Source organism: Peromyscus eremicus, chromosome 10 (genome assembly GCF_949786415.1).
Source record: "Peromyscus eremicus chromosome 10, PerEre_H2_v1, whole genome shotgun sequence".
Lineage (NCBI taxonomy): Eukaryota > Metazoa > Chordata > Mammalia > Rodentia > Cricetidae > Peromyscus > Peromyscus eremicus.
The window spans coordinates 35,852,506-36,140,863 of NC_081426.1; the positions used below are offsets into that span (position 1 = coordinate 35,852,506).

Here is a 288,358-nt window from a genome sequence, read left to right on the forward strand (position 1 = left end):
GTTTGCCTTAACCATACATTTTTTATTGTCCAGTTAAGTTTTGAGTAATTCTGTTGATGTGACTTTCAGCCCTTCCCATGGGCTGTGACTCATTCCACCATCAAATTAACAGCTTTTTTGGAAAATGTGTTTTCATGACTTGGCCAAAAATTTCCATGGCTTAATTTCATCCCTTGTTTCCCACAGAAACTCTTTGAACAAGTCCCATGATTGTGCAAATGAGAAGAGTCTTTATTTCCAGCCATGGCAAATGCCTGACCAACCTATCACTTTCAACTCTCAGTACCACACTTTCAGGTCTCTACCTAACCCTCCTGTCTACCATCAGCTCTCCCGGCAGTGAGCTGCTTCATGGGATCCTGAAGCCTCTGATACATTAAATTATTGAAAGTCACCTAGAAAAAATAAAATATACTCAGGCTGCATGCTATGACGCCTGGAAATTTAACTGAACTGATTTTCCCCTTGCTTCCTTTGTTTAGTTGATGATTTTAAACTAAAGCACTTTCTGTTATATTCTACCTACAAAGCTGAAGAGCCCAATGCACAAAAATCAATATGAAACAAAGTACAAGTTTGTCTATAAAGTTCATACCTGGGGCATATGTAAAGCAGTGTTTACTGAGTATACTGGGAAGCAAAATCTTGACCACTAAATGAGAAAGGTATGTATAATGTACTAATCAACTGCTTCTTCAATACTATATAACAAGCCAGCCAGGAGCAATAGACTAGCACCAATATGCATTATTATACTTGAATAAATGTGTCAGCTGTGCTTAGCTTCAAGTCACAGGTAAATTTCAGATTTACCCAGTTTGTCTTTCATTTTTATGGAGCATGGTTTCCTCACAGTCATCACTAGAACCAAGAGCTAAACCAATCTACAGGAGTACAATTAAGCCTCTGCTTACAGACCCTCCTCTTATATTCTTTTGGCCAAACTATGCCACATGGAGAAGCTCAACATCAAAGGGACTGACATACTTACCCCATCCACAGGAGGAGAGCAGTAAATACTTCTGAAGAATCATTCAAACCATTACATATAGCTTTCCTTCTTTGACTGCTGACCTGAAGATAAACCAATTTCTAGAAGGTACATCGTAGAGGAAAAATTAGCTTTAGGAGAGAGCTGGAGATACAGCTCAATGCGAGAGTAATTACCTAGAATGCACAGATCACTGGGTTCAATCTTCAATTGCAAATAATAATAACAATATAATAATAATAATAATGATAAATAGAGGTAACTTACCTGCCTTAGCCTCTTCAGACAGTTAGTAATGAAATTTTCTGGACTGAGTAATTGATAAACAACATGAATTTATATAGAAGTCTAGCAACAAGGGAGAGCAGATTCAGTGCATGATGAACACTTTCCCTCTGCTTCTAATATGGTACATTTTTCCTGCTTCTTCACGGGCAGTGTGGTAAAACAGCACCTGTGAACCCTTTAGTAAAGATGCTCTTCTCATTCATAAGAAAGGAGCTTTATAGTTACTACTTTCTAAAGTCCCAGTCTTGTAATACATTGAATATTTAGGTTCTAACACATAAATTTGATGGGACACCATCATTCATACCATAGCATTACCTACATGATAGTTTTCATGAGAATACAAGTAATTGAACAGCTATGGATAATTGCATAATATAATGTTGATGAATGTTGACTATATACCAGGCAATATTTTGGATTCCTTTTTATTCATTAATTTTTTTAAACTAAGCTATCTTATAAATATCCTGTCCTGATGTTTACTTTATACAGAATACCCTGGACAGAATTAATTCTAAGGAGAACATCTTTCTCATTTATACCATCCAAAACATATTGGTATAAAAATATTCCATCATTATTGATCAATGTAACTAGCATTTATTGAATTTTCCCAAGACCCAGGTTTTCCAGCAAAGTCTAAATGAAGTATTATTACCTACTTAAGAAGAGTACTCAAAAAAATAAAAATTAGGAAAGATTAAGTGATAGCTCAGAGTGGTGTCAATATGAACCCAGATATGCCACAGGCCAAAGTCAATGTCTTCTCAATGTATAATATGCCCTTGGGTATAAATGAGAAAGGAAAGAAAACTGGAATTAGAGAAAGAAGGAAGAAGAGATGAGAATATGAATTTACAAAAGCATAAAAATTGAGCATATATGAAACAAATCTATATGATACACAGCACTTTCAAATAGAAACCAAGGAAAATCAAAATTTATTTTCCAACTTTTGAGTAGTATGTGTGTAGAGGTTGTGATTTGAAATGAAATGTGCCCCATAAACTCACTTATTTGAACACTATGACCCCAGTTGGTGGTGCTGTTTGGGAAGGTTAGGAACCTTTAAGAGGTGGAGCCTTCATTGAGAAAGCTGATCACTGGGGGGCAGGTCTTGAGGCTTTATGGCATGGCTACACTTCCTGTTCACCTTCTGCTTCTGAGTATGAATGCAATGTGACCAATCTGCCTCCTGTTCCTGACACCACTTATTCTAGGCCAACTGCCACATCTTCCCATGATAGATTGTACCCTCCTGGAACTGTAAGCCAAATTAAGCCCGTTCTGCCTGTCTTAGTCCCATTTCTTTTGCCGTGATAAGACACCATGACCGAGATAACTTAGAGAAGAAAGAGTATATTTGAGGTTTACAATTTCTGAAGGTTAGAGTCCATGACCATCATGGCAGGGAGCATGGCAGCAAGCATGGCGCTGGAGCAGTAGCTGAGAGCTTATATCTTGATCTGCAAATGTGAAGGAGACAGAGAGTAAGATACTGGGAATGGTAGGAGTCCTTTGAAACCTCAATACCTGCCTCTAGTACCACACCTCTTCTAACAAGCCCACACTTCCCAATCCTTCACAAACATTTCCACCAAGTATTCAAACTATAGGCCTGTGGAGGGCATTCTCATTTCAACCACCACAGTCCCCGAAGTTGTGTGGGTTGGTTTTTTTGTTGTTTTGTTTTGTTTTTCAGAGTATCACAACAGGAAAGCAAACTAAGGCTATAGATGCAAGACTCCATGTTAACTCAAGTCTCCAGGAAGCAGGAAGGCAGCTTCTGACTGTGCCCACAGATGACAAGTAAGCTTATCCAACTAACCATTGTACAAATGGCCTCAGATGCTTTGTCACAAGCCCACTGCATAAGAACCATACAATTTTGTCCCAGGGTACTTCTTCTCTACCTGTCCTAGGCCCTCAGCACATATTAGTCTTGAGCATGCCCTTCTTCCAGGCTCTGTGTGTCTGCTTGACCTTTTCTTTACTTGGAATTCATTACCTGCTCTCATCCCAACTTGAAAGACTTTTTACTCATCTAATGTCCAAAAGAATTGCCCTTGTATGGCTTAGAACTTAAATGCCCCCTCTTCAAACACCATGAGTTGAAGGTTGGAGGCCAGCCTGTGACTCTGATGAAAGGTGATGGAACCTTGAAAGGTGGAGGACAAGCTATCCTTGGGAAGAGGTGAACATGCTTTTGGTATGCCCAGAGGAAGAAACAGGAAATACTGAGAACGTTTTTTCTTACCTGCCTGAATTATTCTAATGCTTTCTTAAGCCTCATCTTCTCAACACATGCCTCTACCAGGCTTACATACATTCCCAAATCTAAGAATATGTGTGTGTGTGTGTGTGTGAGTGTGTGTGTGTGTGTGTGTGTGTGTGTGTGTGTGTGTGTGTATCCTGTCAGGTCAAAGCTAGTTTGAGACCACTCACAAGACCGTGTGCTTGAAGATAGTGACCGAAGTTAAGTTACAGTGGCTACTGTACTAAATCTAATCAGCTGACTGTAGGATGCACACAATCTCTTATCTTCTCTTACTCCCACCTCTCACATATACCTCATCACCATAATTGTCAAGCCCCAAGGCAGAATGCAAATCCAATCCATGCCCCACATCATTAGTACCCCATGCCTACTCTAAATTCCTACTAAAGCTTTCAGGAGGCTAACTGCCCTTCCTGCTTCCTCTCCCACCTCCCAAAAGCCAAAGTTATAATTATTTATTATGAATTAGGATATATAATTTCTCTACTCAAAACTTCAAATGGTGTCCAACAGGTTTAGCTTAAATGCAAATCCATACAGTTTCCACTAGGGTCTGGGATGTATAGGCCTGCCTCCTCCTCTCATTTTCCTCTACCTGACAGGGAACACTGGGTTCTGCAACCCTGCCCCTCAATACATTTTCTTCATGTATCACACTTGTCTCTAACTCAAGGTCTTCGCACTTGATAATTCTTCTGCCTTTGCATTCCCAGTCTGCTTCTCAAAAATGGTTCTCCAATGCTCTAGTGAAAGTGGAAATAATTACATACATGTATAAATACATGAGCACACAAACACATACAGCCATATAGACATAAACATATACATATTCATGCATACATACAAATTAACACCTCATATATACACGTAAAAACATACACATAAAAAGGTAAGTTTCCATAGATACATGTGTAAATTCACACAGACATACACACATGTGTACACAAACACATAGCAACATGCACTTATCTACACATATAACATGGGCATTCATAGATGCATATACATAGGAATACATCAATAGGCACAGACACACACACAGAACACATATCTAAACCATCATAAACATAAAGTTAAGAGTTGTTAAGCAGTTCCAGGCCAGCTCCTGCTAAACATTCGGTATTTCGTTTGTTCTCCAAAACTGTGTTATCTACTATAGTTTCTCAAGTTCCACATTTCTCTGGAAAGTCTTGTCTCAGTTTAAGAGGTAGGAGAATGTTAAGAAGAAAGGTCATTTTTCATTGTTTTGAAGCAGTCTAGAGTGTTGCATCTTTAGCCCAATGCTAAGATTTTTATTTAGCTCTCTGGTCTCTTCCAGAAATGAGAGCTCGTGTTGACAGCCTGAATCCTACGACAGCTGAAAACCCAAGGCTTGATTTGAGGCACCTGAGCGCCAGCGCTGCGATTCTTACAAACATTACAGGTCTTTTGGAGCCTATGAATCGCCTCCATTTAAACTCAAAAGCCCCAAGACACGGTTCCTGGGGACCATAAACCCTGTGATACCAGCCATAACAGCTCCCCTGGCAAGAAGAAGCTTTACATCCTGAGGCCCATAAAGGACCTTGCCTGACCCTTAATATCAATTGGAGCTACATGTGCCTGTGAAAGAAGCACAGGCCTGGAGCCCAGAGAGCCTCACCCCGCCTGCCAAACGCTGCAGACTTGCCAGTCCCTGCAAGCTTCCCCTCTCCCTCCCTGGGGAGGCGATACAAAACCCTACCACAAGATCCTATGAAAACTGAAAAGCCAGAAAGGTTCACCACACCTTCCTCAGGACACTGTCCTCAGCAGAGCCCGGGACAGACTGTAATACAGCCTGGACTTGACGGGAACAAAGAACGAGAGGCACTTCAACCCCTGCCACATAGGAACATAGCTTCCTCCCAAGGAAATTCAAGTTTATATCAAAATGTTTTGTGTTATAGATATTTTATCATTCAATAAAGTTACATTGTACTACATTTACTGTCTAGTAAATATATGGAAGATGAGGATGAGGGCGACTTCATATATTTATAATAAAAGCAAGTCAATTCTCAGATTTGTGTCATTTCACGAATCTTCCAGAGAAATCCTTTAGAAGCTGCATCTCATTCTTTTTTTTTCCTTTTTTTTTAATTTTTTTTTATTTTGCAATACAATTCAGTTCTACATATCAGCCACGGATTCCCTTGTTCTCCCCGCTCCCGCCCTCCTAATCTTCCCCCCAGCCCAACCCCCATTCCCACTTCCTCCAGGGCAAAGCCTCCCTCAAGGACTGAGATCAACCTGGTAGACTCAGTCTAGGTAGGACCAGTCCCCTCCTCCCAGGCCGAGCCAAGTGATCCTGCATAGGCCCCAGGCCTCAAACAGCCAACTCATGCAATGAGCACAGGACCCGGTCCCACTGCCTGGATGCCTCCCAAACAGATCAAGCCAATCAACTGTCTCACCCATTCAGAGGGCCTGATCCAGTTGGGGACCCCTCAGCCATTGGTTCATAGTTCATGTGTTTCCATTCGTTTGACAATTTGTCCCTGTGCTTTATCCAACCTTGGTCTCAACAATTCTCGCTCACATAAACCCTCCTCTTTCTCGCTAATTGGACTCTCAGAGATCCACCCGGGGCCTAGCCATGGATCTCTGCATCCAGATCCCTCAGAAGTTGGATGGGGTTTCTAGCACGACAATTAGGGTGTTAGGTCATCCCATCACCAGAGTAGGTCAGTTCAGGCTGTATCTCGACCATTGCCAGCAGTCTGTTGTGGAGGGATCTTTGTGGATTCTATGGGCCTTTCTAGCACTTTGCTTCTTCCTATTCTCATGTGGTCTTCATTTACCATGGTCTCCTATTCCTTGCTCTCCCTCTCTGTTGTTGATCCAGCTGGGGTCTCCCGCTCTCCCAAGCTCTCTTTCCCTCTGCCCTCGCCCTTCACTACCCCCACTCATGTCCAGGCTGTTCATGTAGATCTCTTCCATTTCTCTGTCATTGGGCGATCCCTGTGTCTTTCTTGGGGTCCTGTTTTCCAGGTAGCCTCCCTGGTGATGTGAGTAGTGGTCCAGTCATCCTTGTTCCACATCTAGTATCCTGCTATGAGTGAGTACATACCATGTTTGTCTTTCTGAGTCTGGGTTACCTCACTCAGGATGATTTTTTCTAGATCCATCCATTTGTCTGCAAACCTCATGATGTCATTGTTTTTCTCTGCTGAGTAGTATTCCATTGTGTATATGTACCACATTTAGTTTATCCATTCTTCAGTTGAAGGGCATCTAGGTTGTTTCCATGTTCTGGCTATTACAAACAATGCTGATATGAACATAGCTGAACAAGTGCTCTTGTAGTGTGGTTGAGCATTCTTTGGGTATATGCCCAAGAGTGATATAGCTGGATCTTGGGGGAAATGGATTCCCAATTTTCTAAGAAAGCGCCATATTGATTTCCAAAGTGGTTGTACAAGCTTGCATTCCCACCAGCAGTGGAGGAGAGTTCTCCTAGCTCCACATCCTCTCCTGCATAAGGTGTCTTCAGTGTTTTTGATCTTAGCCATTCTGACAGGCGTAAGGTGGTATCTCAGAGTTGTTTTGATTTGCATTTCCCTGATGATTAGGGATGTTGAGCAATTCCTTAAATGTCTTTCAGCCATTTGAGTTTCCTCTGTTGAGAATTCTCTGTTTAGTTCTATAGCCCATTTCTTAATTGGACTGTTGGGCATTTTGATGTCTAATTTCTTGAGTTCCTTTTATATTCTGGATATCAGTCCTCTGTCAGATGTGGGGTTGGTGAAGATCTTTTCTCATTCTGTAGGCTGTTGCTTTGCCTTGTTGACCGTATCCTTTGCTCTACAAAAGCTTCTCAGTTTCAAGAGGTCCCATTGATTGATTGTTTCTCTCAGTGTCTGTGCTACTGGTGTTATATTTAGGAAGTGATTCCCCTATGCCAATGCGTTCAAGACTACTTCCTACTTTCTCTTCTAGCAGGTTCAGAGTAGCTGGATTTATGTTGAGGTCCTTGATCCACTTGGACTTAAGTTTTGTGCACGGTGATAGATATGGATCTATTTGCAGCCTTCTACATGTTGATATCAAGTTTTGCCAGCACCATTTGTTGAAGATGCTTTCTTTTTTCCATTGTGCACTTTTGGCTTCTTTGTCAAAAATTATTTGTTCATAGGTGTGCGGATTAATGTCAGGGTCTTCAATTCGATTTCATTGGTCCACATGTCAGTTTTTATGCCAGTACCAAGCTGTTTTTAATTACTGTAGCTCTATAGTAGAGCTTGAAGTCAGGGATCGTGTGCATCTCATTCTTTGCCAGATGCATGTCCAAAGTTTTTCCTGAAATACAACTAACCCTGAATTTTCCTCAGAAAAATTCTTTCCTAATTATTTTTAATTTACTGACATATTAATTGGATTATTAATGGAGTCGATACTATTCCACTATGCTTTCTATCCTCTGGTGATTCCTATTCTATGTTCAGGTTGAATTTTACATTCCCTGTAAGATAAAGAACATGTGGTGTTTGTCTTTCAGCGTCTAACTTGCTTCATTTAGCATAATGTCATTTATTTCCACCCATTTTGCTGTAAATGACTGGATTTCATTCTGCTCTCTGGCTGAATAAATTTCTGTTACCAAACAGATCACTTCAACATATTGGGGCATGTAAACTATATGACAAGTGTGGGAGTGATATATAGAAGATGTTTAGTAACCGTTCGTCAGAGAACTAATGCAAAGTTGGAGTGGACACAGTTTCTGGTTTGACCTAGACAGCACCAGTTCCGAGCTATTGTCCTGGGAAAATTATTAACAGTGGCTTTTTGTGTGTGTGTGTGTCTTTTTTTTTTCCCTCACCACAAACACACTGGACAAAGAGCAAAGTGTGTGTTTATCTCAGCCAATGCTTTCGTTTGAGAGAAGAACTTGTACCTCACAGAGGAGGCATTCAAAGTCTCACGCGTTGAGCCTTCTTTGCACTGGGCTCTTCATGGAGAAGGGAAAGGTCTGCTTGTAGCATAGATTCCCAACACATTCCTAACACTTGCAGATTACACAGACCTTAAAATTGCTAGTACTCTCTCTTACTTAAGTACTGTGTGTGTGTGTGTTTCCATATTAACTAATTTAAAAGAAGACATATGAGGTAAGTCTTAAGTCAGAATATTCAAACCCTAAACCAACAGGATACCTAAGATACTGCAGAGATGCCCCACACCCTTGAGGCTTCCCTTCCTGTGACCTCATCCTATTATCAATTTGGGCAATGAAACTTTTGCTTATACTTCGGAGCTCAAGAATGGATCAAGGGTAACACCCTGGCCAAGAAGCCCAGTCCTGCCATACTCATTTGCCGGCTGAATGCCAACAAATAGGTAACCACCAGCATCTTTCCTCTATATTAACTCCTCCTGCATCCCTGCCCCAAGTAGATGACAGATCTATATGCCTGTTGTCATATATTCTCATCACCCTTGTTCCGAATGTTAGCTCTAGTGTCTCTTGTGTATGTGCTCAGAGTAGAGTTGATGGCGAGATGCCCCACAAACAGTGATTTCTACCTTCTTTTGTGCTATCTTGACTCCTGGAGGCCATCCTCCTAACTAACAGATACCAAAATTATGGTGGGCTGCCACTTCCATGAGTAGAGCACATGAGAGTCTGACTTCCATCGTGTTCATGGACTCTTCTCTTTGCTAGTTTGGATGAAGCAAATCACCTATGGAAAGGCTCTAACAGCAATGGATGAAATCTGGCTTCAAGACAAAAGCCAATAGGAAACAGATGTCCAGTCTACAGTAACTTGCGAATTATTGAATCTTGCCAACAGTCACATGAATTAGGACTTGCATGCTTCCTCGGGTGAGCTTTCAGATAAGACTTCAGCCCTGACTGACTCTGATTGCAGCCCCATAATAAAACCTGAGGATACTGCTAATCCATGCTTGAATCTGACCCACAGAAACTATGAAGCAATACGTTTCTGTAACTGGCTACAGAGAAAGAGATAGGTAACACAGACCTTGAATGCAGACCGGCCAGAATGAAAGACACCTGAGCACACAGTCCTCTGACTCAAACTTTTCTTTCAGGGTCACATGAAGGGGGGGAAAGGCACTCGCAGAGTGCCTACTACATGTGAGGCATTCCATATGCTCTTGTTTCATCCACACAGTGACTTACCAAATTCAGAATTATTAATCCCCCTTTATAGGCAGTAAAACTGGAGATCAAGTAACTGATTCAAAACGATGAAGCTAAGCCAAAACTAAGTCAAACTGGGAACAAAAGCTTCAAAACTCTGTTGCACTGTGGGTCCACAAAATCCAACACTGCTGAGAGAGAACAAGGGAAGAAATCCCCAGGCCAGGAGAGTGAGGACAGGTGGTCCCCAGATCCAAGAAAAGTGGGGAGTTCTGCAAAGTAAGGTGAAGAAGAAGACTGGAATGTTTCTCTGCTGGATCTGACCTCCAGGGTTCTCTTGGTCTCCTTGGGAAATTGGAAGCGCAGCAAAGATAAATTTGTTTATCATAAATCCTGGGGCTCTGACCATCGCAGAGAAATGTTTGAAACCCACAGATAAAATTCCATAGTCAGGATTCCATGGGTTGTCCTAAAGCCACACAGCTCTGAGGAACTGCCAAAATCAGACCTTCTCAAAACACAGGTCTGTCCACTTGCCCTGCCTATCTCAGTGTAAGCACCCCTTCACAGCGAAGTCCCCACCTAGTCCTCCCTTCCCATTCAATGCACTCTCTGGCAAAAGTTTGCACCTCCTGGAAGTTTCCCATTAACCTTGTAAATCCCCTCCACTCCAGGAGCTGCATGCATTGGCCTTCAAAAACCAAAAGGGAGACAGGGGAAAGCTCACGGAAACCCTGCAAGGAGGTTGAGGTGATACAGGCCTGTTCTTAGAGAGGAGCCCTTTGATAAATGAGCCATGAGTCTCTGAGAGAGAGAAAACAGCCAAGAAGTCAACCTCTTCCTCTCCTCAGATTTATGAATTTTCCAGCCAGAGGCAAAAGCATCACTCAGTCATGATGGAAGTGCAGAAGGGTGAGAAGGCACGTGAAAAGGCCAGAGATTCCCTTGGCGTGGAAATATGTCTGTTTTATGTAACATACGTGGTCTGTGTTCTAGAGAGCTCATTGCATAAGAAACCCATTTAATTGTCCTCATAAAATAAATACTTCCTTTGCATTAAAAATGCAAAAAAGATGGATATGCTCCTTGCTGGATTGTATGAGACCAAGGTTAAAAGTTCCAGTATGTTTTTTGCTAGTAGAAAATAACTTTGATTCCTTAGCCCAGAGTTCAGATTTTTCTTGAAAAAAAAAATTAAACATAAAAATTTAGAATATTTGCAATATTTGGGTTGCCATGGACTAGTGGGCTAAGGTACTTAGTGCGTAAGGGTGTTTCTAGTCATTCAAGGCAAAATGGGCTGCAAAAACATTCTGGAAGATAACTACACCAGAGCCATAATTGTTTGCAGAACTTAGCAATGTGTGTTCTGGATGATGTTCTGCATAAATGCCACGTGATTCATGCATTCAGTGATATTCTCTGTTTAGTAGTTATTGGCTGGTGTGGTTGTCATTCCAGGAAAGCTGTTAAACAATATTGTGATTGTGGAAGGAAGAACAAGGGCTGAAAGACGTCGACATCTTAGCTGTGAGGAAAGAAATACACAAAAGGAAGTGAGCACATCTCAATGTGCTGTGTGTCTCAGGATATACACGGCAGCCAAATGAGATGTGTGCAAAGAGATGCTCAGCCTTATCTGGACAACCTCATTCATCAATCAGCATTTGCTGACCAGGCTGACCAGGGACAGGAGAGCATGAAGAGCCAAAGAAGGAAGTACTGGCATGGGGTCTGACAGCTTCATTTTGACATAGAGTCTTCTTGGCCTTCTGTAAAATAGGACTGATACTAAATGTTTTTCCAAAACCATGTAGTTGTTCCACTCATCATTCACTTATTTTGATCACTTTAATTTCCAAGGCATTTGGTACAATGATAACTGCATCAACAGCCCTACCTGCCCTTAGGAAACTCCTAGTCAAGGAGGTAAGACATGCACATGGAAAAAAAATCACAATTTTGTCAAAACGACTGCCATATTAAAAAGTAGCAAACTAAGCCGGGTGGTGGTGGTGCACGACTTTAATCCCAGCACTCAGGAGGCAGAGGCAGGCGGATCTCTGTGAGTTCAAGGCCAGCCTGGACTACCAAGTGAGTCCCAGGAAAGGGGCAAAGCTACACAGAGAAACCTTGTCTAAAAAAAAAAAAGTAGCAAACTAGAGAAAATGGCATCACCAAGCTGCCAAAACTTTAGTCACATTAGCAACTTTCTTGCAAAGCACAATATAACACAGTAAAGTCCTTCCTGTCAGCTCTATTTCTAGTACCATCTGCCTTCCTATTGCTATATTCTACTGGCCTAAAGTTTTTCATTCATTTTTAAGTTATTCTCCCTGGTGAGATATAGATAGATAGATAGATAGATAGATAGATAGATAGATAGATAGATAGAGATAGAGATATATGCATGGTATATGCACACATATGTGAGCTTGTAGGCACAGAGGCCAGAGGAGGATGTTAAGTGGCCTGTACTGTTACTTAGTCCCCTGAGATAGTATCTCTCACTGGACCTGGAGTTTGCGTTTTTTCTGACTATGCTGGTATCTAACCAGCTCCAGTGATGTCTCTTTCTCTATCTACACAGTACAGGAGTTACAAGCATATACAGCCACACCTGGCTCATTATGTGAGTGTTGGGGATACGAATGCAGAGCCTCATACTTGTTCAGCAAGCGCTATTACCCACTGAACCATCTTCCCAGCCCCTCTTGTGACTCCAACTCTTTGTAAATCCTTCTTAAAGAAGGAATAACGTATAGAAAAGGATATGTTGATAGCTTAAAGAAGTTGGTATAAATATGTGCTTGTGAAAGTTAGTGGAGTATTGGTGATAAACATAAAGGATGGGGGAAGGGTTGGTCAAAATAAAGTGTTCATGAAGAGACTTCATGGGAACCTATGATCTTTTCTTAACTAAATGTTTTTTATTTAAAAAATTTTTATTCATTTTACATACCAACCACAGATCCCCCTCTCATTCCTCCTCCCACTCCCCCACTCCCACCTAACTCCCACTCCCGACCCATCCTTCATCTCCTCCTCCGAAAGGGTAAGTTCTCCCATGGGGGGAGAGCAAAGCCTGATACATTCAGGTGAGGACGGACCCAGCCCCTCCCCCCTGCCTCAAGGGTGAGCAAGGTGTTCAACCATAGGTAACGGGATCCACAAAGCCAGCTCATGCAGCAGGGATAGATCCTGATCACAATGCCAGAGGCCCCTCAAACAGACCCAGCTACACGACTTGTCTCCCATACGCAGAGGGTCTAATCCGGTCCCATGCAGGTTCCACAGCTGTCAGTCTAAAGCTCATGAGTTCCTTTGAGCTTGGTTCAGTTGTCTCTGTAGATTTTCTCATTATGATCTTGATCCCCTTGCTCATATAATCCCTCTTCCTTCTCTTCGACTGGACTCCCAGAGTTCAGTCTGATACTTGGTTGTGGATCTCTGCATCTGCTTCCATCAGTTACTGGATGAAGGCTCTATAATGACATTTAGGGTATTCACCAATCTGATTACCAGAGTAGGCCAGTGCAGGCACCCTCACCACTATTGCTGCTAGTCTAATCAGGGGTCATCCTTGTGGATTCCTGGGAATTTCCCTAGGACCAAGTTTCTCCCTTGCCCCATAATGTCTCCCTCTATCAAGATATCTCTTTCATTGTTCTCCCACTCCATTCCTCCTCCAGCTCGACCATCTCATTTCCTCATGTTCTCATTCTCCATCCTCTCCCCTCTATTGCCACACCTCATACCCAGTTTACTCATGGAGGTCTCCTCTGTTTCCCCTTTCCAAGGTAATCTGAACATCCCTCTTAGGGTCCTCCTTGTTTCCTAGCTTCTCTGGAGCTGTGGGTTGTAGTCTGATTAACCTTTGCTTTACATCTAGTATCTACTTATGAGTGAGTACATACCATGTTTGTCTTTCTGAGTCTGGGTTACCTCACTTGGGATGATATTTTCTAGTTCCATTCATTTGCCTGCAAATTTCATGATGTCATTGTTTTTTACAGCTGAGTAATACTCCATTGTATAAATGTACCACATTTTCTTTATCCACTCTTTGGTTGAGGGGCACCTAGGTCTCTTCCAGGTTCCGGCTATTATGAAGAATGCTGCTATGAACATAGTTGAGCAAGTGTCCTTGTGGTATGATTGAGCACCCCTGGGGTATATGCCCAAGAGTAGTATCATTGGGTCTTGAGGTAGATTGACTCCCAATTTTCTGAGAAGTTGCCTTACTGATTTCCAGAGTGGCTATACAAGTTTGTACTCCCACCAACAGTGGAGGAGTGTTCCCCTTGGAAAACCTATTATCTTAAGACCCAAGTAAAAGAATATAAGGGAGGGATAGTAAAACAACACACATGGTATGAAAAATGGGACGTTGGATATGAGAGGTTTAAGTGAGGATGAGGAGGGGGATTGAAGAAGATGGGCTAGAGTGTGGATTAACCAAAACTAAGGATATGTGATAAAGCCTTATAAACCCCCACTAATTTGTAAGATAATTTATAAAATATTTTTTGAGGAATTTGAGCATAGGTACCCTGCACAAGTGAACAACTCTGCTTCCAGAAGAATGAGTTACTAAGAAAATCTCAGTGTCAGGCATTGGTTACCTCCCAAGCTCTTGATCAGGGGAGCCCCAGAGGTACCGAAAATAATACAGAGTATTGTCAATGCTCTTTGTTACACACAATAACAGATGGTAAGACCATATAACTAAGACCAAAGGGCTTTACCTCCTAATGCTTATGGAGAAAGTGATTTCAACAAGTGAATTAGTAAAGGCACATTTATTTATGTCTGTGGAACTCTCTGGCCATGTTTTTTTTGTTTGTTTTGTTTTTTTGGTTTTTTTTTTAATTTTTATTTTGCAATACAATTCAGTTCTACATATCAGCCACAGATTCCCTTGTTCTCCCCCCTCCCGCCCCCCTCACCTTCCCCCAGCCCGCCCCCCATTCCAATCTCCTCCAGGGCAAAGCCTTCCCCACAGACTGAGATCAACCTGGTGGACTCAGTCCAGATAGGTCCAGTCCCCTCCTCCCAGGCTGAGCCAAGGGACCCTGCATAGGCCCCAGGTTTCAAACAGCCGACTCATGCAATGAGCACAGGACCCGGTGCCACTGCCTGGATCTGGCCATGTTTTATCATCTATAGAATTGGGATTCTGAAGAATCAGTTCCCAGGGTTATGGAGAAACTCAGTAGACATGCATGTAGAGCAGCTGGCACAGGCCCTACAGAAGAGTAGTCTCTCAGAAAAGGTGACTTCTTTCATTCCGAAATGAGGAAACCTAACTAATCCCATCCTCCTTTAGGAGGGGGGAGAAAAACATCTGTGAAAAAAAAATTAAGCAACATCAGGAAAGAGTGAGTACATCTGTATAAGAACCCATTCCTGCTTCTGTAGGTATAACGGAATAATCCATGCCTGCATGCCAGGCAATTAAGTGGCCAGGCCCCCTACCCTCAATCCCCAGACATCCATCTATGTTTTAGACATGGTGGTGTATATTAAACTTTCAGTATGCTTGGATATATAATTCTAAAGATAAATAAGACTGAACTAATTGTGAAAAGTATAACATTTTAAGTCAAGTTTTGAATGGTTTTCCTAACAGAGCATTTGTGTGCCTCCCTCTCTATACCTACATATGAACTTGAACCATTGACCAAATTTTAAAAAAAAAAAAAGACATAATGGAAAGAAATCCAGTGATAATTGGCAGCAAGAAAAATTTTATTCCCCCTGCCTTTTGCCCAGGCATAGAGCCATCAAAGTGTTATTTCATAAAATTTAATTTTTGAGTTTTGAATGATTTACAGTGAAGCAGGGTGTATAAATCAGAATGGTAACCATTGCCATGAATAGAGATGTATGTTTTTCCAAAATGTCTAAGTAAAATACTTTGAAACACACTAAAAGACCTGCACAGTTCTCCAAAGGCAGCCATAATTGAAGTTAAACATGCTTGTTTGGGCAGAGCGAGATTTACTGACACCTCCTCCCTCCCTCTCCTTGAAATAAAGTGATCAAATCACCATCATCTCTTCTTATGAAAGGAGTTAATCATACCAGTATGCCATACTGAGCATCTAGCCTTGTCTCCTACGTTTGTAAAACTTTTCTGATGCCTTTGGGTGTGTCTTTAATTAGATGTGGTTCTTATACGTTAGGATGTCCAGAGTCACTGCATGAAAGTCCTACATATTCTACTAACAGAATCTCCCCATTTCTTCTCTTCCATGTGGCTGGTTCATGTGTTACTGCTGCCTACTCTCTAGTCTCTCCCCAATTCCACTCTTACCATGACCATGGGTGGACCCTCTGACTGTCCTCTTGACTCCACGTGGGGAGTGTACAAGTGAGATGCCCCAAATGCAACTTGCATCAAGAGCCTTCGTTCTTTAAACCCCCCCATTGCACAAGCCCTTCCGCTGTGGCTCACAGAGCCCCCACCAACCCACCCACTCAGGGCCCTCATCTTCCTCAGTATTTCCTCATCAGTTCTTCCTGTTCTACAAACATATCACTTTGTATGTGTCCACTAGTACAAAACCTGAGAACGATTCTAAAACTATCAATAGAGACAGATTGAGTTCATATGCTACATCAAAATTACAGGTGGTATACTTATCATCATACTAAATGCCTTTATCTGTGGTGGCTAGGGGTTACACATAAGTTTATCTTTTCCCATACTAGCCTGCCTCTCTGGAATTTATGTTGTTTTAGAACTTAATTTACCTTACTTCAAAAGATTTCATGATACTAGATAATAGCCTTAGATATATTCTACAAAATTCCATGGATAAGGAAAGGACTTTCAAATGCAAATTCACAGATGACACCAAGGTTTGTGTCTTTGACTTTGTGCAGGTGGAAATCTCAGAAATCTGTATTCTACGTTGTAGCATTGTAGCATTCACACACAGTGACTAGCCAATCAAAAAGTTTGTTGAGTATCTGCTCTGAGAGCTCTGTCCTCAAACACACACACACACACACACACACACACACACACACACACACACACCGGGAACTCTTGGGACATGGGCCAATGCAGACCATCCACTGCTGAAAGAGTGCAGCCATCGGGAAGCTCAAAAATCATTTGAGTCAAGAATCTGGTGATATTAAGAATAACGACCCAAAGCTTGTGGGAATAACCAACCAATATCTGATTTGAGTTAATGCCCACTCCATGAGATGGAACCCATACCTAACATGCTTGTGTGGGCAAAAACCTGAGACTAGATAGGCCATGGGCCTAGGGGAAAACCAAGTACATTTGTTCTGCTAGTGAAATATAGCAATTAAATGATTCCTAATGACATTCTGCTATACCCGTAGATTGGTATCTTGGTCAGCCTTCACCGGAGAAGCTTCTTTGTACTGTAGACGGGAAGTAACACAGAGATTCACAACAGGAGAATGTGCAGAGAGTGAGACTTTGGAGCACGCAGTCCTAAATGGGATGTTTTCAGAAAAGCCCGTCCCCTCAAAGTTCAGGGACCTACGTAGAAAAGGAGACAGAAAGACTGCAAGAGCCAGCAGTGGTGGATGATTTCAAGGAAACAGTGTCTTCCAAACACAACAGAACTAATAAACATATGGACTCAGTGACTCACATATGGGCTTCCGAGAGCACACAAGTCCTGTACAGGTTCAAAAACAAAATCTAAGCAATGAAAAGGGAAAGTGGACACAAAGTGCCACCCCTTACCAAGAGGCCATTTGCAATTGATGCCTACTGGGAAAGGGGAAAACCAGTTTTCTCCAATGGAGTGTCATTGGGTATATCAAGCACACTCCAAGGCAGACCCCATGTACAGGAGTAGTTGACCAGCACAAAACAGATTCCATACTGGGTGAAGTTTTTGTTGTTGTTTTTATTTTGGGGTGTTTTGTTTTTGGTGTGCTTTTTGTTTTGTGGTTTTTGTCTTCTATTTTTAGTTTGTTTTGATTTTTTTCTTTTCTTTCAATTTTTGAGAAAGAGGGGGAAGAATATGAAATCAGGTGGATATGGAGGTATGGAGGATCTGGAAAGAGTTTGAAGGGAAAAAATTGATCAAAGTATATTATATGGGAAAAGTTAATAAAAGAATAATTAATTTTCTTAAAGAAAGAAATGTTCAAAATTTAAAATCTCTTCAACCAGATTATAAATGCTATAGAGACAAATGTTACAGTTTAGATCTCAAATGTGCCTTCAAAGTCTATGTGCTACATGAAGTGGTCCCCAGTGCCCCAGTGTTCAAAGGTAATTGGATAATGCCAGCATTAACTCATCCATGATAGATTCAGAGCTCAGCGAACTGTTAGGAACTTCTGCATACATCTTTGCAAAGGTCCCTGAACTACTGGACACTGTAGAAGTGTGCCTTCATTGGAAGAAGTAGGTCCCTGGAGGAGTACACTTGAAGGGGTTATCTTGTCCTTCCCCCTTACTCCTCTCTCTCCTTCTACTCTCGATTCTCTCTCTCCTCCTGTCCTTCTTCCTCTCATCTTCCTTTCTGCATTCCTGTTCCTTAACTCTCTCTTTCTCTTCCTCCCTGTCTTAGTTAGGACTTTATTGCTGTGAAGAGACACCATGACCACAGCAACTCTTATAAACTTTATTTAGGGCCAGCTTACAGTTTCAGAGGTTTAGTCCTTTATCATCATGGCGAGAAGAGTGGCAGCATGCAGACAGACATGGTGCTGGAGAAAGAGCTGAGAGTTCTACATCTGGATCTGTAGACAGGAGGAAGAGAAAGCCACTGGACCTGGCTTGAGCATATATGAGACCTCAAAGCCTACCTCCACAGTGACACACTTCCTCCAACAAGGTCACACCTGTGCCAACAAGGCCATACCTCCTAATAGTGCCACTCCCTATGGGCCAATTATTCAAAGACCTGAGTTTATGGGGGTCATATCTATTCAAACCACCACACTCCCTTTCATGTTTCTTCCTCTCCTTTCTCCCCTGGCTCCACTCCCTCCCTCCTTCCCTACCTCCTTTCCTATCTCCATCCTGGTTACCACAATGCTACACCACATACTTCTGCCACATCATGGATGTTCAGCCTCATCACAGACCAGAAACAGCAAAGCAAGTGACCATGGACTGATTGGCACCTCCACAATCTTAAGACAACATAAATCTTTCTTACTGTTAGTTGATCTTTGCAAATATTTTGTCACAAAAATGGAAATCTGGTTAACAAAGCAGGAACCATAGCTATCCATCTTATCTGTCTGACAAATGTTCATACAGCAGTAGGAATGGATTCAGTCCTAACCACTTGAAGTTATATTATGAAGGGAAGAAAATTAACAAATCATTATTTGTAGGAGAGGGAGATACTTAATTCTGAGAACTGAAATAGAGGACTCCAAGGGATAGGGTGGTCTCTTTGAGTGGGATACCAAGAAATACTTCCAGTAGTCTACATAAGTAAGGAATATGTAAGCCAGCATGTGCCATTGCAGGGAAGAGCCTTACCAGCAAGTGTATGGTTGAGGCCAAGTCCCCAAAGCAGGAACAGCATTGAGGCATGAGAAGAGCAAAAGTATCTTCCATGAAACTAACAACATAAAGGAGCTACTGGAGACATGGGAGGACAGATTATGGAAGGTCTTATCCACCACAGCAGGGAGTCTGTCTCCTTTCTAAGCATAGTAAAGAGCCATCAGGGCTTTTGAAGAAGGAGTGTGCTCTAGTACAGCTTTTCTGAAACATTCTGGGATCTAGAGGGATGTCTCCATGGGTAAGAGTGCTTGCTGCTCTTTCAGAGGACTGGAGTTTGGTTCTGAGTAGCCATCAGGTTCTAACTTCAGGGTACTCAACACTCACTTCTGGCTTCCACAGGTACACAAACACACACACACACACACACACACACACACACACACACACACACACATATATATATATGCACACACATGCATATATACATACACACACTTTTAAAAAGTTAACTCTTTCTGGCTGCTTTAGGGTAGGGGGTTAGAAAACAGAAAAATACCATTAGGAGGCCATGACTAAGATGGTGAGCACACTAGATAGGATGGTCCCCTTGAGAGGAGAGAAGGACATGGCTGCCAGGGTGGAGGTGGATCTACCAGGATCAGCAATGGGCTAGGCATGAAGAGAGTGAGAACCAGGGCTGACTGCATAGGGTTTATTCATAGGTGAGTTCTCAGGGCCCTGCTCGGTCCTGACCCAATCAGCACCTGGCAGTTGTGATCCAGAAGTGCAAGGATAAATGAGTAGGGTGCTCCTGACAAGCATGGTCGGTAGAAAAAAGTAGAAAACATGCCACCCATTTCCTGAATGCTAGCTAGACATTCTCTAGGGGACATTAGTGGAGAGGACAAGATGTTAGGCAGGCAGAGTACAGCAACACTGTGAGCTGGAGAGGCTTGAGTTTAAGACCTAATTCTGGCATTAGCTCTCTGGGCATTCTTGTATTATTTTGTGAGCCTGTATGAGCCTTAGTTTCTCTAGCTATAAAATGGAGTTAATTATACCAATTTATACACCTGCCTCTGCTTGCTGTTCTCTAACTGTGTAATCATGGGCAAGCCAGGTGAGAATAATTTTGAGCCTCAATTTCTTCTCCCATATAATGGAACCACTTGAGCCCAAGCAAACCACTGTTCTTACCTAGAGCCACAAGTCCATTTTCAGAGTCCTAAGTGTCCACGATTTGAGTGCCAAGCTCACACGTGTGCATGGCCATGTTCCATCAATGTCTATAAAAAAAAATGAAGAGAAATGACTTAAAGATACCAGCAAAGAGAGACTGGAGATGCCCAGATGGTCTTTCTATGCAGGCAGTATGAGGGGGAAGCGATGCATTATGGGTGCTGTGGTCCTAATTAAGGATGACAGCTAGATAAATGTACTTACAGATGCAAAACCCAGAGCTTTCTGGTTTGTACCCGATCCTGTTCTAAATGCCCCACACCTGAGGCCCACTGGGTAGACCAGCAGGCAGGGAAGAAGGAATGTGAGAGTATTCAGGGCCAAAGGACCAGATATAAATCCCAGAGAGACTGCCTTTCTTAAGCCTAGGGAATACCAGTCAATTTATACCTCATCATCTCACCCTGTGGGTCTGGTTAAAGGTTTGACCTGTGCCTCCTCTCCTTTCCAAAATCTTGTCCTGTTCCCTCTTAACTTGATTTACTCTATTGCTCCAGCTGCTGACTTTGGCAGCTTTTCCAGCTCTCCACCGACCACTGAGCATGGGCACCATCCTGAATGACTTCCACTGGGCCACAAGGCGAGGGTTCCCGCTAAAAGCTCCAGAGAGTGCCCGCTCCCATAAATGGCCCTGGAAAAACATGCTGCCCCCAGCCCCACCTCTTCTCACTTTCAACACCCAGGCACACTTTGGGGCCCAGCATGAAAGGCTGGGCTAAAGGGGACTTGCATTTTTACACCGTATTTGAGTTAGCTGTTTTATCTGGACGTGGACCTGAACAGGGAAATGAGGGGGAGAGAGAGGGGCTTTATGAACTCAAAACCAGAATAGACCATTTAAGCTGGGCTGAGTGAAGTCACTGAATGTGCCCTGGAAAATACTTTCAAGGCATTTTATAAATTTTGCACCCAAAAAAACTGCCTTGGCCAAATTGAACGAGCAGCCTTCAGATACTCAAATCCTCCATTTTTCCTGAGATTTTCCTGACAGTGTAGGGACTTGAGAAAACAATAAGAATGTGTCCTGAAAAGCTACATGAACATGTAAAAACTCACATTCTCTACAAATCACACACATACACACACACACACACACACACACACACACACACACACACACACACGCACATGCATGCACACACACACGCACACGTACACACACTTCTATCTGCTGAAGTCTTCCCTCAGTAATAAGGTGGGCTTGTTTCCACCTCCCATATGGCTGTCCCTGTCTCCATGTCCCTCCTGCCACATAGTTCTTTCCATCTTGGCTAAGCCTGCTGGACCATCATCCCACAGGAGTAGCTTGGCCTTTGCATTTGCTAGCTACATAATCTTTATCGAACAGTTGAAACTTCCTACACTTCAGCCATCTGCACTATAAAGTACAAGTAATATTTCTCTCTTACAGGTATATGAAAATTAAATATAAAATGAATTTAAAGCTCTTAGGACTGTGGTCAGTAAGTTCTACGTGTTGGGAGTGAAAGTTGGCGGTGTGTGGTTTTGCCTAGTCATATAAATTTATGGGATTGCAGTTTATTTTCAATTGTATCACAAGCTTCTTAACACAAAACATACATGGAGACAGATATAGATTCATATGGTCAACTCTCATACACCTCACTATCCTATATGTGGGCTCACATATACGTTCAGACAGTTGACACTCATTTATCTGACTATCCTTGCCAGAAATTACACACACACACACACACACACACACACACACACACACACACACACGTGCCAGGCACTGTGTTTGTTGTTTTAAATGTTTGTGATGTTCAAGTTCATGTATCCAGCATGGTTAGCCCATAGCACACATCAATCAATCAAACACCAGTCTACACATTCTGTAAACGTGATTTCCCACTACAGCCAGCTGCTTTTTATGAACAGGAAGTTATGAAAACTAATACTGGCTTTGTGGATTGAAAGGTCTTTAGAGTAGAGATGAGATTTCCCAGAAACAACTCCAACAATTGACTGTGGTATCCTCTCCTGCCCATGATGTCCAGCATGTCTTGCCTGATGACCACCCCTGGATTTTTAGGCTTGGCTAGCTAAACTTACAACACTGCAAGTCAATTCTTCTCTTTGCAATGAGTGTCTTTCTCTTTCTCTCAGTATTTGTATATATATATAATATACACAAATATATATATTATATATATTTATATATAATATATACATATATTATATACATATATATGTATATATACATATATATTAATATATATGCATATATTCCACATAATACATATATAGTATTGACTTACGCATGATACATACATTATGTATGCAGGCATCTCTGCTGGTTAGGTTTCTAAAATTAGTGGAACCTAATAATATTACTATGTTATTTTAGCATGGTTATAAAATAGTATACATGTGATGGTTAATATTATGTGACTATTAACTTTATGTAGCTTCATCTCACTGTCATATATGTGGTCACACATTATTCAAGACATGGTAAGAGAGGGTGTTTTTGGAAGAAATTAACATTTAAATCAGTAAACACTAACTCAAGTATCTCCAATGTAGAAGGGCTTCATCTAACCAGTTGAAGGCCTGAATATCACAAAATACTGACCTCGAGAGTTCTCAAATCAATGGGAATTTTGCTGCATTTGGGCTTTTTACTACAACATGAGCTATTTCCTGGGTCTCCAGTATGATAGTCTTTAGTCTTTAACCTCACAATTAGCTTTTTTTCTCAATCTTCAGCTACCTACCTAGCATCTGCCATGAAGAACTTGGATTTTCCAATCTTCAGAGTTGCATGGGGAAATTACTTAAGATAAACATTTTCCCTTCCCATCATCTTGGTACTGCTTCCCCGCAGAACCCTAACCTCCACACAGTAGTCAAACAGATTTGCTGTTGAGGGTTGCTAACACAACAGTAGCTCTTTGTATTTTTTACTAGCACGGATATTGGTATCAATGATAGTGCAGGATCATTTCACATCAGTCTTTGTATAATTAAATCAGGATTAGGGTTAATGTCCTCACCTAAGCTAATAGCGGCTGAAGACCCCAAAGTTCACACCTAGAAATCATTTAATGAATTTGGGAGGGTGGAAAATTTCAGTATAGTGGAGGACATACAAAGTCCAGTTTCCTTGCATCATGGAAAATTGAAGGAGACAGACACTTCAGGGACTTTTTTTCCAACAGAGCATGTTCACAAGTGCAAAGCAAGCCCATTAAAATGGTCTCCACTGGAGCAAACAGAAGGCCGTGAAGCAGGTACACAAGAGAGTCATCACCCACGTGCTGAAGGTCAGGTTTTAAAAGGATAAATGCTCCAGCAGGGAACATCTGAAATGCAGAGGTTACAGAGGGGCCTTTTGGTAGGTAGACAGTGATGACCAGTCTGAAGTATGGCTGTGTTCATTCATTAGCAACAAACAGCCACAGGAGGCCCCTCCTGTGATAACACAGGGAAGGACACTGTTCGCCTTCATTTTCTTAGTTTGCCTTCTTGAGTCAGAAACTTCCCCTTTATGTCAACAAAGTTTATGAGCATATTTATTTTATTATACACTATCTGAAGACCCAAGAGAAAACACCAAGATGAATTTTTCCATGAAATAACTACATCCCAGCTATCAAATTAAATTGAATATGCTGTGTATAGACAAATAAATCATATTATGATTAATTATGACCTTGGTCCCTGTCCCTCCTGCATGGAAGGACAGCCGGGAAAGAGCAAGCTGTTGGCTCTGGTTGTGTATTAGGCCTGTGATTTTTTTTTTCTTCTCTGATCACAAAATGGGCTGGGCTTCTTCAAACTCAGTTCCTAAGAGTGGTTCTTCCAAGAGCATGAGTTGCTCTGCTCCTATTTCTTTATCTGGAGGACATACAATTTTTGAGGAATCAGTGGTTTTAGATCAAGACTGTCAGCCAAACATTATCTAAGCTTAGCGTTGCAAGACAAAACAAAATGCAAATCAGAAAACAGTAATTAGCTGTATTCTATTCCCTATGAAAGAGGGAGCCAGGCATCTACAACGGAGATCTGTTGTTTGCTGGAAGGCTAATTTAACTGGACATCTATATTTACCTGGGAACGCTTTCTGGAGTGCTTCAGCTTGGTCTCTGCTGGTCTTCCAGTCACTCCATTCTAATAGTTCCCCTGCACACTTGCACACGTTCACACACATCCCAAGCTCTTTGTTCCCCTGACTTCTTTCTGCATTTTCAGGTGGACTGCATCTACCATTAGCACCCATAATCACTCATTTCTGTGAGACAGGGAATCTAAGCGATGCTTAGTGTTTTGTTGCAGTAAATACTCAGAATGCAACATTGTGTCTTTGTACGCTTCCTTCTTCCTCCAAGTTCAGCTGTGTCCTCATGCTCCCCTACCTCAAGGGTCAGACCCAATTCAAGGATGCTTGCAGATGCTGAGGTCCTGTCTGGCTTGGGTGAAAGTCCTTATTTCACTGTGATGGTTATCAGTGACTGTCAATTTGACAGGCTCTAGGCATGACTGTGAGAGAGTATCTAGGTTAGGTTAACTGAGGTCAGACTCAGCACCTTAACTGTGGATCATCCCATGGGCTGGCATCCTGGCACAGACAAATAGGGAGCTGAGCACCAGCATCCGTTACTCTCCACTTTCTGACTGGAGACGCAGTGCCTCAAACTTCTATCACCATAACCTCCCCACGGAGAAGGCCTGTGCCTACAAACTGAGAGCAAAACTAAGCCCTTTCTCCTTGCTCTGCTTTTGCTGAGTACTCGTCACAATAATGAGAAAGTACCTAATACATGGACCAGAATTTGTCATTTCCCTGCATCCGAGGATGTGCTTTGGAAAGGGGTAAGATGATGTTTAAACTGTGAGATGGAGCGACCATGTGTCCCCCAAAACTGGAAAGGAACTATTCAAGACGCCTCCTGAGCCGTCTCCCTGCTTTAGCTATTGACCTCTATAATTTATTCATCTATAAAATAGCAACTTCAGTCCAGAATCTTCTTGTGGTTTCTGCACATAGCAAATCAAAGTAGAGTTTGACCGTTCCCCATTCCCCTTGCCTCATAGCAGCCTTGAATCTCCCCAGCACACAGCCAGCATTCTGTTTTGGCTTCTCTGTTCAGCTATTTCCTACCGACTAGAAGTCTCTTCTTCCAGAAACTTCCCTGGATAGTTATTCTACTTCTCAGCAGAATTTGAAGGTCTTTTTGGCCTCTCCCGGCTCCCTTCCCCCCTTTGCTTTTGTTGTAGCACGAAATCCTTCTAAACTTTTATGAAATCCACTTGTTTATTATATGTCATCCTGAGTCCCTGTCATGACCCATCCTGAGAGCAACAGTTTGGGGCTTACACTTGGCATTCCATTAACATGGAAGGAGGGAGAAGCCCAGAGATCTGAAGAGTAATGAGAATTTCCCAACTTCCATGAGGCTACAGGCCTGTAGGGGATGTGAGTGTCTAGGTCTTAAGTAGAGCTGGGCTGACTCCTATGCTTAGGTGGGACACTGAATCAGTAGCGCCAAGTGCCATGTAGCTCACTGGAAGTAATCACAGAATACACCAGGTCCTCAATACTGTGCCCTCCAGAGATGGCACCTAAAGTGTTCTGAAACTCTAGGGAAGAGAATCAGCAATGGCTGAGTAGACCTGAATTCCCGATCATAATATAGAGTCTTAGGGCAAATTATGATTAAGTTATAGAAACTAGAGGTCAGTATTTCTTTTTTAAAACAGTTTCCCCTCCCCCTACTCCTTCCAGTTCCTCCCCACCTCTCCTCTCACCCACACCCTTTCTGAAATTTCTTTGAAAACAAACAGGCATTTAAGGAATAATAACAATATAATAAGATAAATCAAAAACAAATCAGTATATGACAAAATGATCAAACACACATTCACATTCAGAGGAAGCCCATAAAAACCCAAAACCAGAAGCCATAATATTTGTGCAAAGGACCTGTAAGGTTTAAAAAGGTGGGGGGAGGGGCCTGACTTAACACTGGACAATGAAACAAAGAACTTCCAAAGATGCTGAGTGCCCTTGTGCCGATCATCTACTGCTGGGCATGGGGCCTACACTTAAGAGTAGACTCCCTTGGAGAAAACTAATCATTTGCAAGTGGCTACCAATTAGAAATAGCGTCTGGGTTAGTAATGGGAGAATGTGTCTACTTCTCCTTTTAGCTCTGGTAGAGACCCATGCAGGCCCTGAGCATGCTGCCACAGTGTCTGTGAGTACAGATGTGCATCAGCCCTGTTGTATCTAGAAGGCCTTGACTCCTTGGTGTCCTCCATCCCCTTTGGTTCTTATAATCTTTCTGCCTCCTCTTACTTCTAATTCCCTGAGTCCTAAGGATAGGGATTTTATGGAGTCCTCTTTAGGGCTGAGTCTTCCAAGTTCTCTCTCACTTCTTGTATATTAACTGGCTGTGGGTCTCTGTATTTGTTCCTATTTGCTACAAAAGGAAGTTTCTGTGATGATGGCTAAGCAAACGCTTTCCTATGAGTACAACAAAATGTTGTTAGGAATCATTTTAATGCTATGTTCCTCTAGCTGCTAGTGGTTTTCAACCTTCCTAATGCTAAGACCCTTTAATATAGTTCCTCATGTTGTGGTAACCCCAATCATAAAATTATTTTTGTTGCTACTTCATAACTGTAATTTTACTACTGCTGTGAATCATTATGTAAACACATGATATGCAGGATATCTGGCATGCGACCCCTGTGAAAGGGTCGTTAGACTCTCAAAGGGGTCATGACTCACAGGTTGAGAACTACTAGATACTAGTAGAATAGCAGTATTTTGTTTTCGCCTAAGTCCCTGACCTATCTAGTCTCAAGTACTTGGCCACCCAAGCAATCCTGGGTATGGGTTCTATCTCCTGGAGTGGGCTTTAACTCAAATCAAATAGTGGTCAGTTTTGTACCACTGTTGCACCAGCATATATTGTAAGAAGTCACTCTTGTAAATCCAGCAGCGGACTAAGCCTCTGAAACTGTAAGCAAGCCCCCAATTAAATGCTTTCTTTTATTTTTTTTTTTTTTTGTTGTTTTTTTTTTATTTTTATTTTGCAATACAATTCAGTTCTACATATCAGCCACGGATTCCCTTGTTCTCCCCCCTCCTGCCCACTCACCTTCCCCCCAGCCAAACCCCCATTCCCACCTCTTCCAGGGCAAAGCCTCCCCCGAGGACTGAGATCAACCTGGTAGACTCAGTCCAGGTAGGTCCAGTCCCCTCCTCCCAGGCCGAGCCAAGTGATCCTGCATAGGCCCCAGGTTTCAAACAGCCAGCTCATGCAATGAGCATAGGACCCGGTCCCACTGCCTGGATGCCTCCCAAACAGATCAAGCCAATCAACTGTCTCACCCATTCAGAGGGCCTGATCCAGTTGGGGACCCCTCAGCCATTGGTTCATAGTTCATGTGTTTCCATTTGTTTGGCTATTTGTCCCTGTGCTTTATCCAACCTTGGTCTCAACAATTCTCGCTCATATAAACCCTCCTCATTCTCACTAATTGGACTCCCAGAGATCCACCCGGGGCCTAGCCATGGATCTCTGCATCCAGATCCCTTAGTAGTTGGATGGAGTTTCTAGCATGACAATTAGGGTGTTTGGCCATCCCATCACCAGAGTAGGTCAGTTCGGGCTGTCTCTCAACCATTGCCAGCAGTCTGTTGTGGGGGTATCTTTGTGGATTTCTGTGGGCCTCTCTAGCACTTTGCTTCTTCCTATTCTCATGTGGTCTTCATTTACCATGGTCTCCTATTCCTTGCTCTCCCTTTCTGTTGTTGATCCAGCTGGGGTCTCCCGCTCTCCCAAGCTCTCTTTCCCTCTGCCCTTGCCCTTCACTACCCCCACTCATGTCCAGGCTGTTCATGTAGATCTCTTCCATTTCTCTGTCATTGGGCGATCCCTGTGTCTTTCTTGGGGTCCTGTTTTCCAGGTAGCCTCCCTGGTGATGTGAGTAAATGCTTTCTTTTATAAGAGTAAAAGTTGCCTTGGTCATGGTGTCTCTTCACAGCAGGAGAAAAGTGAACAAGACAGTATCTTCCAGTACAGTGAATACTAGTCCATAGGGGAGAAGGCTCTAAAGAGGTACCAGCTTGATTTCTACAAGTTCAAGGAATTATGTAAGTGTTGTCTTCAGCAATGGGGCCTAACTGTCAGTTTGTGGAGAGTCACCAATAGCCTTGGCAAACGTTTGTTTGTTTGGGGGTTCCCATGAGATAGATCTCCTTGGCCAAGAACCTGATTAGATGTAACCCATTCCCAGTACTGGAATCTTCATTTGGTGGTGAGACATGTTCATTTGGGTCTCTGTCTTCCTGATCATTTGGTGATTTCATTTAGATTTCTTTCATATATGTATATATTATAAGAAGCCTCTTGTTGCAAGATATTTGATTACAGTGTAAAGATATGTCACTGTGATTGGTTTAATAAAAAGCTAAATGGGGATAAACAAAATGTGGTACATATACACAATGGAATACTACTCAGCAGAGAAAAACAATGACATCATGAGGTTTGCAGACAAATGGATAGATCTAGAAAAAAATCATCCTGAGTGAGGTAACCCAGACTCAGAAAGACAAACATGGTATGTACTCACTCATAGGAGGATACTAGATATGGAACAAGGATGACTGGACTGCTACTCACATCACCAGGGAGGCTACCTGGAAAACAAGACCCCAAGAAAGACACAGGGATCACCCAATGACAGAGAAATGGAAGAGATCTACATGAACAGCCTGGACATGAGTGGGGGTAGTGAAGGGTGAAAGTCGAGGGAAAGAGAGCTTGGGTGAGCAGGAGATCCCAGCTGGATCAACAACAGAGAGGGAGAGCAAGGAATAGGAGACCATGGTAAATGAAGACCACATGAGAATAGGAAGAAGCAAAGTGCTAGAGAGGCCCACAGAAATCCACAAAGATACCCCCACAACAGACTGCTGGCAATGGTTGAGAGACAGCCCGAACTGACCTACTCTGGTGATGGGATGGCCAAACACCCTAATTGTCATGCTAGAAACCCCATCCAACTACTGAGGGATCTGGATGCAGAGATCCATGGCTAGGCCCCGGGTGGATCTCTGAGAGTCCAATTAGCGAGAATGAGGAGGGTTTATATGAGTGAGAATTGTTGAAACCAAGGTTGGATAAAGTATAGGGACAAATAGTCAAACGAATGGAAACACATGAACTATGAACCAATGGCTGAGGGGTCCCCAATTGGATCAGACCCTCTGAATTGGTGAGACAGTTGATTGGCTTGATCTGTTTGGGAGGCATCCAGGCAGTGGGACCGGGTCCTGTGCTCATTGCATGAGTTGGCTGTTTGAAACCTGAGGCCTATGCAGGATCATTTGGCTCGGCCTGGGAGGAGGGGACTGGACCTACCTGGACTGAGTCTACCAGGTTGATCTCAGTCCTCGGGGGAGGCTTTGTCCTGGAAGAGGTGGAAATGGGGGGTGGGCAGGAGGTATGTATAGCAAGGACTTCTGGACAGAGAGAACGCTGGGAAGAAGAAAGGTAGAGTGTCGCCAGACAAATGGAAAGGAAGCAGGATGGGAATTACAGCATAAAGGTAATGAAGCCACATAAAAGAATGAAGATTAAAAGATGTGGGTTAATTTATGTTATAAGAGCTGGTGGGACGAGCCTAAGCTATAGGCCAAGCTTTTACAATTAATAATAAGCCTCTGTGCCATTTTTTTGTGAGCTAGCAGCCCAAAAATAATCTGTCTGATCTACTGCATCAGGCTTCCATACTACCTCTCAAATGGCTCTTAATTTTAACTGTCTCTCCCCATGTACCCTCTCTTGCCTCCCTTTCCCTCCTCATTTGATCCTCACATTTCAGTCCTTTCTCATCCATCCATAAATATCTATTCTATTTCCCAGTCTTAGGAAGATACAACTTTAGAAAGAGACATTAGTCCCTTACTCTCCACCTAACCTCTATGGTAATACAGACTGTGGCTTGCTTTTATCAATGGCTTAACAGCTACCATCTACATATAAGCAAATACATACCATATTTGTCTTTCTGGGTCTCAGTTTTACCACTCAGGATAATATTTTTCTAGTTCCATCCATTTACCTGTGATTTTATTTTTTAACAGCTGAGTAATACCCCACTGTGTAAACGTACCACATTTTCTTTATCCATTCATCCACTGACAGACATCTATGGTGTTAATTTCTGGCTATTGTGAGTAGAACAGTAATGAACATGGTTGAGCAAGTGTCTCTATGGTGTCTCTATGCATTCTATGGGTATATGTCAAAGAGTAGTATAGCTGGATCTTGAGGTAGATTGATCCCTATCTTTCTGATGAACTGCCACACTGATTTCCATAGTGGTTGTTTAAGTTGGAAGTCCCACCAGCAATGGACTTGTTTTCCCCTTATTCCACACTATCAAAAGTGTAAGTGTTCACTTGTTTTCTTTATCTTAGTCATTCTGATTGATGTAAGATTAAATCTCAAAGAAGTTTTGATTTGCATTTCTCTGATGGCTAAGGATGGTGAACATTTCCGTAAGTGAGTCTCAGTCATTTGAGTTTCTCCTTTGAGAATTCCCTGTTTAGATCTGTATACCATTTTTAATTGGGTTATTGTTTTCTTGATGTACAGCTTTTTTTTATTTTTCTATATATTTGGGGTATTAGCCCTCTATTGGATGAGTAGCTGGTAAAAATTTTCTCCCATTCTGTAGGCTGCTAGTTTTCTAAGTGACGGTATCCTTTGTCGTGCAGAAGCTTCTCAGTTTCATGAAGACCCATTTATTAATTGTTGATCTTAGTGCCTATGTTAATGATATTCTGTTCAGAAAGTCTTCTGCTGTGCCAATGAGTTCAAGGCTATTCCCCACTTTCTCTTCTATCAGTATCAGGTACAATGTATCTGGTTTTATGTTGACATCTTTGATCCATTTGAAACTGAGGTTTGTGCAGTGTGATAAGTACGGATCTACCTGGATTCTTCTACATGCAGCCATCCAGTTTGGCAAGTACTATTTGATGAACATGCTGTCTTTTCCCAGTGTGTATTTCTGGCTTCTTTATAAAAAAAAAATTAGGTGTCCACAGATGTGTGGACTTATTTCTGGATCTTCAATTTTTATTCTCTTGACTGATTTGTCTGTTTTTGTGCCAATTCCATGCTGTTTTTATTAAATATAGCTTGAGTAGAACCTGAAGTCAGAGGTGGTGATACCTCCAGCAGTTCCTTTATCACTCAGGAGTATTTTAGCTATCTTGGGTTTTTTGTTTTGTCTTGTTTTGTTTGGTTTTGTTTGTATTTCTATATGAAGCTGAAAATTGTCCTTTAAAGATCTATGAGGAATTTTGCTGAAATTTTGATGGTGATTGCATTGAACCAGTAGGCTGCTTGTGGTAGATTAGACATTTTACTAAATTAATCCTACTGACCATGAGCATGTAAGATCTTTCCATCTTCTGACATCTTCTTCAATTTCTTTCTTCAATGTCTTAAAGTTTCTTTTTCTAATTTAACTTTTTTTAATGATTATTTGTGGATTTCACATCATGCATCCTGATCCTGTTCATCTCCTTATTCCTTTCCATCTGCCCTCTATCCTTCCAACCACACCCCCACTCTTTAAAAGAAAAGAGAAAAAAAAATCTCATTGTGGGAGCTGTAGTGTGACACAGTGAGTCACACAGTATACCCTTTAGTCCAAATATCATTACTTGCAAGTGTTCATTGCAGTTAGTCACTGGTCTAGTTTGAGGTCTCTGGTTTTTGCTACACCATAGATGCTGGGCTCTCAGTGGGGCTCTTCTTAGATATCCTGTTGTTGTCCTGTGTCATGGAGATCCTGCAACTTTGGGTCTTTGAGGCCAGCCTCTTCACATGCTCCAGCAGATATAGATGGGGTGGATGATGGGATGGGTCAACTCATAGCCCTGGTTCTGGGTCTGGATGGTAACTGGGTTAGTCAGCCAACCAATTCTCCCTCATCTTCAGCACCACCCCAGATAGCTCACCCTATGTACTAAGCAGCAAGGGGCGGGGCCAATTCTGCTACTTTCATGTCCTCAGAGCTGGCTCACCCACACCTACACCACCACAGCTCTACTGTGTTGGGCAGTCAAGGTTTATGGGCCACTCTGCAGAGTGCCACAGCTGGTGAGAGACAGGACCAGCTCTCTCACTCTTATGACCTCAGGGACAACTTTTCCATCTGCCACAAGCCATGAGGTGTGTGTGAGTGCCTTCTCTGCCTTGCCCATGCTACCGTACTGCAGATGGGGAGGGGGGCAGATTTCTCATGCTTATGTTCTCAAGGCCAGTTCACCCATGCCCTCATCAACAGGGTCAGCTCTACTGTGTTGCCCAGGCAAGATGCAGGGCCCACTCTCTCAAATGCTGTATCTGGTGAAGGGGCAGGGTCAGATCTCTCACCTGCCACAGATGGCAAGTGGCAAAGAGGGAGGGCATCTTGTATCCTTGTCATCACATAGCAGATGAGAGGTAGGGGGGGCACTCTTCCGCTCTCGGGACCTCAAGGGTAGATTCACCTGAAACCCACCAGCAGGGTGAGTGCTGCTATGCTGCCCAGGCAAGGTGCAGGGCCTGCTTTCCTGAGTGCTGCAGCTGGTGAGGTGTCAGGCCAGTTCACAGGTTCTTATGACCTCAGGGCCAGCTCTCTCACCTACTACAGGTGGTAAGGGGTGAGGCAGGAGAGTGAGGAGGGCATCTCCCCCTCACTCTCTCCACCATATGGCAGATGAGGGTGGAGCCAGATCCCTCCAGCTCACTCGTGTTCTCTAGGCTGGCTAACCCGTGCTCTGTCAGCAGGGTCAACTCTACTGTGCTATCTAGGTGAGGTGCAGAGCCTGCTCTCTTTAGTGTTGCAGTTAGTGGGGGGCTGGATCAGCTCTCATGCCTGCCAAAGGTGGCGAGGGGCAAGAAGGGGAGGGCATCTTTCCATGCCTATGCTACCACGTGATAGACGAGGCAGGGCAGGACCAGCTCTCCCACTCTCACACCCTCAGGGCCAGCTTGCCCTCACCCTCGCCAATAGTCAAGTCTGTCATGCTGCCCAGGTGAGGTGCAGGGACCTGCTTTCTCTAGTGCTGCACTGAGTGAAGGGCAGGACCAGTAATCCCTAGTGTTGCAGCCAGTGAGGGGCAGGTCCAATTGTGCAGCCCCATTCTCTCAGCCCTTGATGGTAACAGAAGCTGCAGAAATCATCACAGACCATGGCTACAGCAGGACCACGGGTGCAGACATGGTCCTTGGCAGCAGCTCAGGCTCATATATCACTGTAGCAAGCAGGCCACTGACCTCAGTCCACTCCTCACTGCCAATACTGTCAATGTTGGCCATGGGCTTGTTGTAAATTGCCACCTTTATTTTCTTTAAGTATGTCCCTTGTATCCCTAATCTCTACAGAAATTTTATCATGATGGGATGTTGAATTTTTTTTCACAGGGATTTTCTGCATTAATGAGATGATCAGCTCTAGAACAAAAAGAAGAAATAACACTCAAAAGGAGTATATGGCAAGAAATAATCCAATTCAGGGCAGAAATCAATAAACTAGAAACAAACAAAAAACAATACAAGAATCAGTGATACAGAGTTAGTTTAGAAAATCTTTTAGAAAATTAATAAGATTGGCAAACCCTTAGCCAAATTAACTACAAGGCAGAGAGAGAAGATCCAAATACACAAAACTAGAGATGAAAGAGAGAACATAGCAACAAACAGAGAAATCCGGAGAATCATAAGGACATACTTAAAAACCTATACTCTACCAAATTGGAAAATCTGAAAGAAATACATCATCTTCTCAATACATATCATTTACCAAAGTTAAATCAAGATCAGATAAGCAATTTAAACAGACCTACAATCCCTAGTGAAATAGAAGCAGCCATTAAGTCTTCCAACCAAACAAAGCCCAGTACCAGATGATTTTGTACAGAATTCTACGAGACTTTCAAAGACAAGTTAGGGCCAATACTCCTTAAATTATTCCACAAAATAGAAAGAGAAGGAACATTGCCCAGTTTGTTTTATAAGGCCACAGTTACCCTAATGCCCAATCCACAAAAAGACCCAACAAAGAGAATTATAGACCAATTTCCCTTATGAACAGAGACGCTAAAATTCTCAATAAAATACTTGCAACTGAATCCAAGAACACATCAAAAAGATCATCCATGATGATGAAATAGTCTTCATTCCAGAGATACAAGAATGATTCAGCATATATAAATCAATAAATGTAATCCACCATATAAACAGACTGAAAGACAAAAGTCAAAATTCCAATTAGCAATGTTGGGTGTCATCAAAATTATTTATCTGTTAAGAATCACCTCTCTGAACATGTTATATCTCAGTTATAAGATCACTCAGATTGTTCTGTTATACTACAGTGACAAATATTCCCCCAATCTCCAAGTCCTGAAATGATGAAGATTATTTTTAACCACACTAATTTCAGCAATCAGGTCATGTCACTAGGAGCCAGGCTAATGGGACAGATTCTTTCTGCATTTCTGGAGCCAGGAGATGTGGAGGGCCTCTCAATGACACAGCACATCATGTCCTGCCCCAGAGATAACATTTTTTTTTGTTTTGTTCTTCAAGACAGGGTTTCTCTGTGTAGTTTTGGTGCCTGTCCTGGATCTCACTCTGTAGACCAGGCTGGCCTTGAACTCACAGAGATCCACCTGGCTCTGCCTCCCGAGTGCTGGGCTTAAAGACATGTGCCACCATGACCTGGCCAACATAGACTGTTTCTTATGATTCATGCAGGAATTGTCAGAAAACCACATCAAGCAATAATGATAAAGAGCAAATATTAGAAGAGGAAAAGACAGAAAATATTTGAATTTTATTGGATAGGAGTAGTGATAAAATGGAGTCATACAACATGATGACAGCATACCTGAAAACCTTGTTTAAATACTGTGAGATCTTGACAATGTGTGGGGCACATGTGACTTATTCTATGTTCAGTCTCTTAACTCAGCTCCTACAAGGCAAATATTAATGAATGCTGTTGACTGGAATTCACTATTTACTGTGCAGATGACAGTCTTTTCCCTCAAACAGCTAGTGGGGGAAGAATGTAAACACAAAAAAATTCAGCCTAGCCCTACTCCCATGCCTATATCTAGCCAATATCATCAGTATTTTTCCCCAGTTTGGAGCTGTTATATTTTTTCAAACAAGTAGCACATGAACAAATTTTCATCTTGATAATTACTTTCTTCTGCCCTGTAATCTTTACTAGCATTTAATAAAAGAACATTGGCATATGTAACAGTAATATCAGCTCTTCAAAATATTAATAATCTTAAAGCACAAATAGAAACACCTAAATTCATATGGCCATTCTTTTTCTCTGTGGGGGGCTTGCATTTCTCTTTCTCTCCCTACCCTCCCCACCATGTGTATGTGTGAATAAAGGATTGTATGTACTTCTTTTTACTAGTTTTATATTAGAAATTAACAATTAATTTGCTCTTTGGCAAAGATTTTGATGCATAAATTCAAGAAACAAGTTAAAGAAACAACATTATTATCCACCTAAAATGTGCCAAACCATATGGCAGATATAAGGATACAGATATTTCTTGTATAGTGGAAGTTTCCTGAAATGTAACCAATATCCATATAGTGATCATCAGTATTTATGAATGTTCCTATGTCCTAGAAAACAGCCATGCAGCCTTTGGTGAACTTATATCCTAAAGGAAGATGAAGAGGTAGGCAGTACATATTGTAAAAATATACATGCCAGTTTTCTATCTGTTCCTGTTGAGTCCTACTGCTATGAAGAAGATACAGTGTGGTAGGGAATGGGCCTCTAGGGAAGGGAAGTTGGCATAGTAATAGTCAAGAAGCCTGTCCAATAAGTAACTTCCTGATAAGAAGAGATTGCCATGGAAAAAGTTAAGAAATCAAGCAGAGGGACCAGAAAGTACAGATAAAAACAGGAATGAAAAGTCTCTATTTAAAAATTCATTCTGACACTATCCTAGTCTACAAAAGAGGATATACAGAACCAGGAAATTTAGAAGCAAGTATCAACAGAGCTTTGGTCATGCTAAGTTTAAGTGGCTATTAAGGTTCTAGGTAGAGAGGCTGGAGAGAGGGATCAGCAACTAAGAACTTGTAGTTTTCTTATAGAGGACCTCAGTTCTGTTCCCAACACCCATATCAAACAATGCACAACTGCCAAGAACTCCAGATCCAGTGAATATGACATGCCTTTGACTTCTTCAGGCACATTCACATACACAGACACACACATGTGCACACAAATATTAATAATATTTTTAATTCAGGCATAATCATCAAATAGTGGTTGTATGTCAAACCTCTAGTCTAAAGGAGAATTCAGACTAGAGATAAAAAGCTGAGAGTCATTTACAAACCAAGTCAGAATGAAATGTCTTTTTCAGGGATCCTTGAGTGGCCTCCTTGGAGTACATGCTGGCCAAGTGATTCATGAGTCTGATCGTGATAGAGATGTTGCAGTTAATTCTCTTGGACATGTCACTGCCAAGTTAGATGTTCCACTGTTCCAAATAGCAAACTCAGAACCTGTGAGGAGAAATGTGAAAGGTGGTGTGTATTATCCTACCATGGAGATGTGTGACTTTCTAAAAGGCAAAAATTCAATTATCTGAAGGTGAAGTCCTGTTAGGATAAGTTATATTCTGTTTTAATCACAATCAACATTTGAACATAAGTAGCTTAAAGAAACAGCCAGTGTGTTGTACATTGAGGGTCAGCAGAGAGCTCAAATCACTGGAGTCATCTGGAGATCGGGCTAACCGATCAGCCACCATCTCAAAAGTGAAGGGTTTATGGGGGTCTTCTACAGCAAGTGAGTATTCCATCCCTTCTTCCTCTGGCAACCCATAAGGTACTCCCAAGTCACATGGGATTAAGGAGAATAATCCTATCATGCCCATTCCCATGCATTTCTGCCTCTTGCTCTTGTGGTTTTTTACAATACTTAGTATTCAGGATGGAGAAAACAGGGATAAATAATTATTGTTACATAATTCATAACACTCAGCAACAATCCTACCAATGAGCTTCTACTCTTCCATTTTGTACATGCAGAAATGGAAAGCACAGAGACAATCAGGGGCCATGGCAAAGGTCCCAAAATGTGTAGACACAAGAGCCAAGATGTCAGACCAGGCATGACTCCAAAGCCATTCTTATTCTTTCCACAACACCACACTGTCATTTATGACCACCTACTTTCCCTTTAAAATGAGCAGGCATTTCATCCTTGCCACAAACACACACCCAAATCAGAGAGTGGACACTTTGTTGGGATATTATGCTTGAATCAGAGAAGAGGAGTAAGTGCAGCAAATGTTAAATTGGCTCAATTGTCTTTGGCATCTTTTCTTCTGTGAGAGAAAAGAAGAAAAATAAAACAAGAGGAGAGAAGGGACCTCCGAGATTGCTGGGGAAGCTGGTGCTTATTTTTAAGGAGTCTGCAGAAATTGGGACATGTGTTAGCCTGCCCAGCCTGAATTTTATGTCTCATTGTGTTGACTCCATAACAACTACAAATCGGTTTTCACTTGACCATCCCTAGTTCTATTTGTAAAGACATGTATTAGAGAGACTAAAATATGATTATGTGATGTTTTTCCAAATAGCCAGAAGGGCAGTCATTTGTACTTCCTGTTATGGGCAGAGTACTTCCTAGTTTATGTTTCAAGTTATAAGTTGGGGCTTCCTTCATGCAAAACCTTGCACAAGATTATTTTTTGGGATAGAAAAGTAGATATATTTTCCCTGCTGCTTCAGGAATCTGACTTAAACTTTCTCTAAGTCAAGGCACTGGATTAAGTGTGTCATGTTTATTTGTCAAAGGCATTACCTTATTACATCTAATCTACATTCCTAATTTCAGCCTGAATCCTGAGAGACATCTGAATCATTGGGCCTGGAACTGCCCTGGTATCATCTGCTCTCTGAACAAAAGCTCCATTTTTCATGGCTCAGAGATGCTAAATTCTGAAACAAAAGCCCTAAATGACAGCAGATCCCTCTGCAGAAAGACAAGATATATAAACACTGAGTTATGAAGCCACAGAAACTTTTCCCAGACCCACAGCAGCCTTTTCAACATGATTCCTGCACAGATAAAGCAAAGGTAGAAACATGGATGGGCCTGATCTGAAACACTTAATCAGCTACATGGATTTATAAGCAGGCTAAGTCAGATTCTTCAAGTAGCATAAGCAATGTTTGTGTTCTAGCCTTTGTACAAGACTTTACACAAAGGAAGCCCCAACTAGTAAAGTTCCTCATTGAAATTTTCCACTATGACGTGTCCCTATCAGGTGTTTGAGCAAAGAGAAATAATTGCAGTGAGTGGCAACCTCAAAAGGTCTTTCCAGTTAGCAGTGCTCAGCTGAGGTCAAACCTAAACACTACAAGTAACTCATCCCATCTTTAAAAAGAAGACATTTTGGACTTCCAACATGGAGAAGCAGGAACCTATAATGGAGAAGTGACAGACTTGAGCTGTTCACCTTACTTTTAGCAACACTAGGCCCAAACTCCAGTTCTTCTTGTATGGTAAATACATCCAGCCTGAGAAAGGGCATCCAACTAATAGTTAGTTCCTAGTTGTGAAAGGTCAACACATGACCTTAGTCCTTAACTCTCTCTGCTAAGGTTTCTTAATCTAGAAGATTGGGTAGAAATATTTACTCCATGGACCTGGCTGAATCACAAGAGGAGACTGTTTCCATGAGACACCTCATATCTCTGATAGCCCAACAACAGGTAAATGTAACAGCTGTGTGCCCATGAGTCTACTTGCTTTACCAGGCATATGATCTCATAAATGGGCTTCTACCCAGACCCTTCATGTATCACAGCTGGCACCAGGCATATATTAGGCAGTCAGAAATTTGGTAAATGAACTAATCATTTCTATGATGCATAGAAATTGTCCAGGACAATCACTTTGTATATCTTTCCAGCTTTATCTCATTTCTAACTTAAAATCCTAAGAATCTTCTATACTTTATAATTCTGCACTAGATACCAGCTATAAAACTCTATCTGTGAAACAGACAGAAACTTTTTTAACAGTGAAAAGTATATAGAGGCCACAAATTCATAGACATTTAAAATAGATAAATAATATTATTTTTATTTATTCAAAAATAGGTCATTAAAATTCATATTTGTAAATTAAGTAACTGTTACATGAATAGTAAATAAATACCATTGACCCCCTCTACTCTTTCATCGATAGCTCCCCTACCTGAAGGTCACCTCTCTTACTCCCACTGATAGATTCGTGTTAAGGTAGCCTCCCAAGTGCATTTTCTATGTCAGAGGGACCTTCTCCAGATAGCCATAGAAGTCTCCTTCTATGTACCACACGTGATTCATTGTTGTGCATTCTTTGCATTCTACACAAATCACTCAGCTGGGACTCAAGTAGCAAACTACCTTCTCAATATCTCCAGATCAAGGAAGTCTGTGCCCTCCACTTGATGCCCACTGGCTCAGAATAGTCAAAAGATCACATTAGTACATGCTCTCTGGGGCTCTAAGAAGTAAGACGCAAAACTGACAAAAAGGCAGTGACTGATTGCCAATGCCTATCATGGAAACAGGTTATGAGAGTAGGAAATTGTCCTGGTTCTCTTTGAATGATGAGTACCCTCAAGCGGAATTCAAAGCAGTAAATAAAGTGTTAACATAGACTTACCATCATCTCCAAGCCTGAGATAGCCCTTATACATGTGCCCACACATACTCCCACAGACACATGCACACAGCACACACTCATACACACATACACATGCATACACACATATTCACAGTAGTCTCAGAAGTGGCTCATCCTATATTTTATACATTGAGAGTTATACATCCTTATTTTATACATTGAGAAGTTGAGATGGGAAACTCCTCTGTTAACAACCAAAGGACATTCCAATGAAACTAGAGGTCAAGAAAATAACTCAATCACTGTCACTGTCTCTTAGTCACCAAGTAGGAAACGAAAGAGGTGTGTGGTGGGGGAGGATGTCAAGAGGGCTCTGCAGTACACAGTTAATGGCAAAAGCTTGAGGGTTTAAAAGGGTATAAGTTTTTTGAGGTTTTTTTGTTTTGTTTTGTTTTCGTCAGAATAACATGGCAAGAATAGCAATTGGGATAGCAGGCCCTGAGAGCCTCTCACCTTACACACCAGTGTTCTAACAGATTTCCTCTTCATCCGGGCGCTGAGCACCATGGTCAGCCTCCCGTCCAAAATCTTCAAATGTGGGGAAAATACTTGGCTGATCCAGCAAGCTGTGTAAGCCATTGTGAGTTGTGCTAAGTGGGTGACCACAGTGACAGGGGGGCAGAGCTGGTTGGGGAGCCACCCTGAACTGCCTGCTGAGTGGACACTTGACACATTCAACCCAAATCCTGCTGCTTGCTCTCTGAGTGAGACGTTTGGTCTCCTGGTTTGAAAATGAAGTACTCACTCTCATGAGATCCTGGCTCTGCCCTCCCTGTAACTCGATACTCCCACATCTCCACCTTCAGATTCATTCCTGGCTTTGCCTGGTGCAACATCTTAGCTCTGAGAACTTGTGATTTGTACTAGATTTAAAATAAATTATTTCCTAAAGAATAAATAACTCTAAAGGAAAATAAAATCTCTGAAATGAAGTCACTTTTAAGTATTCTTCAATTCCTTTTTTTCCCCCCTCTGAAGAACCGAAGTTAGCCAAGATGCACACCAATAGATTAATTAAAATTAATAATGGTTCATGGCCCCAAGCACTGTCAAAAACTTTATAAACACCCATTTATTTAAGCTCCATGTCAGGCCCATGAGTTGGTTTTTAGTACCCTACCCAATTCTTACAGATGAGAACAAAAACTCAGAGAAGTAAGTGACACGTCCAGGGTTAAGTATAGCCAGACTGGAGTCAGGAAGTGAGACACCTGTGTATAAAATTTAAGGAGGCATTCACTCTCAGGATTGTGCAAGTACAGGGTTATCACCTAGGAGTGTGAATGCCCCCTTAAATTTTCCATAAGCTTCTCTTACCCCATTTTAGTCTGGTGCCACAGCAGTAGCAAAACTGAGCTTTACCTTGGTGCCAAAGCTCCAGCTCAATGCCACCTGTCCTCCTATAGGATCAAAAAAATCTACCCATGATGTCTTGCTCCAAAAGGTAAGCCTCTGCACAAGTATCTTTAATACCTAAGATTGTGGGTGAGCTGTTCCAGCCATCTGAGTCCAATAGAGAAACATGGAGCTGTTGTGTGTGCATATCTTCACACATGCCCACACACACCAGCACACATATAAACATACACATACCCCTCCTGCTATAAGGCACCAGCTGTCAATCATGTTAGATATCTCAGCACAATCTAATATACTAAAAGGAAAAATGTCATTGTATCTGCCCCAAATATAAAGCAAGAAAGTGCTAAAACTCTATCAATTTTAAAACTAAGTTATTGACCCCTTTGTTTGAGAAAAGAAAATATAGAGCCAACTTTACATAAATGTAGAAACCAGAACCAAAATCATGACAGAGTTGCATGACCAGTTTCCTAGCCCCAGCTCCACTCTGCCCTGGATTGAGCCGTAAAGGATCTAGACTCACCAGTGCAAAGTAAACTATGTTCCTCAGAGCAGTAGGCATGACTTCACTAAAGTTCAACATCATTTCTGTTGGGCAGAGAGGAGAGACCAGCTTAGGCCCCTAGTAAACAGCACACTTCCCCAACTTAAGGGAGCAGGGGGTGGTGTGTGGGAATTCCACAGAGCCTGAGTTTGTCAAAATTACTCCAATTATAAGACATATTACCCAAAATAGCTCTTTTCCCTCGCCATCCACAATTTCCCATTGTAATTTTCATTTTCATCCAAAGACCATTTAAACCAAAAAGAAAATGAGATACTTACTCAGAAAATGGGTATCATCCAGATGTTGGACAAGATGCCAGGCCTGTGTGTCCTGATGAGTTGAGTTGTGTATCAGACATCTGTTAGAAGCTGCTGAAGACAGTAAAGGGATGGGAAGATATCAAAAGAGGAACATGAGAAAAAGAAAGCTGTGGTATATACACATCTGGAGAAAGTCAAAGATTATTCTAGAAAACCTAAGAAAACAATCCCTTAAATTCTAATACATTTTGTTTCAGTCTAAGCAAACAAAATTATGGTCTTTCAGTCTAGGATGTGGCTGAGTAGTAGAATGCTTGAGAAATATTTGTGAGGCCATGGGTTTCATCCCTAGCATCAGAAAAACAGTGACAACAACATCATAAAGTAGAATGTGTGCACTCAAGAGTCAGATGCAAGCTGATCACATTGAATCAGCAGTCAAGAAGTAGACAGCAAACAGGAAGTAGGGCTAAGCTATGAAACCACAAGGTTTGCCCTCCAGTGATCCACTTTTCCCAACACGGCTCTACCTCCTTGATATTTGACAACTGTCCCAGTGTCACTAGCTAGAGACCAAGTGTTCAAACACAAGGTGAAGCTCCATCCTAAGTATTGTATTTTCTTCTTCTGCCATGTAGCAACAGAAAATGGTGGGATTCCCAAGGTACATAAAGTAACATTTCATCACTTTAATCCATAAAAACTCATTAGAGCATTAAGTTTCCGGACATCACCTGGGAACTGTGTAGAAAACCAGGTCCCTACTGGTCCCTACTCCAGACCAAATCAATCAGTCTGTATTTCAGCAGGGCCATGTCCAGCACAGCAAAAGCTAAAACTTGGCATTCCTAGAAGAGAAGAACAATGGCCAAGCAGACAGCAAGATTTACATGGACACTCTGGTTTTTTGTGTGTTTGGTTGGTTGGTTGGTTTTTTTGTCTTTTGTTTTTTTACAGTGAAAGGAAAACAACTTTATTTTATGGGTTGGTATGTTTAAAGGGCAGAGTGCGGTCAGTGTAAGTATCAGGTCTTATAAAGAGCTTTAGAGGTCGTAAAGGTCATAGAGCCATCTCCTGAACATATTTCCCCCAAAAGGCATCTACAAGTATTTTCTTCTGGCTATCAGAAGACAGGTGAATCTATAGAGACAAGTGAATACCAAGGGGAAGATTAACTGATTCACTGTCACCCTTGAAAACTTTACAAACACTCAATATAGCAACACACCAGGACTCCAAGGTGCACGTTAAAGTCTAAGACACACCATCATGACTCTAAAGCTAGGGACAGAAAGTAAAGAGACATTAAAAATAATAACCACACTACTGGCACCAAGGCAGAACTGACAGTATGCTTAGCTCATGCTGTGAGATTTTCTACAACTTCTCTGTTGATCTTTACAGCAACCTAAAAGATAATGATGCATCATCATCTCCATTTTACAAATGAGAAAAATGACCCTCAGGAAAGATCAGTAGCTCAACTATGACTCAGTAATAAATGGCAAAGTCAAGATGTTCAAAACCAAAGCCTTAGCTGCTAAATGACACTACCTGTATGTGTTCTTTGAAATGTTCTTAAGGTAAAGAATCTATGAACTCTGGAACTGCTTGGATTTAGGGATGTGCTTCTGGACATTGTGTACATCAACCCTCTAGAGACTCTCAAGAAAAAAACATAACTGTCTGTCTCTCCCAAGTTATAGGCCACAAGATAATTAATATACTATAACCTATTAAAAAATGTGAACAAAGAGAAAATTATTTCAACATATCAGTCCACTAGAAACTTGGGTATATAAATTCATTAAACAGTTATATCAGGGTTAGCACTATTAGAACTTAAGCTCATGAACACAAAGCCCTTGCCTCTACCTCAGATCCAATGAGACCAAAACATGAAAAATGTTCCTTGCATGTTATATGTTCTATTTGCAGTTAAGAATAACTGCACAAAACTCAAGTCCAAGTGGATCTAAGACCTCAACATAAACCCAGACACACTGAGCCTGAGTAAGTAGGAAATAACTTGAACATATTGGCATAGGAGACAACTTCCTGAACAAATCACCAATAGCCCAGACACTAAGATCAATAATTAACAAATGGGACCTCATGAAATAGAAAAGCTTCTGTAAGGCAAAGGATACTGTGAATAGTACCAAAAGGTAGCCCACAGAATAGGAAAAGAATTTCAGCAATTCCACATCCAATAGAGGGTTAATATTCAAAATATATAAAGAACTCAAGAAACTAGACATCAACAAACTAAATAATCCAATTTAAAAATGGATATAGATCTAAATAGAGAATTCTCAACAGAGGAATCTCAAATGGCCAAGAGACACTTAAAGAAATGCTCAACATCCTTAGCCATCAGGGAAATGCAAATCAAAAGGACTCTGAGATTCCATGTTACACCTGTCAAAATAACTAAGATCAAAAACACAAGTGACAGCTCATCCTGAAGAAGATGTGGAGTAAGGGGAACACTTGTCCATTGCTGGTAGGAATGCAAACTTTGGAAATCAATATGGCAGGTTCTCAGAAATTTGGGAATTGATCTTCCTCAAGACCCAGCTATATCATTCCTGGGCATGTATCCAAAGGATGCTCTATCCTATCACAAAAATAATTGTTCAACTATGTTCATAGCAGGTTTTTTCACAATAGCCAGAAACGAGAAACAACCTAGATGTCCCTAACCGAGGAATGGATAAAGAAAATTTGTACAATTACACAATGAAGTATTACTCAGCTATTAAAAACAATGACATCATGAAATTTGCAGGCAAATGGATGGAACTAGAAAACATTGTCCTGAGTGAGGTAACTCAGGTCCAGAAAAAACAAACATGGTATTTATAGGTGGATATTAGCTGTAAAGTAAAAGATAATCATGTTATGGTCCACAAGCCTAGAGAGGCTAAAGTAACAAGGAAGGCTTAAGAGGGAGACAAGGATCTCCCTGGGAAAGGGAAATAGAATAGATTTTCCTGGTGGACTGGGAATGGGTGGGTTTGGGATCAGGAGATATCAATTTGGGGGAGGGTGAAACAACTGGAATTGGGGAGTATTTCAGGGGTGAAGTGGCAGCTTAGTACAATGGAAACTCCATGGAATCTACTAGAGTAACCCTAGCAAAGACTCCTAGTAATGGGGAACACAAGACCTGAACCAGCCATCTTCTGTAACCATGCAAGGCCTCAAGAGGAAGGATTGGGACACCAACTCAGCCATAAAACCTTCAACCTACAGTTTTTCCTGTCTGAAGAGTGTTCTGGGACCTGGAACCTAGCAGAATCATAATCAAAGGGACCAGGGAGACTTCATCCAGCAACTGATGGGAGCAAATACAGAATCCCACAACCAAACATTAGGCAGAGCTCAGGAAGTCCTGTAAGGGGGGATTAAGAGGAAAAATCAGAGGAACCAGAGGGGTCAGGGACACAAAGAGAACACAGCTCAGAGAATCAATTGGTCAGGACTCTTGGGGGTTTGTAGAGATCAGGGAGCTTGTAGGGGTCTGACCTAGGTCCTCTGCATATATGTTATGGCTGAGTAGCTTGGTGTTCTTGTGAGATTCTTAACAGTAGGGACAGGGTCTGTCTCTGACTCCTTTGCCTGCTTGTGGGACCCTTTTCCTCCTACTGGGTTGCCTAGTCCAGCCTTGATGTAATGACATGTACCTGGTCTTACTGTAGCATATTAGGCTGTGTTTGGTTGATATCCCTGGGAGGCCTGCCCTTTTCTGAGGTAAGATGGAGGGAGCATGGAACTGGAGGAGAGGGAAATAGAGGGAGAGCCTGGGAGGGGGTAAGGGAGGGGAAACTGTGATTGTGATTTAATATATGCAATAATCATGATAATAATAGTGATAATGATGACAATAATTATGATAGTAATAATAATAGTAAAAAGAATAAGTTCCTGTTTGTCCTATGTTTGTTTGACCCATCTACACTGGATGTGCTTGATCACATGTGGGTGGGAGGTATGCAGACAGGAAATAGGCCAGGACATACACTTGCCCCTGATTGGATATAAGCAGGAAGTACATCAGGATATATGCTTGCTCCTGATTGGACCTGGTGTGAAATGTGATGGCCTCATGGTTTTGCCTTTTTTTTTTTTATTTTGCAATACAATTCAGTTCTACATATCAGCCACAGATTCCCTTGTTCTCCCCCCTCCCGCCCCCCTCACCTTCCCCCCAGCCCGCCCCCCATTCCCATCTCCTCCAGGACAAAGCCTTCCCCACAGACTGAGATCAACCTGGTAGACTCAGTCCAGGTAGGTCCAGTCCCCTCCTCCCAGGCCGAGCCAAGTGATCCTGCATAGGCCCCAGGTTTCAAACAGCCAACTCATGCAATGAGCACAGGACCCGGTCCCACTGCCTGGATGCCTCCCAAGCAGATCAGGCCAAACAACTGTCTCACCCACTCAGAGAGCCTGATCCAGTTGGGGACCCCTCAGCCATTGGTTCATAGTTCATGTGTTTCCGTTCGCTTGGCTATTTGTCCCTGTGCTTTATCCAACCTTGGTCTCAACAATTCTCACTCATATAAACCCTCCTCATTCTCACTAATTGGACTCCCAGAGATCCACCCGGGGCCTAGTCATGGATCTCTGCATCCAGATCCCTCAGTAGTTGGATGAGGTTTCTAGCACGACAATTAGGGTGTTTGGCCATCCCATCACCAGAGTAGGTCAGTTCGGGCTGTCTCTCGACCATTGCCAGCAGTCTGTTGTGGGGGTATCTTTGTGGATTTCTGTGGGCCTCTCTAGCACTTTGCTTCTTCCTATTCTCATGTGGTCTTCATTTACCATGGTCTCCTATTCCTTGCTCTCCCTCTCTGTTGTTGATCCAGCTGGGGTCTCCCGCTCCCCCAAGCTCTCTTTCCCTCGACCCTCGCCCTTCACTACCCCCACTCATGTCCAGGCTGTTCCCAAGTGGATCAAGGACCTCAACATAAATCCAGCTACTCTGAACCTGTTAGAAGAGAAAGTAGGAAGTAGTCTTGAACGCATTGGCATAGGAGACCACTTCCTAAATAGAACACTAGTAGCACAGACACTGAGAGAAACAATCAATCAATGGGACCTCTTGAAACTGAGAAGCTTTTGTAGAGCAAAGGATACGGTCAACAAGGCAAAGCGACAGCCTACAGAATGGGAAAAGATCTTCACCAACCCCATATCTGACAGAGGACTGATATCCAGAATATATAAGGAACTCAAGAAATTAGACATCAAAATGCCCAACAGTCCAATTAAGAAATGGGCTATAGAACTAAACAGAGAATTCTCAACAGAGGAAACTCAAATGGCTGAAAGACATTTAAGGAATTGCTCAACATCCCTAATCATCAGGGAAATGCAAATCAAAACGACTCTGAGATACCACCTTACGCTTGTCAGAATGGCTAAGATCAAAAACACTGAAGACACCTTATGCTGGAGAGGATGTGGAGCTAGGGGAACTCTCCTCCACTGCTGGTGGGAATGCAAGCTTATACAACCACTTTGGAAATCAATATGGCGCTTTCTTAGAAAATTGGGAATCCATTTCCCCCAAGATCCAGCTATACCACTCTTGGGCATATACCCAAGGTTTTGCCTTTTTAAGCCCCTGTAAAACGCATTTCCTGTGAATTGCAAAGTGGTCCTAGCCAGAGCCCATCCTCTTGGTCAGTATTTAATTAAGCTTGCTTCAAATTTGGCTTAAGATTGTGGTAATGGTTTATTCTTGACCAGTGAGGTTAACAGAACAATGTCTTAAATACAAACCCAAACACACAAGTAGCAAACACAAACTATACATGTGGGATTGCACAAAAGACTGTACATTCTGTTCTTTAAGTCACATTCAGCACTGTCTAAGAAGCCAAGGATCCTGTGAAGTTCATTAGGCAGCAACCTAACTGAATCAATGAGCTTCAGGTTCGGTGAGAGTGAGAGATTTGTCTCAAATATAAATAAATAAAAATGGAATGTGATCAAGGAAAGAATACCAACGTCAACCTCTATCCTCTACTTCCACATCCATGTCTACACTAGTACACATGCATGTGTATACACAGATGCACACACCCATCCAGACTAACAAGTGTCTACACCATACAATTAATAAGATAAAATAAAAGGCTAACATGTAACTCAGCATAGTGCTAGATACACAGAAGGGTCTAAAGACGCCTTTGGTCTTGATAGAAGTAATGATGCTGACTACCAGTGGTCCTGCCTGTTGGAAGTGGGGACACAGAAAGTTCTGGCTCTAAGCCTCTTGACTAAGGCACAGGCAGAAAGATGGCACAATGGAGCAAATGTTTATGTTACCCTAAAACTCCTATGTTGAAGACCTAACATCAATGTGACTATATTTAGAGCTGAGATCTTTACTTGATCATAAAGGTACAGCCTAAGTGATCAGGGTAAGTTTCCTTATTAGAAGAATCACCAATTGAACATTCATTCATTCCCCTCTCTCCCTCCCTCCCTTCCCCTCCCCAATTCCACTCTTCCCCTCTCCTCACAGTAAGAGCATACAGCAGTCAAAAAGCCACAAGGAAGCCCTTACCAGGAATCAAATTGGCACCTCCAAATTGTGAAAAATATGTCATGCTCCTCTTCTTTAGTGGGTTTTGTGTCATCCCAGGCTGACTAAATACAAAGCAACCCAAGGCATAGAACCCAACAAAGAGAACACAGAGTGTCACCTCCCTCCATCACCCATCCCTCTCATATAGAACAAAAAGGGGAGTGTGCTATAGAGCAGTAGAATAAAGCCTGGGTGCTTCCCTCATGGAAGCCAAACCCCACCTTTATGGGCTTCAAGACATCCTCTCCATACGCATGGTCTACTGAGGTTTAATATAAAAGTACAAAGGACAGATTCTGATTGGCCAGAGATCAAAACCAAAAGCAAGGCATTTGCCAGTTCTGATCTTTGCTTAGTCTGAGAATTCTTTCCTGCCTCCCCTAAGAGAAACTTCCTTTTTGTCTTTTGTGTCCTAGCCACACCCTAGTGGAACTTCAGCTAGTGTAATTTTATTCATTTTTGTCAAAGCTGCAAATGTCAGGGTAGAAGCCCATGCTTATAAGAAATGTGCCCTCTTTTCATAGAATTCAATGTAATTTCTACTCTGAACCCATATTCACATCAGGAGGCTCATATAGAAATCTCAGTCCCTCTCCTCCAGGTATCTTAGGTACAGCTTAGGCTTGACCATAAACCCAAAGCTTGGTAAGGCTGGAAGCTGCAAGTCAACTAGCCTTCGACTGTCACCTGACACACCCCTTCTGTTGGCATGCCCAGCACCTAGAATGAATAGGCGGTCCCTGCAGGTCTCTTCTGATTCTATTGTGTGTCCCAAAAGGTGATGTACGTACAGGACCCTAGCTCCAGTTCACTTCAGAATCACCCCAGATCCATCTACCCAGGTATTCCATGTAGACGTTTCTGCTTGACTCATGAAGCTTTTGCCAGACATGTTCTCCCAGCCCATCTCTGTGCATACACATGGTTCAGCAGCTCTTACTTCTCCAGCTAAAGCATTGCAAGCCAAGGCCAGATTCCCTGGCCTAGGGAGGTGAGTGCTCCCAGAGTGCTCACATGGCTAATCACTTAAAACTGAGTCTTCATTGTATCATCGGTGGCCCCTGAACATCTGGTTCAGACATCCCCCCTCCTCCCTCCAGCACAGTCTGAAACGTTCTACCAAATGTTTCAAGAGGGGAAAAAAAATACAACCTAAGTGGTGTTGCAGCTGGCCAGTGATCCAACTCTGTGGACAGACACCCAAGGACAATTCCACATGCAGCAGGGATCTGATTTCAGTGTGTTTGATTCCATGATTCAAAGCTAAACCCCCATCCTACCTTCTCCCTCCCCGTCACCCTAGGAGGAGGAGAACCCCAGACACATACACACACACACACACACACACACACACACACACACACACACACACACTCAGTCACACACAACTAAACCAAAACAAACAGACTACAGCCCTAGAAACAAACACCAGTGTCCAGAGCTGAGTTGGGGACAATATATACCTTTCCTGTGGCCATCAAGCAGCACCCTGTTTCATTTGTCTGTTCATTTCACAAAAGGATATTATTGAGGTTCACAATGTGTGCTAGGTTTTGCAAGGGAGAATTTCAGAGACAACCTTGGAGATCACCTCTCATAGGCCTCTTTTGTTCAAGATCAGTCTCCAGAGAAGAGGTGTGACCTTGGTAACCTCACACGTACTTCAGCGATCTATAGCCAGGACTAGATGCTGTCTTTGTTACTCATTCGCATGTCTGAGGAAACTGAGGCCAGAGATTTGCAAGCACAGGACAAAAAACAGACGTGAGGGGAGGAGGATGAGTGCAAGGGAGGTCTTGCTCCCAAGGTCACCTAAACTCCCTTCACTTCTCCCCTCTGCCTACATCTGCTCAAAGCACTACACCCTCATTGTGTGAGTCCTCTACTTAGGGCGATTTTAGATGAAGTTGCTGGAGCAACTTCTCAGTGTAAGGCATACTTTTTCCTTATACACTCCCATAAAGGCCATCAAAAAATTAGATTAGTGGTTTTGACATTTTTTTCTGCCCACTTGCTGGCCTAAGTCTCTGCATAGAGCCTCTATAGTCCTTTCTCACAGCCCATCTCAGTGTTTATAAGGTGGGAGAAGTTGTGGGACTTACCTGTCACTGAGCCAAGGTCAGGGGGAGCAAAGCCCGGCTTTATTAGACTTTGGAAAGTTTCCCAATAGGAGGTTACTTCTCACACACATACGTTGTACCAGGAAACACAGTTTGCAACAGTGTCTAACCCTGCTGAAAGCGTGAGCCGTGGCCAGTAACCCACACCTAATACATCACCATAAATCTTCCTCCCATCACCTTTTCTCCTCTCCTCACTCCTCTGCAGTGAGGCATGGGAGGGTACTGAAAGAGGCACCGACTCCTTACTGCAGGAGAGAAAAACGAACATGCTGTACCCTGTGCTGCCTGCTGCTCGGATTTACCACACAGTAGGAGTTGTGCCTGTGTTATAGAAGGACCTCAGACTCCTAGAACAATGGGTACCTTAAAAATTCATCTATATGTGTCTCTCAGTTCAGAATAGAGAAGGCAGGAGGAGGCAGATGAAGCAGAGAACCACCCTGAGAAGTCCTCTGAAGCCACCACCCACCTGGCTTTGCTCACTGAGCACTACTACCTCCAAACAAAATTAACAGCTCTGTGTAACCAGGGCTGAGGTTTCTACAGGATGATACCTACAATGGCCTTTACCCCAGGACCTTATAATGACAGAGTTCATTCTAAATGAAATCAAGCTACAGTGACCTGAGCTTGCATTTAGAGAAAAACCATCAGCTTGTAGTTTTTCCTTTTTAAGAAGCATATTAGCAGTCTCAGCATGGTAAGGCCAGACTCTGGCCCACTCTGGATTCTTTATCTTCTATACAGGGTTGATCCTCTTTGGGTCCCACATAGTCCTCCCTTGTGATCTGTCACTTCCTTTCTGGCTGCAAGGTCATATTTTAAGCTTTAACGTGTGCTTTCCTCTAAGCGTCTTTGTTATAGCAATCACAGGCCAGTTTTATATTTGAAAGAAAATATAAAATGGTCAGATGGGGGTGTCTAATATACAAACGGATTAGCCTCATTGGTTGGAAACAGAGTGACTTGAATTTCCTGTGTAATGTTAATAAACACCCTATGTGGAGTGGTCAGAATGTTCCCTGCCTCACCATTTTATGCCTCTGCTCCATGGAGCACATTAGCCTTGAGAAATGAGTCTGCAGGGAGCTGTTGAGACATTGGGATTTCTTTTTTAATATAGCCAATCTCATGCAATAACTTTCCGGAAAATAATTTGCCTAAATTAAATGAATGATTTCCCATGGACAGAGTTCTAAATCCCAGTCTAATGAGCTTGGGTCCCTTTGAAGAACATTTAATCTTCCAAATGCTGGATATTAACTCCTTACCCCAAGGCACTTGGATAAAGACTTTCCACCATTACAATCAACAGAAGGCAGAGACAGGCCACCAAAGAGGAGAATATGCCTGTACACTGTACATTTGACAAGGAGTAGATGTCCAGACTATATAAGGAACTTCAAAATCCCAATAGCAAATGAGTAATTCAATTAAAGAATAGGCCATAGCTCTAAAAATACATCTCCCAAAAGAAGCCTTCTAATTCACTAACAGATATGTGAAAAATTGTTCAACCTCTACAATCTCTGAGAAAATGCAGTGCACAACATGATACTATCTCACCCATTGCCTAATATAAAAAAGACTAGCAGTAACACTGTGGAGAAAGGGGGTTCTTCACATGTTGTTGGTGAGTTTTCTAGTTTCTTTCCTCTGTTGCTATGGAAAAAAAAAAAACTCTGACCAAAACCAGCCTGGGGGAAGAGAGAGTTTATTTCATCTTACCCTTACAGTTCATCTTTGACAAAAGTCAGGCAGGATCCTGGAGGCAGGAACCATGGAGGGATACTGTTTACTGGCTTGCTCCTCTTGGGTTGCTCAGTTATCTTTCTAATACAGCCTAGGTTGACTTACCCAGGGATAGCACTATCCATAGTGGTATGGGTCCTTCTACATAGATTTGCAAGTAGTAAAATGCTTCAAAGACATGTCCACAGGTCCAGTCTCATCATGATGATTCTTCAGTTGAGGGTCCCTCTTTCCAGATGACTCTAAGTCTGTGTCAAGATGAAGCTAACTAGAACAGTACAAGTGTAAATTAGTTCAGCCATTATGGAAAAATATCAAGATTTCTCATAAATTTAATAGCAATCTCAGTCCTGGGTATATATCCAAAAGAAACAAAATTAGTAAGTCAAAAATACAAGTGCATTCCCATTTTTTGTGCCGTATTAGTCACAACAACTAAGAAGCAGAAGGGCCAACATTCCCATCCACTGATGAACAGATAAAGAGGATTGGTACAGATACTCAGTGGAGTACTTTTCAAACAAGAAAAAAGATGAGGTCTTTCTATTTGTGGTAACATGGACGGAACTGGATCATTATTTTATGTGAAATAAGCCAGACACAGAAAGACGGCTGTTATATTATCTCATTTATAATCGAAGTCTAAGAGAGTTGCTCTCATAGAAGTTTAGCATTGGGAGTCTGTGGAGAATGCTTAGGGAGAAAGGGGTGAGGTGAAGTTGATCAATAGCTATTAAGTTTATATCTGTACTGTGGTGGGAGGTTCAAGTATGCCATTGCACAGTAGGGTGACAATAGACAACAATAAAATCCTATATAATTCAGAAACCTAGAAGAAGAGATTTTGAATTTTTTTCACCAGAAGGAACTCCTTGAGGTATGTGTGTTTACACTGACTAAATATTGCACAATGTATACAATACTAAAATATTATTGGTACAACTTTATGAATCATTTAAAAGTAAGTTTTAAAAAAGATTATTCACAAAAAAAGAATTTACAATGTTCTTTCATTCTTATTATACACATTTATTCTTATAATACACATATTATACACATTTCAGCAGCAAACGTAGATCCATGCATACATGGTGCTGTGGTTTGGACGTGGAATGTGCCACACAAGCTGTGTCTAAGCACTTGGTACTCAGCAAAACTGTATGGAGAGGTTATGGAGTCTTTGGAACAGAGTCTAACTGATAGACAGAGCTCACTGTGAGTGGACCTTGAAGGTTACAGCCCTGATATATTTCTGGTCCCAGCTCTCAATTTGTCAGTGCCAGCATTTAACCAGACACAAGTTCCCACAACAACAGACTAACCAATCCAGCTGCTCTGCCTTCAGGATAGCACCCCTGAACTGAGAGACACAATGAACCTTTACTTCATTACATTACTTTTGTCAGGGATTATATCACAGCAATGAGAAAAGGAAAAGATACACATATGTCTCTAAGGCCAAAGCTGAGCACTTAACCTTTATACTACAATGCTCAGGAACCTATGGGATAGAATAGTGCATCACCTCTACATTGTATTGTTGAGAACCTACCTCCTAAATACAAGCCATGTTATCTAGAAAGCAACATCCCCAGTTCCATCCTGTTAAAAACTGCCTAGTAATCACATGGCTGCTTCCATCTCTAATGTCTCTGAACCATTTGTCTTTTGGTTTTCAAAGTTTCAACACTTTGGCAAGTTCTTGCCAAGTCTTTAGAAGAAAGTAAAATCTTTTGAATGACAAGATTTCCTTTTGAGAAAAGAGGAAACGACATGGGTAAGTAAAGGAGCATTTTATCCTGATGAAAGGAATTCGCAGAAGACAATTCAGCTGAGTGTCTTTGAGGCCAACAGGTCCAAACATGAGAACTAGTTTGCTTTTTTCATATGCCTATCAGCCAGGTCTATTCTAGCTTCCTGGGTCTTACTCTCTATTCTTGATGCCCACTCCTTACACTTTTCTACCTGATTCCAGACTGTAAACTTAGTCCATCCTTTGGAAGTATGTTTAAAAAAAAATAGTAATTAAAAGATAGAGCTTGACATAATGTACATGATCTGAGACAAAAGACTGAAATATCATGAGGTTGGCATAACATTTGAGGTAAGACCTGAGAGATGGTGGGAAACCAATAAAGCATAATAGGACAGAGATACTATCAGCACTCTGCACGAAGGTTCTGAGACCAAAGTAAAACTCAGAAAACAAAATAGAGAAAAACTGCTCCAGAAGCTGTCTCATACTCTAATGGGCACACACACACACACACACACACACACACACACACACACACACACGTTTGGTTCCTCAGGTGAGTAACTGCTGGATGGGCCAGCTGACAGGTGGGAAATCCTTGCACAGAGCTATGACAAGGGGAAGTCTGTGGGAAAAGGTGCTGTTATTTAGCTGGCCCACCCCTACTGAGTGAGTCCAAAGTTTCCCTTGGATTCATTCCCACCTGAACTTCCACTCTTGTGAGCTAAAAGGGCCTTTCACATTCATGTTTTATACAAAGAAAGAGATGCGGGTTAAGTAGCAGCTGCTCAGAGTTGGGTGTAGAGACAAAACACATACACATACATGTGTGGTTGTAAAATGATTATATTTTTAAAAGAAACTTAAAACCTTCCATCCATGCTTCTCAGAATTGCAATCCAGCTAAAGAGTGTTGGGTAAGCAAAACACTTTATGAGAGATGGCGAGAGGAATGAGAGCATGTTCCACAAAGCAGGGTGTTGACTGAGGAGGTGATAGACCCTTGCCACTGGCTGAGTACCCAGCCCAGAGGCACAAACTCTGCTTACACTGGGATTTCATGTTGAAGTGGAACCACAGCCTTGTGGGTCTAGGAAAATTCTTCCTGACATCAGCATTCACTGCAATCATTCATTTAATAAATAACTGCTGAGTACCTACTATGTGTCTGTCCCTATTTGAATCTAAAAATTCATGAGTGGAGAAAAACATATCTCTTGTAGATTTATGTTCTGATGGGGCAAAGACAGACAGTAACTAAACAGCAGGAAGCACGGTCAGGGTGTCAGACATTGTTACCTCCACAGAAGCACCGGAGCCAGAAAAGGAATTAAGAATTGCTGAAAGGGCTGCTTCCAGCCAAGGTGGAGGAATAGAGGCCAGGCTCACCACTTTCACTTTAAACCGCCGAAACTCTGAACAACATAAGGGATACAGTGGTCTTCAAGCCACAGCTTACTTCTTGAAGGGTTTCTAGTGTAGTGTAAGGGGCAGAAAAGGAACACAGGCAGAGTCTAACATCCTCTCTGACTTGAGAAAGGGATGCTGTGTAGTGCCTAGAGAGATTGCAGCAGATTGAATAATCAGAAAAGTATGCCAGAGAGTGTAGATGAATTTTTAAACAGTCTTATTAAATAAGAAACACAGAGCCAAATGCAGAGGTAATAGCTGAAGAGATCAGAGAAATAGCTAACAGCCACGACTAGCCTTAGCTTACCACCACCCTGTAGCTTATCACCACACTGTAGCTTCCCCAGAGAGAGCTTCTTCCTGTCTAACCTGTGCTTTTATTGCCTTCCTGTTCTGCCTTCTCATTGGCTTTACGCCCATCCACATGACTTCCTCGTCACTGCCTGTCTATACAGACCTCCAGGTCTCTATGGTTGATACTGGTATTAAAGGCGTGTGTCACCACATTTGGCTGTTCTTGAACACACAGAGACTCTGCCTGCCATGTGATCAGGTTACGGGTGTATGCTACCACCCCCTGACTTCTGTTTTATGGCTCACTATGACCTCTGATCTCCAGGCAAACTTTATTTATTAACATACAAATAAAATATCACATTTCAGCAAAAATAAAATATCACCACAAGAGAGGACAGCTGTTCACAGAAAACTCAGGAGGTCTTCAGGGTCCACCTTGAGTACTTAACAGAGTACTGATCACCACCTACACATAGGTGATCAGTACTGGGGAAAACTTATTCAGACTGGGGAAAAAATGACCTTGAGATGGCAATGTGCTTGTTATGCTCAAGAAGCCTTGTGCAACTTTAGGGGTCCAAAAAGAATGGTAAGAAAATCAGGGAGGTCATGGAAGTCAGTCAGAGTAGGGACTTAGTAGCATTGGAAAGAGGTTAGCTTTACTCCAAGAGAGCTGTGTTCATAACAGAATCTTGAGGACAGATGTGGCACGGTGTGACATATTTATTTTAAAAGAGAATTGCCTTAGGTACTTTTTATGAAGACTGTCCTAAAAATGTACATTTATTAAAAAGTTAGATCTCAGACTGGTACTACTGAGAGATGCTGTGGCCCTTTTCGAGATAGAACCAACTTGGAGGTAGAATCACTGGAGTGTATCCTCTAAGGAGACTGTGGAACAAAGTCTTTACTAATTTAGGACTCCAAGAAAGACCATTCTCTCCCCAGTATTTTCTTTTTATAGTACTGGTGTGGAAATATCTTGAGTCCACAGTTTTATAGAGAAAGCAAAATACAAAAAAGAAGTTGTTATTGTCCTCTAATCTGAATTTTAACTCTTAGAAAGAACCCATGTTCTCTGTGACTCAGCCTTATTTTCTAGAAGTCTTTAAATTATATTGTGATCTTTTTGTAATTATCACTCATGAACATTTTCTTTTTGGAAACCTCATCAGTAGGATAGTAACAAGTCCAGATAGAATTTAGATATTCTTGGTTCTTCAGACCAACTGTCACCAATATCCCTCTGGAGTCATATCTTATTAACAACAGAGGAGTATTAACATATAATTTATCATATTGATGAACAAACAAATGTGTCATCTTACATTTTAAATAATGTGTAATAATTCATTGTTTATTGTTGACCTTTGTTATGGTTTGAATGCTCACATGTTTGAACAGTGGGTCTCCAGGTGATGGCACTGTATAAGGAAGCTGTGGAATGTTTAAGAGGTTGAAATTCTCTGGAGGAAGTGGGTCAGTGGGAGTGGGCCTTGAAGCCTTATGGCCCTGCCCTACTTCCTGTTCACCCTCTGCTTCCTGAGTGTGGATGCAACATGACCAGCCAGCTTCCTGCTCCTCCCACTGTGTCATCTCTGCCTAGTGCCATGTCTTCCCTGATGTGAAAGACTGTATCCCTCTGGAACTCTAAGAGAAAAATAAATTTTTACTCCCTTGAGTTGCTTTTATCAGGATATTTTATAATAGCGACAAAAAAGTAACTAAGACAGTTCTAACTCTTAGTAAAGGTGAATAGAAACCTAATCAGGTTAAAGAAAACTGGTCTTAAAATTAACTAACAGAATCACCCCTAAATGTAGTACATGAGATGAATTCCTATTAAAATTCACTTTGTCATTCATGTAGAGCTTTTGGACAATGCAATAAGACTAAACAAAGAAATAAGACTCATAAATGTTTAAAAATAAGGAGGCAACTTTGTATGGAAAGTATGTTATTGTAGATTAATAAAATATGATAAAAGGCTGGGTATGTGTGGCATATGCCTTTAATTCTACCACTCAGGAGGCAGAAGCAGGTGGATCTCTGTGAATTAAGGGCTATTTTGTTCTACATAGTAAGTTCTATAATAAGAAACTGTTAACTAAGAAGATAGTTCAGCAATGTGATTTCTTTTATCGTCTGTTTTTAAATGATTATTTTTATACATAAAACAATGAATTAGAAGATGCAGCAAAAAAGATGTCTTTTATAAAAGTAAAACCCTTTAACTGTTTAATGAATATCCATCAAAAATAAATGCATTCAGTTTATGTGATTGGCACTTAAACACTATTTATAGTATTTAGCCTATCGAGAACTTAGCAAACGTTGATAGTTTGATTACAAAAGTATCTAAGGAATACCAGAAAGTATTAAGGGAGGCAGGTCAGGGGAGAGCCACTGACATAATCCAGGCAGGAGATGGAACGGTGCTGAAGCAGGAAGGGGGCAATGGACACTGCAAAGAGGAAAACACTTAGCTAACATTTTAAGACCTAGAATTTGACAAAATGGTTTCAACTAAATGAGACATGAGGGAACCTTTTCAGGATGATGCTGGCCTTCACAAGCCACTAGGGAAGACTGAGAAAGCAAACCCAAGGGCAGAATCTGGAGAAGGAGCAAAGATCTCTCTTTCTTGAGAAGTGTTAGAGCTGAGGTGCTGAGGTATCAAGGTGAAAAGCCAACACCCTTGATGTTTCATTCGAACTTAAGCAAGCGATGATTTCATTCATTGTACTTACTCAATGAAAATAATAGAGATCTTGGCCATAAATGGATACTTACTGTCATTGACCCCAGACTTTCAGGAATAGATGTGAATGGACAAAATGGGACAAGAAAACTGGCAAAAAAAAAATCACCAACATTCAGCATCTATGAGGACAGAAGACCCATGAAGGAATGTGAGACTGAGTAATAAATAAAAGTAAAATGGAAAACTAGTCTGGCTTCTGAATGACCTGTGAGGAGGGAAGGCTCATTGACCTAAGGAAAGGGAATGATAAAAATAATGTGAAGTTTGGAAAGAGAGCACTGGGTTCCAAATCCCAAAAGAAAATTATAAGTTTTGCTTAAATGATGTTAGAATAAATGAATCTAAGAATAAAAAAGAAGAATTTAGATATAGCTCCATGATAGAGCACTTGCTCAGCATATACAAAATCCCAAGTTCAATATCCAGCACCACAAAAAGGAGGAAGGGACAAAGGAAAGGAAGAAGGGGGGAGACCAATGAAGAAAACAAAAAAAATACAATTTAAATTTGTTTATGAAAGAAAGCTGTAAACTTCTTACCATAGTATGCAAGGAAGGGTTTTTAGTGGGATAACCATCTCCCTTCAGTGGTTTTAGGGGAATCCTTATCTAAGGATCAGGGGCATTCTCTTCTGTCTATCATACCCCTAATTAGTAGATACTTCTAAAATGCAGAGCAGGAAAATAATTCAGAAATCACAGAGACACAGCTAAGTCATGGTGTACTACACAAGAACTGGTGTGAAGATATAGCCAGACTGAGCCTCACACACTGAGAAGAGAATGTGGGAGATGATGATACATCCCATGAGGATTGCAGCGGATGCCAAGGTTAAAAGGTGATTCCGTTCACCTAGGCCACTGTGAGAAAATATTACAGAGGATAGTCCGCAGACAGCACAGCCTTATTGTCCTGGAAGAAGTGCCACATCAAGGGGATCTGACATCTCATGGAGGCCTATTTTTATTCTCATAGATGCTCCTTTCCCTTGTGAGGCTTCACATGCTCGGAGGGAAAAGCAGGTCCCTGGAGAAAGGACTAATATTGCCTGTGTTCTCCATCATGACCTCATCACCAAGATTCCACCTCCTACCACCATTTGGGCTATAGCAAGTGGGGAAATGTAATGTGTAAACAGAGGATGTATGACAGATCCATTAGCCAAAGCCTTGTTAGACTGAATGATGCAGAACTGAGAAGATAAAAACCATAGTTCGCCTGGCCAAGAAGAAGCCATGATATATTTTTGAGCAGATGAGCAATGAGTAGATAGATACCAGGAAGCCTGGAAGCAAGAGGAACTAAAAAAAAAATAAAAAAATAAAAATTTATAAGTCTAGAACAGCTAAGCCCAAAGAGATAGAAGAGATCTGTGACAGAGACCACAAGAACAATAAATGTGATGTACTCTTAGGTGAAGGCATAAAAATCTCTGATGATCAGGCAAAAATAAAAGACAAGATAATCATCTCTCAGAATAAAACCCTTCATCTCTTGGGCTTCGTAGATAAATCTCCTTAGTATTCTTGGGAAACTAGTATTATTAATGTCATTAACATGTTTAAACCCTCCAAGTATTTTCCCACATCCACTAGTCTTGATTTTCATAATCACCATGAGAGGCAACAGGAGTATTCTACTGTCTCCATTTTAAAGATGGAGACACTATAGTCCAAAGAGGTTACTTGGTTTCTCAAAGTCATTTTGTTAGTGACAGATTTAATCTACCAGGCCTAATCACTATACAATAACCACACCTCTGGTTGTCATTCTCTGATAATGAGCCATCAACTTGATTAAAATGACTCTACGGGTTGAATTGGCTTAGAAAGCCCATTGGAAAGGTCACTGTGGCTTGGTGTAAGTTTATTTAATAAATATTTTTCTTATTTGGAGGTTTTAATTTTAAGTATGTGGTCTACTCTTTTTTTTGTATGATTATTTGCTCAAAAAAAATTTAGTCAGCAACACACCTCATAAAAATTTAATATGTTTCAGAGCTCCTTTTACTGTTTAAAAAGCACAAATCAGTCATTCTTGAATTTTGAATACACTGCCCCTATAATTAGGCTCTCTCTGAGGAAGGTCCTTCCAAACCCTAAAATGAAATGGCTCTGGCTCTTTTTTTAAGGAAAACAACATTGAAGTGGAGGGTTGTCTTAGATTATTCCTTACTTTACACCAAAGATCTAAACACCAGCCCCTCAGACACACTGTGGTTGTCCATCACTTACATATTTATCTCTTAGATGCCATCATGAAGATGCCTAGCTCTCAAGGATAGCTTTCAGAACAGAAGAGCAATAGATGGTGGCTTGGGGTCAGGATAGCTTTGAGTCCCAATCCTAGCTTCTCAGTATCCTTAAACATACAATCTTGTTTAACAAGTTAACTGTCACCTCAGAGTATCAGTTTCTTGCATCTATCATAAAACTCCAAGTTTGCTATCACAGCATTTTTGCATGGGTGCAGTAACTGTAAAACCGTGAGCCTGGAGGGGTCTTCACTCAATATTTATTACCTATAAAACAAGATTTGCCAGGAAAGCCATCACTGGGCTCACAGCCCCACTTAGTTATAGGATTAACAATTTGACCTCCCAAGCCATGCTCTTACCAAGCCCAGAGATTTATGTTAATGGATTCTTACCAGTCAAATGCTTTGAGCAATGAGCTGGTAAGGTTTATTCAAAGTTGGAGGGCAACAGCCATGGTCTTTTCAATTCTTTCAATCAAACATTGTCCTTGGAACTCTTAGCTAATCTGGAAATTGAGAATACAGATAAAATGAACAGTAGTGTCACTCTACTGGGACTAACTTGCAGATCAAGAAATAAGCAAGAAGGAGTCACAGTGATATGTATCCTGCAAAGTACTGAAATGAGGATTGTGGGTGCACATTGGGAACCACTGTGGATAGGGTACAGTGCCTATTGTGAAAATGTGGCATTTAATCTGAAAATCTATTGATGAAGACTGATAAATGTGAAAATCAAGAGAGTGCCAGAGCAGAGAAAGCAACTCACGCCGAGACACTGAAAAATGGGAATCCACTTGGGCTCTTGTGAATGAGGAAGAACACAGATGTGTCCAGGCAGGAGGACAGTGGGAGTCTCAGAACAAACAGGTGGTGATAAAAGGGGAGTGTGGGGGAGGAAAATATTGGTTTACAGTGTGCCAGGTAGGACTGTGCTCTAGGAGGAACGAGTCCATAAGAGCAGTTTGCTAAGGTATGAGACCCATGTGGAGTCATATAACTGAAAGTTCCAGTCCTTATAATTTTGGCAATAGAAAAATTTTTCTCAACATCCAACAACCAAAAATTAATTCAAAATAAAAGGCATAATGAATCCAAGATGTTTCTGGTAACCTTCTCCCATAGTCCTGAACACAAGGCATTTTCACTTTGCACTGTGCATACCCTCACGCCACACCAACAAACACTGTCTGAAGAAACACCTCTACTGAGATTGGAGAGTATTAGATGCTATGAATTGTTATATCTTTGCCTTATTTATACTTTTCTGCTCTTATAGAAACATGATTTTTTGATTAGTGAAAACAAAGACTCAATATTTTCCTACCATCATCCCTCAGTATGCAAGTACTAAGTTAATATATCTTTGGATTTTAGTATTAGAATGTTTGGTTTTAAATTTTTCTGCTTGAATTTCTAACTTGAGCTTCAATTTACTTCAATCATGAAGTGAATTTTGAGGACAGAATTTCCAACAATTTTTGAAATGGCCCTAGACATAGTTCTGCCTTTTTTCTGTGTATTTATAAAATGTAGAGTCAAAATGTCAGTATCAACTCTGGAAAATATTGAAGATGCTGTATATTCTGCAGCCTCATACACTCAACTGAGGTTTTCTTCTTTATGGAAAAGTAAAATAAGCACATCTATTGCATTAGTATGAAAAATTGGCATGCATCTTTAAGAAATAGCAAAATATGTATAGTAAAGAATTGTTTTAAAATAAATTTTGTAATGACTTGCTATTTGCACTGTTTGGCTTGTATATTTGTGTAATGTACCTACATACTCAGGGTCATGTAAAACTTTCTTGGGCCAAAGGGAGTCTGAATTATAGGATAAGAACAGAGAAGCATCATAGCTTAAGTGTTTTCAAAGTTGGCTTAGTCTGCTCTTTGGAAGGCAAGGACAGGGTGGGACATCTCTATAGATCAAGAGAAGACCAGATTGGAAAAAAAAAGGGTGAATCAACAATGGAGGTCGTGGTGGAAATGGACAGGAAACATTCAGAAAGTACTTGAGGAACTGAGTTGATAAGAGGTAGAAGGCAGACATAATGAACAAACAACTCAAGACTAACTCTAGAATGATGGTTTGGTCAGGAGGGTGACCACAGTCCTGTTACCAAGGACAGAAATGTGGGGGAAGGAAAATTGATGAGGGGATTTTAAATGCTTTCTGGTTGTTTTATTAGTATTTTTTTTCTGTGTGTGTGTGTGGCGGGGGGGGGGGAGAGGGAGGAAGAGAGGGAGAAAGGGGGAAAGGGAGAGAAGGAGAAAGAGAGAGAGAATAAATACCAGGGAGGTCAGAGGGCAACATTTGGGAATTTGTTCTCTCTTTCTACTATTGGTACCAGGAATCAAACTCAGGCTTGTGTAACAAGCATTTTCACATGCTGAACCATCTTAATGACTTTCTGATTGCTTCATTAAAAGACATATGCAAAGCCCTTCTTTTTTGTCTTTACAGTCATAGTCTTACTGAACAAATATGAGGTGCCTCATGTGTGTTTCATGTGGGTGTCACCTACATCCATGGGAAGGCCCTCTCTCTTGAGTTAAGCCTTCCAGGAAACACTCAGAGGTGTGCTTCCACTGTGATTCTAAAGACAGCCTGTTGAAAATGAAGACTGACCATCCCACCATGATGAAGCAAAGCCTCTCACCCCATGGACAAAAGTAATGTGTGCTGTATCCATGAAGTCTTTAATATCCAAAAAATGAAAATGACTTACATTATAAGATTGGAATCACCTTCACCATTCCACATGATATAATGTAAAAATGAAGTACTCTCATGGGAGCATTTTGAATGTTGCCTGCTAGGCAAACATACATTTCATCAAAGGGAGTTCGTGTCAGAAGGTAAGACTCACAAAAATAGAGATTCAGCCTGTGCTAGTCAACAACACAACAGTCAGCATCTGAAATGAATACAGGGTGAATAAATGAATCATGTAATGAAGGTCATAAACATCTAAATAAAGACCTCAGAACAAGATGAGGATGGTCCATTGGTTACACATCTTCCTTATTCATCTTCAGAGGTCCATTTCAGCCTATCTTGCAGTGGGTACACAATGGGGTGTCTAGTGAGTTGAAGTTTCTGTACACTAGACTGCAAGTCAGCAACAGTGAACTCACAAACACTATTCAGCAGCAGTCACATTGCTCAATACTATTGAGCACATCTAGCTTTTAGAGGACCTGGAATCTCACAGGAAAGCATCCCATTTCTTAGATCTGACTCATTCACTAATGTGTTCTCAGTAGATGTTGTTACATGAACAAACAAACCAATTGATGAATACATATGAAAACACACATGGAGAGATCATAAAGCAAAATTCACAAGTTCTTAAGCAACAATTCATAAAAAGAATCTCCAAATTAAAAAGCAGCATGTCTAGCTATGTCACTCAATTCCCGCAGATGTGGACAGTCTACAATTTCTCTACATTTGGAATGGCATACAGGACAGGAATAGAAGGAATGAAAGTTGCAAAGTGCCAGCTATAGGTGCTACCTGGAGGCTGCAGTCTACCCACTCTTCTCCCCTCCCCTCTCTCTGAACACCCTCTCCAGTTCTTCGTAAGTTGGCATCTAGGAACTCAGGATCAGAAGCACAGGCTCTTTAACTGAGCACATAGCTTGATAAGTTAAAAAAAAAAAAACAACCAATAGCTGTATAAGGCCCATGTACAGCCTGCATTTCCTCAGCTTTGATGCATCTCTGAAGACACTTCTTTATCTTAACATGGGGACTTTCCTGTCATGAGTGCCATAAGGATATTATAACTATATTGGGAAAGTGCCTAACTCTTAATAGATGCAATATTACATTTATAGGTAAATTCTATGGTGACTAATTTAAAGTAATTAAGCAGGGTCTTGCTTTACATCATTAACAAATACCTGAGGTAATCAAATTATAAGGTGAAAAGCTTTGTTTTGGCTCATAGTTTTGGAGACTCTTGTCCATGACTATTTGGTCTCAGAAGCTTATAAGGATAGGAGCACAGTAGAGCAAAGTCTCTCATCTCATAGACAGAAAATAAAAGAGAGAAAGAGGAAGAGGGCATCTTCTACAGTCCTTCTCAAGGGCATACCTCAGTGACTTAAGGATATCCCATCAAGCCCACTCCTTAAAGTACTACTATCTCCTAATAGTGACACCTTGGGGACCAAGCCTTACCACAAGGGATTCAGGGTCCAAATTACAGCTCCATGGGCAAAAGAAACTGTGAAGAAAATTGAACATGACTGTTCATCTAGACAAGGGGTTTATTACATGATTTATACATTTGAAAAGCATAATAAGAGTGAAAAGTAATCAAAGTCAGAGGAAAGGGATATGCATACAGGAAAACTCTTGAGAAGATGAAATGGGACACATTGTGGGTGCTTGTTCTTGTTAAAATCATATTTAACACTTACCTCCAATACCTTTATATTACATTATTTATGTAGATACTAATTCTACCAGCTTACAGGCTGACACATGGGCACGAATTTGGCACTTTTGCCTTTGAAAATGTGCAGAAACTCTTCCTTTCGAGAAACATCAGAAATCATATAACTTTATTCCATTTCAAAACATTGTGTGGGCTCTCGTCTACAATCACTTGGGATCAAGGACCAATTGTGTGCACGATCCAGAGCCCTGTGTTCTACTGACAATTTCTTTCCAGAATGATGGATGAGGTAGAGATAAAAGCTATAACTTTCAGAGAAGTGACACATAGGAGCATTCTCCTGCTACAAGGGTTAAAAGCCTGACCTCCAGAAACTTCTCTGGCTTCACAAAACATCTATTGTCCTCATTGCACAATGGGATACTTTGCTACCAAGGTAGGAGCTCGCATACAAAAGGGCTAACATACTCATCAACCAATAGGTCTTCTACAGTGTTGTGACAAGTAAGCAGTGAGATTTGGGGGACTGTTTATTAAATTTATTAAAATTTCTCATGGTGGGCATTTACTATGTACTTGTCCTTCTTAGCAGATGTTATTTGTTTTATTCCTGTTTTTTAATGGTTTTCTTTTAAGAAACTTGGATTGTGTTTTAAGGAGAAAAAGGGAAATGACAAGAAAAGCTTATTTAAATAAACAAGCCACTTTTAGAATGTGTTCTGGAAGCAGAACTCCTTTAAGCCAAAACCGAAATCAAGCCTGGCAGGCAGGACAGGACTTAAGGTCTTCATTTTACAGTCAAAGAAACTGAGTCATCAAGTGGCCAGAAAGTGAGAGTCAAGGCCAAGCCCTCAGCAGTTGGAGAAGATCTAACATAGAAGTTTTTCTCCTCTGAACAAAATGAGCTTGCTCCAGAGCCAGGAAGGACAAACGGGGTAAAAGCAGAGGGCATCTTCCATCAGCCTTTCAGCTGGAGAGTGGCAATACTGTACAGAGAGCATTCCAACTACGTAGATGCAGGCAGGGATGACATTTTTGAATGCACAAAGAATCTGATTAATTGGGACAGGAGATCAAGTATCAACAGTCTTCTAAGGCTCAGAGCAAGCAGGGAGGCCTCCCTTGAATTTGCCAACCTCTGAAGTAGGCTGGCAATAAATAAGACTCAGGCGCCCAGGACTGAAGTGCTGATATGTGCTTCTTAGGGGGCAAGTCAAGAGTTCTTTATTGCTCGCCTGTGAGGTGGGAGATTACTATATTAGGCTCTAGGGAGGAGGGGGCATTGACCTGGAGTTTTGAGCCTCACATCAGGTCTGCTTTCTGCAGAGGAAAGGTATTCTGACAGGTATGTGTTCCTATGGCTCACAGGGTGAGCATCAATGGGCAAGGCTTCTGCTAGAATGACAAGAGATGACAGTGGATCAAAATCACAACCTTGTCCCTGGAGCATGGAAATGAGCTCAGATAAATAAACACAGAACCTCTGGCCACCATGATAGATCCTCCTAGGGGTGTTGGCTCATTATTCATTCACCCATCCTCTCAGTAAATAGCCATTGAGTGTTACTCCATGCCAGACACTGGGCTAAGTGCCTGTGGTCAGGATAATTCAACTGGTTCTCACTTACTCATCTGTGAACTCCTTAGGCATTACTGAGCTGTATGTCCTAGTTAGGATTGCTATTGCTGTGATGAAACACATTGACCAAAAGCAAGTTGGGGAGGAAAAGGCTTATTTGGCTTACACTTCCACATTACTGTTCATCACTGAAGTAAGAAGTCAGGACAGGAACTCAAACAGGGCAGGAACCTGGAAGCAGGAGCGGATGCAGAAGCCATGGAGGAGAATGACTAACTAGTTTGCTTCCCATGGTTTGTTTAATCTGCTTTCTTACACTTGATCTTAGCCAAAAGATCTGCTTTCTTTTTTTTTTATCTGCTTTCTTTTCCTTTCTTTTTTTTTTTTTTTTTTTTTGTTTGTTTGTTTGTTGTTTTTGGTTTTTCAAGACAGGGTTTCTCTATGTAGTTTTGGTGCCTGTGCTGGATCTGGCTCTGTAGACCAGGCTGGCCTCGAACTCACAGAGATCTGCCTGGCTCTGCCTCCCGAGTGCCAGGATTAAAGGCATGAGCCACCACCACCCGGCCCAATCTGCTTTCTTATAGATCCTAGAACCACCAGCTTGGGGCAGCCCCAACCACAATGAGCTGGGTCCTCCCATATCAACCACTAATTAAGAAAATGCTGAGGTGAGTGTCCTAGCTTGCCCCGGACCCCATCCCTGGGCACAAGCCACTCCAGGGAAGACCTGCCCAACTTGGCCCCAGGTTCTGGCCACCGGGCAGGTTCCCTTCTAGCCCCACCTGGAAGGATCCCCTTCTCCACTACCCCTGGCAGACCCTGCAATCTCCATGCCCTGCCCCCACGCCCATCCACCTGAGCCCCAAGCCTCTTCCTGAGACTTAGAGGCCGGCCGCCAGCTCCCATCCTGCCCCGGACTTCCCTTCTGGAGCACAGGTGAGTGCCCTAGCTTGCCCCGGACCTCATCACTGGGCACCAGCCACTCCGGGGAAGACCTGCCCAACTTGGCCCCAGGTTCTGGCCACCGGGCAGGTTCCCTTCTAGCCCCACCGGGAAGGATCCTCTTCTCCAAGACCCCTGGCAGACCCTGCAATCTCCACTCCCTGCCCCCACGCCCATCCGCCCGAGCCCCAAGCCTATTCCTGAGACTTAGAGGCTGGCCCCCAGCTCCCATCCTGCCCCGGACTTCCCTTCTGGAGCACAGAGAGAGAGAGAGAGAGAGAGAGAGAGAGAGAGAGAGAGAGAGGAGCTCCCATCCTGCCCCGGACTTCCCTTCTGGACAAGAGCTCCCATCCTGCCCCAGACTTCCAATTTGGACAAGAGAGCTCCCATCTGGACAAGAGAGAGAGACTTCCTGAATCTGTCAGCTCTGTCTGAACCAAGTGTGCGGATAAGGCCAAGAACGAACCACAAGGAGATGGGCAGACGTCAAGGCAGAAATGCATACAACAAAATGAATAGCAATACAGCATCACTAGGCCCTAGCCCTCCTCCAACACCTAGACCTGAACATCAGAAATTGGAAGAAGCAGAAGAAAATAGCCTTATGAATGACATCATGAAGAAGCTAGAGGCTTGTGTAGAGGAAAAGACAAAAAAAAAATGTGAAGAACGCTGTAAACAACTAGAGGAAAGGGCAAACAAATTAGAAGAAATCAATAAAGTCCTGGAAGAAAACAATAAAGTACTGAAAGAAAATCAAGAAAAATCAATGAAACAAATGAAGGAAACAGTCCAAGACCTGAAAAGGGAAATAGAAAAAATGAAGAAGACACAAAGAGAAGGAATGCTAGAAATAGAAAATCGGAGTAAATGATTGGGAACTTCAGATGCAAGTATAATCAACAGAATGCAAGAGATGGAAGAGAGGATCTCTAGTGTTGAAGATACAGTAGAAGAAATAGATTCACCAGTCAAAGAAAACACTAAAGCCAACAAAGTCATGAACCAAAATGTCCAAGAAATTTGGGACACCATGAAAAGACCAAACCTACGAATAACAGGGGTAGAAGAAGGAGAAGAATACCAACTCAAGGGCACAGAAAATATATTCAACAAGATCATAGAAGAAAACTTTCCCAACTTAAAGAAGGAAATGCCTATGAAGATACAAGACGCCAAACAGACTAGACCCCCAAAAAAAGTCCCCTCACCACATAATAATTAAACAACTAAACGTACAGAATAAAGAAAGAATATTAAGAGCAGCAAAGGAAAAAGGCCAAGTGACATATAAAGGCAAACCTATCAGAACAACACCCGATTTCTCAATGGAGACTTTGAAAGCCAGAAGGACCTGGACAGATGTAATGCAGACACTAAAAGACCATGGATGTCAGCCTAGACTAATATACCCAGCAAAACTTTCAATCATCATAGATGGAGTGAACAAGACATTCCATGACAAAGCCAGATTTAAACAATACTTATCCACAAACCCAGCCCTACAGAAAGCACTAGAAGGAAAATTCCAACCTAAGGAAGTCAGATACACCCTCGAAAACACAGGCAATAGATAAAGCCACAGCAGTAAACCCCAAGGAAGAGAAGTACACACACATCACCACCAAAAAATAACAGGAATGAACAATCACTGGTCATTAATATCCCTCAATATCAATGGACTTAATTCACCTATAAAAAGACATAGGCTTACACAATGGATACGAAAGCAGGACCCATCTTTCTGCTGCATACAAGAAATACATCTCAAATTCAAAGATACACACTACCTAAAAATAAAAGTCTGGGAAAAGACTTTCCAATCAAACGGTCTTAACAAACAAGCAGGTGTAGCCATCCTGATATCCAGCAAAATAGACTTCAAACTAAAATCAATCAAAAGAGATCAAGAAGGGCATTACATACTCATCACAGGAAAGATCCAACAAGATGAAGTCTTAATTCTGAACATTTATGCCCCAAACACAAGGGCACTCACATATGTAAAAGAAACATTACTAAAGCTTAAATGACATATAAAGCCCCACACATTAATAGTGGGAGACCTCAACACCCCACTTTCACCACTGGACAGATCTCCCAAATCGAAACTTAACAGAGAAATAAAGGACTTAATTGATGTCATGACTCAAATGGACTTATTCGATATCTACAGAACATTCCATCCTAACAAAAAAGAATATACCTTCTTCTCAGCACCCCATGGAACCTTCTCTAAAATTGACCACATACTTGGCCACAAAACAAATCTAAACAGATACAAAACAATTGGAATAACCTCCTGTGTTCTATCAGACCACCATGGTCTAAAGTTGGATTTCAACAACAACAAAAACTACAGAAAACCTACAATCTCATGGAAACTGAATAATACCCAACTGAATCACCAATGGGTTAAGGAAGAAATAAAGAAAGCAATTAAAGACTTCCTAGAGATCAACAAAAATGAAGACACCACATATCCAAACCTATGGGACACTATGAAAGCAGTACTAAGAGGGAAATTCATAGCACTAAATGCCCACATAAAGAAGTTGGAGAAATCTCACACTAGTGACTTAACAGCACACCTGAAAGCTCTAGAACAAGAAGAAGCAAAGTCTCCCAGGAAAAATAGACACCAGGAAATTATCAAAGTGAGAGCTGAAATCAATAAAATAGAGACAAAGAGAACAATACAAAAAATTAATGAAACAAAGAGTTGGTTCTTTGAGAAAATCAACAAGATAGACAAGCCCTTATCCAAACTAACCAAAAGACAGAGAGAGAGCATCCAAATCAACAAAATCAGAAATGAAAAGGGGGACATAACAACAGACATTGAGGAAATCCAGAGAATCATCAGGTCATACTTCAAAAACCTCTATTCCACAAAACTGGAAAACCTAAAAGAAATGGATAATTTTCTGGATAGGTACCACATACCTAAGTTAAATCAAGACCAGATAAACTATTTAAATAGTCCAATAATCCCTAACAAAATAGAAACAGTCATTAAAAGTCTCCCAACCAAAAAAAGCCCAGGACCAGATGGTTTCAGTGCAGAATTCTACCAGATCTTCAAAGAAGAGTTAATACCAATACTCTCTAAATTGTTCCACACAATAGAAACAGAAGGAACATTACCAAACTCCTTCTATGAGGCTACAATTACCCTGATTCCTAAACCAAACAAGGATACAACAAAGAAAGAGAACTACAGACTGATCTCCCTCATGAACATTGATGCAAAAATACTCCCCTCATGAACATTGATGCAAAAATACTCAATAAGGGGCTGGAGAGATGGCTCAGAGGCTAAGAGCACTGGCTGCTTTTCCAGAGGTCCTGAGTTCAATTCCCAGCAACCACATGGTGGCTCCCAACCATCTGTAATAATATCTGGTGCCCTCTTCTGGCATGCAGGCACACATGCAGATAGAACACTGCATAATAAATAAATCTTTAAAAAAAACAAAAACAAAAACAAAAAAAACCTTGGGGGGGAAAAAGATTTTTAAAAAAATACTCAATAAAATACTGGCAAACAGACTCCAAGAACACATCAAAACAATTATCCACCATGATCAAGTAGGATTCATTCCAGGGATGCAAGGGTGATTCAACATATGAAAGTCTGTCAATGTAATACACCATAAAACAAAGTCAAAGAAAAAAATCACATGATCATCTCACTAGATGCAGAAAAGGCATTTGACAAAATCCAACACCCCTTCATGATAAAGGTCTTGGAGCGATCAGGAATACAGGGAACATACCTAAACATAATAAAGGCAATTTACAGCAAGCCAACAGCCAACATCAAATTAAATGGAGAGAAACTCAAAGCAATTCCACTAAAATCAGGAACGAGGCAAGGCTGTCTGCTCTCCCCATACTTATTCAATATAGTACTTGAAGTTCTAGCCAGAGCAATAAGACAACATAAGGAGATTAAGGGGATACAAATTGGAAAGGAAGAAGTCAAGCTTTCCCTATTTGCAGATGACATGATAGTATACTTGAGCAACCCCAAAGATTCCAACAAGGAACTGATACAGCTTATAAACACCTTCAGCAACATAGCAGGATACAAGATCAACTCAAAAATATCAGCAGCCCTCCTATATACAATGGACAAAGAAGCGGAGAAGGAAATCAGAGATACATCACCCTTTACTATAGCCACAAACGACATAAAATACCTTGGGGTAACACTAACCAAGCAAGTGAAGGACCTATATGACAAGAACTTTAAGTCCCTGAAAAAAGAAATTGAAGAAGATGTCAGAAAATGGAAAGATCTCCCATGCTCATAGATAGGCAGGACTAACATAGTAAAAATGGCAATCTTACCAAAAGCAATCTACAGATTCAATGCAATCCCCATCAAAATACCAACTCAATTCTTCACAGACCTGGAAAGAATAATACTCAACTTCATATGGAAAAACAAAAAACCCAGAATAGCCAAAAGAATCCTGTACAATAACACAACCTCTGGAGGCATCACAATCCCTGACTTCAAGCTGTACTATAGAGGTACAGTAATAAAAACAGCTTGGTACTGGAATAAAAACCGACATGTGGACCAATGGAATCGAATTGAAGACCCTGACATTAATTCGCACACCTATGAACATATAATTTTTGACAAAGAAGCCAAAAGTGCACAATGGAAAAAAGAAAGCATCTTCAAAAATGGTGCTGGCAAAACTGGATATCAACATGTAGAAGGCTGCAAATAGATCCATATCTATCACTGTGCACAAAACTTAAGTCCAAGTGGATCAAGGACCTCAACATAAATCCAGCTACTCTGAACCTGCTAGAAGAGAAAGTAGGAAGTAGTCTTGAACACATTGGCATAGGAGATCACTTCCTAAATATAACACCAGTAGCACAGACACTGAGACAAACAATCAATCAATGGGACCTCTTGAAACTGAGAAGCTTTTGTAGAGCAAAGGATACGGTCAACAAGGCAAAGCAACAGCCTACAGAATGGGAAAAGATCTTCACCAATCCCACATCTGACAGAGGACTGATATCCAGAATATATAAAGAACTCAAGAAATTAGACATCAAAATGCCCAACAGTCCAATTAAGAAATGGGCTATAGAACTAAACAGAGAATTCTCAACAGAGGAAACTCAAATGGCTGAAAGACATTTAAGGAATTGCTCAACATCCCTAATCATCAGGGAAATGCAAATCAAAACAACTCTGAGATACCACCTTATGCCTGTCAGAATGGCTAAGATCAAAAACACTGAAGACACCTTATGCTGGAGAGGATGTGGAGCTAGGGGAACTCTCCTCCACTGCTGGTGGGAATGCAAGCTTGTACAACCACTTTGGAAGTCAATATGGCGCTTTCTTAGAAAATTGGGAATCCATTTCCCCCAAGATCCAGCTATACCACTCTTGGGCATATACCCAAGGAATGCTCAACCACACCACAAGAGCACTTGTTCAGCTATGTTCATATAAGCATTGTTTGTAATAGCCAGAACATGGAAACAACCTAGATGCCCTTCAACTGAAGAATGGATAAACTAAATGTGGTACATATACACAATGGAATACTACTCAGCAGAGAAAAACAATGACATCATGAGGTTTGCAGACAAATGGATGGATCTAGAAAAAATCATCCTGAATGAGGTAACCCAGACTCAGAAAGACAAACATGGTATGTACTCACTCATAGCAGGATACTAGATGTGGAACAAGGATGACTGGACTGCTACTCACATCACCAGGGAGGCTACCTGGAAAACAGGACCCCAAGAAAGACACGGGGATTGCCCAATGACAGAGAAATGGAATGAGATCTACATGAACAGCCTGGACATGAGTGGGGGTAGTGAAGGGCGAGGGTCGAGGGAAAGAGAGCTTGGGTGAGTGGGAGATCCCAGCTGGATCAACAACAGAGAGGGAGAACAAGGAATAGGAGACCATGGTAAATGAAGACCACATGAGAATAGGAAGAAGCAAAGTGCTAGAGAGGCCCACAGAAATCCACAAAGATACCCCCACAACAGACTGCTGGCAATGGTCGAGAGATAGCCTGAACTGACCTACTCTGGTGATGGGATGGCCAAACACCCTAATTGTCATGCTAGAAACCTCATCCAACTACTGAGGGATCTGGATGCAGAGATCCACGACTAGGCCCTGGGTAGATCTCTGGGAGTCCAATTAGCGAGAATGAGGAGGGTTTATATGAGCGAGAATTGTTGAGACCAAGGTTGGATAAAGCACCTGGACAAATAGCCAAACGAACGGAAACACATGAACTATGAACCAATGGCTGAGGGGTCACCAACTGGATCAGGCCCTCTGAGTGGGTGAGACAGTTGATTGGCTTGATCTGTTTGGGAGGCATCCAGGCAGTGGCACCGGGTCCTGTGCTCATTGCATGAGTTGGCTGTTTGAAACCTGGGGCCTATGCAGGATCACTTGGCTCGGCCTGGGAGGAGGGGACTGGACCTACCTGGACTGAGTCTACCAGGTTGATCTCAGTCTGTGGGGAAGGCTTTGCCCTGGAGGAGATTGGAATGGGGGGCGGGCTGGGGGGAAGGTGAGGGGGGCGAGAGGGGGGAGAACAAGGGAATCCGTGGCTGATATGTAGAACTGAATTGTATTGCAAAATAAAAATTAAAAAAAAAAGATACTAGGCAAGACTGGATATCTTTTTTTAAATAACAATTTCCACATAAAAATTAAAAATTCAGATAGAGACACAAGGTTTCTGAGTAACTGGTTAGTCAAGCAAGAAAGCCATTTGATGATGTTGAAGTAATTGAAAGATGATTGATTGTAATGATTGAAAACATTTGTCTAGTGAAAATAAACATGTTTAAAACTTAAAAAAGAAAGAAAGAAGATGCCATACAGGTTTGCCTACAGCCTGACTTGGGGAAAACATTTTCTCAGTTGAGGCTTCCTCCTATCTGAGGACTCTAGCTTGTTTCAAGTTGACATAAAACTAGCCAACACGCTGTGGTTGTGAACAGTAAATCCTGTAGATGTGGAATAAGGCAGAATTCATACTTTCATACTTGACCTCAGGGAACTGACCCTTTAAGTTCTGAGGGGCATTCTGGAGACCCATGCACCTTGGTTTTAAAACCTTGGACAGGTTGATTGGTTTCTCTGCTTCAGCTTCCTCCCTAGTAACACAAGGATTATCATACTCCTGCCACAAGGGTGGTGTGAGACATGGGGCACGATTTCCAATAAATACACTGGGTAAGCTCTAATCCAAATCTCATAGGATGGTGACTACTATTTCTGGGGCTGGGGGAAGGGCTAATAAATTCCCTCTGAGCTATTTACCTACAGACAAAGAAGTCACCAAAAAAGCTGTATCAAGTTACATGCTAATAAATGAAGGGACGGGGGAATTTAATAAAGAGACCACTGTGAATACAGTGACTTATTGGGTGCAGAACACTGTTGGGGTTGAGCAGAAATCATTTCCAATTATATCTGAATGGCATTTGGGGGCTTACAAAGGCATTTTTGTGCAACATCGAACACCTCCACCAGTACTGCCTTGGCTCAGGTGTGATTCAGCTGCCTTGACTCAGGTATGATCCTGTTAGGGCAGGCTCTGCTTACCTTGTTTGCTCACCCTGAAGACAAGGAGCTGGACTCCAGAAGTCCCAGATGCTTCTAACTGATTTAAAAAAAGTCACTGAGAATGGCAGAATCTCTTGAGGGAAAGAGCTCTCTATAGATCTCTATGTACTTGATAGAAAACAGTATCTGCATTGTGAAAGTGCAGGAGTTGTTGGATTTCTTTTTTCATGCCGTTACCATGTTACAGACACAGCACAGGCCCATTAATAATGGCTTTCTTTGTATAAAGTGAGTCCACCTTCTTGAGACTAAAGAGGAGAGGAAAGGAAGATACCAGAGGGTGGAATCCACTAAGATCCACCAGGAAGAGGGAGAGGAAGGAAAAGTCACTTATAAAGTCTCCTTAGGACTTCTAACACTTCTCTCCCACCCACCCCCACCACCACCACCACCCCCGAACAGAATCGCTCAGGGCAAAGGGGGTATGGCATCACCTTGCCTCTCTGCAGGGGTACGGTTCAGTTCCTGTATGTTTTTCACCACTTGGATAAGGCATCCTCTACTAGCATGCTCATGATCTCACAATGATCTGTGTTTAACTTGGTCTGCATAGAGCAGAAGTTGCCTCATTCTGGGTCTGACATATCTAACTGATGAGAATTTTCCATCTCTGTTCAAAACTGCTTTTGGTTTGTGTCTTTCACTTTTTAGGGTCCTTGCTGCTGTTTGCATAATCACCGTTGCAAAACTCCCCGCAACGACAACATTTGAGCACACCTGATGTCCTGCAGATGTTCTAAAAAGACACTTCCTGTGTTTACCTGAAACCTGAGGCTGATGACTCTTTGTTCACCCCTGTGGTATAGTGGTGGGAGGCCCAGGATAGGTTCCCCCGTCTTCCTCTACTAACGAAAAGTCTACTTCACAGCATACAACACTTGTTTCCTGAAGAAAGAGGGGTGATGGGAAGGAATGAGGGAGAAAGAAGTTTTTTCTTTGTTTGGCTTCCTTTTAAAAAATAGTTATTTATTTCATGTGTGCGTGTGTGTGTCCAAATGCATGTATGTCTGTGTACCACATGCATGCTGGAGCATGCATAGGTAAGAAGAGGATGTTGGATCCAGTGAAATTGGAGTAATGGATGTTGTGAGACCTTTTATAAATGCTGAGACAGTAAGTACTCTTAACTACTGAGCCATCTTTCCAGTCCCAGTCTATGGCTTTCTTGTTGACAATCTTCTACCTACCCGTGTGGACCATTTTCAGCACCCTGACATATCCTTCCTGTGTCTAGTCAAAACAACATCTAAGTCTACATGATGGCCAGAAGACTCAAAACCATATGAGCTTTTTCAGAAGAAAAGAGAAGGGAGAAAAGATACAAATTGGGTCATCTCATCTTTCCATTGCATCTAATTTTAGGCTTTCTTCATTTGTATATAACCCTGATGCCCATTGTATTTTGACCTGTTAATACTCTTCCTAATTTAGCTTCAGCAACCACTGAATTATAAAGTTAACTAATAGCCCAGAAGACCCGGACATTTCAGGGATCGTATTTAAAGAGTCCCAAGAAGGAAGTCAGGACCTCACAATGCAGAGAAGAATTATACTAAACAGCCTCTATTCTTCAAGGGTTCCTTCTCCAGGCCTCTGTCTGCTTTTCCCTCCTCCATGCAGCCTCACTAGCCACTCTCCACATAGAAGTTCCCAGAACACTTGCTCACCTACTCCTCAGAGAAGATAGCAGCCTGATCAGTTTCTCTGAGCTCCTCCATGTACTTCCCATAGTTTATGCAAATATTTCTCCAAAGATGATCACTTCTAACAGAGAGAATCTTTTCCTCCATTACCAGAAGAATAAGACTAGGAATTGAAAACTGTTCTCCATCCAAGATTCCAATGGGGACCATATAAAGGAAGAAGCATAAATCATCCTTTTAGGGCTGGTAAGATGGCAGTAAGCAAATGCCTCTACATTGTGGAAGGAGAGAACTGATTCCTGTAAGTTGTCCTCTGACCTCCACATACACACTGTAGCAAGCATGTATGACATACATGCACATAAACACATGCACATACACACAAAAAATAGAAATGCAGCAATCCTTCCTAAATTCAATACATTTCAAGTCACTTTTAAAATTATCCATATAGCTCAGGAGGTCACAGAAAGTTTCTAAGAAACTTTGACTTGTCACCATGGCAGATGTCAAAGGAAGGAAGCAGTATTCCAGCCCCCTCTAGCTCCAAGTCTCAAAAGCTGAGCCCACATCCAGTCTCCCCACTCCCTCCAGCCGCCACACTGACTCATAGCCTCCGGTCCCAGAGTGGGTTTCCTTCTTCAAACTGTTTATTTATTTGCAGGAATTCTCACAAGGCTAATGACAAAAAAAACTGACATTTGTCTAAAAAAGCTCAGATGGGGAGAAAATGCAAAGCCCCTGAAGGGACAGTTGTATGAACAGGAGAAAGGGGGTTTAAAACCCAGCTGTAAACCAGAGTAAAAGGTCAATGTTAGAATCTGACCGGAGACAAGTTCAACTACAGTTGATCTATGCAAGGCCCAGACACTTGCAGAAAAAAATGTAAATAAATAGAACATACAACTCCATTTGTTGGCCTGACAGATGAGTTCTCTCTTTTAAAATCCCCTTTGTCATTAACACACACAAAAAAAAAAAAAAAAAAAAAAAGAAAAGAAACCACACATATTCACACATACATAGTACAGAGTTTCGGATATACCTCTTAAAGAGTTGTTTATAACTTTACAAAGTACTTTATAAAGTTCATCACAGGACCATTCACTTGTAAATTGCTTACTATGAAAAAGTAGCTCCAATCATTATTATTGCAATATTAAGCACAATATGACATTTTATGCAAACATTTCCAGCATGGGATTGGAGACAAGGTTGAAAGGGATGATCATGGTATATCGAAAGGCAACAGAGACCAGAAAGAGTGCATCCCTCCAGAATAAAGGCAAACTTTGCTCATCTCTAGAGGTGGTGTCAAACCAGATTCTAAACCCCAGCAAGGACCGGAAATGCTTCCTGATCATGATAGAAGACTTTGTCACCCTAAGCCCAGGGTCCTGCTCCTGTAATGCAACTCTCTGTGTGTGCAGGTGTCTTCTGACTCATGTGCATTATCCTGTGGGAATTGGGGCTTAGGGGAAATGGCACAATAAAGTCAACACTCTGCAACTGTGATTGCTCTGAGCAATAAATTGTCCTTTGTCTTTGCCCCATGCATCTGTGTCTTCTACCCACATCCACGAAGCTGTGGCTGCCAGGTTGTTTACTTATGGTTAGGGAGAAATCCAAGTCTCTTAGCTGTTCTTAGCACTGGGATGTAATTGTTACAGTGGGTGTGAAGAGAGGAGCATGAAGGTAAAAGATATTGAAGTCACTTTGGCAATAAATTAAAAAGATATTAAAATATTTTCCCCACCTTTTCAAGAATATTTCTGTGACTCTACACAATTCCTAGATATTTTTGGTCAGTGGTTTTAAGAAAGTGTAAGAATGGAGAGGAAAACTGAGAGGAGAGGAGGGCTCTGGGTTTACTTTCTGTCAGAAAGAGTCCAGATAAATCACTAATAAAACAGAAGAGAGTGGGGTAGGGACCCTTGGGTTTAGGGATAGTGACAAGCTACATATGAAGACTTTGAAAAAAGTGCTTTCAGGAAAAACAGATGAAAAGTTAATCCAGTATAAGAAGACCAGACAGGAGATATTATAGGTAGCATTGGATGGCAGAGATATAGACAAAAAGAGAAATGGGAAAAAGCAGACATGAGGATCACTGGGCATTCTAAATAGGATCTCTTTTGGTTACTTGGGTGACTCATTAAAGGTTTAAATGTTTTAATTTTCATTTGTCATTGTTTCCAAACTGCTATTTTTTCTATGACTCCATTTCAAACTACTGTCAAGAACGGAGCCAAGGAGCGGAGACCCATGTGGGTCACAGGTGCAAAGCTGATGAGCGGATGGTTTATGATAGGTGCCAGGTTTACTTTTACAAAGGAGGAATCTGTGACAGCAGGGAAGTCTCTGGCTTAAGCATATGATTTTATAGGGTGCCATTAGCCACACTAGATAAAGTATCAGGCATGGAGGAGACTTGTACAGTACAATCTTGGACGTGCTGAGTTGGGAGTGACTAACTGGCATGCCGTGGGGGTAGCCAGGGCTAGAATCAGTAAAATAATATGGCACCTATAGTCATGGGACTAGGTGGGAGATTTCTGCCAAATGTGGGTCTCTGCAGCCTTCTACAAAAAGACTGAGAAGGGATAGAGGGAGTGAGAACCGGGAGAAGCGAGTTCATCAAAGCCACAGAAAGCCTACACAGCATCAAGAAAGACGAGCACCTGCTGCCCTGAAGATCCTGGAAGACAAAGACTAGGAATGTTCTGTTAGTCTCCAGTGAAGACAACACTTAATTAACCTTTAAACAAACACCTGCCCTTCTCTAAATGGTAAAAATAGCAAGAGGAGATATAATGCAAAACACTTTTTAAAACATGGCCATATTTCAAAAGAAGGTGTATGGCCCTGCACACACCACACATGGGAGAAAAACACCCAGCAATATTAGTGGGAGGGGAGTGAGGCCTGCAGGGCTCTGGGCCAGCAGCCAGCAAGGGCAGCCAGCGGTTCACATTTGAGATGGAAAGAGGCCCACGGAGGTGGATGAAGGGGCAGAGCTGAGCTCAACCTGTGAAATCTGGAGCTGAGCAGGCCTCTCTCAGCCAAGAAAATAGAGAAGCTGTTACTGGGCCCACTGCAAGGGCTGCTGTAGATACCAGAGTGCCCTTTGGGTCAGTGGAGAGCAGACAAGGGCCAGAGGCTGGCTGGGTCCCATGCAGATCTCATGTCCCCTCTCCAGCCAGACTTTATTCATCTCTGTCATCAGTAGGGAGGCCCAGCTGCCAACCCTGCACCAAATGCTAAATACATACTCACTGCCAAGGCCATGCAAGTTCAAAGTCCACAGCTAGCAGTCCCTCCTTATATAAGATGTCCATCTTGCCTCCACTGGGCCCAGCCACTCTCTAGAAGGTTATGGGAACAGCTCAGACAGTATAGCAGTGGCTATGATAATGGTCCTAAGTGAAGGACATGGAGATCTGAGAAGGGTCCTGCTGTTTCTCCACCTCTCTCCCTGTTTAACTGCCTGAAAGGTGTTGGTTGGCTTTCAGGTTCTTGCCCTGATTATTTACCATATTTATAGACCCCTTGAATCAATTCTCTTAACCTTGTTAGAGAATCAATTCTAAAACCTTGTTAGCCCCACGGCATCTTTCGATTAAAAGGAAGCTTCAAGAGGATGTTAGGGGAGGTTCAAGGTTCACAGGCCCACTGTTCTAAAGCATCATAGAAGAAGAGAAATAGGAAGTCATTCACGAAGCCTAGAGACTGAAGCTATGCCCAGGGAGTGCTGGTGGCTCAGGGTTAGACAGGGTGTTCTGGTTTTCAAAGATCCAAAAGTTACAAAATCTTTATAATTCATAAATATTGTAATTTTAGCAGGACTTAGATAAACAGTATGAGAGTTAGCCAAGCTTTAACAAACACAAAATACACTCCATCAATTTACAGTAGTAGCCATATTTAGGGATTCTTAATCCAGCTCATGTTCTTGTAATCTGTTTGTCCAAATAGCTTCGCTTCTCATATCAGTAGCTTCATGTGCTACAATAACAAATTAAACCGAATCTCAGACATTTAACCACACAAATTGGATAGCTACCCCTACACCCAAACCCGGTAGGTTACCCTAATACACACATCCAGAGCAGGTCTGCCAATCTAGTCACTAAGCAGTCCAAGCTTAGTGAGTATTTCAGCTACATTTATACTTACAAATATTGAAAGGGGGTATGGAAAATCATGCACTGGGTTTTGTATGTTCTGTCCAGAAGGAGCACATGACAATTTAAACTTCACTGGCCAAGCCAATCACATGGCTGGGCTGATTTCAAAGCAGGAAGGTAAAAATGTAGTGCAGAGGGAAATATTGAGTGAACAGCCCTAATGATGGCTACATTTCCCTCTACAGCTTACAAGAAAGGAAAGGAAAAGAGGATGCGGAGGCAGAACAACAAGGAAAAGGGGCAACAAAGGAAGAGGAGCAAAGAGGTGGAGGAGAATGGGGGGGGTGGGAGAAGGGGAAGGGGAAGGAGAAGGAGGTGAGAAAGAACAAGAGGAGCAATTAGAGGAAAGGCAAAAGCCATCAAGGGACAAGAAGGCTTATGTTTTCACAAAAGATGTGTGATCTGAGTTGTCTACCTCAGCCCATGAAGAATCCGATTCCTCTCTCTTATAAAGTGGAGCCAATAGATAATAGGGTGATCATGGGGATCCAAATCATCTCTATAAATGCTTCCCACACTGGCTGACATAAAGTGGGAAACACAATGAACAGCAGTTGTTAGTGGAATACAGATACATGTGTCAAAGTCCTTTGAAGTCTGCCAGCATGCTTAGTCAGTAACCCCATCTCCAAGACCTGAATCTTGCAGATACGCAAACAGAACAGCAAATCACCTAATGGAGGAGCTGTCACTCACAGGGTGAGACAGAGAAGTAGCCTCCCATCCTGGGCTTCTCCTTCTTTCCTCCTTCTCTTCCTCCTCCTCCTCCTTTCTAGGTCTACTCACTTCAGCTATGGCTACCTTCAGATCAAGCCATCAGGCAACACACTTAAGCATGCTGCGCTGGAACTCGGGGCTGTAAGAGAAAAAGGGAAAGACATGAAGGTAGGAGGGGACATGTTGGGAGATACCCTGCGGAAGTAAGGGTGGGTGTTGGAGATAGATATGATCAAGATACATTGTATACATGTATGAAACTGTCAAAGAATGAATAAAAACTATTCTAAGTTTTTCATTTTGAGTAACTATTAAATCTATGTGTTAGCAAATCATTTTCTAACCATATGATACAGAATTTATAATAATAAACTAATGAATAATGGGATATAGAAATTAAAAGTCACTCATGACTAGTGAATATTTAGGATATAGCAACAGGAATGACTAAAAAGTAACGACTATAAACTTGTGAATTTGGTTTGAGACAGGAGGCCCGACACCTGTGTTAGCAGAAGTCAGTGGAACTCCTCCAGACATGCTCTGGAACATTTTCTACTTATGTTGGTACAAACCTATATGTTACACAGGGACAGCAGACATCCCAAGGGCTTCATGAGTTCACAGGTGAGTTCACACCCTCCCTCCTATGAAAGGAGGTCCAGGAGACCAGGAACCACACTGTTGCATTTTCCATTCAGTCTGTACCACACTGCTTCACTTTATATTGAACCATTGGCTGTGTGTAAGAATGAGCTAGAAATACATGCAAATGCAAATATCATTGCTTTCTCCTATAGTCTGCAGAGCCTAAACTGTCAGTCCTGAAGAAAAAGCAGTCATTTCAACAGGAAACCCACCCTTCCCAGGTGGACAGATGCCAGTTTCAGCTGTTCAGGGGAAAGAAATACCTCCAGACCATGCTGAGTAAAGACTGATTGTCACAATCAGGGTCTGGTGGATACAGAGCCCAGAAAGAATGTGAGTAGCATGAACCAGCCACTTGCTTTTCTTGAGAAGCACATTTTATTTCTCTTATGAGGCCTCTGGTACCTCTAGGAATCCATCATTGGCTCCCTCTGATGGTCCACATTCCCTCACCTTTTGCCTCTGCCTCTGAGACCTGACAGCTGATATCTTGCATTATTCATTGCTTCATGTATAATGGAATGTGTGAAGAGGCATTTATCCCCATCTCAGATCTGTTAGGTACCTGGGTGAGGTAAACTTCAAGTGAAAAGACCCGACCCTAAATCTAATATCCAGGAGGCACTCATGATGGTGTGGAGAGGCTTTTGTGGTGGGAATTTCGAGGACATCATGCCTGAGGAATACAGCCTGAATAGAAAAGAATAGCTGGGTGCTGAAGCCAAATTCTTTTCCTTTACTCTCCCATCCTCATTAACTTGCAAAGGTCACAAAGTTTACATGCCTAGGCTGGACACATGGCTCAGTAGTTGAGAGAGCCTGCTGTTCTTTCAGAAGACCAGAGTTGTTCCCAGCACCTACATGGAGCAGCTTATAACCGCCTCTAACTCCAACTCCATGAGAATCCAATGCCCCTTTCTGGCCTCTGCGGGTACCCTAACATGTGTGGGTACATACACACACTTGAATAAAAACGTAACTTTAAAATAATCACCAAAGTTTACATGTCTGCTTGAAATTTTTTGATAACTAAACTTACAAAGAAACCAGATTGTTTTCCAACAGAATCAGTACAAATCTAAATTGGTGTGTAGGTCTACAGTAGCAGAAATAGAGAGGACCACGAGGGAAATGAGAGAGGATTGGTAGATACTAAAAGGAAGGCTCTAGACTCTTCACACTATCCAAACTGAGTCTTCTTTATGCCCCAACACCTGCTGATCTGCCTTTGTCTGTCTCTATTGAATTCTCAATTAAATGTTTCTAAAAGTAGAAATTAAATCCTAGTTACCACTGAATTGTCACCACTCTAATAACTTTGCATATAGTAGACGTTTAATAATTGCTGATGCATTAAAATTTTTCATATTTCCCAGATCACTGAAGGCTTGACCATGGACTGAGAAAGTGTGGAAGAGTCACCAAGACCTTGAACTAGAAGGCAGATGGCTTGGGTTTTCATTACTGCTCAGCTGTTTGCTAGTTATACCATCTGGGCAAGAAGACATCAAGCCTCTGTGAGCCTCAGTTTCCCCTTAATCAAAATGGGCATTAAAGTATAATTAAAGGGACTAGGGAAATGGTTCGGTCGACAAAGCACTTGCCACCGAAGCAAAGGGACCTGAATAACATCCCTAGTACTTATGTTAAAAAGTCTTGCCTAAGGCGGATTTCTGAATTTGAGGCCAGCCTAGTCTACAAAGTAAAGTTACAGAACAGCCAGAGCTACACAGAGAAATTCTGCCAGTTCTGGTGAAATGGATTTGAGTGGATTCCTGAGGCCAGTCAGCCTTGCCAAGTCAATGATCCACAGGTTTAGTTAGAGACCTGTCTTAAAACCTAAGATGGAGCCGGGTGGTGGTGGTGCACACCTTTAATCCCAGCACTCGGGAGGCAGAGCCAGGCGGATCTCTGTGAGTTCGAGGCCAGCTTGGGCTACCAAGTGAGTTCCAGGAGAGGCGCAAACCTACACAGAGAAACCCTGTCTTGAAAAACCAAAAAAAAAAAAAAAAAAAAAAACCTAAGATGGAAACTGACTGAGCTTCAAAGACACCAGGCATCAACCTCTGGCTTCCATGTGCACACACACACACACACACACACACACACACACACACACACACACGAGCACATTATCAGTGTGTACATTCATACAAACATGTACATGTAAATATACCATGTGCACACCATACATACACACACACACACAAATTCTAATTAAAAGGCCATTGACATAGCTACTTGATTTGTTGAATCAAGTATAAAAACATTGGCTATAGAAGAGATTCATAAGTTGCTACATGAATGATTTTTCATATTTCCATTATACCTGGGAAATTCAGATAGTAAAGGACTGAGTTTCATGAGTCTGTGAGAATGTTGTCAGAGCTCAAACCCCCTCACACATAGGAAGAACAGGTCTCTCCATGCACTCTGCAGGAACAGTCTCCACCCACCTTCATCCCATCCCTGCCTCTCTTGAGACTCCCTCTGTGGATGTCTGTCTCAGGACCATGGTTGGGTTTGAGCACCCATCTCTGCTGCCCTCCCCTCTTCCATCCTTTCTCCACCTCAGAGGATCTGCTTTACAGCCCTGCTTCTGCCCTCTTCTCCTGCCCTGTTCCCTGCTCTGACCCTGTCTTCGCTGCTCCATGGCCCTGAATCTCCTCACTCTCTTCAGCTCTCTCTACTCCTTTCCACCTCTTACCTTCTCACTTCTCTCCTCTTTCTTCCTTCTCTTAAAATTTAAGTTCCTCATTTTAAGAAAGTTCTGCTTCCCATTTTGTCTCTCACAGATTGTGTTTTTGTATTGTTTTAACAAATCACAAACCCAAAGTCAAATAGACTTTCCTGTATTTTCTTTATACCTTCTATACTTTGGCATTTTCACCTGTAATATTTTTGTACCTATAATTAATAAATAAAAAATCACAGCATATAATGCATATATCTTGAGTTATCTCCCATCTGTATGTATCCTTTCCTTCCCATAGTCTTAATCTGCTCTGTGAGTGGTCTTGGCTTGTCTCTGGGCCCTCCCTGCTGTGGTTCTCTGTTGTCTACCTTTCCATCTGCCACGCCTCCTTGTTAGAGGTGTTCTTAGAGCCTGAGATCTCATCCACAGAGTACCCATTTTTTTAAACACCTCCCTGAATTCCTCATGCTCACCATGGCTGCTTCTTACCAGGTCCCCAGATCCCAATAAAAATCCCCCTTGTTTGCTTTAAGCCGGAGCCAGCCAGACTCTTATTCCCTGAAACAGCAGGGCGGGAGAGACAGAAGGTGAAGTGTGTAGGCTTTGCTCTGCCTGGAGGAGGAGCCAGGCTCACTTTTCCCATGAGGAAATCAGTTCAGTGAAGGTCCAAAGCAAGGCTGCCCTAGGGCCCCACAAAACATGTGGACAACATTTATCTTTCATCAACCTCAAGATTTTTTTTTGTTCTGTACTTTTCTGTCAAAATCACACGTGTTCACAGCAGAAAAGAAAAATGTAGACAGTATGAGAAGTAGTAAATACTTTGAAAGAAAAGCTATGTAGCCTCTACCTCCGAGGGAGTGACTGCCATCATTGTGCCACATTTCTGCAAGCTTTTAGTTCATACACTTGTACCTTCACATTAATAAAACCATACTGGATATAGAATTCCACATTTCTGCTCCTTTTAATGTTCTATTACACTTATTTTCCTTTGTTCTTAAAAGTTTTTTGTAAGTATGACTATCTTTTGGTGAGATTTGAAAGAAAATAAATCTTTAGGGGCTCCCCAGTTCTCACGGGAAAATTTTGAATGTTTTAATAAGGCTCACCTCCCATGGAGACGCCACCTCTTCCAACTCCACACTCTGGATGATGGGCAGGAGGGTGAGCAGACTCACCTTGGCCTCCAGGCTTTGTTTTTCTTGATCTAACACACAAGTGTTAATTCTCTTCTGGAAATTTCCCTTGTCCTGTGGTAATCATGCCCTACAACATCCCACATTTTTCCCTGTTCCAGTAGACCCTGGCTTCTAAAGGTTATCATACCACCCAATAGTGCCAAAGACTGGTGACAAAGCCTTCAATACATAGATCAATGGGAAACATTTAATATAATTTCCAAATTATATTACCAGAATAGTCTAACAGGTCCCTTAAACCCATTAAAATCTACTCAATACTACATTCACCCAGGACCTGTATTCCAGAGAACATGGAAGATGTATCTTAAACTTATGCTGCACTTCTGTGTCCTCCAAAGTGTGTCCCAGTTCAGTAATCTGTTGTAGACCAGACATATCCAGTGAAACACCTAAGCTTTCTGCCTCAACAAATCCATTAAAACGGGATCTTGACGCTATGTGGGAGGGACTAGTTGAAGGTGGGCAAATGGGCTCCTGAGGGCTGAAACGGAGAATCTCCTCCAGAGCTCTCTTCCAGTTTCTGGTCCATCCCTTACAAATCAACATACAACATATTTTACAAGTTGTCTAGTTTTCTTTTGTCTTTTTTCTCCATGTGTGCCAGCCAAATCATATCTGTTTCTGTAAAACCTTTTAAAGACCGTGTAGTATCAACCCAGACTAGGGGGAACTACCAATAAATATCAGAAGATGACATTTTCAAATTAATTAGTGATAATGAGGAAAATAATTTGAGGAGATACCATAAATCATCCGTTTTCATTCACCTACACTATATGCAACAAGACTTTTCTATATGCCAGACAGTTTTAAAACACACACTTAAGTGTTTTACTTATAGACATTATTTCAAACACTTCTGATTCCAACCCTATAAAGCCAGTAGTATTATTATGCCAAATCTCTAAAAGAGAAAATGGAGGCACAAGGTCACAGAATGGCTATGTGGAAGCATAATTATCATGAGGGTTCACCTTGAAGGCATATACTCTCCAGCATATCACCCACTGATCTTTGAGCTACTTCTATCACATCATCATAGGATGCATGTTCGCAAGGAAATTTTACACGCTTCCTATAGAGCCAATGACAAGTTCATCTCTTTTATATTTGTTTTAAATTCTGTTGGGACACCTGAAAGATGGATAACATGCCAATTATGATCATGTGAACATGTGGATAACTGGACTTTTAGAATAGTGCTTAGTGCCGAAAAATATATGCATGCATGACACTAACTTCTATCCAGAAGAAGGGCCTCAAGAGGGAGCTGGAGACCTTGTTCTTGCCTAAGGACTTGCTACCTTCCCATCTATTCTGCTGCCTATAATAACTTAGAAGGCTACACTCAGAAGGGCCAATAGAGTACTAGGGAAGATTATGGAAGGAAGACTTAACGTCAAGGAAAGTTCTTCAAATGGCATCCTGAACTCCAGTCACTGCTCCATGGCCTTGAGGTTGCCCCCACAGGCCATTCTCTTCATCTGGAAAGTGCAAATGATTTTTGTAGGTGCTTCTAATGGTTGTCAAGATAAAATAATATATACGATGCCCTATTTAGTCCATATTAGCTACTGTGATAGTCTGAATGAAAATGGCCCCCACAGACTCATGGGGAGTGACATAATTGGTGGTGTGGCCTTGTTGGAAGAAGTGTGTCACCGGGGGATGAGCTTTGAGGTTTCAGAAGCTCAAGCCATGCCTAGTGGCTCACTCTCTTTTCCTGCTGCTGCCTGCTGATCCAGATGTAGAACTCTTGGCTCTGTCTCCAGCACCATATCTGCTTGCCTGCTTCTTGCATGATGATGATGGACTAAGTCTCTGAACCTGTAAGCCAGCCAATTAAATGTTATCTTTTATAAGAGTAGCTATGGTTATGATGTCTCTTCATGGTAATAGACACCTTAACTAAGACAGCTACCATGTCACTGTCACAAATTTGCTTTAGGAAATTGTGAAATTAGAAGGTCCCCCATTATTTCCTGTTTGAAGCTGAACATCATTGTTTGGCAAGATTATGTCTGAGGATACTCATGTAGTTTAACACAAACACAGATCCACTGTTTGGCATTGATAATGTTATTAAATTAAAGCAGGCACAGAAGTTGGGACTACAAATGTCCCCAAAAAGCTCACATATAAAAGGCTTGTGTCTTAGCTAGGGTTTCTATTGCTACAATGAAATATCATGACCCGAAAGCAAGTTGGGAAGGGAAGAGTTTTTTTAACTTATACTTCTGCAACGCTGCTCATCACCAAAGGAAGTCAGGACAGGAATTCAAGCAGGGCAGGAACCTGGAAGCAGGATCTGATACAGAGGTCATGCAGGGGTGCTGCTTACTAGCTTGCTTCCCATGGCTTGCTCAGTCTGCTTTCTCATAGAACCCAGGACCACCAGGCCAGGGATAGCACCATCCACAGAAGGCTGGGCTATTCCCCATCAATCATAATTACGAAAATGCCTTATAGTTGGATCTTATGGAGGCATTTTCTCAATTGAGGATACTTCCCCTCTGATATTCTACCTGTCTAGTTTACACAAAACCAGCCAGTACATATGGGTTTCCAGTTTGGCACTGTTTGGAGGCAGCAGGAACTTTAAAGAGGTGGATCTAACGGGAGGGCTTCTGGTCATTGCGGATATTGAGAACTCAGTCCCTTCCTCTTCCTCTTTCACATCCAGGTGAGGAAGGGAGCAGTGTTTCCCCACCACGCATTTCCAAAATAGTGCAATTTAACACAGGCCAGAGTACCAGAACCAACACCTCAGGGCAGCAAACCCTAAAACCACAACCAAAATAAGCCTTTGCTCTTTATAAGTTGAATATTTCAGGCATTTGTTAGAGTAATGGGAAGCTGGCTAATGTAGAGGGCAATGGAGAAAGGTCAATTTTTTTCTTTTAATAACTGTATTCCCAGGTGTGTTTGTGTGTGTGTGTGTGTGTGTGTGTGTGTGTGTATGTGTGAGTTTTTTAATACTACAAAATAGAAACAAAAAGTTACCATAATTTGAAAACTGAGAAATAAAATCAGGTTCCCTATGACCACTAATCTAGGTTGTCGTCAACTTGATTGGCTCTAAAATTAGCTAAGAGACACTTCTCTGGGCAGGTCTCTGATGGGACTTCCTGGAAGAATTAACTGGAGGAGGAAGACCCACTCCCCACCCCCAAGTGGGCAGCACCTTCCTATAGGGCCATATAAAGAGGTCTGCAGTTAAAGCAGTGCTGCTGTTCCCTGGCTTGTGCAGGTGAGTGCATCCACTCTGATTCTGCCACTGCTGCTGCCATGCTGTGCTAACATGCCAGACAGAGACAGCTGAGGCATCCAGCCCCATAACTGAGCAGCTATTGGGTCCTCAGCCTATGTAGTGTGCAGATAGCCTTTATTATATCAGCTCTGTTCCTCTAGAGAATGAGTACAGCTTCTTTTCACTGTATCCCATTCCAGTTCCCATTTGGTTCAGTGGAATGAAAGAGTTGATAATGATAAGAACAGTGAAGGTTGCATGCACAACAGGCTGTGCAAAGTGCACCAGGCATGAGCTCATTTCTACTTGGTGGACATAGTGCACATATTTCAAGCGATAAAATCACATTGCTGTTTTTTTTTTTTTTCCTTAAGTAACAAGAATAAGACATTCCTGCCTTTCCGGCTCAATTCTCCAGTTTCCTTATGATAGGTAGGCTGCAACTTCAAGCATCCCCCAGCCTTACTCCTTTTCCACCCTCCCCCTCCTACTTCAAACACACTGAGTGAGGGAGGAAGCACTCACAGCACACGGGAGGCAAAGGACAGAGTTCACCCTGTTAAAAACCATTAATCATCTTGAGGTCACCAGAGCTGAACATGTTTCCTTCCCCAAGGCTGTCCTGTGGGTGATCTGTCTCCTAACAGGTTTTGTAACGCAGAGTTGTAAAGCGTTCCTGATGAATTATTGTTGGCACTCAGTCCAAAGGCTTGAAGGTTTGAGTCTAGGAGAAGAAAAAGCAGGCCCTGTCTCCTGCGCCTGCTGTCATTGAGGCCAAGGTATATGACAGTGGATGATCTGAGGCCCCTCATCCCCACAGCCCGGACTCCTGGAAAAAGGCCTAGGACAGACAAGCTCATCGCTGCAGTGAAGAACAAGGGTATTTAATAGGAAGTCACCCTTAAGGCCATACACTCCTCATAGCATATTCCAGGTAAGGGTAGATGTATGTTCCCTTTTGACAGATAAGGAAACTGAGGCCAAGCCTACAATATGGTAAATCCAAATTATTGTGGAAGAGTCAATGTTAGAACTCTCATCTAACAAAGTACCTCTTCTATCCCTTCCACCACAATGTCTGACCTGGACTATAAGCTTTCAGAGATGCAGGTCTGCCTGGAGGACCTCAGTTCACATCATCCCTGTCTCTCATCAGCTCCCTACTCTATCCTTTGGGCCTAGGTATTGTTCCCAGACCCTTACATCTGATTCTTTCCTATCCAAGGCCAGTATGAGGCCTTCTCAGAGAGGCTGCCCTAACCACATGGCCTAACACAGACTCTGGCTACTCTTCACTACAGACTGAATTGACTTCAGAGCACTTAGCACTGTCCAGTGTCATCCTTCCAGTCTGTCTACTCTCTGTGTGACCCCTTGCTGCCCGTGTAATTCCAACATCTGACTGTAAGCTCCAAGAAGGCAGCCAGGAATCTGCCTTGTAATCTATCTATTATGTGCATGAACCTGAGATTATAACCTGCACACTGCAAATGTTTTCTTTTTTTGTTTTTTTGGGGTTTTTTTTGTTGTTTTTGTTGTTGTTGTTGTTTTGTTTTTCAAGACAGGGTTTCTCTGTGTAGCTTTGCACCTTTCCTGGAACTCACTCTGTAGCCCAGGCTGGCCTCGAACTCACAGAGATCCGCCTGCCTCTGACGTGCTGGGATTAAAGGTGTGTGCCACCACCGCCCAGCTTTACAGATGCTTTCTTAATCTTTGATTAATTAGATAGCCAACACCAATCATTACTAATATCATACTGGTATGCAGAGCCTTTCTAAATATATGTGTCTGGGGGATACCTCTCAAAGTTCTCTTATACAGTTCTCTCTCTCTCTCTCTCTCCTCTCTCTCTCTCTCTCTCCCTCTCTCTCTCTCTCTCTCTCTCTCTCATTCTATGGAACTATTTAGCAAAGACTATTTCAATGTTGGCTCTTCATTTACTTCCATGCAGAGACTGTCCCCTGTCTAGATAATGGGTGAGGAAGTGTCTCAGTGTATCAACCTCTCACTGAGCCCAGGAGGTGCTAAGTACTGGCCACACTTCATTGTTTTTAGCCCTCAGAAACTCTAGGAATCAGGCCCTTTTCTTAATTCCACTTTGCAGCTTGGAAACTAAGTGAGAGTATGAAAACACGGGGAGATCATATATACAGGGAAGTGTATGTACTCAAGGAAATGCCCTTATGAGTTTGCAAGAGCTGTAGAAATCTGCTCTGTTTGGTATTTGATTTTCCACCAACTATGGGAAATTTGATTTTCCACCAACTTTGGGCTGGACTTTCTTTGTCCACATCTCAAGTGAATACATCTAATACCTAAGCTACAGACTACCTGAAGCTCTAGGTGTAAGGGACTCAAAGAAATGTAATTCTTGACTTTTTGACTCCTTCAATAAGGAGGGTGGAACTGATACTGAGTGCCCATGGCCATAGTCATCATTCACCCTGTTGCGGGCTGAGTGTAAAAGTTACTTACCTCCACTCCTTTATCCCAGGCCCCAACTCCATTCCCTAGGAACCCTGAGGCCACTCCAGCCAGGGAAGTAGGCTAACTGCAGATCTTCACCTCTTCCTCCATTCCTCCACATCCAATCTCCCAGTCTCATCCCCAGCTCTGTAGCAGACCACTGCTGCAGTCTGTCCTTCTTCTCTGACCTCATCTCCAATAGCTCATGTAGAACTTCTCATCCAACCTTCCTTAACCCCCTCATCCCATTATGCCAGCCTCCAACACAGGCAGGCTTTCCCTGTAATGCCAGTCAAGCCTGCCAGAGAAGCGAGTGAGGCACTAAGCAGGTAGGCAAGCTTCACATATTCATTTTTCCTTCTCTCTTCCATATCCAGATCCTCCACCCAGTGTTATCCCCAGCTCTGTAGCAGATGACCTGATGTGTCTCCTCCTCACACTCTGCCTCCATTCCCAGGGAACTAAGCAGATCCTGGTAGAACACCCTGCTTTCCTTCCTCCTGCAGAACTCCTCAGCCCCACCTAGCTCTTTTCCATTTTTGAGTGGCAGCTCCCAAAACCTAGAAACACATTTTAGCTGAAACTCTCAGTGGCCATATCTAACAGGATCCCAGGAGAATTTCTACCAGGCAACATACAGCCAGCAAACTCTCCTAAGAACCACAGAGGGCAACAGGAAGCACAAAACAAAATATCCACCCAACAAAGACAAGCCAGATACCAGCGCCTAGAATTACAATCTTCCCAAACCCAGATTCCTAGGAGCCCGGATAAAAACACAATCAACAATAGCCAGGACAATATGTCTCTGCTGAGCCCAACAACCCCATCACAGCAAGCCCTGAGTATTGTAACATAGCTGAAGCACAAGGCAAAGACTTTAAAATAGCCTTTATGAATATAACAGCGGTCTTTAAAGAGGAAATGAATAAATCCCTTAAAGAAATCGATGAAAACACATACAGTTGAAGGAAATGAATAAAACAGTTCAATACCTGAAAGTGGAAATAGAATTAATAAAAAAAAAAAAGCCTAAACTGAGGGAAATTTGGAAATGAAAACTTCAAGAAATTTAACAGGAACTTCACAGGCAAGCTTCGCCAACAGAAAACAAGAGGTTGAAGACAGGATCTGAAGCATTGAAGACACAAGCAGAAATGAATACCTTGGTCAAAGGAAAATGATAAATCTAAAAAAACTCCAGGAACAAAACATCCAAGAAATTCGGGACACTATGAAAAGAACAAATCTAAGAATAACAGGAATAGAGGAAGAAGAAACCCAGGTCAAAGGCATAGAAATATTTACAACAAAATCATAGAAGCAAATTTCTCTAACTTGAAAAAGGAGATGCCTATAAAAGTGCAAGAAATATACAAAACACCAAATAGACCATACCAGAAAAAAAAGTCTTCTCACCACATAATAATTAAAATACCAAATGTAGAGAACAAAGAAAGAATATTAAAAGCTGCAGGGAAAAAGACCAAGTAATATATAAAGGCAGACCCATTAGAATTATACCTGACTTCTCAATGGAGACTCTAAAGCCAGAAGGTCCTGGATGAAAGTTCTACAGACTGTGAAAGACCACAGACGACACCTAAGACTACTATGTCCAACAAAATATTCATTCACAAAAGATGAAGAAAATATGATATTCCATGATAAAACCAAATTTAAGCAATATCTATCTACAAATTCAGCTCTATAGAAGGCACTAGAAGGAAAGCTTTAACCTAAAGAGGTTAACCACACCCATAAAAACACAAGGAATAAATAATCCAGATCAGAAAATCAAAAGAGGGGAAACACACACACACACACACACACACACACACACACACACACACACCAGCGCCATTACTACCATCAATACTACCTACACCACAACAACAAACACACATAACACAACAAAATAACAGGAATCAACAAGCACTATTCATTGTTATCTCTCAACAGTAATTGTCTCAATTCCCCAATTAAAACACAAGAGAAAGAGGGAGACAGACAGACAGACAGACAGACAGACACAGACAGACAGAAAGACAGAGACTGAATAGATGCAGAAAACAAGATCCATCCTTGTGCTGCAACCAAGAAACATACCTTCAAATCAAGGATAGACATCATCTCAGGTTAAAAAGATGGAAAATATATCCTAAGAAAATGAACCTAAGATGCAAGCCTGGTTAGCCATTTCAATATCTGACAAAATAGACTTCAAACTAAAGCTAATCAGAAGAGATAGGGATGCATAATTATCAAAAGAAAAATCTACCAAGAGGACTGTCTTAGTTAGGGTTACTATTGCTGTGATGAAACACCATGACCAAAAGCAACATGGGGAGGAAAGAGTTTATTCCCCTTACACTTCCACATCGATGTTCATCACCAAAGGAAGCCTGGACAGGAACTCAAACAGGGCAGGAACCTGGAGGCAGTAGCTGATGTGGAGGCCATAGAGGATGCATGCTTGATGGCTTGCTCCCCATAGCTTTCTCAGGCTGCTAAGAAGCCAGGACACCAGTCTAGGGATGGTGCCACCTACAATAGGCTGAGTCTTGACCATCAATCACTAACTAAGAAAGCAGGCTTGCCTACATGTCAGTCTTAGGGATGAATTTTCTCAATTGTGGTTCTTTTTTGTCAGATGACTCTAGCCTTTGTCAACTTGATATAAAATTAACTTTCTGCAAAACTGACCACATATTCAGAAACAAAGTAAGTCTCCACAGGTACATGAAAATTGAAATAACATCCTGCATTCTATCTGACCCTAATGTTCAAGCTGGATAGCAATGATAACATAAACAACAGAAAACTTACAACTTCATGGAACAGCTCATTACTGAATAAGAAATGAGTCGACATAAATTAAGAAAGAAATTGAAGGCTTTCTAGAATTGGGGCACAATGAAGGTGGTTCTAAGAGGCAAGCTGATAGCACTAAGTGTGCACATTAAAAAAAAAATTGGAGAGATCCTATACTAGTAACTCAATAGAACACCTGAAAGCTCTGGAACAAAAAGAATAAAACACACTGCAAAACACTAGACTGTAAGATAAAATGAAACTCTGGGCTGAAATCAATAAAATAGAAAATTTTAAAAATACAAAGAATCAATAAAACAAAGACTTATTCCTTGAAAATATCAATAAAATTGACAAATCCTTATCTGAATTAACTTTAAACAGACCTATAACTCTAGTGAAATAGAAGCTGTCATTAAAAGTCTCCCAACCAAAAAAAAAAAGCCCAATGCCGGGTGGTTTTTAGCACAGAATTTTACCAGACTTTCAAATAGGAATTGGAGGCAATACTCCTTAAATTATTCCACAAAATAGAAACAGAAAGGACAATGCCCAGTTGATTTATGCCACAGTTACTCTGATACCCAAACCACATAAAGACCTAACAAAGAAAGATAATTACAGACCAAATTCCCTTCTGAACACAGATGCAAAAATATTCAATAAAATACCTGTAATAAACTATTAGAATAAACTAAATCCAAGAACACATCAAAAATATCATCCATCATGACCAAGCAGGCTTTCTCCCAGAAATGCAGCAATGGTCCAATACATGAAAAATCAGTAAATGTAATACACCATATAAACAAACTGAAAGAAAAAAAAAAAAACACATGATCATCTTATTGTAATAAAATGCAGAAAAGACCTTGCACAAAATCTAAGAACCCTTCATGAAAACATCCTGGAGATATTAGGGATAAAACAGACATATCTCAACATGATAAAGGCAATTTATAGCAAGTCCATTGCTAACATCAACCTAAATGAAGGGAAACTCAAAATATTTATACTAAAATGAGGAACAAGTCAAGGTTGTCCACTCTCTCCATATTTATTCAATACAGGACTTGAAGTCTTAGTTAAAGCAATAAAACAACTAAAGAAAATCAAAGTGATACAAATTGGAAAAGAAGAAGTCAAAGTATCTTTATTTGCAGGTAATATAATAGTATATATAAGTGACCCTAAAATTCTACCAGGAAACTCCTACAGCTGATAAACACTTTCAACGAAGTAGTTGGATACAAAATTAGCTCAAAAATCAGTAACCCTCCTATATGCAAATAACAAAAAAACTGAGAAAGAAATCAGGGAAACTATACCTTTCACAATAGCCTCAAAAAATATGAAAAATATCCTGGGGTAACCCTAACCAAGCAAGTGAAAAACTTGTATGACAAAAACTTTTAAGATATTGGAGAAAGAAATTTAAGAAGATGTCAGAAGATAGAAAATATCCCATGCATGTAGATCAGTAGGATTAACATAGTAAAAATGGTCATCCTACTAAAAGCAATCTATAGATTGAATGCAATCCCCATCAAAATTCCAACATTATTCTTTACAGATCTTAAAAAGACAATTTTCAACTTCATATAGAAACATAGAGACACAAAACAACAACAACAAAAACAACAGTAGAGTTAAAACAATCCGGAATAATAAAAGAACTGCTAGATGTAAAACCATCCCCAATTTCAATACAGAGTTATAATAAAAACAACATTATTTTAGCACAAAAACAGACACATCAATCCATGGAATTGAAGTGAAGACCCAGACATAGACCCACATACCTATGGACACCTGATTCTTTTTATAAAGAAGCCAGAAATATACACTAAATAAAGACAGCATCTTCAGCAATGGTACTGGTCAGACTGGATGGCTGCATGTAGAAGTATCCAAACAAATCCACAGTTATCACCCTGTACAAAACTCAACTCCAAATGGATCAAAGAACTCAACATAAAACCAGATACACTGAACCTAATACAAGAGAAAGTGGGGAATAGCCTTTAACTCATTGGCATAGGAGAAGACTTTCTGAACAGAACATCATTATCACAGGCACTAAGATCAACAACAAATAAATGTGACCCCATGAAACTGAAAAATTTCTGTAAGGCAAAGGACATTACCATTTGGACAAAGTGGCAGCCTACAGAATGGGAAGTGATTTTTACCAACTACATATCAATAGAGGGCTAATAATCAAAATATATAAAGAATTCAAGAAACTAGATATCAAGAAAACAAATAACCCAATTTAAAAATTGGATACAGATCTAAATAGAGAATTCTCAAAAGAGGAACCTCAAATGGCTGAGAAACATTTAAGGAAATGTTCAACATCCTTAGCCATCAAGGAAATGCAAATCAAAACTACATTAATATTTCATCTTACATCTGTCAGAATTGATAAGAGCAATCAAACAGTGACAGCTCATGCTGGCAAGGATGTGGAGTAAGAGGAACACTCTTCCATTGCTGGTAGGAGTGCAAACTTGTACGTTTATACAATGGAGTATTTCTCAGGTGTTAAAAAGAATCAAATCATGAAATTTGCAGGTAAATAGATGGGACTGGAAAAAATCATGAGTAAGGTAACCCAGGCCCAGAAAGACAAATATGGTAGTATGTATTTGCTTATATGTTGATATTAGCTGTTAATAATGACCAAGCTATAATCCATAGATCCCAGAGGTTAGGTATAGAGTAAGGGACTTGGTGGGGGGGCAGATAAATCTCATTAGGAAAAGGAAATAGCATAGTTAGTTATGGATGGATTTGGAGTGTGTGGAATGGATGATCAAGTGGAAAGAGAAGGGAAGAGAAACAAGAAAGGGAATATGGGGAGAGAAAACTAAAATTAAGAGTGATTTGAGGGGTAGTATGGAAACCTAATATAGTAGAAACTTCCTAAAATATAAACATATATGAAGGAGATCCCAGTTAAATGGTCAAATAATAGAGGAGACAGAGCCTCTACTAGATGTCTCTTGTCACTTAAATGAAGCTTCCAGGACCGGAAATGGATTATATGTAATTAATTGAGTTGTTGACCAAACGGATCCCATGGGAATCCCCCCAAAACCCAGGCTGCTACCAAGACTATAGGTTGTTCTCCATCAACTGATGACAAGGCCCCATTGCTGAAGACACCACCTACACAACTCATTGAACACAGAGAAGTCAAGCTTGTGCCCACATAGAGCCTTCACCTTACATAGTAGTGTCTTTGGCGCAGAAGTTACTCTGCAGGCTACCAAAGGAGAAGAATAAACACCAAGACAGCCACACACCCCTTTATCTACAATTGCTTGCAAGATATGTCATTGCTATTATGGCACAAAGTCTATGTGAGCAACCAGATAATATCTGATTTGACTTAAGGCCCACTCCATGAAATGGAACCCATACTTGACACTGCTTGGGTGACCACAAATCTGAGACTAGATAGCCCAAGGACCCAGGGTAAAACCAAATACTACTGTTCTACTAAATGAACATAACAGTAAAATGACTCCTGCTATACTCATAGATTATTAGTCCCTTGCTCAGTGATCAGCAGAGAAGCTTCCTCCTGCAGCAGAAGGGAACAAATATGGAGAGCCACAGCCCGTCATGAAGCAGAGAGAGACCTTGGAACACTCAGCCTTAACTGGGATGTCTCCATCAAATACCTGTCCTCTGGGCTCAAGGAACCCCACAGAAGAGGAGATGAAAAGAATCTAAGATCAGAGACGATGACAGAGGACACCAAGAAAACAAGGTCCTCTAAATCAACATGACCGATGCACATATGAAGTCGCAGGGAGTGAGCAGCGGGCACAGGGTCTGCAGGGGTCTCCACCAGTTAGGGCCCTAGAGCCGAGAAGAGAAGTTCAATCACATGTGCCACTATGCCCAGCATGACTTCATTTCTATAAATGAATATGTCTTTTATTCCCATCCCTAACCCAGAAGCTATCTCCAAACGATAACCACTGGCAAATGGAAATTTGGTTTTCTTCCAGAGAGTCTCACTGGGGCAACGAACCACTCTCAGAGGTAGGCTACATGCCCAGCCACAGACGGCCAACAGAAGATGAATTCAGTCTTCTTTGGAGGTTCCTTATCTCTTTCTGTCATGCAAGGGTTTCTCCTCTTTTTCCCTTTAATTCTATCTTATTATTTTTTATTTTATTTATTTTTTCTTCTCTCTGTTTACCCCACAACTCTTTTTGTATATATTATGGCTTCTAGTTCAGTGTTGCTACTGAATTCTTGAGTGGGTTAATGACTGAGTCTCTGTTTCTCATGCCTTCTCTGGGGCTGCTTCTCTTCTGTTTGTTTGGTCCCATATTGATGGTGTTAGCTTTTGTTTTATCTTATTATATTTTCTTTTGTTATTATCCCTGAGAAGGCTGTTTGTTTTTTAATGAGAGACAGAAAAGGGATAGGTCTGGATGGCAGGAGGAAAGGAAAGAGGAAGGAGGGAGGAGCAGAGGGAGAGGAAACTGTAAACAGGACATATTATGTGAGAAAAAAATCCATTTTCAATGAAAGGGAATTTTTTTTAATGAAAAAGTTACTTATCTACTGGATTCTAGGAGTCTAGGCTCTAAGGTAGGGAGTTGGGGAAGAGAGATGGAATAACACAGGAATGAGCTTGGAGTGGGTGTAGCAATCAGGGGTCAATATTGAACATAAAGCACCTACCCAGAAAAGCAACAAGAAGAAGGAAAATGAGTCCAGATGACAAGTGGGGTGTTTGTGAGCTCAGAAGCTGCCCACTCCTGCTCCACCCACCACACCACTTTGAGCCTCTTTCTCATCTCTGTGAGACACAGTTCCCTTGTTGCCTTTCACTTTTTAAAAAAGATTTGTCTTATTTTTATTTATGCATATGTGTCTGTGTGTGCACATGAGTACCTCGATAGAGGCCAGAAAAGGACAATCAGTCCTGGAGCTGGAGTGGCAGGCAGCTGTGAGCCCCCTGTTGTGAGTGTTGGGAATTGAATTCTCATCTTCTCCAAGGGCAAGTGCTCTTGAGTCCTCTCCCCAGCCTCTTCAGTTGGTTTTGAACCTCAGATGGGTCATAGTACACAGACATGATTTGTTTGCTCTTCAAAGATGCACAGATGAGAGAAGCTGAGATCACCTCTCAACCAGAAATGCCCAGTGGTTCCCATTCTGTGTGTCTTTTAAGCTATGCCCACTCTGCTTGGAAAGTCTTTTAAGTGATAGAGTTATCTTTCAATATAACTTCAATTTAGAGGAGGAGCCCCAGTTCCAGATGGTTTGGGGTTTTTTTATCTAAAGTTATTTCATATTTCATTTCTTTCTCTTTTTTTTTCTCTCTTTTTTTTTTCTTTTGAGACAGGATCTCACTATGCAGCTCTGTCTATCCTGGAACTCACTCTAAAACTACACTGGCCTCAAACTCACAGACATCTGCCCGCCTCTGCTCCCAAATGCTGGAATTAAATTGCATGCACCACCATACCCAATATGATTTCATTTCTATAAATCAATGTATCTTACATTTATAATAAAGAAAAATACATTAGAAATACAATAATCTATAATCTTATATTCTCTCTCTCTCTCTCTTTCACACACACACACACACACACACAAACACACACCTTTCTCATGTACACAAGTATTTTCATAATCCTCATGGTGACTTTGTACTTAGAGTATGTTTGAAGGACCATTAAATACTTGAATCGAGACCTGAGAGGTCACATAGCCATGTTGTATCCAATATAGCTGGAGGAAGCTAGAGAACACAGGGTCCACACTTTCTCCTGCCTTCACTAGAACATGTTAGTTTTCATCTATTTTATTTTGGGATTTGGCTTTGTAAGAACCCATTTCTAATAGAAATTTCCCAGCAACACACATGAATATGAAAATCAGTGCCAGTGGCTGGGTGCCACGCTATCTCTTTAGCTTCTGCCAGTTTTCCAGATGGGGCAGCTGAAGCTGGGATGACTAAAGAGCCCACCTATAGTCCTGCAGAGGCAAAAAAGCGTGGTCTGGGAAGTGGAATTCTGATGCTAATCTGTTTTCCCCGCTGCAAAAGTCCCAGGCTGAGCGACCCAGACAGACCAGGCTCAGATCCAAGGTCAGATCTTGGTTGGTGCTGTTTGTTTGCACAGCGTGTAACATTGTTTAAGTACTGAAACTCAGAGACATCCCTGGCGAGACTTGCTCTCTGAGTTGGCGCCCAACAACCGTGTTGTGGTCTGTTGTGGAGAGAGCCTCGGGCAGCACAGGGTGGCTCTTTGCAGGGGTGGCGCGCTCTGCTGTTCCGCGTCATATCCCTTCGTGGTACTGTAAACATAAGTCCACTGTATGTTTTTAAAATGTGAGAAGAAGCAGGATCCTGCCCTCGTGTTTTGACATAGCCTGCAGGGAGGGAGAATGGGACGAGCGGATCTCCAGCTTGTGCAAATGTAATTGCTTTTTCCCACCTGATGGTTAATATCAGGCAGTCTGGCTGTCGGACAGCAGTCTCAAGCCCTGCGGTCCAAAGCCACACCCCCAGCAGAGCCGCACCAGGGCTCAGACTCCTGTCCAGAGCAGGACTGTCACGCCTGTGTTCTGAGGCTTTGGTCCTCATTTGGGAGGTTGGCCTGCTTCCTGGCTTTCAACCATCAAGACAACTCCAGTTGGTTCCATTTAGCAAAGGAGATGTCCTGGTGAGATTTAGGCTGAAGTATTTGCTGTTGAAAAGAAGTTGAAAACCCACTGAACTCAGGGTTTCTCATACAGTCGGCCCCATATATAGATTCAACCAAAACAGGCATCAGACAAAAACTGCATCATTACCACATGTCTACACTTTTTTTGTTGTTGTCATTATCCTCTAAATACTATAGACTAACATGAGGCTAGAGAGGTGTCTCAGTGTTAAGGGTCCTCGCTGCTCTCACAGAGAACAGGAGTTCTGTTCCCAGGACCCACATCACTTACCACACAACTGCCTGGAACTCCAGCTCCAGGGAATTCAATGCCCAAGATCCTCATTCCGCCAGTACCTGTAGTCACAGGCACATGGCCATGCACACACATTTAAAAATAAAATAAACCACGTGTGTTATAACATGATTACATAGTGCTTACATTATATTGGATATAATAGCAATAATTACTAATGTAATTGTATAGGAGGCTGTATGTAGGTTTATATGCAAATAGTATACCATTTTATGGAAGGGTGTTAGTCATCTGGGGATTTGGGCCACCTTAAGTCCTTGAACCAATGCCTCGTGAACAGGGAGAGATGACTACATTTTTTTTTTTTTGCTCTGAAATACTTTAATTCAAAATTTAATTTCTCTTCAAGATTCTCAGAGATGTTGCATGTCTATCTAAAGGAGGTAAGGAGGCATCTTCACCCTTGGAGGTTAGCTAAGCCCTGCTTTCTCCTCTGCCCTGTGTCAGAGGTCTTGATTGATACTATTTACAGTTTATGTTCCTTTGGACCACTCCTGTGCCACTTCTGCCTTCGATCTGCATTCCCTATAAGCTGCCTAAAGCGTGTGGCTATGTGTTACTCCCAGTTGAAATCATAGTACCCAGCACACTGTCTGGCACAGTGAAATCACACCATAAATGCTTGTTGAATTGTGCACTATTCTGAATGACGGGTCTGACTTTTGAATTCAGCATTCCAATGTTAGCCTTCAAATGCACATAATTTCCCAAAAAATACATGTCCCAGAGTACAAGTAATTCAAGCAGGGAACAGACACTGGGCATTAACTATATCCCAAATGCTTCTCTGGAGTCTAGAGATAGTGGAGAAAATAAAAGTAGACCAGTTTGGAGTTCCCGGAAGTGTGTGATGGAACTGGGCATCTAGTGCAAGTACAGGGACCTCAGAGGGGGAGATTTCATCGACTTAGTTTCCCATGGAGACAAAAGCCTTAATAAAGGGTCACCAAAATAATGACTGCAGTTCAGTCGAAGTGAGCCCCACAGAGAGCAGACACTAAGCAAGAAAGACTGCATCTGTTCCCTCCTGATTCCTATCCCTAAGACAAGCAAGCAGCAGGACATGTAAAGATAAGCCAGGGCTTGAGTGTAGCCATGCTGTTTGCCCACTATGTGATGACAAAAAAGAGTTTGCTTCTTCAAGAATGTGTTACAGGAAAGGCCATGAACTTGGTTGGTGGTGTGCTGAGACGCAAGTGGTTTAGGGTGACAATGTCAGAAAGCGAGAGGCATAGGGGCAACCAGGTCTAAAGCTCAGGGGAGATTTTTGTACTAGTAGTATTGGGAAGGTAAATTTCCCTGCTGCATTTCTTGAGGCTGTTTCTTTTATGCTGACATCCAGAGACAGGATGAGGAGAGAACAGAGCATTAAGAACTACAGGAAACAGTCAGGGGAGTGGCCAAGAAGCTAATTCCTCTGATGAAAGGGTTGTCTCTTCTGTGTTTCTGGTGGACCTCCTTTGGGCAGCCCTTATACCTCTCATCAAACTGCCCAGGAAATCCACTTTTATCCTTCTCTTTCCCCTCAATACTGTGAGGTCTCAGAGGGTCCAGCTAAGGCCAAGGCTTAAATAATTCTTGCATCACCAGCAACTAACCCAGTGTTATAGAGTAAGTAAAGGGATGAATGGACTGTCAAAACTACAATCAAAAATGTTCTATTGGGAAGACTTGCATCAGGAAACTAAGAAAGGACTTTGGAAAATACAGAACACACTCAGTTCAGCACAAGAGCTGCCCGATAACGTAGTGAACCACTTGGAGTAGTAGTAGTTTTAATCACAGAATGCCCAGTAGCAGAGATGCATGACATTCTCCTGACTTCCCAAGGGGTGGAAGGCTGACTTCAGTGTCTAAAAGAAGCAGCCCTGCAGTCTGTGACTTCAACAATACCACCTGCATTTACTGACTTCAGAGAGGAAGAGTACAGCCTACCATTTGAAACAAAGGAGAATTATCTGCAGGGTACAGTTTTACGGAATTTCCAGAAGGCCCACATATTCAGCCTTTCCCTCAGTGTTCAGTACTCTAAAGTCGAGCCATCTGCCTCCCTCTAAATAGAAGTTTACCTGATGACACATACTTGATTGGCATGTGTTCCACTCACAGATTCACCCCAGTCCAATGGCAAGTCCCTTGAGAATAAGGACCAGGATAATTTATTCATTGGTCAGTGGGCAGTGGTGCTTACACAGTGCTGAGATCATGCTACCCTCTTTCCTTAGCCTCCAGCCCAGTTCATAGGAAGGCTGTGAGGATTAAGGAGTTAATAGGGGTACTACTCTATCCTGTAGGAGGATCTGAAAATGAGCTAGCCATTACTATTATACACAAGACTGACTTTCTTCTATACCTGGGGTAGCACCAGTCAATAAGGCTTTGTTGAAACTTTTTAAAAATGAGTATATTCATAACTAAATATGAATGTTGCTGTCACTCACCAGGAATGCTTATTAATCTCTACTATGTGCTGTATACCATGTGGGATGCTGAAGAAGACTGAAATGGGGAAAAATATACAGTTCTCATTTCCAAAGATTTTACAATCTAGTGATAAAGATAATACTGGTTTTTTTTTTAATTAATAAGTAAACAACTTTATTTAGCAGTATATACTAAGCACATACTTGATCGAGTCCTAGGTTGTGAGGACTTGAGGATAATCAATGTTTTCAGGGGAATCAAGTGGATTCCTCAGTAAGGAAGGTTAGACTGTCTTGAAAAGTGTTGATTTTGTCTTACTATTCTACAAGCATCCCTGACACAGTCAACTCAATGAGGCAAAAAGGGGAGGTGTGAGGAGACACAGGCAATGGAATCAATGGAGCGGCAATGAATTTCAATTCCTCGTCAATGTTAGATTATTTAAAACAAACCTCAGCGGGGTCAAGCAAGTGTGGCTGTTCCTCTCTTGTCTTACAGAGATGCTTTCCCAGCTTAGGAGGAAGCTCTCAGGTTATGAGTCCTCTGACCCACTGAGGGACAAGGAGCAAACTGTCACAAAAGAAAGACACACAACTGACCTAGCACTAGTGGGTTCTAGTGAACTCACCCTCAGTGCCCTAACAGAAGAAAACACCAGCACCATTGACTGCCTTCTAACAACCATTTTACAACACACTTAACACACTTTATACGTATGAGAGGGCACACTGGAGGCGGGGGGGGGGGCCGGCATTATTATTTCCCTAATGCAAAGCAGCTGAGCCTGACAGAGGTAAAGGACTTTCTGGGTGTGGCTCTGAAAGCTTGTGTTTTCCCGGAAGGTTTTGAGCTAGGGCCAAACCAGACCCAGAAATTCCCATCTAACCCTGTCTCAACACATGACTTTCATTAACAAAATTGTATTGCCCTTTTCTGCAGAAAGTGGTACCATTATGATAATAAAAACATGTCCATTATGGGTCAATTGCCACCTACATGGTGGTGAGGAGAACTCAGGAGGGAGAGGCAGGGAATGTTGAGAACAAAGAAGGGCCTGGCCTCTGGGCCTCCTTTCAGGCCTGGGGCTTAGACAAGAAGGAGATGGATCAAATTGGAGCTGTAGCATGATCAGCCTGGGCTAATCTCCTACAGTCCAAACTTGGGCTCTGGAGAGTTTTGTTCCAATCATCAACCCTCCCACCTCACAGGTATATTGTCTGGAGGGCAGAACAAGGAGTACCCATGCCCCCCCTCCTGCCTCCAAGCCCCCTCTCTGGCCACCTACTGGATTCTCAAGGACTTCCTGACATTGTTTTGCTGTTCCATCCTAACAAATGCCCGCCCGACTTCCAGCTTAATGCTCACTTTTTAAGTTTAATTTGGATTTCTGGGTTGGCTATGGTCATGAAACATACTGACCACTAGTTGATACCTCTGGTATGTTTGGTTGACTTCTATCTGACCAGTATCCACTCTGTGCCCATAGCCAGAAGCCAGCGCACCCATCTTGGCCAGTCACTCCCTGGAAACTCCAAACACAGCCGCTTACAGAAATTTTCTCCCAAACTCTGAAGTAAATTGTTTATTGCCTAAGAAATAAGAGGAATTTTTGTGTACTGCCTTTACAAATTCTTACTCTATAGGTCTAAATGGGCCAAGAATATCCATTTCTTATGGCGGGTGACTCTAATGTAGTAAGAACCTAGACAGTGTTAGAAATCAAAGCATTAAACTTCCTTTATGCACCTTCTCTGGTATTGTGCTTTGAATTTGAAATGTCTCCCTTGAAGTCATATTGTAAATGCTTGGTCCCCACCTTGTGGTGCTGTTTTGAAAGCTCCCTGCCCCTCCTTATATTCCCTGCCCTTTCACTGCTTCCTGTCAGCCAAGAAGTGAAGAACAGCCCCTCTTTGACCTCCTGCTGCTGTGAGGATCTACCAAGCACCTCCACTCAACTGACCATCAACTGACCATCCTGAAGCCATCCTTCTTCCTCTTCTAAGCTGTTTCCATCAAATGTTTCACTGCAGCATTAAAAAATGACTAACACATTGAAAACTAATGAACAAACTCAACCTTGGCCTGAACCAGGCAAAAGGGCATGCTGATCAAGAAGACCACTGGGAAAAGTCCCTCCATGACAGCTCCAATGTTAAAATGAATATATATATATATATATATATATATTCATTTATATTTATATATATAAATTTCCATATATAAATTTCTATATATATATATATATATATATATATATATATATATATATATATATATAAAGGAAGATATCAGGAATGGAGAAATTTGGGGCAAGCAATTTTATTCTGAGTCTCATAGAAACCACAGAGGAAAAGAAACCAGGGACTGTCCTGCCATTCTTTTTGCTGTAAGGGCAAAGGGGAAAAAATACACACTGTGCTTCAGAAAGCTGAATCTCTATTCCCTGCATTGGAGTCATTCCAAAGACTCATATCATCAGCCATATTCATTACACAGTAGGCCTCTTAATAGGCCTATGAGGCTATCATTAGAACCTCCATACACAATGGAAATATTACTGAAAATCCAGCAGCAGTGGGAGAGAGGATGACACAGCTTTAACTACATCTTTCTGGTGTTTGTATGCAATCATCCTGATAAGGCAGTATGAGTGGCCTCCTTTTCCATGAACATAGGCGGTGATGCCTACTATTGAGTTTTCAGTGTCTTCTTGCTGCTCTTCCAAGGAATTTGACCACCTACCTGTGCAGGAGCAAGCATTGCCTAGTTCCTGCCTACCTCCTGGAGTGTCCTCCCCATCATTCTGAGAAAGCACTCTAGCATACCAGCCTTCAGAGAAGATGCAAGTCTCTTTTGCATCTCCAAATCCTCACCTTGCTCACTCCGCCAAGAGGACCACATTCCAAAACTTCCAAATGACTGCTGTCTCCATATTCTGAAGGGCTCAACCAAAAGTCTCTTACTCCCTTGAGTTGTCCCTCATCAGTGATTTTCAAACTCAGCTCTCACCCCACCCCATCATGAAACCCATTGCAAGCTATACATCCTGTATCCATGCAGTGTCTCCTCACTAGAAGGTGAGAGTAGTGATCCTATGCTTTGTCATCACTGTATCCCCAAGATTCGTTATAGACAAGACCTGGTACACAGGTGCTCAACACATACTTGTTCACAAATGGAGAGCTGCTTTCTGGTGAGGCTTGGAATGCAGGTTTGCCTACATTGAAATCTGGCTTAAAAGATCCAATACTCCAAGAACATATCCTTCCAAGGAAATCAAAGAACCCCAAAGAGCATTCACTCCAAGGAGAGTCAGCCAACTTCGGCACAAAGATGGCTCACAGATCCTGCTGGCGATGAGGTCAGATTTCTCCCAAGAGCTTCTTCTGGGTAGAGCCAAATGTGTTCCTCCCTGCAGTCTTTGGTCAGGGTGGGGCAGTGCACAGCACAGGGTAGTGGGATTCTTTTCTTCTATTCCTTCCAATCCAATAGGATGAAAACATCCCTCCAGCCCAAAGGCACTGAAGACTACTACGTGGTATAACAAAATAAAGAGACACTGTCTGGACATGAATGAAAAAAAAAGTCCTTCCCGGCTCTTTTCTGAACTCAGCGCCCATTGGCATGACTGCACAGCTCAGGGCAGCAGCCTCTCCTAAGCGAAGCTTCCACCCTGAGCCCACAGAGAGGAGCACTAACCAGGGAAGAGGCCACCCACCTGTGCCCGCAGCCCAGCCTGAACTGAAGGCTTATTATCACAGGCAGTCCTTGCTGTTCCCTCTGGTTTCCTCTCTCTTTCCCACACTCTTCTACAGCTCCAAACGGGCCAAATGGTATCCAAACCCAAATTCCTCCTCTCCAGTCTATCCTTCTCTGCAGCCACCTGGGGTAGGAACATAATAACCAGCAAGATCTCCAACTGGATACCAAGGTGGTATGGCCAGAGACTGTGTTCTTGCTGGACCACTCTCAAGCTGTGGGACCTTGTGCAAAATTGCTCCTTGCCTCGGTCTGTAAAACAAGTAAGCTGTTCTCATTCATGATTCACCCACGTGTTTTTACCACACTTGGAAATTGCTTGTTCTTATTTTAAAGGCATGATTAAAAGTTTATCCTTCTACCTCATACTCTATCAGCCCAGCAGATGCATTTTAAGGGGACAGTGGGTTAATTCAATGAGCTCTTAGATACATTTTACAGAGCATGACTTTAAATATAATTCTAAGACACAGAGGAACCAGTCAGTTCATGAAGGTATTTTTTTAAAAAAAAATAGTCCCAGGATCCATTGCTGACTGTATCAGCCCAAAGAAAGAAGGATAGCAGCCCAAAGAAAGAAAGTCCAGCCGGGCGGAGGTGGCGCACGCCTTTAATCCCAGTACTCGGGAGGCAGAGCCAGGCGAATCTTTGTGAGTTTGAGTCCAGCCTGGTCTACAAAGTGAGATCCAGGACAGTCTTCAAAGCTACACAGAGAAACCCTGTCTTGAAAAAACAACAAAAAAAAAAAGAAAAAGAAAAAGAAAAGGAAAGAAAGAAGGTCCTACTTTTATCAGGATTTGATTTGTCAAATATTTAAGCCCCTGTGATGTGGCCAGCATTAGGGGCCCTAGACAAGAAGATTAGAAGACATAGATCTGTCTGCAGTAGGTGTAGCAGGAACCAGGTGGGATGTAGCTGCGCATTCTTATAATCCCATTGCAGAATAGTAAGAGGAACAGGCTGCAAACTTGGCGAGTGAGGTGGGTGTTACTTTTCCCTGAGTCCTTATCCCTAGAACAGTGCCCAGCATGTAGTGGGGACTCTATTGGCATATCTGCTTAAATTTCACAATGAGCCATCAACTAACTACTCCAGAGGAAGAGTGGTTGCAAAACTCATTTAACAAAGGGCGAAGCATAGTTCAGCTCATAGCAAGGGTAGTGAGTGAAATCCAAGGAGGAAAACATCAGGTACCTCCACTTGTTATCACAGTTTTCAAAACTTACCAAATGGGACTCCTACAACCTGCAAAATGCAAGGTCTGTAAATATGTATCCAACTGTTCATCTGTTAGGTCACTTTCTGTTCACAAGCTTTCAGTGGCTTTACAAACACCTTCCTGTGGCTTCTGTGACCTGCCTCACTCCTGCAGTGCCTTCCCGTCCTTCGGTTTCTCTGGAATCACCTGAATGCTCCTCTTGCTCATTCCACATCGGTAACTTTGGCTCCTTAAAGCTGATAGAGGTTCTGATCATTCTATCCTCCTCAGAGCTGTGGCATTGGTTGGCTCTCTATCCCACCCCACCCCACGCCGCCCCCAATTTTCTTCCCAAGACTCCCACGCCATCATGCCCACCATCTTTTCTATCTCAGTTCAAATGCCATCTCAGTGAGCCCTACCCCGAGGATCATGTTTAAATGCAACACACTCACTCAAACTACCTGTGCCTGTTCTACTTCTTCTCTATAGCATCGCTTTTAACATACTCTTTTATGCTCACAGGTTTGGGTCTGTTTTTTTGTTTTACTTTTTTGTCCTCCTGAACCATCCTTATGCACATTAGAAGTAAAGCACAAAAGAGGTGAGAACAAACTTGTTCATTTGCTGATTCTTCCCAAGTGTCTCAAAAAGCACCTGCTGCCACACAGAATGCTCAGGAACTATTTGCTGAAAGAGCAAATGGACCACTCACTTGGCAAACTGGTAAAGACAATTACTGACACAAAGGATGTGAAGCCGGTCTGTGAATGTGGGAGAGAAAAATTCCAGTCCTTTATCTCTGATCTTACTTCCTTATTCCTATTGCTTCCAGCCATGACACCATGTTTTCATTGTTTTAGTCAGACCTTATTCTGAAAATCTACATTAATTTTTTTTTAAAAATTTGTTTTGCTAACTTGGTGCATTAAAGAATAAGACAATGTCCAAATGGCATAGGGGTGCTTTAAAAACACCTCCAAACAAATGGGGTTTGATTATGTTGACTCTGAGTGATCTCTACTCTCCAAACATTTATTTGGATAGCTTTGTTTGCATTTACTATAGCTATATACCATAGCCATATAATTACATGCTGGTGCCTTCTTGAAAAATAGTCAAGAATAGGAGAGGTCAGGGCCAGGAAGATGGCTCAGAAGGTAAAGACACTTGCCCACAAGCTTGAGTTCCATCTTTGGATCTCTGGAACCACATAAAGGTGGAAGAAGAGAGGTAAGTTCACAAAGCTGTCCTCTGACCATCACATAAATTCCATGGTTTGCATTCACATACAGTAATAAATAATTACAAGTAATAATAGTAGTAACAGTAGTAGTAAATGATCATGTTTTTCAAACAGTATGAGAAGTGATTATACACATATTCTTTTCTACACTTCTTCTATCATGCTGCAATATAGAACCTCTCATCTCAGGGGTTCCTTCACTGTACCATGAAAAACTTTGTGCCTTCCCAGGTAATTTATGGAATAAAAGCCGCAGGTAGATCCTAGCTGCAGGCAAGGGCTGCTTCTAAGGCTGGAACACAAGCTATAAAAGGTGGGCCAGAGGGAAGCTAATGAGCTCAGTGGGAAAGCACAATTAGCAGTACTGACCAGCCAAGCTGTGTTTACATTCTGACTGCCAACTCTAATGCCTGAGCTCCTGTCTGTGTTTATTGTAGGCATTAATGCCTGTCAGGTCTTCATTTCTCAACTGGAACCCAAGCTCAGTCAACGTTTTCACAGTAGAGCAGCAAAGGTGAACAGTGACAGATGCACTTCTGTGGCTTCACCTCTGACAATCACCATTCCTGTGACTATATCTCCGGCTGTGGCTGCTGGACCCAAAGTGGACCCTTGCCCCCACACTCCTCATGTCTGAACCAGGAATACATGAGAGTAGTTCGTCTTTGCCTGTAGTTACAGCTGAAGAGATGCAAATTCATGATCTTGAATGCCATCATTAGTGAGCCCATGGCAACTGTACCACTTGGGCCAGCAACCCATCAAGACAACAAACTAGATCTGCAGAAAAGCGAAAACAAAGAAGAAAGTATCATCTGCATATATACAAGCAGCAACAATTAATGAGAAAAGAGGTCATGCATTTGAAAGAGAGCAATGAGGGGTATATGGAAAAGTTTGAAGGGAGGTTAAGAGAAGGGGGAAATGGGGACTTATAATCTCAAAAATAAAAGAAATTGTATTTTAAAACAAAGGAGTGCTCATTCTCTAGCTCTTGGCTGCCCAGCACCCCACGGCTCTGCAGCTCTTGGGTTCTAGCAGCTACCTAGCTATCTTTTTGTTTCCCCCAATATATCATTTTCTGGATTTCCAAAATGACAGGGCCTTTGATTCATTGTTTTAATGTTCTTCATTTAGTATCATGTTTTTTGTAGTCACTGAATTGCAAGATGGATAAACAGACACGGAACGATGTTATATTACTCTTCATCGCTAGTTAAGCTCATTACTGATTTAATGACTCTGTTACATGACATTTTCCCCCTTGAGCATATAGAAATTTAAAGAATAATTATAATACTCTAAGTACTATGATACTAAAATTTTTTTAATTTGTTTAAAATCAGGATATAAACAATCAAGTTTCCCTATGGCATTTTCACACTTACTTTTGGTTGATCCTCTCCTCTCATCTTCCTGTCCCTTCCCAGTTTGAACTTCCCCCACCCCTTCCTACTTTCATGACAAATGTTCTATTACCCCTCCCCACCCCCTTTCCTTAAAACTTGTTTCCCTCTCATGACCATTTTTTGTATGATCTACACCCACTACTGCATAACTATACATAAAAATAGGGTGTGTGTATGAGAGAGACTATTCAGTGTCTTATCTTTCTACTGGTGACCCACTGTTGCTTAAACTGGTTCAAACTTTTGCGACAAATAGAGCTTGTGCTAAGAACTAAGAGCTACATTTACAGCTAATCAAATGAAGCTATGCTGCCTAAAAGAATTAAAAATAGAGTGTGGCATCACATAACTGTAAGCCCAAACACTCTGGATTCTAAGGCAGAAGAATTAGTCGGACCCAAGGGTGCTTTGGCAGCCTGGGAAACAGTGAGAACACTGTCTGAGAGAGAGGATGTTTAAAGTAGACCTTAGTTAATTTATTTACTCATTCTATTTCTGTGGATCATTTAATAGTTCTGATGCCCTCCATGAAGGATTCTGACTGTCATAGCCCCCCAGGCTCTTGCTGCCCAACTTCCATCCCACCCTGTCCTGTTTCTTCCCTACAATCATGGTTTATCAAATTACTTTCTAGATGTAAAAATCTGGCCAAGCCAATTATCTTTAAGATAAGGACACACCTCAGCTACATAGCACATGTTGAATCCTGGGTTCCATCCTCAGCAGACGCTCATGCATTCATACACACACATACACAACACACACACACACACACACACACACACACACACACACACACACACACACATTTTTAACTAAAAATACAAAGGTTAGCTTCCTCCTTTTACCTCATCACCTGATGCACATTAGCCTCATTCCTCCCTCTGATCTCCCAAGATTCCCTCACAAAGCCCACTCCCTCAAACAAACAGTGGGCTTCTCATGCCCCTGTAAACCTCCGATCCTGATGTGAAACTGCTGTGGTTACAATAACCAGGACAACTGCTGCTTCTAGCCACACGCTGTGGTTTAGTCTGGAAGGAGGTAAAATGAGAAAGTCTTCCCCTGTCAGTCACGTGAATGTGCTTCCGTTGTCCAGTAGACCAGCACTGCTGACGGGTCCACATCGCTCAGCCCCAGTGCTGTAGATGGATTTCGGGAAGCTTCTCCAAGGTAGTAGGCTTTGTCCAGCCTGAAACTTTCTCATTCCCCTCTACCCTTCAGGTTCCAGTAGGAACCGACACATGCTTTCCACATGATAGCCTCACTGCTGCTTAGTGGAAATCTAGAATGGCTCATTTCTTATTTCTGTGGTCTTAAGCACCAGTGCTTTGGATTCTGCCTGGCGATATCTGTGCCGCAATGAATTAAGCAAAATTAAGGAGCAAAGTCTTAGTGATCTCCTGATGCAGCTTATAATGTACTGGGTGTTTTTAAATTGCTAAAAATAAAAGTCTTTTTAGATATTTCTCACTACAAAACAGTGTGGAGAACATTAGATGATGATGTATGTGTTCATTGGTTTCACTTAATCATTTCATGATGTTTGCATACATCAAAACATCACATGGTACCCCATAAATATATACAATTATTTGTCAGGCAAAGATAATACAGTTTTAAGTGCCTGGCCTCACAGAGCTCTCTGTATTTCCCCCTCCCCCTCCCCTTTTATCCTTCTCCTTTCCTATCCCCCTTTTTCCTTCCTCCCTCCCTTCTTCCTTCCCAGGAATATTTGTGAAGCACCTACTACATGCCAGATCTTGTTCTATGTGCTAGAAATATACCTTTGAACAAAATAATCCATCACAAACTCACATTCTAATGAGAATCTAAAAGAGTAAATTATGTAATATTACAGTGAGTAATAGTAGAATCTTAGAAGACGACCAAAGCAGAGGAATGAAGCAGAAGGAAAGACAACTTTGGCTGTCATGGTAGAAACAACACTGCATGCAGAGACCCTGGAGTGGATGTAGATCTGACACATAACAACAGTGTTTCTTAGTGCAGTCGTGGGACCCACTGAGGTTGCAAAAATCCTCTCAGGGCATCTGCAAAGGTCGAAGTCTTTCTTAACAATGCTGAACTGCCAGATGCCCCTTTTTAACCCGCATACTCTCACAAGAATACAGTGGGGCTGTTCTGTAGGTCCTGTGACACGGCATCATAATCAGGATAGCTAACAGCATGCACTTGGACATTGCTTTTTAGAAATTCCTTAGTTTCCATTTTGAATGGGATAGCTCTTGTTAACATATTATCCTCATAAGCAAAGCAACACTGGGTGGGGGCAGGGGAGGAAAGAATCAGTTTTAGGAATGCAAATTAATTCTGAACCCAGAAAGTTTTAGACTAACAACAATAGAAAAAAATTAATCATTCAGGGTGCTTAGAGAGTGGGAGAGAAAACAGGAAGCTGGCAAAGGGGCAGAGAAGAAGTGGTTCAGGCAAGAAGGAATGTGTCATCATAAGGGTGCTTTTTTCTAAACGAAATGGGGAGCCCACGCTTGGAATGTAAGTCAAGGACCTACCATGCTGAGTGTGATACTGAACACTGAAAACTCAAGCAGAAACTTTCAGCTGAGTCTGCCAGACACTCTAGCACCCTAGGGCACTCAGGAAGCAGAGGCAGGAAGATCATGAGGTCAGGACTCTGTCAAAGCCAAAGGCTGGGGAAGATACTAGAAAAGATTAGAAAGTCTGAATAAGATCCAACATTCAAATTTAAAGCCATCTCTTTGGTTCCTATATTGAGAATTAACTCTGGAAGGAGGAAGAATGGAGCAATTAACTCTAGCAGGTGAGGACATGAGGTGAGCTGTGGAGTTATCAGCAGCACATCTTATTGGGAAGACAGGATATACATATATATATATATATATATATATATATATATATATATATATATACACTGGGTCATCGGCGAATATTTCTCTTACAAGGTGATATTTGAGCAGAGACCTGAATAAAAGTGGACAGCAACCTTCATGGATGCCTGCTATCCATGTGGCAGGATCACACAGATGTCAAAGAAGAGGACCTTATCCAAAGTCACCTGGTCAGCTCTTCAGAACAAAGAACTGGGGGTGAAGCTGGAGCATTCTCCATTCTCCTGAGCAGCCCACGCACAATTCCTGGAGCCGAGATGGTGAGAAAACTTCAGTTGTTGCCCTCTTATCTCTATTGACATCAGTGTCTGGCTTGCATCCCTTTTATTGGACAGCCGCAAAGGATACCAATCACTGCTCTTCATCCCAGAAGCACAGCCTGTGACTTGGATCATTCAGAAATTCTTTAGTGATCTCCCACTCTGACTTCGTTCAACAAAAAGCTCCTCTTGTAGGCAAGATTCCAGGAGAAACACCTGTTTTCTGAAGAAAACAAACCCTCCCCAAAGTATTAAAGATGCTCACAAGAACGCTAGAAAATAGATTTCAGTTTAAATATGACTCTGTAAAATGGAGCCAAAGCCTCCAAGTGCACTTCCAGGACTTCTCTATTCGACTCGGTGACATAAGAAGAGTCCTTTCACATCAGCACAAGTGCACCAAGCTGTCTGCTTCTGACAGCTTTGCTGGCATGGAAGAAGAGCATTGCCTTGAGAACTAGAGTTCAAGGCTAAGAGCTTTGTTCTAGCCATGAAACTGCAGAAGTGGGGCTCAGTTTGTTCTGTATAAATTTGTACAAAGTTGAATAAGTAAAAATAAAATAATAGTAATAACCAAGAGTAGAAATTCAGTATGCTATCCCTGTCTTCTTTGTTTTTTTACTGCAAAGATTGATAATTAGGTGCCATCAGAGTGACCCTCAGGATGCATCTCTTTCTGGAATGCTGTATGCCCAAAGTTTGGTCCCTATGGTTTAGAAACTGCTTTAGGACCTCCACAGAGCCCATCTCTTGTCAATACACTAATAGTATCATACTTAACTGTCACTGTGACTATTCCATGGGTGTCCAGACTAAATATTATTTCTACTACTTCTGTGATAGTGCCTCTGAGATTGACATGTGTGGTGGTTTGAATGTAATTGGCCCCTACAAGCTCATGGGGAGTGGCAATATTAGGAGGTGTGGCTTTGTTGGAGTAGGTGTGGCCTTGTTGAAGGAAGTGTGTCACTATGGTGGCCAGCTTTGAGGTCTCCTATGTTCAGACTATGCCTAGTTCGGCTCACTTCCTGTTGCCTACCAGTCAAGATGTAGGACTCAGCCCCAGCACCATGTCTGCCTGCATGCTGCCATTTCCCATGATGATAATGGACTAAACCTCTGAACCTGTAAGCCAGCCCAATTAAATGTTTTCATTTATAAGAGTTGCTGTGGTCATGGTATCTCTTCACAGCAATAAAACCCTAACTAAGACACCATGTGAGCTATGACTCTGTAAAGTAGTTCACTTTCCATGAAATTCTGCAGGGAGAGAGGGCATAAGAAAGAGGCTCTTGCTCCTGGGCTGCCTGGATGCTGATTTGAACTGAAATACAGCACTTCTGCCCCTGGGCTGGCATTTACATCAACTTATTTTGTTTTTACATCTCTGACATCAGGTGGAATTATACCACTGGCTTTTCTGGTCTCCAGCTAGCAGATGGCAGATGGTGTGATCTCTCAGCTCCTATAACCCCAAGAGCCAGTTACTCAGAATAAATCTCTTTCTGTGTGTTTTATATACTGTTTTATTATGTCTCTCTAGAGAGCCCTGTCAAATGAAAATTCTATGTCCTGTGATCAAGTTCTTAATTTACAAACAAGCTTACCACTTTACTGTGATGAAAGGAAAACAATTCTTCTATATACTTTAAGGATCAGTGGTAGACCTCACCTGTGATGGGTAGTGGCAGCTAGATGCGGGAGGTCTCAAGCCACTACACTCCCTGAGCTGTTTCTTCTTACTCTTAGTTATATCTTCTCTTTCAGTTGGTAGTTGCACGTGTGTGTGTGTGTGTGTGTGTGTGTGTGTGTGTGTGTGTGTGTGTGTATGTATGCATATATGTGCTGTGGATATTGCTCTGTATAAATAAAATGCTGATTGGCCAGTAGCCAGGCAGGAAGTATAGGCAGGACAAGCAGAGAAGAGAATTCTGGGAAGTGGAAGGCTGAGGCAGAGAGACACTGCCAGCTGCCACCATGAGTACCAACATGTAAGATACTGGTAAGCCATGAGCCATGTGGCAAGGTATAGATTTATAGAAATGGGTTAATTTAAGATGTAAGAACTAGATAGCTAGAAGTCTGAGCCATTAGGCCAAACAGTTTAAATAATATAAGAGTCTGTGTGTTTATTTTATAAGTGGGCTGTGGGACTGCTGGGGCTTGGCGGGAGCTGGAGAAAAACTCTCCAGCTACATGCTAGCTCATTGGATAAAGCACTTATTACATAACTGTGAGTACCTGAATTTAGACTTCCCAGCACCTACTTAAACACTTGGTAAATCCATCAATGCCAGGTGGATGTGGGACCCCACCTGTAATTCCAACATTCAGAAAGTAGAGAGCAGTGATCCTGGAGCCAGGACCAGCCATATAGGCAAGCTCAAGCTTCATCTGAATAACCCTGCCTCAGTGATTAAGGTGGATAGGAATTTGGGAAGATGCCTGTTGTCAGCCTTGGGTTCCACACTCATGCCCACATATATTCATACACACATACATAAACACACACATACTAATACACATATAACATGCATTCATATCTCACAGACACATGCAAAGTAACAGAAACCAAAAGAAATTTAAATCCTAGATCTGTACCACCACCTGTGACTAACTATAATTTCAAATCAATCAAAATGAAGTAAATTTAAGTTCTAGCTCTTTCATCACTGGCCGCACTTCAAATGCTCAGTACAAAGCGTCTGGTGCCTGCCTGCCATATCATATGGTACAGAAGTCTTATGGATACTGTTGTTCTGTGTCACCTTGAAAAGACTGTAACATCAACAAATGTCACTGAAAGGTTTCAGAACCCCAGTTATGACTTGTGATTACCATTGCATTAGAACTGGACAAGGCCTCCATGACCATGCCTCTAAGGACAAATGAACACCTCACTAATCTGCTGAGTGCCCCTGTAGCAGTGACACTGCTCTACAGTTGTCACAGCAACACATTGAAGAGCAGCAGCAGAGGTGTGAGCTTCAGCTTTTCAGCCTGACAGCGAAGAGAGCTCCATGGTAACATGAGCAAACATGGAGGCCAGGCTCTAATGGAGCCTCTACCTCCTAGGCTGCCCCAAAACTGTATGAAAGCCTCTGCTTGGTGTGGCTGGTACTCCCTGCATCTGAAATAAGTCCTCTTAGCTGTGGGACAGAGTCTGTCATGTGTGTTCTGCTTGGCTGCTCAGTGACACAGTCAGCCACTTCTTTGAGCCAGTATGCTCTAGGTCACAAGCAGACTCTATGGCCTCCCCCTAGCCTGGAGAAGGTCACTTCCTCCTTGTAGACCAGTCAAGTGTTAAATACCATACCACACTCAACAATACTTTTCACATCCAGCCACTTGAAATAAACTATGCACCTTCATTTCTTTCCTATTGAGGAACAGTTCTGCAAGCTAGGGGGAGGGGGGGAGTGCTTAAACAAGAAGATGCCTATTTATAGAATGATGTTAAATATATATAATGACCCTCTGTGTCTGTGGATTTCACATTCATGGACTGAAAATATTTTTTAAAATGTGTTATACTGAACAAATATTAACAATTTTCCTGTCAGCATTCCCTTGACAATACAGTATAACAACCACTTACATAGTGTTTTTAATGCCGTAGGCATTACCAGTAACCTAAAGATGATTTAAAGTCTGCAGAAGGTTGTGTTGGTTCTATACAAACACTACACCATTTTATGGAAGTAACCTGAGCATCCATGGACTTTGGTGTCTGCAGGAAGTCCTGGACCTAATCTCCATGGATACCAAGGGATAGCTATATCCACAAAGGGGAGAAAACAAACTAGTAATTGTAGGCTTGCACATGCAATGGGGCTTGATTGTTCAAAGAGTGTCTGTCAGGCACCTTCTAGGTGCCAAGCAGAGTTGGATCCTGAGGACAGCAATGAACACATTAGGCAACCATGGGGAGGTAGCACAGTGGGAAACTTCAATAGGGGAGGGAGAAGTAAAAGCAAGACAGTCCACAGTATGTTTGCTGTTCTGAGTGCCAAGATTGGAGTGGTACAGCGGGGGACAGAGCCAGGTGCAAAGGCATGTATGAGTGATGCTGGAAACAGTGTTGGGGGAGCGGGTACTGGGATAACATTTGAACACTGGCCTGAAGGAGCTGAGGGAGCAACCCAAGCCATGGAGAAGCAGAAATTCCTCCTCTGTCCTGTATCCTTCCCACATGTTTTCAGAGCATCACCACCCACCAAGGATTTGTTGAACATTACTTTCAAGAAGTCACTCTGAAAAAAAAAAACAGTTACCTGAGTTCTTTTCTTTAGTGTTGAATGTATGCATATTCCAACTATAAAATGATGCTATAATACTAAATATGTTCTTCCAGATGAAACAGCTACTGCCCAGAAATGTTTATAGACCCTCTGTCTCCAATTTTTTGTCTTGTCTAAAGCAATTCTGATGGCAAGTTACAGTCTTTCCAAGACTTTTTGGGGACTTGAGTCTTCTGAAAAGAATGGCTTTCCACATTCTCTCTCATTAGCAGAAGGTTTACCTTGCTTACCATTAATGGCTGTATACAAACATTGTCTGAAAAGTATACCCTGGGTATTTCAAACATGAAGAAGAATGTGATAGAGACTGATGAGATTTCTAAGTAACAGGAGGAAGCTGGGAAAGCTCACACACACACACACACACACACACACACACACACACACACACATACACACACTGTCAGGTTCACCAGCAGCTCTTAGAATATCAAGAAGCAGAAGGCATCACATGAGGAACTCTACTGGTCCCCACCAACAGTAGTGAGTCAGGCCACTGGAGGATAACACTGACTAGCTACTTCACAGCCTCACACTTGGGTACACCCACTCCCAACAACAACCACTCAGTGCTTTCAGGAGAACAATGATACTAACTCTGTCTCTGTGTACCTTCTAAATTGCACCTTACTTGTTTGTCACTGATGAAACATGATTAGGAAATTTGCCTCAAAGAATTCTGGAAAATGTCATTTCTGAGCTTTAGCTCCTGGGATTTAGGAAAGATAGAGAGTCTGTTGTTGATTATTTTACTTTTTTACTCTTTGGCTCTTTACTCTTTTGGGGGGGAGCCATCACCCAGCTCCCAAATAATTACACATGGAGTCTTATTCTTACTTATGAATGCAGTCTTAGCTTGGCTTGTTTCTAGTCAGTTTTCCTTAACTTAAATTATCCTGTCTACCTTTTGCCTCTGGGTTTTTAACCTTTCTCTATTTCTGTATATCTTTTCTTTCCTTCTTATTCCATGTCTGGCTGTGTGGCTGGCCCTTTCTTATCTCATTTCTCAATCTTGCTCCTGATCCCAGATTTCTCCTATTTATTCTCTCTGCCTGCCAGCCCTGCCTGTCCTTTCTCCTGACTTGCTATTGACTATTCAGCTCTTTATTAGACCAATCAGGTATTTTAGATAGGCAAAGTAACACAGTTTCAGAGTTAAACAAATGCAACATAAAAGGATCCAACACATCTTTACATCATTAAACAAATGTTCCACAACATAAGCAGATGTAACACTGTAGATGTAACCAACCGTCTTATTAAATAAGAAACACAGAACCAATGCAAAGAAGAAAGCCAAGAGGTCAGAGCTAAGAGCTAAAACCTTACCCTTCCTCCTGCGATGGTCCTACCTCTCCGAAAGAGAGCTACTTCCTGTGTTAAAGTCTTTATTAAGACTTTTGGTTCTGCCTTCTCACTGGTTGTAAACCCAACCACATGACCGCCTCGTCACCACCTGTCTGTATAGACCTCCAGGTCTTCTATGGTTGGTATTAAGATTAAAGGTGTGTGTATCCAATGCTAGCTGTATCCCTGAACACACAGAGACTTACCTAGCTCTGCCTACCAAGTGCTGGAATTACAAGCGTTACGCCACCACCGCCCGGCTTTCCTATGGCTTGCTAATAGCTCTGACCCCCGAGCAACTTTATTTATTAACATATAAATAACATTTTAGTACAAAATAAAATACCACCATATAACACATCTTAAAATAATATTCTACAACAGGAGTCTTCACCCAGGTGGATGCACGGTTCTGATACATACAGTCAACCCTCCTGCACAGTCAGGTTGCTGTAATTTTCCTGAATGCTGCTCAAGAGTGGAATCTTTTTCCTCTACTCCAGCTTGGGGTAGGTCTATCTAAATGCTAGGGTCAATGCCCCACATCAGAAAACATAGCTATTCATCCTGTGTAGCCACAGGTCCTTAAGAGCCATATGCCAGAAGAAGACAAGTAGAATTTTACCATTTTGGTCTGCCTTAAGTCTATGGGTGTGGTCACCTGGTAGACTATTAGCCTAGTGCTGTTGTCCCCAAGACAAGGCTGATGACCTGCCTCACAGACAAAGTTCTCCCCAACTTTCCCTCCTTCTTGAAGCTCTACACCATCGCATTTAGCCTCCCTAACAGAATTTCTAGAGGTTATTATCCTTCCTAATAGACCCGATGAGGTCACCAGAGTCTCAGAGGAACATTAAGACACTTTCAAATTAGTTGCAATGAAATCTGGTTCCTTCTCTTCTCTGTGAAAGTTCCATGTACATAAAGCATTGTTCAATTTCTTTTCTCCCAGGGAAATGTGGTCCACAGGTCTTGGGAAGGGTTACTCCTCTCTTTAGAATACCGCCAAGATTTCATATCTATTAATTCCAAAAGGGAAAGAAAACAAATGAAGTGTCCATGTAATTCTGAAAAGTTTCCCTCATAGGGTGCCTACTCTGCTGCAGTGCATTTCCAGGAAGTGGGAGTGAAGCAAAGGATGATATACTCATAACTTCATGCATATTGTCCTGTCCTGAATTCTAGGTGATAAAACCATGACAGTCATTCAGGGATGTGTGCATTCACAGAAGGAAAAGTATGATAAAAATCTTTTCACAGAGTAAGAGCTGGTTTTATTTGTCCTATGTAGTGTGATAGTATCTCTACCAGTAGACTGCAGATGAAGTAAACCTAAACACAGTTATCTCTTTATAAACCTCTGGAATTACAAACACATTTATATTGTATAGTGAATGCTCAAGGCATGCTAACTGGACAAAACAACAACAACAACAACAACAAATGTGTTCCTGTGTGGAAACTAAATCCTCTCTCTTCTTGAGATAAACAGTAGCATCTAGTAGGAGACCAAAGTGTAGCCTATATAGCTCAGAATATCTTGCCTAGCCATTCTGCTCACAGAGACTTTGAAGATGTGGTGGACCCCTGCTGCAGCTGGATTGTTCCAGTTTTGTCTATTCCAAGCCTTTTGTCTTTGGGTACTTCTTGCTCCCCTAGTCTACATCTTTCTGCAATATTTTTACTCCTAGTATGTAGGGATAGGGGCAGAGGTGACACAGGTTTATAAAGCAAACTGGCTTCCTGCTCTAATCCCAGAGAATGGTAAACACTATGTGGTCCGTGCAGGGGATGGAGAGTTACCTTCTTACCACTAAGAGGTGCTAGGGTATAAGGGCCCAGTTTGGACTTGAAAGAATCACAAACCAGAATTGAGTCAGAGGCAAGCTGAGTTGAGGAGTAGAGAGTACTACTATAGAAGTACTCGGGGTCTTAGTAAGAACTTCAAGAAAATCAGCCAATAAATTATTATTCCTCTTAAGGTTTTTCTCATCTAACCAGAAATCAAGGATTAACCAGCCCCATTTCTTAAAGAAAATTCAAAGATTTGTCATGCATGAAAAAATTCACTTCAAAAACTGACACTTATAATATTGGAAGCCAAAGCCTTACTGAGTTAACAATACTTGTGCATCAAGTTTCTTAAACGGTGTTAGGTCTGAACTGATTTCACCATCAAAACCTTCTTTTTCCAATGTGGCAGAGTCCCACGGTGAAATGTTAGACACTGGAAAAGTAAATACCATGAGCCATTACTAGCTAGTAACAGCCATCAATGGAAAGTGTAGGGAGAGCTGTGATTCAGAATTAGCTGTAGAGAATTATTTGGCCACAGGATGATGAAGAAGTGGCACTTGGCTCCTATGATCTGAGCTTGAACAAGGCATTTTCCCCATTTGAGAAGTCCCCTCTATTTATATAATGAAAAGTCTGGATGGATTTCTAAGGGTTCTTTCACTAATGGATCTATTAAATTAACCATAAGTGCTTCTCCCATTTTTTAGTATAATATAAGTTGAAGCCAAGTCAAAGAAGGAAATATTTCTTCCATGAGCACAGCACTTTGCCCATCCCCCACCTGTGAGTGTTAGTGTTGTAAAAATGAGCTCTGGTTTCTTCTCCACCCAATGAGTTTGCTAGACTAGCATGTGGAGAGTCTAGAATAATACATGTATCTAGTGACCCTTTAGTAGCTGCTCTTTTAGCTTTTCCAAGAAGATTCCAAACTCAATTAAATTTCCTGAGTCTCCCTGCAAAGGCTGGGGGATGGATGCTTTAATATGGATGTATAAATTTATTAAAAGACAAGGTAAGATATTTTGAGATAAAATGTCAAAATGTTCTGGGCATAGTGGAACACACCTAGCAACCCAGTACTTGGGAGATAGAAGCAGGAGGATCTGGAGTTCAAGTACATCCTTGGGTTTATGGGAAGTTTGAGGTCAGCCTAGGTTACATCACGATGAGACCATGTGTTGGGAAAATACCAAAATCCTTTTTATCATTATTTTCATAAAATGTACGTTACAAATTAAAGCATAGAAATATGCCTGCATCAAATTCATCTCAAGAGAAAAGTGAGTTGATCAGTGACTGAAACCTGGTGCTGTTCTCTGCAAATCAACATGACAAGATTTCCATTCTTCATCTAACATGTGCTCCAACAGTATATTCACAAGTGGCAATGATGGAAAGACAGTGGGGCCCTAAAGGATGTGTTTTTATCAGGGAGAAAAACAACACTATCTTGGTGGGGAAAACTCAGCCTAAGGAGTGTGTGCTGCTTTCTATGAGCAGGGCCAGAGACACTGTATGTTTGCAGGGGTAGGAAAAAGCTGAGGACTGCTTATTGCAGGGGTAGAGTGACTCTGGGGACTGCTCATGCAGTCTGTCTAAGCATGTCCCTAAGGTCTATGCACAGGGTTCCTGCCTGATGTGTGATCAAGTTGTTGCTATAGTAAACAAATACAAATTAGACCAAGACAGGTGCGATGCAAGGTTTCCACACAATAGCAAGAGGATGTGTTCCTAGAGAACACAAGAATGACAGACCTGCTTCTAGACAGTCTCAGAACCATTCAAAAGACTTTTCCGGGATAAAGGGAGGCCTGTGTTCCTCTGGAAAAGCAGATCTGTTGAATTTTCCATCTCATGATGTATGTACAAAGAGACACTCTTGTGTTTCCTCAAAATGACACAGCCTAGTGATCAGAAGTAACAATAAGGTAGGCCCCATGGAGCTTTGCCCAATAGTGGTTGGAAGATAATTAGAACATGAAACTTTCTACCCTTTCCAGCCCTCTGCCCAGAGGCCAGCTGCCAGGTTTCCAACTCTCCTCTCTTAGGATTCAGAGTGTCTACATATGCCTCTGTGTGCATGGACACCTTTGAGCTGTACACCCATTGATTATCAAAATAATAAAGTGAGATCAGAATATTCCAGACAGAAACTTATAAGCCTTAGGCTTGAGATGAAGGGCAGCAGGAAGGCCTTTTAGCTGGTGATAGAGTGCTCCAAATTCATGCTTCACTAAACCTGGCTTGTGACTCAAGTATCTGCACTTTCTTCAATTCAAAGCAAACAACCTTGTAAAAATGGGCAAAGGGAGTTGGAGAAATTGATCAATGTTTAAGAGTACTTGTTGTTCAGGTTTGAGGACCCTGGTTTGATGTTCAGCACCCACATGATGGCTAACAACAATCTGTAAACTGCAATTCCAGAGGATCTGACACCCTCTCCTGGCCTTTGTGGGTATTTAACACATATGGTTCACATATATATGGACAGGCAAAACACCCATACACATAAGCATTATTTTAAAAGACTTATTCTTAAATTGGCAAAAAATATAATTATATTTCTCCAAAGTTGTACACATGACCTATAGTGTCAAAAAAAGCCATTCTATACCATCAACCATTAGGAAAATGCAAATGAAGTCTCATGATCAGCAATCCCCCTTCTGGGCATACATCCAAAGGAGATAAATCAGTATGCTGAGTTCTGCATGATCAACTTATCAGAGTATAGTAGTCAAAATTTAGAATCCACCTAAGTGTCTACCAACTAACAGGTAAATATTTTTTAATGTGAAATACTATTCATCCACAAAAATGAATTGAATCCTGTCATTTGCAATAATGTAGATTAACTTAAAGGAAATGTAATATATATTTAATAAAAAGAACTCATAGAAGTAGAGAGTAGAATTGTAGTTACCAGAGGCAGGGGTAGTAAAGCACAGGTAAGGACATACACATGTTGTTCAAAGAAATGTATAATTACAGTTAAGTGGGAGAGATACGCTTGAGAAATATATTGTGCAGTGTGATTATGGTTAATGGCAATGCATTGTACTCTTCAATATAATGACATCAAATTGAAGAGTACCAGACACAGAAAATGATAACGATGTGAGCAAATGCATTTGTTAACTAGATTTAACTACTCCACAAGGCCTATAAACTTCAAAGCATCATGCTATATTATATAAATAAAATTTAATCTAAATTTTAATTAAAAAAATAAAATAAATGAAGGTAAACATAAAAATGGGATGCTAATTCACAAGATGTATGAATAAATGGAATATGGTAAATGTATACAATGGGATAGCATAAGGTTGTGAAAATTAATAGAAATTAAACTTAATTAGTGATGTTCATTTATACATAAAAGTTAGCAAAATAAAAGTAGTCTAGGCTGAAGAAGAAAATACACAAACTATAAAAATTGACATAACGCTAACCCCAAACTTCAAAAGGATACATGCATGCTACTCCACTCTGTAAGAAAAAGCCAAGAGTCCAATTCTCCCTACTGAACTACTGGCTAGTAAAAGATTCTGAGGGAGAGAAAGTCAGTATCTTCATATGTGTACATACAAGTGAGTCTACCAGGCTTCAGTGGCTATCTCCAAATACATGGTATTACAGACTTCCATGGTTAAACTCAGTAAGTCATAAAACAAAACAAAACAAAAAGGCATAAACATGGGATGGGATCTATAGAAAGTTGGGGCCACAGCAGGGATGACAGGGAGATAAAAGGCAGTAAAAAGAGGATGGGTAAGAGTAATCAGAATGTATTATGTTCATGTTTGAAATTATTTAATTAGTCCTTTAAAAGAACCCTGTATGTTTCTATATAGTACAACGCTTTATGGGTAAACAATTCTGAAGTTCCACACTTTATAAAAGAGACAATGAAGGAAATGGTGGATATTGTCAACGTCTTTATGGAATATGAAAAAAAAATCACATACTTTTAACTTGTTCCAATTTCTACCCCTTATCTGTTATCTGGGAGACACCATAAGATCATTTTCATCTTGCATTCTATTTTCCTTATGGTGGCCAACTTGGAAATAATGTATTCCAAACTTGCTATGTGGTATTTCCTGCCTTGTGGAAAAATTCATGTCCCATGGCAGCTATTGTTGCCTTGCACCAGGAGGTCTTTCTTTCTCTATGTACCTCTGCTCTCTAAGTCAATGGATCTGTCTGATATCTGTGGCCAGTCAAGCTCTTACCCACCACTCTCTCCTGCCATAGCATCTAACCCATTGAAGATCAGTCAGAAGAGATAGAGGGTATACATTTTCCAACATGATAACTGTGAGTTGGGAGGACAGCTATGCATTTCTACCTACAAAGGGAATGATGGAAAGCCTCTCACTACCCTATGCCAGACAGCAAAATAAGCACAGACTATGTGCCAAACACAGGTTTGGAAACTTGAGATAAACCCACAGAGTGAGAGGGGAGGGTAGAGATGGCATGGAGCATGAGGGAGCAATGACTTTAACAAAGTGTCTACTTTCCTTACTGTTGCTGTGATAAAACACTCTGACAAAAAGCAGCTTAGCGAAGGAGAGGGTTTATTTGGCTCATAACTCCCAGTTACAGTTCATCATTGAGGGAAAGTCAAGGCAAAAAACTGAGTGACTACTTACACCTGATCCACAGTCAAGAAGGGGGAGATATTTCACACAGCACTATTTCTGGCCAGGGAACTCACTCCATAGTCTAGGAGCATAGCAAAGACCATAGAGGAAGAAAGACTGCTTGCTGGCTCAAACAGACTCAAACTTAGCTAGCTTCCTTATATAGCCCAGGGCCACCTGGCCCACTCACAGTGGACTGGGTCCTATGTCAATTAACAATCAAGACAATTCCTCACACACATGACTACAGGCCAATTTGATCTAAGGAACTCAACTGAGGCACACCACTCATGTGATTTCTAGGTAGTGTCAAGTTGACAGTTATTCTAACTAGGACACATAGTAAGCACACCAACTACCAATATAAAATAGCCTGTTTTCAAATTTCCATTAATGTGTATGGCAAACTGTGAGGTATAGATCCACCTGGGCATTTATTTCCTAGTGTGAATAACCCCTCTACTATTTCTCCCTTCTGATATGATATCTATACCCCCTGTATTATTCCAAATGCTCAAACTTGATTTCCCAGCCCTCCATGCCACCAATGATGGTCTGTGCTGGCATAGCTCTACTTATAAATCTCACAACAATTCACATCCATGGAAGTCACCAATATGTCTCCTTCCTTGGCAAAGGGGACACACAGAAGGGAATGAGTAGGGGATCTAGAGATGAGGAGATTAGACTGGATTCCCTAGGTGACCTCAGTATGATCTAAGTACCCTTAGAAGGAGGAGACGGCAGGAAGGCAGAAATGCAGTCATGGTACAAGGGCTTAACCATTCCCTGTTGCCTGTGCAGCTGCAAGAGTTTCCAGGGCCAAGAATGTAGGCAGTCTCTAGAGGTTGGTGAGGGCAAGGAGATGCCTTCTGCCTCAATGCATCTCCACCAAGGAGCACAGCCCTGCAACCCCTCAACATTAGTCCCGGAAGAGTGAGTCTGTATTGCTACTCTTCAGAACTGTTGGATAATAAACATGTACTGTTAGCTGCCACTGTTGCTTCTTAGAGGCATGTTATTTCAGCACCCAAAGGAAGATAATACAGTGTCCTTTGCCAAATAAACAGTTGAGTCTTTTCTTTATCCCTTTCCTGCTTGGAATGTGGATATGAAGGTAGGGAGAGAAAAGCCATATTGCAATCTTGAGGCAATACAGAGGACTGGGGAGGCTTGATACACAGGAAGCCAGAGCAGGAGTCTGACCACTACTAACATGTTGTCACATGAAATAAATGGCATGCATTAGTTTTTCAGTTTCTTTTCAGTTTTCACTGTATATACTCACTGTACATGAGACTGTATTAAATAAGAGCACTTACACAAGTATGCATTGCACACTCATTTTCACACCTTCTCTGTTTTTATTTCACTATATAAGGACTTTAGAGAAGGGTATATTGGACCTCCCATACCTACTGCTTTGGGAGAAACTGTGAGAGTTTAGAAAATTTATGGGCAAGTTATTAAATACAGAAGTATTAAAAATTAAGCTCCATACTCATTCAATTAAGTAAGTCATATTTAAAAAAAAATGGTAGTGTGGTGGTTTGAATAGGTATGGCCCCCATAGACTCATATGTTTGAATACTTGGCCCATAGGGAGTGGCATTATTAGGAGGTGTGGTCTTGTTGGAGTATGTGTAGACTTGTTGGAAGAAGTATGTCACTGTAGGGGTGGGCTTTGAGGTTATATATGCTCAAACTACACCCAGTGTCTCCATTCACTTCCTGTTGCCTGCAGATTTTTTTTTTTTTTTTTGAGACAGGTTTTCTCTGTATAACAGCCTTCGCTGTCATGGAACTCACTCTGTACATGAGGCCGGCCTCAAATTCACAGAGCTCTACCTGCCTATTCCTCCCTATTCCTCCTAAGTGCTAGGATTAAAAATGTGTGCCATCACTACCACCATCTGTGGATCAAGATGTAGAACTCTCAACTCTTTCTCCTGCACCATGTCTTCCTGCATGCCACCTTGTCCAGTCATGATGATAATGAACCAAACCTATGGAACTGTAAGCCACCCCCAATTAAATGTTTTTCTTTTAAGAGTCTCTGTGGTCGTGTTCGCTTCTACAGCACACATACTAAAATTGGAACGATACAGAGAAGAGTTGCTGTGGTCATGGTGTCTCTTCACAGCAAGAGAAACCCTAAGGCAGAAGTTGGTACCAGGAGTGGGTTATTAGTGTAATAAGCCTGACCATGTTTTGGTTAGAGAAATGTTGATTTTGGGATTTGGGATTAGTAAAGCAGTTAAATGCTTTAAGTGGAGCTTAATGAGCCAAACTAGTGGAAGCCTGAAAGACAATGGTGCTTAGGGTAATTTGAACTGTGGGCTTGGCTCAAGAGGTTTCAGAGGAGAAGAGTTTCAGTACCTTGCCTAGAGATTATTCTTGTGATATTTTGGTGACAAATATGGCTGCTTTTTGCCCTTGTCCAAAGAGTCTGCCTGAGGCTAAAGTGAAGAGATTTGGATTAATTCTGTTGGCAGAGGAAATCTCAAAATAGCCCAGTATAGACAGTCATGTGGTTATTAGTGGTAACTCTAATGAAGATTTATAATGAAAAGGAACAAGCTGAGCAAGTAAAAATATAAAATGTACAGATTGAGGAGAAAATGTGTATCAGATAGTGGAATGGAGCCAAGTCCTATGTTCAAGGAGATAAACAGATTAAAGAAGAACAGGATGTTAAATGGAATAAAGGGAGTGGTGACCTCAGGGCAGACCCCATCCAGCTAAGCTTCCAACTTGTGATAGGGAATTAACGAAAAGCTTAGAGCCAGGTATTGTGGTACACACCTTTAAACCCAATACTCAGAAGGCAGAGGCTGGCAGATCTCTAAGTTCAAGACCAGCTTGGTCTACAGAGCAAGTTCCAGAGCAGCCAAGTTTAGGCAGTAAATGAACCCACTGAAAACAGAAAAGCTGGTGAAGAGGTAATTGAATGAGGAGGCCATGTTCCAGTCACAGCAAGCAACAGAAATAGTTAGCTTTGGCCTTGTGGTTCTGGTTTTAGAGTCAAGGATAGAAGAAAGAGGTTATGAAATCTCTCTCCATAACTAAGGAAAGCCACTAAGGCCAGACATGTGTCAGAAGTGTCCCTGAATGGGGGCCCAGAGAGGCCATTTGTGTGAAGCTGTGAAGTTGAAGCCTAGATTGCCTTGGAGACTCCAAGATGTTAAGAAATGCCAGAATCATGGGATACCTGATGAGGAAAACTGCTAACAGGGATAGAACCAGCTCAAGAGAAAGAAGTGTATTGCAGTCAACAAAGATAAAAGGAGTTGGAGATCTGAAGAGAGTTTTGACATCAGACATAGAGATGTAGAATTTCGAGTTTGGTCAGCTGGTTTTCGATATTGCTTTGGTTCAGTATTTGCTTATTGTCCTCCCTTTCCTCCATTTTGGAACACTTATATATATACTGTGCCATTATATGTTAGAAGTATGTGATCTTTTTTTATTTTATATAGATTACAATTAAGAGATTGCATGAGTCTCAGAAGATATTTGAACTTTGGAGTCTAAAACAAGTTTGAGACTGTTATAGACTATGAAGATTTTTGAAGCTGGATTAAATGGATTTTGCATTATGTTATGGCTACAAGCCTATGGGGGCCAGGGAGTGGAATGTGGTGGTTTGAATAGTTATGGCCCCCATAGACTCATGTGTTTGAATGCCTGGCCCATAGGTGGTTGCATTATTAGGAGGTGTGGCCTTGTTGGAGGAAGTATGTCACTGTGGGGGTGGGCTTTTGAGTAATATATGCTGAAGCTACATCTAGTGTCACAGTTCAATTCCTGTTGCCTGTGGAACAAGATGTAGAACTCTCAGCTCCTCCTCCAGCACCATGTCTGCCTGCATGCCACCATGTCCCACCATGATGATAATAGACTAAACTTCTGAAACTGTAAGCTACCCCCAATTGAATGTTTTCCTTTATAAGAGTTGCTGTTGTCATGGTGTCTCTTCACAGCAATATAAACCCTAACTAAGACAGAAGTAAGCATCCATCATTTCCTAAGTTTACAAGAGAAACCACTCTTCACATTGTTGGGTCTATAGTCTATGCATCTCTTTTGTCTGAGCACAGGAGATGCTTCATCTTACCAACTTCATCATCACTATCTGTAATACACACCATATGGATCTCTGTATCTCTTTACAACTCCACACTCAAGAACGTCACTTTGGTGGTGTGAGATCAGCCTTGGGAAGAAACAAAGCATACACTGTGGACATAGCAAACATTATTAATGAAGGCTCTATTTTTTCCCCAAAAAGTCTATTATGACAGCCAAATATGTTAAGAAAAATTTTAATTGACATGAAATCAATGCCTATTTATTATGTATAGAGGATATTTAGATACATTATTGAGACACTCCTCACATCTGTTCTTTCTCTGTAATGAAAAGATTAAAACTTCTTTCTTGTAGCTTTTTGAACTATATATGTTACCTATGGCCACCCAACTGTGCCATATAGCACACTAGAACATCTTTCCCCTAACTGTAACTTAGCATCCAAGAGCAACCTTTCATTACCCTCCTCTTTTCTCTCCTCAGCCTCTGGTAACCACTACTCTATTCTCAACTTTTATGAACCCAACTTTTTAAAATTCCCCATGGGACCCAGGAATCCACAAGGGTGACCCCAGCTAAGACTCCTAGCAATAGTGGAGAGGGTGCCTGAACTAGCTTTCTCCTGTAATCAGATTGGTGACTACCCTAATTGTCATCATAGAGCCTTCATCCAGTAACTGATGGGAGAAGATGCAGAGATCCACGGCCAATCACTGGGCCGAGCTCTGGGAGTTCAGTGGAAGAGAGGAAGGATTACATGAGCAAGGGGGGGTCAAGATCATGATGGGAAAACCTAGAGACAACTGACCCAAGCTTATGGGAGCTCATGGACTCTCGACTGACAGCTAGGGAGCCTGCATGGGACTAACCTAGGCCCTCTGCATGTGGGTACAGTTGTAGAGCTTGGTCTGTTTGTGGGGCCTCTAACAGTGGGACCAAGATCTGTCCCTGGCACATGAGCTGGCTTTTTGGAACCTACTCCCTATGCTGGGATGCCTCACTAAGCCTTGATGCAGCAGGGAGGAGATTGGTCCTGCCTCAACTTGATGTGCCATGCTTTGTTGACTCCCATGGGAGGCCTTACCCTTTCTGAGAACTGGATGGGGTGTAGAAAGGAAGTTGAGGGGAGGGAATAGGAGAAGAGGAGGGAGGGGAAAATGTGATTGGTATGTTAAGTAAATAAATGAATGAATGCATGAATGAATGAATAAATAAAATAAAATTCCCCATGTAAGTGAAGTCATGAAGTTCTATGCAGAAAGGCATAGAAGTAGCTGGGTTATTTCACAGCATAATGGCTTCCATCACATTCATCCTTGCCAGATGGTATGATTTCATCCTTTGTGATTCAGTAGTATTCTACTGTATAGATGTACCATAATTTCTTTTTTTTTTTAATTTTTATTTTGCAATACAATTCAGTTCTACATATCAGCCACAGATTCCCTTGTTCTCCCCCCTCGCCCCCCTCACCTTCCCCCCAGCCCCCCCCCCCATTCCAATCTCCTCCAGGGCAAAGCCTTCCCCACAGACTGAGATCAACCTGGTGGACTCAGTCCAGGTAGGTCCAGTCCCCTCCTCCCAGGCCGAGCCAAGGGACCCTGCATAGGCCCCAGGTTTCAAACAGCCGACTCATGCAATGAGCACAGGACCCGGTCCCACTGCCTGGATGCCTCCCAAACAGATCAGGCCAATCAACTGTCTCACCCACTCAGAGGGCCTGATCCAGTTGGTGACCCCTCAGCCACTGGTTCATATTTCATGTGTTTCCGTTTGTTTGGCTATTTGTCTCTGTGCTTTATCCGACCTTGGTCTCAACAATTCTCGCTCATATAAACCCTCCTCATTCTCGTTAATTGGACTCCCAGAGATCCACCTGGGGCCTAGTCATGGATCTCTGCATCCAGATCCCTCAGTAGTTGGATGAGGTTTCTAGCACGACAATTAGGGTGTTTGGCCATCCCATCACCAGAGTAGGTCAGTTCGGACTGTCTCTCGACCATTGCCAGCAGTCTGTTGTGGGGGTATCTTTGTGGATTTCTGTGGGCCTCTCTAGCACTTTGTTTCTTCCTATTCTCATGTGGTCTTCATTTACCATGGTCTCCTATTCCTTGTTCTCCCTCTCTGTTGTTGATCCAGCTGGGATCTCCCACTCACCCAAGCTCTCTTTCCCTCGACCCTCGCCCTTCACTACCCCCACTCATGTCCAGGCTGTTCATGTAGATCTCATTCCATTTCTCTGTCATTGGGTGATCCCTGTGTCTTTCTTGGGGTCCTGTTTTCCAGGTAGCCTGCCTGGTGATGTGAGTAGCAGTCCAGTCATCCTTGTTCCACATCTAGTATCCTGTTATGAGTGAGTACATACCATGTTTGTCTTTCTGAGTCTGGGATACCTCACTCAGGATGATTTTTTCTAGATCCATCCATTTGTCTGCAAACCTCATGATGTCATTGTTTTTCTCTGCTGAGTAGTATTCCATTGTGTATATGTACCACATTTTGTTTATCCATTCTTCAGTTGAAGGGCATCTAGGTTGTTTCCATGTTCTGGCTATTACAAACAACGCTGATATGAACATAGCTGAACAAGTGCTCTTGTGGTGTGGTTGAGCATTCCTTGGGTATATGCCCAAGAGTGGTATAGCTGGATCTTGGGGGAGATGGATTCCCAATTTTCTAAGAAATCGCCATATTGATTTCCAAAGTGGTTAGATGTACCATAATTTCTTTACCCATTCATCTGCTGATGGACCCTGAAGTTCCTGTTTCATGACCATTATGAACAGTGCTGCAATGAACACAGATGGGAAGACGTCTTTTTAACAGTGGTTTCATTTCCTTTCTATATATTCCCAATAGTGTGATGATTGAATCAGATGGTAGTTCTATTTTTGAGACAAGTCCATTTACAGTGGGTTTTCCAGTCTCCTTAACTGAGTAATAGCACTTATAGTAAGATACAGACCTTGACTTCTTACAACTCAAGTTATATTTACACAGAACCAAATACTCTGGTGGTTCCTTTGAATAAGTGTCTAGGAACTATGCAGGGCATGCTCTTTCTTACTGGTTTTTTTTTTTTTTTTCAAAATTCTCATTACTTTCCTTAAGCGGAAATAGCGCAACTATATTTCTCAGGTGAAAAAGAAATCATGAGATACGCCATGACTTGTGCTTAGTTAGGGACTAAGATAGGACCTGAGCATCCCCTCCTTTCACCTGGAAATCTGTGTTTACACTCCTGCAGCACAAGTGTTTTGAGCATGGTAGACAGTGACTAAATATTTGTCGAGTTATTTACACAAGGATGACTCTTCCAAAGAGTCAGGGACCCACTGCTCTGCTTATATGTAAGGCAACACCCTCTCCAAATATACAAAACACACTGGCATCAGGCTGCTTTCTCTAAACATCAAAGCCAACCCTGAAACACTTATGGTTAGAAGATTAGATTTCATAAACGTATTAAATTTATTTTTTTTAACAGCATCACTGGGGGAGGCACCGTGGTTACAATTCTCTCATCTTGAAATAGACAGAGAGCAATTTCCTCCTTTGCTGGCTGTCAGCCTGGCTTCCAAATCATTCCCCCCAGACTTGGCGGAATTTCAATGACTCTAAAATTAATCTGTTGGGCAGAGAGTATGTCCAGTGCCTTGAAATTCTGGGAGCTCTGCTGTGGTCTCAAAGTTGGTGCCGAGATGAAAGGTCAGGGGTGAAATTCCAATACTCTGTCCAATTGGAAAACCCTGTAAACACATTTCTCCCTTGGCTTTCCAATAGGTAACCCTACAAAATATTCTGAATTGTAGTGGACAACAGCTATGAGAATAATAAGCTTTATGGATGGTGATTTTATTAATTTATTCAGCATTTATTTGAATTCCTAAGGCAGACAGACATGTAAACAAATAAACAATGGGTCTTGTCTAGGTGAAAATACATGTACCAGCTGCTAGGCTCCCAAAGAACCTGGGATGATAAGGCAATGTTTTCAACAATGGGTGAGGTTTGAGGTTAGGTTTAAAGGGAAATGGACATGTGTAAGGAAATAAGGTGAGGTATTCCAGACAGAGAAAGGATGGGAGGTTACACTTCAAGTGGTCCAGTTATGAAACTTAAGTTGTAAGTCCCAGAGAAGCAGAATAATACCAAAGTAAGCAAGGGCAAGAGGCATAGGGTGGTTGAACACCATACTCAATGCCACATGCAGTGGGAACCATCCTAAGTTTTATTCATGGGATAATATAGGCACATTTGTGGTTACAAGCCATCCTAGCACCTGGAGATCAATGAAGAGCTTTTTGGAAAAGCATATGCAGAAGAGGAGGATTAAAAAATGGGGAGAAACCAATACCAGAGCTGGAAGTACTACAGACAGAGGATGGGGAGATTGTTTGTTGTTAAAGCACTTGCCTTGCAAGCCCGAGGACCTGAGTTTGTTTCCAAAACTCTATTTCTTTAAAAAGCGGGGTGTGTTGTGCACACATGTAATCACAGTGCTTGGGAAGCAGAGACAGGGTGATCCCTGGTGCTCACCAGCAAGATACTCCAGCTTTTAATGTTTGTGGAATAGAAGCATGGGAGTCTGACTAAATCTCAGCAGAGGGTAGATGACAGAAATACACTTGTAATACACTGGGGGTTTAGCAGTGTTTTGTGTGTGATGGGATAACACTGTATATCAACATGAGTAGGCTAAGATATGCCCAGAACGTTGGCCAAAACCTCACTTCTGAATACTTCTGTAAGGATGTTTCCAGAAGAGATTTGAAGTTTGAACCACTACACTCCTCATCAATGTGGGTGGGCATAATCTATGGGTTGAAGAAGGGCAGATTCTCCTTTTTCTTAAGCTAGGACATCCATCGCTTTCTGCCTACAAACATTAGAGCTCCTAGTTTTTGGATCTTGGAGCTTTATGGCTTCAATTATTCAGGCCTTTAGCCCTGCACTGAATCTCACTACTCACTTACTTGACTCTTCAGCTTTAAGGCAAAATAATGTGGGACTCCTCTGCCTCCATTATTACATGATCCCAGTTCCCATAAGTCTCTGTCTCTTTATCCCTCCATCCATACTTTGCTATCTAAAAAACCTTGGCTAATAGATACAGTGAGAGTGGCTAAAGCCAGAATGAAAAACTGAAGAAATAGTGACTATCTCGAGTGAGAAAAGAAGCAGTCTTAGTTAGGGTTTCTATTGCCGCAACAAAATACCATGGCCAAATGCAAGTTGAGGAGGAAAGGATTTATTTGGCTTACACTTTTAGATCATAGTCCATCATTGGAGGAAGTCAGGACAGGAACTCAGGCAGGGCTGGAATCTGGAGGCAGGAGCTGATGCAGAGGCCATGGAGGGGGGCTTCCCCTGGCTTACTCAGCCTGCTTTCTTATAGAACCAAGGACCACTAGTTCAGGGATGGCACCACCCACCATGGGCTAGGTCCTCCCCCAGTGACCACTAATTGAGAAAACGGCTTACAGTTGGATTCATGGAGGTATTTCCTCAACTGAGGCTCCTTCCTTCTCTGAGACTCTAGCTTGTGTCAAGTTGACACACAAAAACAGCCAGTTCAGGCAACAAGAGCAACCTTTTAAGAACCAACATGGAAGGAGTGGGTGAGAGAGACAGGTGCAAGGAGATATGAGCTGAAGAAACAAATATTGTAGATAAATGACAAGAGACCAAAGACATGGGTCCACTATAGTATGGATATACCAAGTCCCGACACACACCCTGAGAAAGGCATCAAGGGTCCTGTGTGACTCTTGCAAGAGCTGCTTTAGGGAGTTGGAGGAAATGGAACTCAGAACTCCTTGTGATCTAACATGTAAGTGACGCATGAGAGTCAGTACAGAGAGAAGTTAGGAGCACTCAAAGTGAAGAGCTTCAGAGAATGAAATGCATATAATATGATTGAAAACACAAGGGAGATGGGACTGTCTCCTCTAAGATCCCATAGGAGGTGCATGGGCAGAAGACAGAAAGCACAGCTGAGAGAATGGCCTGAGACAGGTGAGTGATAAGCAGCAGCTGAGACTGTTAGCACGGCAGGCATGGAGACTGACTTGTCAATGTTGATGGCAGACACTGAACCACTTAACACAGAACTAGGAAAACCAACTGTGTGGGAAAATATCAGAAAGGGTATGTAATTATGACATGTTTACCAAAGGAAACCATCACACACAAAAAAGAAGACATGATAAAGTAACACTAAATGAAAAGTTTGAAAGGTGACAAACAATTATTTTTAAAGGAAGCTTCAAGTAAGTTTTAGAACAAAAGTATTAGAAAACCCATCCTCATGTCAAGGTAGAGGGATTTTTGTGGCTGTTTCCAACATTATACATACATATATATGTATGTATGTGGTTTTTGGATAAAGGGTTTCTCTGTGTACCCCTGGCATTCCTAGAACTTTCTCAGTAGACTAGGCTGGCCTTGAATATTTTTATTTGTTTTACTAGATTTGTCTTCAAAAGATTCTAAAAACTAAAGGTAAAAAAGGACGAACTTCATAGTCACCATGTTTTCCATAGACAATGATTCTTCTACGTTAACTTTGCCAAGAATCTGATTCTGATAGCCTTTTCCCCTCACAGAAATCTTTCTCCCATCCATCAAATTAACATGTGACGAGACCTTCCCTCCAACCTCATAATTTGATCAGCTTTTGACCTGAGAGCCTTTTGCCCATGGAAATAAGACATCTCTATGTTAAGGTACTAACACAAAGTTTTGACTGAGGGAAAGATAGGACAATGGAGATGATGTCTGTGATACTGGTGAGGACAGGATGAACTGGCTTCTTACAAAGCTCCCAACAGTTTCCTGGTATGTCTACACACACCCCTTCACCCCCCAACCCTGTTCTCTAAGCCTTTTAAAGCTGGAGGCCCATTTGCACTTCTATGGAATCTCTGACCCCACCCCCACCCTAGAGGCAGCACATAGCTGAGGTCAGGTGGTGCCACATGAGTTGGGAGGGGTAGGGGGTAGGCTGAACTCAATGGAAAGGTCATCTGGACAAGCAGTGGGGGTGGTGGGTAGGGATTCCAGGACAGGTGGTAGGTGCCATTCATTTTCTTAGGTTGTATATGCTATAAGGAGCTTATCAAGAAGTGTTTACAAATTCAGAGACCTTGCTGTTTTAACAGATTAACCATAACATATTGGTTCAGTAACCTGACAGCCCATTTACATGAATGGTTAGTTTACACTTGACTCTTTTCCTGGACAGTAGGCAGATAAAGAGGCCATCAGGTTGATGGGGAGGAGGCTGGCCATGCCCAGAACTTCCATTAAGCAGTTAAGAATGGGATTTGGGTACTCTGTCCACCCTGCAATCCACACAGAACTCACAATTCACTCTGTCCTAAGTAGAAACAAAAAAAATCTCCTACCTAGACCTGCCTGGGCCCATTTCCAAACAGCTCCAAGCACTGAGGAATTTCATCACTAAGAGAAAGTATCATAACCACCCCATGACAGGCCAATCACATTTTCATATTTGAAATTAACTACATGTGCTGTGTCTTCATCTGTGTCAGCTGCTCTCACCTCCATGATCTCAACTATGTTGAAACATGAAGTGTTCCAGACAAGCTTGTGTAGTGAGTGCTAAGGGGGCTAGAGTAGACGAGCATGTCCTGGCCCCTTCCTTTATCTTCTCTTCAAAGTTTCTACCTACCATGAGTCTGAACAGCATGGTCAGTAAGCAGCTATTAGGCACCCTGAGAGCTATATACAACTTATCAAAACATACAGTGAACACTTACCCCCATACCGGGAACTTTGTAGAGTGCTATAGAATGCCTTCTCATCTCATTCTTAAAATCACCTAGAGATAAATAGTGATGCCTACATCTTACATATTAGGAAACAAGTTTAGAAAAGCTGAGAAATCTTACCAAGAGTGATGTAGTTCCTAAGTGGAAGAGCCAGATGCTAGTCATAGTCTGTCAGGCTCTCAAACTATTTCCAGAAGACTATGTTGTTTCATTTCCTTGTGACTTATGAAGCTCTGTGTGTTCACACATTCACCCAAGTGCTTAACGAAGCGAATAAAAGGCATTTGTCATGGTAATCCCTAATGGAGATAACAGAAATATTAGCAAAGGCCCAAGTGAAAACAGTTCAAGTGAGGCCTAATTTTTTACAAGGCCAAAGAATGATTTACTTTATCACAGTAAAGAATTTTATTTGACAAACACATACTTTATCATCTCTGGTCTGCTGAAAATGTAAGTTTACATTTTTCCCAGCCATAAAATTAACATAATTTTGGCTCCAAAAACTTAAAAGAAATCTCATTCTAGCTTCCTTTCCCTGGAAATGTAGATGCTAAATATGGAACCTGAATAAGCATGAGTACTGTTAGATAGGGCAGATGTTTGTGTCAGGAGAGGCAAGTTCAAATCCCACTCTTGCCTCCTGCTGGTGGAGTGACCTTAGATGAGACATTTCTCTCCTATTTCACAACTTCCTGGTCTATAAAACTTGAGAATCTCGAATCTCACTGCAGCCTAAGGTTAGGACTACATCAGAGGGCCCAGATGAAGTACATGGCAGGAGTGAACGGTGGAGGTTGGCCATTATAAAAACTGTGTGTACCTAGTTTGGCACCTGGTGTATTATACTTATTTGGTACATTTTCAGTCCCTCCATTCTGCCTTCCTACCTCTTCAGCTGTCTGAGGGTTGGCCTAGAAAGGCAATGCCAAATCAAAATGGGTTCCACCAACTGGTTGTGAAAGAAGTGAGGAAACACTTCCATTTGCTCAACTTTTTTGGCAACTTCTACCACCATACCTGCCTCTAACCCAGCACAGAGAAGCAAGCCAATCCATTACTGTGCCACTGACCAATTTGGAAGACAAATTTGGGCATAGAAATGAGAACAAAAGGCAGGGCTAGTGTAAGAAAATAGTTGATTAAAAGGGACAGTCTAGAGGTAAAGCCAAGAGTGGCTAAATGTGCTGGTATATGAGCAGTCTGGTGACATGTTCCTCCCACACTGTGTACAGATGGTTCTACTTCCATGTGTAGTGTGGGAGTAATGAAAACAACCTGGTATCAGAGAGGCAGTCTGCCTTTTCTCATTTCTAATTCACTAGCCCAGAAAGCTGGTCCATTGTAGGACTAGAAAGAACACAAGTGTGAGGTTCTAAGCTCAGTGCACAAGGCTGTCAGTACACACCCATGGGAAAGGGTATGGGAAGGGGTTGTCATTCTCAGGCGGCCATCACTTCTTTCCCCCTCCTCACCCTTTCCCCCATTCAGGTAAACTCTCTTGCTATACATGGCCCATGTGCCACATTTCCTGTGAATGGAGTCTCAGGAAACCCAGGATGACAGAAGGCCATTCTAGCCCACATGACTCCTCCTCTAGCCCAGGAGTTCCTTGAGGCAGACACCTGTCTGTGTGCCCTATGTCCCCAGCCCCAGCCTGAACATTTTGCCTTCTGACAAAGTTTAACAAGTAATTTTCTGTAATGTCATGAGCATTATAGTCAAAGTCTGAAGCTTACAGGCAAAGGGCTGCAACCTGATCTACAGAGGTTTGGTCCAGGCTACCCATCAGGCCACCATGCACAGCATCAGTGTTGCAGATACTTCACTGGCCAAAAAAATGTCTTGTTCCAATAAAGCAGTAAAAAGGTTTCCCAAGAGACAAAAGTAGTGGCCTGAAAAAGGAATGTGTATTAAATCTGCCTCTTAAGAAGGATCCATGTGTGCCAGGAAAGGCCTTATTCACACGTAGCTTTTAGTTGGCCAAAGTAACTTTTTAAACTGAATTAGAAGGCCCAGTAATGACTCATCACTACACTCCTCATTGTCTTATACTCTTTAGTATTTCTCATTCATTTGTCACAACACTGCAATAGAGTGCAACAACACATAAAGTAAAACTTCCATCTTTGGGAAGCAAACATTTGAAGGTTCTTTCCTAGGCCAGACTCACTCTTCTCCACTTTGTCCCACTTTTCCTTCTTCTGGAAGTACAACATTCTACTCCTAGAGCCCATTCTAATCTATGTGAAGACCACTATCTTGGCCCTCTCATTCTGGCCTTCTCCTTCCATACTAACCATTTCACATGTTGTCAAATCTCCTAACCTTACTTGGAATGTGCTGTTCTCCTCTTAAAGAAGTATTTATAAGGGGGAAAACTGTAGGTACAGGCCAATCTCTGGCAAATCAATTACAATTCAAAACACAGCATCACAAGCCTCACTTGAGAGTTTAATATAAATGCAGAACCCCAAGTCCTGCTGACCTGCTGACTCCAGACTACCCAAGTGCTCAGACTGTGAGTGCAGCCTAAGATTACACTGATTCTTGATGATAACTGTGATACACTATTGGTCCTGTTGCGCCTATCTAAACCCTATTTTTAAGCATACTTCTTGGTAAGGGACAGCCTATCATAATAATGGATTTATACCTTGATATATTATGCATGTACCTACATCTGAGGGGCAAAATAAAGATCTAGCTTCATATCTGTCTGGGAACCCAAGCAACGACCTTATACAAGAAGAAAAATGTTTTAAAAGAAATAAACAGAACAAATGATAAAGGAAAATTGACAAATACTCTTAAACAGCTCAAGGCACAGCTGGATCCCAGGATGCCTTATTGCTGACCTTCCCTCATCCTGCTTTTATACAGTGAGCCACACTCCTTTCCTTGTGCAGGCGTTCCCTTTGTGATCTCAAGAAGGCTGCAAATGTCCCTAGAGCTACATCCTTTTCCATCCTACTCCACTGACTAGGTAAAGAGTCTTCTGAAACCTTCTCGGGTTTTTCTGTTTGTTTATTTGGTTGGTTGGTTGGTTTAGATTTTTTGTTGTTTTGGTTTTTTTTCTTCTTCTATTTCAGAAAGCTCAGCAAACATCCCCTTGTCTTATTAGTCCTGATAGGAGTTATCAGCTTATCTCTGAGCCAACCACCAATACAAATGGAATCTATATCCTAATGGGTTTAAGCTAATGAAGGTTCTAGAACTAAGAGTGGCTGGAAAGGGGGGACTCCACCAAGAATGGAAGAATTGTGGCTGCTGATGGCAGACTTACATTTCTCTTTCCTTAAATCTTGAACTGTTTAGGACATCTAGCATTACAGCCCATATTAGAATAGGTTATGGGAAAACCGTTTTCTATTTTAAACATCACAAACATTTAAACATTGTATTTTATTTTATTTTATCATGCTCTATCACTGTTTCAGTGATCAACTCTAAAGGGCCCTGGCTTACTTCCTCCCAGAATAATAAGGCAGTCACAGGAATTCTTCAGGCCACTCCAAAAACAACTCATGAGTGGTTTGCCGCACATAATAAAGGGTGCACTTGAGGGGCAGCATCCAATGACCAGTTCTGGCGAAAGACCTTTGTGTTTTTCAAAAGTTCAATAAGCAGCAGAAGTGACTGTGACCACAATGTGTTTGAAACATTATAGCATGTTCCTTCAAGAGACAAAGTGTCTAAAAACTAGATGGTAAAACTTATAATTTCTTAAATTAAAAACTGTAGACAGGAGAGGTTAACAGTCAAAGTAAAATAAGCATGGATTCTATATTATTGTTTCATAAATAACCCTCAAGGTATAGGGAAATTTGGTAATGCAGAATTCAGAAACCTGCATCCTCTGTGCTGTTCTGCATGCAGTTTGTGTTTGCTTTACCTATACTGGAGTCTCAATTCCTGGTCACTGGTTACACTTAAGTGACATATAGAAAACCAATGGAGCTGAAGATGCAATGGAAAGGGGGCTAATTTATCTTCATCTTAGTGGTCAAGACATGTGCTGCTAGTTAGTGTAGAGCAAGTGGACAGAGCCTCACAGGACAATCACCACTTCTCAAAAAAAAAAAAAAAAAAAAAAAACCCTCACACCCGACCCTGCTGAGTTCCCACAAATGTAAAGCAAGCAAGCATCAGTATCAGGCAATTCTGTTCTCAATCAAAAACATTTTGTATGGCTCTTGGCTCTGCCACTTACCAAGGATACTCACACTCAGCTCCAGTTTCCTTCACAATGGGGGATGATTCTTCCCTCATCAATTGGTATAAAAATAAAACAGTTCATGTGACAAGTCCTGGAATCCTCCATGACCAAGCAAGCCTACAAAGGCCATTCTCTCCCCTCTCCCTGCTCATTCACGGTCAGTTCAAACTTTATAAACACACAACTACAGAATTTTCTCTGTACCACAGACCTTTCTGATTGCTGTCCTTAGATGTTCACAGTGCACATGGAAAATTAAAAACTTGTGAATGTCTTTAACTTTCCATACACATTTAAAAACCAGCACAAAAGGGCCAAAGAGGTATGGCTTATCCCTTAACTGAAGGTGAAGCCTTGGCAAATTTAGTTCAGCCATGAGCTTCAATCACCATAGCATTTAGAACAGCACCACCAACAAATATCTCTCCTAAGAGCCCCAAAAAATCCTTGAGGGTTCAGATCTCACTTATTCAACTTTATCTTCTCTTAAATGCCCTTGCTTGCAAACATTAGGCATATGCTGACAGGAATAGCAAGCTGGACAGCAAGCTGGACAAGGATAAAGAGCTTATCACCTTGAAGGGCTTAAAAGAGTGTTAAATTATTTAAAAAAAAAAAAAACTAAAATAGTAACCTAATCAGTACAGTCAGAGGCAGACACAGATATTTCACCAGATCTAGGTCCCACATTCCATCATCTTGAACAAATACTTTTTCTTTCCTCAATTTAGTTTCCTTAGACATACAGGATATGAACTTTCCCAAAATCTCTAACAGCTCTAAATTTAGGTGTCCAAAATTTCTGCACACACTGGTAGCAAGTCTCCAGAGATGGGACATTTGCTTATACTGAAGGACATGTGGAAGACGAACCCAAAGCTGTCCTTTACTGAGTACTCTTGTGGCTTATAAAAACAATAGAAGACTCACAGAGATATAAAAGTTGTGCCTTGAGGTGCAGGACACGAAGGGGAAGGAACCATCCTAGAGGTACTGCTGTTAAGTTTTTAGCTGTGGAGTTGAGGCAAGCTTTATGTTTCTGTGGATTGGGGAGTGGCTCATTCCTACTTCAGTAGCAAGTATGTGCTCATCACTGGACCTTAGCACAAAACACTGCACAATTATGACCAAGACAGGGCAGGCAGCAGACACTGGGGGAGAAGGGAGAGAGAAAGAAAGGGGGTGGGTGAGAGGAAGGACAAGAGGGGAAGGGAGGATTCCTGGCAGTGAGTAGACTTATGAGCCAATAGATAGGAATGAATCTACAGTTTTATGTGCACAGAGACAACGGTGGTATGAGCTAGGGAGAAAAATGGATTATAGCTTACTGAGCCCCAGAAATGTCAGACTGTGGGCTCAGGACTATAAACAGCCCAACAAAATAAACTAGGAACTCTTAAATGACTGACTACACACTAGACTTCACAGGATTGCTACCCACATGTTCAAATCTACTTTGTTTTACTGTAACAAAAAGGAAGGTGGATGAATAAAAATTCCAGAAAATGTAATTTAAATAAATTTATTTATGAGAAAAACATCTGAACATCAGGTACAGTGTGATCAATCCACAATGATCCAAGGATGTCATGACTCATCTGGAAGCACTCTCATGCAGTCTGTAGGAGATCCATGTGGAGGATCAGCTGAACCATTTATCAAAATTCATAAAGCCATCTAAGCCAAATATGATAAAATATGCAATGACCATGATACAGTAATAAAAATACAATATCAAATACTCACTACTTGTGAGTTATCAACTACAATATAAACAAGTTAGGCTCCTTTTAAAAATGAAAAAATATTTCTATTACAGCCTCATTTGAAGCACTCACTTTCCATTAAATGCAGCTTTGTATATTTTACTCTTAATAGCCAGCAAAGGAACACTTTCTTGAGTAACTGTTTCACCATCAGTGCTCTGAAGTACACTTTCACATCCATGAGTTCAGATAGAAAATGATGGTCAAAGCTTGGAGCATCTTCACATCTGGTTAAACTTTTTACATTTAGGAAAAAAGTAGTGAGGACGTAAAGAAGCAATGTGGTTCTTCTGGAGTGAAGAGGTGGTCTCAGTCCAAAGAATTGACTCTCGATTCAGATTTCAAAATGTGTGGTCCCGAAGCTGAATTCCTTCCAGACCAGGGAGCTACCCACTATTGTGGGGCAACTTAAGGATGAAGGAGTGGAGCAGGAGGAAAGTGTGAATTGACTACAGAAATGGTCACTGATAAAAACATGTTCCTACACAGCCTGGGCTCAGTCCTGGGGAAGAACAGCCAAAACTATTAATACAGTGTGTGCTCACTGAACTGCACACATGGAACTCCGAGGTGGGTTAACAGTTCTTGACATGGGCTCCTGGTTGTAGTTTACAATATCTGCCTTCACCACCCTCTGCCATGAAAGAAAAGAGATATTATCAGGACATCAGAAAAAGCTCCTGAACATCTATTATTTTCTGAGCTCTGATGAACTTGTAATAACAAAAATCATAGATGAAACAGGAGTTGGGTATTAAAAACAATTGGTCAGAACTAATAAATAGCCAGGTTTAGGGTTTTCTTATTTGCCTTCATTTTTCTTTTTAAGGAAGCAATTCAGTTATAAGTCATGCCTGGTTTTCTTAGCATTAACTGAGGCTATCACAAGTCATATTAAAAACTCACAAATCAATATGATGACTTAAATTCTGGTTTTAATTTCAGTTAAAGTTAAAATCATTAATACATATTTAGTAAATAGATAAGACATCAGCATTTCTAAGATTTTCATTACTTTTTAGACTTCCATGATCATTACACTTTGTGAAGTTGAAATAGAGATGTGTTTTAAAGGACCCACATATAGAGCAGAAGTGTCCTAAGCAACCCCACTGTTAAAAACATTTCCAGTTTTCAAAACATTCCTCTCAAAATACTTACTTCCAAATAGTTCACTATGGGTTATGCATAATGACTCTAATAAAATACGACATAGTGAGGAATTTAGAAAATCACCTCATATCCATGTATATAAATCAATTTAAACCAAAAGATACTATCACTTTTCCTTCCATCTCATTATCAGTCTAAAACAATGAATTTAGCAAAATTACTAATATTCGTCTCTCAGCAAAAATTGAAACTAAAACAAACCCTCTACTGATTTCAGATTTTACTAAGTCTATGCACACAAACAGAGAAGGGCAGTTCAAGCCTTACTTTAAAGTAATTTAAAATAACCTTTCAAATGCCATCTATTTCAGGGGAAAAATGGTATAAGAATTAATAATGAAATAATCACTTCAATCCTCTGCACTGTGTGTGTGATAAACACCCATAAAGATCAACGTGTTTGGAAGTAATTGAAATGGTACTTTAATTTGTTCTCAATTTCTTTTTTAACTTGTAAGTTTCCTGGCAAAGGACCAACTTTTCAAAATTCTAAACCATGACTTAGGTCATTTTATTTATAGCATTCTTTCATAAGGAAGAACAGAATAACATAACTAGCCCCTACCCCATTCCCCAAAAGGCAGTAATTCACCCATAAGTACCTGCACTATTGTACTGAACAGACTCTACTCTGAGAAGAGTTGAGGTGTTGATTATCTTCTTCCGGGTACTTGACTATTTCTGCCCTGACAATATGCTGTCAATTCCGTACAACATAAACAAGATGAAGGAGAAAGAAAAAAAAAGAGAAAAAGAGAAAGACAAAATGAAAAGCATGTTTAATGACTGACAATAGAAGGGAATACCAAAATAGAAAAAGAAAATTAACACATGAATTTAAACATGTCACAAAAGAATCAGCAGGATGTTTACACATAAAAGGAAAGAAAAATAAGAGAGCTCCAATAAGCATTACTCTTTATAATTCTGTTCAGCCACTGAAATAGAAGCCCCTGGACTTGTCGGTATTACAGAGGACTATGAAGAATTATGGGACTTGTCTATGCTAAAGTGAAATGGAAGTGTTTGTTCATTTCCTTTGACAAACATTACTGATGTTCTACTATGTTAGTCACTCTGTGCTAGGAGTGCATAAGTAAACCACCTGAAAGATATATTCATATGTTATTATAGACCTAGTGGGCAAAGACCACACAACCAGTTGTCACACAAGTTAAGTGCTTTGATAGTGAGAGTAATGCTCTAGGGACACAAAGGATGGAAACTCTGTTGTTTCAAACATCAGAGGTAGATACATGCCCTTTACAGCTTTCATATTTATACTTATTACTCTCCCAGGGTTTCCTCTGCTGCTTACTTCCCACTCTTCCTGACCCCATATTTCCAAATTTCATATAGAAATCACTATTTCAAATGCAGTTTTGAGCTATGTAAAAAAAAAAATGAAATACAATATTAAATACAACAACTGTTTCTTTCAAGAGTTTTGCTAACTAAACAAAAGCACGGTACTACATGCTAGTTGTTCTCTCCTTCGAGACAGGACTAGATGGGATAACTATGTATAGAGAAGAAATAAGCTCCTCACATCTTCATATCTGAAACCAGGAGTACTCTTTGCATGACTGCATGGACCTCATTCCAGAAGGTTCTCCCTTCCTAACCTCTTACATGAAAACACATTAACTGGAGTGGCTGTTAGGGAAGACATTTCTTAATAAAGATTTGATAAACACTTGAGAGTAAATGATCAGGACTCTGTATTATACAAACATGTAAAGTTAGTTGAGTTCTACCTAAGTTTTCTAGTGGGCAGTATTAACTTCTGGACAAGATTCTTCACTTCCCAGGCACTTGGTCTGATGCTGCCAACAGAAGCACTGCCAACTGACAGATGAGGTACAAGTAACAGTACATCAGTGAAAGGTATGCCATAATCTGACTCCCTCAACCAACTGATTCATGACTATGGATTACAATGAAGACAAGGGATTTTCATCACCAGCAAATAAGTCATTGATCAAACACAACACTGTTTTAAGCCTTACTTATACCTATAGCCAGGTTACTGACCTGTGTGTAAGACATTGGGGTCAAAGAACTAACTAATGTAAATGACTAGCTTTTATCATTCATTTTGTCAAATTAATTAATAATCCACAAGGTAAGTTTTCCTTGAGGTCTTGACTGTTGGACATGAAGCTGTGTGCCACGTTTCCAAACCTGAAGCTGCAGCAAAGGGTTTGCAGATTCAAAGCTTTGCTTATTGAGAGTAGAAAAATGTCATTTCCATATCATAAACTTCATAGTAGCTGGATTCACAATATATAACTTATTTAACAAATTTTAATGTTTTTAAGAAAAATATTATCTATAAAACTCCAGCATCTATTTTTGGAGTGATAACGTAATTCCATTTCTCTCTGCTTTTGGTCAATGGAGGGAAATAATGAAGTGACCCTAGAAGGAAAGGAGCCACAAGTGAACAGCAGCTTCACTCTATCTCCTCAAAGAGCATTTGCAGGGTATGCTAGACATAGAAGTGTGGCCAATCAAGAGCTTGAGAAGAAAGCAACCTGAACCAAGGGTCAAAAGTAAAAAGCATATACATGGACTCTTTGGAGAGTGTTAAAGTTAGATTTCCTTAGTTACACAGCTGCATCTTAACCCAGATAATACTTACCATTACAGACGACGAGATGAACACACTGAAAGCTAAAACACTTGCTACTATTATGTATTTAAAAACCAACCACTAGTCTAGGAATTGTGGACATTTACATAAATGGCAGATGATATCCACTTTTGTGTTGTGGAAGTCTAGCATAGAAACAGATGTGTGAACTTTAAAAACAATTATTTTGTCACATTGGGGATCATATCCAGGGCCTCACACATTCCCAGCCCCTTAAATTTTTGATTAATATAAAGAACATGATTACCATATGATACATGGATATAGCATGTTATAAAATAGTAATTTTCACACAGTAAACACTAATGAGGTAATAATAAAGCTCCTGTCCTTCTTTTATATAATAGACCACTATATGTAGCCAGTAACACTCACAGCTTTGCACTAAAGTTTCATGTCCTCAGTCTTCACAACCTCCTACTCTATAAAGCATAAGGCTACATTGTGTCTAAGATCTCAAAACAAATTTTTTTAATTGAGATTGGATCTTACTATGTAGCCCTAGCTGGTCTGGAACTTGCTATATAGACCAGGTTGGCCTTGAACAAGACAGCCTCCACCTCTGGAGTGCTGTATTAAAGGTATACATCACCACACCCAGAAGTTTTAAAGTGTATCAAAACATAAATTTAAAAAGTGAATAGATAAAAAAAAAAAAGAATGGGATATGGTGAATATCTACAAGTAAAAGAATGAAAGTATATCTTTATCTTGCACAAAACATCCTACACAAAGTCAATTCAAAGTGGACCAAAGATCTTAATATGGATCTTTGAAGCTGCTAAGGAAAACATAAAAGGAGACACTTCAAGATACAGACAGAGGCAAGGACTTTCTGCAAAGAACTCAGGAAATAACAGGAACAATATTAAACAGCTTCTGCTTGGTAAATGAATAGCTGAGTGAAGTGACAGCTCACAGAATGAGAGAAGAACTTTGCCAGCTATACCTCTAATAGAGGATTTTTATCTACAATATATTAAAAACAAACAAAAAGAAGCACTCATCAAACAAACAATCCAATCAGTAAATGGGCAAGTAAAAACAACATGAAAAAATGGTCAACATCCTAGTCATAAGAGTAATGCAAATCAAAACTATGGTAAGATTCTATCTCACCACAGTCGAGATGGCTAAAATTTAAGAAAACAAAAGACAATAAATGCTGGTAAGCATTGGGGGGAGGGCAATGAACCCATGCACCGCTGGTTGGAATATAAGTTGTTCCAAATGGTCTGAAAATCAGTATGGAGAGTCTTTAAAGAACTAAAAATAGATCTACCATATGATTCAGCTATACTACGGTCCCTAAGGCAACATACTATAAAGATCCCTGTACATTCATGTTTAGTGCAGCACTATTCATGGAATAGGTAATTAAGAGTGGAACTGGAATGCAGCACTATACATGGAATATGTAATTAGGTAATCAGAGATATATAAAGAAGTACAAATGACCAGTAAATACATGAAAATGCTTTCAACATCCTTAGCCATCAGGAAAATGCAAATCAAAACTACACTGAAATTCCATCTCATCCCAGTCAGAATGGCTACTGATTAAAAAAAATAATTCTGGCAAGGATGGGAGTGGATACCCTATAAACTGCTGGTGGAAATGTAAAGTAGGGAAGCCACTATGAAAATCAATCAAAGAACTGAAATTGAACCTACTATACAATCCAGCTATATCACTCTTCGGAATATATGCAAAGGAATCTAAGTCAACATACTACACAGATGCTTACACACCCATGTTTACGGAAGAACTATTCATAACAGGCATTATTCAGATCAGTCTAAGTTTCAAGCAACAGGTGAATAGATAAAAAGATGGGATACATGTACACTTTGTAGTTCAGTTCAGCCAAAAAGAAGAATGAAAGTATGTCATTTTCAGGCAAGCAGATAGAACTGGAGATGAGCATGTAAAGAAGAATAAGCCAGAATAACAAAAATAAATACTACACTTTCTTTCATATGCCTTTCTATATAAAAATCTGGCATGAAATATATATAATATATACATATATATGTTTATATACACATATATTATATATGTATGATACATAAGTAAAAGAGGGCTAATGGGAGGGAAAAGAGAGCTAGTTCTAACTGCTTTAACACATATTCACATGGACATAGCCAAGACAGTACATCACAGAACTAATTTATAATATAATCAAGTAAATATTGAAAGATGTGAAAAGATAACAATTGTTTTTAGCTGCATGAATGGTAGATGGAGGAATTTGGGAAAAATGTTAGTTTATTGCTTCTAAACAGATTACTCTTACTCAAAGTCTTCATTTTATGAAATGTATGACTTACAGAGAAGTTTACATGGCATTTTTAAGCTCTTGACTGCTGATATTTATCATAAGACTGTCTAGGAATAGTGAAAGGACACAGAAAACTTCAGTAACTAATACTGTTATTAAAATAACAAAATAATATTAAGAAATAATACTATTACATGTATTTTAAAGATGAACAGATAACCCCAAAGAAGCTTACAAGCAAGGCCTAAAAAGGCAGGAGGAAGCCAACAGAGGCTACAGAGTAAGGTCCCCTCTCAAACAAGAAGAATACAAAACAGGATTCTCTGAACCTTAGTCCATTAAGTAAGAACTGATAAAAATTTTATTCCTTTTTTTCCACCAAAAGGAACAAAATTACAAGACTATCATTATTCTGTAAAAATTAATCTTCCATGGTTTTCAATAAATAGTCATTTATACATATAATCTATTTCCAAGGTTTTTGGTCATTTGTACATAAAATAAATGGAAAAGAATTGATGAATAAAAATTAATGTCACAAGAAATTTATTACTTTTTAAAATATAAATTTTAAGATAATCACCTGTGACTGTTCTATTTCTGCTTTGTTTAATTTGATTCCCAGGATTTCTGCAGCAACTTTCTGAAAACACAGGAAGACCTACATAACAAAATAGGTTTAAATGATTTAAAGCAGGCGTGCTTCAGGTACCTTCAAATACACTGAACTTTCTAAAGAAGGATAAACAACAAGTACTTCAAAAATGGCCCATGTGTCAAATATGGGAAGACATAAAATGAAATCATTTTTAAAGGATTAAACCACACTTTGAAAATCCAAGTAATTCACTGAATTAGTCTAAACAGGCATTTATTACTAAAAACATTTTTAAAGAATGTTTCAAGATTTATTCTTATGTGTTTGAGTGTTCTGACTCATGTATATATGTACAGCATATGTGTACCTGGTGCCTGTCAGAAGCAGGTGTCAGATTGCCTAGAAACAGAGTTTACTGATGGTTATGAGGCACCATGTGGATGCTGGGAACCAAACCCAGGTCTGTCTCTGCAAGAGCAGCAAATATTCTTTAACAGCTGAGCCATCTCTCTAGCCCAATTTTTAAGGATTTAACATAAAAATTACAATGATAAATGTAAAAAGCACACCAACACATCTAATAGCATAATAAAACCCCACAATTCCTGAAGAAAATGAAAAGAAGTTTATGTATACTTTTTATTGCTCTGGTGTTTGACTGCCAGTTCTATGCTGATCTCTTGAGCTCGCTTTAGTCTGTTTTAACAGGTTTTTCTCTCCAAACCATTAATACTTTTGGTTCTCTTATCAATGTCAAAACTCTCCATTATTCCCTAAGTAAAACAACTTGGTACTATTTACTGTATTTCATCAGTTTGGGGTAAAGGGGTGATAAAGTCTATTATAGCTATAGCTATACACTATGAGCATTTTTATAAACAGCCTTTCATATGTGGTTGCCTTTTCCCAGGTCCTCTCCAATCTCAGGAGCTTCAGGCCTGACCATTTCTGCTGTATAACTTACCTTTGCTCCATAACTATCCTACTAGGCTCCTACCCCAATTCATGTCAGGATCACTTACTGAATATAAGTCACAACTTTACTAAATTATTTCTAGGAGACTGGAGAGATGGCTCAGAAGTTAAGAGAAATTATTGCTCCGCCAGAGGACCTAGGGTCATTTCCCAGCAATTACACAGTAGCTTATAATCATAGGTTAACTCCAGTTCCAGCGGACACCATGCCCTCTTCTAGCCTCTGTAGGGTCCTCCTGCACACACATGGGCCACATAAAAAGACTCAAACAGGCAAACATATACACATAAATTAAAAATAAATAAATACATCTTTAAATGAATTTTTTTTACTTAACAGTCATAAGCAAGGCCCTGGATTTGAGCCCCAGCACCAAAAGAAAGGAAAAGAAAAACTAAGTCAAACAAAACCTGGACAGCAGCCAGAGGCAGGTGACCTCTGAGATTAAGTCCAGCCTGGCCTACAGAGCAAACTCGAGGCCAGCCAAAGCTACATAAAGAAACCCTGTCTTGAAAAACAAACAAACAAAAAAACAAAAAAACTGGACAGTGACAAATATTTACAAGACATGTAACAATCTGTTATTATCCATAATATGAAATATGGACATAGTATTGTTTAAAACCAATGAAAAATATATGTTGTTAAGTAGAAAGTGACCACTAATAAAATTTTATGAATTTCAACCTAAACTCTCATCAAGAAAATTCAAAATTAGTAGGGTTTTTATTGTTATTGTTGTGTTCTTATTTGTACTGATCTACAACTTTAGCAAAGGTTTGAAAAAAAATAAATCCCTTAGTATTACAAGGATTTGTATAGCAATCTTATAATGTTAGGAAAAGAATAGATTAACTTAGTTTTTCTAGCAAGCATCTGACAACATGCTTCAATCTCCTGTCATAGTCTATCTAGAGGAATAAAGCATCAAAAGTTATTAACAAAATTTCATAATAAAACTCATATTTGAAACTTAGAAAAAACCCTACATGTCCAACAACAATGGTTCATGATTAAGTATACTTTTGAACATTTAGTAGATGACTAAATTTATTTTAACATTAAATGATATGGGAAATGTTTTATAGATAAAAATATTAAGTAAAAACAGAACACTATAAAACTATTTCTAGACCAGGATCTGAATGTTTAATAATGAACATTTGTTATGGTTAAAATGGTGGGCCTGGACTGTCACTACTTGTGCTCACAAACTGTATCTCTACCACATAGTATCTATGTAGACTGAGGCCTGTGATGTGAGCTCTAGAAGATACATCTACACAACAGAGATAATCAGAATAATAAAATAACTATCACAAAGTAAGCAGCAGTAATTACAGTGAGGCCTTCAGACAAAGAGCACTAAAGAATTATCTGAGACTCTGAATGGGCATCTCTGGAGGCCAAGCTATGAGTGACTTGGGTATTTCATAATTCTTGTTAAATCAACTATAAAATTAATCTTTCCAAAATAAGCATTCTCATCTACTCTATTTATGTCTTCCTTCCAAACATATCCAGTGTTCCTTGTTAGGAAGCAGAAGTGTACTCCCTGGAACACTGGAAGACAAAGCATCACTTACAACACACTCCACTGTTTTACTTACTGAGTCTCCTGTCTTGGCTGAAACAAAGTGGCTACTAAAACCATTCTCCTGGCAAAATCGTAAGTGTTTATCAGGTTTTACTGTTCGCATATGCTCCAAGTCAACTAGAAAAAAATGTTAAAGAGAGAACAAAAATAAATATTAGAGTCAATAAAAGTATTTTTTAACATGTTTAAATTTGACTTACTTTGCAATATCATTTTCCACCATGTAATCCTAGGCAACTTTCTAACTTCTTTGTGCCTCAGTTTCCACATTTATAAACTGTGAATAATAAATATACCTACTTAATATGATATTCCCCCAAAATCACCCCATGAATAGTGAACAAAGATTAGCAATGTGCTCAAAAATATGTACTGTTACTATTACTATAGCATCACCTATATAAATTCACACACCATGACAAAGTTCAAAACACATCTGCTCAATGTAGTGCATTAAAGCACAGTTATTTACTGAAGATAGGTTGTACAAGCATAAGCATATTTGGCTAGAAATAGTTTATTTACAAGATAATTTAGTAATTAGGACAGTTCTGAAATATTTTATATTACATAGTTACATTAATTTATTCACAACCAGTTTACTTTCACAAAGATGTAGCTGATTTCCAAACCATTAAGTATTCACTTTCAGAATAATGAGTAAGATATACTTCCTGGGCTTTAAAGCAATGTGTAACAATAATAACTAAAGAATAAGAATGCACCAGGGCAGTGGTGGTACATGCCTTTAATCCCAGCACTTGGGAGGTAGAAGCAGGTGGATCTCTGTGAGTTCAAGGCCAGCCTGGTCTACAAAGAGAGTTCCAGGACAGCCAGGGCTACACAGAGAAACCTGGTTTCCAAAAATAAAAACAATATGCCCAAGAGTGGTATAGCTGGGTCCTGGGGGAAATTGATTCCCAATTTTTTAAGAAAGCGCCATATTGATTTCCAAAGTGGCTGTACAAGCTTGCATTCCCACCAACAGTGGAGGAGAGTTCCCCTTGCTCCACATCCTCTCCAGCATAAACTGTCTTCAGTGTTTTGATCTTAGCCATTCTGACAGGTGTAAGGTGGTATCTCAGAGTCGTTTTGATTTGCATTTCCCTAATTAGGGATGTTGAGCAATTCCTTAAATGTCTTTCAGCCATTTGAGCTTCCTCTGTTGAGAATTCTCTGTTTAGCTCTATAGCCCATTTCTTAATTGGACTGTTGGGCATTTTGATGTCTAATTTCTTGAGTTCTTTATATATTCTGGATATCAGCCCTCTGTCAGATGTGGGGTTGCTGAAGATCTTTTCCCATTCTGTAGGCTGTCGCTTTGTCTTGTTGACCGTGTCCTTTGCTCTACAAAAGCTTTTCCGTTTCAAGAGGTCCCATTGACTAATTGTTTCTCTCAGTGTCTGTGCTACTGGTGTTATATTTAGGAAGTGATCTCCAGTGCCAATGCATTCAAGACTATTTCCATGGGAATAGGAAGAAGCAAAGTACTAGAGAGGTCCCCAGAAATCCACAAAGATACCTCCACAATAGACTACTGGCAATGGTCGAGAGAAAGCCCGAACTGACCTACTCTGGTGATCGGAGGGCCAAACACCCTAACTGTTGTGGTATAACTCTCATCCAATGACTGATGGAAGTGGATGCAGAGATCCACTGCCAGGCCCCAGATGGAGCTCCAGGAGTCCAATCGTCGAGAAAGAGGAGGGATTGTATGAGCGAGAGTTGCTGAGACCATGATTGGAAAAAGCACAGGGACAAATAGCCAAGCTAGTGGAAACACATGAACTATGAACCAATAGCTGAGGAGCCCCCAACTGGATCAGACCCTCTGGATAAGTGAGACAGTTGATTAGCTTGAACTATTTGGGAGGCCCCCAGGCAGTGGGACCAGGACCTGTCCTTAGTGTATGAGCTGGCTGTTTGGAGCCTGGGGCCTATTCAGGGACACTATGCTCAGCCTGGGTGAAGGGAGGAGGACACTGGACCTGCCTGGACTGAATCTACCAGGCTGAGCTGAGTCCCCAGGAGAGTCCTTGCCCTGAGGGTAGGTTGGAGGGAGGGGGGGGTGGCGGGAGGAAGGAGAATAGGGGAATCCGTGGCTGATATGTAAAATTAAATTAAATTATAAAATTAAAAAAAAAGAAAAACAAAAAAAGTATAAAAAAGAGCAAGAACGCATGAATCTGAGGTGAAGGGTGTGTTGGGAAGAGGTAGAGTGTGAAAATGATGTAAATACAGTACTCATGTATGAAGTAATGAATCTCATCTTGTCTTCTTCCTTTTATTCAGTTCAGACTCTAACCCACCCCCAGTGGGCACCCCAATCAGCCTAATCTAAATAATCCCTCATCAGCATGTCCAGAGGCTTGTCTCCTAGGTGATGCTAGATCCCATCAAGATGGTAATCAAGATTAACCATCACATGAGGTAGTAGAACTAATTATGCAGTATGATAGGTTTGTTATTTAGACTAAAGTAGAGATAGTTTGAACAGGCCAACTTTTGGTATTTGCTAGATTCTCTTTCAATGTTGAAATCAAGGAAACTGGCATACTGTGGAGAAATAAAGAAAAATGCTGTATGTTCTCAACATAGTTAAAAATGATTTGTCTACTTTGACTAGGATAAAAATAAATTCTGAAAAGATAGCATTACCTTTCCATGAATACCAGAAATCACTGTGCTTTTAAGGATACTGTCTCTTCAACACAAATTGTTAAAGAAGCTACTCATTGTTCTTCTCTTTTCCCAAGTCAAATTATGAGTTGAATCTAAGAACTACCAACAGCAGTTTTCTCATTATGATCTGTTGTAAGGTTTACTATGATGCTATTCTAGAGTTTGCTTCCACACAGCAAGAATTATCCAAGAATTAGATAAGCCTTCAAATAAATGCTGAGTGCCATCACATTTGCTAAACATGGAGCCTTCCTAAGACAATCCATAGAGCCCAGAGAAAAACTCACTCATATGCCAAGACAATCTCTAACAAAAGGGTCAAGACCATTCATTATAGAAAGGACAACCTCTTCAAGAAATGGTACTGGAGAAACTAGTTACCCACTTGCAAAAGAATGAAGATGGAAGCTACACATATGTAAAAACTTAACTCAAAATGGATTATATACCTGAATGTAAGATTCAAAGCTCAAACCATTAAAAGCTTCAAGACATTGGAATTAATATGAATTTCTCAGATATGACATTGAAAATACAGCAGCAGAAAAGACAAAAAGACAAAATCTATAGCACACTTACACATCAAAGCACACAATCAACAAAGTGAAGAGAGAATCTGCAAAATGGTAGATACATGCAAATTACATATTGGATAAGATATTAATATGCAGAAGATATTTTGTATTTTAATTTTTTAATATATTTTTGTCCTACAACTCAAACAACAGAAAACACACTCAACTTAATAATAGGCCAATGACTTTCAGGACATTTCTTCCAAAGTGAAAGTATCATCTAAGACATAAAAGACGGCAGAGAGAATACCTCACATCCATTGTAGAATGACTGCCATTAAAAAAAAAATTGCAGCGTTAGTGAGAATGTGCAAAAATTGAAGCCTTTGTGCACTAAGGTAAAACTATAGAATGGCACAACTGTTGCAGAAAACAATACAGAAGATATTCAGAAAATTCAAGGCTTCACTACCATATGATTCATCAATCTCACTTCTGCAAGTATGCTCAAAATTGAAAGTAGGGTCTCAAAAATTTTTTTGCATACCCATACTCACAACAGCACCAGACACAAGAGCCACGAGGTGGAGATAAACCTAAATGTCCATCAATGGTTGGGTAAACAAAATGTGGTAGATACAAAATGGTTATTATTCAGCCTCAAAAATGAAGGAGCTCCTGTCTCAGTTTACAACACGTAGTTATCAGGCTACTTGAAACATGCCAGTCATCAATAGAACAGTAATACTGTATAATTCCAGTTGCAGCAAAAATTTTTATATCCAAACAGATGATCTCTACTGTTGAACCTCATTGACCAAGAAAGATGATGAGATCATATATAAGAAGCCGTCTCATTTAAGTAGTAACTGTTTCAGGCTGGAGAGAGAGCTCATCAGTTAATTGAACTTGCTGCTCTTCTAGAGGATCTGAGTTTGGTTCCTAGCATCCACACTGCAACTCATAATTGTTTGTGATTCCAAGTCCAGGGGATCTCTTCAGGCACCCACACATACATGGCATACACAAAGAGACGCATGCACATAAATAAAAACAGAAGTAAATTAAAAAAAAAACTAATCCTAACTTCTTAATTGTCTGTATTAAAACAAATGTATAGGAAACCTGGGCTGAATATAATCATACTTCTTCCCTGGACAGGAAGTGAAGTGTGATAGTAAAAAACATCCTCCTGCCAGGCATGGTAGCACATGCCTTTAATCCTAGGACTCAGGAGGCAGAGGCAGGAGGATCTTTGAGTTTGAAGTCAGCCTGGTCTACAGAGCAAGTTCCAGGGCAGCCAGGGCTTCATAGTAAAACCCTTTCTCAAAACATCAAGGGGTCATCCCTGAAAAACATACAAACAAGTAACATTATGCAGACTGAGCAGGCTGTGCTTACATATTTAGAAACATACACAAAGTCCTTGTGGGTAACATGTATCAGAAAACCTTCAAATGTTCCTGTTTAATTCAAAGCACTTCCATTGGCCACACTGGTGTTAACTGTTTCTAAATTCATAAAGTATTCAGAAGAAAATTATAAATGATAAAAATGTTACGCTCTCACAGATGTCATAAATATTAAACTTTTCTGCTACCATGTTGTATACACAAATGACTGTCATCATCACCTTTAAATTTAAGAGTAGAAGGCAGTGCATGTATACACAGGCAGTCAAGCTTTTTCTTCCTCCTTCAAGTCATAACAATCCTACACATTTATCAGTCTAATGATTCAGATTAACTGCAGGCTGTGAAAACCACACAGAACAACAAAAATTATAAAAGGTATTCCAATTATTTATTTAAAACAGGTAATATACGGCTGGAGAGGTGGTTCAGTGGCTAAGAGGAGTGTAGTGTTCTTGCAGAGAACCCAGATTCTGTTCCCAGCACCCAGTTCACAACGGTTTATAACTCTAGTTCCAGAGGATCTGATACCTTCTTCTGTTATCCAATGACATTGGGTATGCACACACATGTATGCAGGCAAAACACTCATACACATAAAATAAAAACAAATCTTAAAAAATGAACAGGTAAAGCTATATCTTAAATTTAAGAAATCAATAGGAGCATCTATTTTGCCACATACTATGCTAATGAACACAAACAAGAAATAGGTGAACACTATAAACATTATCCTTCATGATTGTGAGAGAAAAGAATGATAAACAAGTTGACATGTAAATAAAGGAAAGACACTTCTGAGCACGGTGGTATACATCTGAGATCCCAGTACTCAGATAGTTATGGCAGGAAGATCATGAGTTTAAGGTCAACCTGACCTCTACTGAGTAAAGTAGGTATCCTGGGCTTCATATGGAGACTCTCCCCTCAAAACCTACCTAAATACATAAGTAAGGAAATTACAATGATCATAATCCAAAATGGAGGAGCAAAAAGGTAACCAGATAAATAGCATCATAATGAAGAGAGAAATGAGGTGAGCAATTACAAGAATATATGTGAGAACCATGGCACTGTGGAAGACTTTCCTCCTTTATCTCAGATCTAATTTATTAAAATAAGTCAAGCAAGTCAGAAGGTTAGAAGAAAATTATGTTTTATTCACCTTATTCAGGATTTCCACAGTAACTACCTATACAGTTATTGATCATTGTGGCCAAAGACCAGAGTATTCAATATAACAGATTTTTAAAACCTAGATATAGAAAATGTAATCAGAGCTATTGATGAAATTAAATGATGTACAATTCTGAAGTCTGAAAACAAACTTGTATTATTTTTATCCTGGCCTTAAATTTGGCAGCATTCTGATTTCCCATGAACTTCTTTTCCAATATCCTATCATAATATAACCTATAATTAATATGACTTTTTTCATTCAAATCAGTTACTTCATGCTTTGAAAAAAAGGGAAAGTGCTCTATGATTTTAATTAGTTATAGTATTAATGTCCAGTGCCTGTCAAAGACAGCATTCAAAATATCAACTATTTTTATTCCTCATTCCTGCAGCAACAGAATATTCTCTGTGAAAGCAGCCACAACTGAACTTAAAGAAGCAAAAGCAAAATATAAATACAGCACTTGTGCAGATTTTCACAGTAATTTTTAGGTTATCAAGGAAACATCTAGAGTGTTGATCTGGTTATACTCAATTCAAACAAACTACTTGTCACATTAACTACCTCCAGGAAGTTACTCCAAACACAAAATAAACTGTTTATGCCCCTACTCAGATAGATAACATGACAGATTGTTATTAGTTGAAGACAGATGAGATACATTAATTTGATTGTGAGCATGTGTTTAATTTTACCCTGCCATGCACACTCTCTAATGCTGTCTTTCTATGATGCCATAGTAAATCATGCCGTATTAGAAGAATTGCTAACTCATGAAAGTAAAAAAATAACCAGAACTTGACTTTAACTTTGCAGCTTCTTAAACCAACCTTCTTACCAAAGTAATGGCCTTGAATATTACTGCATTCCACACAGGGATAAAGCCAGAACACTGAAACATCCAAGAAGCTACTTTAGTTTCTAGTATCAGTTTAAAGATGGGAAAGCAAGTTAACATTTTTCCTATTCACTAGCTTTTTACTAAGATGTCTCTTCTTGCCTATTTCTACTGGCTTGTTTAATTCACTAGTTTAAACACATCCTACAATGACGATGCTTTCCATATTTGTTGCAAGCATTCTCCTTAGATTAAGATCCTCATTTCAGATTGTTCATGATACTTTTGAGAAACAAAAATTAAGGTTTCATAAAGCTCAATATTCTTGAGATAATATGATTGTTAGTATTTTCCACCATGCTTACAAACTTACTTACAAACAAGTAAACAAAAGAATTTCCAAATACAATAACCACCCAGAAAGTATTGATCAGGTGAAAAAAGTTTTTAGGTTTTTTAAAATAAGGGAGAAAGATTCCCTGGGAACCTGTAGGCCACTCCAACCAGGGAAGAAGGTAGACTAACTGAAGATCTTCACCTCTCCCTCCATTCCTCCAAATCCAATCCCCTAGTCTTATAGCCAGCTCTGTAGCAGACCACCTGCTGCAGCTTCCCTTCACCTCCCTGCCTCATCGCAATTTGGTAGTAAAACACCTGCTGAGGTCTCCCCTTCCTCTCTGAGCCCTATCACCAAAGATTACTTAGAACTTCTCCTACAACCTTCTTTATGCCCACTCATTGCATTATCCCTGCCTTCAAATCCAGCAGGTATTCCCTAGGAACATGCCAGCCAGGCCTGCCAGAGAAGCAAGTAGGTGAAGCAGGTAAGCAAGCTTCAGATTTTCACTCTCCTTCCTCTCCTCCATATCCAACTCCTGAGTCACATTCTCAAGTCTGTAGAAGACTACATGTTTTGGCCTCTCCTCACTCTCTGCCCTCATTCCCAGGGGACTATGCAGATCTGAGAGGAAGACTCTGTTTTTCTCCCTCCTATGGAACCCCTCTGGTATCCACTAGTCCATCCCCATTACTAAATGTCAGTTCCCAATACCTAGACACATTTTACCTGGAATCCCCAGCAGCCACACCTAGTAGGATCCCAGAATTTCTACCAGGCAATCTATAACCACTACACTCTCCCAAGAACTACAGAGGTAACAAAAAAACAAGAAACAAAACACCCACCCAACAAAGACAAAACCAAATATCAGCACCTAAAATTTCAGTCTTCCCAAACTCAGATAGATGCCAGCTTAAAAACACAAGCAATAACAGTCAAGACAGTATGTCTCCAACAGGACCCAACAACCCTACCACAGTAGGCTCGAGTATTGCAACATAGCTGAAGCACAAGAGACTGACTTTAACGTTGCCTTTATGAATATGACAGAGGTCCTTAAAAAAGGAAATGAATAAATTCCTTAAAGAAAACTATGGAAACACAAACAAACAGTGGACAGAAATAAACAAAAAGTTCAAGACCTGAAAGTGGAAAGAGAAAATCCAAACTGAGGGAAATCTGGAAGTGAGAAATTTAGGAACTCCAATAAAAACCTCATAGGCAAGTCTCACCAACAGAATGAATGGAAGAGATGGAAGAGAGAGTCTTAGGCATTGAAGTTACAATAGAAGAAATGGATACCTCAATCAAAGAAAATGTTAAATCCAAAAGAATCCTGGCACAAAACATAAAGGAAATCTGGAACATTATGAAAAGACCAAATCTAAGAATAACAGGAAAACAGGAAGAAGAAACCCAGTTCAAAGAGATAGAAAATATTTTCAATACAATCATAGAATATTTTCCTAAACTAAAGTGGGATATGTCCATTTAGGTACAAGAAGCATATAGAACACAAATAGATTGGACCAGAAAAGAACGTTTTCTCGGCACATAATAATCAAAACACTAAAAAGACAGAAGAAATAAAGAATATTAAAAGCTGCAAGGGAAAAAGACCAAGTAACACATAAGGGCAGACCTATTAAAATAACACTTGATTTCTCAGTGGAGACTCTATGACCCCAAAGGGCCTGAACAGTTGTCCTACAGACTCTAAGAGACCACAGATGTTAGCTCAGACTACTACCCAGCAAAACTTTCAATCACCATAGATGGAGCAAATAAAACATTCCATGAGAAAACCAAATTTAAGCAATATCTATCTACAAATTTAGCCCTACAAAAGGCGCTAAAAGGAAAATCCCAACCTAAAGAGGTTAACCATACTCAAGAAAACACAAGGAATAAATCTTCTCAGACCAACAAACCAAAGAGGGAAAACACACACAACAACAATAACAACAACAAAATAATAGGAATCAACAAATACTGCTCATTGATACCTCTCAACATCAATGATCTCAATTCCCCAATAAAAAGAGACTAACAGAAGGGATAAAAAAAATAAGATCCATCCTTCTGCATTCAGGAAACACATCTCAATATCAAGGATAGACATCAGCCAAGGATAAAAGGATGAAAAAGATATTCGAAGCAAATGGACCTAAGAAGCAAGCTGATGTAGCCATTTTAGTATCGGACAAAATAGACTTCAAACCAAAGCTAATCAAAAGAGATAGGAAGGATGCTACATACTCATCAAAATCCATGAAAGAACATGGCAATTCTTAACATCTATGCCCCAAATACAAGGGCACCCAGGTTTGTAAAAGAAACATTACTACAGCTTACATCATATATTGACCCTTACACACTAATAATAGAAGACTTCAATACCCCACTCTCACCAATAGACAGTTCATCCAGACAAAACCACACAGAAATACTGAAGCTAACTGACATTATAAATCAAACAGACCAAACATATTTACAGAACATTTCACCCAAATATAAAATATACCTTCTTCTCTGCACTTCATGGAACATTCTCCCAAACTGACCACACCCTTAGACACAAAGCAAGTATCAACAGATACAAGAAAATTGAACTATCTCCCTGCATCCTATCAGACCACCAGGAATTAAAGCTAGACATCAGCAATAAAAATAACAGGAAGCTTACAAACTCATGGAATACTGAACATCTTCTTGCTGTTACATGAAAAACAGGTCAATACAGAACTTAATTCTAGAACTGAGTAAAAATGAGTACACAACATACCCAAACTTATGGGACACAATGAAAATGGTTCTAACAGGCGAGTTCATAGCACTAAACGCCTATAAAAAAAAAATGGACAGATCTTATACTAGTAAGTTAACAGCACATCTGAAAGCTCTAGGACAAAAAAAAAAGAAATCATACCCAAAAGGAGTAGATGGCAAGAATAATCAAACTTATGGCTAAAATCAATTAAAACTGAAATTTTAAAAAAAAAAAGGATCAATGAAACAAAGAGTTGGCATTTCCTTATCTAAATTAATTAAAAGGTAGAGAGGAACTATCCAACTTAATAAAATTAAGAATGGAGCGGGGACATAACAACAGACACTGGGGAAATCCAGAGAATCCTAAGGACATGTTTTGAATATCTGTAGTCCACCAAATTGGAAAATTTGAAAGAAATGAATAATTTTTTCACTATATACCACTTACCAAAGTTAAATTAAGATCAGTAAGCAATTTAAATAGATCTTACCTCCTAGTGAAATAGAAACAGTAATTAAAATGTTCCCCACCAAAACAAGCTCAGGGCCAGATGGGTTAGGCCCATCTTTCAAAGAGTTAATGCCATTAAAAAAAAAGTGAAACATATTGTGTCTAAAGTAATATTTATCTTTTCATTTTATAGGAATGCTTATGTCTCGAAATTCATGAAGAGTTCCATACCACAATAAGAATAAATCTCAAACATGTGGTAAGGAACAAGAGAGTGCAATTTACATAAAATTTTGAAATTTCAGAAGCAATTAATTTGGGTAAATAGTAGATGGATGATAAAAGCAAACAAGGAAGAGGAGGGGGAGGAGGAGGGAGGGAAAGAAAAAGGAGGAGGAGGAGGAAGAAGAAGACGACAACTAGGCAGTGGATAAGTACTTTTAAGGGTAGCTATGAGTAAAAAAGAAAGGTATCTGATCAATACTGGCAATGAGCTATGCTCTTACTTTGCAATAATTCTTTAATCTATATTCATAGAGGCTACAAAGATGGCTTAGCTGTTGAAAGTGCTTACTGCTCTTGTACAGGCAAGGACCCAAGTTTGGTTTCTTGTACAAATAAAGGGTTGCTCACTATTGCCTATAACTTCTTCAGGGAAATTCGAGTCCTCTGGTCTCCATGAACACCTGAACTAAAGTGCACATATCCCTATACAGACATATACATATAAACATACTTAAAAATAAACTAAAGGGCTGGTGAGATGGCTCAGTGGTTAAGTACATTTGCTGCTCCTGCAGAGAACCCAGGTTCAGTTCCCAGCACCTACACTGAGTGATTCACAACTGATTATAACTCAAGTTCCAAGGAATTTGACCCTTTCTTCTGGAATCCATGAGTTCCTGAAGACGTGGTACATATAATGCACTGCGAAACACACATACACATAAAACAAAGCCTAAAACAAAAAAGATAAACTATACACACTTTATATATTTTCTGCACGTACCTCACTGTATTAAAAATGTTGCTGAAATTATAACATTCTTTTAAGATCTAAATTTTTGGGGCTAGAGAGATGGCTCAGTGGTTAAGAGCACTGGGTGCTCCTCCAGAGGTCTTTAGTTCAATTCCCAGCAACCACATGGTGCTTCACAACCATCTATAATGAGATAGGGCATGCCTCTTCTGGCATGAAAGCATACATGCAGGCATTACACTGTGTACATAACAAATAAATAAATCTTAAAAAAAAAAAAAAACCAGCTAACTTTGCCTATTATCCTAAAAGAAAATCACTATTACAAAAACATTTGTAGTTTTCATGGCTTTTCCCAAGGACCTCCAGTAATCTTTAACCATCAAATCATATTCTTTTGACATATCTATGTCATGAGGCTTGAGGGGTTTTCTCTTTAATTATCTATCATCTAACTCTTCTGGATCCTCATTTGCTAATTTCATAGAGCTAGTAATTCTTTTTAGATTCTGTATATTATGGCAATATTTGCCTAATCAATTTGCACTGAATTCACATTCATGCATTTCAATCAGGCCACAGAGATTCTGAGGGAATAACAATGAATCCTCTTAGCTATATGGAGTGACCAAAGCCACCAACAGCAACTAATACAAAGAGGACAAAGAGGAGACTATGTAAGAATTTCTATTTGGGCTGGAGAGATGGCTCAGAGGTTAAGAGCACTGACTGCTCTTCCAGAGGTCCTGAGTTCAATTCCCAGCAACCACATGGTGGCTCACAACCATCTGTAACGAGATCTGGCGCCCTCTTCTGACCTGCAGTCATACATGCTGTAAACCTAATAAATAAATAAAATCTTTAAAAAAAAAAAAAAAAAAGAATTTCTATTACTTATTCAAGTCATTTTAGAATATTAGATTATTTAAATTCCTTTTGGTCATGGATAACACATAACAACTCCTATAATCACAGTTGAAATAGAATAATGGGTATAAATGAGTGTATAGCATTGTCCAGTAAGTAAAATCTTTCTGTATTTGTGGCTGACTACTTTTGTTCCTTTCTGTAACATCTGTGCCAGAAGAAGGTGCTATATATCCTGGAACTGGAGTTAACATACTGTTGTTTGCTAAGAAACAAACCCATATCCTCTTCAAGAGCACTAAATGTTCTTACCTGCTATGCCATCCCTCCAGCCACATTTTTTTTTTTAACATGGGTTCCAGGGATTTAACTTAGGTTAAATCAAGCCTAAGCAACAAGTGCTTTTACCTTCTTAGCCATCTGGCCAGGCCCTGAGGTCTTGTTTTTATGGCTTTTGTCAATGTAATATTTTTATGTAGCTAATAATCATCTGAGAATCCAGGAATTTATTTCTCCCTTTTCAATCTGTGTCACCTACATACATTTTTTTCTTTTTTTTCTTTTTTTTTTTTTGTAATGACTAAAACCTTAAAAATGGCAGTGGAGTAATGAAATATCCTTGCCTGGTAAGTGATCTGAGGTAGAAAGCATTCATTCTTTCACCCTTGAGTATGGTACTAAACTACAGCTTTCACACAGATGCTACTTAACAAGTTGAATGTTCCTGCCATTCCTAGTTTGTTGACAGCTTTTTCCAAAAATCAGGTATGGGTGTTCAATTTTATCAAAAGGTTTTTGTGTATCTATTCAAATCATCCTACGGTTTTTCTTCTTTAGCCTATGACAGCAGTGTATCACATTATTTCATATATGAAACCAGCCTTTCATTTCCAAGATACAAACATAAAGCCCACTTGGTTATAATATAGTACCCTCTTTAAATACTACAGGATTCAATTTACTAATATCTTATTAAAGAATTTTATGTCTATGATCATGAGGATTATTGGCTACAGTCTTTATCTGGTTTTAATATTGGATTATCACATTAGTATTATAAAAATGAGTTTATGGGAATATTCTACCATCTTTGACTCTCTTTAGAAAGAGTTTACAGATGATATTATATTTCTTAACACATCTGGTAGTGGATCTGTTTTCTTTGTGGAAAGATTTCAAATTATTAGAATTTTTCATTAATATGGCAGATACCAGTCATACCTACTTCAGTGGATTCCAGTAGTCTATGTTTGTAGTAAAATCTGTCAATTTAAACTGTTAAATGATGAAAGTAAGCCTTTCAAATTACCCTACATACCTCTTAATAACTGAAGAATTTGTAATGACTTCCCATATTTTACTCCCAATACTGTAACGCTAATTTTCTTTATGATAGCTACTTTGGATAAGGGTTTATCATCCTGTTGATTATTTAAATGAATGTGAGTTCTGGGATGAAACTCAGGTCACCATGGTTGCTGCAATAAGAGCTTTACCATTCTAAGCCCTCTAACCAGCTACTATTGTCTTCCTTTCTTTTCTTTTTTCTTTTTTTTTTCTTTTCTTTTTTTTTTTTTTTTGTTGTTGTTATTTGCTTTGTATTCTTTAGGCTTGGGGCTTTGTCTTTTTCATTTTCCTTTCTTAAGGTAAAAACAAGATTACTGATTTGCAAAGCCTTTATCTCCTTAAACAGAAGCACTTAATAATGCTTCTTCAAATACTGTTGTAGCACATACCCCAAAACTGGGAAAAATTTTTCATTTTTTGGTCAATTCAAAGCAATTTTTGGTGATTTTTCTATTCCCCAATAGCCTGTTTTGAAGTGCTCAATTTCTGAGTGCTTTGGTGCACTACAGATATATTTCTAGTACAGATTTCTTCTTCAATTCCATTACTGTCACAGAACAAATTTAGTATTTTCCACATTTGAAACTTGTACTAGTTACCTTATTCAATTTTTTGCAAATAAGAATCATTCTAGCCACTTACATAAAATATGTTCATTAAAATTATTAATAAAGTACCAAAAAGGGGATTTCCTTGCTAATTCTTTGTAGGTGTTCTATCACAAAAAAATACCTTGTGTAAATTTGAAAGCAACATCTATTTAGAACATACACGGTTCTTTTTCTTTCATTCTTGTTTTATTGTTTTTGTTTTACTTTTGTTTTGAAGACAGGGCCTTGCTCTATAGCACAGGCTGAAATCAAACTCCTGTCAATCCTTTTGCCTCAGCCTCCCAAGTATGAAGATTATAGGAGTGAGTCATTATATCCAATCTAGAATGTTCTATAAAACAAAACAAAAAAGAAATAGGTCCAGATGGCTGGTGTTATTCAGGCCATCCATCTACATCGGTACTGACTGTCTATGAGTTCTGTAAGTTCATTCAAGGATGGCAGAGATCACATACAATGATGGATTTGTCATCTTCTTTCTGTTCTATCAGTGTTTGTTTGTAATTTTCAGTTGTGTTTGTGGATACACACACACACAAACACACACACACATATATGATTGTTATGCCTTTTTTCTAAATCTATCCTTTAGCAAAGAAAAGCTTCTCTGATGCTTAAAAGACGCACTAACACATGGATATAATGAGAACTCAGTACAAAGTTAGTTTACTACTATGTCCCATTAGTAGAATCATAGTAGTATGTTCCCCATAAGGCCTATGATCTACCTAGCTACTGGTTCTTGGCCCCACTAACTGTGCCAGGTATGAGTTTCATCTTGTGAAGCAGACCTTAAATCCAATCAAAAAGTGGTTGGTTATTCCTATGGCCTGTGTGCCACTACTGCATCACTGGGACTGTCTTTCCAGGCAGGTTATTATAGTAGCTTACAGGGTTCACTGCTGAGTGAGACTGATGATTACACTTTTCCTCTGGTAGTATGTGTAAGCAAGTGTGTTGCAACTCTGGAGGAAAGTTATCCTGACTGTTCAGGAGTCAGGAAACACCTTGAGCTTCTAAGACAGCTCTGACAGCTGGCGCTGCAATGGACAGCTCAGCCCTGGAGGGGAAGGCATCCCAGATACCTTGAGCTGCTAGGACAGCGCTGACAGCTGGAGCTGCAATAGACAGCTCAGTCCTGGAGGGAAAGGTATCCTGACTGTTTGAGAGAGTCAGGCAATACCTGGAGCTGTTAGGACAGCTCAGCAGGGAAAGGTATCCTGACTGGGAATCAGGCTATACCTGGTGCGGTGGGAGATGGTCTCTCTAGACGAATTGCTAAACAGTCTTATTAACAAAAAATTTGGAGCCAGAAATTGAGGTTAAAGCCTGAGAGAGAGCAGAGGAATAGGAAAAGCCACAGCTAACCTCACCTCACCAACTCCAGCCCTTTTGGTTTGAGGACTGGTAGAGGAAAGAAGTCTCTAGTGGCTGCTGCTCTGCTTCTCTGATCTTTCAGGTTATTACCCCAATATCTGACTTCTGGTTTTAATTGACAAAACTAATTAGGATCATGCTTCAGTAGCTCATGGTTTTAACAGCTGAGCTATCTCTCCAACCCATATTCCTTACTTTTTTAAACTGACCTATATCTGCATTAATGTTTAATGTTTAAGTGGGTTCTTTACAGACAGTATAGAGTTGAAATTGCTTTGTGCCTGATATGCATATCTAAATAATTTTATAAGTATGCTTAGACCAAGTCTCTGCAAACATTTTCCTGTCAATGGCCAGATTATGACTATTTTAGGCTTTGTGAGTCACATATTATTTGAAGCAATTACTCCACTCTTTTAGTGAAAAGCATTCCTATGAGCAGATTAAGTGTGGTTCTGTTCCAATAACACACTATGGATTTTCATACCATTCAGGTATTATAATTGGTATCCTTCTTCTAAATTTTTTCTAACTACTTTAACATGTAAAAACCATTCTTAGTGGCTCATAAAAAAAATAAAAGAGGTCATGGTTATGCCCACACCCCCATCCATCAATGCCTGAGACAGGTGGATGAGCTGGCCCTGGGGCCATAAGAGTAGGAGGGCTGTCCCTGTCCCTCAACAGCTGCAGCACTCAGGAAAGTGGCCCCTGTACCTCACCTGGACAACACAATAGAGCTGGTCCTGATGGTACAGATGTGGGTGAGTCAACGCTGATGGCATCAAAGCAGGAGAACCACCTGTCGCTCATTGCTCCCAAGAGGTGAATTAGCTGGGGCAACGCTGGAGAGCTCACCCAGGTGATGAGAACAGGGGAGAACTGTGTGGTTGGACCAACCCTGCAGCTGTGCAGGCCTAGAACCAGGGCTATGACTTGACCCGCCCCAACATCCACCCCATCCACAATCTTCTGAAGCACGTGAAGGGACTTGACCCATAGACCCAAAACTGCAGGATCTTCACAACACAGAACAAAAATGGGATATCCAAGAAGAGTTCCAGTGAGGGCCCAGCATTTATAGTGAAGTAGAAATCAGAGGCCTCAAACGAGATCAATGACTCTTCGCAATAAACACTTGCAAGTAAAGGTATAGGGACAAAGGGGTTTACTGAATGACTCACTATGTCATACTGCAGCTTCCATGACAAGATTTTTATTCCCCCTCCTTTTTTCCTTTTTTTCTCTTAAATTTTGTTTTATTTTGGGAGGGGATGCAAGAGCAGAGGGCGGATGCAAAGGGACAGGGAAATGAATGGGATCAAGATACATGATGTAAAAGACACACAGAATAAATAAAAAGAGGAAAAGAGAAAAAGGAAGAAAAAAAGAACCATGGTCACAGTTTACTGACCTTTGTTTTACACTACTGCTCAAAGAATTCCTCTGCTCAAAAACCTTCAGTAGTTTTCTATAGTTCTCATAATAAAATACAAACTCTTCCTGCCTTATATCCCACATTCTAGCTGTGAAAAAAATGTTGTAAATTCCTCTTACACTCCAGCCTGTTTCTTAAATTCAGCAGGCTTACTCATCCTATACCTCTTCCCTGTGTGTACCTAGTACATCACTCTAAGATAATTCTGTTATATTGTCTCTCTTACCATTATGCTATATATATGAGGCACTCATAAATGAATAAATTACTAAATGAATGAAGGAATAATTTGTAAAAAAAAAAAAAAACAAAAAACAAAAAACAAACGAGTAAACAGTATGTGGAGATGTCTACATACACAAGCACTAAACTAAATTGTTGTAATTATGTTTTCAAAATAAATGCATTCTAATCAAGTCTATTTTAAATTCTAATAAAGCTGAGCTCATTTACAGGATTTCCTTAGGTTGTAACAGTAAAGTGTGGTATAATGAACATTCAAAAGATACTGCTATCCCAATACACACACACAAAAATAAATAAATAAATAAATAAATGTCCAAAAAAAAATGACTCTTCTAAGGAAAATAGTGCATCTATTTAAGGAAACAGCAAAAGGCAATTTCAAGCAAAAGAAAATCATTTTGAAAAAGAAAAAAAATTAATTCCTGAAGGAACTTATGACTAAGTACAAAAGTTCATTTTCACCAATTCGTAGAAAAAACATAGAATATTTACCAGAAATTTTAATGCTTAGAAAAGAAGATATGCTGAAGAAACAGGCAATTCGATTTTAAGCCATAAAAATATTCTCCTCTGCAAAACCTTCAGTTCACAGTCCCAATATATTAGCATATCAAATTATAACTCTGTGGATATAAAAGGCATTGTGGGGAAGAAGTTAGTATAAAGACAGAAGCAAATTATACTAACCATCTTTGATGTGTTCAGTTTTAAATCAAAAATATTCCTTTTTTGGCCGAAGAGATGGCTCAGCACTTAAGAAGTTCGTATGTTGTTCTTGCAGAAAGTCCAGGCTCAATACCTATTACCATATGATGGCTCACAACTATCTAAAACTCCAGTTCCAGAGAATACAATATCCTCTTCTGACCTCCATGGGCACCAGGCATGCATACGATACACAGACATACATGCAAGCAAAACATTCATGAACATAAAATAAAATAAATCTAAAATATTTAAAGAAATAAAATGTACAATTTTACTTAATATGTTTGTTGTAGTTTGAATGTAAACTAGCCCCCATAAGCTCACAGGGAGTGGCACTAGTGGGAGATATGGCCTTGTTGAAAGAAGTGTGGCCTTGCTGAAAGAAGTGTGTCACTGTAGGGGCAGCCTTTGAGGTCTCCTTTGCTTTAGCTTTGCTCAGGGTCACAGTCCATTTCTTGTTGCCTTCTACTCAAGATGTAGCCAGCACCATGTCTGCCTACATGCCACCATGCTCCCCGCCATGATGATAATGGACTAAACCTCTGAAACTGTAAGCACCCACCTCAATTAAATGTTTTCCTTTTTAAGAGTTGCTGTGGTCATAGTGTCTCTTCACAGCAACAGAAACCCTAACTAAGATGGTTTTTAAACAATACCAATTCATTTTTTGCTCATTTTTAGACACCTATTTTTCTTAAAACTGACTAGCCTCTTTATGTTTTTAGTTAACCCCAAATTATAAGTAATTCTAAACATGTACTTTAGAGTCATTATCAAGAACTGTGTAAACTCCACATTCAAGTATTTACTTTCAAAAGTTAGTGTTTTGTGTAGAACATCTTTGACTAGTAATGACAATTTAATCTCTTATAGAAAAAGTTTTTGCTAAAAGACTTAAAATGTTCTGACTCAGAAGACATGTGGGGCCAAATTCTCAGTACAAGAATATCTGACTTAACATTAGCAGTCTTTCTCTTACTGAGACGTCTTCAAGGAAATTACATACTCTGAGAAGTAGATTCAAATATAGCACATGATGCTCCTCTCTCAGCAAGAAACCCCAGTGGTCTAGCTCATAAATGCAATATGCTTTCTGAAGCTGAAATAATAAACATGTGGGTTTACACCAAAAAGAAGTTAAAGAAAGCTGTTAGCCTGTTTGGATAGACAGGAAGTTAAAGAAACTTCTGAAAACCACAGTTCTTTCAGCCAGTAGCTTTCTCAGTGTGTAACCATGTTCTGACATTGTCAGATAATAGATGTCTTTTACTGACCAGTGCAAAAAGAATTTTTTCAGAAAAGCTAATAAGCATCTATTAAGTCAAAAATACAATTAGTATTCATGAATAGCATTCACAAATTTCATAGTGAATGCTGTATTCATGGGGGAGCAATTACAAGGGAAGTTATCATTTTTGATTCACATTTCTTCTAATTAGTATCTATCCAAAGAATAGAGGAAAACTGCACTCTGGGAATTTACAACAAACAAGTATGATAGCTTTTCAGGTACCAAGAGCAATGAGAATTTTTCACTAAATTGCCAATTTTCTCACTTCCTCAGCATACTGAGTGAGGTCCAATACTCACTGAAGTATGGTTCTTAGTTCATTTTTCCCTTTTATAGAACATTGTAAAACTCATTTTAATTCAGAAATCATCATAAAAATACATAAATTATAGAAAATCCAATCAATGAAACTTTGGGTAGCTCTTCAAAATAATTTCTTAATTCTACATGATAATAAGCTGGGTTATTGTGGCATACACCTTTAATCCCAGCACTCTGGAGGCAGAGGCAGGTGGATCTGAGTTGGAAGACAGCCTGGTCTACAAAATGAGTTCCAGAACAGCCAGAGTTATATAGAGAAACCCTGTCTTGGAAAAAAAAAATCTACATGGTAATTAAATAACGGGCTAAAAACACTAAGTGAAAACAGTAACACCAGAAAAACAAATTTTTTTAAAGTTGGTTCTATGCAACAAAACTATGAGTGAATTTTTTTCTTCATCAATGTCTACATTCCCTAGACTTTATAAGCATGTACTGACTGTTCTCTACTTTAAAAATCCACATATATTCCTCCCAGGCCACCTTCAACCTCTTGAGACTCAGCTCACCATGGTTCAGACCCTGGCCTCCCTTAGTTCTTCCCTTTCAGTCATTCCATTTGGTCTATCTCCATTCCTTTCTGACTCACATCCAACCCTCACAACAGCTCTCTACCAGGGATCTCACAATGGCCATACTTGGCTAGAACTCAGACTGGGCAACAGCAACCAAAGAACAGGACAACCAACCAACCAAGGCAAGACAAGATACCTCCACCAAGAAACACCACAAATATCATATCACCAGATGCCTAGATCAAAGTGCAAAAGCACACACATGACCCAACAAGAAAGTATGCCTGCTGCGGAAGCCAGCAATCTTATTATAAAAGACCCTGTGAAAAGCAATTTAGCTGAAGCATAAGGACTTCAAAACAGCAATTGTATGTCCAAGGATCTTGTCTTAGTTACATTTCTATTGCTATGACAGGACAACATGGCCAAAGCAACTTATAAAAGAAAGTTTAATTTGAGATTCACAGGTTCAGAAGTTTAGAGTCCATGACAACTGGGAAGCAACAGGGCAACAGGCAGGCAGGCATGGCACTGGAGCAATAGCTAAGAGCTCTTATTAGGATGGCTTATTAAGCCTCACTTATAGCATTCAACTGCTTTCCTACTACAAATTCTCAATCAATGTTTTCCACATTACTCCAAAATACAGCATGTTCAGGTTTGTCATAGCAATACCCCAATTCCTAGTACCAACTTCTGTTTTAGTTACTTTCCTATTGCTGTGATAAGAAAATATGACAAAAGCAACTTATAGAAGAAAGCATTTAATTTGGGGCTTACAGTTTCAGAGGGTTATTGTCTATGTCCATACTAGTAAGGAACATGGTTGCAAGCAGATAGGCATTATACTGGAGCAGCAGCTAAGAGCTCATATCTTGAGACACAACCCTATGGCAAAGATGGCTAATTGGGAATGGTGTGGGCTTTTGAAATCTCAAAGCCCACTCCCAATGACACACCTACTCTAACAAGACCACAACTCCTAATCCTTCCCAAACAGTTCTATCACCTAGTGACTAAGTATTAAAATACAGAGCATAATGGGGGTTTTAATTCAAGCCACCACAGACCTTAAAGATGATGTGAATAAAAGCCTTAATGAAGACCATGCAAATGCTAACAAAAAGCTGAAATAGTGAAAACAATCAAGGATAAGAAACAAAGAACAAAGAAATAGAATCACTAAGGAAACCCAAACTGAAATAAAACTTGAAATGAAAAACTCAGAAAGTCAAATAAAATGCTCAGAAGTAAGCCTCACCAACAGATTTTAAAGACCCACAGTTAAGTATAAACCTCACCTCTCATCAAGGAATCTTCTGTTTACAACAGAGACCATTACAGAAAAACCATGAACTAATCAAAATGCAGTTGTAGAACCCTGTTCCAATGGATACATATACAAAACACTCTCATACCTAAGGCTAAGGGGATATTGCCAAAAAGGAAATTATAAGAGCCTTCAGAAGATCAGGGAGTTTGCTGTGAGACTGACTGTCTCCTAATGTCAGAAGCTACATTCATATACCAATATGACTGCCTAAATATTAGCTGTATAAGGACAACAATGGACAACCAAAGGGAAAGGTGGAAAGACCACAAAGCCTCAACTCTACACAAAAAACTACAGGCAACTAAAGAATGCTAAAAGTAGGAGAAATAGTTCTCCCTAGGGAAGAGCATACCAATTTTTAACCAATACCAAACGATCAGCCCTGAAAACACGCATACAAGTATCATTTATATTTAAGAGTGTGTGTGTGTGTGTGTGTGTGTGTGTGTGTGTGTGTGAGAGAGAGAGAGAGAGAGAGAGAGAGAGAGAGAGAGAGAGAGAGAGAGAGAGAGAGAATGAAGCCACTATATAATGGGGGGTGAGGGGGAGACTAGGGGAAGGGGAGGAAGCAGAAACTGCGATCAGGATGTAATATATGAGAGAAGAGTAAAAAGAGAATAATGAAAAGAAATAATGATACAACTAGGAATGATGATACATTTGTAATGCCAGCACTTGAGAGGTGATGGAGATCAAAGGTCTAGAGCAGTGATTCTCAACCTCTGGGTCTCGACCCCTTGGGGTTTGCATATCAGATATCCTGCCTATCAGATATTTATTTACATTATGATTGAAAACAGCAGCAAAAGAACAGTTATGAAGTAGCAATGAAAATAATCTTATGGTTGGGTGTCACCACAACTTAAGGGTCACAGCATTAGGAAGGTTCAGAACCACTGCTCTAGAGAGATGACTCAGCAGTTAGAGCTCTTCTTGCTCTTACAGAGGACTGGAGTTTGGTTCCCAGCACCTGCATGTGTAAAACAGCCAACCATGACTCCCAGTCCCAGAGGATTTGGCAACCTCTTCTGACTTTCTCAGGTGCCAGGCACACATATGATGCATATACATACATGCTGGCAAAACATTCATACTCACAAAATAAATATAGCTAATTTCTTTCTTTCTTTCTTTCTTTCTTTCTTTATTTATTTATTTATTTATTTATTTATTTATTTATTTATTTATTTATTTATTTTTTAGTGGAAATCAGTGAGTATTGCCTAGCACATGATAGATGCTTTATAAAAGGGACTGGCTTTGAAGAAACAGCAAGCAATCTACCTAACTACTAAGAAAATTTGCATAGGTATGCCCAATTACTAATATCTATACTTTTACTGACATGCAGTTTAAATAATCAAGGAAAATCAAAACTAAGACAATAGCTTTTATCAGAGAAAATAGTAAATACCTACCATGGACTCTAGTACATCAAATATTGAAGGATTCAACATTTTTGTCTAGTTCCCCCTAACTAGGCCTTATTTTAAAATATAAAAATGTACCTAAAATTCAGTACTTCCACTTAATTTACTAAGTTTGAAGTAGACTACCATTCTCTACTATTCTCTAAGTGATACGTTTGCAAAGAGCAGGTTCTGAGCTCTACTATTCTCTTAATCCTTAATTTTTTTCCTTAACTTTTTGACATGTTTTTCTTCTCAGTGTACAATACAATCAAATTAAATGTTGTCTTTCTTTTGAAGACTGAAAGTCTTGCTAGGAAAGTGTTGTACTCATACTAAAAGACTTCTACAACAAGACTTTAAGTTTCCTAAGAGCAGGATTCATGACATATTTCTTAAAAAATCATCTGTATTGGATAGTTAAGTGGTCAGCCCTGAAATTATAATTATATATGTGTGTGTGCATCATACAAACTAAGCATGTTATATTTATATATTTAGGAATATAATATATATAATATGATAGATAGATAGATAGATAGAAAAATAGATAGATAAGATAAGGTAAGATAGATAGATAAAACAATTTAAGAACAGAGGCCATGAACTTGGGGGGCAGTGCATGTGAAGAGCAGGAGAGAAAAAAGAGGAGGAGATAATATAAATATATTTTAATTTTCAAAAAAATTTTAAAATTGTAAGCCACCTATATACCCACAGAAGTGGTGCTTCATGCATTGGCTTTACTAAACCATTATACAATCTTTCTATTTCTTTTCCATGCCACTTAATTTAAAGGTATTTTAAATTATGGAGACTGAAAAACATGATCTTAACACACATACAACATAAAAAAAAAACTGAAAGATTCTAGAACATCAGCTCACTTAGCATACCTAGTTCTCTAACTATTAAATAAAATGAGACCACAATCATATTCTCATTTTTCCATTGTTAATAATATATCCTTTTAGTCTACAATAGTAGACTATCATTCTCTACTATTCTCTAAATGATAATGAGAATATATTTTCATAGCAGAAATTTGTGATATTCCTATAAACCAGTAAGCTGCAATGATATCTAAAGGAAAGTTTATTTCACTATAATGATGCTTCCAGGCTTCTCTCAAGTCAGGTGGTTACTTGCAGTTAATGATCTGTAACATACCACACAAGAAGTCCTAAAGAGACTTATTTTCCATTGCATGTGAAACAATATTTGCTTTATGGATGGCTTAATGAATGCAGACATTCAATGTAACTGTAAAAGTAAAATCAAAAGAAAACTTACAAGTAACATGTTTCCTTTAAGTAAAAGGGCTGTGACCATTTTCCATTAATACTTAACCTTTCACTGGAGATTGTACCACACAGAATACTCAGAACCACAAAGCCCAAGAGCTGTTCTAGGTTAATGCTAACTGCCCCCAATCAAAGGAGCAGTTACGTTTCAGAAATGTGAGATTACCAGTCGCTCTTGTTGGAATTAGAGCCACATCTCAAAATATAACAGTGCTTTACAAAACAGATGTGATTTGCACATAACTGTGGAGAATATTTTAACCAAGCTACACACACACACACACACACACGCACACACGCACACACGCACACACGCACACACACACACACACACACACACACACACACACCCCTAACATAAATATGCTTAAAATAGTATTATTCTGCACACAAAACTTGATAATCTCAATTACTTGATCTGTCATAACTGCTAGACTTTGTAGGCACTTACATCTTTACCATTTATAATTTTATTCCATTTACTAGACTCGGCTTTTGTCCACCATATGTCCACTGTGGATTAACTATTCCCTTAGGTACAATTAAGGACTTTCCATTTGTTGTAAGAAGAGCTAAGTATGAAGGACACAGCCAGAAAAAACATTTATAACTCAACCAAACACAGAAGCACATTCAAGCTCAAGCAGTGGCTTGTGCACCATCTTTTTTTTCATTAGACACATGTCTGAATAGCAAAATAAACTTGAGATAGAAATCCACAGCAATAGTACAACAGCTTTCATCATTCGGAGTAACTATCAAAATTGCATTGCCTCCACAACTGAATTTTTAAAATAAAAAAAAAAAACTCTTCTACAAGTTAAAAAGTTTTGGTTTCCAAACATTAATTATAGTAAACATTTTGATCATTACATTTTCAAAGATATTTCACAAAAATGTCAGCTTTTGGCTTTGAAATCTTTATATAATAAAAATATACACCACCTGGACATACAATTCAGTGGCAGAGTATTTATCTAGCATGCATCAGGCTTTGAGTTCAAGCCTTAGCATTGCTCAGAAAGAAAAGAAAAAGAAGAAATACATAAATTTAGCAGAATTGCCTATTATTGCTTATAAACAGAAGACAGGATTTTGAAGGTAGAATAGGAAAGACAACAATGGTAGCTAACACAAGTAGCTATATTATATAACAGGAATGATTCTAAGAGCTTTGTGCATTTATTTGTTACAATAATCTCCCTTTGAGTTAAATGCTATTAGTTCCACTATGCAGATATGAAAACTGGGGTACAAAATGCTAACTTACCACATAGTCACACAGTTAATACCTAAGTCCATATTTGCATCTAAGTGTCTTGATTGTATGTCTGAAACATACACTGTACCTGACTATTAAACATATTATACTGTCTATGGCTATTAAATATATTAAAGTGATATAATTTCATATATTAATTTCATATAATTTCTATGAAATTAATATCCTTAGGGAAAAAATACATCTATCTTCTTAACGTTAATTGTGTTATTGTTATTTTTGGTTTGTGGAGGAGGCTGAGGTTTTTGGTGAGGCAGTGGGGTGAGATAAAGTCTCAGTGTGTAGCACAGTACTGTGTAGCCTTGAACACATTAATGTCCACAAACTCACAAAGAAGTACCTGCCTCTACCTCTTAAGTGCCAGGGTTAAAGACATATATCATCATACCCAACCTAAAATTGAATTTATAATGAAACTTATGATTTTTTTAGGAATAAGAGTTTGGCTACTCTAGTAGAATCATCATCAAAGAGACCAGAGAGACTTCATCCAGCAACTGATGGGAGCAGAGGCAGAATCCCACAGCCAAACATTAAGTGGAGTTCAGGGAGTCCTGCAGAGGAAGCGGGATGAGGATCTGAGGAATCAGAGAAGTCAAAAACACCACAAGAACATGGCACACAGAATCAACTGACTGGGACTCGTGGGGGCTCAAAGAGATCAAAGGGTCTGACCTTAGTCCTTTGTATATATGTTATGGCTGAGTGGCCTGGTGTTCTTGTGGGATTCCTAACAGTGGGAGCAGGGTCTGTCTCCGACTCTTTTGCCTGCTTGTGGGACCCTTTTCCTCCTACTGGGTTGCCTCATCCAGCCTTGAAGTGATGGTATGTGCCTGGTCTTATTGTGGCTTGTTATGCCATGTTTGATTGATGTCCTTGGGAGGCCTGTTCTTTTCTGAGGGAAGACAGAGGATGAAGGTGGATATCGGGGAAAGGGGAGGTGAGAGAGAGACCGGGGAGAGGAGAGGGAGGGGAAACTATGATCAGGATGCAATATATGAGAGAGAAAAAAATAAAAGAAAAAAACTAAAAAAGAGTTTGGCTACTAAAAAAAGAATTGCATGTGCAATATAAAGTGATTTTTAAATAAATATATGTGATATTAATAAACTGTATGAGTTATTTTTCTGTTGCTGTGACAAAACAACATGACCAAGGCAACTTATAGAGAGAAGAGTTTATCTGGGCTTACAGTCCAGAGAGTTAAGAGTACACCATAGTGCTGTGGGATGTTCTGTATGCTGTGAATGTGTTGCTCTGATTGGTTGATAAATAAAATGCTGATTGGCTAGTAGCCAGGCAGGAAGTATAGGCGCAATAAACAGACAAGGAGAATTCTGGGAAGTGGAAGGCTGAGTCAGGAGACCCTGCCATGAGAAGCAAGATGTAAAGATACCGGTAAGCCACAAGCCACATGGCAAGGCATTGATTTATAGAAAAGGGGTAAGATGTAAGATCTAGCTAACAAGAAGCCTGGGCCATCAGGCCATATAGTTTTAATTAATATAAGCCTCTGTGTGTTTATTTGGATCTGAGTGGCTGCAGGCCCGGGCAGGACTGGAGAAAACTTCAGCTACACCATCGTGGTGAGGCACAGCAGTAGGCAGGCATAGCTCCTGCAGCGGAAAGCTGATTGCTCATATCCTCAACCATAAGCATGAATCAAAGAGCAAATTAGAAGTAGGACAAAGTTATATACTCTCAAAGTCCACCTCTAGTGACAAACTTCCTTCAGAAAGGCCTCATCTCCTAAATCTTCACACACAGTATCATCAACTGGAGACCAAGCATTCGCCTATAGGGGCATTTCTCATTCAAACCACCACACTAATTCAAACCCATCAAATGTAACTCTTTTTCCTCCAGAATTATTAAGGTATAATTGGCAAAATTTGTACAAGTTTACAATATACAACATCATGGTTAACATATGTATATTTGAAAATCTGGAAATCATGCTAATTAAAATATCTTGACCCTTTTCTTCTCATGACTCTCTTAAAACAACTTTATATTTAGCATCCAAAACACCTCACTCTGATCGTCTTCCTTCCTTCCTTCCTTCACTGACCATATTTCAATTTCCTTGCTGATATCTCTTCACTTTCCAAAATTCTTAAAACATGGTATCAGCCAAAGCTTAATCTTTGGAACCTTTCTTTTTTCATACTGGTAAATTTTATCTAATCTCCTGGCTGTATCATTCACATCCTGATGACTATGGTTTTTATTTCTAAAATAACACTAGCCCTGTCTTCCAGACTTCTATATCCATCTCGCCTGTTAAATATCTTTACATTGACCCTTAATAAGAACCTCCAAGTTAGAATGCCCGAATCCAAACCTTTGATCTTTACCCAAAATCTATTCTTCCCACAATCTTCCTCCTCTCAGTTAAGGTAACCTGGGCTTTCCAGAGGTTTAAATTTAATATTTTTCCCATTAGCTTGCAATTTTCCTTTATTCCTCTACCAATATGAGAAAGCCTAATGTCTTGCCTTTTAAAATATATAAGGGGCTCACAAAATGGCAGAGTAGTTATAACCACTTGTTGCTCTTGCAGAGGACCAGGGTTCTGTTGCCAGCACTGAGCACACAGTGGCTCACAACCATCCACAACTCCAATTTTATTGGATCTGATGTCTTCTTCTGACCTTCACTGGCATCAGGTGCACATTCATACATTTAAGCAAAACACTCAGAATCTAAAAATAACAAAATTCAGAAATCAAACACCCAGAAGTAAAACACATTTCACTAGTTCTGCTGCTATTACACTGGCCTACAGAACCATTGTGTCTCTCCTGGGTTATATTAGAAGTCTCCCATCTGGTCTCCCTGCTTTCACTCTTAACCAATACCAAATATTCTCAAATTTTATAGTACTCATTTTCAAATACTAGCTAAATCACTTTGCTCAAAACCCTCAGTGGTTGTCTTAGTTAGGGTTTCTATTTGTGCAATGAAACACCATGATCAAAAAACAAGTTGGGAAAAAAAGGGTTTATTTGGCTTACATTTCCATTTTGTAGTCAATCACTGAAGGAAGCCAAGACAAGAACTCAAACAGGACAGGGACCTGGAGGCAAGAGATGATGCAGAGGCCATGAAGAGGTGCTGCTTACTGGCTTGCTCCACACAGCCTCCTCAGCCTGCTTTCTTATAGAACCCAAGACCAGCAGCCCAGGGGTGGCACCACCCACAATGGGTTGGGCCTGCCCCCATCAATCACTAATTAAGAATACATTTTACAGCTGGATCTTATGGAGGCCTTTTCTCAATTGAAGTTCCCTTATTTCAGGTAACTCTAGCTTGTGTTAAGTTGACATAAGATTAGGCAGCACAGTGGCTATCCATCACACTCAGGGGAAAGGTGTCCTCTTCCAGGATCTTTCTCTCTTAACATTTTAACTTCATTTCCTACCCTATTACTAAGCCACTATCCCTTACACCTAAGTACACACATACACAAACTACTATACTATATAAACATTCACAAATGTGACACATTCACACCTAGCACTTGGTGGTTCCCGAAGGAAATATTACACCACAGAGCCTCTGTTCCAGTTGTCCTTCTGTACTTGAACTCATCTCCAGACATCAAATGACTCTTGCTATCTCTCCTCCTTTACAGCCATGCTAAAATGTCATATTTGCTGGCTGTCTCTACTAAGGATCTTAATGACATTGTCCAAAATGTCTTTTTCTCTTTGCTTTATCTACCACCATAATATTAATCATCATTTGACATATATTTTACTTATTTCCTCATTAAACTTGTCTTTCCCTATAGGAAGACAGCTAGATGAAGGAAAGGTTTTGTCAATCTGTTGTTCACTTCTGTATCCCAAATGCCTAAATCAATCATTAATGTACTTGATGAATAGTTACTGAATGGAGAATTCAAATAATAATACAAACACCTACTGAGTTGCTGTATTTACATTGTAAGACTAGACATTTGAAATTTTAGAAAACAAATATAAAAATAATTTCAATTCTAAGCTCAGGAACAATTTTAAGTAAAACATATATACACAAATATACACATATGTACTGTTTACAACCCACCCAAAGATCCTGAGTCTGGCCACATTTCCAAGGAATGCCTGGTCAATTATAAAAATTCAGCAAGTCTTTGCTAAAATTAGTAGTAGTAGTAGTAGTAGTAGTATTGTTATTTATTATCATTATGCGTCTTTTTATATAAACAGTCACTTGGATTTCTTAATTTAACAAGTGAATGACGGAACTAGCCAAAGGAGTCATCTGTAGAACTGAGCATGTAACACAGTGTTATAGTACTTGCTAAACACAACTGAAGATCTGCATTCAATCTCTAATATCACAATAAAAGAAAATAGTCTCATCCCCAGCTATGTAGATGGAAACCCACTATGGTCTCCCTTTCCTAGCCAACACCACCCCCAAAGAATCACAAAGATCTCTTCCAGCCTGCCTTCCCCCAATCACCCCATTATCCCAGCCCCCAACTCCAGCAGACATCCCCTGCTAATCCATAGGCTATAGATGCCGGAAAACTGCCCAAAGACCTCTTCTCTCTCTGTTCCCCCAGATCTAATTCTCAGCTCTACAGTAGAACACCCATGGCAGAGTTCCCTGTCCGCTTGCTCCTATCTCCTGTGGATCCCACAGATCTTCCCCTTCTAACGTTCTTCCTTCCAATTATTGCTTTGTCCCAGTTCCCAAACCCAACAGGCACACCTGCTAACCCAAAGGCAGCTCCTACCAGGGCACAAGTAAGCTAAAGGAGGCCCACAACTCTCCTACTGCTCCTGAGATCCAATTCCTCCAGTCTCCATCTCCATTGCTGAAAACCTACTGTGATCTCCCTTTCCTATTGGACCCTATCCCCACTGAATTGCAAAGACCTTCTCCTCCAAACTTACCTCCTCCAAATCATCCCAATTATCCAGCCTCCAAGAGCAGCAAGCATTCCCTGTGAATACACCAGCTGAGCAGCCAGTAAAACAAGCAACACACAACTATCACTCTCTCTGAAAATCCAGAGAGGAAACAGAAACCAAGGAACAAAATACCCACTCAACAAAGAGAAAACAAGCACCTAGACCTATAAATCATCCTAAACTCAGATGCCTAGACACCAGTATAAAAACACAACAACAGCCAGGGCAATATGTCTCCAATAGAGTCCAGCTATTCTACTACGGAAGTCCTGAATATTCCAACAAAGTTAAAGTTCAAGAAAAAGACCTTAAAACAACTATATGAAGATGATACGGGTCTTTAAAGAGAAAATTACTAAATCCCTGAAAACACAAACAATTGGAGGAAATTAATAAATCCCTGAAAGTCAAGAAAACAAAAACAAACAGTTGAAGGAAACTAATAAAACTGTTCAAGACCTGAAAATAGAAACAGGAACAATAAAGAAAACAAATTATTTTTGTTTCATTTCTGGAAATGAAAAATTTAAGAATTCAAACAGTAACTACAAAGGTAGGCTTCACCAACAGAATACAAGACTTGGAAGAGAGAATCTCAAGCAATGAAGATACGATGGAAGAAATGTTAAATCTAAATCAGTCAAAAAAATGTTAAATCTAAAAAATTATTGACAGAAAACATTCAGGAAATTTGGAACACTGTGAAAATACAAAATCTAAGGATAATAGGAATAGAGGAAGAAGAAGAATACAAAGTCAAAGGCCCAGAAAATATTTTCAACAAAATCATAGAAGAAAACTTTCCTAACATAAAGGAGATGCCTATAAAGGTACAATAAGCATACAGAACAGCAAACAGATTGACCAGAAAAGAAAGTCCCTCGCCACATAATAAAGCAAAACACTAAATATACAGAACAAAGAAACAATATTAAAATTCCAAGGGAAAAAGATCAAGTAACATAAAGGCAGACCTATTAGAATTGCACCTGATTTCTCAATGGAGACTCTAAAAGCCAGAAGGGCCTAAGTAGATGTACAACAGACTCTAAGATACCACAGATGCCAGTCCAAACTACTATACCTAGCAAAATTTTCACTCACTACAGATGGAGAAAAGAAGATATCCCATGATAAAGCCAAATTTAAACAATATCTATCTACAAATCCAGCTCTACAGAAGATGCTGGAAGGAAAATGCCAAGCTATGGTAGTTAACTACACCCATGAAAATATAGGAGTAATCTCACACCAACAAAATCAAAAGAAGGAAGCACACACAAAAACTCTCTCTCCTCTCTCTCACACACATACACATACAGGTGTGCGCACACACACACACACACACACACACACACCACCACCACCACCAACAACAACAACAACAAAATAACAGGAATCAACAACATTGGTCACATATCTCTCAGTATCAAGTCTCAATTCTCCAATAAAAAGACATAGACTACCAAATGGATGCAAAAATAACATCCGTCCTTCTGCTGCTTCAAGAAATATACCTTAACATCAAGGATAAACATTACCTCAGAGTAAAGGGTTAGAAAAAGATATTCGAAGCAAATGGGCCTAAGAAGCAAGCAGATGTTAAATATTTTAATACCTGACGAAACATACTTCAAACCAAAACTCATCAAAAGAGATAGGTAAGGACACTACATACTCATCAAAGGAAAAATCCACAAAGATGATATTTCAATTCTTAACATCTATGCACCAAACACAATGGCACCCAAGTTTGTAAAAGAAACACTACTACAGCTTAAATCACATATTGACCCTTACACACTGACAGTGGGGAGACTTCAATAATCCACTCTCACCAATGGACAGGTCATCCAGACAAAAGCTAAACTGGAGCTAACAGACATCAAAAACCAAATGAACCTAACAGGTATTTATTTTAACCTAAACACAAAAGAATATACCTTTTTCTCTGCATTACATGGAACTTTCTCCAAAACTGACCAGATACTCAGACAACAAAGTAAGTCTCAACAGATACAAGAGAATTGAAATAACTCCCTGCATCCTATCAGGCCACCACAGGCTAAAGCTGAATATCAACAACAAAAACAACAGAAAGCCTACAAACTCATGGAAAATGAACAACTTATCAATGAATGAAAAAGTGGGTTAAGACAGAAAGTAAAGACTTTCTAGAACTAAATGAAATGAATATACAACATACATACCCAAATGGGACACAATGAAAACGGTTCATAGCACTAAGTGCCTATATAGAAAATCTAGAGAGATCTCTCATATTAGTAATTTAACAACACACCTGGCTCTGAAGGCTCAGGAACAAAAAGGAAAGAAAGAGATGGGAGACGGGGGGGGGGGGGGGGGGGGGGGGAGGGGGGACCACATCCAAAAAGAACCAGATGGCAAGAAATGACCAAACTCTGGGCTGAAATCAATAAAACAGAAAAATATATATATAAAAAATCAAAGAAATAATGAGTTGGTTCTTCGAGAAAATTAGTAAGATTGACAAACCCTTATCCAAATTAACTAAAGGAAAGAGAGAGAAGATCCAAATAGACAATATCAGAAACAAAAAAAGGGGGACATAAAAACAGAGAGGAAACACAGAGAATCATAAAGACATACTTTAAAAACTTCAAAATTGGAAATCTAAAGCACATGGAAAATTTTCTAGATATACACCACTTGCTAAAGTTAAATCAAGATCAGATAAACAATGTAAACAGTCCTCTAAGTCCTAGTAAAATAAAAGTAGTCATTAAAAGTCTCCCAACCTCAGGGTGTGTGTTTTGTGTGTGTGTGAGAAAGAAACTGAAGAGGCTATCAGAAGATGGCAATTTCTCCCACTGGTAGGATTAACATATTAAAAATGGCCATCCTACCAAAGCAATAGACAGATTCAATGCAATCCCCATCAAAATTCCAACACAATTCTTCACAGACCTTCACAGGACAATACTCAACTTCATATGGAAAAACAAACAAACAAACAAAAAACTAGGGTAGCTAAAACAATCTTGAACAATAAAGAACTGTTGGAAGTCTCGTCACTCCCAATTTCAAGTTGTACTCCAGAGCTACAGTAATAAAAACTATGTGGTATTGGCAAAAAAAAAACAGACAAGTTGAACAATGAAATTGAATTGAAGACCCAGACATAAGTCCACATATCCATAGACACCTGATATTTTATTAAAAAAAAAAAAAAAAGAAAAGAAAGCCAGAAATAGCACACTGGAAAAAAGACAGCATCTTCAACAAATGATGCTGATCGATTGTGAGATGTTTGCATATAGAAGAATGCAAATAGATTCATGTTTATCACCCTGCACAAAACTGAACCCCAACTGGATCAAAGACTGCAACAACAACAACAACAACAACAACAACAAAAAAAAAAAAAAGTGATACTCTAAATCTGATAAAAGAGAAAGTGGGCAAGAGGGGGGGATGGCTCAGAGGTTAAAGAGCACTGGCTAAGAGGACCTGGGTTCAATTTGCAGCACCCAGATGGTGACTCAAAACCATCTGTAACTTCAATTCCAGAGTATGAGGTCATCACGTATATACATGGTACACAGATATACATGCAGGGAAAACACTCACACAGATAAAATAAAAAGAGAAAGTGGGAATGGTCTTGAATACATTGGCACAGGAGACAACTTTCTGAGCAATACAACAATAGCAAAGGTACCAATATCAACAATTAATAAATGAGACCTCATAAAACTGAAAAGCTTCTGTAAGGCAAAGGACACTGTCATTTGGACAAAGCAACAGACAACAAAATGGAGATTTTTACCAACCCCATATCCAATAGAGGACTAATATCCAAAATATATAAAGAACTCAAGAAACTAGACCACAAAACACTAAATAATCCAATTTAAAAATGGAGTACAGATCTAAACAGAGGATTCTCAATAGAGGAAACTCAAATAGCTGAGAAACACTTAAATAAATGTTCAGCATCCTCAGCCATCAGGGAAATGCAAATTAAAACTACTTGAGATTCCACCTTATACCTGTCAGAAGGGTTAAAATCAAAAACACAGGTGATAACTCATCTGGAGAGGATGTGGAGCAAGGAGAACACTCCTCAATTGCTGGTGGGAGTGCAAACTTGTACAGCCACTTTGGAAACCAATATGGCAATTCCTTAGAAATGGATCTACCTCACCAGCTATACCACTCTAGGGCATATACCCAAAGGATGTTTCATCCTATAACAAGGACCTTTGCTCAACTGTGTTCATAGCAGCTTTATTTGTAATAACCAAAACCTGGAAACAATCTAGATGTCCCTCAACAGAAGAATGGATAAAGAAAATGTGTACATTTACAAAATGGAGTATTACTCAGCTATTAAAAAAAGAAATGACATAATGAAATTTGCAGGCAAATGGATGGAACTAGACAAAAATCATCCTGAGTGAGATAAACCAGAACCAGAAAGATAAAGTTGGTATGTATTCACTTTATAAGTGGATATTAGCCATTAAGTAGATGATAGCCAAGCTACAATCTGTAGATACAGAGGGTTTAGATAAAGAGGTCTAGATCTCCCTGGGAGGGGGAAATAGAATAGATTTTATGGGTAGATTGTGGGTGGGTGAGGACAGGAGTGGGGGATGAAGTGGGGGGGGGGGATAGAGAGAGGAAAAAAAGGAAAAAGAAAATATAGGGAAAAAAATCATCTCTGCAAAAAGATGCCTGCTTGCCTACAACAATAAGTTAAAATGAAACTCTCCCAGAACTTCAGGACAATAAATGTGCTAAATTGCACCATCTGACAACTAATTACAACAGAGTTTGAGGCATCATATCAGTGATGCTCTCTGGCAGGATCTCTGTCTTTGCTCTCTTCCTTCGTATAATTCTTTTAGAGTTATTTATTTTATGTATATGAATGTTTTACCTGTATGTGTATATGTACATCTGGTACATGCCTAGTGTCCATGGTGTTCAAAATATGCTGTCAGAGTTCCTAGAACTGGACTCACAGATGATTATGAGCTGCTATGTGTTTTAAGAATATAAGAAAATGAAGAGATATCAGCAAACAAATTGAAAAATGGCCAGTGACGGAAGGAAGACAATCAAGGTGAGATGTCTGTAAGCCAAATGTAACTGTGTTTTAAGAAGAATGCAATCAGATGCCAGAGAACACAGGTCCTCTGTAAAAGTAACAAGGGTTCTCTAATGTTGAGGCATCTCTCCAGCCCCCTCACCCCTCTTTTATCCATGAGGCTGACTCAAAGTGGTAAGTGAATTTCCCAAGGTTACATAGCAAGGGAAAAATCACAGCACCAACTTTTTGAAAAAAAAATGTTTTGGTCTCCAGTTTCTTTAAATTAAATTGGATTTGTTCCATAGTTACTACAAATATAAACTATAATAAACTATTCAAGGGGCCTAACTTTTATCAGTAAAATGTTCAAATCACCCTTTCACAAAGATACCTGTCTTATAGCTCTCTTTTTAATATTGATCCAATCTTTAATAATTTCTTCTAAAATTTGAAATCAGCACTACATCATAAAAGAAACAAAAAGGGGAATAGGATGTGGTGGTATTTTATTTGTATGTTAATAAATAAAGTTTGTCTGGATATCAGAGGACATAGATAGCCAGCCATAAACACAAGACAGGTGGTAGCGGTAGCACATGCCCTTAATCTGATCACATGACGGGCAGAGTCTGTGCGTTCAAGGACATAGCCAAGCATGGTGACACACACCTTTAATCCCAGTACCAACCACAGCGACCTGGAGGTCTGTACAGACAGTGATGAGAAAGTGAGGTGGCTAGGCTAAGAGCCAATGATAAGGCAGAACAGCAAGGCAATAAAGACACAAGTTAGACAGGAAGAAGCTAGTTCTCTTGGGAAGCTACTGCAGCGAGGTGAGGTAAGGTTAGTTGGTAGCTATTCCTATTTCTCTGATCTCTACAGCTTTCACCCGTGTATTTGGCTCTGTGCTTCTTATTTAATAAGACTGTTTAGAAATTTGTCTACAATAGGAGATAACTCTGCTAACTCTGCAATTAAGAGCACTTGCTGCATTTCTAGAAGACCCTAGTTCAGTTCCCAATATAGAGAAGCTCACAAATGCCTATAATTCTAGCCCCAGTGGATCCAAAGACCTCTTCTTCTTCTTTTTTTTTTTTTTAATAAAGAAAAACATTTAACTGGGGCTGGCTTACAGTTCAGAGGTTCAGTCCATGATCATCATGGCAGGACATGGCAGCACGAAGGCAGACATGGTGGGTGGAGGAGCTGAGAGTTCTACATCTTGATCGGCAGGCAGCAGAAGAAAACTGATCTGCACTGGGCGTAGTTTGAGGTTTGGAGACCTCAAAGGCCGCCCCCACAGTGACACTCTTCCTCCAACAAGGCCACACCTATTCCAACAAGGTTACACCTCCTAATAGTGCTGCTCCCCATGGGTCAAGCATTCAAACACATCAGTCTATGGGGGCCATACCTATTCCAACATCACATTCAGTCTCCTCTTTGCTGGGATTACAAATGCATGCCACCACTCCTGGTTTTTTATGTGGGTACTGGAGATCAAACTCAGGTCCTTGTGATTACACAAGTACTTTATTGAGCTGTCTGATTAACCCATTTTTGTTTTCTTTTTTTTTTTTTTTTTTTTAAATCCCGAATGCATTGAAGGAGGGAAGAGGTCTTAAATACAGGCTTACAGCACAATGGGAGAACCCCAGAGGGCAGAAGTTCGCTACCCATGTTTTACAATCTTGCATCTAAGCTGTTAACACCCATTATGTAGGATATACATACAAGAAACTTCCCTTAAGTATTCAGGAGGGTGGAACCCAGGAGGGAATTAGCATAGGGAGGATATCAAGGACAAGGTCAGCAAGCAAGGCAACAGTTACCCAAAACGGGGGCCAGTGCTCTACAGGTCCCCCTTTTACTAAAAAATGAGCTTCTGACTTAGGTTGCGTGGGACATCAGCAGGTCACCTTACCCGTCATGGAGTCGCCTGCCCAGGCCACACAGGCATTCTGTCTTAGGTTGGTGAGCACCCCCCAGGTATTACCCGCCAAAGACCTCTTCTAGCCCCCATGAGCACCCATTAAAAACAACGAAACAAAACAAAACAAACGAACAAAAAAGAAGCTAGACTATGCTTTGAAATAATTACACAACTCCCAAAAACAAAGCAAACAACACTAAACACATACTATTTCTTCAGCTAGGTAATTTGTCACACAGTTGAAATGATTTGAGACATGTTATCTAAAATCACTACAAAATAACAAAATGCTATCACTGAAGCAGGCATCAGGTAAAAACCAGGTTTGGTTGTGGTTATAAAGCAGTAGTCATTTAATGTTCTCATCCCCATACCAATCTAAAGGCATGTTTACACACAAGATTTGGAAAAGAAAGTCATCCAAGTAATTCTGAAATGAGGCCAGCATTCCCTGAAGTGCTATATACATGTAAAGACCCCTGATAGATGGCTGCTTCTCATTTTTGCTCAAGTACTTTCTTCCAATAACTTCTATTAAACAAATAATCACAACTCTGCTTTATAAATGTCAAGAGAAGAAAAAAACAACAGGAACAGAAGCATCAGGCCCACCTAAAATTACACCTGTGTGTGATGCTCTGGAATTGCTACTATCCAAGAGGGAAAAAAAAGCTAAGTATTAAATGAAAGAAGGAAAGGAGCAGAAAGCTTCCGTTTAAAAGTTATAAACAAAATGAACTTCACAAATCCTGAAAAGAGTCATGATTTATAAATTATAGCTCTCTTAAGTAAATGTATTTTCTATAAGACTGAAGCTGACAAATTTTATAGGAGTTGATATGAACCCTACAGGGTAAGAATCAAATGTTAACTATTTAGTAATTCTACCTGTTTATTGGCCAGATAAAAGAATTTTCAAAGTTTCATCAGATTTAGAGTATAGTTAAAACATGTTTCTGTAAAATCTACACAGTCATTTCTTACACTCTATTACAAAAAACAAAGGCTCTTAAAAGCCTTGTGATCATTTTATTTAGAGTATCAATACAACTTCCAACTTCAAATGTACTTAATTTTCTAATACATGTCCACTGAGAACAGAGAACACAACTTATAGGGTATGTTAAAATGTAACCTTTCAACTTCCCAATGTAAAACATCACTTCCTGGGCAGATAGTACTCCAGGAACAATCAATCACTGTTAGGAAGAATATACACTCAACATTGTTAAATAGTCCTGATGCACTCTTCTCTATGCCCTCATCTGTCATGAAGATTGTTTAAAAATCTGAGTTATTAGTCTTTATTTGGGAAAGGATCTGGTTAATATCTTTAAGAGCAGAAATCATTCATCCATCCACTCTCTGCTGGTGCGTGATAATTCCTACCCCCAATACATGTTCCTGATAACCACCCTACCACCACTAACCAAGAAGCTATAAATCAGTACCAGGGCAGCTCCCATGCAACCCCTGTTAACTCTGTTTACAATCTGTCCACCTCAGAATGTGTGCTAGCTGGGGAAGATGCTAGCTGATGAATCAGATAGTAAGAAAATGTAAGAGATTAAAGATAGAAAATGACAAATTAAGATGGTATATAATTATAAAGTGTAGTTTTAAAGCAATTGTTAAAAAGTTAACATTCCTAAATTTTCATTTTGTTTGTTATAATCTTGCCTAAAGCACTGAAGAGAAATTAAAACTATACTTCAATAGAGACAAAAATTAAAATCTTGGAAATAAAACCAAAGTATAGGTTTCTAACATGAAAAATTCAAGTTAGATAATAGCAAACTTCCTTTTTTTATATTTATATAATCTAAGAAATGACATGAAAGCTATACTTTATTTCAAACATGACCCAGAACAATACAACTGTGATGCAGTTTCTAAGAAATTCCCACTGATACTATTCCCTAAGATGGAGTCCAGTAGGCCAATTGGCCTTTAAGCCATCTAAAGATATATTTTCTGTATTGAAAAAAAAAAAAAAGCATTTTCATGTCGTATGCATGTATGAAGTTCTCAAGCTACTTTTTTAAAGAAAGAATGAAAATCATTTTCCCTGACTAACACCTTGGGCCACAAACACTTCTAGTTCCAATAGTCTTCATGAATAGGCTTTCATCCATTATGCAGGTGATGATATTCTTAATTTTCATGAAGTTTAGTTTTGGTGTAGAAAGACATACAAGAAACAGTTTCAGATGACAATGAAACTACACAGATAACTAAACATAATGACAACACAAGGGCCTAGGTGGCTCCTTGAGGTTGAGTTGCCAAAAGCATTAACTTTAAAATGACTTTTAGGACAAGATGAGTGTGACAAAATAGAGTTAACAGGAAGAAAAGATCAGAGGGAAAAGCATTTCATGCAGAAGAAACTCTAAGGTGTAAATGAACTGGGAATGGTTTATAAAGAGAAAGGCAGAGGAGGGTGTAGAAGTAAGGATCACGCCTTGAGTATAGGAAACTTATAGATGATGACGTCTACAAAGCAGGCAAGAGTCAGGTTACCTAGACCTAGAAAACTTGGAGGAGACTGGATTTCACTCTAAAAACAGTGGGAAAAAAAACAAAGATTTTAAATAGGAGCAGCCTACTTTTTCTTTGGAAACTAAATGAACAAAGCAAGGAGCAGGAACACCAGTCAGGAAGCTATCTATATGACAGGCATGGCCAGACCCACCAAGGTGCCCGTAAGTGAACATAATAAATCAAATACTCCTAAGCTCTGCAATATGGCCTCTTCAAGTAAGAGTTCCCCAAAGCTAGAAAAGCAAGATTTTCAAAGGCAGAAAAACAGGGATTAAGCCAGGTGGATTCAGCTCCCTGCCTTTTATGCATATAATTGTTCCCAGATGTAACATAGCCAAAGATCTTAACAGAATCACTAAATACTTCTTGAGAAGTACCTCTGGCTCAGTCTTTAAGAAAATTAACAATGACCAGCTTAATATACCATAGCTAACATTTTAAAGTTTGTTAAATAAATGGCCACTCCCCCAGCATATAGTTAAAAAAGAAAAACTATCAAAAAAGAAAAATCATAGGATGGTGACAAAGGATTTTCTAAGAAACATTCTCTCCCTGTCAGTTTCATAGGACATCTATTTCAGATCTAATAGACTGTAATTTGTGATCATCCAGATAGATGCTATGCACACTTCACGCTTTTAAAAAGCTATTATGATTAATACTAAAATAAAAATTGAGTGCTTCCTATACATAAAACGTTCATTACTTTTTATACAGTACTTCATTTAATCTTTAAACTGACTTATCAAACAGAAACTACTACTCTCATTTCCAGATGTAAGGAATTCATATTTAAAGATGTAAAGACACACATTTCTGCAAAATGTAGAAACTGTATTTATTTATAAATAAAGTCTCATATCCAAAGCCCTGTGATCTTAAACTCCACTCTATACTTCAGGCTCTATATTAGGTTGTACAAAGAAATATCACTAATGTCTGACAGATTTTTAGAATAGGATATATGCTAAAACAAACTGTTTTATTATATATATATTTAAGTACTGTCTATTGAAGAAAGTATGGTTCTATATACCAATCATTCTGTCCATTTCCTTAAAACAAGTCCCTCTCTCTGTGGCTATTTCCTTTACTTATTCTACATAGGTAAGTATAAGAATATAACATAAAGAATAACTTAAGTAGACAAGTAGTAACAAAATAAAATTTAATTTTCCATAAAAATAAACCCATAACTAAACAGCATAAAAGTATCCTCTATCGGGGCTGGAGGGATGGCTCAGAGGTTAAGAGCACTGGCTGCTCTTCCAGAGGTCCTGAGTTCAATTCCCAGCAACCACATGGCCGCTCACAACCATCTGTAATGAGATCTGGTGCCCTCTTCTGGCCTGCAGGCGTACATGCAGGCAGAACACTGCATACCTAATAAATAAATAAACCTTTAAAAAAAAAAAAAAAAAAAGTATCCTCTATCTTCAACCCAAATCTCTAAGAGTTTCTTATTTTTAATAAAAAGCAAGTAATCATATAGTCTAAGGATAAGTTTACAATATGTTATGAATTCACACATATGCTCTCCCACTGACTTTAGCTAAGACTTAACTACTGCTGCTAACATTTCCACAGACTGTATTTCTTTCCAATATATTCTTTATCTTTAAGTTTTGAGGAACAGAGCACAACAGTGAGTTTGTCTCAAGATGCAGCTACACCACTCTTTGTCATATACCCAAAAGATACTTCATCCTACTGTGGAGACACTTGCTGAACCATATTCACTGCTTATCTATTATTCATAATAGTCAGAAGTGGGAAACAACCTAGAAGTCCATCAATGAATGAATGAATGAAGAAAATGTGTTACATTTATACAATGTAATATTACTCAACTATTTAAAAACGGAATTATGAAATTCATAGGTAAATGGATGGAGAAAGAAAAAAATCATTCTGAGTGAAGTAACCCAGACCCACAAAGACAAATATGGTACATATTCACTTGTATGTGGATGTTATAAGCCCCTTGAGAGGCACTGAGTGGCCAGGCCCCACCTCTCAGAATATTCTAATAGTCAGGCCCTGCGCCTGAGGGCCTCCAACCATCAGGCTCCACCCACAAAACACCCTAAAGGCCATAAAGGCTGGACTCATGCCCTCCAAATGCAGGCAGCCAAGCTCCATCCCACAGAATAAAAAGCCTAAGCTCAATTATGGGGACTGAAATCCCACCAATCCCTGAGCTCAAAAATCTACCAATCTCTGAGCTCATCCCAAACAACCCAGGCTATTACTAAGGCTATTGGTTGCTCTCCACAAACTAAAAGTAATGCCCTATTGCTAAAGACAATACCTGTACAACTCAAGGAACAAAGAGAAGTTGAGTTGGTGCCTACCTGTGGGAGTTACTCATATCTGATTTGACTTAAGGCCCACTCCACAAGATGGAAACCATACCCAACAGTGCTTGAGTGACCAAAGAACCAGAGACTAGATAGCCCAGGAATATAGGGTAAAACCAAACACTACTGTTGTACTAAAAGTAGACAACACTAAAATGACTCCTACATTTTACTACACTCATAGATCAGTGTTTTGTTCTGCCATCATCAGAGAAGCTTCCTCCTACAACACTTGGGAAAAATACAGATTCATAGCCAGACAATGTACAGAGAGTGAAAGACCTTGGAACACTCAGCCCTAAATGAGATGCCTCCATCAAATCTCTCCCTTCAGAGCTCAGGGAACTCTGCAGAAGAAGAAGCAGAAAGAATGTAAGAGCCAGAGGGGATGGAAGGCACCAAGAAAATAAGACCTTCAAAACACTGCACAACCAATGTGTGATATGCACATAGGAACTCAGAGACTGTGGCAACATGCACAAGACCTGCAAAAGTCTGCACCAGATGGGGTCCTAGAACTGAGAGGAGATGTGAACACATGCCTCCACCCCTAACTAAAAAGCTAGCTCCAATTGATAACCTCTTGCAAATGAAAAATTAGTTTTCTTCAAGGGAACCTCACTGCGGAAATAAACCACTCTTAAGGGCAGGCCCCATGCACAGCAGTGGATGGCCAACACAAAATGAAGTCAACAGCATCTATGGAGGTTGTTTCATAATGTTGTGTCAGTGCTTTTTTTTTAGCCTTACAGTTCCTTTGTGTTTATATTATGGCTTCCAGTTTTGTGTTTTTATGGGATTCTTATGTGTGTAAATATGTGTACTTTATTTTATAATTATTCCTTAGATGCCTGTTTGTTTTCTAAGGAGAGACAGAAGGGGTTTGGATTGATATGGGAGAAGGGAAGAAATGGGAAGGGTTAGGGGAGGGAAAACCATAATCAGAATATATTGTATAAAAAAAAATCTAGGAGTTGAGACATGGGACCATGCCCAGCTCTTGTTGGATGGGAAGCAAACAAGTATATGGTGGAGAGATTCGAGAGAAAGACAAGCAGAGCCCTTTGTGCACTATGAAAGAGGCAGAATTGGAGATGTGATGAGAGGTGAGGAACAGCCTAATGAAAGAGGCCTGTACTACCATGAGGACATGGTGATGTGAGGGTCCATGCTGCTGTTGAGGGCCATGTCTGGGTCTGTGGTCCTACTGTAGCCGGAGTCTACGTTGATGTCCATGGTCTGTGCAACCACCAAAGGCTATGCGGAAGCCCTAGGTCTGGACTGCAATCTGAAGCCATGTTGATGTCCAAGGGCTGCCCTGAGCTAGCCCTGCCCCTTGCCTGGGTGGAAGAGCTAGTGCTGATGGCATGAGCATTGGAGAGTGGGCCCCGGAGGTGTGGGAGAGCTGGTCCCGCCTTGCCTGGGTGGCATTGAAGAGCTGGTCCCAATGGTGTGGCAGTGGAAGAGCTGGCGGGCTGACTAACTCAGCTACTGCTCAGGCCCAGGTCCAGGGTTTTGAGTTGGCCTACCCCAACATCTTCCCCAACTATGAGCTGCTGCAGGAGCATGTGAAGGGGCCAGTCCTTCAGATCCATTTCCACAGGATCTCCACTACTCAGGGCAACAGATAACCAAGAGTCTCTATGAGGGTCTAGTATTGATGGTGTAGCAGAAGGCAGAGGCCTTGAACTGGACTAATGATTCATTGCAATAAACATTCACAAGTAAAGCTGTTTGAGCAAAAGGGTATACTGCATCATACATCTCAACTTCCAACACCTCTATGATGAGAGAATATATGATGGAGAAGTAGGAAAGGCAGAGGAGTGGACTGGCACATGCTCAGAATGACGTGGTTGATAGAGGAGCAGGTCATTGCCCAGAAGGGTCAGGTAGATGGTCTTTTATTTTCTATTGTTGTTTTTGTTTGTCTGTTTGTTTTCTTCTCTAATTTTTCTTAATTTTTTATTTTCTTTTGGAGGGAAGGTTATAAAGGCAGAGGATGGATATGAAAAGACTAGGAAATAAGTGGAGTTGGGGTGCATGATGTGAAATTCCTAAAGATCTAATTAAAAATTATGCTTAAAAGAATCTATTTTCAATAAAAGAAATAAAGAAAATAAAGAAAATAAAAACATTTCATCCAAAAGTAAAGCATGTTTAAACAACAATGTAACAATCCAGTTTCCACTCTTAATCTGTCATATTTCTCTTGCTTTGGCAATGTGTGGTCTTTTGTGAATTATACTGCTTTTTAATAAAATTTTATTCCCCCCCCAAAAAAATAAATACACATTGCATTAATTAATGTAACATCAATTTGGAAACACAAATTGTAAAATATTCAGGAGATACAGAGTTAAAGACCTAATAGGCTTAAATGTAGAATAATCTTTCACTATATAATTACGTGAAATTGGGCCAATGACAGATTATACAGTCAATAATAGCCAGGAAATGTTCACCTATAACCTCTTTGTTTTACATTAATAGTCTTTGTGACTATATACTCTGCTATATGTCGTTCTGAAGGGATATATTATAAATATATTTAAGAATGGGGTTATCACTAAGGCAAAAGTGAAAGGTGTGAGTTTTTGTAATAATAAAAATCTCAAATACAGCAATCTATTAATTTTCTGCAAAAATTTAAATAACTTACATACAGTTTTACTTTCTATTTTTAATACCTAGGCATAACACCACCAGCCTAGGCCAGTATTCATCTAGTCTAATATTCTGTTGTTGACATTAACCAATGGTGGATGTGTCACAGGATAATCTAAACATATAGCATAATGTATATAATTATACACTACTATGTCATTATCTCAGATGATGGTTAGATTACACCCTGAAAGAAATGAAAACAAATCCCAATTCCTCTCTCTCCTCTACAGCTTCCCATATGGTGATAGGAAACCTCCAAAAAAAGTATAAGCAGAATATAAGTTAATACTTTGGTAACATGACAACTGACCAAGAAATTATCATCTAAAATGAAAAGCTGCACACAGAAATAGAAACCAAAGTGACCAAAACCTATTATTTGGAAGGGAAATTTCAATATGAACTACAAATCATGATTCACTCCAAAAGAATTACTTATAAAACAGATGTGTAATTTTTAGTTAAAGCTAAAGACAAAACACTACAATTTCTACCAAAGGCCATGCCATTTTGTGACATGCAATACTTTTTTCTAGACAGCTGACAGTATTATTTTTAACTCTGCAGAGAAATGGCTTCACACCTGTTTCATAATGGTTTTAAACTAGGGATTAGGTTTATTAAATGCTCATCTTGGTGTGCAAAACTACATAATGCAGAAACCTAGTTCACCATTTAGGAAATACTATTTCCTAAATAATTACAGAGAAAAATGTATTGCATCTTTCAGACATTTAGAGAAGACAATTCTCTTGGTAGTATAGGTAGGCATTGATTTAACAACGCTTGCACTCAGGAAACAGTTCCAAACTAAATCCTCCATGGTATAATTTGAATTCATTTTCTCTTTCTCTGACCTCAAGTAACTGGAGAATATCAGATCACACCATAACATTTCATGTATCTAAAACCTCTTATTAATGTCTTCTTTTCAAAATTACTACAGATCTATGAAGTTGAGTCCCAGGTTCAGTTTTATGATTTCTATATGATATATATCATAGTTTAAGAAACTGATCTCAAAAAATTACTTATCCATACTTTTTTACTAAGGACTATACTTTCACTAATACATTACTCTCCCCCCGCCCAAAAAAAATTATCTGCATTTCAGAAATAAATCTTAAAATTCAGGAAATGTTTATAAAATATGGGAATGAGGAATAATTAAACTCCACCCAGGCACTATTCCTTTTTCTGAATAAAAGATCATTTAATAAAATGTCTCAAAGCCACTGGGACAGAGCTGAAGCTGTAATACACTGTCACAAAATCTACAGCTGTGCTGCTATTCTTAACAGTCCATGTTGCTTCCTGAAGAACAAAGGGAGTCAAAACATACACTATCAGTCTTGAACGTACTTTTATAAAAGCAGCAGATAAATTAGGGCAGAACAAGCCTCAAAATAGTTACTGAACAGTAAAGGATGTCTTAATTACACTGTAATACCTGAAATGGGGGTTCAATTCACATGTTTGAAGGTTACTTCTTAAACTGCAATGTGAGCCATATGGTATACTACGAATTTCAGAGATTAAATGTCACTTATGGAAAAAAATGTTGCTGGATGGTTATTCATATTCACAAGAATTTTCTACTTAAACTCCAAAAACGCTGTTTCCAGATATCAAAAATTTTTTTAGGAAAAAAATGATCAACAAGTTAGGCAAACACCTTTGTAAAGTCTTAGCTTAGACCACCATTACAAAATACCAAAGACCAATGAACAAATAACATTATTTCTTATAGTTGTAGGGACTGGTAAGTCCAATATGAAGGTGCCAGCAGATGGTAGTGAGAATCCTCTTCCTGATTTGATGGTCACCTTCTTGCTGTGTCTTCATATCACAGAGAAAAACATCCTCTCTTATGTCTCTACTTCTTATAAGGGTACTAATCCCATTCGTGAGGACTCCATTATTATGACCCAGTGACTTAGTAAAAGCTATACCTTCACTAACCACCACACTGGGAACTCAAGTCTTAAAATGTCAATTGGTGGGAAAACACAAACCTTCAGTCCACAGAACCAAATAAACTTTACTACACAAAAATAAGTAGTACCAACTTACTTTTATTGCCCACCAAAGCAACCAGGGGCTGAGTTTCTGACTCTTCACTCACTGTCTTCACCACAGAATACCAATCTTCTAAATTCTCAAAGCTTTGATAATTTGTAATATCATATACCAAGAGGATTCCCTGTCACAAAAGAAATATAGAATATTTATAACATACTTCTGAAATATTAATACTTTTTAATGCTTCAGATATATCAGGTATACTGTAAAGTGTAGCTATGTTTTTATATATAAACCAATTTCAACTTAAATGTGTTATTAGTAGAAACAATATCAATGATCGCACTCACAACAAATCCTGAAACAAAGGTATAATTTTATCAAAATTGTAAGTAATTTCCAAATAAGATACCTGAAGAATTCTTAGTAGATTCAGGATAAGAAAATTCCATTACAAAAAAAGCTAAAAGGACTAAAATCTCACCTCTTACTTTGACAAGGTCAAACATTTAAACTTTTCAATAAGTAACCATCTGCTGCTTCTCCAATTTTAAATGTCTTCAAAAATGAGATTCCACGATGTCCCTTGATGGGCAATTTTAGTGTTTAACACAATTTTCTTTAAATGAAATGTGGATTTCCTCCTTTAGTCCTCTGTGCATTTAGAGAACAACTAGAGAGTATCCTCCTTTTAACAACCCCTCATATACTTAAAGACAGTTAAGTAACTCCTTACCAGTCTGCTTTCCAGAGTAAATAAACTCAGTTCCTTAAAACTGCCTCAAAGGGCCTATTTTCTGTCCCTGTAATCGTGGCTGTTGATTCTTCCCAGGACACACTACATAGAGTTTTTTGACATCCTCTTTAAAATGAGCAATGTAAAACTGGACATGATACTATAATAAGAGTCCAAGAAAAGCTAAATGTAAAAGAGGGGTTGCTTCCTGCCTCTTATATATCATATTCCTTTTTAATTTATCCCATTATACTGTAATAGAAGAATGAGAAATATATACATACACAAAAATAACAGAACCACATACTTGATTTTCATCCAGTTTGTGGTGAAACACTTAGTACAAAGCTCTGCTTACACAATAAGTCACTCATGGCCTTCATGTATAACTATTTTTGCATCTGCTATGTATCAAACACAGATCTAGATCATTACACCAATCCTCACCACAACCTACAGAGATTGGCATCATTAACCCCATTTTATTGATAGAAAGGTTATAATAACCAAGACAACCCAGACAGGTAACTGATGGAGTCAGGACTTTAGTCAAGGACTAAATGCATTCATCTGCAGACCCTATACCATGCATTTTACTGACTACTAAGGATATGAATGCTAAACTTCAAGTAACTCAGTCTTCCAGGAAAACTAAACATATAAACAGGTGAGTATACAACACAGCAGTCACAGCAGGTAATAAGTTAGTAATGAGCTTGGAGTTCCACTGTGGCTGCTATCAATGTGCCATTACTGAACGAGGACACTACTACATACATTTCTACCCTACACATAAACTATAAATGTGACCAACCTTGGGATCCCAGACAACAGAAATTATAGCAATTTAGTAGACAATTCATTTTGATCACATAACATCTCTAAAACTTTTTAGTTGACATAAAAAAAATTTAATCATGAATGTATTCAACAACTGGCTCACAAAAACTGCCCAAAATTAAGAGTTGAGTTTCTAAAACTAGAACAAATTGGCTGCTATTATGATTTTCCAGTACTGAGCTTTTATTAAAACACATTGGCCCTTAAGTCACCTATTTATTGTCTTTAAAAGTAAATTTCTAGAGACTAGAGAGATGGTTCAAGGGCTAAGAGCACTGGCTCTTCTCCCAGAGAACCTGGGTTCAGTTCCCAGCACCCACATGGCAGCTGTGATCACTCCTGTTTCAGAGGTTCCAAGACCCTCTTCTGGCCTCTGAGGGTACTACAAACATGTGATACACAGATACAACATGCAGGCAAAATACCCATACACATACAAAAAAAATTGAATCTTACAATTAGATTTCTGATGGTCTCCAAGATCCTTTTCAATATTCTGTAATTTTAAAGTCAGGTGTGGCAGCTCACAGATAAAACCCCAGAACTAAAGAGACTAAGGTGGATGGATTGTTCTGAGTTTGAGTCTAGCCTCCACTACTCAGTGAACTCTAGAACTGTCTGGACTATACAGCAACACTCAGTCTCAAAAACTTTTTAAATAGAGTACCTAAGTTTGCCAGGCATAGTGGCATCCACTTGCAATACCAGTATTTGGGAGGCAGAGCAAAAAGGATCAAGAGTTCAAAGCCAGCTTTAGTTACATAGTAAGTACAAGACCAGCCTAGGCTAGATGAGAACTTGTATCAAAAAACAAAAATACAATGTTGTGAAATTTTACATAAAACCACTCTGTCTGATTTATTTTGGTAACAACACCTATTTCTTTCTTCCAAGATTATTTTGGTCATTGACCAAAATAGAGTATCTGAAATAAGAAGTGCAATTTCAATTTCTTAAAGACTATAGCTCCAAAACTGAACTTTAGAGACAGCCAATCCTTACTTTATTGACTCTACCTCCCACTGTAATAGGTGATAGTATTTATTGTTTGCTTGAAAGAGTTCTATCCTTGGATACCAGGCCTGGACACATCATCTACTTAATCTGAATAATTATTTTTTCGATCCCACTTTTAAAATGTTTAATAAGCCTATACGATTAAGAGAATAAACACCAAACAGATCACTTGAAATTAGTAGTTTATATAACTGTACATGATTTTTATTACTCAATGTGAATCACATTCTCATGGTAACTTTGAGTTATATCATATTACTTAAATAAAGCCCAGACATGTTATAACTAATCCTTGAGATACTGGACTCTTTTGATTAATACGTGAAAATCTTTACCCAAGGTGGAGTGGAACAATAGCTGTGTAAGACAAAACACAAGGAAATAGAACATGCATGCCACCATGTACTGATGGCTAGCACAGTGGTGCATGCCTTTAAACCTAGGATTTAGGAGGCATAGGCACGTGGATCTCCAACAAAGGTTCCAGCCCATGTATATTCCAGATAAGCTTCTATTTAATGTAACCATACTCTTTCACTTAAGAATTATCAGTGGCTGCTAGTATTACAACTGCAGAGCTGACTCACTGCAACAGAGATAATAATAGCCTGTGAGGCCTCCCTGAAATATTTACATCTAACTCTGCCAATCCCTACTCTAGACCAATGTGTATTTTTCAGCTATTCTTTTGAATCCTTTTAGAGTCGTAAAAAGATATACTTCATTCACTAACCTAGCTATCCTTCAACCCAAATATTCCCAACACAATTAAATGTAAAATCTTTCTTATATTTAATTATGTTTCACATTTATTATTTTGTATTTTTTCTTTTCATAATTATTACTGGTTATGACCTTAAGTGCTAAACTGAAAATCTGAAAATCTGATATGACAAAAAGAAAACAAAATACAGAAGAAACTTAAGGAGTTTCAGCTTCTAATACATAATTTTGGTCATCAACTCTGACCTTAAAACATAAAAATCAGATTTTTCAGGGGCTCATCAGAGAACTGAGATTGGAGGACAAATCACTGCCCTGAAGCCTAGAAAGCCTAGTAAATGACAAGAGTACAGACAAGCCCTATTTCCCTGGATCAGAAGTTGCTGGAGATGGTAATGTAGAACACAGTAATGCTAACAACCTGCAGGAAGGTGTTGCCTAGCTGGAACATGAAGGGCTCTCAGCAGCCCAGTCTTCAGATCACCCCCACTTTCACAGGGTTTACCTGCAGGAACTTGCAGAGAAAAGAAAAGGTCCACCCCAGGTTCTGACATGGAGAAAGTAACCATCGCAATACCCTACAAAGCATTTGATCCCATGGGCAAAAGAAGGTTTCCAACTTCCAACTCCTCTAGCCATCTTCTCATTGAGCTGAGGCCCACTAAAAGACTGACATGTTTTCATTAGAACACAGAACTTTTCCCTTCCTCCTTACTTTAGTACAGTATCAACAGAGCTTCAGGATAAGAGCAACTATAAGCAAATACTTCAACAGAGAAGAGTTCTTTAAAATATCTAAAAAGTGTGGGATGAAATAAAGACACTAGAGGAATTGATATCTCTGGCACCTATAGCTGTAAGTGAAAGGAAGCAATGTATTCAGTGCCAAAGCAACATAAAACTTCATACCAAAAGCCCATTTACCTGAATTCTCCTTATTCACTTCATTTTGTCCATCATTCAATAGAAAATTATAAGGCATTTACTATAAGTACTCTTTCCCTGGGGGATATAAATAACGATTTACCCATCTGTAGGGGGTACCAATGACAAAATAAAGTGCATTCCACTCAAGTCCAATTTAAGGAACCAATGAGCTTATATGGCTTATGGAGTATGGATGAGGTATTACTTCTAGGATACGTTAGTAGCCCTGAAACAGCTATATTACCAGATCTCCCTCCAGCACGGATGATGACTTCACCATACTGCATAGATAGAGTGTCACTTCAGTTAATCTTCTACATACTACATACTCTAATATCTTCCCAGACCAAGAGGCCCTGTGCAATTAGGATACAATTGCATACAAATGGCAGACAGGTGTGGAAGGGACCTTCTGGAATTGCATACAAATGGCAGACAGGTGTGGAAGGGACCTTCTGGAATCTCAGTTGAGGATCCAGTAATCCTTCTCCCACCCCATTCTTTTATAAGGGGACATCAACACATCAACAGTCAAAAGCTTGCTCTTCAGGGACTCTTCCAAGGAATTACCTCCACTCTGGTGAGGATGCTTTGTGTTTGTGGTTGAAGGTGTGATCTCTCAGCTTCCTGTCCTTGCAACTATGCCTGTCACCTGGGTCATGCTGTCCCACTGTGATGGACTCTTAACCCTCTGGAACCATATGCCAAAATAATCTCTTCTCTAAGTTGCTTTGGTCACGACGGTTTATCACAGCAATAGAAAAGTAACTAATACAGTGCTTTGGGGTTGAATACATTTCTCAGGAAAGAAGAAAGACCAGTAATCTAAGTTACCATGATAGGAAACCAAAATAAAGGCAATTTCAGACTAAAGCAAGTAAAAGGGAGTAGAAATAAAAAGTAGAGCACAAATCAATAAAATTGAAAAGAGAAAAATAGTACAAAAAATAGTACAAAAAGTCAAGATTCTTCAAAAAAGCAATTAGAGGGGAAAGACACAAATGAACAGTAGCAGAATGAATAAAAGGTCATCATGATGACATCACAGGTATCAAAAGGATATATTATCAACTTTATGGCTACAAATTCGGTAATATAGGGGAAATGGACCAAATGTCTAACATTCAGTACCAAATTTTTTGGACTCCTAGGGTCTTTACCACCAGCCTCAGCCCCAAAAAGCCTCTTGGGTAGTCAGTTCCTCAGGAAAACCATCAAAGCTGAGTCTCTTGATTTATCAGGATTCCCTCCAAAAACTATCAGAATCTTCTTGGTCACAAACAAATACACCTTTCTCAGAAGTTTCATTTTAATTTCAACTCAAGACCCAGAATGATCCTGGCAACTATGGAATTTAATTTTCTTAGCAAGGCTGTGGCCATCTAAAACTATCAGCATTTCTCCTATCCCAGACACCTTTTACCACCCACTGGCCATCATCTTTCTCCTGTCTTCATGCCCACGCCACCCTTCTGTTTCCCACCCTAATTCAGCCTCCAGCTGATCCTTTCCTTCCCAAACCTTTCAAATGACCTTTAAAAATGCAATTTCAACTTTAAGAAATGCTTCTTTCAATGCTCCAGTATCTTCATTGTACTAGACCTTCCCTTCCAGTTTCAAGAAGATATGACTACTTCTCTTTGTAACATTCAAGACTCTTCTACATAAATTATAAGGTTACTTTATGCAGTTGTTTGTTTGAATCTGTTTCATGTATTTGATAAGCATGAGTCAGTACATCAAACGCACAGCATTCTCAAGGTAATAACTGATCACTGTTTTGAGGTAACAAACATTGTTGGCTATACCTCATATCCTTAATAAATTTTTCTCCATTTTTATTATAAATGGCAAATGATATCTTAATTTTAATTATAATATTTCATATTCTTAATAATTTTTCTAGTGACTGCCTTTACTATAATTTTATTTAAATTAAAATAAATATATTAATCTTAGTCTTAATAATTATAAACACTGAATACATCTTAATCTCAAAAATGAAAGGCTCTTTGATCCTTAAAATGCAGAGTTTTTTTCTTCCTAACCTGCAAGAGAAATAATTTATTTTTTTAATTATACAGAGAAATTAATTAAATCATACATACTATGCAATAGCTATAATATAGTACACTTACAACCTGTAAAAATAACACTACAGATGGACTCTGCACATTGCATTTATATATTTATGCATTTACATATACATAAGAACAATAAAGAAAAAGAGAGCATGAATTTGAGAGGGAGCCAAAGGAAGGGGGAATAGAAATGAATGGAGGGAGAAGAGGGAGGACAGAAATAATATAATTAAGTTTAATTTTTAAAACTGAAAATTAAAAAAAAATTAAAGAAATGCCAGTGCAAGAAGGGTATAAATATAACTATATTTGGCAAATATCCAATAAAGAAATCATAGTAAAAGATAGTAAAAGGACTCAAGCGTCAAGCTTTTAGATATAATCTGTCCCTAGTTGTCATGCTGGCACCAAATCATTTTGTTGGTGGTTAACAAGCAGGCTCATCTATGTAGGGCATTGATGCACAAGAGTAGTTGTGTTCTACCTCACAAATGACTACACTTCATTGAGTTTATGCTCAGTAGAGCAGTGTTTGCAAACCACTTAGATTCCAGGATGGAAAGAGCTACGAAAATGAAACATCCAGTCCTTCTCTGAGGTTTGTTATTAGCCTCTGTTAGCCACAGGTTACAGGGCACTAAACACTATGTACTGTGTATTTGCTCCTAACCGCTAGGAAAAATAGCCTATAACATCTTACTGAAGCCTTCTAGACATTTTAAAGTTAATTTAAAATCCAGGCATTTAACTGGGACTTATTTTAATTCTTAAAACTGGCTCTTGTCAAAATATCTTAATTCCTTCTGGAGGTCAATTTACTTGGTTTCAACCTATACTATCCAATGAATGTTTGCTAAAGTTTAATGATACTAGGAGAAAAAAAAAGATGGTAAAATAATCAGTTTTATCTAAAGCCTAGTAAACGTCTATCTTTCAAATAAACTTTTTTCCTGGATACTAATGCTTAAAACAAAAAATTCACATGTACACAAGAAGTAATACCCAGACTTATAGAAGATAAATGAAAAATGTGTATAAAATAATTCTATATACAATGCAGAAGTCAGAATGCTAAGTAGCATATTAAGTTGGTTTCCTAAAAGCAGACTGCCAAGACAGCATGTGTAAAGAGTTTATTATGCCCTGGTAAAAAGTATCACTCCCCAGATGCTGGCATCCTTGGCTGAGGGATATTATTTACATATATTTTAACAAAACAGCCTAACTGATAAATGTACTTTTATGTATTCTACATACTATTTAGGTTTATAATTTCTGGAGAGCACAAAAACAGCTATTACATTGTCATTAACACGATAATTTATTTCATCTTCTCAGAATTCCAAGTTTCTTAGGATGATTTTCTCAGAAAAACTATACTACCCTGTTATTTAGCATAGCAGGGTACATGCTTGGTAATAAAATTGTGAATAAAACATCAGCAAAAAAAAAAACCAGTCAATATATACCATCAAGGTAGAGCCATGCATGACACATTCTAAGAAGGCACCTAACACTCACTTTCTTCTAAGAAATGAAGTTCATTTCATCAAACTGAAGAGTTCTCAAAAAAGGGAAAAATAAGAATTCTAGGCACCAAGCCTAGTGACATATGCCTTTAATTCCAGCACTTAAGAGGAAGGCAGATCTTTGAGTTCAGGACTAGCCTGGTCTACAGAGAGAGTTCTAAGATAATCAGAACTACACACAAAAACCCTGTCTCAGGAAAAAAAAAAGTAGCCAAAAGCAAACAAACAAAATCCTGAAAGAAATTCTATACAATCTCACATTTTAAGCAATTATGTAACAATATAAAATATATAGACTTAAGGATATAGTTGCATAATATTATGAATATAGTAAGTTATATACCTGAGAATAGTTAGCATATTTTGTGACTTTCACAATACTTCCTTTTATATAAAAGCAATAAGTTTTAAATAATTTAAATAATATATTTTACATGATTTAAAGTAGAGCAAAAATAACAGAATCCAATTCATGTACATTATATTGTGCAATTTTAAAGCAAAGAAGAAGATAATTAATTTTTATATTATCTGTCCCATGATGCATAAAGCACTTATATTGTCTACCATAAACAAAGCTATTCTGGGTAGAAAAGACAGCTCAACAGATTAACCCACCACATAAAGGTGGAAGGCGAGAACAGACTCCACAAAGTTGTTCTCTGACCTCCACAGGTGCACAATGGCATGTGTATACACATAAGCACAATAAAATTAAAAACAAAAAAATTTTAAAGCTGCTCTATGTGACACACTGAGTTAAACATCACTAGAAGAGAGACATCTTAATTTTTATTAAAAAGAAAAAAAGATATGTGCCCTATAGATATATTTTATGGGATAAGGAGGAAAAGATGTGTTATTTTCAAACACAATTTAACCATTTTCTTAAGTACAACAAGGACTGTGGCTTTCTGCACCTCTCTGCACAGCTACTTCTCTTTGGCTTAATATCTATTTTAAACATAAAAGGTTTAATAAGAAAGAAAAGGGACTGGGGATCCAGTAGCTCAGTGGAATAGCATTTGCCTTATATGTATAAGGCCATAGGATTGATGCTCCAGCACCATAGAGGAAAAAAAAACTAAACATTTGCAGAAAGGGACCAAAAAAAAAAAAATCTAAGCTACAGCTTTAAAAAGTGCATGTATATCAGGTCATATAATCACAAATATAAATGTGACACATGAACAGAAAGACATTACAGAAGAAACATAACGTAGAAAAGACAAAGAAGAAAATTTGAGGAGTCAAACTTAAGTGAAAACACCTGTCTCCGGAACCTTCCCAAATGATTCAGTACCCTGTCTGCCTCATTTATACTTCCCAATAATTTGTAGAAAAGTAGATTCCATTTTCCATGGCAATTGGTAAGAGCCAAATTGTGTACATAGAGTACTGTCTTCATCCTACAGATTCATTTTTTTTTTTTACAAGAAACATAGTTTCACTTTAACCAAATTATACTTTATTTTTGTTTGGCTCTTGTTTATTTGGCCTTTTTTGTGGGGGTTGGTTTTTTGAGACAAGGTTTCTCTGTTTAGCCCTGGCTGTCCTGGGAACTCACTCTGTAGACCAGACTAGCCTCAAACTCAAAGATCTGTCTGCCTCTGCCTCATAAGTTCTGGGACTAAAGGCTTGTGTCACCACCACCTGGCTCCAAATTATGCTTTCTATACTTAAAACATCAAACTCCAATAAATAACTATGGTGATATTTTATTTGTACTGAAATGTGATTTTATTTGTATGTTAATAAATAAAGTTGCCCGGGGGTCAGAGCTATTAGAGCCATAGCAAAAGCTGGGCCGTGGTGGTGCACGCCTTTAATCCCAGCACTTGGTAGGCAGAGCTAAGTAGATCTCTGTGTGTTCAAGGATATATCCAGCATTGGAGACACACGCCTTTAATCTCAATACCAACCACAGAAGACCTGGAGGTCTGTACAGACAAGCAATGACAAGGAGGTCATGTGGTTGGGTTTACAACCAATGAGAAGTCTTTATTTATAAAGACAGACACACAGGAAGTAGGTCTCTTTTGGAGAGGTAGGACCACCGCGATAGTGAAGGGTAAGGTTTTTAGCTCTTAGCTATTGCTCTGACCTCTTGGCTTGTATCTCTGTATTGGCTCTGTGTTTCTTATTTAATAAGATGGTTGGTTACTTCTACAAATAACTATGAACATTTAGAGATTACCCTCATGTCTCGTGATGATGAAGAAGATGTACACTAAAATCAGAAGCAAAAGCAGAAATAAATAGTACATACACAAGTCCTATGTAAGAGCTCAGCTAAGTGCCATGCACTTCTTCACTTGTCCACAAACATGCTACTTCAGTAGACAATGACATAAATAGCATTACTGCATTCCTAAAGTCTCTGTTAAAAAAAATAAAAAGCAACCCACCAAAGCATTAAAATAGTAATTATTCTTCACTGGATATCTTTAAAATGAAATAATTTCTAAAGTGTTTTTCAAGCATGTACATTTTCTATTTGTATAATTTCATTTAAAAACAAACTATAGCCAGACATAATGGTTCACATCTGTAATTTCAGCTCTTGGGAGGCTGAGGCAGAAGGGGACTGCCATGAATTTTAAGCCAGCCTAGGCTACAAGTGATTTCCAGGCCAGCCTGGGCCACAGTATTAGATTCAGTCTCAAAAAAAAAAGACACAAGCATAAATTACATCTGTTACAAGCTCAAACTGCCAAAAAAATAAAAAATAAAGAACAGAAACAAAAAGGCAATTATTCAAGTAACATTTCTACATAGATTTTCCTCTGAAAACACGCCTTACTATATTAAACTATTACATTACTCCATATACATAATCATATCTATTTTTCTGGTACAGAGTAAGGTTATATATATTTTTAGTCTGAATTATAATTATTTAGTAAGCCAATACATAGGTCCAAAAGATAGGTACATAGATATGTCTTTTGTTCCTTCCAACTTAAAATGAAATACTCCTTCAATATTTCTCATTCAGTTTATTGATAGCAGTCATGTAACCAAATCACTGCATTTATTCAACTAATGACAGTAGTATTTAGTAAGGTGTATGTGAAAGTTTTAAAGAGTTTTCTAATTCCCACCAAATCATTCCAAATGTAGTCTGGAAAGAATGAAACTAAAGGACTAGCACATATAAAATTAATCTCTACATATCAGATAAAAATCAAATTAGCAGGCCAGGTGTGGCGGCATGTTAATGACAGTACTTGGAAAGCAGAAGCAGGCAAACCTGAGTTCTAGGCCAGCCTGGTCCAGCCAGAAATACACAGGTAACCTGTCTTGAAACAAACCAAAAAAAAATAAAATAATGAATAATAATAATAGCCAACTCTCAGAGGGATAGCACTGGCTGCTTTTCTAGAGGACACAGGTTCAATTCCAGCCCCCACATAGCAGCTCCCAACCATCTGTAACTCTAGTCCCAGAGAATCTGATGCCCTCTTCTGGCCTCCTTAGGCACCACATGCATGTGGTGCACAGACAACATGCAAGAAAAAAAAAAAAAAAAAGCCATACACATGAAATAAAAAGAAAAATTAAAAATCTGTGTTTCTGTGTGTATGATGTGTAACCGCATGCTTTGTAAGGAAAGTATTTACTATTAGGATAATCACAGAACTCACGTCATACCTGTGCTCCATAGATGTATTTATCCAACATCTTGCCACCTATTGTCTGCCCTCCTATATCCCAAACTTGAAGGGTAACATTCAGATTTCCTAGAATATAAAAATAATACAAAATAGGAATATAAAAGACTAACAATCCAACAACTAAGCACAGAATCATAGAACACTAAGTAACAAGGATAAAATCTAATGCCAAGTTTATTCTAGAAGTATATACAGTCAGATATTTAAAACTGAAAACAATGTTGTCAAACAAACCACAGTGGGAAAATTTTACTTCATATTTCTAAGGAAACATCTCTATAATTTCATTTAATAAAAAATAAAATGCAGTGCCAGGCATGGTGATGCACTTCTTTAATCCCAGGACTTACAGGAGAATCTGAGTTGGAGGCCAGCCTGATCTACATAGTGTTCTAGGACAGCCGGGACTACATAGTGAGGCCCATTTCAGAAAACAAAAATAAAATAAATAAAACACTGCATGCATTAATTTACAAACTTAAGCCTTACCAAAATTAATTATTTTCAGAGACTGGTCCAATATAAAGCACATATACACAGAGAAAGAAAAATACTTTTAAAATACAGATGGAAGTTTTATAAACCAACCTAGCCAATCATTACCTATGAATTGTGCTGTCAGTTCTAAATTCTGTGTTCTAAAATGCACAGAGTAACAGACTATAAAAATGCACCCATAACTTCAACTCAAATGAAGCTTTAATTTGAATGTCTGTTATTACATATAAAAGTAAATACAATCAATAATTAAGTTTTTATATTTAATCTCTTAAATATATGTTAGAGCTCTATGCAAAGTCCGAAACAGTATTTACAAACTAAGTATATTTCTAAACTTTATGATTCATACCTGTACAGAGCATGATGATTGAAACAAATTATGTGCCCTTCAAAGTCTTCATAATATAGTCTAAGGTTCTTCCTCATTACAAGCATTATAAAAGCATCCAAAAAGACTAAAAGGCAACCTTTGAAATTCATTTATGCATTTTGCAAAATATTGGCATGAATAAAAATTTATTGAGCAAACTCTTCTCTCTTAACAATACAACTAATTATTAAACTATGAAAGTCAAACACTATGTACAATATATATTAGTTGAACATTTCAAATGTTTTCCTCATATAAAATTATATAGTTTTCTCCAAAGTCTAAACTGGTGCCTTCTGAAGGATTCCCAAAATAGAAAATTTTTAAATAAAAATTTAGAACTGAAAAATGATCTCTCTTCAAAAATAAAACAAATTTTAAAAACCTGAGTTTTTAAACTAATATAAAACACTAAAATCAAGCAAGCACAGCAGTGAATGAATCACCAGTTTTATACTTCAATTTAGTTTGTGTGGACTTGTATTACAAGATTTCCATTATCTGGATGCAGATCTGTTCCATCTGCCACAGTGCAGAGATGTCCAGAGGAACGTCCATTAGCACTAATGACAGCTACTGAAGTTTATCACCATGATCATTGCCACACACGCAGCTCCAATGCTATGAGTAATGACAAAAATGTTCTTAAAGCTCTGTGAATTTGAAATCCAAATATCACTGATTAAGAATTGGCCAACAGATTGTACAAACCCAATTTCTTAAAACTCTAATTTTTCTAAACACTGAAGTTAAACTTGTCTTTTCAGATGCCATCTCAAATTAATCAGGTGGGACTATGCTAGCTAGCTGTCACTAGAGATGTACGAAAGAGGTTCTGAAGCCTACAGCCAACAGACAGGAGTCTATTCATTTTACTTGCAAAACTGCAGTCCTCCGTTTACACCAAAAGACAGTGCTCCCCAATAGTAATACTCGGAGTAATTTTCAGGTCACACATCAATAATTACTAAGAGGTATTAAGTCCCATTCCCTAGAGGCCCAATAATACCTGCTGCTTAACCTCACAATCAGATATGAAGCTTCCCACCCCTCCCTCTCTTCTTTTCGATTCTGATGTCCAGAGCCTCTCTGAATTACACATTATGAATATTTCTGCTATAATTTCAGGAATACTCTTCAATGTATGCTTCCAAATCCTGGTGACAGTCACTTAAGGACCTAGCTCAGATACACAATTGTCTACCACCTAGATTTACATTCATGTATTGAAGGTACTTTTTAAATCTTCATCTTTCTGAATACATACTTTTTGTTATCAGCTTGCATTTTATTTTCTTAAGATATAGATTCCAATGACTAAGAATTCCACTAGAAATGCACAACTTTGCTTGCAAAGAACTAGTAAAAAATTACTGAGTTACACCTTCAGTGAATAATATTACATAGTTATTTCATATACTTAGAAAAATATTTTAACATCTACATTCCAATTTTAGACTTATTAATACACAAAACTAAAAATAAAATGGTTACTTTCTATTTGAGAACCAAAAATAACATAAAGTTGTGATTCAAACTTATTTTCATTTAAGTATTTGTAGGAACATCATGTGATAGCCATTACACTTTCAATATGATATAACTATAAAGCTATAAAAGTATGTTCATTTAATCAATGTAACATTTTCTAAAATTAAAAATCCATCTAAACCAAATTTCTAACAAAGAACATTAAACAAATCGTCAGCATTCTAATCTCAAATACAGACTGCTATAAAATCCCTGTCCTCTGTGAGAAATGACATATAACTAGAGAAAAGCTTAAATGAAATGGCATTTGTATTAAAAAGATAAAATACAAGTAAGTTGCATTTGGTATGAGTCAAAGACACCACAAGGATTCAACAGTGACCTTGTATAAGTACACTTGGTGCCTTGGTTAACCTTACTTAAAGTGCTGCATAGTCATGATGGAACTCAAAACACAAGACTGCCCACTTCTTGTGCCAAAGACTCAGAAATCCTTTTCACAGTAGAACGCTGTTTACTGGACTGTACCACAGCTTCCTGAAGGTATTTTGACTAAGGCTCTTAAGAAGCTCTATCAGCAGAATCTCTGACTAACAGATACACTATTTTAAGCAGCAAAATCTGCACAGTGGTTGCATCCAGACTATACAGCATACCAGATTGTGAAATACACTAAGATGGATGAGTACCAGCAAAATAATGACCTTGAAAACTTGCACGAAGAAAATGTGAATATACAGAGACGGAGTTTACAGCCCTAACAATGTGACTAAACTCATAACAAATATTAGATTCACATGCTATGCTACATTACCATAAATTCCAAAGATGTTTTCTGTAATGTTTTAGTTAGCAAATGTGACAAACACTAATCACACCTTAGACATTACAATGGGTTGAAGTGGGGGTTAGAGTATGCAAAGAACATTTTATATATAAAATCTTATAATGTCATTATATCAAATCAAAATATATTAGTTTTTCAAAATGAAATATCTATGATAAATTTTGAGTCCATGAAGTAGCTAAAAAACTATCTTCTAAAAAATACATATTTTTCTAGAACTCTGTTCATCAGGAAAAGTAAAGCATATATTCATTAAAAGCATACATGCCCTAATGCCATGTTTAACCTAAAGCCTAAGTCTAAATGTACTATAAATTTGTATTTTAAAACTATCAACAATACTTTGATAAAAAAGTAGCCACAATTTTGAACTGTTAACATCGTGTAACAGTTCAGAAATCATCACAAATGTCATATATATAAAATGTCCATTAACTATTAATTGTTTATAATATTAATATTTGGGTAGGTTTTTGTTCAACTAAAACTTTCAACTAAAAAATTAGAAAATTTAAACAAAATTAATGAGATAAGTTGGTGATTTGACTATGTAATCATCCCAACAAAATAGCTGATAACAAAATACTGCATTGAGGCTCTCTGTATCCAACAACTAGCATCACTAAGACAAGCTTGCACAAAGACATTTTCAGTATACATGCTGCAAAACTGTGTATATCCTACTAGCAACTGCTCTGAATGTGCAGCTAAAATGATACTTTAATCTTGAATATATGAAAAAATATATACATATGAAACAAAGATACATATACTTCTTATTAACCCTATGAACAATAATTGAGTGGTGGAAAAATTAGAATTCAGATTTGTTTCTCATGTTGTATCACCTAACCCCAATTATTGAGATTGAGTTAAAAATTTGAATTGAGATCCAAACATAAACCATCACAAAATATAAGAGGGGTAATAGTAAAGAGATATAAAGAATATCTCCAAATACAAAAAAACTCTATAATTTCCATAGGAAGTTAACAATAGATTGAGCATTTGAGAGGGGAACTAAATCCAATAATAATGAAACTTATTCACATTTCAGTATAGAAATCTGATATTACAAGTGCAATCACTTAATTCACAGAAATGAGGGTTATAGTTTATAAATTAATCAAGATAACTACTTTTAATAAAATATTCAAAACATGTCATTTAATCAATGAAATTGAAGCGATACATTTTAAAGCTCTGATTGTACAGAAACTAACCTAAAACATAAACCATTATTTTTGTGTTATTATTTCCCTGTATTTCCCACAAAATGTGCTGCAACTGGCATCTAAATAGTTTCTTTGCATGGTGAACTGAAACATCATGAATGCTCAAACTGTATTTTTATGAGTGCCTAGGGACCCTAAATTTTAGTGGTCTATTAAATGCCAGCAATTTCATGCTGCCTTGCATAAAACAGCATTCACATATTAGAGCACAGAAGTTCCATGGTTACATTATACTTCTGTTCCAAGTTCCAAACAAAAAAAAAAAAAAACTGAAGCAGAAGCTAATCAAAATATTTTTAAATCCTTTCCAATCTTTTCACATTTAATTAATACAATAGCTGTCAACAAATGCATAGCATTTAATTTTTTAAAAGTCTTCTGGAATTTTATGAGCAACTATTGTTTATACTCAAAAAGAAAAATGCATAGTTGCCAGTAACAGCAATGGAATAGGGAAATGTATAAACTTTTTCTTGGACAATATACTTGATGCTAATGATAACTAATTTGTTGTACATATTCCTGTGAGACTTATGTAACCTCTCGTAGGTAAGGTTTTAGTCTCTTACCTAGAAAGGTTGTTCTGTGAGTGAGACTTAAGTAATCTCATAGGTTTTACAGTCTCTCACCTGGTAAGGTAATCCTTCTCAAAAAGAAATCCAGTCCTACAGTCTGCTTGTACTGTTTCCCAAAAGTCTCTTGAGCAAAACACGTAGCTAAGGAGGTCTAAAAAAATGGATGCACAGAATAGAAAAATTAATTTCTTTGCTTAAAAAAAATATAAACTTATCGAGTAATCTTAGCATTTATACACTAAGTAATCCAACAACCAACCTTCTGTAGCTCTAATCAGTTACAAGGGTAGAGACACACTCTCACCAGGAAAACATCACTTGCCTACAACTAGCAGTGCAAACAGTAGACTAATCTAATCAGTTAGAGTTCATTAAGTCCCCTGATTTTCAAGCTCCTTCTTCTTGATGGAAATTAGACTCTGAGAATTGCAAATGGGCACTAAAGCAAAAATATGATTAAGATCTGAATTCTACATATTGCTTCAATAAAAATTTCAGAGAAATCTTTAAAATTTTCTTCTAAGGTTAAATGTCTGAGGGGAGTTGGACCATTAGCTAATTATAAGAAGCACTGATTAGGGAAGAGAAAGCTATTTGTAGGATCTTTCCATTTTCCTATAAGAAACATTGTGGTCATTTTTCTCTCTACTTAAGACAGTAAAAATAATTATACAGAATTGCCATGATGATATGTACCATTGAAATAAAAAGGTTAGGATTATGAGAGTAGCAGAAAGCAGGCAAAATAACATCCTTTATCTGAAGACAGTGCTAAAAAGTCACAAGATAGAAGAACAAGAGATATTCATGTACTTTTTAAATAAAAGCTCGAAGTTCCACCCAAGGACTCCAGGGCTTTCTTTAGAGTCATTTCTTATCAAAACAAAAAATCCTTCTTGCAACAACTGAACTCCAAACTCAGAATGAAGCATTTCGAATGCACTGCTCTTACTTCAAAGTCTACCCCAAAAGGAAAGAAAGGAAGCTCCACTAAGCTTCAGGACAGGTTGTATGAGTTAAAAACAAACAAACAAACAAACAAACAAACAAACAAAAACTTGTTTTATTTTAAAAGTCAAAATTTGAAGTCAACTAGTAAAATAAAGAAAACTAGGATAAAGCTTCCAAGATGGCTCATTATAGTTAATTATGATAAAGGAACAGCAGTTCTAGGACACTTGGCCACATTTCAAGTACTTTTAGCAAGGTGAGTTAAATTTCTTTTATACAAAGGCCATATTTTTCCCACAAAGGACAATTTGCACACTCTAACTCCAAACTTTTTAATATTCCAATAATGTACTTATAATAAATTTCTAAAGTTTTGCAACAAGTATTCATTGAGCAATCCCACATGAAAAATATTCAACTAGACATTTATAAATAAACTCACTACATTTATTATATCCTTGAAGTATGTAACAGTATCAAAATGAGAAACCAGAATAAAAGAGATAAGCATTTGTTTTTTAAAAAATCTTTTGGTTTTCAGTCAGCTTTAATTATTCCATTGAGCCTGGGGTCTAGAGAAAAATACTACTACCCTACAGCACTGCAAGTATTTCAGATGTTTCACATATGAATGGTTAAAATATTTAAAAGTCAAGGAAAAACAAGGCTCATGTAACAGCATAATGTTATTTGAGATATTTTTTCACTTTCATTTAAGATTCTCAAATTTTATTATTTTTATATTCATTAATATTCAGAAATGGACCTAACTGCAAGTGGGACAGCACAAAGCCAGGGGAGAAACAACAAAGCAAAATTTATTTGAAAAATAAAATGAAACCTAATATTTCATTTACTAGTAAAATATATATTTGGAAAACTTCTGAGTAAAGTTCTTTCCTTGAAACCAGGACTTCCAGATTTTAAAAGCCCTGCCCTCAAAAATCTGAGGCAAACATAAAGCCTCAAAATCACAGGATTTTCAGAAATAAACTGCTGAGTGTCAAGGTCATAAGCCACACAGAGTACTAACGTAGGTTCTTAAATCATCTCACATTTTGCTATAAGAATTGAGAATCAACTGGATCTCTAGGAGGTACTTCCTTCCTCTCCAGTTCTTTACCCTGAGTGTCATTTCTCATATTCAATGATTTATCACGTTACTGTATAAATACTCTTCTTAAAGTGAACAACCAGCTACCATATCTGAAACATTTTTATTTGATTACTGATATACATACATACAGGGTGTTTGTGTTGGTTTGGGAAATATTCTTTAGCCAAACTATATATTTACTAACACTGAAATGATACCAAGAGCTATCACTGTATTTATTATGATACCAAAAAAATGTTTTGCTTCAAAAAATTTTAAGAAAATGTGAGATTAAATAAAAAATATGAAACAGAACAGGAAAAACATTAAAAACATGTAGTACTAGAGGGACAAACTAAGCATCTTTTCCAAAACTGTTACTGGTCTTCTCAGTGCTATTCTTTGTTGCTTCTGCCAATGGGTATAAAAATGCTGAAAACTCAAACACCACAAAAATGGCCAAGAGTTAAATCAGGACACAAACGAGAATGAAAATGAGGCTGAGTTCCATAAAAGAAAGAACAGTAAAAGAAACAGAATGAGAATGGTGGTGTCAATAATCTGAGAGCTAAACTGACTGTTAAAGAAAAAAAAAAGTTTGCTATATTAATAATGGAACACAGCTAAAGTTCAGCGGTTCATTTCAGAAAGTATATAGCAGGAAAAGTTATGACATTTTAATCAAGAGGATAAAGACTGAGTCAGAGCACTGTAAAAGATCACTCATTCTTCAATACAGAATGATAACCCTAACTCAACCACACAAAAGGGGAAAATAATTATACATTTTTCAACATTGGACAGAACTTTAAACAGGTGAAAACTAATTACACTAAACTAGCAACAAAGGCAAAATAATGTATGACTGGCTAAATTTTTAAAATATAAATATGAAACTATGAATAAATTTCAGCATGTATTAAATATTGGCAGATAAATGAGCAAAACTTTAAAGAAATATGACCAAATATTAACTATTTTAAATATTGGGTGAAATATATTCAAATTTTAAATATAAAAATAAATATACTATGTAGACTTCATGGGTAATTTGGAGGTCTTTAAGATAATGTATTAGTATTATTTAGTGTCATGGTCTTAAGTATAAAAAGCTCAGTTGTTCATTGAATGCAACTGAATTTACGAGATAAAAACACAATATGTCCTTCAAAAGAAAAGCTAAGTAATGGAACCTATAAAATAATCTAATTTTTGTTGAATGAAAGTTTAGAAACAATGCTGATTTATAACAATTTGCTTATTCGGAAAGTTTAAGTGAACAGTATTTCATTCACTTCCTAAAGAAAAGCAGTCAAGTTCTGTTCTTTGCACAAAAATATAATCACATTCAATTTTTTTTCTTCGTGGTAGTGCTCTACAGCAAAGTATCCTGGGAAAACAAGAAAGGGATTAAGAGAAGACTCCAAATTTTGCAGAAAAACAAAACCTTCCGTAGCGGCCCTAGGAACCCAAATTTCAGAACCAAAGCACGAAAGCTTGTGCACAGCTTCCTTCCAGGAATGATGTAAAGGCACTACTGAAACCAGGTCCCACTACACCAGTCACTGATGCGAGAGAGCGGTTTCCTATGAAGACTCTGGCTGCGCAGAGGGAGAAAAACTCTAGCTATCTTCCCCAAGAGTACTGTGGTTTTAACTGGAGTGACTGGTGTGAGGGCGCCCAGACAAGGGTGCATCACTTTATTTGGGAGGTAAGCCCCATCCCTCCAAGACGCCTAGGGACCCTCTCCCTAGCGAGTACCAGGCAATGTTCATCCCATTTCAGGAGTTCACCACTTTTGGTCAAGAACTGCAGTCTAGGAGGTGGGGGTCTAACTGCTTGCGGGTATTCTCCCGCACGCGCCCATGCATTCAAGCAACCAACGGTCACAGAAGGCTAGGTTTGAAGACAGAGGTCCTAGTGTCCCCCGGCATCCTGCCCACCACGGGAGCTCAGTAAGTAGCTATTGAATGAACTGACAGGTGCCAAGGACGGAACTAAAGTGAAATAGGACACTAAAGGGGCAGCTAAGGTGTACGGAGCGTACTGGGCCTGGGCATCGTCACGGTCTGTGTGTATGTTTTTGCAGTGGCCCACCCCAGGAGCTGGTCATGCCTGGCGGGCGGCGGGCACGCGCACAGGGCGCAGGCGCAAGGAAGGCCGCGGCCTCAGGCGAGCCAGGCCAAGTCTTCGGGACCGCTAAGGACAAGGCCGCGCTGGACAGCGCTCGGCTCCCCGAGGGCCTGCCAGGCCTGGCCACACCGTGGTTCCTGCAGCCCAGGGCGCCGGGCCTGCCCGAGGACTGACCTTCCCGGAGGTGCCGTCCCCCAGCACGACGATTTTCAGTTGCCGGTCCTGGCTCTCCTCCTCAGAGTCTGACATGGTGTCCGAGGATGCTGGCCCGCCCCCAAGGTGGAGGGAGGAAAGGAAGAGGCCTCCGGGGGCGGGGGAGAGGAGGCCAGCAGGCAGCACGAGCGGGACCCCCGCCCCGGCGTCTCCTCAGCCCTGAAGGAACTCAGGGAGAATCACTCACCAGCCGCCATCTTGCTCTCCTCCCCACCCCCGCGGGGCTCCGCCCCCGGAAGCCCCGCCCCTGTGCGTCACTCGTGACACGCCCCGCCCCCGGTCCACCACCACGCTGCAATGGGGGGAAAACGGGAGATACGGGCTGGGTGTTGCGGTGTGCCCGCGGGGGACATTGGCCAGGAGACAAAAGCAAACATTTCTATAGAGGGAAATTGAACCACACTGGAGCAGAGTAGCTCTTAGACGTTCTGTTCTCCGTCCTTGTTTCCGAGAACATAACTTATGTAAGTGATTTAGTCCAAGGGGGCGGGGCATGGTGAGGCTCGGTTGCCATGGAAGCCTAGAGCCTTGGAGCCGCGGAGGGGCGGGGTCTGTCTCTGGGCAGCCGGGGACGCTTCGGGCTCCGCGCTCACAGCATCGGTCCTGCAGTTGAGGTTGAGCACTGGCCAGGTGGTTGGCGCGCCAGTGTGCCCAAGGTTGCTAAGGCCTCAGTGGAAGGGGAGACGTGGTTGTCACCTTGGAATGTCCTGTGGCTCTGGCGCTGGGTCCTGTTTTACCCTCTAACTCTTCGCGGTCCTCTCAACAACCAAACTCCAAAGTTCATTAGTAAAGCGGAACTGAGTGAAGTGAGCACCATCCTACTAGCTACACAATCTTCACCTTCAGGCTGGAAGCCCCAAGAGTGTGGTCCGGAAAACCCTGAGATTCACCTAAAGTGAAAACAACTTTCCATAGTACGATCAGCGCCTCCTTTGCCTTTTTCACCTTCAGGATCTCACAAGTGTAGTTTGCTGGAGTAAACTTGTGTATGAAGTTCCCTAGAACGGTGCTGCTATATAAAGTGAAACTTCAGTTGCGTTATCTTACAACAGTATTTTAAAGATCTGTGACAAGTTGAGAGGGTTTAAATGAGAGTTTGAAAACTTAGCCCTTTTTTTTTTTTTTTTTTTTTTTTTTTTTTTGCAAAGTAAAAAGGGTAAGGATCTTCTCCTTGTATGGAGAACTATTAGCCTTGAACACTTCCAAGAAACAATCTAGAAAAATAGAGCTGATCCACAAAACATGAAAATGTCATGGTGGATTCTCAGGTACAGTACTCATGACAGGATCACATACTAAACCTCTTCAAAAGAATAAACAGAGTTTTGAGAAGAATCCCAGGTATTTTATGAAATCAGGGGTCTTTGCAACTTGAATGCAGACTTTAACATCTTTTCAGGCTTATACAAACTATTTTAACACTGCCACATACAAGGAGTGTTCATTCGTGAAACACCTAGACTATGGAGGGGTAAAACCTAGTCTTTAGAATAATCTCTCCAAGTTTCTCTGTAAATTCCAACTAGCTACATCCTAATACTGTTGCATGTCTTCTCAAATCAAATATAAACTCCACACTCCAAAGATGTTTAAGGTGACTCAATAATGCAATTAGTGAGTGTTGTTTTCTTTACAGCTCTTGTAAACACCAAGAGCACAGAAGTGAGCAAACCCATTAGCACTCTGCCCCTTGAGACTTAGTCTAGTAGGCTGCAAAATGGTCAGATAAAATTGTAAGGGCCTCCTCAGCACATATTAACCTGTATGGAAAAAGAAACTTTTGACTATGATTAAATGAAAGACCTTGTGACAAGAAGACTATCTGATAAGATTTCAATTCATTCACATATATCCTTATAAGGGAAAAGTGAAATTTGAGTTGGCTCAGACAAAAGAGGCAATATAACCATGAGACAGAGATGGCAGTGATGTAGCCACAAACCAAGGAATGCTGGCGACCAGGAGAAGCTGGCAAGGATAGAGAACAAATTCTCTTCTGGGGCTTTCAGAGGGAACATATTACCCACACCTTGAGTTCAGTCCAGTGGCACTGATTTAAAACTTCTGTCCCCAGAACTTCAAACAAATTTGTTAGTTTCAACTAGCAAGTTTATGATAATTTGCTATAGCAGTCACAAGAAGCTTGTACAAAAAGGAACACTAATAGTAGATCAACAAGAAATTTTCAGAGAGTTTAAAATAGTCAAACAACTCATGGGTGGGTATAGCAAGACTATTCAAATACTGTAACTCATCACCAATGAAGGTAAAATAAGTTTAGAAAGTAGCATTCTGTTATTAGTCTTTTTCTTTTTTAAATTTTTGGAGAAGGCCTCTCTAAGTTACCCTTGGCTGTCTTGTTGGAACTCACTGTTACAGAACAGGCTGACCTTGAACTCACAGAGCTCCATCTGCCTTTGACTCCCACATGCTAGGATTAAGGAAGTACCACCTTGCTGGGCTTCCTGGGCTGTATTCTTAACAACCTAATGGTTATTGTTGCGATTTGAAGCTGAAATGTCTCCCAGAGTGCTTGTTCTCAAGCTGGTAGTTATTATTTTGAAAGCTGTGGAACTTTTAGGAAGTGACACCAGGTTGAAAGAAGTAGATCTCAAGGGGCAGGTCTTTGAAAGTTATACCCAACCCTGGTTCTGACCTGATCCACCATGTTTTGAGGAGTCTCCACCACACAGTCCCTCTACCATGAATGCCATCATGCCTTTCCTGCCGTGATGGATGAAGCCCCTGTTCACAGTGAGCCAAAATAAATATTACTTTCAGGACATTGCTTCTCTAAGGCATCCTCTAATACAGTTGCCCAAAACTTTCCTTCCTCTTTTTAAAACATGGTTTTAAAGATGTACCTCCTATGAATAAAGTCCACAAGAATATGGATTTGAAGAAAATGATAAAACATTGGTGTCTGAGGCAAAATAATGGCCATGTTCCTAACTTGTATCTCTGCCAGAGTCTGGAGATAGAGCTCAGCTGGTAGAGTACTTACTGAATATAAATGAAGCCTTGGGCTCAATCTCCAGTATCCCATAAATCAGGCATGATGGCACAGACTGTAATCCCAGCACTCAGAAGTGGAGACAAGAATCAGAAGTTCACGGTTTTTCTCAGCTACATAGTGAATTGAGGCCAGCTTGGGCCACACAAGATAGATTGATTGTAAATGTATATACATAGAATAATTCAGAATTTCAGCAAGCTCCACAATGCTATCAGTTGGTCATTACTTGCTTAGAAGCCAGTACTTTCCTAACTCAGCACCAGAGTTGGTTTTACTTGCATTTCAACTTAATATGAACAGATTGCACACAGTACATACTTTGATATCTAGCTCTTTTCAGTCAATAGAACATCCATGAAAGCCATTTGTGTTGTATGTGGATCCATAATGTGTCATTTCCCATTACTATGCTATATTCCATTGTATTAATTTACCAGAGTTTATCAACTCTATGGTTGAGGGATATATAGTTTGTTCTCAATTTGAGAATATCATGGAGAAGGATGTTTTCCAGTTTAAGAATATCATGAGTGGATTGGAGGAAGACATGTCTGAGCTCCCGGCTGGACAGCCCTGCTCTCTAGGCCCTAGCCCCCAGGGCCATATCCCATGGTTCTCCCCCACCCACTACAGCCCCAGTGAACAGACAGCAGCATCCTCACCCTCCCTCACCAATCATCCTCCACAGTACCAGATACCCCTGGAGCTACAGGCCCCACCTGCACTGATTGGAGAAAGAGATGGGTGGACAGCAGTGTAAGAATACATTCAACAACATAAAAAGCAATATGACACCACCAGAAACTACAACAGCAAGACCTGCACATCCCAACACAGATGAAACAGAAGAAAATGACTTTAAAAATAATTTTATGAAGATGGTCGAGGCCCTTAAAGAGGAAATGAAAAATTCCCTTAAAGAAAATGAAGAAAAGAAACAAAAAATTAGAGAAATCAATAAATCCCTTAAAGACAGCCAAGAAAAAACAATCAAACAGGTGAAGGAAACAGTTCAAGATGTGAAAATTGAAATAGAGGCAATAAAGAAAATACAAAGTGAGGGAATTCTGGAAATGGAAAATCTGGGTAAATGAACAGGAACTACAGATGCAATCATAATAGAATACAAGAGATGGAAGAGAAAATCTAAGATGTTGAAGATACAAGAGAAAATTGGTCAAAGAAAATGTTAAATCCAACAAATTCTTAACACAAACATCCAGGAAATCCGAGACACCATAAAAAGACCAAACCTAAGAATGATAGGGATAGAAGAAGGAGAAAAATGCCAACTCAAGGCACAAAAAATATATTCAACAAAATGATAGAAGAAAACTTTCCCAACCTAAAGACCATGCCTATGAAGGTATAAGAAGCATAAAGAACACCAAATAGACTGGACCCCAAATAAAAAAAGTTCCCTTGCCACATAATAATCAAAACACTAAACTTGCAGAATAAAGAAATATTAAGAGCTGCAAAGGAAAAAAGGACAAGTAACATATAAAGGCAGACCTATCAGAATTACACCTGACTTCTCAATGGAAATTCTGAAAGCCAGAAGGTCCTGGAGACCATGGATGCCAGCCCAGACTACTATACCCAGCAAAACTTTCAATCACCATAGACAGGGAAAACAAGATATTCCACAACAAAATCAAATTTAAACAATACCTATCCACAAATCCAGCCCTACATAAAATACTAGAAGGAAAGCTCCAACCCAAGGAAGTTAGCTGCACCCACAAAAACACAGCCAATAGATAACCTCACAGCAGCAAATTCCAAAGAAGGAAAACACACACACACTACCACCACCACCACCACCAAAACAAAAAATAACAGGAATTAACAATCACTGGTCATTAATATCTTTTCATTTCAATGGACTCAATTCACCTATAAAAAGACACAGGCTAACAGAATGGATACAAAAACAGGATTCATTCTTCTACTGCATACAAGAAACATACCTCAACCTCAAAGACATTATCTCAGAGTAAAGAGTTGGGAAAAGGTTTTCCAATCAAATGGATGTAAGAAACAAGCTACTATAACTATCCTAACATCCAATGAAATAGACTTCAAACTAAAATCAATCAAAAGAGATAGAAAATAAATTTTGTATTCATCACAGGAAAAATCCATCAAAGTGAAGTCTCAATTCTGAACATCTATGACCCAAATACAGGGGCACCCACATGTGTAATGAAAACATTAGTAAAGCTTAAATCACACATCAAACCCCACACACTAATAGTGGGAGACTTCAACACCCCACTATCACCACTGAACAAGTCTGCCAGACAGAAACTTAACAGAGAAATAAGGGAACTAACATATTATAATTCAAATGGACTTAATAGATATCTACAGAACATTCCACCCTAACACAAAAGAATATACAAATCTCTATCAATAATAAATTACAGAGAATGATGGCTTCCCATCATATAACTTTAGTATAAGATACTTTACACTCAACATAAATGTCACTTAAAATTGGTAAAGAAAGGATGAAAAAAAAAGAGTCAACAATAAAAGAAGAAAAATAGTTAATGATAGCCCTTCCCAGGAGACAGAGGAGAAATATGTGATGTGGTCATTATACATTACTAATACACAGAAAAACTTTTAGCAATTATAAAGGGCACCTCTTAAAACTGAAAATTTCTTTATAGCAAAAGATGCCAACATCAGACAAAGTGATAGGCTACAGAATTGGAAAAGATCTTTACCAATTACACATCTGTTACAGCTAATGTCTAAAATATATAAAGAACTAAAAAAAAATGGATACCAAGAAAACAAATAACCCAATTAAAAATGGGATACATATCTAAACAGAGTGTTCTCACAAGAGGAAACACAATTGACTTAGATAAACCTAAGCATCTTAGATGATGTCAGCATCCTTAGACATCAGAGAAATGCTAATCAAAACTACTTTGAGATTTTATCTTACACCAGTCAGAATGGCCAAGATCAATAACACAAGTGACAACTCATGTTGGTAAGATTTTGGGAAAAAAAATGAATGCTTACCCATTGCTGTGGGAGAGCAAACTTGCACAGCCACTAGGAAAGTTTTGTGTGATTCCTCAAGAAGCTGGGAATAGATTGGCTTCAAAATCTACCTATATCACTCTTAGGCACAAAAGACTCTACATCCTACTACCATATACATGTTCATTGCTACTTTATTCATAATAACCAGAAACTGGAAATAACCTACATGTCTATCAACAGATGAGTGGATAAGGAAAATGTGGCACATTTACATAATGGAATGTTATTCATCTGTTAGGAAAAATTAAATTTGCAGGAAAAGTGGATAGAACTATAAAAAAATTAATCATGAGTGAGGTAACCCAGACCCTATAAGACAAATATGGTATATATTCTCTTGTATGTGGATGTTAGCTTTAAGCCTTCTATAGACAGACTACAATCTGTATAACCACAGAGATTAGATGTAGAGTAGGACTAGTAGGGAGGGAGGATCTCCCAAGGAAGGGAAACAGAATAGTTATGGAGAGACAAGGGACAGACTGGAAGAAGCGGATTAAACAGGGAGTGAGAGTGAAGAGGAGAGCCTTACTAAGTATATAAACCATAATTAACAGTTGGTCCCAAGCACAGCAGTAAATGACCGGCACAAACAAACTCAACAATATTTTATCTTTTTGTATTATATTGCTTTGTCTGGATTTTTTAATATTACTGGTCTTTTGCTTGTATAATATGGTTTCTGATTTTGTGTTTTTATGGTGTGTGTGTGTGTGTGTGTGTGTGTGTGTTTCTTGTGCTATTTCACTTGTTTATTTTTATTGCCTGTTTGTTTTCTAAAGAGATGGAGGAGACATGGAGTTGTATGGTTGGGGAGGTTGGGAGAATCTAGGAGGAGATGGGTGAGGGAAAACCATTATCAGAATATATAACATACGAAATTTCATTTAGAAAGAAAGAATGAATGAATGAATGAATGAATAAATAAATAAATAAATAAATAAATAAATACTTTCAATAAAGTGAGGAATATGGAAAAGGTACCTACAGGGACGAGGAAGGGAGAGAGGGCAAGAGGAAGATAAGAGAAGATGAGGTTGAGAGTAAACATCATGTACTATATATGTATAAGAAAATTGTCAAAGAACAAAATTAATAAAAAGAAAATCTGCGTTGGCTTCATAATTATCTAAAATCTTTTGTTATAACAGAAAAAGTCATGCTTGTGACAGACCTCAGAGTGGTTTGGGAGCTTCAACTTCCCAGCTGTCCACAGTTCTGCCTCATTGCTTGGAGGATATGCTTCACTGATTCCCAAAGCAGAGCTCCAGACAAAACCAAAAAATGTGTAGAACAGGAGACTTCTCAAATCATCTCTACAGCTGTGAAAACCAGACCTGTCACAACCCACCAACTAGGCTGGTGTGTTTAAATCAGGTAATATGTGTGCAATGTTTTGAAAAATTGGAGTTGGGGTGTAAATACAGAAAAATTCAGGTCTTGGTTGTGGGAGCTGTTAGAGTGTGTGTTTCTTTGGGTGTTAAGAACCAGAATAAAGGATTGAGTGACTTCATGGGCACTTCCAGGTTCTACAGGATGGTGGTGTGATCACAAGACAAAACATCCTTTCCTTTGATCCTACTGAAGCCTTGTTTTATAGAGACCTCCCCATCTGTGACTGTGTCTCCCTTGGTGGCCTCTAGCTATGTCATCTGGACTTCCAGTTTGTCCATGTTGTTAAATTTAACTTTAACACATTCAGACAATTATGATGCTATTATCTTAACCTTAGGATACTGTCTCTCAAAAGAGAGATATTTTGAATACTTGTACCATGGATTGCTTTCCAAGTAAGGTTCAAAGAAAACAAAATTTGTCGCTACACCACTTTTGAAAAGTGACAGTGTGCAGGAGAATATCATACTCTGAGGTGCTACAATCTCTTTAGAACTTTTTAAGCTCAATGATCCTTAGATGAAGTAACTTGATGTTGCTTGCAAAAGAGTTTCTTTTCCAGGTAAAATTTATTCATATCATCATCGTGTAGTACGAAAGTGGTAGAAACCATTATTTCCAAAACACTGCTTTAAAACTAAAAAATTCCAGAATAGAAACATTTATGACAAATGTTTAAGAAACTGAAACCAATGATTAACTCCTCATTTCTTTCTTCTCTTGGTTTTTTGAGAGAGTTTCTCTATGTCGTCTTTGCTGGCCTGGAACTCACTATGTAGACTAGGCTGACCTCAAACTCATAAACATCAGCCTGCCTCTGCTTCTCAAGTGCTAGGATCAAAGGCATGTGTCACCACATCCAGCTTATGCCCTCATTTCTAAAGGGTTCATATGCCAAAGGTTTTAGTTTCTTTTTAAATCTGTATGGAGCTCCATTGTCTGATGCACAAATGCTGGTGTCACACAAAGATGAAGGACCACTCTGACACAGGCACAGTGGTAAATAGCAGCTTAGTCATGAGTGATCCTGATTTTCATCTGCATCGAGCTTATGGGTTTGAACCATCAACGTTACCTCTGTGAGTTTCCTAGAGAAACTACAGTAACAGAGCTTATTTCACAGGGCTGGTATGCAGCTTCCTGTGCTGGTTTGAACGGAAATGGCATCAGTAAGCACATCATAGCCCACGCACACAAAGTAGCTGGGCTACAAAACAGCCATAGCAAACCAGTGAGGCCAGCATAGTGGCTCACACCTGCATCCCAGAACTCAGGAAGGAAACTGAGTCAGAGGGATTAGCATGAGTTTGAAGCCAGGTTGGGTTACATAGTGAGTTCCAGGTCAACATAGGCTAGAATGAGACCCTGTCTCAAGAGAGAGAGAGAGAGAGAGAGAGAGAGAGAGAGAGAGAGAGAGAGAGAGAGAACAAACTAAAACTTTTTTCAGATAGAAAGAAGAGGAGGGTAAGCTTTGTGACTAAATATGGCAAAAGATTTGATGTGGCCATGAGAGAATCGTTATCCTCAAAAAACTCTAAGTAAATTCAATAAAAACTACTGGATTTAGCCTATACTCTCACTGTGATGGATTAATACTACGTGCTGTGTGACAGCTCATTTTCAAAAACTGGGGTTCCCTGTAGAAGAAATTCTACTTCGTGGTGGCCATGATCTAAAACTCTCACTTGAGTTGCCCACCAGCCCCACAAACTACAGGTGTGCCAACATCTACAACCATGTGTCCTACTTATCCCTATACACACACACACACACACACACACACACACACAGAGAGAGAGAGAGAGAGAGAGAGAGAGAGAGAGAGAGAGAGAGAGAGAGATCTGTTTTGCTAGAGAAATCTGATGCCTGCTGTGAAGGACACAAAGAGGAACTATGACTTCATTTGATTACCATTCTGTAAAAGAATTTCCAAATCCACCTTTCTTTTTTTTAATTAAGAAAATTTTTTCATTCATTTTACACACCAATCAAAGATCCCCCTCTTCCCTCCTCCCACCCCCCAGGCTCCCCCCCAACCCACCTCTCACTCCCTCCCACAAGAAGGCAAGACCTCCCATGGCGAGGCACATTCAGTAGAGGCAGGTCCAAGCCCTTCCCGGCCTCAAGGCTGCACAAGATGTCCCATCATAGATAGTGGGCTCCAAAAAGCCCCCTCATGCACCAGGGATGGATTCTGATCCTACCACCAGGGGGCCCCCAAGCAGATCAAGCTACACAATTGTCTCACCATGCAGAGGGCCTAGTCCAGTCCCATGCAGGCCCCACAGCCATTGATTCAACTTTCATGAGTTTTCACTAGTTTGGTTTAGTCATCTCTTCAGGTTTCCCCATCATGATCCTGATGTACCTGCCCATAGAATCCCTTTTCTCTCTCTTTGACTGGACTCCTGGAGCTCTGTCTAGTGATTGGCTGTGGATCCCTGCCTCTGCCTCCATCAGTCATTGGAGAAAAGCTCTGTGATGACAGTTAGGGTATTTACTGATCTGATCACTGGGACAAGCCAGTTCAGTTCAAACACCCTTTCCACTATTTCTAGTAGTTCAAGCTGGGGTCATCCTTGGGCATTCCTGGCAACTTCTCTAGCCCCATGATATCTCCCTCCATCGTGATATCTCTCTCATTGCTTTCCCACTCCATCCCTGTTCCAGCTCTACCATCCCATTCCCTTATGTTCTCATCCCCCATATCCTACCCTTCATTTCTCACCCCTCACCCCCAGTTCACTCATGGAGATCTCATCTATTTCTCCTTCCCAGGGCAATCCATGTGTCCCTCTTTGGATCTTTCTTGTTAACTAGCTTCTCTGGAGTTGTGGGTTGTTGTCTGGTTATCCTTTGCTTTACTTATAGTATCCACTTATGAGTGAATACATACTGCGTTTGTCCTTCTCAGTCTGGGTTACCTCACTCAGGGTGATATTTTCTAGTTCCATCCATTTGTCTGCAAATTTCATGATGTCATTTTTCTCTGCTGAGTAGTACTCCATTGTGTATATGTATCACATTTTTTTTTATTCATTCTTCAGTTGAGGGGCATCTAGGTTGTTTCCAGGTTCTGGCTATTATGAATAATGCTGCTATGAAAATAGTCGAGCATGTGTCCCTGTGGTATGACTGAGCATTCCTTGGGTATATGCCCAAGAGTGGTATACCTGGGTCTTGAGGAAAATTGATTCCCAATTTTCTGAGAAACCACCACACTGATTTCCAAAGTGGCTGTACAAGTTTGCATTCCCACCAACAGTGGAGGGATGTTCCCCTTGCTCCACATCCTCTCCACATAAGCTGTCTGCAGTGCTTTTGATCTTATCCATTCTGACAGGACACAGTAAATAAGACAAAATGACAGCCTACAGAATGGGAAAAGATCTTCACCAACCCCACATCTGACAGAGGGCTGATCTCCAAAATATATAAAGAACTCAAGAAACTAGACATCAAGATAACAAACAATCCAATTAAAAAATGGGCTATAGAGCTAAACAGAGAATTCTCAAAGGAAGAATTTCAAATGGTCAAAAGACATTTAAGGAATTGCTCAACATCCTTAGTCATCAGGGAGATGCAAATCCACCTTTCTTCAGCAACCAGTATGAAGCAGCAGACCCTTCGGTGAGAACTGATATGCATTACCAAATTTCATAATCTCAGGACTTGGACAAAAGTAGAATTAGATCTTCTAGCATCACAAGCCACAGCTTGTAAGTTGCTTTGCAGAACATAAGATCTTAAAAACTGGGAATGAGAGAAGGGCATTAAGGAAATGGGGGGACTGAAGGAACAGTGGTAGAAAAGAAATTTTTTTGAAAATCCTATGATGTTCACCCAGTAAACATTGAGTCTGGAGTTAAGTCTAATTAGCTTTTCCCAAAGAAAGGTCTATTTCTTTTTTTTTTTTCACTTTATTTATTTGAAAGGTCTATTTCTATATAATAAAATAAAGTACAACTTTTCCTAATTATCAGCCCTCCATTCCCTCATATTCATAAAAATTACTATATGAATATCATGAAAACAATAACACATGGGTTTTATTTCAGCTCTTATTACTAACTTGGTGGCCCTAGGCCTGCTGGTCTCAGTCTTGTTATGTGTAAAATTGAAATACATGTGACCTCATGAAAACACAGTGAGTCTCCAATTGGATCTAATTATTTTAAACAGCTCTGAAAACTATCTAAGAATATTCAACTACTTGTTCTTCATTTGAGTGCCTACCTGTGCCTTCATTTTCTTTATTCCTAAGTTTACTTATAACAGAAGGAAGCTTGAAAAGAAAAACCCAAATTCCCATTTCTAATATATTTAGCAAATTATAAACTCTATAAAGTCCTTCTACCACAAACCTAAACTCGGTTTGTTTTTTTTTAATGGAACTTTTAGAAATACAAATTCCAATGGTTGACATTAAAGACTCAGTGAATGCATTAAATAGCCCATTTGCAACAGCTCAGTGACCAGGAAATAGATATAATAATGTCACCCAGGATCTAACACAAATATGACAGGATATTAAAAGCATGCACAGAAACTGAGAAACCAGATGAAATGAGAAGGTACAACAGACAACTATAGTTCAAAAGAGGAGAGAGGGAATGTAGGAAGACAATGTTAACATAAAACCTTTTTCAGAACTAATAAAAGGTATTAAAATGTGCATATAGAAAACATAATATACTTGGCTGAAGAGATAGCTCAGGGATACAGTGCATGCTTAGCATTTTTGAGGCTCTGGGTTCAATCCTCAACACAGCCAGCACACACACACAAGCACACGCATGTGCAAAGCACGTACAGAATAATAAAAAGTGATGCCCAGCCGGGCAGTGGTGGCGCATGCCTTTAATCCCAGCACTCGGGAGGCAGAGCCAGGCGGATCTCTGTGAGTTCGAGGCCAGCCTGGTCTACAGAATGAGATCCAGAAAAGGCGCAAAGCTACACAGAGAAACCCTGTCTCGAAAAACCAAAAAAAAAAAAAAGTGATGCCCACATTAATTGTGGGAATACTTCACGGCTTATGAAAGACCAAAAAATATTTTTATGTTATTCTGTATATGCTAATCACAGGCTCTATTTTCCTACAAGCAGGAAAATGCAAAATAAGTTATATTACCATGATAACTTCAAGCGCTACATTGAAAGCATTTGGTGTTTTTCATAATTTTTTTCTCTTTTTCTGTATCAGATCACTTATTTGCTAAAAGTCATACCCTAAGCATTTTTGCCAACTATTTATGTTCCTTCTTTTCTTAGGTAAAGCAAATCCCATACTTTCTCCATGGGGTTAAGGTCAAGACACTGAGGGGAGCCACTCCTTGCTAATTAGTTCCCCAGACTCCTCTTTTTTCCCCTTTCCCTTTAAATGGCCACAACAGTCTAGAAAAATGTTTAGAGTCATAATCCCCCTGATAAATGAATCCCCGATCAAGCAGCTGGTTTCCAGAAGGGGCCTCACGCTGGGCTGCAATTATGCTGAAGCTGAACTCCAGTAGTTCAGGTCACAGCTGAAGTACTTCAGGGAAAAATACCTATCTCCAAGCTCCACTATGCGATTCACCAAGCTAAGAGCCTCCTGCTTCTCCCCTCCAAAGCCCTGTCACAAGATGAGGAGTCTTGTAAATGAGAAAAACACTTAATGAAGTGAATGCAGGACAAAGTCCCCTATTGGTGACCCGTGGCAAAAGACTCCCATGTTCAGACAGTACTGAGGACTTCTGAGTTCCTCCTGGAATCCTGACAGTGATTGCCTGTTTCTTAGACAACTCATCTCTGACCTAAGTCATCTAGTAGTAGCCAGTGGGACCTCATTATTTCTTTGAGACTACTCAGATAAAATCACTCTAAAGAGAAAAAAAAAATGTGTACATGTGAAATTACCCATCAGGCCAAGAATGGGGGTGGGGCATGGAAATGAGAGATTAGGAAAGGCTTTATCCTTTTTATTGATTTTTTTGTGATTTCCTTTTTGTAATATTTTTATTAATCCTTTGAGAATTTTGATCATAGACACTCCCTCATTCTTCCCCAGTTCCTCCCAGATCCACCCCTACCTCCCTCTGTCCTCTCTCCTTTCTGCAACCCTGTGTCCTTGGAATGGCTGTTGTCTTCTACGCTAAAAATCTTGGTAATGTAAAACACAAGTCCAATCCAGAGTTGGGATGCCTTTTCATAATCCTGTAGACTTATTTTCTCTCCCTGATTCTTCTAGGATAATTAAAATTCTGTGCTCATATTCCACATGAGAGTACAGTCTTTCATCTCGTAATATGTCAATGATGTTGGGTTTGTGTTTATGCCAAGAGACACGTAGCTTCCTTGCTAAACTTGATCCTCACTAGTGGTGAGGATCTTATTTTTCTTATGTTGAGATTGCGATTGCAATAACTCCACCTTTACCTTAATTTGAGAAAATAAGTTCAAGTTCTTCTGGGAAAAATGACGTATTTCAGAAACACACACACACACACACACACACACACACACACACACACACAAAAGTACTCTGTGTGAGAACTGCCAAATGCTTCTATTCAAATTTAAAAGATAAGAGATAGACAAAAGCCCCTTGCAACAAATAAAACAGAAGAAGGATAAGCAGGATAAAGGGTATTAACTCAAAAGAGGCATGCCTTTAATCCCAGCACTCAGGAAGCAGAAGCAGATGGATCTCTGTGTGTTCCAAGTCTACATGAGCAAGTTCCACAGTCAGGGCTACACAGAGAAACCTTGTCTTCAGGGGGAAAAAGAGAAACAACTCTACTTGGATTCTTCTAGGATTTTTCAGAACTTCAATAACAAAGTCCCACAAACACTTCAATTGTGGATGTAGGAAGTTATCAGGACAGCTGCCACCCTCTGGCAGCTCTGGGGTACATCCTCCTTCTATCCTCAAGCACCTGGTGCTCTTGTGTTTTCCTGGGAGTGGCCATGTAATTCCCTGTCAGTCTCCATCACCTAATGACCTCTCCCTTCTCCAAGTACGTTCCTTCTTTGTGTGTGGCTACATTCAAAGATCATCTAAATAATCTAAGGGGCTCTCCCATAAATTCTACCCTCAAAGGTGCGTTTTCCAATAACTTACAGGTGGTTAGGGAAGTACATGGACGTGTCCCTCAGGGTATCTCCCATCAACCACTCCACCTGTAAACAAACTCATAGCTCAAATGGTTCCCTAAGCTTTTGATTTGAGGCACTCTTTCTGTGGCCATATAACATTAAATATAAGAGGTGTGGAAAGAGAGCAAAGCACAGTGAATCAGAAAAATGAAGTAGTAAATGGCATTAACTCTGTGGGTACAGACGACTTGAGAGGAGATGGCTGACAACTGCCTACACCTCCTGCTCCCAGGAGGTCTGATGCCTCTGGCCTCAGCAGGCACTGCACTAATGAGCGCATACCACCCCTTACACATAACTAAAAAAATAGAATAAATTACAGGAGCCAAAGTGCATTCACTAAAAGCCCATATTCGTATATGGTTTCTTTTCAGACTCTTAAAATGAGAAATCTTTAATCTGATTTGCAAACAAACTCTTGAGACACTTCACAAAGAAGACTTTTGAAGCATATCTTTTCTATGCATCGTTGGAAGAGCCAGCAAGAACAAGACAAAACTCTCTGTAAGTGGTATGGTCACCTACATAGAAAAGATTAGAAAATCTAACAAACTCATAAACCTACATATACTTCTTTTTTTTAAAAAAAAAGTTCTGTATATTTACTTTCGTGTTTGTATGCGTGTGTGTGTGTTCTACAGCATGCTCATAGGGGTCAGAGAACAACTTGAAGAAGTATAGCCCTAAAAACACTTATTTGTTGATTTATTTATTTATTTTTATTGAATGTCTAAGACGTTTTGCCTGCATGTATGTCTGTGCACCACATATATGAGGTGCCCTCAGAGGCCAGAAGAAGGCATCAGATACCTTGAAACTGGAGTTAGAGGTGGTTGTGGGGCATGTGATGAGTGCGTACTGAGAACCAAACCTGGCTCCTCTGCAATAGTAACAAATGCTCTTAGCCACTGAGCCATCTCTTCAGCTCCTTAAAAATACTTTGTAAAGTTGGTAAATGCAAGATCCATCTACAGCAAGCAATCAAATGTATCAACACTGGTAAATCAACTAGGAAATATAACTAGAAAGAACAAAGAAAGCTCAGGGGAGAAGAACAGAAAGGGAAGGAACTAGACATGATGAGATGAGACAGGAGTGCCTTAAATGAAGACAAGAAGGAACTTGGCATCACAAGGGACTTTCGGTTGGATCTAGGTAAGGAAGCTGGTGCGCACTCTATCTCTTATACTAGTTTTTCTCTGTACACATTACTCACCCCATTCTCTATTTAGCCTGGCAGTCTCTACTTCCTTCTCCTATTCTGAAAGTCAGTCATGTTTCCCATTCAGAAATCAGCTCTCTATTGCTCAATGAATCGCTATGTCAAATGATTGACGGAAAGCATTGGACTCTCTCTGTCTAGTCCACAGATCTATCCCAGATCTAATTAACTCTGTGGTAAGAAACAGAGTCACCAGACAGGATCCTGGGAAATGAGAGACATTGGTCTGTGGAAGGGTGACAAGAAGACTGTTTAAATGGCACACTCTATTGGAAACAACATGACAAATCTCCTTCAACACTTTTTTGCCCTTCAAAAAGTATGTTTTGGGATCACAGAGATGGCTTGGTAAGTAAAAGCTCTTACCACACGAGTCTGACAACGTTCAATCCTTGTTCAATCCTTGGAATCCACAAAGGAAGGAGAACATGGCTGTTGAAAGCTGTTCTCTGTATGTGTGGAGGCCAGAAGTCAATATTGAGTGTCTTCCTCAATCACTGACCACCTTACTTTTCTTCTCTCTCTCTCTCTCTCTCTCTCTCTCTCTCTCTCTCTCTCTCTCTCTCTCCCTCTCTTTCTCTCTCTCTCAGTTTTACAAACAAGTTTGTTCACAAGGGAGCAGTCACATATGGAGATAAATAACGAGTGTCTGGCCCATCTCACCAAGGATTGTGGGCATTCTGGTCTGAAACATGGAGAAAGGTGATTTGATCAAATTTCACCACCATGGCCCACATGCCAGAGATGCTATCAATTTGGTCAATTAAAGGCAGTAAATGAGAGCAATTGAGACAAGCGAACTCTAAGAAGAGGTGAGCATTAGAGCAGGTGACTGGTTCAGGTTCCAACATGGTTTTTGACAGGGGTGCTCACTGCACATAGAGCAGTGATCTCAAGAGTCCCCAGAGTGACAACTGCATAAAACAGAAAGTTCACTACAGTTGAGAGACAAAGGCTTTGGTCAAAACTGTTCTGTCCTGAGAAAGAGTGTTTGCTATTCTAGCAGAGGAACAGAGTTTGGGCCCCAGAACCCGCATCATAAGACTCACAATTGCCTGCAACTCCAGTTCCAGAGGACTCAACACCCTCTGGCCTTCACAGTTACCAGTGTGCACATGGTGTACACAAACTCACAAAAGTGCATGCACACACACACACACACACACACACACACACACACACGCACACATATAATAACACTTAAACAATAAATCTTTAAAATATAAAAGAAGAGAACTTATCTCTCTGGACCATGGTTGCCTTAATTACTACCTGGGACAACTTCAGCCCAGCCACAGGTATCCATTCTGGAGCAATAAGCCTACTTATACAAAAAGAAGTATTCAGGGAATATGGTTATAATAATAAAACATTCAGCAATGAGGAACTGCCTATCAGTATATTTATATGCTCAAATTTAAGAACATTAAGTATGCTGTGCAATGGTGGTGCACACCTTTATTCCCAGTACTGAGGAGGCAGAGGAAGGTGGATCTCTATGGAGTTCGAGGCCAACCTGGTCTTAAACATAAACAAAAAAGGGAACATTAGGTACCATGTCCTATGTCTGTATGGACCAATAAGGAAAGCTGCACACTATTTGCATCTTAATGTGGAGGTCTGTAAATAATAACACAAGGCAAAATTAAAAGCAAATTACATAACAAATACCGAATAGTTTTGTTTTGTGAAGTAAATCACACAAAACGAAAACTGTGTATGAAAACACATTCCTATCTGGAAGTACAAATACCAAAGCACTATCAACAGCTACCACTGAGAAGGGTCTGGAACTGACACTGAGAGTCGGGGGGAGAGAAAAACTTAATTATTTTACAGTATATAGTTTATGACTTGTAATAGCCACACATGAAATTTGGGAGAAATGGCATACAGATAGATTAAATTAACCTGATTAAATATAAACTCTAAAATTCCAGCTCTAAAAAATCATGATATTAAGAACTACTTTCTAGGCCGGGTGGTGGTGGCGCACGCCTTTAATCCCAGCACTCGGGAGGCAGAGCCAGGCAGATCTCTGTGAGTTCGAGGCCGGCCTGGGCTACCAAGTGAGTTCCAGGAAAGGCGCAAAGCTACACAGAGAAACCCTGTCTCGAAAAACCAAAAAAAAAAAAAAAAAAAGAACTACTTTCTGTTTTCATTCCAGCTCCATCCTTTCCACAGTTCTCAAGGAACAATCGCCTCTCTGGGTTCTCTGTGGGTTTGGTTCACAAGCCTCAAAGAATATAAAAAACCGAGGATGCTTGCCAGGTGGTGATGTCACAGGTCTTTAATCCCAGCAATCCGGAGGCAGAGGCAGGTGGATCTCTGTGAGTTTGAGGCTATCCTAGTCTACAGAACAAGTTCCAGGACAGCCTGTTACACAGAGAAATTTTGTCTCAAAATATAAATAAATAAATAAATAAATAAATAAATAAATAAATAAATAAATAAATGGAACCTCTGAGGCTGCTTAAGTGTCTCATATAAAATACCTCAGTATTTGCATGCAACCTGCACACATCCTCATGTACGCTTTAAACCATCTATAGATGGTCCTAAGACCTAACTGAAGGTAAATACTATGCAATTAGTTGACATGATGCTTCTGGAATAATGAAGACATAAAAACAGTTCAGTACAGATCCAATCACAGCTTTTCTTTCTTTCCAACTACACATAGACAAATTTGGAGGAGTAGAATGCACACACAGATAAGGCAGACTGGGAGCCAATGAGATGACTCAGCAAGTCATCAGGAAAGCCTGACAACCTGAGCTTGATCCCCGGGTCCTACTAAGTTGTCCTCTGACCACTGTGCATGTACTGTGGTACAAGTACACCTGCAAACGTACACAGACTATGTTTTTGTTTGGTTGTTTTCAGGGGCTGGAGAAATGGGTCAGCAGATAAGAGTACTTAGTGTTCTTCCAGAGGAATGAAGCTTGATTGCCCGCACCTACACGGCAGCTCAAAATCATCTATAACTCCTCTAATTTAATTTAAAAAAAAATTAGCTGGGTGTAGTGCTGCATGCCTTTAATCCTAAAACTTGGGGAACAAAGGCAGACAATCTGTGAGTTCATAGTCAACCTGGTCTATAGATAGAGTTCTAGGCCAGTCAGGACTACATAGTAAGACCCTACTACAAAATAAAAAAATTTTAAAGAAATTCAACTGTATTGGAAAATCTCATCAGAGCAGGAATTGACCTTGGCAAAAGATTCAAGCAGATGAGACAGCAGAAAATGAGAAGCCAGTAATACAAATATCTTAAAAGTCACTATCTCAGCCTGGCAGTGATGACACCTATAATCACAGGCTGGGAGGCAGGGACAGACAGATCTCTGAGTTTGAGGCCAGCCTGGTCTACAGAGTGAGTTCTAAGACAGCCATGACTATGAAGAGAAACAACCCTGTCTCAAAAAAACGGAAAGAAAAAAAAAACCCAAAACTGATAATGTCCTCTATATTTAAATTGAGTTTCAGTTCTCAAACCATAGCAATACAAAGATGTGCTATGTTTGTAATAGCTTCAAGTTAATGTTAACTAATGCCGACAGGCCTTTGAACAAGGATTGGGACTTTTAATATGGAAAACAAAGCTGGCCCTTTAAAAATGTAATTACTGGCTTGGTAATCATAGTCTTTAAATATAGATAGATTATTATAAAGCATTCTTGATTTCTATCATTTTAAACTTAGGATAGTGAGTGTGTACTTAAAATACTCAAAAAATAAAACCATTTTAAGGAAGAGTCTACGCACATCTCGAAGGGTAGTTTTAATTATAAATGAGAAAACACTCTGATGAGAACACATACACTGGGTTTAAGTTCACGTTGACAATGCACAGCACACTGTAATGCTCTCCAGGGGCTTGCTCAAAGAAAGGAGGATTGTCTCCTCTGTTTCTGCCAGAATGAGACTGTTTCAGGGGGCAGGCTCCTTAAAGTGAAGAAAAGGGTCAAATCCAATTAAAACTGCAAAGGAGACTTTGAGAGGACCAGTGCCATTAGCACAAACTGGAATGTGGCCAAAACACCGGGTAATACTTCAACTCTTAGAAAAAGTGCCAGGGGGACATTTAACAACTGCAGGTGGCCAAATTCTTTCTCCCAAGTCTCATCAGGAAAGTCATTTACAGCAACAATGTTCGCCACGGCAGAGTAATATGACTTGACAAACTGCATATTCAATTATCACGTTGAAACTCTGACTCTGGCCAGGTATCAGTTAAAACTGCTCCTCTATAGGATGATAAATACAGAAATTAAACACTTCTGTTATTAAGCAAGGATAGAGAGAGCATAGGAATAACTGCTATTTATGTCTAATATTGGTCTTTCTTTATTTGAAAAGCCAATTATCATTTTGGCCTGTGAACTGAGCCTTGATTTATGCAGGTTTTAATTTCCTTTCTATATTTTGGACCTCTTTATGAAATTTTAACCAAGAGTTTATTCCCCACAATAATTTCTCACTACAGGCTTACTTTATGTGAATTCGGTCAGTTAGCTATTTTCTGTAACGTGACATAAAAACTGAACATGACTTTTTAAATATACAAATTTTCCCATGTTGGGAATTATCACATGATACTATTTCTTATTTCTTTATTAACTTACTTTTTAAATTTCTTTAACATTTATTTCCATTTAACACTTCACAACCCCACCTCCACCAGGGTTGCACGAGAAACATTTTGTTAACAGGGACGAGGAAGGCAATGGAAAATGCAGGCCTGTCAGTGACATAACCCATCCATCTTGGATCCTGCAAAGGATATTATGTGAGCAAATGCACACACTGAAACGGAGAATGGTTCCCGGCTTTTAAATGTTGAATGCAGGAGAGTTCTGCTTCTGCCTGCTGTGATTTAAAAGGCTAAAGGCCTCATTTCGAGCCACTAAAATTCAAAGTGACAGAAACCTACAAATTTTTATGGCTGTGCATTTAATAAAATTTACATTTACAAGCTGTCAGTTTGAAATGTTGAATAACTGGTACTTTTGCATGCAGACAAGCAGATTGGTTTGTGCTGTGGGTTCATTACTACCTACTTACACGTTCCTTAAATACTCAGAATAATCCTTCAATCTATGACTTTTGATATCTCTTAATTCAACACTGCACAAAAACACCATTGAGTTTTGCAGCAAGGTCAACAAAAGGAATTTATTGTGCTCCCATAAAGCAGAGTGTAATTAAGAGCCCCTTTCTGCTTGTTTTAATGTGCTAATACGAGAACATTAGAACCAAGGTACAGCCTATTGCTAGGTGTCTGCAGCAGCTGCTTAAGTTTTTTGGTAATTTACTTACTCAATTATGTCGACTCTCTTAAATCCACAACACTGGTGGGTGGTAAGGTAGAGGGATAATAAAAAAACATAGAGTAGGAAACCCCTTTAATGCATCTTTTATGTGCATCTTGGGTAACTTCTTTATTTCTCTTTTGCTTGTTTGTTTTTGAGAATCAGAATTAAAGGTTGTAATTTTAAGAAATTGTCAGTACAGGAATAAACATACATGAGTCTAAAACACCTACCAAAATTATGAGATGTTTAATAATCTGTTGATTATGTGCTCTGTGCTGAGAAAGAATATTAAGCTGAATGTTTGACTCGGGACTACAAAAACAAATTATCTAATGGCTTCCAAGGGGGAAATATGAGAAACACCATTCATAAAGTTACTACATAGTAGTAAATTATACACACTTCCTCATTCTGTATTAGAACTGAAAGACAAAGAGAAATTCTGGAGAGGATGTGATGTCACAGACTCCTAAGGTCACCTTTGGCAAAATCTTTCCGAATTGTTTTCTAACAAAGCAGATCCAGTATTCTTTCAGATGCACATCAAATGAAAATGCTCCTTACACTTACAAAAACACCTAATTCTTCCTAATAGTCCAGACATTTTTAAATGCCATCTTCAAAGTTCTAATTTTTTTTTTATTTGGTTTATATTGAAGTCAAACTGCAAACTTGGAGAAAAGGCCAAAGCATAAAGCTCAGCCTGGTTTGCCAAGACATCACTCTCGCATGGGAAGCTACAATTGCACCAAATACAAATTAGCAACTTAACCTTGGAAACCCAAATTGTCTTACTTTTAAATTTTATTTAAATTATCTCAAAAATGTGGCCTTTATGTAACAGGGCAAGTCACAATTTGTCAACATGAATTAAAATTTCAAGAAGTGCTTAAGTAATTTATTTTCAAACATTACATTAGTTTAGTATTAATCTGATTTTTTCAGTATGTTAGGACCTAAAATGTCTGTGATAAATGAGTAATTTCCATTTTATAGCTCAAAAATTGCAAAAGGATTTGCACATATCAACTTATTAATGTTGGCTGAAAATTTGGTATACTTTCATTTTCCTCACTAAAACTTGGATTCTGCTGGGTGCGTTGTCATAATTAAAAATGAGAGAAAGCAAATAATCTATTTTGCATAATTGCCTCTGAGTCATTGTCTTTGAAATAATTTTATGAATATATTTCAGTCTTAAGAGAAGTTCATTTTATTTTGATGGCAAGGAAATTGAGAATATAATATATTATATTATACTAAATTATACCCCATACAATGGTAAGTTCACTAATAAAAGTAGTTCAGTTTCTGGAAGAATGTGTTTTGCTTTACTTTCTACTGTTAACTTTCAAAAGTGAACCGAAATAAATAAATTTGTGAAATTATATTTTTAAAATGGAAAGTGAAACCTAAAAAGAGCTGAGAGGCTACGGGACGACAGAAAACTGGGTAAAAGTCCCTTCTTTCCCCTCTAATGATTAACTCAGTGAGCTGGGGGACCTAATGAATTCTCCCTGAGCCAGCCTCTGATTGTGGGACCATTGCATGTAATGTGAGTTAATTGATTTACCTATTCATTAGTTCTTTTGAGAAAGATATGCTAAGAGATGGAGTCAAAATAAAATCTGTAATTTCATCTCTCCACAAAACTAAAAAACACAATTTTATGTCTAAACAAGACATTATCTAACAGAGCAAATTCCAACAACTCATTTACTTTAGAGTAAAAAGATAAACGGTTGGTCTTTTTAGCTGCTGGGAGCAAGCTCAGGCTACACACCCCCTTTTCATGCTCACGCTTTCTCAAACACTTAGTTTAAATGTCTGGTAAAATGCTAGGCTTATTGGTGTAATGTATGCATTGACTGCATCGGGTCTCTATTAATTTGGCTGCCTGCAAGATAACTGAATACTAAGTAACTAAAATAACATCAATATTAATATAATTGTATTTACTAACCTCTAGCTACTCACTCCTGCCTGGCATAAATGTTGGAATTATAATTCAGACAGGGCTGAACGGCAATCTTCAAGAAAATTGCTTTAAATTGGCCTTCATTAGCTCCCAAAGTCCTGAAAAACAACTCCAAGTGCCTGACTATGGAAGGCAAGCCAGTAGCAAAACCTTTCTATTAAAAAGACAGCACATTGACCTGTTCAGCCAGCACTCATCACATTCAATCAATACTATTAAATAATCTTCAACCACAAAAGAATTCTGCTGTTCCTAAGTATTGGGACTATTAAGACTATATTTAAAATCCAGTCTAAATGCCACATGTGTTATTGCAGTTTGCTTGTTTTTTACAAGTACGGAGAATTGGAGGCGATAGCTGATCTTTTTAAGTCTTTTACTTAATGTTGCTTAGTTATAACAAATCATCATTACACTGTAACAAAGAGCAAAGAAACTAAAACTTTTATAGGAAAGGCAAAGGTAATTTAGATACCAAATACCAAGGGGGAAATCTGTTTCAAAGAGAAGAAAAATGTCTACTATTCCAGGGCTCTGCTTTGAAGGGCGCGTTCTTCCTTGACATCTGCATAGTAAAGGGAGTACAGTTTCCTTGGTCAAGTGTCCTTTCTGAAAAACCCTGCATTGGCAGGCTTGCAAATGGAAGGAATTTTTCTGAAGGATTAATTCACAGCTCTTCTTAACACTCAAAACGCTGAATATCTTCAGTATACAAGCCAGGGAATCTGGTTCTTAGAGCTACATATTTTAGCAAACAGTTTTAAAATATTTTCTCAACATAAAACCTATCAGACTTACGCATTATCTGTTATGAAAGCGATATGCGTGTTACCTCCCCCTACTGAGCTCTCTCTGGTTTACAACTTGAATATGTGCCAACACTTTTTCTTTCATATTGGCATTTCCATTTCTGAGCCTAACCACTGGTTTTGTTCCAAAAAAATAACATTTCAAAACAGAACAGTAAAGTAAAACATTTCAGGCCTACCAACGAAGACCACCTTCTTGAAAGCCAGGTAATGTTTCTTGGAGTCCAAGTTCATAGCCAATTCCACCATTTTAACTTGAACTAATTTAACTTAGTAAACACTTCTCTATTTTAATGCAAGGTTCTGTGAATTAGTGTCTGTTCAGGGAAGCGTGGTTATTCGTGTCAATGGAGAGATGTAGCTTCAAGTGGGAGCTGAAACTTACGGCCCAAAATCAAATGTTCCCACATTTAGCATTCACTATATATGTGATGGGAAGCAGTCTATTTATACACTCTTATCTTTTATATATTTATAAATATGATGCCAAAGACATTCATCGGAGGGCATGAAGTACCATTTGTAAGGTATTAAGTATGGTGTCTGCTATGTAGTAAGCATTTAGCCACATAACTGCTGTTTTCACATTTAATTTGATATGCCTTTAATTAAATAAATAGTCTGAGATCAAAATGACAAGCCACATCTTCTAAAACTATCAATATTCAATCTAGATATCAATTGATTTATCATGGACTGCCTATACTCACTCATCAGTTAATTTGTAGACTCTTGAATCATAATACATTTCTCCTCTCCTCTCCCTGCCTCCCAGAAACAAAAGCCAAACATTTCCCTCTCAGATATCTGGTGATCTGTTCCTATAACCAGACGGAAAAATGATAATGGTAGTTTTTGGTTTTCTTCAAAGTCCTTTTCATTTTAAAAATAGCTGTAGTGTCTTCCTCCTTTGTTACTTACATTAATAGCATTTTAGAATTTGCTTCAAGATCTATCTTGAAAATGACTTTTACTTCTTACATCACCCACTGTCAAGTGCAATTCTAATTTTCTTTCTTTATTCTACGAATAGAGATATTCTCTTTAAAGTATTTTCTATTTTGTGATAGAAAATAAAGAGGAATAAAAATCTAAGGTAGAAGTCACAGTAGCTCATTCTGTGGGGAGGGGATGAAAGATATTTCCAACTCACTTGCACAAAGGAAAAGAACTGGACAGCCAGTTAAGAAAGCAGAGAAGCTTCTTTTTAATTTTTTTTATTCATAACAAAATTGGCCCAAGCAAGCCAATGGGGGGAGGGGCTACCAAAATAGTAATGGACTTGCTGTGTTGGTCTTCCAAAAGGGTATGAGATGAAGAAACAGACTCCAACCCAACTTCACACAGAGCAAGAGCTTCCTTCTGTCCTTCTGTCCTAGAGCCAAGGTGTTAGGCATATAGAGACAGTTTCGATTTGGCCAGCTTATACTCCTTGCCTCCCTCCATCTGTGGAGGCGGAGTCTAGAAGTCAATAGGAGTTCAGGGCACACGAGTGGGTATAAAGAATGCCCACACAGCTCACCCAGGCCCATAAAAGCCAGGAAATGAACAAGTTCAAGTTCTCATAGTGTGTTAATGTGCCCACAAATGTACCTCCTTCATATATTTAACAGCTCATGTAGTAATGAAAAATATCGTGTAGAATCCATAGCTGCATGTGCAAGGTGGGCTAATTAATATACCTATTTGTGTTCCTTAATTGTTTCATTCCTCGTATTTTTTTTTTTTTTTGGTTAATGAAACACTGAAAACTTTTATAGAAATAGTTTATATTATATATGGAATTTCATGTAAAAGAAACCAAGGGGTATGAGCAGGGGGAAATTCTAATGGCATTCTTATTGAATTTCATGGGTGATACCCCGCCTTTCCACCTATAAACAGTCAATCTATAACAACAGAAAGAAGGAAAAACTTCATCCGGAATGATCATTCATTAAGCTAGTATGGACAGCTAAGCAGAAGAACTGGAGACTGGGAATTAGTGGGGGTGGGAATCTGTGTTTTTTGTCTGGTCATTCCAGTCAGGCCATCTCTGATTACAGCCAGGTATTAAGCCTGACATTTGTTTGTCAGTTTTAAAACTAGGGGAGCCTGGAATAAAGACTTGAATTTTTAAGTTCTCACTGTTGCTGGTGAGGTCTGGGTTTGAGTTGTTTTTCTAGGAGAAGCCAAAGGCCACGGAAGATGTTTTCCCATAATTTTTTTCATCACTGTTTAAGTTAAACATGGGGGAGGATGGAAAGATGGGAGGACATGGTTTTCTTTGGGGAAGGAAATTAGAAGTCACCACAAAGAATTCACCTGGATAGGTGAGGGCAAGCAAACAGTGTCTGCTTGTGACTCGCTGAGGACATTGCCTTGCATTCAAGGGAGGGGCATAGCATGGAGCTCCGTTAGAGACCCCGAAAAGAAAGGGCTTTGAGAAGGGACTGGGAAGGGGCATGTTCCAGGTGTGGGTTCACATCAGTACTTGCCAGAGGGCCTCTGCAGGTGGCTCTCATTGGCTGCCAGGTCCTGTACAAACCAAAGCCTGATGCGACTCCCACCCAGACTGGCTGAAGCAATGCCCCAGTTCTCTGAGAGAAAAATTTGGCCTCTACCTATCGGTTGCAGTCTGCGGTGCTGGACTTAGAGTAAACCGCTGCAAGGTCCAAGAAAGGCAAAACCTAAACCTCACACCCTTGTTGCCATCATTTTCTCTGTGAGCTGCCTGTGGCCTCATCAGGCCTCACCCAGACTGGTGCCTTCAAAGATGCCCTCCAAAGGGCTTGAAGCTAGGCTGTACTGCCCTGAGCCCAGTAAAGCTTACGTCTCAAGATTCCAGGTCGCAAAAGCTCCTCCCGGCGCGCCAGAAGCCAGGCACACTGGCCTTGTGGACTCTAGCAGATTTGCAAGTGTTAAGTGGCTTAAAGGCAATCCTGGCCCCAGGGCTGACACCTCCCTGTTAAACCTAAGAACAGACCTTTATCAGAACTTTATATTCTCAGCGTCCCTGTCACGTGGCTCCCAGGGGCTGACTTAACAGAGGCCAGAGTCCACTCCACTGGACTTCTCTCCTTACAAATGCTTGCTCCTCCCCGTGATATCTACAACTACCTACACAAAGAGCATCCTAGGGGTGAAAATGCAGACTCCTGGGCCTACCTCTTCCGTTAAAAACAAGCAGCACCTCAGGCTGAATTTTCTCACTTGCTGAAGCTAGGCCAAGACGCGGACTCCCTCCCCCTACTCCTCCCCTCCTCCCCTCTGCTCGCCCTTGTCCTGTTTTGGGAGTGCCGCTGTCCCTCTCTAGCTTTTCAAGGAGATAGACATTACGGGGACCACTTGACACAAGGACCTGTGACATAAAGGGGAGTGGGGAATACCCAAAGGCAAGCCGCACACGCAGAAAGCGTCCCTTGAGGGCGGAGGCTCTGACTCCACCAGTACAGAGCAAAGCGAAGACAAGAAGCTGGAGTGTACTATCTACTGCCACCACCCCTCCCACGTACTTGATTCTCTTCTCCTCTGCCTCACAATCCCTGGGTTGCTAATATTCGGCTGTGGTTGTTAGAGGTAAGCGGAGGGGGTGGGGAGTCCAATGTGGAAGGCTAAACACAATCAGTATCCCCCTTGGGCGAGCGCTCCTGTCCCAGAGAAAGGAAGGGAGGAGAGGAATAAAGAGAGGAGACACTGGCCCAACTTTCCAGCAACCGCGGGAGTCCAAGCCCGGGCCAGTCTGTCGATTCCCTGTTCCCAATTCCATCCCACCAGGACCAGGACGATCCTGCTGCCTGCCAGGATGATCTGCAGGGTTCCAGTCTATGTCTCTTACCCACCCACTCCACCTGCTCTGCTACTCCAACCACCCCAAATCGCAGTTCCTTGAATAAGTCATTTCTGCAGGCAGTGGCTGTAGGATTCTGGTTTGTGGGATGCTAGGATACAGGGCAACTGAGAACTCCCACGTTTTAACCTAGAGTGCGGTGATCTCCCACACCAGGAGTTGGTTCAGAACGCGTTGAAAGAAAAAAATTGTGGCCATGACCACCACACATCCAAAGCAACCTCAGAGCTCTCTTAACTTGTATGCTTTGGAGATGCTTGGGACGGCTCTGCACCCCCAGAGCACACACTTTTCTCTTGGCAAGTTCAGTGCCACAATCTAAACCACAGGAGAATGGGTACCTTCCTCTTCTACAAGTCATTCAGAGAAGTTTGACATATGTCTGGCACTTCTGGGTCCTGGTAACACAGAAGGAGACAGCATATAGTCGTGGTAAGTGTTGCGAGCTTGGGCTGGAGGTTCAGATTCCTGCTCTATCTGACTAGATGGAGAACCACAGAGGAATTCTGTCCTTTGTAGCTTGGTCCCAGAAACTCTAAACCCTCATAAAGTGGGGTTAAAATTCATTTAATGGGCATAACTTACAACTGCGAACTGCTTCTGTAAGCTTAACAATTGCCACCATTTTTTCCCCCAGATCCTTCCACCAACCTGCTCTAGGGAAAGAATGCCAGAGGCATGCTGCGGAAGGTAACCGTCGGTCCCAGGTCGCAAACTCCAACTCCAGAGAAATGATTTAGGTCTGAGTTCTGACACCACGCAGAACAGAGAAGTCCCACGTTCTCAGAATTGGTAAAAATAGGGCGCAGAGAGGTAGGTGCAAAGAAGCCTCAGATGCTGCAGCAGGAGAGCGCGTTCTTCCCAACTGTACCTGATGCCTCCACTCGAGCACTGGAGCAAGCGCCCAGAGCCCTCTCCGGCTACCTTTGAAATTCTAGTAGCAAAGGTTTCAAGGCCCTACGGTGTGCTTCAGTGAAATGGATCAAAGTTGTCCCACAGTGCTTCCAAGATTTTTCTGGGAAGACTTAAAAATACACGCGTGAACTTTCTCTCAGAAATGTCTCAGAAGGTTCTGTTTAGCCCTTCAGTTTCAGGCATTTGGGATTTGGCTTAATCACAGGGGCTTCCAGTTTTTTAGTACCGTTTGCCAGATACATTGTCAACAATTTGAATGCTGTAAACCCACGCCTATAAAACAGCAGCATACGGGCTGGAGAGATGGCTCAGAGGTTGGGAGTGCCCATTGCTCTTCCAGAGGTCCTAGGTTCGGTTCCCAGAGCCCACATGGCTGGCCATCTGTAATGAGATCTGGCACCCTCTTCTGTATACATAATAAATAAATAATTTTTTAAAAATAGCAACATGCAGTGAGCAATTCCTAAGATGAAGGCAGTGACCTGGAGTCCGGATCAGGCTTGCCGTTTTGCATTTGTGAACCATGGAATTCTGTCTTTTCTTCTACAGGCACTTTTAAAAAGACCAAGTACCAAATGCCCTCACTTGATTATTTTTCTTTTTTAAAGACGTCCTCGAACTCCTTGTACACTTGAAAATAGCCTCTCTGTCCCACCCAAAGACCTAGGGATTTACAACTGGAGCATTTGCTTAGCATTTGACCTTTCTCAGGTGCACTGGGAAGTGACAGCAGATGAAGTACCAACTGGGACCACAGAACACATCCAATCTAATTCTAGAGACAAGCTTCCAACTACCCTCTGTGCCCCAGAGCCAGTTGCTACAGAGACATTGGCAACTAGATCAGATAGGCTGTAACTGATGCCTTGCCACCCAGTGAGTAAGGGATCTTGATCTCAGATATTTATGAAAAGCCTTGTCTCTTAGTAATCTCACCAGTTACCAGAGAATCGACCAATTAGTTTGCCTTCCGTTATACTGGCAATATCTGCAAAAGGCAGTTTGTGTACTAAAAAGGGACAAAAGCCAATAACATTGAGTTCTTAACTGAGTGTCAGGTGTGGGAAAAATGCTTCACATGTGTCTTTTTAAAAGCAAACCCAAAGCACTCACTTTATGCCATGTATGGTTTTAAAACTTTGCATAATGGACTGGGAAGGGGTTCATAAACCCACATACCTAACTGAGGAGCTATGGACAGTTGATGTCTTCTGGGAGAGGAAGAGTCGGTTTTCTTTAAGGGTGTGGCTCCTATACTCAGAAGTTTATGGACAGCACAAATTGGAGGTGAAGGGTTATTAAATAAAAATGTAACAAGAATACAAAGTTGGGGCATAGGGAGATGGGGGCAGATCTGGGAGGAATTGATGGAATAAGTTGGGGTGAAGATGATCAAAATACATTGAATGAAATTATCAAAGAATTAATGGAATAATTTTACATCTTTGCATGTACTTATTAAACTTCAAAATAACCTTCTTCTGTAGACTTGCTATCCTTATTTTACACAAGAAACAGAGGCAAAAAAGGGAATTCTCTGTTAGTTCAATGTTATCTGGCCAGTATGTAGTGAGCTGAGGTTGACATCCAGACCTCTGGCTGGGGAGGCCTCCCTTCAAGTTGCTGTCCTAGAGCAATCTAAAGGGCCTCTCTCTGCAAAATCCCTTCAGCCTCCATAGGTCCCTGGTAGTTTCTGTCTGTGTTTGCTTGTTTGAATCTAGTCAAAGACCTGCCTTTCCTTTCCAGGTTTAGCTGTGGGATCTTCTAAGGATAGTAAACACACCTTAAGTGCTTTCTATATGCCAGATCTCAATAATAAGTAATTACTAGATGTTGGGTAACATCCTAAGCTACTTGAAATTTTAACTTGTTTAAACCCATAAGCAGCACCCTATGGAATAAATTCTATTGCCACCCAGAATTTACAGGTGAGCAAGTTGACAACCCAATGTCACACAACCCATAAAAGATAAAGTTGATGCTGGCTCCCAGGCTGGATGGCTGCAAACGGCCCCACACCAGTGAAAATGGAGGCCTGCCTCCTTTGCTGGAAGGCCTGTGGAACAACCCTTCACCTTCGTTTATCTGTCCGACTTACTGAAATAAATGCCTTTGATGGAATTTTCCTTCCAAGCTAAAGCTTCAAGCAACCTAAAGAGATCCACTGCCCCCACAATTGGCCTCGGTTTCTACCTTGGTAAGTTGAGCAGCCAAAACAACTCTTGCTGGTTTGAGGCTTAAAGCTTGGGTCTGGAACCTGAACAGCTCTCTCTGTGGCTTCTAAACAACTTCCTGGTCAGCAGTGTAGCTATATCCATAGTTCTGTGCATATATATTCTTAGCTTATTACAACAAAGTGGCTGGGAACCCTTTCTACATTCACTAAAGGAACTGAAATCCAGAATCACAGAGACATCACTAATATCTGCTTCTTCCCCAGTCAAGAGGATCAAAAGGAGCCAAAAAAGGTTCCTATTTTGTACAAATAGCTAAATGTCTTCCACTTCCCTCCATGAAAGCCTCAAAATATTTGTACCTAAAAGAATCTCCCTAAAAGAGATCTTTTTAATCAGGAAGCTCCCATTTTGGAGGTGGGTTGAGCTAGGTGCTTGCATTTACACTGGCTGCCACACCTAGATCTCATCCTCTTTCCTACCCGTCCCCCTTCCAGGAGTTCCAAGAAGTCATTTAGAAACAACTATCGAGGCTGTGGGGTGATGGTATGTAGAGCCCGCAGGCTGGAAGACACGTCCCTTGTGGTGAGGTCTGAGGGGCGGGGCAGAAGGAACGCAGGGGTGGCGACCAAACAGAAAGCAGGAGCAGGGAGCCCCCAGCTGGGTTTCAGACCTCTGCAGATCTTCACTCTCCAGCTCTTTATGGACCCTGTGTCTGATGTCATTGACCTCCTGAGTCGAAACCGCTTCTTCGCTAGGAAAAGAATGTCAGACTTGGCGCATCGGCAAAAAAAAAAAAAAAAAAAAAAAATGGGGCACACCAGGGAGGAAAAACCTGGTCTGGGTGCTCTGATCACCCTTTCCCTACTTCACCCAGTTCAGAGTTCTGCATTGCCCCTTAAGGACCTGTTCAATTTCACCCTCCCTCCAAGAGGCGACACTTCTCTGCTTCTCTGGCCTCTCTGGGGCTCATCCCTTGACATCTGCAGCTTCCACGCATGAACCTTCACCACCGTGGGTCAGCGCTTCCCCTAACCTCTTGGGAGTGTTGGTGAAGACAGGGGTCCCCTTATTACCCTGACTGAAGGCCTGTAGATTTGTTAACTGCCTTCATGGGTGCGTTTTAGTCCCGTTTTACAGAAGGAGGACCTGACGATCTGTGATCAGTGTCGGTGAATTGTGAGCTGATAGCCATCCGGTCAGCGGACCTTGTCACGCCTAAAGAAATAAATCGTTACTATTGGGATATTTAGTCTGAGACATTTTAACCAGCGGTGGGCAGCGCTAGGGCCTCCTCCAGATGTGAGCCTGAAAGAAGTGAGAAGGTAGGGAAAGAAAGACATTTCCCACAAACTAGATACTGAGAGACCCTGGTCCCCGGGTTTCTTAAGTGGGCTAGAGTTGAAGAGACCTTAAATCAGTCTTTGATTTGTCTTTCCGCCAAATAGCCTCAGCTTCCTCATACCCAAAGTGGCAATAATTACACCTGGCTGATGTCAGCTCTTGAAAGCCAGAGGTCACCTAGAAACCCTTTAAGAAGGAGCGCTTTGGGCTTCACTCCACCTGGAACACGGCTGTGCGACTGCGTGGCCACTTTGAGTTTCAATTTTGCGCTTTGCATTTTAACCCAGGTAGGTTGTCAGGACCCTCGAAAGGATTTGCTTCAAGAATGGTTTTGAGACTTTCAAATGAAGGAGTGAGCTTGGTCTCCCTTTCCCTGGCTGAAGGACACAAGAACCTCACCTCTTGGACCTGTAGAAATCATTCAGAGCAACAGGTACTCATGACTAAGGTGGGATCCTGCAGGAGCTGCCCTCTCTCAGCAACTGTGACTCTTCCTCAGTTAAATGGATCCCCAAGGTGCATCAGATTCTTGGGCCTCTGAGCACGGATTTTTGCTTTGGAGGTAAAGGGATCTTGCTCTTGAGAGAGGCAAGGAAGTCTGAGAAGCCTGCAAAGGGGAGCCTATACTCAGCTAGTCTCACCCGCTCCACCTCTCCGGGCACAGCTCCGGACTGCAGACCTCTAGGCTTTGGGAGAGCACGGAGGACCGCCAGGCCCAGAGTTCCCCCTGACACATATGGTCTGTGGATTTAGGTGTCAAAAACCGGAGAATTAGAAATGGTAATTTTCCGTCATTATGGCTGAAATGCGATCTGTCACAACAACTGGAACATGTCTCCTCGCTAGCGAAAATAATGTTCGTGATTAGGAATCATTATGCACGTCAAGCCGAGTCCATTAAGTTGTAGGGAGAAATTAGCCTTGACGGGTGGAATCAAACTACAAATATACATGCCTCGCCTTCAGGAGGCAGAGCAGCAGCCCTGGGAAGGAGGCAGCCACAGTTGGGTGTTTTCTTAATAGGAAACTGCCCAAAGAATTAATACCTCCTCCCCCAGCCCCTTAGGAGTCACTCTAGATGCCAAGTCCCCACCCTAGATGTAGGAGTGGAGCTCTGAAGCGTTGGTCAAACCCACTAGCTGGAGGCTTTGAGGTCCTAAGGCCCTCTGCACAGTTCCTTACAACCACTTCCAAACTGTGTGACCCTGCCCAAGTCACTTGACTCTTCTGAACCTTGCTAACCAGCCTATAAAAGGATAATCCCCACCCACTTCATGGAATTCTTATGAGGACTAAGTGAAATCAGGTATGGCCTAGGGATCTCTGAGACCCTCTTTCCCTGACTGGACTTTCCTTCTCTGTATTAGGGATAAAATGATAGAGGATAAGGGAACAGGTGGTGTATGTGGGAGCCTGGGGTTAGGGCTGAATGGCTGTCATTGAGAAACTTGCCACCCAGGACCTGAGTGACCAGAATCTCTGAAAAATAGAAGAGATGAAACTGAGAGCAACTGTTCTGTTTATATCTGCCCTGCACCCCCATCAGTTCAGACAGGACCAGAAGCACTAAGTCCCAGCTGCTAGCCTACTAGGATCCAGGATGCCATCTATAGGTACCCACACCACTGCCAAGTGTAGTGCAGCATGTGGGGCAAGGTTCAAATGCATCCTTTTCAGTTGGATTACAGTCTCTGAGCCCTAATGCAAAATGTAATTTACTGCCCTCTGTGCCACCTGAGTGGTGAGCTGGAGAAACAGTCTCCCCACTTCTCAGGTGAGAAGAAAAGGGGGAACGAGGCAGGAATCCAGAAAGGCTGAGTCCAACCTTGAGGTCCTAATAACCTTTAAAGAGTTTGATCTGTGCCAAGCACCAAGTCTAAAGGATGCTACCTCCTTTCATTTTCAAGGAAAACTGTGTGTCTCACTTGTTCCATGGATGACAGAGCCAGAAACTAGAGAATTCACCAGAACCACAAGGCTGAGAAGAGCCAAGCTTGACCTCACCCCCAAAGCCTCTGTGCTCCCATTTTAAGACATGCACAGCTTGGGTCAACATACCTTTCTTCCTTTCTACCAGTTAGCAAATTCACCTCTCAGACTGTGAGAATTGAGCTAATGAACCCAAAGCAGGCACTCAGCACAGTGCATGATGGAGCACAGACACTCACGCAGCTCCTGGCTCTCTCTGCCTGTTTGTTTGCTTGTTGTCTGTTTTAATCTCTACCACAAATGGTATCGCCATCCCAGAAGCTGTATGCTGGGGAGCTAAGATGAGTGTAGATAGTCCTCTGGTCAGCCATGAGTACTCTGAAGCCTAATAGTTCAAGTATGATCCTAGCATCACCAGAAACTGCCTCTGCATAAGTGAATTGAGAAAAGGGGTGGATTGGGGAGGTGGCTTTCATGTTCAGTGATGCATGAGGACAGGAGCTGAGCCCCAGCAAAGACCAATCATTGGTTTGGGAAATGAGGGGAAATCTTTGTGTTTGACCTCCCCTGTAATAATGAACCCCACTCCCTGTCATCCCACGGGGTAGCTTCTTTTCCATTTAGCAGTGTCCTCGATGTCTCCAGCTTAATGGTGAAGTTTTCTAGCAAAGGATTTTCCTCTTCCATATCCCTGGCACAGAGAAGGAGTTCAGCAAATATTCATAGGTATCTAGACAACTATGTGAATGGGTGAAGAAAGAATGAGAAAGGAAAGAACAATTCAATTTTACGGCAAAGGTTTGTTTCATTAAAAACAAAGGACCTCTTTGACACATGGCTGTAATATCATAATCCCAGAACTGAAGAGATGGAGCCAGGGAGATTCAGAGTTCTAAGCCTATCTGAGCTATACATAGGGGCTCTTAGGTGTGCTCAAGGGGCACGCATGTGCACACACAACCACCCTCACACACATAAACCAGAGCCTGGTGCAACTATACTACTGAGTGAGCGTCTTTGTCCTCTGTTGAATTTATTTTTATTTACTATGCATGTATATATTCAATCCTAGTGATAGAACCAAAAATCTGGAGCAACTGTTCTTACCACAAAAATAGTCTCTCTGTGTGTGTGCTTGTGTGTATAAAAATTTATTTTTAAATCACAGACGTGACTATCAAGGGTGTAGGGAACTTGCTGCTTTGAAGGTTTCTGATGAAGGCTGAATGATCTTACTGTTTGGGCTTTGTGTCAGTCACTTACTGCTCCCTGTCCATTTTGTCCTGCTCATAAAATAATTTTAAATGGTACATATCCTTGTTTAACTTTGCAAATTTATCAGAGAGTCTGCAAGCATTTAGCGACGCCAACTGCTCCAGAAGCATATGGTTCAGTGACCATCCCATCTTTGTTGAGCAGAGTTATTTCTTTTCAGCAGAACAGGGCTTGCTAGGAGAGAAGCTTTCTGAAAGTCACTGTGCCCATGGGACTTTCAGGGTGACAGCATTGCTACCCTCCCTCTTGTAGCATTATGAAGATAGCTGACCTGACTCTCTGTGACCTCTCACAGAACCAACGCTGCCTGTTAAGAAGGTATCACAGAGTATCCATTTCTGAACTATGGAAGATTCTGCAGAATTAGTTTTCTATTTCACATGTGAGTGCTTACTTAGTCTGTGCTGGGCACTGCCCTGGAAATCCACAGAACAAGAGAAGTTGCTAGAAAGTAACTAGCCCCTCCAATCTTTAGGCCAAATCTCTACCATACTAGGATATTAGCTGTGCTCACCCCAACTAGGACGTCTGGGCAAAAGTACTCTGCAAAATCCTGAAATTTGTATTCTTTAAGGATAATCCTGCCAAGCCACTGCTATGTAGCCAAGGGTGTCTCTACCCATCCCAGTTGGGTCTCTAAAGTGGCTCATTCAACCGTATAGCATCTGTCCAGTTTTGAAATTTAGTTCATGTTTTTTTTTGTGTGTGTGTTTGTTTATTGTGTTGTGTTGTTTTTGTTTTTCAAGATAAGTTTTCTCTGAGTAGCCCTAGCTGTTCCAGAAATCACTCTGTAGGCCAGCCTAGCCTCAAACTCAGAGATCCACCTGCCTCTGCCTTGGGAGTGCTGTGATTAAAGGCATGTGCCCCCACCGCCCAGCTAGTTCATTTTCTATATGGTGCAAAACTGGAGAGTATATTCTCAGAGCACTAATTTTTCAGCCTTTAGCTAGTTGTGGCAGGGAAGGTGTTAAATGTACACTTAATATATGCAAGTATGTCCTCATAATGAGGCAGTCAGGGAGGCATCCAGAGTGCTGACAAAGGAGAGCTTGACCTCGAAGACTAGCCGAGGTCCAATCAGAGGTTTTGTCCCAGAATTCATGCCCAGCTCCATGGAAGAACACAAGGCAGGCCTACAGATGTCTCCAGAGTGTTCCCCAGCTCTGTAACCTCTTTCCAGCTTTGTTCAATGCTCCCCACAGTCAGCGCCTGAGTTGGAAACGTTTTTGGTTTTGGTTTTGGTTTTTTTGTGTTGTTTTTTTTTTTGTTGTTTTGTTTTTGTTTTTTTAAAGCTGGAGGATCCTAGCTCTTACTTACCAGTCTTTCCAGTACTTATTGTATGCCTAAGAATGACTGGCACAGTGGTAGATGCTACAGCTGCCTTAAGGTGCAAGTGTATCTAGCTGGGACTCCTCAGAGGGCCAGGAAACACCAGCTCCATCAGTGAACCCAGTATCACTCAACCACTTTCCTACTCAGATAATAAGTACCTGGATGGTGTGATCTACTCAGGACTGATGTAAAAATTCAAAGTTTGTGTATGGGGCGACCCAAAGATGACCTCTTTGTGAAAGATACGTGAACTTAGGTAAAGTCTGCTCAGCCCTATGTCTTAATAGGTTGTCTTTGTCTCTGTATGGGTATGTCTTTATCATCCTGTCTCACAGCCCTGGGAGCCAACTCAGTAGATGGAAAGGAGAAAGAAGGGCAGTGTCCGGGACCCTCACCTAGCAAGAGGGGCACCTAGGTGACAGCTATTCAGCCCATGAGGGCCATGCTCACAACCAAAGCGACCTAAGCGGGGTTGCCTCCTCCAACCGTCAGAAAGAGGTGAGCTGAGTGAGGTTTAATCCAGACTTGGTTTTTAAAGTCCTTGATCAATTCTCTTGAACCTTGTCCACTAGCAAAGCACAGAACAGAGCAAAGCCCAGGCCGGTGGAACTTCTTCCTTACCCAGGGTTCTCCATGACCTCTGAACATAGGTTCATAACCTGCCTGCGATGGACAGCCTCGCTTCTGCCGCTGCATGTAGCAAGAATAGACAGATGCGGGATGCTGAGGCCGGGTGTTGGCCCTGTGGGCGCCTCCCAGCGGCTACAGCTTGGCAAAGCCCTTTGCAGAGAAGGCCCAACATCCAAGCGGTTTTTGTGGGTGCCAGGGCACAAAAATCCCAGCTCGACAGCCCCTCTCAGGGAGGCCTCCACGCACACAAGGGGAGCCTTTCAAAAACGTTAATAACCTTATTAAAGTGAGCCGTTTTATTGGTTCTCAGTTTACAATGAGCCGCCCACCCTTGCTTTCTGGTGGACCGTGGAGGAGAACGTGTCCCCCCTTAATTCTAGCTAAGGATGGGGACTCTTGGGTGTCCAGCACGCTCCAGAGGCGGAATAGCCTCGAGTCCTCCCTCCTTAAGAGTGCTGAGTGGAGAAGGACTTCCTCTAGGAAAAGCGGAATTCTACAAAACAGCTTTCCACTCCTGCGGGGGAGGGAGGATAGAGAGGGCCTGGATAAAGGCCTTCCTGTGAAGGCCTGTAGAAGAGGCGACTAAAATCCTTAAAAAACGAAACAATGCTCCCATAAAAGCCGAAACTGCCTAGTAAGGGCTGGAGGTTTTTTGCTTTTGTCTTTGTTTTTTTTTTTTTAAATAGATGCGCCAAGAAGAGAAGTTAGTTATGCAAGATTCACCCACTTCGTAGGCAACGCTACCTTTAGGTCTGTGGATTCCAGAAACTCAGGCAACCTGTGACCTGGGTGTGTGTGTGGGGGGGGGGGCTGTGGGTGGCACTGGGCTCAGCCCCACCACTTCCCACTTTTGATGTGCATGGTTTCCCACCTGGAGCACTATCACACTGGCACCGTGGAGCGCCCAAGTCCTAAGCCCATTGCTGGAGTGCGGAGGAGTCAAGAACTCACCAGAAAGCCTCCAGAAGCGTGCACAGGTTTCTTTGTGCTGGTTTCTCACTAAAGACGGGAGAGCATCCAGCCAGAACACCATCTCTGGCAGAACACATAATCTGCGCTGAGATTAACGTACTTTGAGATCGGTAGTCGTATGGATAGCCCACGGTAGTCGTATGGATAACCCACGGTGACCCGCAGCCACTGCCCTGCCAGGAAGAGCTAGCAAGGATGCCCGAGAGACCCAGAGAAACTAGAGTGCAAGTCTGGGGCCAGCTGTGCTCCCACGCACTCACACTCATCCACCTAAGCTTCGGACAAAACAGTTGAACCCAGCAATCAGCCAACTTCAACCCGAGAACCCAGGGAAGGTTGAGTGTCCACACCCTCCCTGCTACCCTGTAGCCAGCGGCCTTTGAGCTGGATGTCTCAGCGGGGGAACAGAGAAGTGCAATTCGAGTGGTTAAGGAATCCGGTTAACTCGAGGGAACAGAGAAGTGCTATTCTTAAGGAATCCGGTTAACTCTGGGATCTGGCCGGCCGATTCCCCAACTCCGACAGCTCTCAAATTATACCAAATTTAGAGTTTTGGCATTTCCATCACAGGAGGGTCGGCGTCAGGCATACACTCCACAAGTCTGAAAAAATTTTCATCATTCAACTTAAACTTGTACTCTACTCAGGACCACCCCTGCTTGCAGGGCCTCAGGAACCAGTATATGATACATGTATTTTTATGACTTGAACAACCCTGTGATTGCAACAGGAGGAAAACAATTTCTTAGATGATATAACTATTTGTTTTATATAAAAAAAAGATTTTTTTCTTCCCTGCTCTGGCCTTTTGTCCCCTCTTCATTTTTCAAACATATATATTAGGAGACCCAAAATTAATCAGGGGATTTGTAATTTCTAAGAAGCCTACCCTATGCTCCATAGGACACAGGATGCTTGGACTCCCCTGAGGGTGCAGGAAATCAAGTCGGCTTATCCAGAGTCAATAACAATGCAATCAATACAAAAGTAATCATACCCAGTTGTACGATCCTTAATGGTTTTCAAAGTGCATCTACACTTTCGTGATTCACTCTCCTGCTCCCGAGTCCAACCTGGAGAGAGCAGCACTCCAAGACAGCATTTTTCTGTAGCCTCTGGATTCTGAAAGGCTGGCCCTCCAATTTTCATTAGCCTGTGATGGTAGGAAAGCTACCTTTCCTCCCAGCCCCTTCAGCTCCTACTCATCAGACAGCCATCCTATCTACACAGGCAGCTCCTGTAAACCCCGGCAGGAAGAGACTGGAAGTGCTTCTCTCATCATGTAATACTCAGCGGTAAAGAATGTTTTTAAATTGCCATTGTTATTGTTATCATCACTATTACTGTTGAATATTGTCTGAGTTGTCATCTTGGCTGGCTTCAGATAAGGAACCTCTGCTGATGCTTCCTTGGGAAGCAGTGGTTTGTATTTTGGTTACTCAGTTCTTTCGAGTGTTTGATGATTCTTGCCATCCCCATGCATCTCGGTGCCATTCCCAGTTGGGAAAGTTGGCAAGGCTGAGTAGTTGCCTAGGATAAAATCCCAGGGCCCCTGATAGCAGCTGGGTCCCAAAACAGGTCTACTCTACTCTCTTTTAAGATCCCTGCTGGCCAGAATACCCCTAGTTCTCCTCTGGGACCCTTGAGCTCCTCTGCCGTTTTTCAGGTTGAGGCAGTGCCCTGATTCTCCCTACATCCTAGACTTGTGAAGCAAGGCTGGAGGTTTTGTGCAAGCAAAAATTCTGCAGACTTTGTAGGTAGTTGCCAGATTCCACGTTTTGTACTGAGACACAAACAGAAACTTGGGTTGAGGACATGTGTTGCCAGCATGGACCCTGCAGAACTCTAAGCTCTGGCAATGGCTGGTTAGAAATTTAGAAACACTCGTCCCTAGCCTGGTGGGATGTCTGCAGGCCTAAGATGAGGCTTGTCTCTCTGGGGTCCTTGGACTTTCTCTACCAAGCAGTATTCACAGCTTGAGGTAGTATTCATAGACTCCCTCTCTCTAAGAGAAAGCAAGGGGCAATTCCTGTACGCAAGACTACAAAGCATGTCCCACTCTGCAGAAGCCCCCAAATGCCACTGTCCAGTCAGCCCTGTCTCAAGAATTTATTCTGATTCCAGATACTGGCATTACCGGCTGATGTTGAGAGGCACTGGGACATTGTGTTTGAGAGAATTTTGAACTGTCTCTCAGGAAATCATATTCACCATCATCTGCCTACTTTCTCAGTGTTGGGGAGCTGTATGGAGGAGTCATTGGTGCAGAAAGCCGTTGATCTTTTGAAAATGGAACAGAACCTCAACTTTACCAGCTCCATCAATACTCAGCCAAGGTATTTTCCAGAGATCGGATAGCCCCATAAACCTAGCTGTTGAAATGAGAACACACCTTGAGATAAGCAAAAGACTCTCTCTCTCTCTCTCTCTCTCTCTCTCTCTCTCTCTCACACACACACACACACACACACACACACACACACACACACGCAGGTAAAAGCACACTTCGAATTCATTTCTAACCTTATTTCCTTCTCTTTGATTTAATCATCTGCGTATGTGTGCGTGTACCTGCATGCGTGTGTGTGTGTGTGTGTGTGTGTGTGTGTGTGTGTGTGTGTGTAATGTCAGAACTTAATACCCCTAATCTCAGCTTTATGTTAGCTAACAGCCAAATTTGTCAAAGGGTGAAGTAGGAAAGGATCCTGAACTCAGGCTACATTTGTGACTGCTCTGGGAGAGGGGGCCCAGGCAGCAAAGCCAATGGGAAGTATATAAACCAAGATGCCTTTGATCAGGATCAAGGTGTGTGTGTGTGTGTGTGTGTGTGTGTGTGTGTGTGTGTGTGTGGCAGGAGAGCAGGTTTTAATTTTACAAAAAAAAAAAAAGGAAGGAAAAAGAAAAGAAGGGAACAGAAGGGTGGATTGTAGAAAAAAGCAGATAAGTGAAAATGGTAATATTGTGTATTTCCAACAGGAGAGCATGAGTTCAGGGTCTTATTTGCGGTGTGGAATCCTGGTAGGCTGAGTTGGACCCAAAGGGTATGTTACATCCCTCGTATTCTTACCAGGGATGTAACAGCAGCTGCCCCAATACTCATCGAATCGAACTCACTTGGGTAACTTTTCCCGGGACAGCTTCATATAGCCCTGAGCAGCTTTCCCAGACTATACCCAGGAATGAGAGAGGCAAAAAAGGACACCACCGGCCCGCTGAAAATGGGGTCTGCGAGGGAAGAGGAAGCTGCGAGGGTGCAACCTTGGACATCTTTTCGTTTTCCTTCACTAAAGACTCTCTAGCTCTGTCCTTGAATCCGCACGGATTGAACACAAACCGCCTCCTTAGTGAGCAGGGCAAACAACAGCGGTTCCCAGAAGGGCTGACACCTACCTCCCCTTCAAGAACACTGAATTGTAACACTCTTTGGGCAAAAAGGAAGTGAGGACATGCCAGCAACCACGGAGAAGTTCCAAACTTCAAGGAGAATGAATGCATCACGATAAATTATAAAATTAACGTTGAATTTTAAAATGTGTGTTTTTTTTTAAATAGAAATAAAATGATCTCGAGAACCAAAGACCTGGTAACTGGGGTAAGGAGAGCACTAAGATGAGCTTAGCCTTGGGACTTTGTCTTAGGTCTTTCGCTGTTTGCGGAAGTTGGACTCCGACAGCAAAGCGCCCGTTGCCTACTTCGGCCTAGGCCGACTAAGGCGGTTGCAGTGTTCCTTGCCAGGCGTTTAGTACTCCAAGGCCCGGAGGCCAGAAGGCTGAGAAAGGTTTCCAGGCATGACAGTCGGGCAAACCAGCCTTTCTACTACAGGTGAGTTGAAACAAGACTGGGCTTGGGTTTTGGCGGTTCCAGGCCAGGAGATGGGGATATGGCACTATGGCATTAACTCTTGCCTTGTTAGCTAGGCAAGAAGCTCAAGCGGGCAGCAGAGGTGAGGTGAACGCTTAGCTTGGGAAGAATCTGTAGCATTTGGGGGGTCTTGCATGGCAGGGCGGGGCAGGGGGTGTTTGTCTGCACTCCTACATGTGGCCTATCTCACCTTCCACTGGACCTGGGCTCCCGTGTAGATCAAATGAGGCCAGGTCAGGAGGGAGCAGAAGGGCTTGAAAACCTTTCAGATAGAACAAAATTCGCACCTGTAGGAGTAAAGGGAGCAGGACACCCTCCCCTGAAGGAACATTATTGGCACTTGACTCTCCCCAAATAGATTTTAGAATTTCAGCGAGTTGAGTTTTTTGTTTTTGTTTTTTGTTTGTTTGGTTTTTTTTTTTTTCCCCAGCCCATTCTTAGAAGATCGAGTCACGTAGAAACACTGACAAAATTGAAAGCGGAGAGGGGGGCGGCGGAGAAGAATCTGAAAGTTTTAGATGGAAATTGTCTGTTCAATCAGCCCAAGCACCTCCAAGATTTGAGACCCTAGGACTGAAAAAACAAGGAGTCTTAGACAACCGCTTTAAAATTCAGTGGGATTCTTCCACACCCCTGAAGTTGTTTTTCTGAAGGTTTAAGCAAGGCTACTAGGGACAGTGGATTAGGCACCGGAGTATTCTCTCCTAGACAAAAAAAAGTGAAGAATTCTCCACCAGTTGCCTCCCACCCGCCTCCAACGCCTTGTCCCAAACACCAAGAGAATTTTAGAGAAAACAAAGCCCCGGGAGGGCATGTTGAACTAAACGTTTATAAATTAAAGAAAAAAAATACAGCGAACAGAGCTTCCAAAATTCACAAATCTTTTAAAGATAACTCTAGTTGAGTGCACAGTGCCCTTAAAGAGGCGAAAAGCTGCGAGGCTGATGAGACACGGATAGTCTCAGAAACAAGCAAGGCACAGAGGGTGTGGGGGTTGAAACAGAGGGATGGGAGAAAGTGGAGGAAGCTGTGGAAACGCAGGCCAGGGATATTCACATTGAATACAAAAATAATCGTTATTTGAATACAAACAACCGAAAAGTGCTAGGAGTCTCAACCTTCTTTGAAAAAGTAGAAAGGAATAAAGACAGGCTTCTGAAAGGGGGCTTTCCCTGGAGGCGGGCCTCTCTCTGGGGGTCCCAGGCACTCTCCCTTTGGGTGTGGCCTTGAACTTACACAAAGGGAAAGTATAGGGTATCCCTGACCAGCCCCCCCCCCCCCCCGCGAGCTGAAAGGCTCCCTTTCTTACATTCAGCATCCAGGAGGGCACCCCGCGAGAGGTGGAGTGGAGGTCCCCAAAATCAAACCCTTCGAGGTTCAAATCAACTCCTGGCCTGGAGCTGTCAGGATTCTGCACTCCTTTGTCACAAATGTAATTTCCAAAAATTAAAGATACGTAGATACAGATCGGTAACATGGATACCATGAACTAATGTGGCCTAGCGCACGAAGCGCCTGGCCGACCCGAGATTTGAGGATTCGGGCTATGGGGTCTCCTGGAGTCCTCTCTGCTCTGGGCAAACACCATCCCTAGGCAGACACAATCCAAATCCAACGTTGTGGTGATAATAAATAGCGTCCCGAGGCTTGCAGATAGGTGGCCGGTGTGCAGAGTGTCAGGGGTCAAAAGGCGCATCTGTTCAAATCAGAATAAAGCCCCCTCTCTGGGCAGTCTCAGTTCCGAAGCCAGGTCACCCTGGGTAGGGGAGCTCCGGCAGGATTTCATTCTCCACCTGAGAAGCCCCCACCCCCCGGAAGAGCTCGCTCGCACAGAGTACAATCTCTACACCTGTCCGCGGGCGGTGCAAACTGGGGCGCAGGAATCATTTGCTGCCTCGCCCCAAGCGGTTCACTGGGTACCAGCAGCGGCCGCGCAGGTGGACAGCGCCCAGCCCGGGAGGCAGTAGTAAGGGTAGTAGTAGGAGGGCTGCAGTGGCAGAAGAGACGGGGGCCTCAACACCTCTCCCGGCAGATACTGTCTTTGGTCGTCACGCACCAGCACCTTTACGGCCACTTTCTTGGCGGCGGGCGCCGAGGCGAGTAGGTCTGCGGCCATCTGCCTGCGTTTGGTCTTGTAGCGGCGGTTCTGAAACCAGATTTTGACCTGCGTCTCGGTCAGCTTCAGGGAAGCCGCCAGGTCTGCGCGCTCCGGTCCGGACAGGTAGCGCTGATGGTTAAATCGGCGTTCCAACTCGAAGACCTGGGCGTGGGAGAAGGCTGCCCTAGAGCGCTTCTTTCGAGGCTTGGGGGCTGCGGGCTCTTCCTCCTCCTCCATGCCGCCCGCCTGCCCGCTGCCAGCCCCGCTGCCCGGTGCACTGCACAACCCAGGCACGCGTGCACCTCCGGGGCTAACACCATCGTCCTCAGCTCTTGGGCTGTGGTCGCCTGCGGATTCCGGTAGGAGGAAGAAAAAAAAAAAAAAAAAAAAAAGAACCTGTCAGACTCGCAGGGGGGGGAAGATAGGTCTCAAATGCAGTGGATTCTCAGGGAGGACTGGAAAGGGAAACCCGCTTTGAGCCTACTAAAAGGGGAGGGGAAGTTCCAGAGGGTTCTGTTTCAGAACTCTGTCCCTTTCACTTTTCAAATCTGTATCTCTTTTGGTGCATGCCAAGCGGTAGGGGTACAGTTCTCCCCGAGTTTTCCGGGCCCCAGATTCCCTGCAGTAACGTAGGATACTTCGCCTGAGAGTATCCACAAGTTGTTTTGCACTCAGTTCTGAATCTTGGCTTTCTACATTACATTTCTGTTTCTCAGCTCCGGGCCCGACACTTCTGCACACTCACACATACATATCCGTTGGCTACGCGAAAGAGGAAGATGGGGGGAGGGCGCAGATCTTGAGGTCATAGGTATATAGAGTCTTCATTCCATAAGCCCAGAATTGCTGTCAGGGATGTGGCGACAGGGTCCAGCAGAAAGGCCTAGGGTACACTTACCTCCCTCGTCTTTGCAAGAAAATAAAGCAAGGAGTGGGTAGTGAGGACCCTGGTCTCTCCCTGATCTGAACCCCCATTTCCAGCCTCTTCTGGGCTTCCTGCAGCGCACCAGCGGAGAGGTCAGAGATGTGACCCGCTTTGAGCCTGTGTGAGGCCTACAGCCCAGTGCACCCAATAGAAGCCAGCTGCGGGGCTTTCAGATCAAGAAATGCACCCGCTAGAGGATAAACAGGCTTGACTCCCGAGTGCCTCCCGGACGACCTGGCTTACACTTCCCACCATCTTCCTCCTTCAGGTAACTGCTTGTTTTGTTTTGTTTACCTCCTAGATGCTCAGCCGAAGGCTGCTCTATCAGTCCTGCGGTGAGGGAATTTAAACCCTGCCCTTTCCAAAGACTTGTTATTCTTTCGCTGTGACAGGACCTGAAGTCATTAGCACGGTTGGGCCAGGGAAAAAGCTACGGTCTGCCTTAGGTCTCTAGTCCCCTTTTGCTAAGTTTAGAGATTTTTAAATGGATACAGTGGAGGCACTGCAGATGAACTCAAAGCTCTTGGTGCAGGTTGTAGGGCACATGGTACCAAGACGCCCGACTCCAAGAAGCTCGGTTGCTTAAGACTTGGGGCAGTGAGCGCCAACGTGCAGAACTTGGAGACTTGGCCAGAACTAAGTGCAGCAGGGCACAGTGTTCCCACAGTAGGCCCACCCCGCCTTGGAGTTCTTGACCTCTTAACCCATCCCCTCAGCCCAGCCCTCTTTCCGGAGAAACCCCCGCAGCAGACCTGAGACGCTGGCTGACATCTCGCTGTCGCTGCGGACCGGGGCTTCCTCCTCCAAGTCCTTGGCGGCATGCATCTCGCAGATCGGCTGGTCCAGGCCCAGAGTCACCCTGGTGCGGCCGGCTCCACTGGCTCCCGGAACGTCGGCGCAGCGCCTCCTGCCCTCGTTCTCCTCACTCAGAGCTGAGTCCGAGTCCCAACCTCCGGGGCTTTCCGCGCTCTGCCCCACAGCTGTTCTGGTTCGGGTGGGAGACGCCAGCCGAGAGTCCTCGGCGCCCCCCAGCGCACCCGCGTCGGTATCCCCAAAGAGCCGCCAGCAGCAGACGGCGGGCGCCGCGGCCACCGCCACTTCTGTGCCCCCGGGTGCCGGGCGCCCCTCGGGCGCAGCCAGCACGCCGCGCTCCTCTTTCTTATTGAGGATCGCCTGGATGGAGAAGGGCGTCAAGGTGCTGGCGCCGCGCACAGCCATCTGCGCCACGGATCGGAGCCGGCAGCCGGGCGGGCAGCTGGGTCGCGGGGACAGCTTCGAGCCTGACTGAGAGCGCTGGGCGACCGCAGCAGCGCGAGTGTGAGGGGCGCGCCAGGCCCCTGCAGCCCGCTCCTGCGCAGCTCGGCAGCCCCCGCCCCCCTCGGTCCCAAGATCCCGGCCGACCCTAACCCCCACCTAACAGGCCCACCTCCCCTGAACCCCCTCCTCCCCCCCGAATCTAGCGCCAGACGCTCTCTTCGCGCAGCGGGGCTAGGTTATCTCATCTCCCGTGGCCCTCGGGGGCCAGCCGGGGTCTGTCCCCGCGGGGAAGGCCGGTGAGAATTGTCAAGGGTCCGCTCGGAGTCTGCAGTCGCCTCCGGAGCGCCGCGGCGGCGCACCGCCCAAGTCACTTTTCTTTGCGCTTCTGTCTTCCCTGCCTGCAGGGCTTCGCTCCTGGCGGGTCCTCCCTCTTCCCCTCTGGGCTGGCTCTTCCGGAGCCCACCCCTCTGGCGCCCGCGGTGACAGCTGAGGCCCCTAAAATTGGAGACGAACGGGACACCTTTTTACCCTCTGCCCCGGTTTTATCTGTTTCTTCTCTTTCCTTCTCCTGGGTTCCACTGTACCCCCCCTCCCGTCAGAGTGTCATTCCTCACCGCTGAGTGACAGCATCAGGCCACGCCCCTTCACTGGCTGTCCTGGGCTCTCCCGGCACTGGATTGGCTGGTTCCAACGGGGGGCCGTTGACTTTAAGAGACACCGCTACGCACTTTGAGTAGCTGAAGACAGGGTCTGAATTAACCCTTTCCTCCCTAAGCCTCGTTCTTTCAGCATCCTTCAGCAACAAGGAGGGAGGGACGCTCATCCCGAAACCTCCTTTCTCATTTCAGCTCATCTAGCCACCTACTCCAGAGATTTTCTGGAACACCAGATACCAATGCCAGTCCAAATCTTCGGGAAAAACTCCACGGAAAGCGAGTCCATATGTGATGTGTGGTTTCTGTTCTCTAGGAAGAACCCCAGAGTCAGTCGAAGAACAAAATTCATCGTTTTTTCACTTTTAACTTTCGCCGCTGTTTCTCTGCTAATACTCTTTCCTGAAATAATCTGATAATTCAAATCACTCTAGTAAATATATGTCTTTCCTTACGTTTGATTGGAATGGATTTCTGTAGATGAATTAAAAAGCTAGGTTAAAAAATGTTAGTTAAGCCCCAAGACAAGTGAAGAATTGGAAGCACCTGGGGAGAGTTTCTGGAGCTGGGTACCCGGCTCCCTGAGCAGTCAACGCTGAATTTAATTGGACTTTGTTCAATGTTTTACATCAAGAAAAACATCAAAAAGCATTTAATGTGTTCTTTAGATATTCTGTTTCTTCTGTGTTAAGTAGATATAGACAAGTTTTAAAGAGGCTATCTGGATCTCGTGAGATCCAGAACTGATAATATTTAATGCCTTTAAAAATAAGAACCCTGTCCTTTTACTCACTAGAAGGAAGCAAATACAGAATACAAGTATTGTGGTTATGTCATAACATATGTTGCCTATTTACATAACTCCTTTTTAATAAAAAGTTTGTTCAAGTGACATATTTCACTGTTGCATTAACTTGAGCAGAGCTTTAACAACATCCAACACACAAACTTGAACCACTAAATGCATTCAAATAATTGTGATATTAATTTAATAAGCTGCAGAGATTGCTTCATTGGTGTCATTAAAATAAGGAACGCCTCCTGGAGCAGTTTCCTTGGGCGGGTTCTGCACGGCAGGAGAGAAGTCGTTATAGCCATTCAAAGTTGTTCGCCTGGGGAGGACAATCAGAGCTTGTAGACATCAGTGATGCGTGATGAGTTGCCTATTTTCCTGCCCTATAAAGATGCTGCATGAGTACCTTGGGGTGAAAGGTGGGGCTCCCTTGAAGAGGTAGGGCTCTTTATAGTTCTTCACAACTGTGTAAGTTTTGAGGAAAAAATGTAAATTTCTTGTTAGTGTCTCGAAAGTGTAACAGCCACGCGATGGTCTTCAGGCCAGGAAAGGGACCCAACATAATACTTTTGAGGTTTCAAAATAAAGTCTCTCCCCCACCAATGGTTTTCATGTTTTATTAAAATTGATTTCCTCTTCTCTCCGCCCCATGCTGGGGTGTTGAGAATGTATACAGCTATTTTTCTTTAGGGACCAGTGGAGGACAAAGGGACATAGACTGCCAGAAAAAAAAATGAGATTAGGCAGGTGTAGAGTAGGTGTGCGCTTGCCTGTGGTTGTAGGACTCGGTGGGGGCAAGATTGGGTGAGTTCCGAACCTACTGACGGACAAGGATATCTGAGGATTGGAGGATTGAGTGCGAGAGTTAAGTTTGGGGGGCCATATATTTATTTGAAGTAATGATCACTATTTATTGGCAGAAATAACCGAAACAAAACAAAACAAAAAAACCTCAAACCACAAGTTGCTACAAGAGGTGGCAGACGTTTTCAAAGCACGCAGGAAAAGCCACTGTTGGGCGATTTTAGAAGCTGTCAGCGCTGATTGTGTTTGCATGAGAATAACGAAGTGATTTCAACCCGGGTCTCCAGGAGGGGTAGGGCGAAGGACACTGGCAGAGGTTAACAGATTTTTAGGTTTGGCGAGTGATGGCTGCAGGCAGGGCCAGGAGGAGGGTGTTTGGAGGAAGATAAACACACGGGTTCTGAGCTACAAACCGGGGAAGCTCCTAAAAAGAACACGATTTGGGAAGGGATGAAAAGGCGTTGGGGGCTATGCGCCGAGATAGCCAGGACGAACTGAAGTACCTTGAGTATATCCTGAGTCAAGGTCAGTTCTGGAGGTCAGCACGGGCACAGAGAGAAGGTCTGCAAGTGCTCCGCGACAGCGCAGGCACACCCGGGTCCCCAGTCGAGGACAATGAGGGTGATTGCCTCCAGGCTAGGCAGCTAGCTTCAGAAACCCGTGGTCGCCCTGTGGCTCCTGGCCTGTCGCTGGCTCTGAGCTCCGGCCTGGACCCAGGAGGAGTCGGACTTGCTAGGAACCGAGGTTTGAGACAAAATCTGTCCACACCCTGAGCCTGTCTCTGGGGCCGTTCCCCTTCCTCTCTCCCAGGTCCCACACTCTCGTTAGACCTCTACCGCTTCTCCTCCTACTCCATCCGTTCCTCCTCCAGCCTCCTCCAGCGGCCTCCTCTCCAGGATCCCGCGCGGGTCCAGCAGTTCTTTTGCAGCCTGGTTCCCGCGCGCCCCCTACGTGTGGCGCCCTCAGTCCCTTAGACAGCTTAGGCCTGCTGTGCTGCTGGGCTACGGTGCTTCCCCCCGCGGCAGGGGCGATGTACTGAGAATGGGAACGCCGCGGGGGCTGGGATGGGAGAACCCCGAGCTTCAACCGTTCGCCCGCAAGCTTCTACGCACAGGCATGCACTTCTGGGGAGCGCTGGTCCGCGGGGGAATCTTCCGCAGAGGCCACGCTTTGGGTGTCCCTCGCACCTCTCTTGACCCGGGGAGCAGAGGTTGCGCCTCCCCTCCAGCACAAGGGTGCAGGGCGCAGACGAAACTCGGCCCTACTCCTGCAGGCTACACGACCCACACTCGGCGCTGTGACCTGGATGGAGTCAGTTTCCACTCCTTTAAAACCAGGCTATAAAGCTGCGGAAGCAAAGGAGAAGGGATACGATGCGTTTGCTGCCTCGCGGGAGCCTTAGGGGTCGCTCTGCGGATTGGCGGTCCTCATCCGCAGGCACCCCGGGTCAAATCAGCAGAAACCGAGTTCCCCAGGGCCCACGTCAACCGGCCCCCAGCAGGGGTTTTCACTCAAAGCATTCTGGTTTATCAGACTGCAGAGAGGAACGAACGCCGGCTAAGGTACCGCCAACACTCAAGGAGTCGGGAATTACTGCTTTATGCCAAGTGCATATCACTGGGGGAGGGGAGGTGTGATGAGAGGAAAATCACTCCTATTTTATACATGGGAAGCAGACTCCAAGCCGTCAGTGAGCGGCTAAATCAGGATTCAAAATTGTCTATAATGCCAATCAAGCTGACTTTCTCAACCTAGCTGGTTATTCTCATTAACCTTCGTGTTTTTCCTCGTTAAACGTCTCCTTACTCGTTTCTGACTAATTATTCACTTTAAAAATAGCTTCTCTGAACCCGGAGAAATCCAAGAAAGCACGCAAACCTAATGATGATTTCTGTTCTGGACATTTGACAATGCAGCGAGCTCACTCAGGCCTTCGAGTTGAAACCAAACCTAGCAAAGAAGAGAGAACAGCCTTTTAAAAAAATCATAATAATCAAAGAACTATGTGTGGTTATACATAGGAGGGGACGGCAAGGTGGTGGAAACCCAGTGGGTTCAGAGATAAAATAGTGTTCTCGAGTCTGAGATGCAAAGGAATGACCCCCACGGAAAACACTTTCCCTTGGAGCTTAGCTTTCGCCGGCGGAAAAAAAAGAAACCAGACCTCAACTACATGCACAGTGGAGAATGAGCGCCACCTAGTGACCACTCTTCCTGGATGCGCGACATACCCACAGGACAGGTTAAGGGGACTTAAGGAGAGTCCCACAGAAAAAAGTGTTAGTTCCCAATTTTATGCTGCCCCGGTCTCTCTTTGTCCAGCAGCGGAGACATTCTATTTTAAAGTGATGCGAGACACGTCAACATCCTGCCCCTTGTCAGTATGCAGTTCAGTAGTGGGTATAAGGAAGGGATTAGGGCAGAGCGAGAGGTGTTGGGCACAATTGTCTGTTACACTAAGAAGGAGGAGACCAGGACCTGAGCTTGCTCTTATCCACCCCCCATTATTCCTCTGCACAGGCTCTGCGGGCCGGCCGACTGCTGGGAGCGTTCAAGTATAGCTCTCCCAAAGTGATTACGGTACATAAACCTGAGAATTTATTTGGCACCATAGAAATACCTTTAAATTTTTTTTTTTTTCCTTTTGAGACAGGCTGAAACCCATAACCACCTTCAGTCTTAAGAACTTTATCTTCTTGCAAAAACCGAAATTCTGTCCACATTAGAAGCTAACATGCCCCTCCCCACTTCCCCCTCTCCTGCCAAGCACCATTACATTTTCCCTACGAATTTGATAATAGACCAGGCTGGCTTGGAACTCACTCAAGAATGCCTCTGCCTCTCCAGGGTTGGGACTAAAGGCGTGAGCTGCCATGCCTGGCTCTCTTGGACATTTGGGTTGTTTGTATCTCTCTGCTACTCTGAGTAATGATGAAATTAATATGTATGCATAATTTGATGATGAACATAATAGAAAGAGCTATTTGTGCATAGAAAAAAATCGCACATGCAGATATTTCTTTCAGATCTTGCTTCCAATTCTTCAGAATATAGACTCAGATTGCCAGGCGGTACTGGAACACACCTTTGATCCCAGCACTCTTGAGGCAGAGGCAGGCAGTTCTCTGTGAGTTCAAGGCCAGGCTGGTCTACAAATCGAGTTCCAGGAAAGCCAGGGCTGTTACACAGAGGAACCCTGTCTTGAAAAAACATATATTCAGAAATAAGAATTTTGGGATTCTATGATTATTTTATTTTTAATTTTTAAGAAACCTCAATGTCATTTTTCAAAATGGCTACTCCATTTTACATTCCTCCCTACAGAGCATAGGTACTCTAATTTTCGTCTCCTTACCAACTTCTGCTGATTTCTGTCTTGGTGATAGTAGCCATTCTAATGAGCAAGTAGTGGTGTGATGTTACAGTGCTTTGCATTTCTTTAAGGATGGATGATGTGTTTATTGGACACATGTCTATCTTCTTGGAGAAACGTCTTTCAGGTTATTTGCTTGTTCAGGAAGTAGGCTGTTACTTTCTGGCTGAATTAATGAAGTTCTTTATACATTGTAGATATTGGTTACTTATAGGACAGGTGATTTACAAATACATTCTCCCATCGTGTCTGTCAGTATTCTCAAACACCCTAATTGTTGTGCTAGAAACCCCATCCAATGACTGAGGGAACCAGATGCAGAGATCCATGGCCAGACCCCCGGTGGAGCTCCAGGGGAAAAGAGGAGGGTTTGTATGAGCGAGAACTGTTGAGACCAAGGTTGGATAAAGCACAGGGGAAAATAGCCAAACGAGTGGAAACACATGATCTATGAACCAATAGCTGAGGAGTCCCCAACTGGATTAGGCCCTCTGGATAAGTGAGACAGTTGATTAGCTTGATCTGTTTGGGAGGCATCCAGGCAGTGGGACCGGGACCTGTCCTCAGCGCACGAGTTGACTGTTTGAAACCTGGGGCTTATACAGGGACACTTGGCTCATCCTGGGAAGAGGGGACTGGACCTGCCTGGACTGAATCTACCAGGTTGAACTTATTCCTCAGGTGAGTCTTTGCCTTGGAGGAGATGGGAATGGGGGGTGGACTGGGGGGAGGATGGGGGGGCCGGGAGGGGGGAGAACAAGGGAATCTGTGGCTGATATGTAAAATTAAATTATAAAATAAAAAAAAGTATTCTCAAAGAACTCAATGGATTAGATGGAGTTGAAAAGTGGAAGTAATCCAAGGTGTGTTCTGGATCTGGTCTCAAGGAAGTAAGAGTAGCTCAGACTCAGAGGAGATGTGGAGAGGAAGACATTCAATTTTAGATGTATTACATCTTACCTACTTTTTAGAGATTCAGGCCCCAAATACTGACGTCTTGTAGAATGGGTGACTGTCTCCATCACTGTTCTATTGCTGTGAAGAGACACCATGACCATGACAACTCTTATAAAAGAAAGCATTTAATTGGGGCTTGCTTACAGTTTCAGAGGTTCATTCCATTATTATCATGATAGGGACCATGGTGCCATGCAGGCAGACATGGTGCTGGAGAATTAGCTGAGAGTTCTACATCTGGATCCAAAGGCAACAAGAAGAAAGAGCCACTGGGCCTGGTTTGGGCTTTTGAAACCTCAAAGCCCACTCCCAGTGACACACTTCCTTCAACAAGACCACACCACCTAATCCTTTCAAATAGCGCCACTCCCTAAACATTCAAATACATGGACCTATGGAGGCCATTCCTATTCAAAGTGATAATAGTTATAAGTCATGTACTGAGAAGGGCCAATGGACAGGTGTGAAATAAACAGCGAAGAAAGCATTTCAAGAGCATGTTGGGGTAGAAACAGGGTTTGAGGAGTTATCAGTTGGAGGGAGGTATTGACAGAGCTGGAGGGAGTGAACTCAGAAGTAACCATAGACTGACCAGAGTGAACTCCATGTGTAACAACATGGACTCACCAACATATTCAGATAGAACTGTGGAGGGAGAGTCCCTGAGAGAGACTGGGGAGAACTAAGGGAGGGTGGTACTTGAGAAATGAAGAAAACAACACACTGTCACCATCAAGCCATGTGAGTCAGAGATATGAGCCAGAGACACAACCCTTGAGCTTAGCCACATGGAGCCATGAGCCACCATCCTAAGGAGCCGTGCTGCAGGATGACTGGCAAAGACGACCAGGAGGTTGTTTCACTTTGTGGTACTGGGAATGGAGCCCCAGGCCTACCACATGCTAGACAAGCACTCTATTACTGAGTCCTTGGCCTGGGAAGAAACCAGTTGGAATTTTTAATTAGGTACTTTTCTGTTTCTGTGATAAAATACTCTGACAAAACAAACACAAAACAAGTTAAGGAGGAAAGAACTTATTTTGATTTTACGTTCCATAGGAGACAGAGTCTTTGCCAGTCACCCTGCAGCATGGCTCCTTATGGTAGCGGCTCATGTCTCCATGTGGTACTTGCGGAAATAAACACATATATGGAACATTGTGGTAGTTTGAAAGAAAACGGCCCCCAAAGGAAGTGGCATTATTAGGAGGTGTGGTCTTGTTGGAGGAAGAGTGTCACTGTGGAGGCAGGCTTTGAGATCTCTTTTCTCAAGCTTCACTTGGTGTGACAGTCAGTTGACTGCCTGTTGCCTGCAAGATGTAGCACTCTCAGCCCCAGCACCACGTCTGTCTGCACACTGTCAGGCTCCTCTTCATGATCATAATGGACTGAACCTCTGAAACTATAAATGAGCCACCCTCAATTAAATGTTTTCTTTATAAGAGTTGCCATGGTGTCTCCTCACAGCAATAAAAAAAAAACCCTAAGACAAACATCTTGTCATGTATAGCCCTCTCTTGCACACACACACACACACACACACACACACACACACACACACACACAGACACACACAGACACACACACACACACACACACACACACACACACACACACTGCAGATAAAACAATGTAAGCTTCAGTTTATAACACAGTGGGATGACGGTGTGTCTGTTCTGAGGACCCATTAGAAAGCCACAGAGTTGTTACATCCTACCAGCACCAACCGAAGACTTTCTGGCACAGTTAGAAATACTAAAAGGAAACCTATTGAATAGAAATTCCTACATATGTCCACCAAGACATATGTCAGAGTGTTTGCATTTTTATTATCTATCTATCTGTCTATCTATCATGTATCTATCTATCTATCATGTATCTATCTATCTATCTATCTATCTATCTATCTATCTATCTATCTATCTATCTATCTATTTTTGTAATGACTAATCTTAGAAACTGTGATGGTTAATGGTCATTGTCAACTTGACTGGATTTAAAATTGCATAGGAGAAGGTGAGAAATCTCCAGAGAGGTTTACGTGAGGAGGGGGCACCCACTCTGAATGTGGGTCTCATTATCCCAGCAGCAAGGGTCCTGGACTGGCTGAGAAGGAGAAAGTGAATGGGTGAAAGCATAGTCTCTGTCTGCTTCTGTCTGTGGTTACAATGTGACATCTCACACTCCTTATCAGGTCATATTGACTGTACCTTTGAACTGTGAGCCACACACAAAAAGTCCTTCCATCCGTCCTTCCTAAGTTTTGTAACTAATAGACAACTCCAATGTTCAGTGGTGGAACAGATAGTGGTGGAATGTGTGTGATGCACTCACAGATTAAGCCATTATACACCAGTGAGATGAACCATATACAATCACATGCAAATGTACAGCTGGATCTTATATGCTCAACGCTTTACATGAATCACTACCACATCCCTAGTGCTGAGTGGCCCCGGCACATCGTAAGCCCTTAGCGAATGTTTATTGGATGAATGGTCTCATTTTACCCTTAGTTCAGCCCTTTAAGGTCAGGAGGGCAGGCATCAGGTTTCTTTTCACAGATGAGGAACTTGAGACAGAGAGAAGCCACATGATTTGTTCCAGGTCACCCGGAACATGGGTACTCATCAGGATGCCTGTCACACAGCCTGCCTAGTAAAATGTGTGTTAGCTCAACATCATTCCAAGTCACCCAACTCTTCCCTTAGCCCTTTTAGCACAAATACCATATTTCAGTTTCTTTTGTTGTTGTTAAATCATCTTCTGAGGTCCAACTTGGAGATGTTTATTTCCATGATGGGACATTTTGGACTGGGTTCTGAAAGGGAAAAGGCTGGAGTGCTGTGCCTTAAGAGAATGAGGCTTAAGGTAGGGAGAAAGCTCATCCGAGAGATTTATGGCAAGGAATTACGGCAAGCGCTGTCATTTGGTCTGAGTAAGTGTGGCTAGCAACAGGAAGGGGAAAACAGGATCCTGTGGTAGAACAAGGCTTAATGGAATGTCAGAGGAACAGATGGGATGGAGCTGTCCTGGGAACTGTCAAAGGAAGCAGTTGGAAGAGGCTTTGGAAGAATCCCTGTGACATGCAGGTGAACCAGGATGGTGACACATGCTTCCTATAAATGCAAAATGGGTTGTTAGTGAGGTATGGAAAAGGCAAGCTCAGGCATCTTCTGCAAGCTGCTTCTGGAAAAAGTCTGCTCCAGGTCAGAAAAGATAGGGGCCCATGTATAGAGGGCAGGCAAATTTGCCCAGACATGACTTTCACTGCAGGAATAGAGTGCTTTTAAAAAAACAATCTGGGGACTGGAGAGATGGCTCAGCAGTTAAAGCACTTACAGTTCTTACAGATGATGTGGGTTCAATTCCCAGTCTCTACCTTGGGTGGTTAGTTCTAGTTCCAGAAGATTCAACACACTCTTCTAGCTTCTGTGAGCACTGAACACGTGTGGTACACACACAAGCAGGCACACAAATGCACATGAATAAGAAAATAAATTGAAGTGTCTGGTCTGGAGAGATAGCTTAGTGGTTAAGAGCACTGGCTGCTCCAGAGGACCCAGGTTCAGTTCCCAGCACCCACATGGCAGCTCACAACTGTCTGTAGCTCCAAGCTCCAATTCCAGGGTATCTAGCACCTTCACAGACAGACACACAGGCAAAACACAAATGCACATAAAATTAAGAAAAAAAATCTGAAATCATCAATTGTATCCTTCTAAATTCCAACAGTACTTGCTATGGAAAGAAGTTTCTGAAGGGCCAACTTTTGGGCACTGGTTCTCTCCTTCCATTTTAGGTTCTAGGGACTAGACCAGGCTTACACAGAAAGTGCTTCTATCTGGGGAGCCACCTCCATGGCCTTGAAGTTTGAATATCTAGGGAGGTGAGTTAGACGTGCAACCAGGAAGTGGCTTGTTCTAATCCTTACACCATCACATCTGGACCTCAACCGTCAGTCTTTCTTTCTATATTCTATATTCTGTCTTGTGGTATGAGGCCCAGGACCTTCTCTTTCACCAGTGGGCTTCCTGTGAGTTCTGTCTAGGGAGGATTCTTAAATTGGCTTCTCCAAAGAAAAAGAACCAGTCAGCTATATAAAGTAACACATGCTGGCTTTTGTTAGGGAACTTCGCTCGTGCTTGTGGAGGTTTGGTGTTAAACAAACTGTGTTGGCTGAAGAACTTGCTACACCAGTAGCCTGGCTCAGTGCAAATTCACAGGTGTTTAATAAACATGGGAGCTGAAGGGACAGCTCTCACCGAAGGCCTGAGAACTCTGTGAGAAGCTGATTGAGTCTTAGATCCAAAAGGACAGAGAGCCGAGGACATTTCCTTTTTCCTTTTCTCCTCCCTGCCTTTTGCTAGCTGGATGGTACCTAGCCACATGGAGGACACATGTTCTCTGTGTACTCCACTCAAATGTATGAACTAACTTTTTCAGAGATACATGCACTCATGCTTCACCAAGTTTCTAGGAGTTTCTACATCCAGTGAGTAGGATATGTAAACACTGTGACTTCCCTGTTGCGCACGCCATTTTAATCTTCACAGTATACAAATGAACATGGTGACAGGCAACAGTCCCTCCAAATATGATGCAACTGTTCCAACCATCAAAGTGAACTAATCTCACCCCCCAGAACAGGAGGCAGAGTCTTGGGGTGATGTTTACTGTTGCTTGATACCTAATGACTTAAATGTTAATTATATAAATTAATAATGCTTAAATATTGATAGGAAGTCCATCCACCTTATGTTACAAGAATTAAAAGCAGAGGGAACGCAAAGGGAGTTGCATAACATATGTATATGGATGCATTCTTAACAAAATATGGAGGAAATATTTATGACAGTCCTCATTTCTGTAACTGGTTATGGGCCCATAGCTCATATTTATAAATAAAATTTTCAACTATCCATTCTAATTCTCTGCCTACCGCAAGCATCCTGGCTCATCACTGTTAGTTACCTTGAAAGATGACCCAAACCTTCATTTCTGAAGTGTCTCTATGCCCTAGCAGTTCAGTGTAAATTGGATTGTTACTGTTTCCCACTGGACATAATCAGCAAATATGGGATATTAAAGGGCATCCTATGAAATAACTTGTACTCTAAACATACTCTCTTATATTCACTGTGGGGTAGTAGAGTAGCTAGCTCTAAGTAGCCTGGATCGGTTACCCCAGACAACACACTATTCCTTTAGCCTGTTGCTAGAAAGGATAAGGATCCCTACGTTGCCTTGACTTCCAGCTCAATGAAAGTTCAATGTGTTTCCTAGAAGACGAATTCTTCTCTCTGGGCTAGGACATATGTGGGGGACCATCCCACCCCCCACTTTTCCCCAGGGTACTCTTGAGCAGGAGCAGCAGGAAATATTAGAAGTATGGAGGGGGAGAGAAACAAAAAATACAGGATAGCCTCGAGAGGGCCTGGATTCTAATCCATTGGATCCTAACTGTCTCTACCAAAGGGCTTTTAAAGGAATGCCAAAGGGTGGAGCAAAAGACCTCCCCCCAGCACAGCCAAGTGCAGACCATTTCAGATACCTGCAGTCAGGCTTGTGGTCCTAATCATCCTCTATGCAGACCTGCTGGGTAAAGCCACTAGGAAACCTAAATGGGCTCCAACAGGCATATAGGTCATCAAAGCAATTAAGACATAAGGAGCTAGAATCAAAACTTCTACTAACAGGTCATTAGGGGTAAAGTTCAGTGATAGTGTTTCTAGAAACACACACACACACACACACACACACACACACACACACACACACAAAAGCAGTTTTTAGTGGATAATGGTGGCAGAGCTTCCAAAAATTTCAAGTACCTATGCTATACGCCTGCCAAAACCTCCAGGTAGCATTCCTATCTACCAAGATGCTTCCAAAACCCATTGAATTTACTGGACCATATTTCTCAAGTGGCAGAGCATCCCGCACAGCCATAGGAATCTACTTTGGAGTCTTCCTTCTGTTCTAGGCCTCACTCAAAGCCAGCAGCTTAGGTCACTTGTAGTTGGGGCAGATGAAAATGCCACAACATTCCGAAATCCAAAGAGGCCTACCAGGTATTATCTCTCTTTCTTGACTGTTGTGCAATAATCTTTTTGTATGCTGTGAAGATGTGTCTTTGCCAAGGCACCTTCAGATTGGTTTAAGAGAGAGCTGAATGGCCAACAGCTAGGCAGGAAGAGGTTAGGCAGGACTTCCAGGCAGAGAGAGAAGGAGAGGTATGGGAAAAGAAGTTGAGGTATGGGAAAAGAAGACACAGAGAAGAAACAGGAGGTACAAGATGGAAGAGAGGTAAAAAAGCCACCAGGCAAAACATAGATTAGTATAAATGGGTTAATTTAAATGATAAGAGCTAATGGGACAAGTCTAAGCTATAGGCTGAGCTTTTAATAATAATTAACAATATTTTCTTTTTTTTTATGAGCTGGTGGCCCAAAGAAAAATCCATCTACACTTGGTTTTTTTGTCAGATGCAACAATGAATCCTCTACCTTACAAGATATATCTTCCCATAGCTACACCACTGGATCCTAGAAATTTTATTGAGTGAGAAAGACCCTGCTTATTCCGTAGCTTCTGACATAACAAAATCTCACCAAAATCCAGAATAATCATCACTTTTTATCACTAAGTCTCAGTGCCATAATGTAATTGATATAATAGAACAGTGTGCTATCTTGTGGAAGAGAAGAGTGTTCAAGTGTTCAATACACTGTATTCCTGGTCCCAACAACTGGAACCAAGACCCGGTGGGTCTCGTGGAAAGGGATGAAAAAAACGCATTGTCCAGGTCAATGGCTGCCTATCAGTTTCCAGTAAATGTGTTGATGTACTGAAATAATGAAAGTATATCAACTAGTAGGCCCCCAGAAACCATGACAGAAACACCATAGAACCTAGTCAGAGCAAGAACAAAGACCTAATCCATCAAAGACCTAGTTCACACTTCCAGAATCCAAGAAAGTCCTTAAATGTACTAACCTTGCTTTTGGGCTTCTGTAGTTTTATTTCTGTAGTGTTCTTGCTAACCGAAGTGTGTCAACCAGGATGTGGTATTTTATTTTTGTTTTTGTTTTGTGATAAAAGACAAAGAACAGTGAGGCTTGGAGCCGCATGATTTGGGCAAATTCCCCTTGCAGTTGCTGGCCGGCAATACAGACTTTCTATTCAGCTTTAAGAGTGTTCGTAGGTGTTCTCCGGTGGACTCACCTTGCAACAGTATAGCACCTGTATTGGAATTCTCTCTCTCTCTCTCTCTCTCTCTCTCTCTCTCTCTCTCTCTCTCTCTCTCTCTTTTGTTTTTTAAAGACAGGGTTTCTCTGTGTAGCTTTGCACCTTTCCTGGAACTCACTCTGTAGCCCAGGCTGGCCTTGAACTCACAGAGATCCACCTGGCTCTGCCTCCCGAGTGCTGGGATTAAAGGCATGCGCCACGACCTCCTGGCTTGAAATTATCTCTTGATTAAGCTTAGGATAACCCATTGTCATTCTCCAGTCCCCATCCGTTTTTTTTTTTTGCATATGCCAAGTAGGAGAGCAGGAAGATGTCAAGAGGAGCTCTTATCCATCTCCAGTCCTGAAATGCCTTTAGGGATGGGTTTTGTTGTTGTTTGCTCCCCTAGCTGTAGGAAACTCTGCTGGTTCCCATTTGGTTCTGCTTATCATAGCCCCAATCCACAGTCCATGTTCTAATAGTTAATATTTTTCTTTTCTTTTCTTTTTTGTAATTGTTAACATTTATTGCTATCTTGAAAGGGTCTAAATGCCCAGGGGATAAGCCGCTGGACAATCTGTAAGAAATTATCTAAATTAGATTAACTGAACGGAAAGTCCCACTCTAGCATGGTGACACCGTTCCATGGATTGGGGTCCAGGACTGACTACAAATGAGAAAGTGAGCTGAGCACTAGAGGTCATCTCCCTCTGCCTCCTGACTGTAGATGCAATGTGACCAGCTGCCTCAAGCTCCTGCCACCATGCTTTCCCCCATGATGGACTGTGCCCTCAAATGGTGAACCAGAATCAACTCTTCTTTCCTTAAGTGGATTTTGTCAGGTATTTTGTTACAACAATGAGAAAAGTAAATTATCCAGACCAGGAAACCAGTGTAGGGTTCTGCCATCTGCTAAGCAAGCATGTTTCAATTATGCGTTCTGAATTGGGACTACCAAATGGAGTTGGGGCTCTTGTGAACACACCACACTGTGAGTCAGACTTGAGCTAATACTGCAGGTATTACCTGGTTCCTGATTGGTTAGACACACTGGCCTGTTGGTCTTCTGGAATCAGTGTCAGCTCAGAGTCCAGTAATCTCCTAAGGTCTAATTGTTCCCCTTTCTATGAACAAGTATCCTGACAAAAGGCTGTAGGCATCTTTGGGGGAAGAAGTGGGAGAAAGATTAACAGTGTATTTTTTTCAGTGATATTCTGGAGCTCTTGGTGTAGACCCAGACTCGTCTTTATTTACGGGGTTGGAGGTCTATAAAGTGCTCAAATCTTGGAAGCTCTAATGGTTTACACTTAGCCCTTCCCATCATAATAGACCTCTTTCTCCATAGCTCAGGGAACCAATATAAAGGTTCTGCTACATGCCAAGTTTGTCTGTTCTGGAACTGGATAAGTGAGCACTGGGTGTCTGTTTTTTTTTTATGAGTGCTGTTGAATGTGTATTCATTTAACCTGAAAGCTTTCTGCTTGTATAGATCTGCCAAGAATTTAGTAGGATGGATTTCTATCTTGGAATACCATAATGGACCAGATAAAGCTATAAATATCCATGGTCCAGATCAGTTTGATTGCTGCTTTGCCTCTGTCCATCACAGTGACCACTGCCCCCTTGTCTTTGAGTGTTGAGTACTTCCACTTGTCATGTGCCATCAGGGCATCAAATTATACCTATTGCATTTAACCCTTCCCGTTGAATTCCTATGGCACCCTCTATAAGTTGTTGACTATGGAGAAGAGAAACCAGAGACTTTAACAATGCTGGGGCCCCCAACAATCTACTTCCCAATGGATAGGTGAAAGGCATGTTCCAGATCTTCCTGCTATGGGTAGGTATGTTTTATGTGACTATAGTCCAGTCTCTCATGCCAATTCCCTGAGGCTTTTGCATCTCTTCTCTACAGTAAAGGAAAGGAAATTAGGCATCTCCAATTTGCTTGTGCTGGGCCATCCTTTGATCCATATTGCAGTCAGTTAAACAGATGAATGAGTGAAGGAATGAACAAAGCTGTTAGTACATTACCTAACTCTCCAAGCTAGAACAGTGAATTCAGAATCTGCCTGAGTGGGCCCATACCACTGTGTTTTGCCTGAAGTAGCTTTGCAGTCTTTCTGTTATTATTCTTTACCATTAACATTCATTTTCACATTTCCCTGGATTTCTGCTTGTATTAATTAGAAAACTCAAGTAGATTTCTTGTGATGTAATATAGTTATAAATTTAGAAGCAGAGAAGGAGGTAGTAGTAGATCCTGAGAAGACCCAAAATTCTCTTTCTTGGCAACTGCCTCAGTGGAGGACATTCAGTGTCCTCAGGTAGAGGAAGAAAGGCCTGTGCCATGACAGGAGAGATGTCTGTATGAGAGGTTACTTCAGACAAGGAAGACTCATTAGACGGTAGGAACATGATATCCACGGCCCTGTCTGGTCTTCCCACACATGCCCATCACAACTTGTAGGATCTCTTTCTTTTCCAGCCAAGTCCAAGTCTGTTTACTTGGACCTCAAAAGGACAACAGAGAACAAGTTGCTGGGTCAGGAAAAAGAATTCATCTGGTAATCCAGCAAAATTGAGAAGATGGTAGATTAGCATTCTGAAAAGATCACTTTAACTCAGCATGAAGTTTTAAAAAAGATTTACTTTATTTTTTTGAGTATTTTCCTGCATGTTCATAAATAACTATGTGCAGGTCTGGTGCCTGCAGACACCAGAAGGGGGCATGGAATCCCCTACAATTGGAGTTATGGATGGTTAAGAACACCATGGGTGCTGTGAACTGAACACAGGTCCTCTGCAAGAATAAGTGCTTTTAACCAACGAGCAGTTCCTTCAGCCTTTCAGCATAAAGTTTTTTTGTTTTTTTGTTTTTTGTTTGGTTTTTTTTTTTTTTGGTTTTTTGAGACAGGGTTTCTCTGTGTAGCTTTGCACCTTTTCCTGGATCTCGCTCTGTAGACCAGGCTGGCCTCGAACTCACAAAGATCCACCTGCCTCTGCCTCCCGAGTGCTGGGATTAAAGGCGTGTGCCACCACCGCCCGGCTCAGCATAAAGTTTAAGCTCCTTTATCTTTAAGCAAAGATGAAGAGAAGGCATAAGGTTAGGAAAGATTGATGAGGGGAGACTTGTCAAGTATCACTGGTGGTCTAGAATAGGTTGATGTGAAATTTGATGGTTGGCATTCATTTATCAAAAGGTCATGATGCGTCTGAAAATATTTATTTATCCCTATCTCTATGTCATCAGTCTAGAAAGGGAAAAAGAGATTTTTTTTTAACTTGTTTGACACAGGGTTTCTCTGTGTAGCCTTGGCTGTCCTGGAACTCACTTTGTAGACTAGGCTGGCCTTAAATTCAGAGAGATCCACCTGCCTCTGCCTCCTGAGTGCTGGGATTAAAGATGTGTGGTTCTCTCCGCAGCCCCCTCCCCCGGAAATGTTTCTTTAGCTGAGGAGTGACTAATGTACTGGCTAATTTCATATCTACTTTTTACAGGCAAGTCATCAGAGATGAGGGAGCCTCAATTGAGAGAATGCCTCCATAAGATCTGGCTGTAAAGCATTTTCTTACTATCAATGTGAGAGGGCCCAGACCACTGTGGGTGGTGCCATCTGGTGGTCCTGGGTTCTGTTGGAAAGCAGGTTTAGCAAGCCATGGGAAACAAGCAAGTAAGTAGCATCCCACCATGGCTTCTGCATCACCTTGTCTCCAAGATCCTGCCCTGACTTCCTTTGATAATGAACAATGATATGGAAGCATAAGCCAAATGAATTACTCTTCCCTCCTCAACTTGCTTTTTGGTCATGGTGTTTCACTGCAGCAATAGAAGCCCTAACTAAGACAAGTAGTAACAAGTGAATGGCTCAGAACACATGACATATTTTAATGGGATACCTAACTGGGGTAATTAACATAAATTAATGATGCCACATAATGCATGATACTCCAAAGTTAGAATATAGCATAGGGATGTATGCATGTATAGCAAAGTAAGGTGATAACACTTACCTTTGAGAGCTGTTGGGGGTGACTTTCTTCTTTGCTTGCTGATCTCTACATTTTTACAATTCAGACATGACTTGATGGTAAGTATCATCATTTAACTGTTGACATTTTATAACATCTGCTTAAAAAAAAGTCAAGCATATTGCAAGAGGAAGAAAGAAAGTATCATAGTCCTCTGTGGACTCTGGTTGGGTGAAATGGAGGAAGCCCTGCACACAACAGAGATGATCTTGGCGCTAGACCCACTCATGCTTGTTTGTTCATGTCCACGAGCAAGATTTTGGTCACCATCTTGGTTCTTCCAACTGGAAAATTTGGATCTGAGAATCCTCCACAAAGGCTGCTGTGAGGCTCTGACTTCAGGGTTTCCAAGATGATACAGTTATTGATTTCATTGGATGTTGTTAAATTCCATGTATGTTGGGGAAGAACACTGGGTTAACCAGATTCCTCTTATGGTTAAAAAAAAAAAAAAAGATTTATTTTTAATTATGTGTATCTGCCATAAGTGAAGTGCTTGTAGAGGTCAGAGGCGTTGGGAGTTGCCTGGAGCTGGAGTTATAGGTGGTTGTGAGCGACCTGAGATGGGTGCTGGGAACCGAACTCTAGTCCTTTGAAAAAGCCCATAGTCACTCTTGAGCACTGAGTCCTCCAGCCCCTGTCACATTTTGTTGTTGTTTTTGAAACAGGGTCTCTTTATGCAGTCCTGGCTTTCCTGTAACTCCCTATGTAGACCAGGCTGGCCTCAAACTCACAGATCTGCCTGTTTCTGCTTCTGAGTGCTAGCATTAAAGGCATATGCTATTACATGGAACTTCAAAGTGAAGGTACTCTTGAAAGCATTATCTCCTGGAACCAGTGTTTTATTTTCTGTCTCCTCCAGCAAGTTTCTGAGAAGATGATGTGATAAACATGGTACCTTTGTCTCGTCTTCCCAGCTCAATTTCCAAAATGCTCTTTTCTCTGGGTCCAAATTTGCTTGAAACATTTTAGACTTAAAACTCGAACTGCATGGTTGGCCAGGAGTTAGTCCTTTGCCCCTTGCTGTATTCTGCAGATATATCTGTATAGCAGTTGCGGCTTGTTGCCACTCCTTAAGCCTTGGGTTCACTTTGGAGTGTGCAAAGTCCTAGAAAGGCATCTACTCCCCAGAAAGGCAGTCTTGGTGGAAAGATGCCTGCCTTAACACTTCCTTATCCTGAGTATATTTGTGTAGGTTTCAAGATGATTGAGCAGTGATTTTTAGAAAATGTGATGTGTGCTTGTTGTCAGGATGAACAATACTTAAAAACAAAAGAAATTAAAGCAAACTTTTTTTGGTTTTTCCATCAGTTAATACTCTCTCCTAGGATCTCAAGTGGGTTGGGTTTCCATCTTTTGCAAAGACGCCTGGAAGAA

The 288,358-nt window shown here is 40.7% G+C and overlaps 2 protein-coding genes and 1 long non-coding RNA gene across 14 annotated transcripts; all 3 read right to left on the bottom strand.

The window, feature by feature from the left end:
- Positions 1 to 12,735: 12,735 nt before the first annotated feature.
- Positions 12,736 to 34,660, bottom strand: LOC131921136 (uncharacterized). Of its 2 annotated transcripts, none has more exons than XR_009381856.1 (3): positions 33,721 to 34,660; positions 20,357 to 20,445; positions 12,736 to 13,175 (listed from the first exon to the last, which is right to left on the bottom strand). It is a non-coding gene; the product is annotated as an uncharacterized LOC131921136 (long non-coding RNA). The 2 variants fall into 2 exon arrangements; XR_009381857.1 differs by lacking the exon at positions 33,721 to 34,660 and adding an exon at positions 24,078 to 24,958.
- Positions 34,661 to 36,735: 2,075 nt separating this feature from the next.
- Rab28 (RAB28, member RAS oncogene family) lies at positions 36,736 to 222,882 on the bottom strand. Of its 11 annotated transcripts, XR_009381859.1 has the most exons (12): positions 222,616 to 222,882; positions 218,316 to 218,412; positions 213,220 to 213,308; positions 201,764 to 201,893; positions 154,968 to 155,071; positions 152,367 to 152,444; positions 145,745 to 146,306; positions 139,808 to 139,986; positions 52,931 to 53,093; positions 42,368 to 42,460; positions 42,066 to 42,130; positions 36,739 to 36,999 (listed from the first exon to the last, which is right to left on the bottom strand). XR_009381859.1 is itself a non-coding variant. In XM_059275813.1 (8 exons), exons 1-7 carry the CDS (start codon positions 222,688 to 222,690, stop codon positions 147,453 to 147,455), a joined length of 663 nt encoding a protein of 220 aa, XP_059131796.1. In that variant the 5' UTR covers positions 222,691 to 222,882; the 3' UTR covers positions 145,413 to 146,306; positions 147,448 to 147,452. The 11 variants fall into 11 exon arrangements, 3 of the variants coding, with proteins under 3 accessions (XP_059131797.1, XP_059131796.1, XP_059131794.1); XR_009381860.1 differs by lacking the exon at positions 42,066 to 42,130 and having other exon boundaries at positions 36,740 to 36,999; positions 42,368 to 42,457; XR_009381858.1 differs by lacking the exon at positions 42,066 to 42,130 and having other exon boundaries at positions 36,740 to 36,999.
- Positions 222,883 to 266,768: 43,886 nt separating this feature from the next.
- Nkx3-2 (NK3 homeobox 2) lies at positions 266,769 to 269,100 on the bottom strand. The gene is made up of 2 exons (XM_059274982.1): positions 268,635 to 269,100; positions 266,769 to 267,304 (listed from the first exon to the last, which is right to left on the bottom strand). Exons 1-2 carry the CDS (start codon positions 269,098 to 269,100, stop codon positions 266,769 to 266,771), a joined length of 1,002 nt encoding a protein of 333 aa, XP_059130965.1.
- Between the last annotated feature and the right edge of the window lie 19,258 nt (positions 269,101 to 288,358).

What these genes read in the sequence shown, in the direction of transcription:
- Rab28 (XM_059275811.1), bottom strand. Translation starts at nt 222,690, where the DNA reads ATGTCAGACTCTGAGGAGGAGAGCCAGGACCGGCAACTGAAAATCGTC. An exon ending in GGGACGGCACCTCCGGGAAG is followed by an intron (nt 218,413 to 222,615) that starts GTCAGTCCTCGG and finishes CCATTTTTTTAG; the next exon opens with ACCTCCTTAGCTACGTGTTT. An exon ending in CAGCCAAGACAGGAGACTCA is followed by an intron (nt 152,445 to 154,967) that starts GTAAGTAAAACA and finishes TTTGTTATGTAG; the next exon opens with GTCTTCCTGTGTTTTCAGAA.
- Nkx3-2 (XM_059274982.1), bottom strand. Translation starts at nt 269,100, where the DNA reads ATGGCTGTGCGCGGCGCCAGCACCTTGACGCCCTTCTCCATCCAGGCG. An exon ending in GATGTCAGCCAGCGTCTCAG is followed by an intron (nt 267,305 to 268,634) that starts GTCTGCTGCGGG and finishes CGGAATCCGCAG; the next exon opens with GCGACCACAGCCCAAGAGCT.